Source organism: Sphaeramia orbicularis, chromosome 9, assembly GCF_902148855.1.
Source record: "Sphaeramia orbicularis chromosome 9, fSphaOr1.1, whole genome shotgun sequence".
NCBI classification, from domain to species: Eukaryota; Metazoa; Chordata; class Actinopteri; order Kurtiformes; family Apogonidae; genus Sphaeramia; species Sphaeramia orbicularis.
In genome coordinates, this window is record NC_043965.1 from 18813331 (window position 1) to 19101688 (window position 288358).

General features: G+C 38.0%; 11 protein-coding genes across 21 annotated transcripts in view; 8 read left to right on the forward strand and 3 right to left on the reverse strand.

The window, feature by feature from the left end:
- Positions 1–672: 672 nt before the first annotated feature.
- Positions 673–62788, forward strand: dmxl1 (Dmx like 1). Its single transcript, XM_030144579.1, is given in 70 exon segments — positions 673–1038; positions 2845–3076; positions 4505–4630; positions 7132–7222; positions 8749–8829; positions 9034–9178; positions 9471–9537; positions 9732–9916; positions 10883–11087; positions 13111–13135; positions 13138–13284; positions 14202–14204; positions 14207–14305; positions 14308–14375; positions 14561–14806; positions 15701–15723; positions 15725–15779; positions 15781–15832; positions 15835–16374; positions 16815–16936; positions 17319–17396; positions 17398–17409; positions 17787–17889; positions 18007–18126; positions 18938–19156; positions 19605–20857; positions 21279–21537; positions 22241–22374; positions 23121–23307; positions 23428–23538; positions 25657–25826; positions 26519–26616; positions 26720–26885; positions 28779–28907; positions 29091–29238; positions 32600–32667; positions 32669–32779; positions 32781–32835; positions 32838–32977; positions 32980–33004; positions 33007–33171; positions 33174–33262; positions 33264–33394; positions 34007–34031; positions 34033–34103; positions 35464–35623; positions 36912–36943; positions 36945–37065; positions 37067–37096; positions 37098–37106; positions 38824–38881; positions 38884–38899; positions 40794–40915; positions 42069–42329; positions 42747–42946; positions 43081–43229; positions 44466–44551; positions 44666–44867; positions 45655–45772; positions 46155–46217; positions 48336–48422; positions 49865–49983; positions 50470–50617; positions 53324–53384; positions 53872–53999; positions 54543–54620; positions 54802–54893; positions 55052–55104; positions 56305–56522; positions 60558–62788. Coding segments are annotated over 69 exon segments (9279 nt in total). The 5' UTR covers positions 673–1038; positions 2845–2989; the 3' UTR covers positions 60792–62788.
- Positions 62789–63654: 866 nt separating this feature from the next.
- hsd17b4 (hydroxysteroid (17-beta) dehydrogenase 4) lies at positions 63655–107228 on the reverse strand. The gene is made up of 25 exons (XM_030144578.1): positions 107074–107228; positions 106522–106575; positions 103678–103785; positions 102528–102587; positions 102417–102438; positions 102176–102222; positions 101769–101853; positions 99250–99437; positions 97505–97596; positions 97391–97415; positions 97107–97235; positions 90608–90714; positions 82945–83057; positions 82529–82652; positions 82374–82425; positions 80939–81010; positions 78302–78405; positions 78124–78189; positions 77667–77736; positions 77437–77543; positions 73960–74046; positions 71833–71919; positions 71519–71657; positions 68263–68390; positions 63655–65947 (listed from the first exon to the last, which is right to left on the reverse strand). The coding sequence occupies exons 1-25, from the start codon at positions 107123–107125 to the stop codon at positions 65858–65860; spliced, it is 2208 nt and encodes a 735-aa protein (XP_030000438.1). The 5' UTR covers positions 107126–107228; the 3' UTR covers positions 63655–65857.
- Positions 107229–109238: 2010 nt separating this feature from the next.
- prr16 (proline rich 16) lies at positions 109239–129827 on the forward strand. Its single transcript, XM_030144174.1, has 3 exons — positions 109239–110040; positions 117780–118861; positions 128062–129827. Exons 1-2 carry the CDS (start codon positions 109906–109908, stop codon positions 118638–118640), a joined length of 996 nt encoding a protein of 331 aa, XP_030000034.1. The 5' UTR covers positions 109239–109905; the 3' UTR covers positions 118641–118861; positions 128062–129827.
- A 4102-nt stretch (positions 129828–133929) lies between these two features.
- On the forward strand, positions 133930–138518 carry LOC115425997 (sesquipedalian-1). Of its 3 annotated transcripts, none has more exons than XM_030143909.1 (3): positions 133930–134337; positions 134824–134939; positions 135615–138518. In XM_030143909.1, exon 3 carries the CDS (start codon positions 135650–135652, stop codon positions 136523–136525), a length of 876 nt encoding a protein of 291 aa, XP_029999769.1. In that variant the 5' UTR covers positions 133930–134337; positions 134824–134939; positions 135615–135649; the 3' UTR covers positions 136526–138518. The 3 variants fall into 3 exon arrangements, with proteins under 3 accessions (XP_029999769.1, XP_029999767.1, XP_029999768.1); XM_030143907.1 differs by having other exon boundaries at positions 133939–134337; positions 134824–134917; XM_030143908.1 differs by having other exon boundaries at positions 133939–134333; positions 134824–134917.
- A 1402-nt stretch (positions 138519–139920) lies between these two features.
- On the forward strand, positions 139921–201591 carry sh2b3 (SH2B adaptor protein 3). 2 transcript variants are annotated; one of them, XM_030144171.1, is made up of 8 exons: positions 139921–140196; positions 155345–156571; positions 188472–188573; positions 188700–188788; positions 193982–194073; positions 195150–195364; positions 196945–197122; positions 197515–201591. In XM_030144171.1, the coding sequence occupies exons 2-8, from the start codon at positions 155372–155374 to the stop codon at positions 197901–197903; spliced, it is 2265 nt and encodes a 754-aa protein (XP_030000031.1). In that variant the 5' UTR covers positions 139921–140196; positions 155345–155371; the 3' UTR covers positions 197904–201591. The 2 variants fall into 2 exon arrangements, with proteins under 2 accessions (XP_030000031.1, XP_030000030.1); XM_030144170.1 differs by lacking the exon at positions 139921–140196 and adding an exon at positions 151960–151981 and having other exon boundaries at positions 155342–156571.
- A 2970-nt stretch (positions 201592–204561) lies between these two features.
- atxn2 (ataxin 2) lies at positions 204562–226384 on the reverse strand. 6 transcript variants are annotated; one of them, XM_030143468.1, is made up of 26 exons: positions 225759–226381; positions 224245–224275; positions 223844–223903; positions 223399–223470; positions 222207–222357; positions 221373–221387; positions 219507–219631; positions 219223–219314; positions 218836–219024; positions 216398–216570; positions 215748–215996; positions 214477–214662; positions 214207–214386; positions 213963–214070; positions 213771–213841; positions 212796–213157; positions 212638–212701; positions 211881–212027; positions 211227–211244; positions 210560–210632; positions 209340–209533; positions 208127–208253; positions 207822–208004; positions 207187–207395; positions 206124–206301; positions 204562–205389 (listed from the first exon to the last, which is right to left on the reverse strand). In XM_030143468.1, exons 1-26 carry the CDS (start codon positions 225866–225868, stop codon positions 205364–205366), a joined length of 3393 nt encoding a protein of 1130 aa, XP_029999328.1. In that variant the 5' UTR covers positions 225869–226381; the 3' UTR covers positions 204562–205363. The 6 variants fall into 6 exon arrangements, with proteins under 6 accessions (XP_029999328.1, XP_029999327.1, XP_029999329.1 ...); XM_030143467.1 differs by having other exon boundaries at positions 207187–207398; XM_030143469.1 differs by lacking the exon at positions 221373–221387 and having other exon boundaries at positions 207187–207398; positions 207813–208004; positions 225759–226384.
- A 1349-nt stretch (positions 226385–227733) lies between these two features.
- mapkapk5 (MAPK activated protein kinase 5) lies at positions 227734–244705 on the forward strand. Its single transcript, XM_030142663.1, has 14 exons — positions 227734–228734; positions 230257–230330; positions 232913–232988; positions 234035–234132; positions 234258–234366; positions 234536–234625; positions 235018–235113; positions 235225–235305; positions 235467–235654; positions 236080–236200; positions 236423–236553; positions 237644–237759; positions 238214–238318; positions 241481–244705. Exons 1-14 carry the CDS (start codon positions 228699–228701, stop codon positions 241573–241575), a joined length of 1416 nt encoding a protein of 471 aa, XP_029998523.1. The 5' UTR covers positions 227734–228698; the 3' UTR covers positions 241576–244705.
- A 1221-nt stretch (positions 244706–245926) lies between these two features.
- ostf1 (osteoclast stimulating factor 1) lies at positions 245927–257879 on the reverse strand. The gene is made up of 10 exons (XM_030142664.1): positions 257719–257879; positions 253388–253434; positions 252923–252973; positions 252113–252176; positions 251672–251725; positions 251371–251478; positions 249767–249816; positions 248078–248156; positions 247793–247891; positions 245927–246877 (listed from the first exon to the last, which is right to left on the reverse strand). The coding sequence occupies exons 1-10, from the start codon at positions 257750–257752 to the stop codon at positions 246819–246821; spliced, it is 645 nt and encodes a 214-aa protein (XP_029998524.1). The 5' UTR covers positions 257753–257879; the 3' UTR covers positions 245927–246818.
- A 1319-nt stretch (positions 257880–259198) lies between these two features.
- nmrk1 (nicotinamide riboside kinase 1) lies at positions 259199–264414 on the forward strand. Its single transcript, XM_030142541.1, has 8 exons — positions 259199–259360; positions 261472–261562; positions 261646–261694; positions 261991–262159; positions 263373–263444; positions 263570–263676; positions 263821–263904; positions 263985–264414. The coding sequence occupies exons 1-8, from the start codon at positions 259332–259334 to the stop codon at positions 263993–263995; spliced, it is 612 nt and encodes a 203-aa protein (XP_029998401.1). The 5' UTR covers positions 259199–259331; the 3' UTR covers positions 263996–264414.
- A 3722-nt stretch (positions 264415–268136) lies between these two features.
- LOC115425219 (gamma-glutamyl hydrolase) lies at positions 268137–274804 on the forward strand. Of its 2 annotated transcripts, none has more exons than XM_030142592.1 (9): positions 268137–268690; positions 268803–268917; positions 269758–269808; positions 269887–269971; positions 270961–271094; positions 272687–272798; positions 272966–273059; positions 273146–273283; positions 274521–274804. In XM_030142592.1, exons 1-9 carry the CDS (start codon positions 268486–268488, stop codon positions 274637–274639), a joined length of 1053 nt encoding a protein of 350 aa, XP_029998452.1. In that variant the 5' UTR covers positions 268137–268485; the 3' UTR covers positions 274640–274804. The 2 variants fall into 2 exon arrangements, with proteins under 2 accessions (XP_029998452.1, XP_029998451.1); XM_030142591.1 differs by having other exon boundaries at positions 268141–268690; positions 270961–271099; positions 272692–272798; positions 274521–274802.
- Positions 274805–283100: 8296 nt separating this feature from the next.
- Positions 283101–288358, forward strand: part of rnf122 (ring finger protein 122) — a 22279-nt gene continuing 17021 nt past the window's right edge. Inside the window, exon 1 of one of the 2 annotated variants that reach the window (XM_030144018.1) lies at positions 283101–283484. In XM_030144018.1, the coding sequence (XP_029999878.1) occupies positions 283460–283484 (25 nt within the window). In that variant the 5' untranslated portion in view covers positions 283101–283459. The remainder of the gene's footprint in view (positions 283485–288358) is intronic. The other variant, XM_030144017.1, reaches the window with a different exon arrangement.

Here is a 288358-nt window from a genome sequence, read left to right on the forward strand (position 1 = left end):
TCCCCACTCTGTGTCTGTGCACTCCCACTCTGTTATGATGTTATCACTGATACAGATAGCGTACAGTCAAATAAATTAACATCATATTCAACTGGGAAAAAAGGCTGTGGAATGAAAATGAAATACTGTGTCCTTGGTTCACTGGTCAGGAGTACTGCTTGAATATTAACTGGAAATTAAGGATGTACGCCTGACACATTATCATACTCACACACACACACACACACACACACACACACACACACACACACACACACACACACACACACACACACATTGTACACTATCTTTATTCCTGTACAGTAAGTGAACATGCAATGTTAAGTAAAACAGCCAGCTATGAACACTTTTCCATTGTCAGTATGGTCATGTCTACTATACTAGACTACAAAGTCCTCAGAAATCCTGCAAACATCAATAATTGGTGACCTACAGGTGGTCTCACTGAATGACTTTAAAAAAGTTATAACATTTTACAGTAAAAATCTACTGCTGCACCAGGTAAGTTTTTCATAACAACCAACCCATGTTGTTCAAGAAGAAAATATTTATAATAATAATGGTGAAAAAGTACAGAAGGCTATTGTTCACACTGCGATGCCTTTAAAAAAATCTTGCCGTGATGCCAGACGTGACTACATAGACCACAATGCATTGCACCGAAACAGTCATGATCATGACACATCTTCAACATAAGGAAAAGCTTCCTTTCAGGAGGCGTTTAATTAGTTAACCTTGGGGAGAGGTTGGCTCCTTCTTATGGTTACTCGGGAAGAACATATGCACTCGTCTTGACAAGTATAGGTGGATGGGAACAAAATGTGTCCCGTAAGTGTTAGATAGTTTGCTATGTTGGTCAAGCGCTTGCTAATAGGAGCCACATAAGCTAGTGCGCGCTAACGCTAGCCTAGTCAGTGAGAGAGGATCGTATCCAAAACATTTAACGTTAACTACTTTGGGAGCTGTTTGTCAAAGATTTCAACAGAAACTGTAATTATTGACGTTGATCCACGGGACAAGGTACAAATAAAGAGCAAGGTAAGGACACGGTTACTTGCTACGACGGTGTGAAATGCTATTTAATAAACTGAAGAAGGTTAGCAAGGTTAAACTTGACAGCTAAGTTAGCGTCATGAATCGATTACTTGATAACAGTTAGCTAACAAATAAAGTGTGTACCCTAGATTAAATGACAAACTCCGCCAAAAACACGGTTTTAAACGTGTAACACAACGTTAGCCAGATGTGTTGTCATTAGCTGTGTTTTTAGTATGATGTGTGAAACTTCATCACGTGAGTTGTCTCAGCACAGGAAACATAACCCACATTTTCTTCAGTCATAAAATAACCTAACATTAGCGTCACTGCTCCTCTGTCCGTGTAAGATGTGCATGGACAGCTGTTGCACAACTAAAAAAAGTTCTTTTGTGGTGTAATGTTAAAATGACAGTCATAAAATAGACCTTTTGTCTGGCTTGTATCTTTACCTTCTGCAGCGACTATATGTAGCTTTGCTAAAGACATAAGTAGTATTGACGTATTTTAGCGGTTAAGGCAATTTAATCGGCAGTTTATGATATTGTTTATCGTTACTTAATTGCAGCAAAGTTCCTTTAAAACTGCTGACAATAAACACAGTGGATTAACAGAGCTGGGCTTGTGGTATTGCACAGTAGTGACCCATTTGGCTCCCTCACACCTGCAGTACACACCTGTAATAATGGCTCTTTTATGCTGTCTTTTGAACAGGCCATGGGGCTGATATGCACTGGTGAAATACTATACACTGACCTTAGTTTTCTAAAATGCAGTGAGCTTATTCTTCTTAGTATCAGTCCCACCTAAGAGTCATGGCTAAAAAGAGGTGACTGTTCATCATTGTTGTCCGAGTTCTTACTCTGTTCATGTGTCGTCTTTTTTTTTCATTAGTTACTGTATTTTGCCTCCTAGTTAATATTTATTTTCTGAATGCTTTAACACTAACAGTAATACTTGGAGCACTATCATTTGCAGCCGATGGATTTACCAAGTGTGTAAAACTTAATGCACATACTCTGCTCGCAGTGTATAATTTTATGTTGCAGCCATTTCCAAAATGTTGAAGATAACTTTGTTGTGTGTTGTTACTTTATTGTTAACTGCAAGGCAATTCACACACACAACTCCACAACCTTAAGTGTTTTATCTTTAGTTCATCAATGTGTTGCTGATATTTAATGTGCCTATTCAACAGACCTACAATACCTATTCCTCACACATAAGGGATCATGCCTTTTATTATAGACCCCAACAAAAATGATGTCGTCATTCACAAATATTTTTTTATCGAAAATTAAATGCATGCACTTACACTGTGTCAAACACCATGATCATATTATCCTTTTTTTGCATATCACTCAACTCAAATGGTGCCTAAGCTATCAGGGAAAAGCTGTAATGGCATTATGAAACATTGACTTTTTAACGTAGCTTTTAAAACAAGAAATAGGCCTCCAGAATTAGGTCTCCTTTGATTCCATCACACTGTTTTCAGGTGTTTGCATCTTAAAGTGGATACTTGCTTATTGTAGATAGTACCACTGCCTTTTCTTTGTCAGAATTTTTATAGTGAGACCTAATTGATGCCGATTTAGATGGAAGCATAACAGATTTCATCCTCTGCACACACAATTTTGTTTTTTAGAGAAGTTATGGAGATGTATTTTCTCTTTGATAACAAAAGTAGTGCTGAGTCTTAAATTCACTTGATATCCAACACTAAGTAATATGCACTTAGGCTTGGTAATTACTGCGCCAAAACATTATATTTCTGTTTTAATCACTCTGTGTCTCTTTCACTCTCAGTAACTCTTCAGAGACACTGGACTGAAATTACATGTTGGAGATGAGGATGAACACAACCTTCCACTGGTGTTCCGTGAATCTCACCTAGACTCAGAGGGTCTTGTGAGAGAAAGAGAGCACAACTGAAGGGGACTGTAAACGAGTCATGAATCTCCATCAGGTCCTCACAGGGGCTGTTAACCCTGGAGACAATTGCTTCTCTGTAGGGAGTGTCAACAATGTACCGTTTACGGTAAGATATTTCAAGCTCTACAAGTTTTTCCAAGAAATTCAGGAGATCTTATTCACATGGACATCCAAACTGATAACTCACAAAGCAGTCTGCCCAGAGTGGAAGTACAGGAATTACTGGATTTATCCAGGGACAAAATGTCAGAGGGGAATGTTTGTGTCTGGTTTTAGGTTGCTAGAAAGCTTTTCCCTACCATTAGAAGACTTTAGTGCTTGTGGTCCAACTATGCTAAAGTTTCTCCATGACTGAGATTAAGGAAATCTGTAGGTAGAGTTTTTGTTTCTAGGAAATAAATCTGTCTTCATGTAAACTGGCAATTAATGTTTGCAATATTAAAAAAACTCATTTTAAAACATGAGCTATGTATCATGTTGCAAAACGTGAGTGTGTTAAAGTTTGGTTATAGTGATTCTTTAGAGTCTGATTCTTAGTCCAGTTTAAACTGTTGGAGTTTGTGTTTCGTCTCTATAGTGGCATCTTTACTGATAAATGAAGGGGAAAAAAGATAGAAAAAAACCTGCAGCTGTCAGACAACCAAAGGTAATCTAGTCTGATTTGTTTAATCTTACTTGGGAATTAAGTAATTGATTAATATGTAGTACTTTTTCATGAGACAGTGAGTTTTGAGGGTCTGTTTTTTCAGTGTTATGCAGAAATAGTTGTTACATTGTTATCAAGGACAGACTTTCCCTCAGGAGTTCATTTGGTTGAGGTGATGAGGCACCCACATCTTAAAAAAAATCTCATTTTATGATCTGTTTAGTTAATTATTATTTTGTATGAGTGAATGCAGTTTTATTATACTGGTCAAGGCTGTCTTAAATTGTTGGCAGTGTGACCTGTCTCTACCTCATAGCACTGTAATCTATACATGTCTATTATGAACCTTAATATATAGACACCTGGCAAATAGTAAAAGATGTTATGCATAAGCCAGGTTGTTGATTTTTTTTTTTTTTTTCTCAAATTATAGCTCACTTAACTGTGATATGTTAACTACTGTGGTTTCATTCATTGTTTGTACATAAATCAAGAACGTTGTGCTTGTCTGGTTTTACTAATGACTGATTAAGGAGCGTACTGTGTGTCTTATATACAGAGGTAGGAGCTGTTACTGCCTTCGCAATCTGTGATTCTCAAAGTAAACTCCATGAGATACTGTTTCCATGCAGTTCACAGGACAGATCAATAAGGCAACTATTTCTGTCCTTGTGTCCTCCTGTGAAGGATGTGCGGTCACAGTAAATCACAGCTCATGTGAAAGCCACAGGAGCAGAGCGTAGAATTGTAATCTTACCTGCATCTACTCCACAGCTGTCATTCGGTGGCATATTGATGCTGTGACACTGGTTACAGTTCAAGGGAAGCACCTGAGTGTCACCTTATCTTTCTTATCGTCTTTCGTCCTGTCTCCTTGTTTCCCGATAGGCCTACGCATCAGGATGTGACGTGGTGATTCTGGGTAGTGACTTTGAGCGATTGCAAATCATCCCAGGGGCAAAACATGGCAACATCCAGGTTGGCTGCGTTGACTGCTCGCTGCGGGGAGGACAGGTAAGAGCAGAGGAGAGATACTCTGTCCCACTCTGTCCTGAGGCAACGCTGGTATACAGCAGGAAATGTCTGTGTATTCAGAAATACTTTTGGTTACAAGACAGATGGTGTATTTTACATGATTGCTCTTGTTTCGTTTATTTAACAATTAGTTGATGTGCATTTTTATTTTTGTGTTTGTACAGCTACTGCATTTTAGTGCAAGTCCACTGAATTCAAATTATTTGTTACAGACAGCATTGCTACAAATAAACAATGCAGAATGACCTACTATTCCCTCTGCACAGTACACAGCACACTCTAACATTGATGTCCTCCTCCTGTTTTGATAACAAAGAAGAATAGAAAAGGGAGACAATTTACAATTGAATTCATTTTATCAGTGGAAAACTCTGTTGTCCTCTTGCAAAATGTGAGCACATTTACTGTCCAAGCTACATTTCTGTTTATTCAGTCTGAGCCTTTTCTAAGTAAAGAACAATTGTCAAATTCAATGGTAGTGTGTCAGAAACATTTGCTCATGTTGAAACTAAAAATCACTGGTGCAATGTTACTTCATGTGAATTTGGGACACATTTACGACCCTGCAATTGACCTTCATCTGTCTCTTTTCTGTTGAGGTTGGAGTGTGTTTTTATTATGTCGTTTTGTTTTTTGTCTAGATTTTGAAGTTGCTTTTTGTGTCCAACAACTGACTGAAACTCATACACTTTACTTGAAAGTAAAAAAAGGTAAAATAATGTAAAAACAAAAGCCTTGACTTGGATTAGGTTTTTGAGAGGTTCCTTTAAGAGCTATTCCTTTAAAAATGCTGCTAGCAACATACAAAGCTACTAAAGGTCACACTTGGCTTTCTGCTCCAGAGACCTTCTTTGCTGTTTTTATAGCTGATTTATGTACACAAGTGGAATACACATAGTTTTTTCTTTGTTAATTATAGCTTTAATCTTTTCCTTTTTCATCTTATTTCTTTAATTACAAGAAGAAAAAAAAGAATTTGCAAGACTTCTACTGAAATCACACCAACTTTTAGTCATTAATGGTAAAGTAATTATTTAGAATCATCTTTCTAAATCCTTAAGAATCATGTCATGTTTTAATAGATACACTCCTGATTTTTACAATTATGGGACTCATAGCAGTCGATATCCAGTCACTGCTATTAAGTACACCCTATTCACAGTTCCTCTGAGTGAATTGATAACAGGGTGAAAATCAAATAAGGAGGATTTCAGTTTTAGGAAATTTTCAGAATGTAACTGTTTAGTTGCAGGGATATTAAAAACAGTAGTCATTCATTCCAGGCCATCACTGTAATCTGGGATAGTATTAGCTTATAAGAGCAGTGTAGCCTGGTTTAATACAAACACAAAAAAATGGACATCCAATCCGTTACTGTTCCCATCATGTGACGTTTAATCCAATTCATGGAGGCCAGAACAAACCTCACATGCCTCCGACACGGTCAAGAAACTGTTGAAGCATGTGCTCAGTTTGTATGCTTCCCTCTCCCTGACCCTCTAAATGTTGTTGTATATGCCATGCTCTTTGTTGTTCTTGCAAACACATTTGTTGTCCTCATATTGCATTATTCAAATTGATGAAGTAAGATTCACTGTTCTGTGTGGTGCAATAGTTGTTGCTAAATCATTGCGATGTCATGTTCACAGCACAACACAAGAAAAAATAATATTTTACAACCCAAGTTTTACTTTTGCTAGCATGTGATGAGGTCTATGTTAACTGAAATACTTTCAAGATCTATAGTGCATTGCTTGTTCTTTTCACTGGAATATAATTCAACATGTTTAAAAATGTTACATTTGCTGAATCTGAAAATAACAAACCTTAAAAAGATTCTGTTTCCTGATGCATCATTGTGCCATGAGCCCATTGTTTCCCTTTAAGGACACTGTGTTCTGTGAGCATGTGCATGTGATGGCTTGTGTGTTCCATTTATACATGAACATGTACACATGTAGTTGTATGACTCACCCCTACATGGTATTCATTCTCTGACAGTCGGTACATTATTTACCCCATTACAGACACAGCTTGTATTATCTGAGACCTGGACCTTATTAAGCCTGTCATTTGTGCTCAGTGTCACTGAAATTTTACCCATTCAGTCAGTCTGTGTAGCACTGTGACTCTGTCTCCCATGAAAAGCACTTGACTTGAGCATGTATCTCATACCAGTGCGTTAATGGGAGGTGTACATAAGGCAGACAAGATGCTGGATATTCAACACTGAGTTGTTATAGCTGCCTGCTATTTTTGTTTTGTTGTTAAATATGGTGTGCCCAACAACTAACCAAGGATGATACTCATCTACTGTTTGTGCTATAGATAAGAGTAAAATATCGGTATCTTTGTTTTTCCACTTTCAGATTTAAATTATAATACATATAATGGTATATAAGTTCTTGCTAATAGTTGTGATTTAATTCAGAGTAAAAAAGTGTTAATATCTTACATGATTTGTTGTTTTTTTCGTTCAGATTGCAGCTTCCTATGGAAGCATTGTGTGTATCTTTGAGCCAGTTCATCAACCAGATCATAAGGACACACCATTGACTGTGAGTAGCCTCTGTATCCTCAAGTCACAGCCATGCATAATTTTACAACATCCTGAAAAAAGACAACTTTTCTCTTCAGTTGTAGCTCTGCTGAAATGTGAAATTAAGCTCAGAAAGTTATCACAAAGGAGTAAATGCAGTATTTCCAGCACACGTACATGATTTTACTGAAGTACTATATTCATATTTTCAGTCATTTTAGTGTTTATTAGGCCTGTAACGGTACACGTACCGAACCGTTTCGGTACGCACCTGTTCGGTTTGGTACACAGCCTTACCAAAACAGCACAGTATGTTGAGAAAAAGGAATGAAAGACGTTGTTCGATGCGGAACTTTAAATCCACGCAAGTTTCACACGGACATATTGAAGGAGCACACATTGACCCGAAATATGAAATAGCAGCTGATATAAGGTTAAAAAAAAACAACAAATATGATGTGAACCTGGAAGGAAGAGACTGAAGACCCTCCGCCATCATTACAGTCCAGTTTGGATCAGTTCAGGTCCCGGTGAAAGACAACAACGAGGAAAGAGACGTTAATAAGATGGACGTTGTTTGGCCCCTATGAACTACAGTAGTTCTAAAACACTTACACTAGGTCTGTCTGTCTGTCACGCACGCTGTATAATAGAGGAATAAATAGAGCGTTGAAAGTATGTAAAGTTTCACTTTTGTTTCACGACAGCATTCGTTACGTTAGTTATGGACCGCACCCCCAGGTATATAACTGCGCCCCCCCCACCCCCCCCCCCCCGCCCCCCACAAAAAAAAAAAAAAAAAAAAAATCCCCGGTGCACACACAAATACACACGGTGTCCTAAACAGTTTGTTCTCTGTCCTAAAATAAATAATTTGGTTCGTTGTGTTGTCAATGTTTCTCTTCAGTTTGTTTAAACAGACTACCAGTTTACCCCCTTGTTAATGTTGCACTTCATGTGGAATTTTTTTGTTGTTTTTATGCAGAATGTGAACTGACAGAACTGTGATTAGATTTTTCTTGTTTGTTCAAAACTACCTTTCAGGGAAAACTGCAGTACTAATGTTTAAAATACATTTAGTAATATTAAGAATTTATTTTATTTTATGTTTGATTGTAGTAGCAAAATTATATTATTCCTGTTTTTCTATATTCTATGTCTCCAAAAATTGGGGGAAAAAATGTAAAAAAATTCCTAAATGCATTAATAGACACTTTGAGGGGTTTTCTTTCTTACCGTACTGAACCGAAAAAACTGAACTGTGGCTTTGAAAACCGAAAACGTACCGAACCGAAAATTTGTGTACCGTTACAGGCCTAGTGTTTATTACACCAGTCAGTTCAGAATTTCCGGGATTGCAATGTTGGTGTCATACAATGCTCCTTTGTTAGAGTTTTTCTGCCAAGTATTTCTTGAGTTCTCTAACTGTACTGCAAGTGTGGATGTGGTCTGATCACATTACAATCTTATGAGGGCAGCTTCACATGCGGATCTTGTTTTGATGATATATGTGTGTATTTGGTCTTGTAATAATATTGGTCTCCTTCTTTGTGTGCAGAAACTGAAACTGCCCAATGGCAGAAGACTGGTCAGTTCGTTTTAGAGTCTATGGTACGAAACCTGGCCTGGCATCCAACAGGTACATTAGGACACACTGTTCACTTTATATAACACATAGCATCATGTTCATACATTTTCGCATAAAGTATACTTACACTGCAGTTCCAAAAAATGTGTCTCACTTTTAGTACATGCCCACTAGTTTCTTGTCCATTGATACCAAACTTTTTTGTATCCTGGGTTTAGTAACTCTGAAAGAGCTAATGTGTTTTTGTATGTCCAGGCAACAGTCTCTTAACGGGCTCCAGCTGCCTCCAGTTGTGGTCTAATGTTGATGGAATGAAAGATGAAGCTGAAGCGGGACGAAAGCAGGCAGAGATGAGCATGAGAGACTCTCACTCTGCCTGGAGGTGCATTTGGCAGAGCAAGTAAGAAAAAATTTTAAAACATGGTGTTGCTTACCTCTGCGACTTTTAAATGGTGTTTGTGTTGTTTCATTTTTGTGAAGCAGAGAACTCATTTTCCAACTGTGGACTAGTCATTTTATTTTCAGTGATGCATTTATTGTAAAACCATATCTTATGGACCTTGTAATGTTGTCTTTTCATGAACGTATGTTAATGAGTTGCTAATATTAATAATTATGTGTTCTAGCTAACATTTACAAGATAACAATTTTATCACATTGAGCATTAAAAGAATTGATTTGTGTGTCTGTAGGACGGCTTCTCCAGTCAGTTTAATGAAATTCTCTCCTGATGGGGAATTCTTTGCTACTGCTGGACAGGTAAGGTTACTGAGTGTGTATATTTCTTCTACAGAGTATGTTAATTTTACCTTGCAGTGTAATTAGGTTAATGTTTTGTCTGTGTTTTCTTATCAAATGGAACTTTTTGGTACTGCCTAGTTTAATGTTGTTTTGCTTTGATTGATCATCTTTGCAGCTTTAAGTTCTTATGTAAACATTTCTATTGTCTTCAGGATGACTGCCTCGTCAAGGTGTGGTACAGCACCAGTAAATGGAAGTGTGGAGTTTCCAGGCTCTTCACACCTCCAGACCCCAGTATCATCGTCCAGGGAGAACTAGCCTTCTCCTTTGTCTACCTGGCCCACCCCCGCTCGGTTACTGGCTTCTCCTGGAGGAAAACTAGCAAATACATGCCACGGTATCAACAACTGTCAAGGCGCTCTGAGGCCATTTGTTTTTCTCCTCATCTGGCTATACCTTTCCATACCGTGGATGACAAAGCTGTTTATCTGTATTACTTATGTTACAGGGAAGATGGAATAAGTTACAATGAAGTGACAACATGCCAATGTCAGACACATACCCGTCTAAAACCAGTCAGTATTAGTACAGCACACACAACCCATGTAGCTGAAGACCAGGCAGAGAGTTATCATGCAAAGCTGTTTAGTTCACTTCCAATATTGCAGTATGAAAGGAGAACTAACCAGATCAAATGTTTACAATTTAACAAAAACCCCAAAACACCATGGTTGAGATTTTTAGGTATAAAATGCCCTTAGTCAAACAGTTTGATTTGTGTCTGGATTGTGAATTTTTTTGTGAATTAAAATGAATGAGTCTTTATGGAAGTGAATGAAAAATGATACCCCATAGTATTACCATCTTTCAATATGTTGTTGCTCCTGATCCTGCTAGTTATAGCAGTGTTAATACTGTCTAACATAATTATCTCTGACAGAAATTATTGAAGTGCCATACAGTTCTCTGCAGATTTATAAGTCTTTAGCACCTTATAGATATATTATTGTTCCATTATCACATAAATAAAGCCCGTTTTTAAGAAATTCAAGTAATAGCAGCATAAGGTCTTTTCAAAATCCAGCTTTCTTTCTTTAGACATTTCACATTTTACCCTTTTAATGTCAATCAAACAGTTGTATAATTCACTATATCCATATCTTACATCCAGGACAGAGATTCCATTTATTACTTTTTGACCTGTAGTTTATTTGCTGCTTTACAGTTGCTTACTCCTTGACCTACCATTGAAAACCATAACCTCCAGAAGACATTTTGAGAAGTTGATTGCCCTCCAGCTGACTTCACCCTGACCTGTTTTCTCCCTTTTTTCCTTTTCTTTTTCATCTCTCTCTCCACACAGAGGTTCAGTCTGTAACGTTCTGCTTACCTGCTGTAAAGACAGCGTGTGTCGCCTCTGGGCAGAGACGCTGTTACCAGGTGACAGTCTCCTGCCTAGTCACCATAACAACCACACAAATGGCCAACACAGTGACACTCTGAGATGTGCCGGCCCTTCTTGGAAAAACACCTGCAATGGAAAGGGACAAGGAAGAACAGCACAAGAAGTAAGTCATTGTGACATTGTTGTTGCTAAAAGAAACACATAATGATAATTGAATACAATGAACCAAGAGGAAATCAGGTTGTCTGTGATGTCTTTCTGTCCTATTTTTAATTTGCTGCCATAATTTGTAAATAGAACACACCAACTGAGACAGTATGAAGAGCTCTTGTGTTACAGCAAAATAAATAATGGTTGACAAAAACTAAGCCACCTATGTTGGTTAAATAATTGCTTTCTGGGACCAATTTATTTTTCGACTGTTGAGAAAGAATTTTTCTAACTTAGTATGGGATAAATATAGTTTTTCTAACCACCATCATTTTATTTTGTAGGGTAAAGTGGTGCATTACACATATAGCTTGCTGCTTTTTCCAATTGAGCTCTGAAGTAGAACCCAGATTACTGTACTGTCAGCCCTGTTAATATTTTACATTAGCGTACAGCAGAGATAAGTGATAAGGAGCAAAGGGAGGAAGCGAAAACGGAGGCTTAGTAAAGTTAAAAGAGAAAATTAATTGGCTCTCAGATATAAAGATGATTTTTGAACCATTGTGGGCCTTAGGACAAGCATCAATAAAGTGCATTCAGATACTCTGTAATCTATGCTACACCACAAAATTGAGGTAAACAAGGTTTGGCTGGAATTTTGCGGTATGATCAATAAGACTTAACTACAAAATACCAAGTCTTGTGGTTTTACCAAAAAAAAAAAAAAGTAAAGCCATTAAGAAATAAAGCATAAAGTTTCACCTCACAGCCTCTATCAGCATATGCCATGCACAGCAGTCTCACTTGGTATTTATGATCATGAAAAGTCCAAGTCTAACCTTTCAATTCCTTCTTATCATGAAATGTTCTTAGAAACAAAGAGCATCTATTTTTGATTTATTCTTGAAGCAGTACTCCTTAGCTATAGTGACATTTGCTCGTTGTCGATTTTTATTATTGGTCCGCATCATCTTGACACTGTTGCATCATAGTTACAGTGTTTTTTCGTGACCACCACCCACTGATAGGCATCAGATATACCACTTCTATTCTATAACTGACATTTAAATGGTTAAGTTTCATTGGCAATTATAAAGCTTCAGGCATATTAAATTACAGGAAAAGTATGTATGCAAATTACTCTTTCATGCCTTGGGGAAAGTCTGGAAGAGAACATGCGTGGAATTATTCACTGCAAAAATTACCGACAGTGTGGAGTGATCCAGGCAGTGCTACTTCTTACAGTAAAACTGGTTAGATGGACAACAGTGAGAAAATCCTGTTTTAATCTCCGTTTTGGTATAAAGCCTCAGGGTAGGATAAGCAGTACAAGATTCCTTGTGAAATCAATCAAGTTACTTAATCCCAAACTTTTTTGATTAGAGTGCTGTTTGAGAACCTCTGGTGCAGATGCTAGTATGGGATTTTCACCACAATATATTGTATTTGCACACATCCATTTACCTAATGCTTACTAATGACTGACCATGCTTTGAGATTTAAGTGTAAATGTAGGTCTTTAAACTGTCAAACACATCAAACATTTTACTGAAACTGAACAGAAACAACAGAATCATACAGCACTGTATGAGTACCAACTGAACACTTTCACTTCCTTTCACACGCAGTGTTTCTCACTCAACACTTTTGCATGCTCTCTTTCTTTCTTTTTTTGGTCTGTTATTTTTACACAACTTAAATTCTCATCCCTTAGAGATGCACCTGTTTGCAAGGCAGAGACAGTGGCCAAGAAGCTGTGCTTAGTGACAAGTGAATTTATATACAACCACCAACGCAGGTGTTTGCGCCAGAGGCAGCATGAAGCTGTAGCTGTGTTTACACACCCTGCTTCATATGAAATCTATCAGTTGCTTTACAGATCACATCTTACCTGTTTTTCAGGTCATTTGAAAATTATCTAATTATGTAGTTTTATGTTGGATCTTACAAGATACAGAGCAGACAGTAAAAATGACACAACATGGTAACTTGTGATTGCTACTAAGTCAAATTGACTAATTTATGTTGTCCGATAGTTCAACTTTAATGAGTCGTTGCACTCTCTCGTGACGTACCTTATCCCTCTCTGACTGGCTGCCTGCCCCACAACCAGAGCCGACACTACAACCATAGAAAATGCAGCAACAACACACCTCATGCCAATGCTCTCTGCCACTTCCACATCACTGCCAGTATCAACCCTGCTACAGGTACGACTGAAAAATACAGTTCATCTTTATGGGTAAAACAAATGTTTAACATAATATGTCTGTAGAAAAAGTCATCTTTTATATTTTCAACTTGTTGTATGAATCACTAACTTTGCATAGAGAACTTTGTAAATCTTCACGTTTCATGAAAGGAAAACATATTACCTCATTATTTGACACAATTATCAGATTTTCTGTACCAGAGAGGCTTTATCAGACTAGTACCTGAGCAGTAAACAATGCATTAGTTCTCCTGTTGATATTTAATACTGCTTGAACTTCTAGAAATTATCTTCAGACCCACTTCTTTCTTAGCATTTTCATTGTTGACAGTTTGAAAACATTTTGCTTTTATTTGTTGGTACGTTATTTTTGTTTGTGCAATGCTTATTGTGTAATGATAGTCTCTGAATAATCTTTGCTCCTGTTAATTCATGGATTTGCCTTGATATTTTATTCACACAGTGGGTTTCTGATCTCTCTGTATATATGGCTTTGGTCAAACTGATTTGACTTGACATGCTTAAAAGAATCTCACTGTACCGTGGGTCAGAGGGCTACACCTCTGTATTTCTGATGGCAAACTTGGCTGTGATGTTTTAGAGCACTGGCCTAAAGTATTTATTTAACATCCCAGCGAGCTGTTGAGTACATTGGAAGGCATTTCATTTGATTTCTCTGTATTTTCTATGGAGCAGCATAATCTGACCTGAAACAGGATAAATCTTAGCTTGTTTCTGCCTTGGGGCCCGACAAGTCATGTAGGATTCTATTTGTATGCATGAATTCTGTTTTAGCATAATGCACACATCATGAAAAGACATTTGCTCAAAAACATTTGCCCTGTGTTCTTTTTAATGTATACTTCATCATTGAAAAAAATATACATGTTGATTTTTTTTTTTTCTATATTCCAGACATTCTTTGCTTCCCTCGATCTCCTCTTTGACATCGGTGGACGATGAAGAACCTGGAGGACTTTTTACTGTCCATTGGCTTAACAACAAAGAGCTTCATTTCACTTAGCTATGGAAGTCTTCCTGCAGCAGCTCCGCGGCAGCTTGGAGCAACAGAACGAATGCTCCATGAAGGTACTGAAAAATATCTGAATCAGGCACTGACACTTTATTTGTAGGGGTGTGCAGATAAGGCTGGAAGAACACTGTCAAAACTCGATCCTGACTTTTGACATCTCAGTTTTACTTTTGTGTTTTCCTTTTTTTGCCCACTCTAACTTTCAGAAATTTACATTTAAGCATTGGTTTTTCTTCCAGAGCCTGAAGATGATGATAATTTTGATGCAGAAGAAAACACTGGCAAAGCAACTTCAATTGAGCACCAAGGATCTGAGACAGCAGCTCTTCATCTAGCTGCAGTGGGGCACCAGGTGGACGTTCTCTTAGAGGAGTGGAACAAAGGTGCCGACATGTTGTTCAGCATCCATCCCATGGACGGATCTCTGTTAGTCTGGCACGTGGACTGGTTAGATGAATACCAGCCAGGCATGTTCAGACAAGCTCAGGTACATTCACTGTAAATGGTCTTTTCAATGAAATTTTGGGATATTGAATCATCAATGTTTTAGTAACAACAATCTTAATCTCCACTGCCTGCCTTCATTAATAGTATTGTCCAGTTGACATTTATGCAGCACTGTTATGATTGAGGACAAAGGAGTCACTGTAATATTTTAATGCCTGCGTAATTGTATTTAGATCATAGTCCAACTTGGTTAAAAGTATTCGTTCTCTTTTTAGTTTAATAAGATCACTGTAAACTGATCCATTTTTTCCCCTGTTTCAGCCTCTCAAACAGCCTGTTTATATTCACAATTTGGAGAAGCAGCACACAGGGATAACATAAATTCATCACTGCATTATTGTTGTGTATCATTTGATAGCCATGGTGGTGTAGCTCCCATTATATTGGCCTTTTATCTGGTCGTGCACACAATTATATTCTAATTAAGTTTGACTTCATATGAAATTAAAAAGTGCCCCGATGCGTTTTTATTAACAATGAAATAATGAGATCTCTTGGTGTACTAGTCAGTCAGCTGGACAAGGCAGCTGAAAGAATCACAAGCTTAACTGACAAACAGATTATTAAAGCCAGGCTTCTTGTAATAACAGGCATGAAAATAATGGGTGCATGAAAATTCCTGTGTATTATTTTCCTCTATCCCTGGCATAGTCATTCCAGTAATTTCATAACTGTCATTCATTTCCCAGTCTTTTAACCCAGCTGTGAATTATCCAGTAGTTGCTTACAAAATTAGTCCTCAGTTACTTGTTGTCTCAATATCTACTCAGAATACATGTTACAAAGCGGTGGAATTAACTGAAATTCTCTCACTTCAAAACCACAACTACTACTTGTTTTAAATGTCTTTCCTGTGCTGTTCTTTCTTTTTCAGGTGTCTTTTGTGTCTCGTATCCAGTAGCATTCCCTGCAGTGATGCAATCTCTCTGAGCCATAGTGTGGTTATGTATGCCCTGCAATAAAAACGTGGATCTGGCTATCCAGCATGGCAGGCAGCGACCACCTGGAGCACACTGCCTCAAACCAAATCTGCACTCATTAGTTACGGAGGTCAAGGAAAATCTGCAGCCAGCAGTAGTCTTCGACTGAGCATTTTCACCCCCAACGTCCTTATGATTTCCAAACATGCTGACGGCTCTTTGAACCAGTGGGCAGTCAGCTTCGCAGAGGATTCTGCTTTCTCCACGGTGCTTAGTGTCTCTCACAAGTCACGGTACTGTGGCCACCGTTTCCACCTCAACGACCTGGCCTGTCACTCCTTACTGCCCCTGCTCCTCACCACCTCACACCACAACGCCTTGAGGACGCCTGAAGTAGACAACATCCTGCCCCTCCAGCCCCAGGGCAAGGCCCACCCGGGTCTCGTTGGGTGGGTTTCCCAGGATCCCAACGCCATCTACAGTGAGCTGATCTTATGGAGAGTGGACCCAGTTGGCCCACTGTCTTTGTCAGGAGGTGTCTCTGAGTTAGCTCGGATCAATTCTCTGCACGCCTCAGCCTTTGCTAATGTAGCATGGCTGCCCACGCTTATTCCCAGCAGCTGTTTAGGTAAGGAGATATGAGGACTTAATTTTTCAGAGCATTGCCTCATTTTCATAATTTCTTTTGTTTATCAAACAGTTATTTTGGTTCATAAATTTGAATAATTAACTGTGGCCGAATGAGACTACTAGGTTTGGGATATAAAATTCACATAAATAGATTTTTACAACGATTAACAAGTTTTTTTGGGTCCCTAATTTGCAAACTGAAAAACTATTGTTGTGTAAACAACTATTTTAAATTCTGTGAAATCCAAGTGGGCTTTAGGTTTCCAAATATCCAAATACTATAACTTCTGTGTAAATAGTCAGTTTGACAGTACAACTTTCTTAACTTTTCTTTTTCCAAATGTACTGTGTTTTCTGTATATTTACTCTGGTTTGTGTCTCCCCCCCCATATGTATAAGTGGATGTTCAAATGGGTTCTTCTTTCTTCTATTCAATAGGTATGTATTGTAACTCTCCCAGCGCCTGTTTCGTGGCCAGTGACGGTCACTCACTCAGGCTGTATCAGGCGGTCATTGAAGCAAAGAAACTCCTAAGTGAGGTCTCTAATCCTGAGATATCAGTAAGTTATTTGCAAAAGTGCAAACAACTAAATGCACAAATGCACTGTTGCATTTGTTCACATCAGCAGCCTTATTTTCTCGTTTTTACTGTTTAGCATAAGTGAGCAAGGCAATAAGATTTCATTAATTTAAAATCTTACAACTTCATCAACATCAGTTTATGGATGACTGGATACAGAAAGCATGCGAGAACATGTAATTGTTCTCGCATGCTTTTTTTAGGTTAGAGATGTTACTTCTGTTAACATATGAAGTAATAAACTATGTTGTCTTTGGAACAGTTCATACCCCTGGCATTAACCGATGCCTTGTGACATTCATGAACCATGACATGACCATACCATATTTCTTGTGTGCCCTTCTTTCTTTTTTCTGCTTTAGAAATATGTTGGTGAGGTTTTCAACATTATCAGTCAGCAGTCTACAGCAAAACCAGGATGTATTATAGAGCTTGATGCCAATCACTGACTTTGTAGTATATATGAAGACAGAGAGAAACATATATCTTTTTTTCTATCACCACAATCAGTGTCTCACTCGCTTGCATATCTTCCCATGACAAGGTACTGTAAACTTGTAGATGAGTAAGAACGTTACATAAATGATCAAGCTGAATAGAGGGCGTATTGCATTGTAGGCCATTACCAGTATGTAGCATTCTGCAGTGGATTAAAGTGTGTTGAAGGTCAATCATTAACAACTGAAAACGGGTGCGCAGCAATGCTTATCATGTGTCCAGGTAAGCTGTAGGTTGTGTTTGTCTTAGTGTTCCTGCATATTTGCTATCAGATGTTGAAATATGTTGCTGATTTATTTGATGCAGCTTAATAATGCTGCTGCTCTCTACAGCAGGGCAAAGAGACCCAGCTCCTGCATGTTTTTGAGGAAGACCTGATCCTCGGCAGTGGAAGAACAGAAAGCACACAGGAAACTTCAGATTCTTTTCTCACAGGTCTAGATGAAACTAATTTTTTTTTTTGTAATAAAACACTGTGCCAACAAGATGTTTAAAGGTTAAATAACAGGGAGTGTATTCATATTATTTGTGTATCTGTTTGTTTCTATGCAGCCTCGAGCCAGCCAGCCTTCTCTGCACGTTTTTTCCTTGTGGTGGTAGAATTGACCCCATCAGGTCGCTCACTCCTTCACATGTGGCATCTGCATCTTGCTGCTCAACCTGTCACCATGGGTGGTTGTGTTCTTTCAACAAACAAACAAAATTTGTTTATCTAATATATACTTAGGGCTAGGTTTTGTCTTGTGTGGAAAATTAAATGAATTTTTAAAAACCTTAGATGTTAATTCTGTAATTTGCGACATTTTATGGTGACATGAATCCTTTGCACAGCCTCAGTAGTGGATATATTGCTCAGATATCTTTTTTCCTACATTATTTTTTAAATGTGGTTCATATCAGTTTCCAGTGTGAACTGAACATGTGAATTTTTAACTGACCCACATGTACAACCAAGAATAACATCACATGCAGCATGTAAACATGGAGGTCACAGAAGTCAGAGCCTCCAGTTTCATTTACAAGTCAATATGCAGTTGAATTCAGCAGATGATAATGATGAAGAGGCGGAGAATAAAAAGAAGCAAACTTTTTTTAAGATCGTCCCCTGCCAGCATAGAATTGTGATAAATGCTGAACTAAAGTCACATGAATCCCAATATGACTGCTCAGACTGAGGTCACACTGCATACAGTCAGATCTGTATCTGGTGGAGGACTAGAAGTGGCTTCAGTCAGAAGTGAAGAGATCATATTCCATCTGATTTATGGTTTTAACAAAATTATGTAAAGACCACATTTGAGTCATATATAGGAGTGGGGGGAAAAAATTGGGCCAGTTTAGCCAGCTGCCACTTAAATTAGTTGATGTTTTACTGAGCACAAAGTTGCCTCTTCATTTTTAAATAATAATTGATGTAGAATTCATGTAACAACTTGTTTTATGAAAACTTTTTTTTTTCTTCCTCTCATTTGTGTTTCTACAGAGGACACCATCACAGAAAAGGATTCTTCCACTGCTTCCTCTATGAACAGCTCTCAGTTTAACTTTGAGACATTCAGTTCCCCAGTCACTCCGAAGAGTAAACCCTGCACTTCCAATCTGCAGAGTGCATGTCGCCTCAGCCTCACAACACACAGGCTTTACAGCCAGGAGATGGCTCTGCCAGCAGGAGTAGAGGCCATCAGTGTTACACCCTCAGCAGGCAAGAGATTACCACACACAGATGACACAATTGTTGTGATGTGCAGGGAAAAACACACAGCTTATCCAGTCACTAAAATGTAGTGATAGAAGCTGCCAAGTATTAATTATAGAAATAATAATGATGTTTTTGTATTTGCATCTAAATTGTTTTGCAGTTATGCAATAAGTCAGTGGAGAGTTGCTTCAATTATATTTGTAATGAAAATTGGATGCTCACGACTTTATTGTTAGCCTGACTACCCAAGTATGAACAAAGTTTTAAGGAGGAAAATTATTTTTAATTTAATGTAAACATAAAAAAGGAATCACAAATCATCTGACACAAAAAAAAACTTAGAGCCCGAACTGTTATCCTTAGTACACTTATTAGTTCTACAAATGAGAAGTTAATTGAAACAGGTTGTGTACATCTTTGTTACCTGACGGTCACTGATCTCTTCCTCCAGGTCACCTCAGTGCATCATGCTCTCTACCAACTGGCCGTGTGCCTTACCTTCTTGCCACTTCCTGTTCAGATGGAAAGGTACGCTTCTGGAGATGTAATGTCACAGTGACAGAGGATTCCACTACAGACGGGTTGGTGTACCAGTGGGAGGAGTGGCCTCTCCATGTGGAGGAGGGACTTCCCAATGGCAGTGCAGTAAGCGTACCAGGTTACCCAATAGAGGTCAGCTGCTGTCACACTGGACGGATTGCAGTGGCCTACAGACTTTCGCGAAATACTCCTCTTAACTCAACGCCTCAACAAAATTCAAATGCACGGTTGAATTTCCCACCTGCCCTGGCTTCATCCCCTTATATCCACCATGACAACAGCCACCAGATCCCAACCCTCACTGTTCAGCGCAGTCCAAATGTTACCCCAAGCTCAAACCCACCTAGCAACAGGGAGCCACAGGTCTGTATTGGTATCTTCCAGTGTGAATCCACTGGTGGTTCACAGTGGATTCTAGAGCAGACCATAGTCCTCGACAGTACAGATCCTACAGCCAACAATGGCACATCTGGTAATATTAATATTCCAGGTAGTAATATGGACCTCTTCATATCCAACGAGAACTGCCTTGGTTCTTCTTCAAAGAACCTTGTTCATCTGGACTGGGTCTCTCAGGAGGATGGGTCGCATGTTCTAACTGTTGGCATTGGAACAAAGATTTTTATGTACGGCCGTCTCTCTGGTAAACCTCCAGAACTCGGTCTTTCGTACGATGGCAGTAAAGACCAAAGCTTGTCCCGCCTTGTTCTGCTTCGATCAGTGGATCTGGTCTCTTCTGTTGAAGGCTCATTACCTATCCCAGTCTCCCTTTCATGGGTACGGGATGGTATCTTGGTACTGGGCATGGACTGTGAAATGCATGTCTACTCCCAGTGGCAGCCCCCGAAACCACCCCAGCCTAGTGCCACCACTGTCCCAGATACCGACATCAGTAGCAGCGTCTCCTCCATCGTCTCTGCTGTCAGACAGAGCCAGGAGGAGGGGCTCAGCCCGGGGCCCCACATGTCATCACTGGCACCGCCAAAAAGGGCCCTCACAAGGTCAATGATGAGCCTGGCTCAAAAACTCAGTGGGAAGAAAACAGCTTATGATCTGCCTGTGGAGATGGAAGACTCTGGATTATTTGAAGCTGCGCACAACCTCTTTCCCACCCTGCCGCAGTACCACCCGGTTCAGTTACTGGAGCTGATGGATCTGGGGAAGGTCAGTTAATTAAATTACATAATGATGGCTGTATGTACTATAGAGGCATGCATTGATATAGTGGCTGAACTTTATTGGCCAATATCAGCTTGTTCGCTGCCATCAGCCAATCAGCAAATAGGACAGTATTCACCAAACGATGTCCTTGTTGGCACAGAAAGGTAAATAAAAAGCAAACAAAAAACATCAATATCAGCCAATAGTTATTAAGAAAGTGGTGTATTGGTGGATATTTTGTACTGTTTCTAAAGTTTGTCAATTTAATAATTTCCCTATTTGCCATAGTAATGCAGTCTTATTTTTGAGTTTTTAACTTTTTTACAACAGACCAGAAAAATTAAATTTAAGGGAGGGCATAGAGGTGTTGTTGATAGTTTTCAAAATATCGTAAGTATATCTTGGTCATATCATCTCTTTCAAGGTTCACCGTGCCAAAGCCATTCTCTCCCATCTGGTGAAATGCATTGCTGGAGAAGTCGTCGCTCTAAAAGACAGTACCACAAATCCTGAGAAACGTGTACGCTCACGAACCATCAGTGCTGGAGGCAGTACAGCTAGGGACAGAAAAATGTTCAGCAAAGCTGAGAACTCAACCCCTGACTACACAGAGATTGATTCAGTACCTCCCCTGCCTCTGTATGCCCTTCTGGCAGCTGATGAAGATACATCACCAAAACCTGGTAGGTAAACACTATATTGCCTTATGCTGTTTATTTTCTGTTTGTCATCTTCACCCAATGCCAACAAGCTGGCTTCTTCCTATGTAAAGTTTGCATATCCTCCCTTTGACTTTATGGATTCTCTTAGGTACTCTGGCTTCTTCTCATAGTCCAAAGGCCTGCACCATAATATGTTAAATGCTCAGGCTAAATTGCCTACAGGCGTGAATGTGAAACTGAATGGTTGCTTGTTACATTGTCAGCCTTGGCAACCTGTCCAGGATGTACTCCACCTACGCCCTGTGTCTCTACAGAAGATTAAACAGTCCCAGAAAATGAATGAATGCATGAAGTAGACTTTCACAGCTTTGGATGAAAGCAACCTAACACAAAATACTCCCTGTAGAACAATTCAAGTGATGAAAGGAGAGATGGTATTTACAGTTAAATGAAGAACGTTTTTTATCTACCCTGCCTGAAGGTGTAAGAGAAGGAGCATAATATCTTGCGTTATTCTATGGTCTCAGATTTTCTCCCCATTGTGTCTTTGGGGATAGAATATAAGGGAAATGAAAGTAGAAACATGTACAGTGTGTGGAGATTTCCTGCTCTTTGGTATTTTAATTTAATCAGTTGTCTCCCCCAGCAGGAGGATTTTTTTCTTAAGGTTCCTTATGAAATGCTTGTCTTGAGTAATTTATTTCTCTCTTGTGCCGCGCTACAGATAAAGTGGGCAGTGTGAGCGGAGATAGTGGGCATGGTTCCAGTCACACAGACGCTTATGATGAGCTGTTTCATACACCCAACTTAGTGGACCTAGACCCTCTGGACAGCGATCAAGAGGAAATGGGGAACAAGGTCAGTTTCTGTTGCTTGTAGTTGGTTGAAATGATTTTTGAAAAATGGAAGGTGGCAGCACTGTTTTAAGCTCTTTTAGTATTCTACTATGTAGTTCAGACATGCATAATTATGTGTGTCAAGTTTAATTTTAGATATTTGATACCTAAGAGGGTAGATGAGTCATAGCCCATGGCTGTAGTAGCTGAATGTTACATTCTCCCTTTATGAAGCATTGTTTCCTGCTTTTCGCTAAAACTTACCCTATTAGACCTACCCTACTAGAAAGAAGCCAGATATTCTTATATATACCCAAATTTGGTATTTAGTAAAATAAAATATCAGCTAACATTATAGAAAGTTGTGTTTATGATGAGCAACGAAAACATAAGATGTAAGAGGGACTTAATAATCTTGAACTGAGAAGTTATAGAAGTCATTTCACTCTTAAAACAAGGAAAAGAGTCGAGTTCCTCTAGTGCTGTATGACGCACACAATTATTGTAGCTTGTTTCCAGTTAAATGTAGCTCAGTATTAGCTGGATTATCTTATTAATATGAAGCTGGGTACATTTTTTTAAAATGAGATTTCTTCACAAACAAGAAAAAAGAAAAATGGGATGCTTGACACATTCATTTTTCTTTTCAGGAAAAAAAAGACAAATTTTCAGAGTAGTCTGTTTTTTCTTCCCTGACATTCTTTTTTTTTTTGTCAGTGTACAATAGATATGTGTGAATTGAAAAATAAATGCTGTTCTCTGTCTTAGGTTATTGACTTGTCCCAGTACAGTCCAACATACTTTGGTCCAGAACATGCCCAGGTTCTATCCAGCCACCTCCTCCACTCCAGTTTACCTGGCTTAACTCGTATGGAGCAGATGTCGCTCATGGCGTTGGCTGACACAATAGCTACCACAAGCACAGACCTCAAGGACTGTCAGGGCAAGAGCAAAGGTACTGATGCCCTGCAGTTCTCTGATAAAAAGTAACTGGAACAAAATGAATAGACATGCCTGATTCGGTAACTTAGTTTGAAAATGTACCAGTAATTGAAGCCATTTCTTCCCCAACCAGGCGGAGAGACGCTGGATGAGTGTGGTCTGAAATTCTTGCTGGCTGTCAGGCTCCATACATTCCTCTCTACCTCGCTGCCCCCGGCACACAGAGCACAGCTGCTACGGCAAGGTAAAGTGGGACACTGGCTCTCAAACTGTTTTTACTTTTGGGGTTTTAAAGATATCATTCCAGAATCCACAATTGTGGCTGGTACATGTGAGCTTTATTCACTGTGCAGTGGAGACCAACAACAATGTACCAAAATTGTCTGTAGCTGTGTAACTCTGCAATGAACAGTTTATACAAAAGCTGATCAGATGGGCCAAGTTAAGTTAATCACTGTAGTACAACAAAGATAGTGGAAGCTGTATTCTATATGATCATGGGTGGTAAGACAACAAGAACTGTATTCAATAATCAAGAGATAATGAACAATAAAGGTCATGAGATCATGAGTGGATAAAAAAGGCAAATGACTGAATTACAGTTGAATGTCTCAGGTGTGAGTAACAGCAATAGGTATTTGTAAGAGAGAGACAACCTATTAAAACAAACTACAAAAGAAGAAAATGAAAACAAAATCATTTTTTTCAAAATTATTTTTTAACCGAGATGTTACATCTCTTTAATGTATTTCAGAACTTGTGAGACATAATGCTAATGAGGAAGCCTTGGTAACCTGCATATGCTCCAATATTGCTCCAGTACTGACATATCTTATAAGGCCACTAACTCTAAAATCCACTAAAGCTTTGAAAAGAGAGGGCAACTGATTCTCAGTCTCATGGTGAAGACATCAGATATTCATCATCCTTAAAGCAGCGAATGACTTTCATCACAAATTTTTTTTCAAATTTGTAAAACCCCAGTGATAGCCTAATTATCACTAATTCATTAGTCTTTCCGTGCTTACACACCTGAATCACTTCTCTCATGGTGAACATCTTCAAAGATGACTCCATCATAACCACAGTCCGCTTGTTTCCATAACAGACTCAAACATCACTCAGGCCTTTTCGGAAATTTTGTCACAAAGTGCATTGTGGAAATGGGAATTCCACGCCGTAACAATTTTGCTGTCTCTTTGTGAGTGCTGAATCCAAATGTCGCCTTTACCTCCATCCACCGACCATACTCATTCTTTAAAACAGCCCTGGTGGACGGTGTTTATGATTGAGTCCTCTTCGAAGTTGTTCACCATGAGGGAAGTGATTCAGGTGCATAAGCACAGAAGGACTAATGGATTAATGATGTTTAAGCTATCAGTCAGGTTTTACAAATTTGGGAAAAAAATGTAATAAAAGTCATATGCTGCTTTAAGTGATACATTAAAGTTACCCTTGAGCAATACATTCACTCCTGTCTACTCCCATGAAATTCTCTATATAATTCTTCTCAACACAACACCATGGAGCACAGTTGCCATTCACACAGTGTGTGTTTAATGTCTTTTTCTGCCTGTATACAGTCAAGTTGTTACACAAAATGTCAGTTTTTCCTGATATTGAATCCTAAAATCAAACACTGTATTGACATTGAAGCTAAATCTGACTGCACACTGTGCAACTTTCAAAGTTATAGAATTGTTGTAGTTATCACAACATATGTTTATAATATGATGGGGCATCTAAAGTTGTGGTTTACACATTACATGATGATGGGGGTTCACCAGGGATCTCCAACAACCATCTGGTGTCTGAAATACACTGAATCACAAATCACATGGAAAGTGGTGTGAGAAATTAAGTTGCAAGCAAAGATTGAGAGAGCTGGAGGTAAATAAATAATTTTGGAGTGAGTGCAGGTAGCTGCCTGCTTGTGTTCTGACTTGACAATTACATGTTTACGCTTTGTTTTTGTTTCAGATAATTGAAAACCTGCGTGTATTATTATATATTATAGACATCACAGAAGTGCAATTTGCTCTCTCATTTTCTGTAAGTTGTCACTGCTGTCGTAATGGTAAAAATATTTTTTATGCTACAAGTTTTGGGTATTTGGACATGTTACAGCCAGATATATGACATCTGAAATGCATCAATCCATCTCCCAGATGGCGTCTCTGAAAATTCACATGCAGACTGCCACTCATAGGAGTGAACATCAATTTGCCTCTAGCATGGGACTTTTGTCAGTGGAGTCCAGAAACTGTCAGGAAGTGGAAAATGAGAGCTTGTGTAATGTAGACTCAGCATAAGAAAAACAAGCAAACACTTCACCTTCTATGTTCTTTTTGGGTCTTCACAGGCTTGTCAACCTGTCATTACGCCTGGGCCTTCCACTCTGAAGCTGAGGAGGAGCTGCTGAACATGCTTCCTGCACTGCAGAAAGGAGAGCCCACCTGGACAGAGCTGCGCTCCATGGGCGTGGGCTGGTGGTTGCGTAGCACCAACAAGCTACGTAGGTGTATTGAGAAGGTGAGAGACACACTAATTCAGCTTACTATCATCAATTTAGATGTATGTGGGGAAATTTTAAAGATGACTCATAAGTTAAAATAAAATAGTATGTAGTTGAAAATAAAGTAGCAGTAACGATGAACTCTGTGACTCAAACCTTTTAATCCATCTTCATCTTTATTTAATGAAGTGGTTCATAATCTTTTAGTTTATATGAACAGCTTTTTTTTTTTTTTTTTTTTTTTTTTTTTTAAGCAAACTGTAGTGTTACATTATAAATGATGTCTTCAAGTTAATGTTTTATTATGTACTTTTTAAAAAAGAGTATAATAAAAAATAAAATCACTATTTGGTTTACAACGTAAAGACATACAAGGGGTCTGTACACACCAGGTTTGTCTTTTGCCATCAGAGTAGTTTCAAAGCTTTAATCACATTAAAACTCTTCACATAAAGCCTTTAAACATTAGCCTTCAGTATGTTAAACCTTTGTACTTAGAATTAATTGCTTCTTTTGGAAATTAAGTGCTGTCAGATCACTTTTGCTGAGGTTGCTATAAAACTATAACTATAGCTGAGCATGAGGTACTCTGCAAAATGACCTATAAAGCTTTAACTTCACTTTCTACGAATAAAAAAACTCTGTAGGAAAAAAATGTGGTGGTGTGAATTTAATGCTTGTTTTTTTTTCCGTTTTTTCTTTTTGTCAGGTTGCCAAGGCTTCTTTTCAGAGAAACAATGATCCTCTGGATGCAGCTATATTTTACCTCGCACTGAAGAAGAAAGCAGTGGTGTGGGGATTATATAGGTAGGCATATTTTCTACTAAACCAGAATTAGCGCTGCCAGATTACTGCAGACTGGTGACACTAGTATTTGTTGTTTCTGAATCCTAAATCTTACTTTCCCCAGATCTCAGAAAAATGCCAAAATGACAGACTTTTTCAGCAACAATTTCACTGAGGACCGATGGAGGAAAGCAGCACTGAAAAATGCCTTTTCTCTGTTGGGAAAGCAGCGGTTCCAGCACTCTGCAGCCTTCTTCCTGCTAGCTGGCTCCCTTAAGGATGCAGTGGAGGCAAGTGGAAAATAGATTTGCCTCTTAATAACTGTTCACAAGAAGCACTTGCTACTGAAATCAGCCTCCTAAGTAGGAAACCTTGCTTTCAGTAGGAGTTAAATCAAACTAGCGTGTTGACCCGTGGGGAATCACGGGTTCTAGATCCTCTGATACAGTTCATTTCTTTACTTTCTTTATGTTCTTGGTAAATTCCACTGGCACTTTCAGTTAAATAGCCTCTCTTCTGGTATGTCTGTTACGGCACATGAAATTTGACACGATGGCAACGTGGCCCTATTGTTTATCTGTTGCTAGGTAACCCACTTCAATGGTGATTCTATGATTCTGTGCATAGCACATGATTGGCCATTTGGAGTCCGTTGTATTCCAGAATTACAAATATCTCCCAAAATCTTAGTCCTATCAACTTGCCATTTTCACTAGTCTCTTCCCTGACCAAAAATACATAGGTATGCCAAACTGCAGTAGTCAGCTCTTTCCGGATTTTGTGTGATGCCTGAGACACACAGACAGAGTCCTCTTCCCTTTTATAATATAGATGGTCCTTATTTTCTCAAAGTCTCTGGCATTATTCATTCATTACCTCCACCAGGAGGTATTGTAATCGCTTTGCTTTGTGTGTTTACATGCGTGCATGTTTGTTTGTTTGTTTGTCTGTTAGCAAGATAACTCAAAAAGTTATGGATGGATCTTCAGGAAATTTTCAGGAAATGTTGATACTGGCACAAGCAAGAAATGATTAAATGTTGGTGGTGATCGGGGGGGGGGGCAGATCTGTCTTGGCAGAGGTCTGCGCTCTCCGAGTGCTTTTCTTGTTCATTTTCTGGACCTGCTTTATCTTCACTAGGGTCACTGGAGCCTATCCCTGCTACTCATGGGCGAAGGCGGGGTACACCCTGGACATGTCGCCAGTTCATCACAGGGCTGACATATAGAGAGAAACAGTTACTCTCACATTCACACCTATGGGCAATTTAGATGAACCTATCAGTGCATGTCTTTGGATGATGGGAGGAAGCCAGAAAGAACCCACACAGACACTGGGAGAACATGGCATTATAATGTAGACTTTTACTGACTATTGATATTCAAGGGTAGCGTTGAATGTCAAACTGTTAAAGACACAGTTCACAGAGGCTGCACGGAGGAATATTGATGTTGGCAGTTGACTCTCGGGTTATGCTGTCATTTGTCTTAATTTAAATTTTTTTTAATAACAATTTCAATAGCAGGTTACTAAATTCACACACCAGCACCACAGATTTATTGAAGTCTGAAATGGGGACAGCTTACCTACTATCTTTATTTAATTTGCATAAGGTCTGTTAACGGATATATTTTAAGATATTTTTAGAGTGATTCATGAAGCAGCATCACTGATTCTGCCATCTGTCACAAAAACACACATCTCCTTCTTTTTTGTTGTCATCTCAGGAGAGCTGCTTTTGGTCATTATGTTGATTTAACCTTTTACTTGCCAAGGTTATTTCCTGAGTAGAATGTCCCTGAAGCAGTGAGTCACATTATTTCATCTGTGTGAGTAACTGGAGCACTCTCGAAGCATTTTATGGAAATGAGCGTCCCCAAGGCAAAGGGCTACCATTGACTTTGTTTACTCCCAGTGGCTAGGAGGTGGTCTCATTGAAATGCGTCTCACACCTTATCAGTTGGAAACGAGTAAATCCACCTCATCCATCAGCTATCTGTTAGCTGTGAGATTATGATTTTTTATGACATTATTTGGCTTCTTCTCCTTTTCTTGTCTACATATGTGTATATGAAAGTGGTAATGTGTCAAATCTATTATCTGCTTATAGATGTTTCACATTTTTGCATTAAAACTGGCTGTGAAAACTCTATTTATTTATTGTTTTTTTTTTTTTTTTGCAGGTTTGTTTGGAAAAAATGCAGGACCTACAGCTGGCCCTGGTAATCTCCAGATTGTACGAGTCTGAATTTGAAACTGCATCCACCTACAAAAAAATCCTCCAGAGACATGTTCTGGGACAAGATAAACAGGTGCAGAAAGTTTGTTTTATGTATGTACAGTGTTGTTTTTTATTGTGGGGAAAAATGCATAATTTAATAAAACTGCCAGATGTTGTTTGACTTTGCTATTTGACAATTAATGTGCTGCAGAGACGCAAAACAAAAGCATTTCCCACGTGAGAAAGAAAACATGTGAATCTTGGTTTGTTTCAGATTGCTGCACATCCGGATCCTTTCCTGCGGAGCATGGCCTACTGGGTCCTGGAGGACTACAGCAGAGCGTTGGATACTTTGCTCGAGCAGCCTGCAAACAACACCACCAACACCAGCTCTGGGTTCACAGGGGCTAGGTCTGACACTGGTAGGTTTGCACCGCTTTTTATGCTAATTCATTTTGCTCATTAATTCATTTTAATGCATAGGTGACATTAAGATTATATAGTGTCTTTCTCCACACCAAAAAATTATTTTCTCATATTTTTTTCTTTTGTTGACCTACATAGTTGATTCACTTGAGTCAGCTGTTCCACAATTTCATTTGTAGGAAGCACGAACTGACTAGCACACAATTGCTTTTTGCATGAATGCATTTTCCATAAATCTGTTGTAATAATGTATGAGAGGAATGAAGAGGGCAAAACATAATCATAGATGCAATTCATATATTTACCCCTGTGGTGTTTGTTTGACATAAGAAATACTATGAGGTTGCTCTAGTTATTCTGATTCTTAATATACATTTGAGTTCTTTTTTGTAGTGTTCTTTTGTGCATGTTTTCAAAATAAACAATAACAACCCAGCGTACATTTAAGCCTGTATACAAATCTCTTAATTTGCAAGCCTTCGGTCAGAGGCATTCAGCAAAACAGGGACATTCCAGCCCCAGTTTATGAGATCAGTAATGGTTTTATTTAATATTATGAAAATACTTTAAAATGCTGCATTTTTTATGTCAGAGATTTTGTAATGTTCTGTCAAATGTTATTGTTTTTTTTTTCCAAAGACCACTCAGTTGAAATGATCATAACTAAGAAAAAAATAATTTCATGAAACATTCAGATTATTCAGATTATATACTCTTGACTGCAGCACTGAAATAAATACATAAGACTCTTTGTATTGTTTTTTTTAGGTTAGATCAAATCTCCTGCTTTTACAAAATGTCATGGCTTTGCATCTATTTTTGGACCTCTAAGTATATGAGCTTGCACAACTAATTGCATCCATATTCGACTCAGGAGACATTAAAACAAATATACAAGGCTTGCCTTAAAAATGGATGAGGACCTGAACTTGATATGACCTCAGCCAAACCCAGATTATTTTCCCTTTGTCAACTGTGATTCATAAATGATAGATAAACCTTACTTTACCTTACCTTCTCAGCTGGACTCGGGTACAGTACTCGCGCACGGGACGTTTGTATTTACATTGATAAAATTAAGTGGACTTTGGGGTCCAACATACTCTGATACAGACTCGGGTATGCAGTGTGAAAATGCCCTTATTGTCTGTCATGAGTGACAGAAATTCCTCTTTGACAGACTCGTATAAAAAACACTAAAGACAAACATTAAAACAAAAACGTTAAAAACAACATTCAAGTTGTTCTCCAAGAACATTTAACTACCTCTCATTGAAGAAAACGGTACTTATAGACATATGAAAGTGCCTCTGTGATGTGTTCTTTATATCCTTAAGAGGAGCAGTATTATGTCTGTTCATTTATATAGTTATACTTCAGGATGAAAGAGAGTGAATTTCATGAACTTTGCTACTTTTTAGTCTGCCAGCCTCATTATGCATTTTCGTACTTGAACTGGAGATGACAGGGAACTGTAGAGACAATAATATCAATGAACAGAGCTCAGTGAATCCAGGAAGAGGGTATTATAAACAAAACACAGCTTTTTGAAGTTAACTCTTTCCGTCTCTGTCTCAGTCAACCAAATAATTTGCATCTGCAGATAATTCTGTTGACCATTGTCTGTGTTAAAGTGTCCAGGCGTACAATACGTATTCTGGATGTGGGTCTCCAGAAATCATGTTTGAAAGGGGCTTTGGTAAGATGTCAGATTTGGAACTCAAAGAACAGGGAGCCAAGTCCTGCACATGCCCATTACAGCTAATTACACTGTATGCTATATAATACACGTGCAAAGTCAAACAAGAAATAAAACCCTATGTTGGGGTTTATTTAAGCGAGCAAAGTCACTCTTCAGACTTCTTTGTGTGGTAAACTCCATCCTTTGCTCTCACACCTACAGGCTTTAGTTATTTGAGTTAAGTTGAAGTGTTGCAGTTTTGCTTGAGGAAGTGAGAACATAGTTTTGGTCCACAATCATGTGTGATTAGTAAGGACTCATTTTATTTTATTTTAGAAATGGTTAAAATACAAGCAAAGTAGCGCAAGATATAAAAAAGATGTCTGGAGCATGAGAATAGGTTCCCACATGTTTAAAAGATGTACATATTTCACATTTACAATTAACAAGGCATCTAAAACAAGCAACAAATAAGTCCCTTCTACCTGTATCTACATTCCTTGCTTCTAACTCAAATTGTCATGGATGGATGGATGGATGGATAGATAGATAGATAGATAGATAGATAGATAGATAGATAGATGGATAGATGGATAGATGGATAGATGGATAGATGGATAGATAGATAGATAGATAGATAGATAGATTCGTTTGGATTCATATTGTATGAAAACAAAACAAACCTCTTTTTAATGTTCTTAACATTGTATTTTGTTAATTTACAGAGGACAAAAACCTCTATATGCTGTTTTTTGGAGCATAAATATTCATTGGCACCTTTCTAACACCTTTTGATGTGTCACCATAATTTAAAGATTAACAATGGAGGAAAAAGTAGGAAAACAAACACAATTTTTGCCAACAACATTTTGGTTTGTGATGGTAAACAGAACTAAACAAACAACTACGTGGCCCTCTCCTTTCCACTTAACAAAGAATAGAGAGAACTAATTTTCCATTACAGGTCACCCAAGCATGAGACTACATTACCAGATCAGTGTTGATAATGAAACAAAAAGCCATGAATAGAAAAATAAAACATTACTAGCGTGTTGACCCGTGGGGAACCACGGGTTGTAGATCCTCTGATACACTTCATTCCTTTACTTTCTTGGTAAATTCCACTGACATTTAACTTCTCAGCTGGCATGTCTGTTTCTGCAAACAAACAAAACACAAATAAACACATACATATCTTAACAAAGTCTACAGCAATGTTCTAAAGACGATATACAGGCAGAATGGGGTGACCAGAGTTGCTTTGTTTTTATATTTTCTGGCCCACCACTCAGTAATGCTGTTATTTGTTGGAGATATACACACACTGCAAAGGTCCATGCGCCTGCGCATCCTATACACAACAATATAAGATGAAACTGGTAAATACAGGCAGATGGAAGGTTCTCTTCAGGTAAATATGCAGTGTAAGAGGGTTGGAAGTGATGAATGTGACGTTATTGTGTGTTGTAGTTTAGTATTACTTATTGATTTTAGTTAATTATTCCATATTAGGTTTTTGGAAAATGTTACATATTTCCCCTTTTAACTGCATTGTGCTGGCTTATTGGCATAAAATATTAAGCAATGAGCTTATTAAATGCCATGGCAGGCTGAAACTTAGCCTGTGGCTGGTTTAGGTTTTTTTTTTAATTGTTTTTTTTTTTTGTCTACAGCAGGTTCCTCAGCTGTATCCTCATGTAACCCCGAGGTTTTCAACTTCTACACCTACCTCCGCACCCACCCTCATCCTCCTCCGGCGCCACTTTGGCTCTTCGGATAAAGCTAAAGTGGGCCTGACTGCTGAGGGTCGCAGGGCTGACTCCATCAGCCTGGAGGAGAGAAGGTTGTTTTTTACAGGCTGCATACGCACACCTGCAGGCTGGCTGCCCTATGCTAGCACTTGAAGTGCTCTCCAAATGCCCAAAGTACACAAGCGTTCCAAGCTCACTGACCAGGAGGACACAGCTGAGCACAGCGTTGGGAGTAAGAATGGGCCAACGTCAGACCCAGACTGGTCTCAGGCAGCTCTGAATGGTTACGAGTCAGGCGGGAGAGCTTATCCAACAGCCATTCAGATTCAGTGTAAGTTTTGACTGGAGCCAGCCGTCACTGACACTTCCAGATGAACCCTGGAGCTAAAGTGGGGACAGTGACAAAGATGATGAAGATAATGAGGATGAAGAAGAGAATAAAAATGGTAAGAGTGGCAGAAGTGCTGACAGCGGCAGTGTGCTACAGGACACACAGGATGCATGTCGCCGCTAACAGAGACAGTGACAGGGGAGGACAATGAGGACACAAATGACTTCATAGACCCGTCTGAGGACATATTGGCGGCCTCAGCTGAAGTTTAGTGCCTGTCTGAAGATCATGACCCATGAGCTTAGGACACTGTCAACAGGGTACGAGCTGGATGGAGGGAAGCTACGTTACCAGCTCTATCAGTGGCTGGAAAGAGAGGTACTTACTCATTCATAATAATAATTGTATTTTTTTTTGTTTAGTTAACCAGTGCCATAATACAGTTATTGTTATTATATCAGTATTTGTGGTTCTTCATTCAGTAAACGCTCACAAACCTCCACTGTCATCACGTTCACAAGTTTGGGATTTTAGACTGCAAAAAAAAACCTATTTCAAGAAAGTTAGAAAAAAAGCATGTCAACCATGTTTTTCATTAGAAAAGTCATTTAATGTTAAGAGACTCCAGTAAACTTTTTCTTAATGACATATTCCAGTTAATATTAAGCTACATTTCATCACTCACAAGCTAAAACGATAATTTTCCTTTTGTAATGAGTGAGGTGACAGTTAAAGACTTTTAGAATAATTATATTTTAAATACCCTTGTCTCATTATTAAGCACAACTTGTTTGAATTCTGGCCTTTTCTTATAGTTTTAAGGCCCATTATGCTATTCTAAAGGCTAGACTTCTACTATTTTTTTGTTCAATACAAGCCTTTTAGAATATTTGCTTTTACTATGGTTGCATTTGTGTAACAGCACTGATGCATTTTACAACTACATATAACAAACAATCTTCTAACTTGATTTTAACATGACATTCCCTAGGTGGTGCTCTCCAGCACTGTTGCAGCTACAAACCTTGCTCTACCAGAGCTGTCTGTTCAGGGTGATGCCTCCATCTCTGGGCTAGTGAAGAGGAACAGGTGAGCCTAGTTAACTGCATCCTCTTGGATTTGATAGATGCTCAGGAGGGCAAAACAATCAATGTAATATTCAGTGTAATTAAAAATGAAGACAACAGCTCAGCCAGCAGTGATGTAGTTATACAGAAGAAATCATTGCACCTCCCTTTTAAAATTTGTTTTCAGGAGACAGAATCCATCATGCTGGTGGAAATGTTACTACGTTGTTGACCGAGTACAGTCTGTGTTACAGTAATTCATTCAGGGCATCAGAAAACCTTAATATATTTACAGCATATTGCGTACTTAAGATGACATTGTCTTAAATAGAATGTAATGTAAAGTCTTGTCCTTGGTTTAAGATAGCACAATACTCTTTCATTATGAAAATTAACATTTTAACACTTAGAGATTCAGTGTGCAGCATGGAAGGGATAACTATAAAAACTGAATTTAATATTCATGATTACATTTTCCTTTGTGCTGTCTTGTGTTCACACTGTGCAACGTGTAAGTAAATTTGGGTATGATGCATATGCAGACTGTACAATGACAACATTTACTGAATCTCAGGCTGCAACATATGTAATTGTACAAGAACAAAGCAGCACATGTTGTCCCTGTACTGCTATAGTTGTTAACAATGAAGCTACGCTAAAAATCACACTGTATCTAAAGTGGTGTTTATAAGTTCAGGAAAAGCCCCAAAGTCGAGGGGGGGAGTAGTATGAGCACCCAGTCATGAATCAGGTAAATAGTTCAACTTGTGTTGGCAATTTTACAAAGATTAGGTTAATGTTTTAGCTCATGAATGTAGGTGTCACGTTGATCATCACATCATTTCATTCTGAATTCCTATTGATTAAGTCAATGTAAGGAGTAGCGGCGTCACACTGTGAGCTGGTCAAACTAAGTTTCTTCACTGTCTGAATTTTATCCCAGGCCATCTTTGATCACAAGATTGGGGTCAACAGTCATCTGTGAACCTCTCACTGTGCAACATAAGACCACTGTCTTTTATCCACCACCAAAGATATTGCTGCTTTTTGTATTCTTTAGTTTGCAACAGCCCACAGAGGTTTACCTGACATTAGTATGAGCCCTTTATATCTACAGTGGGAGTGTGTTTTTCTTCTCTTTTCATGTTTAATGGCAGGTGGCAACCAGTGTTAAGCTTGGACAACAGGTATTATCCCCTCATTCAAAACGCAAGAATGGACAAATCAAATACTGTTTCTAAAAAGAGCTTTTGTGAAATCCCAAGGGGAGGATGAGGTAACAGGTAGTCAGTTGGTTGCAATCTGCAACTAAATAACACACTCTGCTACTTAGATATGAGATGCTGACACGTGTGTTTACAAAACTCATATTGCTTTTTCAAGGCCTCCAGCCCTCGTGGTGATAGCCAGAGGAGGAGAAGACACTGGCTGCAGAGTAACCAGCCTTTACTCAGGATGTTTCTGAGCTACTGTAGCTTGCATGGCTCCCACGGTGGAGGACTAGCGTCTGTACGAATGGAGCTCATATTACTGCTTCAAGAGTCACACCAGGTAACTTTTACACATATGTACTCACTCAAGGCCTCCAAATACCAGAGCATTCCCTTTATCCAGTGGCGAATGCTTGAAGTGATAAAATACACCAAAACTCTGAGTGTGGTTCCCTGTTTGCTTCATTTTCAGTGGTAGAGTCCATTAATGTTCTATGGTTCTATTAAACAGAGAGAGTATAATGGACTCATCTGTAATTGAATATGACAAAGTATATTTAGAATAATTGTTATAGAGTCATGCAGTAATGTGACATGACAGTTCAAATTAAATGTGGATTATTGTCCATGCTAATTTTCACATTCATTATAGGACAAGACTTTTTTTGTAAGAATAATGAAAACACAATATTTGTACATCCCAGAGGACCGCAAGCTAACAATATTCACAACTAGCAAGAAAGTCTGTTCATTATGTTTGATGGTAAGGATGCTGAACATACAGTATGTGATACAAAATAGAAATGAAAGACGAACATGACGGTAAGCAGAATCCCATGACAAACCCATCTCACTCACACACTGTGTTACTGGCATTTGCCTACACAGCTCCAGCTCCAGGCTGATAGTTTGTGCAGATTCATTAAGCTCCTGAGGGACGTCCTGCCTTAGGCTGTTAGAAGGCTGGATCAATTTTTAGGAGGCAAACAACTTGGGAACAATGCTTTTGAATGTTACAGCAGTTGACGGGTAGTAGTCGTCTCTTTGCTTGCTGCTTTGATTTTGGAATAAAGCAGTTTCCTTATCCCAGGCCCGAGTTCTGTGATTGTCAAATTTATTTATTGTTGTTGGAAAAATTCTTTTAGAAATCAGCTTTTTCTTGACATCAGTTACTGTGTAGAGCCGGTGGTGTAGGGACATTGTGACAAGTAAATGCAACTTATTTAGCATTACAAATATGAACCTTTATTATATAAACAGACAAACCCCATAAACTCCAGGCGCTCTTTTGGTGCCAATCTCTTCTGTTCCTGCTCTTGTAAATGACATTCAACACCTGGTATGGGATCATGTATGAAACAACATCAGTCAGCTCATCCTGCCTCTTCTGACTGCAAAGTGTTGTTCACAGCAGCACCTGTCAGCTCAAAGCTCCCCACTGTGAAAATGTGTCGAAGTTGTCTTAAAAAAAAACAAATAAGAAAGTTGCTTTGCTCTTATTATTTTTGGCTTCTTGTGGTTCAGCATTAAGATTTATTGACTCCAATGGAAAGTTGTACAAGTATTCGAGAGACTGCAGTACTTGCATGCATTAATAATTCTTGTTTTGTACTTCCTTCCCCACACAGGATGACTCTATCCACTCACAAGTGACGGCTGTGCTCTCAGTCCACGTCTATCCCTCTGCTAATGGCCTGCACAGCAAACGTTAAGACGGTGGTGGCCAATCCTATTGTGTATCTGACCAACCTAACTCATGACATCTTACAGACCATCAATGCCGCTCGACTCTCCTCCACATCCTGATGTTGTCCAACAATGAGGTGAGTCACTCGCAAATCTGATGTGCAGATTCCGAGTTATGGTACAGTTAGATATGCTACATTAATCAAACACGTTTTTTTACAGTGAATCAGTGATGTGAATTAGTCACACAGTTGTGTGTGTGGTGTGTGTGTTGTGTGTGTGTGTATATATAGTATATATATTATATATATATATATATTATATATATATATGTGTGTTGTTGTATATATGTTAATATATATATATATATGTGTGTGTATATGTATATATATGTATATATATATATGTATATATATTGTGTGTGTGTATATATAGTATATTATATATAGTATATATATTATATAATCACAAGTGTCAAATTTAAAGTTCCAACAAGAACCAAGACTTCCAAACTGAAAGGAGACAAAACAAACAAGTGGGCAATAAGACAAGTACAGAAGAAAAACTGGCACGACTGATTATATCAGTGTTTACCTGACAATTACAACAAGTAAATGGGATCTAGTTGAACTTCAAATTTAATCTTAATCCATAAAGACCCAGAACTATATTTTGTGGTGACTTCCAAATGATTTTTTTCTCTTCATTTAATCTTTACCAAGTGGTTTATCACCATATGTTATAATAATTTGCATTTTTGCTGGGAAATCATCTATTTTCTTATATTTAATTCACTTATCATGTAGAGATTTATAAAAGCTCAAAGTAAATTCAAAGGTTATACCAAAAGAGAGAAAACTGAAGAAAACGTGACATTTTCAGAAAAATACATCTTTAATTCTACATGAAAACAAGTGTCTCCATCCACTGTCATTTGTTAAACTACATGAGTTTTACTGATGAATCACTGTTGCAGAAGATGACAGTGTTTCCATGTTCACTACAGGGCCTTTGAATGTCCAAATGGGTCATATCTGATGACCATGAAAACATGACAAACTGCAATTATTTACCTGTATTGATGAGATTTAGTTGATCAACAGATATGAATAATTTTAGATCAGCAGATGCTTTTGGGTCTTGGAGGGTTAACAGTATGAAAGATGATACAGCCAAAAATGTTTTCTTCAGTATATTAGATTTACAGAGATTATCCTTAACTAACCCTGCCAGTAGTGCTTTTCGGCTTATTCTGGTGCTTTAACCTCCTAAGACTCATACCAGCTATGGGTTTTTTGTCCACATTTGTGGGCAAGGGTTTCACAGCTTTATTAAAAAAAAACAAAAAAAACTGTCCACTGCAAAGGACATTCCATAAAATTTTTTTAAGAATGCATCTGAAAAAACTGTTGCATCATGATGATTCCCATATAGGCAATTATTTAATTAAAAGGAAAAAAAAAAACGTACTTTTCTGGGTCTCAGGAGGTTAATGGATACAATTCATTATTTATTTATTTATCTAGCTTTTCCCACTGCTTTCATTAGTTTCATTTACAACAGCTGTGTAACAGATCAAATAAACACAGGCACAGTTAAAAATCAGCCTTTATGCTGAACATGCTGGAATAAAAAAAGCCAGTTTCTCTTGAGTTCATGGTGACCTAACCAAAATAAAGAAGTGAATACATGACTGAAAGGGCATGATGTGAAAGTTATCACAAAATCTAATGAATAATAATCCATCCCTGTACTCATGACCCATTGTAAGAGTTTTATTTTTGTGTATTTTTTGTTTCTCAGTAAAGTACTTGTGTTGACTCATGTTTGTTTAATTACCAACACTTCTTTCAGATCTATGTGATGCACACTTTGGCTGCCTCCCTTTCAGCCTGCATATATCAGTGTCTCTGTAGGGACATACCTATAGGTACGTGGATTTAGTACACTGAGAAAGACTCTTAAACAAATGTTGTGATTACCTTCAGATTTATTCATCAAAAACAACACATACACCCAAAAATCAAATTCAGGTCATGCATTCCTCAACAAAGATTTTTCTCATTTCCTTTCCCAGCTCAGTCTTTGAAAAACCTGCTTTCATTCAACCTGACTCACAATGGTTAACGTTCATAGTGCAGCACAGTGCTCTCAAACGCAAGCTTCTTTAATTCTTTATTTTTCTTCAAGCACTCCTTTACTTTGATACAGCTTTTTCATTCCCACCACATTCAACTTGATGCAACTCCAGTACCGACACTAGCTGCTGAGTATTATTTATCCATCTTGAGCCATCTGACTTTGTTTTCCTTATTCTTAGCATTAGCATTTAATAGACAAATCGCTGACAAAAAAGATCATATTTGTCTGTCTCATTTCATGCTTGAAGATAAGATGGCTTTAAGACTTACTCAAGCAGAAATAAGAGGTAGGGATGAGATGACTAGTAAGGTGGCCACTCAATCATTAGGTTTTTTTTACAGCTGTATCTAGAAGTTGGAATTCGTTTGGTTTTGGTTAATGAACCTGCTCACTAGTCTTTTTGAGACTTGGAAATAGACCCATCCTGGAGGTTGTGCTTACCAAAATTGACTTCACTTGTCTGTTTTGATTAAGAATGATTTATGAAGCAGCACAGTTGCTGCTTGTCCATTCCGATTGTTAATACTTAATTGGATTTTTTTTGTTTTCACAGATGTCAGGAGCATTATTTATTTAAGAGCCATGTACCATAACTTGTGTCACTTTGAAAACATCCAGCAGAATAGAAGCAGTGTGTCTTAAATAACCCATTTTGAGTTTGTTTTTTTCAGTTCTGCAGATGGCTTGACCAGACTAGGATCCTTTAAATTACATTATTGTCACCCCACAGAGAGAACTGCTTGTATCAGTTAAATAAAATGTCTAAATACAAGCGTTTTAAGATAAAGGAGAGCACCATCTGTAACATACGGCTGGGAGTTGAACGGACTGGCTTAATTAGCAAGGCTATCTCTAATTTATCCATCACTATCTTTATCATGGCTGTTAGAATAGAAACTCTCCTTGTGTGTTGCTGCAGAGGTTTGATGATGGTTCTGTTTTTCCTTTTGACTACAAGAGAGTGTGAATTTTAAAGGTTTTCAGAGGTAGGTGGTGCAGGGTGTTGTGTTGTGAGTGTTTTGATCCATGTTCTGCTTTTTCCTCTCACTGTTAATTTATTAACTTCAGTTCAGTTTAGTATGTTGCCATCAGGTCACTGCTTGTTACTGTACCTGTACCTTCAGTGCTGTGTCTATGGATTGATCTTGTCTTGAAAAGGCCAATAAACCCCCTGCTGCCCCTTCTGACTGATATTCCCTTTGACTGCTGAATTATTTTTGATGTTTAGACAGGTTTTTTTCTGAAGCCTTAAATGAGGGTTACTGGGTGTTGGAAACCTAATTGAATCCCTTGTGATTTAAGCATTACATATTCTCTGAAAAACATTCTTTTTTAACAACCCAGCCATTTGAAATCAGAAATTATACTTTCCCTTTTTCATCAATAAGTCCTGTTTTCCTGTTTATTATTAGACAGCATATTGAATCTGCTAACCTGAGATGCAGCCCATTAGAATTTATGTCCTGACAGAACAGAGCTCAGTAGGAGTTCCTCTTTCTTAGTAACATCCTCCCAGAATTCAGAACAAAGTTCAAACATTTAAAGTAAAACATTTTAGGCATTATATATTTACACCATCTAACCCATTTTTTTAAAAAAAGTTACTTCTCAGTTCATCCCTTCATGTTTAATATAAGTGTTTTGTTTTATGTTGAATGTTTGCTTTTTTTTGTCTTCCACAGTCATGTGGACCATTTTACAGGGATTGTGTATCAGAGTGTTCTGCTATCTCAGAAGCAGCCCATCAGAACTGTCAGCATGGACGAATCTGTTCAGCCCAACACTTCACCAGCACAGTGGCCAGGTAATGACACCAAACCATGTGTAGTTGTTGTTGGATCTCCATCCATCCATTTTTCTGAGCTGCTTAGTCCTCATGAGTGTTTTGGGGGTGCAAGAGCCTAACCCAGCTATCAACGGGCAAAGGCAGGGTGTACCCTGGACTTGTCTCCAGTTCACGGCAGGGCTTGGTTGGATTCAATGTTTTGTATGATAGGAACACAACCAACCCTTAAACATGTTATATGTAACATTTTCACATAAAATATCTTGAAAAGTTTAAGCTAATGCCATATATTTGTTATCTTTTGTATTTATATTCAAATATCAAATGTTTCCAACAATGTTAAAATTCAAGGAAATGTGTAGTTTGTCACAGGTTGTAATTTGGTGTTCTCTAAGTGCTACTATGGGGAGACACAGATAGTTTCACGTGTCCTGGCATCGCCTTAAACCATATTATGTCTCAGAATTTTACTTGTAGTTGTTGTAAAATAGCATAAAAGTAATATAATCGCTACTCACTTGATTTATTTGACATTGATCTGGCCTAAAATGATGCTCAGAATCTTGTGCAATTCACTGAATTAATGTGCATTTATAATCACAAAAACTAATAATATATGTGGCTGTTTCATTCGACTGAGATTACAAGGTGTGCATATTTGTAAATAAACATAATGTGGTTTCAGTGAATACATTACCCTCTCTATAAACAGGATTTCTGCCTCACATCAAATACATTTTGTTTAGTTGGTGCCGAAAACACCAAATCCCATGATCCCACACTTCTCAGCATATCTTCTATTATTGCTTTAATTGAGAGATGCCTGCGGGCAGAAATGACTTAATCTGCTTTAAAGAAACTGTTTTTGGACACCAGTGGAGGTCTTTGGCAAATAATTTTTTGAGCACACAGTTTACACTTGTTGATAAAATCCGTTCATTGTTGATTTTAGTCTTTTGGGGGGATTTGTTTTGAAACAGACATGTGTTGGCAGTCATCTCTCACTATTTTGTTTATTACAGATTAAGTTCAATCTTAGTAGGCTGTACATTGTTTGGGTACATTTGTTTTGAGTTCTTTATTAGTGTATGCTTTTGCTTTTCCTAGTTAATGCTGCTTTCTTTCTCTCTCCTATTTGCATGTCATTCTCCTTGTGTCGTCCTCTCGACAGGTATCGCCTCTTTGATTCGTCTCTTGAGCTCAGCGGGTGAGGAAAGCCAGCCGGGCTTAGCTGTGCTGCTCTGTGAGATCCTCACTGCAGTCTTCCTCAGTTTGTTTGTTCACGGCATGGCCACTCACTCCTGCAATGAGCTGTTTCGCATTGTGGGACACCCACTCAACAGCAAGCTTTGGGTGACGGTATTTGGAGGAGGCGCTCGAACCCCTGTTGTAGAGAAACCAGCAGCCCAATGAGAGCATCCTCTCCAGGTTAGCACAGACTGTTTTAGCTGGTCTGGTTGTCTTTGACTTTCAGTGTGATTGACTGTCTCTCTGTGAGGGGTTTTCTTTTAGAGGTGACCCTGCCACTAAATGAAATCAGCCCTGCTAAATTAATTGGGTTCCCATCTGTGGGTCATTGAGAAATCCATCAACCTGTTAGTGGTGTAGCGCTTCTCTCAGGGTGGAGGGGCAAAGGGGTCCTGGTGTAATGCAATAACGACTGTACAGGGAGGAGCTTCTCTGTATTTTTAGCTGTTTGTTGTCATAAACGTACATTAAAAATATAGAACATTTTAAACAAGGTAGTATTCTATGATGTGAAAAAGCTGCAGCTAATATAGATGGAATTGCATCTAAAAAAGATTAGACACAGTTGTATAACAAACATTTCTTCTCTCAGCATCCCCAGGCATTGACAGTTCAGACAGGAAGTCAAGGCGTTTCAGGCTTCTGTCATCACGCAGTGGATCGAAGGAAGAGTCTGGGATAGAAAGGGAGGGGCCTTCCAGTCCCAGGCCGGTGCCTGTGGTGGAACAGGAAGCAACCTCCATCTTTAAAGAAAGATTTGTCCCTCCAGAGCTCAGTATTTGGGATTACTTCATCACAAAGGTAACTTGGAAGAAATTCTGAAATGTCATCAAAAAAACCAGTCATTTATCAGGCTTTGTTACTGATGAATTTAATTTAAGTATGTATTTCAATTAAGTATGTTGTCTTCATTGTTGTCTTTTTGTTTCTTCTAGCCATCATTGCCACTGTCTGAAAACAGAATTGAGTATGACTCAGAGGAGAGTGAGGGCAGTCAAGATGAAGATGAAGAGGATGACGATTTTGAAGATGTTTTTGACCCCAACTCTCCACAAAGAGAGCACTCAAACCACAATTCATACAGGTAGAATATGACCACCCCTGACTGCCTTTATTATATAAATGTGACTGATAAGTACTTAGCAAAAGACAGCAATAGAAAAACCTAAGTGATTAGATTTACATCTGCCACACACTCAAATTTACTGATGGCCATTAAAGCCCCAGCTGGTCATCAGACACCCTCACATTAATTTGTATCAAACTGAGTTTTGTGTGTATGACAAATAATGAAAGATAAAACTCAATGTCAATGTGGTTGATAAAGAGCACTTCTGCTTTTTGTAATTATTTTGAATTCAGGAAAGATTATTTCTTACAAGCACAGTTGCTGTGAAAAACACAGCCAACAGTTGAGACTTTAAAGATTTTAAATAGAACAGGGAGATTAAACCCCGATTTGTCATAGCTACAGTATATGTTTAAATTAATGGTCTGTATTCAGTTGTATATTTATGTGCACATTGTTTAGTCATAACCTGTTTGTATTTCTTTACTCATTGTGCGTTGGATGTTCAGTCTATGTTAGCAGTGCATCCATTAAAGGAAAAACAAATGGGATCAGTTTGGCAAAGGATAACAGTGGAAGTCAATAATTAATTCATCTGGCGATATCACCCCCTGCTCACATTTGTGTCAAACTCATAAATCCATAGATAAAGCAATAAATCAGGATCACTGAACATCAAACTCGATATAACTAATCAATAAATATGGAAATGAACATCAAACTAACCTTAAAAGTATAGTGCATGTCATATCATTTTCTCTCAAACATGGGGATGCCACTGAAGTCTAGTGTTGACTATCAGGCCCTATTTGATTTGAAGAGTTTGTTAAATGTCCTCTTGTCGCTTAAACCAATTACTCTGTCTGTCTTGACTGTGTAGATAAATGCATACCTCTGTATTTGTTTATTCTAAATTAGATGGACCGTACACTCACATATTGCAGAATGTTCTTGTATTACGCAGGTCTATAATGACACAGAACAGAGTAGATATTTCACTAAACACTGACTTGGTTTCACCTTGGATTACGCACCCTGAGCATCTGCATGTGTTTATTTCTGGTTGCATCTTTCCACCAACCTCATATGCTATGTCATTATTGTGACATTTTGCTTTAGATTCAGATTGAATACACTGTAATTTGCTCGGAAGTGTAACTGACATATGCTCCAACTGAAGCATCTGTCAACCAGTTTACTGGGATTATGTAATAAAACCGTACAATGGTTTGTAATTACTTTTCCCTCCAGTTGGTGTTTAATGCGTCTGGCGATGGTTCAGCTGGTGTTGGTCAACCTCAAGTCCTTCTACCCCATGGCAGGATATGATCTATTAGGTAATCTCTATAACACACCACACACTTCCTGATGTACCCGTGTCCAGATGATCATTATAGAATATTTGCTGCCCTTAATCTTGTTGCTTGTGTGTCTGTTTCTGCTTTCCACAGATCTGCCCGTGGGCTCTCCTCTGTGCCATGCAGTGCTGAAGACACTGCAGCGCTGGGAGCAGGTGCTGCAGAAGAGGCTGGAGATCTTTGGGGGACCCCCTTCAAAATACATTTCCACACACCTCCAGGATGAGACGGCCACACCAGGCCCTGCCCTCCTTAGGCATAAGGCACTGTTTGAGCCGTCCAACACCCCCTTCAGGTACTGAGCCCCTCCTGAGATGTCACTTCTTACTTATTCTTTCCTATTTCCTTTATAATATCCTATTCACTTCTGTATAGATTTGAAAAATTCTATTTAAAAAGGGTTTTAACACTTGATTTACACATTATTCTGGTACAAGTTCCCAAATAAGTCTGTAATCATTTCAAGTGCAGCATTAATAATTAAATGTCATTATGTACTCAAGATGAAGAAGTGTGTTTTTTTTTTTTGTTTAGCTTGTTTTAAAAAAAATGTTTGGCTGGTGGATTATGTTTCATCCAAAGTCCCCTCGGCCAGTGAGTTAAAAGTTAATTTCAGACACTGATATAATTTTTCTGCTGTGACTATGTCAGATCTGGCAAAGCCTTCGGGATCCGCTAGCAGTCATCAGAGAGCTTTCAGCACTTTCTGCAGGAGCTGCGTTGAAAGCAAAAGACTGTAGCTTTTGTAAACTTGACTACATCCACACAGTCTTGCGTAAATGTGCCCTTTCTAGCCTGTCAGTTTCTTTTGCTACAGTAATTATGTTTTCCCTTTTTGAGCTATTAAAAAAGTCATGAAAGTCACTAAATTTGTACTTGAAAATGTGCCCATACCTTGTATGTATTATTTCATGACTGAAGGACTGATGGAATGTTTAATCCTGTGACTAATGTAAAACCTCTAGATTTCAACTTTGCCAACACATTTTTATTGTGCTTCAGTGAAGTGATGCTCAACTGAATTGCTTTATTTAGTGAGTGTTCTTGTTAATATGCACAAGGGGTTTTTTTTCTCTTTCCAGGTCGAGCCACCACTCAGCGCTGCCAGTGAAGCGGTTGTGGCAGTTTCTGGTCAAGCAGGAGGAAGTACAGGAGACATTTATTAGAAATATATTTACCAAGAAACAGGACCCTAATGAGGTACATCATGTTGACAGCATGCTCACCACATCTCCATATTGCACAGCAGAACATTGCATTAATTGTCACCGAGTAGCACTAACTATTTTGTTGTGATAAATCCACTACACTACTTTGTGATTACCTCAAGGCCAACTGCATTGGTACTGATTTTACATCCCTGTTAGTGCATTTGTGCTTTTTCTGTTCCGCATGCCATCCACATGTATTATTACTGCCTCAAATTGCATGATTATGCTTTCATTGTGGGTAAATAATTCCACCCTTGGTGATTAACAGCACAATAATGCCTCTTTTGTGTGTGTTTGCCTGCATGGTTCATCACTGTATGTTTTGTGTGTGTCTATCCCTGTGCCTTGTGCTGCTTGCCCAATCATTAAAGTCGATTGAGGACCAGACTGACAATATGAAATATTCAGGAATGGACGAGACAGGAAACAATCAGGTACTGCTGCTTCAGATAAATGATGATTTCTGCTGGGGGGGGTGGGGGGGTGGGTGAGGACTGGGGACCAAACTTCAGGCCTTTTTCACTTCAAAGCTATGCGCTGAAAATGGGCACCATATTGTTGATCAGATTTTTACTTAATTATTGTCCTATCTATGTTTCTTAAACCATAAAATTGAGAACATGCTGGTGTTGTCACTTATTAAAGAATAACAGTTCTAGTAGTAGGACATGTTCTGGAGGTGAGTTAAATCCTGTCACTTAATCCATAATTTAAACATTTTATTTTCAGCCTATCAGAGTTTACACAGTGTTTTCAGACAAATTTGGTCTCCTTCAGAAAAAAAGTCACAGCTCACCAGTCCAGTGCACCTCACTGTATGCAAGACCCAAGAACATCACTCTCAATGTAACGTCAGTTTCACTAAAGATCAGGTTTAGATTATTTTGTGGTATTTTAAAAACCCTTGCATTGGTATCTGATGCCAAACTGTATGAACACTCTCTGCCACTCTGGGCATACTTTCTGTAAAATGTGTGTCTTGTTCTCATCATAAACAGAAAAACTTTGAACATCCTGTAATGATACTGTGAAACATTAAAAATGTACATCCTCGTGCAGTAGAGATGATGGTACAAGCTGTACCATGCGTTAAATGTGGGACCATGCACTTGGCATTAACAGTAGAATAATAAATGTGGTCCATCATGTATAGTCTGAGGAACATCAAAAGTGTGTTCTTGACAGATTTACAGTCCATGTATTTATTGGGTCATGAACTTTGTATGTTCCTGTCAGTGTTTGATATTAATCTTACATGTAGCTGTCTGAATATTTATGTAGATCAGAACCATAAATCTTAAATGGCTCCATACACGTTTGCTTCACAGAGGTTTTCTAATCTTCGGGCTCTCACAGTGTGAGCTGCCTCATTCTAGCTACTCCATTTGGCTCAGTGTTAATTAACCCAGTCTCTCAGAGGACAAGCTATGAGGCTGAATAGCTTCTGATTAATGGGCCCAACACTGTCGCAGTGAATCTGCGTCCCATAGGGATTATATGCTTGGCGAAAATGGCAAACCACCATATTTAGGCTCCTGCAAGTCAACTTTTACTTTATTCTGTCTGACAGAAAAAGACATGGTCTTTTCCCCCTGAATAAATGCAATAAAGACTTTAATTCAATCTCATTCTCAAAGGATGCCTGTCTCATTTAGAGCAGCTTTGGCCTCCAAATGTAACATCTCTGTATAATATGCGGTATGACTTACTGTATAGCGTACATCCCATAGGGCTTCTGTGGTACAGTGTGTGCTTGTGCTCATTGCTCAAGGGTACTGTGCTCATGCTAACTAATGACAGTAACCCAGTTCCGTTTGCCGCTGTGTTAAACAATGGCCGATGCACATTTCTAATATCCTCTGCTAATCCCTGCGGCTAAACAAAAAGCATGCATAGAATGCACATGTACAAGACCAAATTACATACAGTTTGGGCTGTGTTTTAATGTTCAGCTCCTGTAGCTTCTAGCTTAAATAAGTGGGTTACGTCATTTATGAACTCCCCGTGATATAATAACAGAAATAGGGCGTTGTAACATATTACGATACAAAATGGCCTAGAATGGTCAGTCACTGTAAAGTGATTCTAATACTTTTGGTTTATAAATGAACTAACCATCAAATTCTGAATAAATAGAATTAATAGGTCCTGTCAAAACTACTGATAGGCTCATATTTGTCCTGTTGATGAAGGATCTGATATTACTCCAACAGCTCCAACAAACATAAACCCAGTGTGTTCATCCACTGTCATTGATCAAGGTCCATGGGTTTTTACTGGTGAATCAATGTTGTCCTCCAACTTTTTTTTTTTTTTTTTTTTTTAAATATAGGCCTTGGTGCATGGTTGTTCCACAGTAAGATGGACGCAACTTTGTAACTGAGATTTGCTCTCTTTTATATCTATGTCAGCTCTTCTAATGTATCTTGTTAGGTCACTTGTTCTGATACAGAATAGAAATGTAGTTGAGGTTATGACTATTATACATTTGCAGGAAGGGGCATTTTAGCTGTAATATTTAAATATCTCTCTTCTATCTATGTTTCGTACAGACTGAGTCAGATCTGGGTGGCCTTGGAGGAAAGGCACGTATCATTCATAAGGAATCAGACATCATCACAGCCTTTGCCATCAATAAGGTACGCCTCATTCACACAGATCGGTCTGAACAACAATATGAAGTTCTAATAAAGAAGACTACATTTTCTGTTAGCTGAATTATCGGCTATTGGTCCTTTTTCTAATTTGTTTAAACCAGTTTGTTCAATGTATGTGAGGTAATTCATCCATATTGTGTACATTAATCTCTTTATTTCAATATCCAAACTGGAAATGGGAAACTTAAATATGCACACATATTATGAGCACAGCAACAGTTAATGATTGCTATATATCAACCTGTGATCAAAAACAAACATTTTTAGAAACATCTCAGTAAACTGGAACAAACTGAAAGCATTTTGTAGTTACAGATATTTTTGTCCTTTGCTTCTTCTGTCCACATATTCAGACCCTACTGTTTATTCAGAACCCTGCTCTGCTGTGTTGTTAACTGTTGAATATTTTCAACAGAACAGTTGTCTCATTGTTTTCAAGATTAACATTTCTCACCTGCTACTCATTCAGGTCTATAGAGACTTTTTTTCCCCAAAATAATATCTACTTTGCAACACAACAATGCTACTTTATTTGGTGTGACGTGCATAATCTTGGATAACCAGACATATCTCTACATTTGGCTCAGTGCTAGCACAGACAGTAGGTCTAGCATCCTCCACTGTCACTCTGGAATAAGGGTAAAAGCTGTCTGGATAGTTCATATTTCTTTAAACCAGCCACCCTAATCTAGAGTGGTGCTGAGCACAGGATGTAGTGACCATGAATTTGCAAAATAATGTTAGGAAGTGTGCTGTGGTGTTTGTCAAAACAGGCAATTTTCAGCATGTATTTTCAGCTCAGGGGTTGTTTTTTGTTTCACATAGCGAGGGAGGCTCTCCAAATGTTAACATGCAGATGGTAGAAGGGAAGTGGGTATCCAAAATAGTCACCCTTATTCCAACAGAGTTCCTCCTGTGAGCTAGACTGTGATGTATACATATGTGTCACAGGCAAGATGACTTTGATCTTGTGTATGAAACTGTTTTATTCAAGCTGAATACAAAATATAAGCTCACTTGAAATCTAAAGAAATATGTCCAAGTCTTTTGGCCATTGGCACATCTCTTATACCACATCCTCCTCTTTGATGTAGTCGAGCCCATGTTGTATTTGTTTGATATTTTGATGCGGGGTGAAGTTTACACAGCGATACTTGAGGCTGAATGATACACTGTTTCAAAGACACCACTAGTGCTGGCTTCTGTCTTCCCCAAAACATTCAGTGCATCTCTGGTCATCATTAAAAGCAAAAAGTTTGAGGGCCAAAGGCACAAAAGAGATGCAGTCTGTCTCACTCTTGTGTACCTTCTAACTTTTCAAAATGTGCACATCCATTATAGCTCACCGTTTACCATACCCTTAACCTGACCATTTCTCCTTTCCCTTTTCCTTTTCCTGTTTCTCATCTCCATCTGCCTCACAGGCAAATCGAAATTGTTTAGTCATGGCCTCCACCCATGACATTCAGGAGCTGGACGTGTCCTCCATCTTGGCCACACAGATCTTGACATGGATCGATGATGATGAAGCCGAAGCCAAAGGGTAAGACACTGGGCGTGTGTGTGTGTGAGTGTTCATCGTACACTGTACTTGCTGTGGGCAGTGGCTGTAAGTTCATCCACAGTGGCATCAATTCACCTTTTCACCCTTTCCACCAGCAGAGTTAAATTGAGTGTGAGATGGTGCGATTGGTGCAATGCTGGGTGTGTAGGTGTATGTTCTCTGCTTCTGCATTGCTAGTGTTTATGTTTGTGCTGCATCAAACATGGACTGCATGCGAGTGAGCGAATCTTTGTTTACAGAGCCTCAGCACGGGGTCACTTTCAATATTCGACAGCATTTGTTTGTCATCCTCGGCTGCTCTTTCTCAAACACAGACCAGTTCTCTCATAAAGTCAAGCCCGTCATCAGACTTACCTTGTGTTTTTCCCTTTAGGATAATAAAAAAAAATATTATGAGCTTCTTCCAATTCAGAGTTAGCAATCCTTACTAAATATATACTTGATTTTTTATTATTGTGTCTTTAGTGTTGGTGGTGATGACTTCTTGGTGGTCCACGCTCGCGATGACTTTGCCGCTCTCCACGGCACCACACCATACACCCACAGCAGCCCCGGCACACCCATCAACATGCCGTGGCTGGGAGGCCTGCAGACCGGGAGAGGAGCATCCGTGGTGAGCCCCAAACCTGCATTTTTAACTGTCATGATGATATAACATTAGTTTGCCCTTTTCTTCCTTTTTCTATTTTCTTGTCTTATTTTCCTTTTCAGGCCTTTAATTAACAACCCATAGTGGTGTTTTGCACATTTTTCCTCCACTTATTCACAAGATATATCATGTTATATTTCCATATCTTCCCATCCATTTTCAAAGTGTAGAAGGAGACATATTCGCTGAAATTTTGTGGACTAATTCGATGTGCTATTTGTCGTGAGAGTATATTCACGTTTGGTTCCGTGAAGACGATAGTGATGATTGCCATGGGTTCAGTGCACTCTTCACTGCTTTTCTGGAATTAATTGATGTTACGGCCTTCTCTGCTCTTCTTTATCCTCAAAGCAAAATCCTCAAAGCAGTTTAAGTGACTTTAATTAATAATTCATCTTTGTCTGTGCTCAGTTTGCCAAATGCATCATAGCCGCTAACATTAAATACCCTCATAGACTTGCACAAGAAACTGAGATGCTCGTGGTTGCTACAGATCATGTGTTTTTTGGGGTGTTTTTTTGTTTGTTTTTTCTTGTCACATTTTCTGGACAAGTCTGCAAATGCTTTCATACTTGACAGAAAACTTGGCGCTAGCGCTGGCGAGATGAATTCAGTTGTGGTGGTGGTAGCAGCAGTGTCTCTGAATCAAGCGGTTGTGAGTCATGTTTGTTGATATCAACCGGCTCTTTCATTGCTCTTGATATGCAGACTGGACAGTAAGAGCCACTCTGCATCGTGATTATTTTACCAACCAGTCGGACAGAATGCTCAAGGTTGGAGCAGAATGCATTTAGAAGGAATAATAAATCAAATTCTTGGCAGGCAAGGCTGTTTCTGGGATACCAGTCATCACACAGGATGGCAAATAGTAACTGAGCTACAATATATTAAGATACTTAATGCTAGATGGTCTAGAGCTGTGTGATATGTGGACACGATACAGGTCAATCCAGATAGTGATACATATCATCATATAGCACATGTTGTATTCTAGACAAATAATCAAATCAGATTATTTTTCTCCCTTTGTGTAAATTTTCGATGAATATATAAAATATGACGGTAAATCCAATGATTATGTATGGTTTTTTTTTTTTACATGTTTGTTGTATACTGGACTAAAGAGATTAAGATTGCTCAGGTTTGTTTGGAGTTTTTCTGGTCTGTGTCACACTTCTTATTCCCAAACCACAGGAGTAACAGTCCTCCTCCTGCTCAGAATCATGCCATTATGTGTCACGCGTTTATGTTGCATCATTCAGATAATGAAGGAAAGATTTAGTGTGATCTGCAACACAACATATATAAGAAAACATAATATGAAACAGCATTTTTCTTTTATCATTTGATACATATATCACCATATCATACAGCCTTAAAATAATGATAAAATAAGAATTCATTGATAGTGTAGCTAAAACTACAACTTTAAACTTGATGACGAGTATAACAGTTTTACAAACTTTGAATCTAATTTAGCGGATTTTAGCCACAGATGAAAGTTAAGAGATGATCATTTTTTAGTTTCATGCTGGGGAAATTCAGTGTTACAACAGCAAAGAGGAAGACCAGTATTAATAGTAAAAATATTAGCTTAAACAAATCAAAAGGTAAGAGCAAAATATATTGTAACCATTAAACAAAAGCTGTATTACATCATTGGATTGCACCCAAGAATAATTGTAAACAGGGTAAAGTGGAAGATGAGAGCAGCGTATACAGTACTGAAGAACATTTCCCTTTAATGTAAAAGTCATGACAAGAAGCTTAATCTGTTAAACATTTATGCGGTGCTTTCAGCTTCGCTTAAATTAAATGTAAATCCCATCAGATCAACCTAAAGACTACAGAGAGAATCCACGTCTTGTTGTCTTGTAGAGAATCGTGTGATAAATATATCCCATATTAATAAGGACAAAGAACTCAGTTACATAAATCATGAAACGCCGAAAATTGAGAAGAAAAATAACAGTACCAATCTGTTTACTATTTTTTTGCTTTCATCACATCCACATGCCTTTATCGGCAGATGGAGCGGCTCAGTTGTCATGGAAACAGTTTAGTTATCGTGATGAGTTTGATATTTTGGTCACATATGAGTCTGTCAGTTTTTTTGTGACGTTAGACAGGTAAAAATGGTGTTGTAGGAAAAGAAAATGAAATCCAAGTCGTGGTTCAAAGTCCTACCCCCTACACTTGAGCAATGGCAGGAGGGTTTGAAAAATATATACGTAATGGAGAAAGTTACAACTCAACTTCATTTGAAATTTGATAGGTTTAGTGATATTTGGGCCCCGATAATCAACCATTTCACTTGGACAAAATAATATTTTATCTGTGAATAATTGTTAGGCTGCTGTATTTAATTGTAATTCTCACCATATATTTTTGGGGTTTTTTTGGGATGTGTAGCTTGAAAATTAAGGATTTCCACTGATTTCTACTGTACTGGCTGCCGAGTGGCCACTTGTTTACATTACACCTGTGTTCTGATATGCTCGAAAGATGTGAACTATGATGCACATTTATTTAAATAAAATATGATTTAAAAAAACCCCACAAAAATATGGTGTTATAAAGGACATTTATTAAGACTTCTTGTAAAAACAATGTAGTTGAGCGTTATGGTTCATAAACGTATGAAAATGTATCCTCACTTTCTTTCCCCAGATGATCAAAAGAAATATCAACAATGTGAGAAGGATGACCTCCCATCCTACGCTGCCTTACTGTAAGTACAATTCTGATGTCTGTCAGTAGCATATCTGCCTCTTAAAGGTACTACTCAGACTGCATATTTCTAAATTAAAAAAAAAAAAAAAAAAAAAAAAGAGCCTTAAGGGCATGATTACATCACCCAGAAAGTTTCACTTTTGGAGATTTTTGCAGTAGCAAAAGTTTTTTTTTTTTTTTTTTTAAGTTTATTAAGAAAAGGCTGAGTGAACACCACTTGTTACAGCCTTGTGTTTTCCACTAAAGCTGGATTTTGGGGATTCAGTTGTGAGGTGTTTGGGTGGATGAATTCCCAGTAGGTCATAAAAGCGGCTGTTGAAGGGTGTGTGAAATAAACCATGTCCTCAATCAATTATACAACACATGAATTTGAGAACAAAGAAAAGTCAAAAGCTCATGTTGGGACCAGAACTCTCATGGAGATGCAATGGGAAATAAGCCTAACTGTCCTTTTTTTCTTTTCTTTTCTTCCTGTCATGGTTTAGACTTGACAGGAGCTCAAGATGGTAGCGTGAGGATGTTTGAGTGGGGTCACTCTCAACAAATCATCTGCTTCAGGAGTCCAGGGAACTCCAGAGTCACCAGGATCCGATTCAGCCACCAGGGGAATAAGGTTAGAAAGAGACACACACCAGTAAAAAATAAATAAAGAGAGAGAGAGAGAGAGACAGTGACGAGACAGATTGCAGCCTTTGATGAGCCAACATCCCCATACAGATGTCTGACTGTCCTCTGCTTTGCAACATGACTGAGTTGTGATGTGAGCCTGTCACATTGAACAACATTTTCACACTTCCTCTCGTGGCTTTGCCATTCAGGCACGAACCACAGTGGGGAGTTTGGCTTCAGCACACATTGCTCTTCAGCTGAGTGATTCAAGCGCTCTGAACTCAGGCACTCGCCTCCAGCTAATAATCTTCTCAGATGGTGTCTCTCCTGTGCCAGTACTATCTTATCTGCGTGTTCTGAAACTGAAAGGAGAGGACATGTGCAGCACTTGATTTTAGTTATGTAAATGGTGCTTGTACTTAGGAGGCTGTTGGCATGTTTTGAAAGATCACGTCAGTACACCCAGATCATGTGAAGAGGGTCATGTTAAATTCCAGTGCAGGATAATGGATTAAATGCTGTCGTTGTTTCTCCCACTGTTGTACAGTTCGGTATCGTAGATGCTGATGGAGGTCTGAGTCTCTGGCAGACCAACACCAGCGGGAACGCACCCAAACCATACCTGGTGAGAACTTTTCATAGCCAGTAAATCCACCTTCATACAATTAGTTTTTATTCATTGCTTTTTTTTCTAAATCTTTTGAAGTGTTGACTAGTTTTCTTGGCTGTCATTTTCAGTTTTGTTAACTCGCCCATTTACTGTCACTTCTTCTCACCTTCGTTTTTGTGTTTTTTCTCTGGGGCAGACGCTGCAATGCCACAACAAGACAGCTCACGACTTCGTGTTCGTGGGCTCCTCCTCCCTCATCGCCACCGCGGGCTTGTCGACAGACAACAGGTACAAGCCGACTGAAAGATGGCTTCCATAAAATGACCTCCCCAATGTCCATTAAAATCTAATTAACCGTGATTTAGCTCCACTGAGCCGTGGCCAGCAGGGATAGTTCTATGTAATGTTGGAGTGGTGTTATATTAAGCTAATTTCTGACTCCACAGGAATGTGTGTCTGTGGGACACTCTGGTGACTCCTGCCAACAGCCTTGTACACGGTAAGAAACAGAACTAGAAGAACACGTAGCTTTGTAACAGCCTCTCAGCTTGGCGCATTTGGTTTGATTGTTGTTTTCTTTGTCAGTTTGAGTTTTGCTTTCAGATTAGTTTTTTTGAGTGAATAAGTAGTTTTACGTTTGTTTTCTATTTTGAGGAAAACCTTGATTTTTAAAAACTATAAATTTGTAGAAATAGAAAAAGGTAGGATGAATTATTATCCATTAACAGTCACATATTTTGCAAACCCATCATTATTACAAACCATTGCTTTTTGGGGAAAATGAAAATATAAACTGATTTTACTCACATTATAATTTGTGTTTTATTTTGGTTTGTGTCACATTCATTCTAGTTTTTGTGTTTTTCTTTTTTCATTGACAAAATTAGTATAAGTGCTATTTTAGTCTTAATGATAAGCCTGAGCAATTCTTAATTTAATATCAGACCAGTAAAACTAGGTTTGACTAAACCAAAATTAAACCGCTTTGTCAGTTAATGAATTTGAAGACAGTAGCTTTGTCAAATTAAAGTTAAAAACATACATTTAATAAATAAATGAATAAAACAAAAGGAGTAAAACATTAACATGTAGCTTTATATATTTTTTCTGTACAAAACATCTTAATAAAATGTGTGGTTTCCTACTCATACTGGATCTAATTTCTTCCCCCTTTGATTGGAACCTTTTGGTCGACTTAAAGGAGGAAAATGGCCAAATGATAGATTTGTTTTTATGAAAGACAGACAACAGCAAAGTAAGGAAGTGAAAATTCCTGGCAGTAACTGTTTCAGCCTCATTTGACAGTAGGTCCAGTCGTCCTGTTCAGCTTCAGAATGGTTCCTTTGCTGAACCATTAACTTACCTTGATAATCTTCTGGTTGCTTTGCTTCTTCCATCTCAACATGCAGGCACATTGGTCACATAAACTGGAGCTGAAAGATTCAGCACAACAGAAATAAATTCAATCTTGATGTAGACTAATATTGAATTCAAATGTTCTTCTTTTTACACTAGCTTTAACCTTTGCCTCGGTATAATCTACAGTTAAATGATTTAATCGTGGGTAAATAGTTCTTCATGGACGTGCAGCCCAGCCTTAGGACTCGGCTTATTTAACAAAAACATTTTATATCTTTATAAATCCTTTCAGGCCTGTTTTTTGCTTGCGTTTCACATCCTGCTAATCTTCCCCCTGTAGCGTTCTGCTGTCATGAGTCTGGTGCCACCGTGCTCTCGATGGCCCCCCGGCAGCAGCTCCTTATCACTGGTGGGAGGAAAGGATGGATCAGCGTCCTGGAGCTTCCCCACAGGCATCAGCGCCAGAGCTTCCAGGCCCATGACTCGCCGGTCAAAGCCCTGGCTGTGGATCCGACAGAGGACTGCTTTATCAGTGGCTCGGCCGAGGGCAACATTAAGGTACGTCTACTGCGCTTCAGATGCATCAGTTACAGCCTCCGAGGACATTGGTTCTGTCTCGTTTCAGCCACAGAGCACTTAAAGGTAAATTCCAGACAGACGATCAGGAAATTGAATGTATATGTTTTTGGATGGAAGTATTAACACTTTCAGTGCCATGGGCCAATTAAATCGGCTTTACGAAAACAACCTTTAAAGTGCCACGGGCCGATCAGATCGGCTTTGGAGAACACGCCACATTTGTGTACAAACAAACCATCCACCCCCATTTCTTTCTCACATTTCGATGACGTTCTTTCTGTGTCCCCCTTTTGAGACCAAGCAGACGGGAATTTGAGGTCACGCGACCGAATAATATTTTTATATCTTTTTAATGTTTCTTATTCTCCGGTGTTTCATCAGAGGGAGCCCTCCATGCCGGGGGGCGGCTGTGGACTCCGGGGGCTGTGGCGCCTTCTCTCAATGGGGTCCGCTCCTTTCTGGTGGGTGGGGGTCCCAGTTGGCCCTCTCCCACTAGTTGGGATGCGGGGCTGTGTTGCTGGTGCCTGGTCGCCGGGGTCGGCGGCTGCCTCCTGGTGCGGATGGCTCCCTGAGACAGCGCCTCCTAAATTGATGTTTTACTTTTACATTTTTGTTCTGGTCTATCCGTGCTCAGTCAGTCTTCTTAAGTATGTGTGAGCTTGTGGGTTTGCATGTATATATGTGTGTGTGTGTGTGTGTGTGTGTGTGTGTGTGTGTGTGTGTGTGTGTGTGCGTGTGCGGGTGAGTGGGTGGGTGTGGGTGGGGGGCGGTACTGATTTTTAAACTAATATGTAAAGCACTTTGTGCTACAGTTTTTAATGTATGAAAAGTGCTATATAAATAAAGATTATTATTATTATTATTATTATTATTATTATAAATTATGCAAATTACGATCAATAATGAATCGGCTGCGTCCGGTGCGTTTTGAATCTAATCAGCAATCGGTCGGATGTTACCGAGCGGTTTCCTGAAGGATTCTTCAAATATTATAAAAAATGACGCGAAATACTGAAAAACGGCCAAATTTTGTGGCACTTTTAAGGCTTATTAGCCCCTTAACTGTCTGGCACTTAAAGAGTTAATGATCTTATTAGACAGAGTTGAGAAGTGGAAATCAGACAGATTTTTTTGGAGTATCATCTCAGAGAAAAACACTGATTAATTATACATCGATTCACTGGGAACAGTGTGTCTCTAACAAGTTCAGATTTAAAAACAGTTTCGATCAGTTCGTCTGCACAAAGTAAAGCCCTCGCTGTCAAGGCGGTCCTGCAGGGCGCTGGGCACCCAGGTGTGAACATCTCCCCGTCTCCTTCAAGTCAACGATCAAATAGCTTTTGCATTTATCCATGGAGACAGTGAACGCATCAAAGTCAGTCTAAACTGATGTCACACTTATGATTAACCACCTACTCAGGACAACAGTGTGAGTGATGGAGGCTGAAGTGTAAGGTGAAAGCAGGGTTACGTGAGCTAAAGCAGGAAGCAAAGTGTTTTTATGGAAGAGGAGATGTGACGGTCTTCAGCTAATATATTTTCGCAGGCAGCAGCTCTTTCATCTTTTTCTCTTGAATGAGTTTGTGCGGATCACACAGCTGTCACTCCAAGGATAAAGCTGCTGCGTCACACACAGGAATGGTGCAGTGCACATCCGCTCCAAACTCCAAATCTGAACGATTGCTCTCAAAAAAAGCTGTGTGTAATGTTACTCATGTGAAGTCAATAATTGTATATTGGCTAATTGAAAAATTAACGGGGCTGTGCTGCGGATTTCTAAGCTTTTAAAGTGTTTGATGAGAGTCAACGGAACTGGAAGATTAACCAATACTAACAGACTGGAGTCTATGAAAAACCTTATCAAATAATAATGTTCCCAGGCTGGGAATATGAGCCAAAACAATGAAAGTTACTCAGCGCTTACCGGGGCTCCGAGGAGGCGCTCATCTTATGTTTCCTCTAAATTTCCTGTGTCTGTGTCTTCAAAACGACTTCACACCTAATTGGAGAAGAAACTCACAAGTAGCATTGAATCATCTGTTTTTGTGAATAAAACACACAAACTGACTTGATGTCTTTCTCTGTCCTGGATATTTACACAGATGATGTAAAAACACAGGTCACGCAATTCTGGTACTTTTTCTGGTTTTACTGAAATTTTACCATTTAAAATGTAGCAAATCACCTGAAATGGAAAAAAGTTAAACATAGTACATGTAGTATTGGGGAAGTCGCATGCTGCACCTCCACAGACTGTATCACTCATTAAACTGAAGTGTAAAGTTCATTGTTTGCATGAATCTGTATTATGGTGTCATCACATTTTCTTCTTCAAGCAAAAACTCTTATAATCTTCATGTGCTACGTCAGCTGATAGTTTACATTATAGCTCCGTTTATAGAAAGAAAACAGTAAAACCACAAATCATTTCCATTTTCTGTACAGTTTGTGTTTGTAATAGCTGCACTATTCTATTTGGAATCATCTAAATAAGGTCAGAATTGTCACAGTTTAGTCTGAACTGTGGATCAACAAACCACAAACTGAACTTAGCAAAGACAATAACATCACATAGGGCTTGGAAAAAAAATCAGTTCAATCGAAAAATTGAATTTGTAGATCACATCGAGTTTTAGTTTTAGAAAATCGATTGTCTTAACAATGCAAAAAATATAGGTATTTTGAATTCGCCAACAACACGTCTTTCTGGGTTCCCATAGTTCTATGAGCTCAAACCCTCCCTCCCCTTCCCCCATGTGAATTACAGTCACAACACACAACATGGCAGAGACAGCCAGCGGTGGAGAGCAGCTTATTCCCAAGAACGGTTCTACGACTTCAGTCGTTTGGAACTGGTTTGGATTCGAGGCATCAGAAACAGAACAGGCAAATCCTCACTGTAAAATATGTGAAGGTGCATGGTGTCACTTTGTTGAAACCAGTGACTGCTTTTGGTTTTTTTTAAGGTCTGTCTCAGTGCACTTAAACTGAAAACAATACAGTTATTGTTTTTTCAATATATTTGCAGTCTGCACTCGTGTTCTTTTAAATAGGGGATCGAAAATCCAGTTTTTCATACAGTCTGAATTTTTTCTTTTTTTTTTTTTGGGTCATATCGCCTAGACCTAACTTCACATAATAACTATACCATCATAAGCCTCAAAATCAAAGTCACCAGTGCAGGACAAATGCTACATCTACAGCTAATCAAACTACTTTTTTTTTTTTTTTTAAATTTAGAGCTGTGTCCAATGGTGAAGTCAACAACAGTGCGTCTAACTTTTATCACTTTGAGGTTGAGAACTGCTAAGAAATAACTTTTTGAGTCAAAGAAAGCGACAGTGGCTCACTACTCCCTCTAGTGGTCACATACGTTTAGCAACACGTCGCCTCGTGGCTGTGGATGAATTTAGTTCTCATCTCTGCAGTATGATACTACAGATACTACATATACTACATATATCTCCTTTAAGCTGTAAGACGTTAAAGACATTTAAGTTGTTGCAAAAATGCAAATCTCAGAACTCAGAGGACCTTTTTAAGAGCGGAGTAATTACTTAACAGCTTTTCTGAAGCGACAGGAGTAAATGAAGCTTATAAAGTTGATGCAAACAATCCTCACTGGAGTTCTGACTTTTGTTGATAAAAAAAACCCCTCTGTCTGTATGAAACACAACAGACAGTGTTACTACACCGTCTGAAGGGTGGACAATGATGTGCTGCAGGAAGGGGCATATTACTGTCATATTGGAGAGAAAAAGGCAAAGAAGACTGACAGCGAAGGTCTGTTGTTCAGAGAAAATGGAGCTGTTATTCAGGGGTAATGTGAACGTGTTGGACTATATTGAGCTGTAAAGTTGACAGAGTGTCCAAAGCTGCAGGACAGTGTATGTGAGCTCAGTTTATTGTTGCTTTTGGTCTTCTTTTTATAGGACTGTTTGACGAGTAAATATAAAGTGGGACATGTTTGCTCTCCAGGCTTTTCTTTCATTGCGACTGTTTGTGACCCCCCAGGTTTGGAGCCTCGCCACCCAGTGTCCGCTCTACACCTTCCCCAACGAACACGCCCGCCAGTCGCTGTTCAGGAACCTCGGCACGGGCGTCATGCAGATCGAGGTGGGACCCACCAATCACATCTTCTCCTGCGGCGCCGACGGAACCATGAAGATGAGGGTCCTCCCCAACCGCTTCAGCGTTGTCAACAACAACCACGGAAACCTCAAGAACGACGTCAAGTTCATCATATAGACTGGAGAATGTGGCGTTAAGACTAAGTAATGTGAAGAGCATACTGTGTCCAGGATGAGCTGCCCATATTTTTGTGGAACACCGGGGTCGGCCGCTTTGGATGAACGATCCTGCGACAGAGGAGCGATGCCAAGTGTTATCAACCAATAGAAATGAAGAGCGGGTTTGATCCAGGGGTCCGCGCAGTCATATGATCAAACACAAATGCAGAGCTTAGTGTTGAAATGACCACAATTCGACAACAAAGCCACACAAACACACTATAAGTGTCTGAGCTGGCAAAACGTGGGTACAGGGTATCGACTGAAGGCACATTCAATCAGAGGAAAGACGCAACGTCTCCTCGGCAACATGTGGAGAAGACTGCCTTTTTGTTTTGCACAGGAAGTGAAGCAGTAAAGCAAGACGGTGAAGAGTCTGAAGCTGCCACGACTTTTTTTTTGTAAATCAGATCACCTTTTCTTTGGCTCATATTAGTAAAGCAGCGGGAGCTCTCGTGGACTCATGAAGCGTTCAGGCGATAACGCGGACTGCGTATCCTAACAGAAACGATAAGCAAATCCCCGCGTGGGCCCTGAACGTCGCCGCAAACTGTTGAACCCGCTCAGCAGCACAATGCAGTAAGGCCAGTCAATAGCGTACAAAGCACATCATATCCAGTCATAAGGAATCCCGGCGCATTCCGGTGCTCCATCAACTCATTAGTGAAGTCAAATAAAAGACGCCAGCTCGGTTGGGAAAAGCAGGTGCTTCTCACGATCAAACCAACAGAAGTAACAGTATGTTTATGCTCAGATTTAAGGCTGATGCACTTGAAATTAACAGATTAGTTGCCTTTGCTTTTGTTGAAGTTAAAAGAATAAACATGATCAAACTAGAAATAATTAGTGACTTGTGTTTGCATCTGATCTTAATTCATGGACTACCTGAATGCGCCATTTCTCTCTCTCTCTATTTGCACATAGAAAGTAAGCTCAATTATATGTAGTATAATGCATATACATATAAGTACAGGCAGTCAAAGCCTTCGGTATTCAGAATAATATATTGTCTCGGCCTAGATTTAACCAGTGGTATTATTGTTATAAGTGTCCTTAAGCTCTAAAACCTACTTCTGCCATTGTGGCTCAGTACTTATACTGTTGGTCCTGAGAATACTAATTATTATTGATATTCCATTGCACAAAGTAGCTTTAATTTAAAATTGCCCATCGGGACACCACCAATAATACCTTTTCTGGCTCCATTTATGTTTATTGAAATGTTAGCACATGTAGCACGAACCTTCGCTGTGGACAATGGAAACGGGTCGGTGGCTCAAAATTTAAATGGAAATTGTATTTTGTTGTGGAAATGTTTTATTCCTGTAACAATGCACTTCTCTTCTATCCGCTTCAGGCTTTAATTTTCCATATGGACCATAATTTAATACTGCCTTGAAAAAAATATTGATCGCCTCATACTATGCTAAAGCGTTTTTTGTTTTTTTTTCATTTTATATCAAAGGAATGCAGCTCATCACCTTCAGCACATGCTTAGAAATGTAATTGAGGTCGGTGTATATATGATGCGTCTTCCACATGAATCAGAAAGAGGTTTATCAACAGAGCTGTTAAGCCTGAAGGAGCATAATCCATAAAGCTAACTGCCCATAGAGTTTGTATTGCTGCTGTCGAGAGACAAATGTACATGATTAGCTTAGTTTTCAGGAAGGACAAGCTGAGGAAAACGTTTTAGATGAAGCAGATTTATTGCAGTCGAGTATAGTTGGATCCATAAACCAGGCTTCTCGTTATAATGGCACAATCATAACGACTAGTCGTAGATAAACAGTGTGTAATGACAAAAGCCACTCGAAGAGTAACGCCAGGTATATTTATAATATATGTTCATAGGATTATAGACTGATCAAACTGCAGTTTGTTGCTTTGTTCCATCATTTGCCATTTCATTCTTTTTCCTGTCGTTTCTTCATGTTGGCTTTCCAAATAAAAAAACAGTGCTTTTTTTTTTTCCCCAGCACAAATTAAAGTGGATGGAAAAGTGTGTGTACTCCTGCAGCAACTGGAGATTAAAATGTGTTTTATCACAGCTGATCTATACTACTCCAAAGGAGACATGAGAATAAAGTACATTTTATCAAATCCAGTGCTTTTCCAAATGTTTTCCTTCTCTATCCGACCAGTTCTGCTTCATCAGTTTGTTGGCGTGGAGCTTTTTTGCACATGTACATCAACTCACTCCACTTAATCTATCAAACGCATTATCAGATTCAGACTTTTGTCTTGCAAAATGTGAATTTAATTTGAAAAGTCTAGTTTTATAATGATCTGTGCAAATTGATGCATTATATACAGATAATGTGCAGATTTAATAAAACCTTTCAGGAGGATATGTGGGTTCAGTGTGAGACAGCAATCATGTTAAAAATGACTCTAAGGTCTTATATATTTATGTATTTCTGCTAAAAACGTAATGTTTCTCCGGTACGCTGTGCTTTTGCAGTCATGTTCAAGGATGAATGATCAAGTTTTGCCTCAACTACTAGATGAGAAGAATTTTTAACCTCTGATGGGATGTAAAAATCAACGGGTTGGAGAATATTATGAAGCGTGTCACATTTTTCTTGTATTTCTTGGATCTGACTGAAATTAATCTTTGAAAGTGGATGAACACTGATGTTCTGAATGTAAGGAAAATTAACAACTTACTGAAGCAGAATGACACAAACATCTGATCTATAAAGCATGGTGTTATGGAGCGACATGCTTTGATTCTGACTGAACCAGTTAATGCTTTGAAGAAACTGCACCAACTCTAAAATAAATACATCACATGTCAGAAAACAAACTTTGAATCCATCACACATCCAGTATGATTACTTTATTTCTATAGAAGAGCAAACTTACACTAATATCAAAAATTACTGTACATTTCATCAATTTTTGCTTATGATTACAGTATCAGGTACATAAAACAGTTTGTGACTTTATGTAAATCAGTCTTTGAAATAATCAACCACTGGATTATAAATTAAAAACATGAATACAACTGTTATTAACTAACTCAAAGTCACTCAGATTAAACCCAACTGAATACAGGCTGTGTAGTAAATGTTTGGATTTCTAAGCAGTATTTAACTGATTTCATCAGACTTTTGTGAGTGAAATCAACTCTATGATGTGTGACAACCCTTTTCCACACACGTCAACCCACCACTAGTTCAGTTATAGGTCAGTACTTTGCAGGATAAACTCATCAGCCATAACATTCTGACCAGTGACCGTAGAAGTAGTAATAACATTATTTCATTACAGTTGTACCTTTCACTGGGTTGGATAGAACTGAAGCCGTCAACTGTGAGAGAGAAAGTGTCGACTTTGGATAAAGTGGATTTGGTTCCAGTGAGGAGGATTTCTGTTTTGTCGCCGTTTAGGTGAACCAGGATTTCATTTCAGATAAGTAGGAGGTGAGGGAGGACAGGGGAAGCATGGAGTTCAGTTTACTGGAGAGGAAGAGCTGGGTGTCATCTGCAAAGCAGTGAAAATGGATATTGAATGGACAGGTGTGCCCCAGGGCTCTGTCCTGGTAGTAGTGACTGTGGAGGGATCAGATCTGAAAGATGTGAGCTGTATGAACTGAGCAGATAAGGGCAGACTTTGACCAGGTCCATATTGTAACGGTGATGATCGGGTCAGAGCATCTCCACACCTGCAGGTCTTGTTGGGTGTTTGTGGTCTGCAGTGGTTAGTGCCCACCAAACATGGACTAAGGAAGGACATCCCAACATCAGGATAATTAAGCATCTGTGGGAGGTACTGGACAATTAAATCTAATTCATGGAGGGCTACCTCTCTACTTCCAGGACTTCAGGGATCTGCTGCTGACATCTTGGTCCAGATATCACACACACCTTCAGAGGTCTGGTGGAGTTTAGGCCTCAGGTCCGAGCTGGTTTTGTGGAAAAAGATGAACCTACCCAATATTAGACAGGTGGTAATAATCTGCTCCCATAGATGATGGACTGGTTGTTCTTTAGATAGTTTTGGTAGATATGGACCACTTTTGGGAATGAACAAGATCTGGAGATGGTCTGACCATCACAATTCCCCCCTCAGATTCCGACTCTTTTCCATTTTGCTGTTTCTAACACATTCACTTCTAGGTCTACATGTCCACTTCCTGCCTAATGTCTCCCACCCACAGACACACCCCACTGGAGTGAGATCGTGGGGGGGCAGCCATGGTCTACATGGCTGGAGAGTCGGCTTGTGACTGAAGAGTCACAGGTTCGATTCCCTGGACTGGCAGAGTTGTTGGCTGATGTGCCCTTGAGCAAGGCACCCCCCCCCATTTGCTCCCTGGGCGCCTGACATGACAAGCCCACTGCTCCCAGAATGCAGTGTGTGTGATGCATGTTATAGTGATGGGTTAAAGGCAGAAGACACATTTCAGTGTGTGGTGCATGTTTGTGTGTGTGACAGAAACTACTACTGACAAAATACAGATTCTATTCTATATTACCATCAACATTAACACCACTGTGTCAGTGTCAGAATGTTACGGCTGATCAGTCTACATCTATTTGTGCCTCCAATTCTCCAAGTTTTGCTTCTCTGAGTTTTTAGTTTGTTAAAGAAGCACAAAGTTTAGTTGGTCTAGTTTGGTCTTTGACATGAACTCGTAAGTTTTCTTGACCGAGATCTAGTGTTTTGGCTGTAAAGGCCCCGGAGGCGCCTCAGTGGAAAAGACAAATCAACCGTTTAAGGCAGGTGGGTTAAGTCCACATTTATAAAGGACGGAACCAAAGCTCCAGCTGGGTTAACTAGTTACTGCTTCCTCTGAAGACATGATTTTAACAGCTGTTTTTACTAACACATCTATGTAAGAGAATAATGGAAAAGGTATTGAGACGATATGTTTTTAATACATTGACTGAATTCCTCCTACAGTGGTTTGGGTCTTTGTGGGTAATTTTTTTATACGTTTCAACAGACAAAGTGCACGGAGCTGTAGGCTGGTTGGTTAGTTTCTGAAGTCACAGTCAGACGAGTGGGTTGAGGAGCTCACAGCTTGGCGTAATCCTTCAGGATGACCTCCAGCTTCTGGCTCAGCATGATGTTCCCTCGAATCTTCAATTTGCCAGAGAAGAACGCCTAGCGAAAGAACAGAGGCGCAACTTGAGTTTGTTTGGGGGTTTTTTTCCAGGAGAGCTCAGTCTTTTCAGGTTTCTCAGAGGTTGGCTGTTAACTTGTTTTCTGGTGAACCACAGGAAGTAAAACAGGGGCCGAGACGCCTCTGGCTAATATTACGCACAGATGAAAAAGTAGAGCCAAAGGGTCTAACGGGACTCGCTCATGCTCTAACCACCGAACAACGGGGCCGCAGCGCTTCCCTGAGCCAGAATCAATCAGCGGACTGGCGGCGGTGATGACCCTGGATGACAGTTGGCCCGGTCCTTTTCATCTGCACCGACTAATCTTTCTGCAGCTGCTCCTTTCATCGGCTTTCCAAACCTGATGGAAAGCCCGGAAAGAGGCAGCCTGAGGGATTTTCAGCGCCGCCGCCTGCTCTTTACACACACATACACACACACACACACACACACACACACACACACACACACACACACACACACACACACACACACACACACACTGACTGACTGACTGACTGTCCCCTGATCAATATCAAGCGCTCTGGGAAGCATATAAATTGCGTACAGTGGCAGCTCCTCCCACTGAGATGCTGCAGACATAACAAGGAACGTGGATTGATTAACGGCGCTGAGTGCTTTCTGAACTACTGCATTTTATAGATCATTGGCTTCCAGTTCTAATCTGACATGACATGATGAAAGGAGATGTTATTACAAAGGGAAGGCCTCCTTTCACTTCAATTAAAACCACAGAGGGATTTTAACTTTGGGAAATTTATTCAATATTAAAGATATATGGCAAAGTTAAAGTGTTGCTGCGATAAAAATGCACTCATAGTAAAAAACAACTTTCAGAGGGTCATTCAGGTAACTTTCAGACAACTCTACACATAAACCACTCTGAATATGTCTTTGTTGGCTTTTGGTGTTTGTTTTTAACATTCAGTATTTCATTCTAGATCTGGGGTGTCAAATATATGCAGGCCAAAACTGGTCCAATATGATCTCAAGTGGGTCAGACCAGTAAAATAACATAATAACGACTACAAATTTTCAACTTGGTTTAATGCAGTGGTTCCCAACCTTTTTTGGCTCCTGACCCCATTTTAACATCACAAATTCCTGGCGACCCCAGACATTCAAAACAGAGACATTTTTTTATGCTAAAATTAATATGTTTTTGTTCCCGTAATAGTTTGCTATACTATGTTGCAAATAAATGTTAATTTTAGATGACATTTAGTCTATATAATGTATATTATTATGGAGAGAGGCAGAAAAGCCAGGTGTAGATTACTGCACAAAGTGAGAATTTGATTTTCCTTGGTCAGGATATGTACAGTCAGTCCAGCTTGGATTTACAAGGCTGACAATTAATACTGAACAAACAAGAACTCAAACTATGAATTATGAAAGAGCTGCAGCATCTGAAACCGACCACAATGAACATTTGAAAGATAAACAGTACCACAGTGCTTCAGTTTCAGCTTCAGAGTTTGTCATGTCCTTTATGTATTGCGATAGTCTCTCTCAACTCACCATATATTTTTTAATAGTAAGTTTTTATCTGTATTTTTTATCAATTACAAGAAATTTCAGGCGACCCCATGTGTGGTCCTGACCCCAAGGTTGAAAAACACTGGTTTAATGAGAAAAAAGTTACATTTACATTATGAAAATATTTACATCTGCAAACTATAGTTTCACAAAAAAGGGAACAACAAACAACTATGAACAACCTGAAATATCTTAATAGAAATAAATGTAATTTTAACAATATTCTCTTTGTGGGCTTTTCTACAGTTTTTCATATCCAGCATCAGTGGATTTTATACCAGATCTGAACACAGTTCCAGCTTCATAGCTTGACTTTTTCATCTCCTCAGTTTCTCATTAGTGTGTTTTTTCTTCCTGTTATTTTTTTAATCATTCTCCATCACTCATCAAACACCTATTTTACCATGGCTTCAAATGAGAATAAAGAATTGGAACTATCAGATGTAGAATTAGAGGAAAAAACAAAAAAAAGAAAGCAGACAGACAGATGTAAAATAAACTAAAATGCCAAGATAAGAAAAGAAATGCTGAGTTTATGATCAAATATATTTTCAGTATCCGTTTCCACACAATTTCAGCATCTATATATGAGAAAAAAATCAGCTGTGTGAATCATTCCTAGGTTTCTTTTTGAGCACAAAATGATCGACCTTAACAAAACAAAACAAAATACCAAGGCGGTTCACTGCAGAGCGAGTAAAAACACTGGAAAGCCTCTGTAGAGATGCTGAACAGGCCTCTGTGTGTGTTTCTTACCTTCTGAGGGTTGAGCTTCCCCTGAACCACCTCCATGAAGTCGTCATCTGACACTGTGAAGGTCACGTCCGCCTTTCCACTGTAGGGCCCTTTATGCAAAGCGCCGCAACCGTTTTTCAGATCAATGGCTGGAGAAAAGACGGCGAGAACACAGAGAAAGCAGAACAAGAAGATGGAATAAATCAGAAACACTTCACGAAGCCTCTGTTTTCCCTGGTCGGCTGCCTTTGTCTCCTCTGCTTCAGCTGCTCCACTTGCGTTCGGGTTTATTACTGACTCATAAACACTGGGCCTGTCTGAGGTTTTCATGTTTAATTTGACAGCTTATTAGCAAAATGCCCATCAGGGTCAAATTAATTTGTCAGCTTCGCGGCTCCTGCTGGTATTTCAGTCTTTGTTTCATGGGAGCGTGTCAATGCGAGAAATGTCACCAGACTGATGTCTTAACTGTTAATGCATCTCCCCTGAGGCTGACACGGGAGGAGAACGCGTCAACTTAGGGTTATTTCAGTTAACTATGACTAAAACTAACAGCTCGTCCTCAGTGTCTCAATGTCTTTCGGGGCATCTTTATGAAAGGAATGAAAACTAAGTAAGAAAATAAAGTTACAGTGTCTTTCCTAAGTTTGGGAACACATGGCTGTTTCTATTGTTAATATACCCAGGGTTCCTACAAGTTAATTTTAAGACTTTTGAAGACTTAGAACAGAATTTAATGCCCACTTCACAGCCATACTGGCAAAAATTCATGACTCCTAGGATTTAGGAAAATGTATTTATTTACTTCAACGCCTCGATTCCCACTGTTCTGAGACATTTGTCACTGGGGGCTGCAAAGTTAGCGATAACTGGCTCCTAATTTTGGTATAAATTGTCGGGTTGGAACAGGTGGAACTGAGTCGACTAACGTAACTTTCTTTGCAGTTTGGACATTTCCCAGACACATTTAAACACATCACAGCCAACAAGTTTATGGCAGCATAACTTAAGACCTACCATATCAAATTTAATACCCTTTAAAAACTTTTTTAAGGCATTAAATCCATTCATTCATTTTCTGAACCTGCTTTATCCTCACTAGGGTCACAGGGGTCGCTTGGAGCCCATCCCAGCTGCATAGGGGCTGCATAGGGTATTAAATCCAGATTTATAAATTCAAGACTTTTTAAGACCAAGTGGGAACCCTGTATCCAACTAATTTAACCATATGAAGACTTACTTTTACCAAATTAACAAATACATAAATGTAACCATACTGGTAACAAAACTTCATTTTCCATCAAAATTAGCAGCTCTTACAGTTTTACACACTCTAACCAGCATCTGGAGTTAGTTTCTCTAAACTTTCAGCTGAAATACTTTGTCATGGCTCTTGCAGAAGTTGCCAGATTTATTTCCTTCTGACTTTTTATTCCAGTTCATCCTGAAGCAGTTCAGTAGAAACCAGGTCAGGTGACTGAGAAGGACATTTTGGGACGGATAAACTCTCCAGCTGACTGTAAATAATCCTCACAGAGATTGGACGTATGTGTCAAGTCAGCGTCTTGTTGCAGGTGAAGTTGGTGTTGACGAATGGAAAAGGCCTTATATTCTGAACTGTGTCAACGCTGAACCATCAAACTGTTTTCGTTGTTTTTCATCCATCAATGCTTTCAATCATGGTAAATCAGGTATTCAACCTACGTGTATATAATGAATAGCACGTTCTCTAAACTTCTTGGAAATAGAAACTTGTGAAGTGGAATGTGACAGCTTCATGGATTTCATTAATTTACTGTTATTAACTAATGCAATGCATTGATGAAATTTAAGCTTTTGTACCAATATATGTTCAGTCAAAATAAATCGTCTGTATTCTTCTCACTCAGTCAGCTTTGTTTTCCATTTTCTTTCAATGATGAGACTTAATAACGAACAAGAATAGAAAACAAGACCATTATTGAAGGTTGTAATGACTCCGGCCCCTTTTGACAATGAGAGCTGCCCTGTACTAACACCCCAGTACCAGTATCACTATCCCCTCACCTCTTGTGCTATCTCCCCCCTGAAAGACCTGAAAAATGTAAGTCAACATTGCCGTTCAATTTTGATGCATCAGCCCTGATTTGGCCTTGATAATGAAGGTCAAGGTCGATGCCCTAACAACTCCTCCAAGAGCTTCCCAAGTTCCACCTCAATACCAAGCATGAAGGAGCTCAGATGATTTGGTGAAGACTCACTGCACTCACTGATGGACTGATGCACAGACACCAAGACAAAACCCCTGTAACCGACGACCGAGAGGTAAAAAACACTTTCCATAGATCATGCTTTTTGGTGTCATGTATCCTATTATCCTACAACTCTAAATGAAAAGTCTCCTTATAATAAAAACTTTAACTAAAATGTGTTCATTCCTCAAAATACTGATTAAAAAAAAAGCTACTTGTAAACTAATTTAAAGGGGTCATATTTTGCTAAACCCACTTTTATTAGTCTTTGGTACATTTGTTTGTGTATTTGGACCCTAATAGTTCATAAAGTTTGAATTTGAACCCTCCAGGTGCTGCAAAGCTATCTTTATATTCATTTTGGCAAAAATCGAGTGGATTTCTGCAACCTGTTTAAATTCCTGCTTAATTTGTTGCGTCTATAACTAGTTACGTCACGACATTTGCACATATAAGGTCAAGATTTCCGACGAACATTTCTCCAAGTACGACATAATTGTTTGTCAGCAGCAGCGGTTGTAGTCCATACTGAAAATATGTCCAAACTTCGAGCTGATTACCTAAAATGTTCAGTTGTTGGTTGTATTAACGAACACAAGTGGCTGAACAGGACAGAGCAGCATGGTCAACAACCTGGAGGGGGTGGGACGTGAAGTGGCTCATTTGCATTTAAAGGGCCAGCGCTCAAAATGACCTTTCTGATGTCATTACTCAGAAATAGGGTTGAAGATGGACCTGTGGAGTTGAATTAATGAAGAATTCAGACCCAAGCATAGCATTTACAGTTTATGTAGACCACAGGGAAATGTTTAAAAATGCATAATTGCATTTAAAGAAGCAAAATATCAATAGCTGGAGAACTTAACTAAACTGAAAACAAAATCTAAACTGAAAGATCAAATATAAACTCCACCGACTCCGCTGTCACACTTCATAAATGTAAAAGTATTCTGGCCACAGTACAAAGACACTCATTGGTCTTCCGTCCACGCATCCAGCCTTCAGGTGTGTATTTAATGTGTGTGGATTGTATTCAGCAGACTTACTCCACTGAGCGACATTCTGTCCATCTTTAGTGATCTCCCAGCCGAACACCGCGTTGACCTTCTTGACCAGCTCTGAGCCCACGTCTTTGATGCGACGGCCGATCTCTGCGAACACCAGCTCACTCTGAAGTCCGCCGCCCTGCAAAGACAAAAATGTGAGTTCGAGTTAGCGTCGGCGTTGTCAAAAATATAAATTAATTTTCTGCTTTTAATCCTAAATGATCTGAGGAGCAGAGTGTGAGAGAGGAGGGATTTCAGGGACTTTGATCAGAGGAACAGAAAGAGGATCTATGTCTATATCCAGACTGATGTACTTGAGTCAGATTTTCTGGCGATGCCTCTGACGCTCCTTGTAAATCCACGTAGGCCCCCGACAGCACAACAGCGTCTGTCTCCTTCACCTGCATCAAAGACAACAAATAACAGAACAGAAACAGCAACATCAAGAGTTAGAGTCATTGACCCACACTTCTGTTCTCTTTAGTGAAATCATTTCATTTCAAAACTGTTAAAATGTGTAAAACAAGGAAAAGCTTTTGCATTTCTGTGTACGGAGTGAAGCTATAGAAGAGCATGAGTGTGGAGCTCAAAGGGTGATGAACATGAAACGGTTTGGAAAGGAATTTATTAAAAAAAAAAAGAGATTTTCAAGAAACTGCTTTCCTTTGTTTTCTTGGGGAGGTTTATGTGTATGTATGTGTGTTTATGCATATGTGCACCAATCGGCAATAACTGTCTGACCACTGACAGGCAAAGTGGTATTCATTTAGATGATCTCTTTACAATGGGACCTGCCAGCAGGTGGGATTTATTAGGCAGCAAATTAACATTTAGCCCTCGCAGATGATGTGTTGGAAACAGCAAAATGGGAAACATGAGGAACTGAGTGACTTTGGCAGATCTTGCTGGACATTCCCAATGTAAAGCAGTGTTTAAAAAAAAAACACAAAAAAAAAACAGATCTCAACCAATCAACCATCTATCAGAGCATAACATTGTCTATTATCTAGACAGGTGGAAATAATGGTAGAAACAGATTGCATATATTCTATAACATGCATTGTCCCTTTATAAACAAACAAATAAATACAAAGTATGTGTTTGTGTATATGTATATATATATAAGTGCGTATGTTCTCTCTGTCTTGCTAACCCCAACTGGTCCAGGCAGACGACCATCCTCCAGAGCCGGGGTCTGCTCCAGGGTTCTGCCTGTTAAAAGGAGGCTTTTCCTTGTCACTGTCACACAGTGTTTGCTCCTGGAGGATTCTATTGGGTTTCGGTGAATCATCTGGTTTAGACCAGTTTTAAATGTAAAATGTCATGAGATAACTTTTGTTATTATTTGGCGCTATATAAATAAAATGTGATTTGATTTTGATGTACATGTGGGTATAGATATGTGTACATATAAATCTATCTATAATTATGAATAAATAATAAATTATCAGTAATATAACTGTATATCATTATAATACAGGGTGTCCCATAAGTCTCCATACATAGGAGACATAATAGATTTCATACATATATGGTTCTAACATGTATTTCTTTATATTTCTTCTTTATAGTTCTTCAGCAGTGGAGGACACGCATTGAAATGTGTTCCTGACAAAATGGCAGTCATATAGAGCATATTATATAAATAAAAATGGTTTATGTCAAGAAACGTTTATTTTTCCTATGTATGGAGACTTATGGGACACCCTGTATAATTGAGCATAATTGTGTTTGTCACCCTGCTGGCAAGACACTTGATTTTACTTAAATGGAAATCTCCAATTCCTCCATCCCATGTTCTTTGGATCAAATCTATCCTGACTTGCATACACCTCGAGAAGATACGATATACACTTCAGAGCTCCAAGACTAAATTTTACACAATATGGATCCCTTTTCTTTCATATGCTAGAGATCTAAATTTCCCTGCTATTCCCAATTGATTAGCTTTGTCATTTGTATTCACATATGTGGCAGTTCCCCTGCTGGACTGGAATGAACTGAACCTAATTTACTCCTGATCATATAGGAGCCTGAGACCATGTGCGTAATGAGGCACCTTAAACGCTGAGATGGACCATGTTTACGCTGACTGAACTACATAGGACCGTATAATTGTATTCTGTAATGTAGAGGCACTGTTTGTTTGTTGTCTGTTTTGATCTTTGTTCAGGTTTTATTTTGCTTTTATATATTACTGTCACCTAGGTTACTGACTTGATTCTTTTCATATACAAAGGCGTATTGTATACATGTAACCTGTGACCGAAAAAAACTCAATAAAACAAGTTGGGAGAATTAAAAAAAAAAAAAGAGTATGTATACCAACTGAATGTGTTGCTTCTATTTGTGTCATATTTCTCTTTTCTGTATTGATTAATCAGTTCAGTTCTTCCAACATGTTCAACATAAATAACGAACTAAATTATCCAAATACTAACTTTGCACTGGATGTGAATCCTGTTGCCCTCCTTCCACATCTCGGTCTGGAGCGACTGACCCGGCATCACCGGCTTCACGAAGCGAACCTGAGCAGGACACACAGAGATTCAAGATAATAATGGATTTAATGGCTCTGCAATTAAAAGTCTCCCTACATTTAGTATCACTGACTACCTGATACATTATTTAACTAAGAAGACTGCAGTGGAAAGCTTCCATCTGCCCTCTGATATTCTATTCTGCAGGTGTTTATGAACTGAAAATAAAAGCCTCGAATGGCGCTCATCAGCGGGCCTCATGCAAGAACAGCTCTGTATTGTTATCTTAAATTACTTCTCTCTGTGAGGCTTGCTCATCATATCAGTGTTTGTAGCTGAATTCAATGCAGTATTGTGACAGAAATGAAGAGGAAATAGTCTGACAGGAAATGAGATGCTGAGAATCTTGGTAGAGGAAAGTGAATAACTTTGATGGAAAGCGCTCGAGGGAATCTGTCAGAAGACGTGTTTTTGGACCGCAAAAAAAGTTTGAGAACTTGCACAAAAACATGCAAATTACATTTTCCATAAACTGATTTGGAATGGAGGAACTATGCTGCGTCATGGGGTCGAAGGGCAGCGCTGTTGCCTACGATGCGCATCACTTATACAAATGGAGTATAAGAAGCAGAGCGTTCCGTTTTCCATCTAAGGTGACGGTAATGATTCTCTCACAGTCTCATTATTCCAGGATGATGTAAAGTTAAAAGTTCATTCAAAAAAGCCATTTCTATCCATTCACTCACCCATTTTCTGAACCACTTAGTCCTTGTGAGGGTTTTCTTTCCCATAATGTAGATTAACGCTTCAACAAAACCACCTTAACATGAGTGTGCTAAAAAAAAAAAATCTAATTTTGGCATTTCCATAAACACAATATGAAACCTCCAAATACACATGAAAGGAGTGATATTTTGCTTTTTAAAATGGAATTATGCATTTTTAAACATTTCTCAGTGGTCTACATAAACAGTAAATTCTATACTTGGGTCTGAATTCTTCATTAATTCAACTCCACAGGTCCATCTTCAACCCTATTTCTGAGTAATGACACCAGAAAGGTCGTTTTGAGCGCTGGCCCTTTAAATGCAAATGAGTCACTTCACACCCCACCCCCTCCAGGTTGTTAGCTGTGCTGCTCTGTTCCGTTCAACCAACAACTGAACATTTTAGGTAACTGGCTTGAAGTTTGGACATATTTTAAGTATGGACTACAACCACTGCTGCCGATAAACAATTATGGTGTACTCTGAGAAATGTTTGTTGGAAGTCTTGACTTCATATGAACAAATGTCGTGACGTAACTGGTTATAGACGTAACACATTAAGAAAGAATAAAACAGGTTGTAGAAATCCACTCAATTTTTGCCAAAATGAATATACAGATAGCTTTGCAGCACCTGGAGGGTTCAAATTCAAACTTTTGGAACAATTAGGGTCCAAATACACAAATAAATGAACCAAAGACTAATAAAAGTGGGTTTAGCAAAATATGACCCCTGTAAAGGTTGATGGAAACATACTGAGTTTACAAAGAAAATGATACCATAGAACAGGGATCACCAACCCTGGTCCTCCAGAGCTACTATCCTGCATGTTTTAGAGGTATCCCTCTTCCAACACACTTGATTCAAATGATAAGTCTATCATTAAGCTCTGCAGAAGCCTGATGATGATAAGAACCATCAGGTGTGCTGGAAGAGGGAAACTCTACATTTTAAAACATCCAGGAGAGTAGCTCTTGAGGACCAGGGTTGGTGACCCCTGCCGTAGAAACAAATTGCTAAGTCATTATAGTACGATGAAATCAGAAAATATTAAATGTAAAAAAAAAAAAACCTTATCTCAGTCACCTAAATGCATAACAGCCTGTACAAATATATCTACAGCCGACAGATTGGATTTTTCACAAAATTCCTAGCACTTTCTCTTCAGTTCTTCAACTTATCTCTGCTGCTCCTGTACAGCAGCAACATTAGGAACCATCCACTTAGAGATGCATTCAGTTAACGTCCAAAAACAACCAGCTCCCATAACCTAAAGTCGGACTTCATATAAGCTAAATAGTGACGCTATAATTTCACACATTTCCCTTCAAAACTGAATATTATTCCAATATTTCAACGAAGGATTTAGCATCCTTATAAACCAAAACGACAAAACATGAGTATATAAGATTACTTTTGCAATACATGGTATTTTTAATCAGTCATTTGAGGTGTTTTCTGTTCATTTTCATATTCAAGATCTTTCAGTGGAGAACTTCCTTCCACTTCATTTGTGACTGACAACAAACACCAGTTTATCGATGCCAAAGAAAATGTTTAACCCTTTAACCCCTGATTCTGTATGTATGATTTATTTTAAATATTGATAAAAATGTAACCGTTTGCTCAACAGGATAAATTCTAAAAGGTGCTGATAGAATAGACCTTGTTCCTTCCACAGACATCTGAGTATGCTCAGTGCACCCCCCACCGCAATGCTGTAATGCGGAGCAAAACACAGAGCAGTGAGTGAGACCGATCCCCTGTAAAAATAGACAGCTTGGGCTTTTTTTTTTTTTACTCCGTTTCCTCATCATTTTTTGTTTTTACTGTTGTTTTCAGTGTTGTTGTGATTTTCCTTTTGTTTTTACAGAGCTTGGACCGTGTAACTGCTTTTTGGAGTTCACCCAGGTGCCAAAAAGCAGCTGGACTGATTTAGAAAACAAAAGCCCCAGAACAAAAAAACTACTCGGCCAAAATCCAAATACTTGTTGTTCAGTGTGTTCCACTTGACAGTTCATGTTCAACATCCTAAATCTCTTATTGATGTACATTCTGAGAGCCTTATTTAGTCAAAACCTGTAAAACTTCAATTCCTCTCTTTGTCTCTTTCTGTTATTCCACCCTGTTTTGACCCTAAAACACAGTTAACCAAAACCACTGAAGAAAAGGAACACGATCACATGTTCACAGCACCTTTTATGACACTGAAACCGATGCAAATTCCAAGAAGCCCATTTCACTGAAACAATGTCTCAGAGGTTAAAGGGTTGGTCCTCATGAAATGGCTATTGGGCTGCGATATATGTTCTTTACACATTTCATATAAGAACGAGAATCGCCCAGTCTGCTGTGATTGGTCAACTGCGTCTGTAGAGCAACGTCCTGTAACTTCAACTTACCTCATAGGTCCTCACATAAGAATTCAAAGAATGTTTCATGAGATACAACATTGATGCAGGTCTGAGTGTAGGATAAGAATAAAATATTTCTTTTAAAGGAAATGAAGAACTCTAAAATAATATAAGAATACCTACAAAATAACATTTTTCTGGTGTGTGGTATGGGGCACATGACACATTGCATGGAAGCACTTTTTAAATAGAGGGAAAACTGGTTCTTTAATGACACCGAGTGATTTTAAGTGTTTGCTGCCACAGGTAATGCCCACCTTGATGGCCTTAAACCTGGACGGGTCGTTGTCGGCGTACTGCTTGAGGACGTGTCTGGCAGCGAAGCCAAAGGAGCACAGGCCGTGCAGGATGGGAGCTTTGAACCCTGAGCAGAGAGCATTTGTAAGTACAGCAGGTCTTAAATATAAATTAAATCAAACCACTTAATTTGACCTAAAATAAAAGACTGGAAAAAAAAGAGACGTTTTAAGTGAAAAAGCTCCCGTACCTCCCATGGCGGCAAAGCTGGGGTCTATATGAAGAGGGTTCCAGTCTCCGCTCAGACGATACAAGGCTGCCTGTATCCGCAGGGAAACCACACATTGTTTAGATCTATATCTAATTCATAAACCACTGAACTTTTCCTACACAGATGTGGGATGAAATTAAATTATCATGAAGGCAATACAAGAGACACCTAAAATAAGAATGTCTTTGAAGTGATACAGTTGCAGTCATTTGAATCGCTCAAGGGACTGAGCTTTTTCCTCCTTTCTTTTTACTTTCTGCTGTATCATACAGTCAGCGTTTCACTTCAGCAGAATACTGATGGGCAAAACTGTGTCTGAAAAATGTTGTTTTTCTCCCCCCCTCCCTCCAACAGCAACGCATGTCCAACATTTGCTCCTACATGTTATCAATGCGTCTGATTTATTCTGCTGTAAAACCCACGCAAACACACTCACTTGGTCTCTTGTGGTCGAATCAATCATCACAGCATCTGGAGCCCGTTTAGGTGGAGGCAAAAGAGGCTGGAGGAAATAACACACAAATACAACTAATCAAATAACAGCCACAACATAAATCATACATGGTGCTTTTCTGTTTGTTTTAGTTCACCAACTCAAATAACACAACGCATACTTTGGCTTTGTCGGAGTTTCTCTTCCCTCCGAAGCCTCCGGCTCCGACCACAAACACCGACCACTGGTTGTAGCAGACGAGCTCTTTCCCGCTGTAGGTGTTCACTGCGAGGAGAAATAAACATGGTGGTTTACTTAGAAATCTCATCTCAGGAAGACAACAACATATGACTTCAAAATTATAACTTCCTTATCTGCTTTGAAAGAAAAAAAATGCTCCTATTTATAGTTCTCTGTTATTTATTCAGATCAAGCGAATCATCAGCCTCTTACCTTTTGGGTAAATCTGTAAAAATTCATCAAATCAAATCAAATCCAGTTTATTTATTTTGCCCAACATCACACATCATCATTACTTATTACTGGATTATATCACTTCTTGTAAAGACTTCAATGTGCTTTAGATCTGTAAGGTAGTATCAAATTAAATACTCATTTAGAGGGCACTACGCTCTCTTAAGAGTTCAAGGGTAAAATTTCCATCATAAAGCCAAGTTGCCTTGATTTAAATGTAGTATTTTATATTCCAGAGTAGTCTAATTAAAACTAGTCTGTGACTAACATCTGAGTCTCTTTTTATTTTTTATTTATCTTTTTTTTTGTTTTTAATGGTGCAACAGGGTGGGAGTGTTCATGGGATTAGGTATGAAAAAGGGATGACCTTCTGCCTAGACTAGTTCATATGTCCTGTACTGATGCAGATGCTTATTTGAAAATTGAAAAATAAAGTTAAAAAAAAAGAAAAAAAAAAAGTGAAGACTGTATTATGTGTTTGTGGATGACATGATTTGCAATAAAAACGCTTTGAACAAAAAAAAAAGTAGTATTTTATTTTATTTATTTATTTATTTTAATGTAGGACCTTCATTCTCTTTAGCACTTGGAGATTCCATTGACTGAAAAGTGCTTTATAAATACAACTTACTGTTATTATTAGTTGTATATAGAAAGCACATTGTAATTAAATATAAGCATATTGTAATCCTAAAGCATGCTGTAATTCTAATGGTCTGAAAGGAAACAAGACTTCTGCATCTACTCTGTGCCTGTGTTTTCATGCTGTAGAAAATGTAGTCCATGATGCAGATTGTGCCTAAATACTGGTGTTTTCAAGAAAGGACCTGATTGACAGCTAATAACCAATGATAACCAATCACTGATCAGATTCTGTCAAATGTGATGCGTTTCCACTGCTCTACCTCCATTTTGCAATTACAGCATGAAATAACACCAGTTTCAATCTGTACTTATACTTAGTCTTTTGATTTGGACTGACTCGAGAGCACTGCAGAACTTGAATAGATGTCATTTATCTTTATTTACTTTGTCTGTGTACTGTACAGGTAAATTTGATATAAGTGCAGAAAAACATATTGCAAAAAAGTACTACTGTTAATTCTATATTTAACACTTCTGTTAATTCTGTACTAACACTGTGTCTTATTAAGCAGGACTTGAGCAATTCAGATTAGAAAACTCCTAAATCTGCAGCACATATTGACTTCTTTATTTAGACAATTACATTGAATGACACTAATGATGAAAACATGCACTATATATTAGAACAAACAGCATCAATAACACATCATACACCTGCTTAAGTGACATATTCAACTTACAGCACATTTACTGACAAGTTGCAGTTTAGAAGGTAAGTACATCACAAATTGGAGAAATTTGCTTCATAATGGGAAAACTGGGTCAACTAGGTCACATCTGATAGGTCTGATTTTATTTTCACAAATCAGTGATTGTGTTGTATGGAAAAGATCACTCCCTACTTGTACATAGTTTTTCCTCTTTTTTCGTCTTTTATTTGGTTATCTGACATAAAACAAAAATATTATCCTGGCATTTAGAGCAGACAACAGATGTATGATTTATGTATTTATTTATTTATTTTGTTGTACCATATGTGAATGTCTGATACTGAACGTCAATAAAGAGTAAATTAAAAAAAAAAAAAAAAAAAAAAAGGTAAGCACAAAGAAGCTACAAGTAGAACAGACAAAATCTCTACCATATGGGACCAAAAATGGTTTTACACCAGATTGTAATGCTGACATGAAGATGACCTTTGACCCTATTTAATGTAAGATTAAATGCTGGTAAACTGTCATTACTTCATCATTTCACCCATATTTGCGTGCAATTTTGCTAATTAGCAAGAGTTATGGCCAAAAATGTGGTTTGTCAGATCTGTGACCTTTGATGTTTGCATTCTGTTCAGTTAAATATTAAACATATAAAACCAGGAAGGACCGTGAATAAGTCTCATTAATGTGACTTAGTGTGTTGCCTAGAAATAACTTCTCTCTCAGGCCAGGAGGATAACAGAAACTGACTACATTTTCCCTGTGTGCATCCTGCGGGAGCTTCAGGTCCCATGTTATTTGTTTTAAGTTGGATTAATTATAGATCAGAGTGCTTCTAATATCATCCATCTCTATGGAATTGTCAAACAGAAATATGAACCATTTTCAGTCCATTATATCAATCCCTGCAGACACAGACTGTAAATTAACTTTCATTAATTCGGCCTACGAGGTACATTTCGGGAAACGACGCATTAAAGTGATGAAAACAAATGGATATGGAGTGAATACAGTGTATGGTAAAAATGGTGCACCGGCCTCACCATCCAAAAGAATCACAGCTCCAGATCCTTTGTCCAACACGTCTGCTACGGTCGCCTCAGACGTAAGTTCACCTGGAACACATGAATTTAACTTAATTTATGCTCCTGTAAAACTCAACCGCACTGTATTTTACTGGTTATGTACTTCAAGAGTCTAGAAGCAGATTAATGCGTCATATGCGTTTGTCAGTAATGAGGACAAACCAGTTTAGGGATAATATTATTTACACTTGCACAATCTTCAAATGCAACTGACAGTATGGCTTCACTTTACACACGACATGACAAATGAAACTCATTTTGTGCATAAATACAACAAATTAACATTAATACAAACCAGCTGTTTTATTAAACAGCATTTGTACAAATCAGGTATAGTCAGTTTTCACCAATCACATTAAGTTAAAAAAAAAAAAAATTTGTTCAGGACTGTTGTCATGACGTTGACACAGTGAGAATGTTTACAGTGACACTATTTTTCCACTATTACTCTGTATTATTCTATTTGGATATTCTGTTTCGGGTCTTTCTCCATAATGGACCATTAAGACTAATTCAATTCATTTTATTACATTGTATCTAAAACACTTAAAAAATGTTTCAGTCTGTTTTTACTTAAATTTACATACTGATTTTTGTATTATCATTATAATTGTAAATACCTCCAGATTTGTGACAGGTTTGTCCTGTTCCAACCATAAACTAATCATTTTTAACAACAACTAACCATCTGGTTTCTTCAATTCTCACTCAGGAAGAAAAATCCACTCTTACACTTTTTTTTTATGATAACCATCAACAATTGATATTAACATTTTCATCATGGCAACACTTCAAATCCATAGAAATGGCAAGTTTTATATGCTGAATATGAGGCGTTCCCAATATTTTTGTCCATGTAGTATGTAACTGCAGTAAAAATAAAGCCACAGCATGAGACATTATTTACTATCTTGATAAAGAAGCCCAGGACAGAATTTCTTTTTATGCGGATGAAAAATACAATCTTTACATATTGTTAAAAAACCTTAAAATAGCAATGAATATTGTTAAATGATCAGTTAGGTTTTCTCCAGGACTGTGCAATCCCATCTTATTCTTAAGAAAAATAATGCTTAGGTTTATTTGTTAAATGTATTTATTATATATTAGAGGGATTAAACTGGGGGATAAACATAGTCCTATGTAGTAATGGCTCCCAATTCGTAAAGATTCTTTTTACTTAAGTAGTAAACAGACCAAACTTAGCTGGTTTGCTCTGGATGGATTCTAATTTAATTGTTTAGTGTCCAATGACCTCAAACTGATCGCAGTTAAAACATTAGTCCAATAAAAACAAACAAGTGAAATAAAAAGCTTTTATAGCATCTATTATGTACAATGTCTAGATGTATTTATGTATGTGTTGTTATTGTAAAAGAACACAGTTGAATACCTGAGGTGGGCAGAGGTTTGTAAAGCTCCAGATACTGCTCTCCATGCAACACCTAAGGCCAAATATTTCAACAGCTGTTACATGGTACAACGTGTGAAATAAGCCATGTGGATGTAAATATGTTGTATACAAATACATGCAGATGCATTACACACCTGTGTAAAGTCTATGTTGAGTCCAGGGACGGAGCCGAGCCCACCGTCCATCATGGCAGCCTGGGAAGGGATGACCCCGAAGGTGGGGAGGCAGCTGAAGTCTGGATGACCTTCATACAGAAACCTACATGAAAATGATACGTTAACTCCACTGTGTAACAAAAAAAAAAAATAAATAAATAAATAAAAAATCACACTTTCATAGGAATGCTTTACAGATGAAGTCTAATAATAAAAATAGCAGCACAGATGGCTACACAGGCTTGTGTTTGAAGCCTGGACAGACTTCTGCGGTTTAATCCCCGTCGGTGCAGGTTAAGGTAAAAATACAGCGATTATCATTTCTTTCAGTTCAATTTCACACAAGCTGATTTTCCGGAGCCTTCGAGGCGGTGTCAGCAGCAAATAAAACACACCTAAGATGGTCCGAGTCCTTGGTGGACATACCGACCCCCAGTGCGTACAGGATGGACTGGGTATGGTTGAAGCTGAAGGTGGTCGGTGGAAGTTTCTGTCCCACTGCTTCAGCCTGAAACAGGAGCAGAGGATTTTAGGGCTTTTATAATTAGTCCCATACTGACCTGATACTCATACACTGATTAAGGGAAAAATGAAATTATACCCTGAAATTAAATTAGAGAAAATTAATATGTATATTAGAGGTCTACAGAAAGGTAATAAGGGCCCTATCATGGTAGATTAACTGCACAGTTCAACTTCTGAATACTAATTCTACAATGAGCAGCATATACAGTCAGATAGGGATGAAACTTTTCTTAAAACAGATAACAGAATAAGAATCAATAGGAGAAACCATTTAAAACATTTAAATTGCTCAAAAGGCTGTGGTTTATCTAGTTGTTATTAGGTATCTCAATTTTCCCACGTCTTCAGTTCCCAAATCTTCAATATTTTCATATCTGCTTTCATTTTTCATCTTCCCCCTCTATTCACTTCAACTCTTTCCACCGACTACAATGAGTTCTGCCAGTAAAAAAAAAAAAAAATTAACATTCACAACAAAATCTGACAATTCAGAAAGATTTGTTTGGCACAATAATACTGCCATATTGTGGTCCCATTTGTGTTTTTATATAGAGAATCACAAATCAGAACAAGCTGTTATATAATTTGTTTTAGTCCTGTCTGAAGACGTAAACAGGGAAAATAGTTACACAACTAAGGCTGCTATAGTGGCCAGCTGACTGCTGTCTAATTCACAATGAAAACTGATTAATGTTGACTTTCTTACTTTACACTTTCAGATTAAACCAAAGCATTTAAAACTAAAATACAGTTGCAGGTACTGAACTGACTAAAACATCTATTTTCTGTTGCATGCAGACCTACTATCACCTTTGTGTAAAGGTCATTTAGATCAATACATTAGAAAATACATTTTTAAACAAAGATGCGTTATAAGACCTTTATTGCTCATTTTTAATGTAATCTGCATTTGGTTTAATAAATATTGTTTGGTCATAACTCATCCCAGTCTGCTATCATTGTAAAAAATAAACAAAAAGAAAACCAACAACAAACAAACACATAAGGAATGTGGTCATTAGTCAAATGCCCTCCTTTATGATGATTTCTTTTGGCTAAATTATTACGAAAACCCTCTTAATATGGGAAATTCTGCTTCTTTTAGTGGTAGATTGTATCTGCCAAGGCCTAGTAGAAAGTACAAAATATTTTGCCTGAGGCTGAGATGTTAAAGAAGAAAAAAATGCAAAAAAAAAAAAAAAAAGCAAAATTTTAGTCATGAAATGTAGTGAAATCTTTTGACCAGTTGGCTTTAGTGCATCTCATAAACATCCCACACTTATCACTACAGTACAGAGGGCATAAGGAAATCCACATATGACGAGAGCTGAAAATAAAACTATGATCTACAAGCAGTTCTGTAAAATACCATTCATGACAGGCTGATCAATTCTATGATCAGCACAAGAGGACCAGTGGGACTACACAGAGCTAAGACAAATCAGCAGTTCGGAAATGCATTGTGGGGTCGGACCAGGCTGAAGTTTGTCAGTCATCAGCACATTTGTGAAACGGATCCTAAACTTGATCGGTTGCCAGCGCAGAAGGGCCAGAAATGGAGCGCCACTTTGATTTGTGCTTGCAGTTTTGTTTAACGATCTGTCTGAGAATGGGCTCGAACACCTGAGCAGAACATTAGAGTAATCAAGTGTTAATGACACAGAGCCGCAAACGGCCTCTAAAGCTCAGGAAGGTGGAGCCCTCGGCTGTATTGCAAATCGTTTAAAGACCCCATAAAACCTGATCCGAGATCTGTGGTAAACCTTTACACCAACTCCTCAATTCAGTCTCAACTCAACATGATTGTGCAGTTTCCATGGCAGCTGAATACATCTACACCACGCCTACACCAACCTACACCTTGGATGTTTGTTTCTATTTTATGAACTTTTTCTATAAAATATTCAGAAAGTATGAAGTTATGGTATTTTAAAATTTTCCATATTGCCAGCATTTAAATTCCAGTGAAAAAATGCAAATGAAATATAGTCTATAATAATAAATAACTGTATTTTTTGTATAATATGGAGTATAATATGGAGTATTAATATTACATATTTTCAACAGCAGGGGGACGTCACGTACCAGAACCACCAATGACTTAACACTACATATCCACAGACTGTATGACACACTGGATAAAGTATTAAGGTCACTGATTACACACATCTGCATTATGGTATCAGCAAGTTTTCTTCTTCAAACAATAACTCAGAGCAGAATATTTCCACAACCAGTCAAGATAACTGTGATTTATAATCTTCACATGCTGATAGTTTACATTAGAGCTCTGTTAGCTTAGCTCTGTTTTTAGGTAGAAAACAGCTACAATAAAACCAAAAATTACCTCTGTTTTATGTAGAGGTTTGTGTTGCCAATGTCTGCATGAAACGTGTTTGGAATCATCCAAACAAGGTCAGAAATGTCACAGTTTAGTCTGAAGCGTGGATCAACAAATGGCAAATTTAGTTAACATAATAACATTGCATAATAATTGTATACATTCATAAGCTTCATAATAAAACTCGCTTTCATTTAGAGCTGTGTCCAGTGATAAAAACAACAGCGGCTCTTTTCTTTTAATCACTTTCTCTGACTCTAAAAGTTGTTTCTTTGTGGTTCTCATCATCTTGTCACTTTCTGACACTTGGCATCAGAAAGGCCCCATGGCGCTAGTTTTCCTTACCGTGGAAAACGGTAGAGCGACTCACTACTCCCTCTAGTGTTAAATAAATAAATGCACTGGACCACTGTAATTCATTGTCTCTGTAATCCAATACATTTGTGTCTTTGGCAGAACTTCATAGAACTTTATTCTAAATACTCTGATGATATTTTTTAGGTACTTTCTGTCGCATTAAAAATAGAAATAGTATATTTAGCCTCTTTCATTATATTTTTAGTTGCTCAGACACAATCCATTTTAACCTGGAGGAAGTTGATCCATGGTGAAGACACTGAAATTCACCTCTTCTGGCCACTGTTGCCCTCATGACAAGAACTATTATTAAATCATAGGAGTCATCTACCATCTACACTTTCAGTCTTCGAGTGCGAATGAGTCACATCGATATTTCCTGTAAAGCCCACAATAAAAGTACATGTGTGACAGCGTCAGTGTCGTCCCATTCCTGTGGTTTACTTGGGTATGCAACGACTGTGCTGAGCCATTGTTGGAAGCATTATGCATTATGGTGTGATTCACAGTCTGCCTCTAAGCTGGTGGAGAACTGGAGAGCCTGGCCTCTGGAGGCCTAGTTTTAATTAAAACAGCATTTGAATGCAGCGTGCAAAATATTATGTTTTCAAAACCACTCCAATATGAATGGGCTTAGGACCTCAGTGTTGTTTTATTGTCACACATGCAGCCATTGTGCACATAAGGTTAACACTACATTGGCAAAAATAGAAGTTTTAATGAGCAGCTGTGATGCGCTGGAGTATTTTGTGTGAGCCTGCTGTTTAGGGAAAACCTGAAATGTGAAGGGCAATAGGGTCGTTCTTTCATTGAACATTTGGTGCTCAGTCTACAGTACTTCCAAATATTGTAGGCAGGCCTTTTACTTTAATCTATGAGACATATGTATAAATGAGAAGTTTTCTATTGAATGTGTATAGACTGAGTGTGTTTACTGGAAGGTGTTTGTTGTACATTTATGTGCTGACATGAAAAGTAAGTAAAACTTAACCAAATAAAGTTGTGGAAAAAATTATTAGACCACCCTTTTTTCTTCAATTTCTTGTTCATTTTAATGCCTGGTACGACTAAAGGTACATTTGTTAGGACAAATATAATGACAACAACAAAAATAGCTCATAAGGGTATAATTTAAGAGCTGATATCTAGCCTTTTTACATGGTTTTCTTGATAACCAAAATCACCTCAGTTCTTACTTCGATAGCTATGGCATTGTTCTGACAAAAACAGTGCTTTTAGGCATTTCATGTTTTCTTTTCTGTCTGTTTTAGTCACATGATACATACAGGAGTTAGTACTTGATTGCATAACCATTATTTTTGATGACTTTTGATGGTCTAATAATTTTTTCTGTGACTAATTCGCCAACGTAAAAATCAGACCATGTACTACATAAATGTATTAACTACATCAAAATGGATACATTTTATTTCCTCGTACATTTATTGATCTTACTGTGAGAGAATTTGATGACAGATCATTATATACCGTCTGTCACCCATAAAATTGAAATAAAATCTTTTTACCTCATCTCATGTAATGATTATGACAGTGTGATTTATTGTTCATACATAAAGTGTAACTGGGATTCAGTATGTAATCATTGCACATGGTCAAAGGTGATTACTGATGCGCATAATTAGGAATAAAAAGAGAAATGTGTCATAAAACAATAATACATGCATTATACACATCACTCAACCAACACAGACACACAAGTGACACCTGTGAGTGTTTTGTCCTACGCTTGCATTTATGACATCAGACCTCAGAATACAAATAGACACAATTAGATCTCTACATAACTGTGACAGGTGTGTCATAAACAGTACAGATTATCTTAAGATAAAATGTGCACCATCCCATGACACCGTCAATGTCACAAATGTTACACGCACTGTATGTGTGTGGTGCAGCGCTACATGAAAACACTACACACACTTAACAGAAAGCTAAACCAGCTGAGGACGCGGTGGCAGTGTTTGTCTTGAGGCTACGTTGTGACTCTGTCCCAAATCCCCAGTACAGACAGTAACACACACAGGTACTCACAAATACACACAGATACACACAGATATACACAGATACACACCCTTCACAGTGGACAAGACATAACATCAGGCATTGAGGGTTCATCGAGTTAGGTAAAATTTTAGGACTATGTCATGATATTATTAGTGAGTGTTGTTTTCGAGGTTATACAAATTTAATCAAGATTTAATCAACAAGTGTGTCAGTGTGTACAGATACTGAAGGGAATAATGATAATAATACATTGACAGCTTAGATGTGACAAAAATATGACTTTACATTATAGAAATAATGTCAGATACTAGCAAATTTATGGTATGTGTGTATTTATTTATTCACTCATCTTCCATTTCCCCATTTGGGAACTTATAGTATACACATATGCATTTCATTGTACCTTGTTTTAAACGTACTTGTATTTGAAAAACACCAATAAAATAATAATAATAATAATAATAATAATAATAATAATAATAATAGCAAATTGAGTGTACTTTTGACATTACATTTGTTAGATTTATCCTTCTTCTTGACAGTTTAGAAACAGGCTGGACAATACGGGAAAGGATAATAAGACAAAGAGATATATGTTTTAAAGAATTAAAACAGGAGTTTAACTTGACAAATCGAGACCACTTCTGGTACCTACAATTAAGGGACTTTTATGATAAAAAAAGCACAATATTGATTCTAATGACAATGAGCTTGTAAAAATGAATATTGGAGTATATCATTCTAAAAAATAAGAAATTATATCTTCTCTTTACAAACATTAATGGGGAAGAGAGGACGTGAAACAGAAATGGGAGAAAGAACTACGAATTGCGGTCCCAGAGGAGGAATGGGTAAATATCTGAAGAATTCAACAGTCGACCACTCCTTCAAGAACATGGACGGAAGATTGTTGGAAAAATATAATTGGATTTTTCATTACTCCTAAAATTACAGCTAAATATGTGTCTAGAGTTCAACCTTGTTAGAGAGAATGCTAGTCACAAAGGTTTTTTTTATGTTTGTATTGTGTAGAATTCAAACAATAAAAGTAAAGCAATAAAAAACAAGAAAAGAAAAAGAGAGATACTTGGAAATTAACCCTTGGCCTTTTGGAAATGGCAGAAAATTAGTGCTAGCAGAAAGGCTACTATTTTTGTAAACCTGGAAACAAAGCATTCATCTAGATTATACTTCAATCAACTTCAGCATACTTCTCATTTCCGTTGTGGTCACATGACGACAACACACTTCTGAAAATAGTTTCTAAATATGTGTCGAAGTCAGACACAGGGAGGAAATGGTTCAGTTATTTATTTATGTGATGCTACAAAAGAGATTCTCCTGCTGATGAAATGACATCTTTGCAGAGAACAGAAGTGGTTTATGAAGTGCTGCTATTTGATGGGATACAATCACACTTCTGCTTCACTGTTTTATTGAAGCCACTCAATAACCTTAGGCCTAGGCTTTCGGTGACAGTCGGAACACAATGAAATGGAGGAGCACTCATCTATGAAGTCGCCTATTGTTGTACATGTTGATTTTTACATAGTGGCATATTTATAAAAACACATTGCAATACTGATGCATTTTGTAGGAGCCTGAGCTGAAGAGGTTACTGTCATCAGTGACTAAGAGGAGAGTGGTAATATTGAAGAGTAATGAGTTGTCGTGTCTGGAACAGTCTGAGAGTTTACAGCTCCACGCTTTTGAAGTCAACATTAACCATCTGGTACTGACACTCAGTCAGAGGAATAAATGAGTTGAAGAAAATGAAAACACTGATGGACATGAAGTAACAGGGAAAACAATGTGTGTGGGGAAGCTTCGAGTGGAGGAAAATTCAAGGCAGATGAATTCCTTAGAAACAGGGTTCCCACACATTTTCACAAAAAAAGATGTCAACACTTTTCATGACTTGTCAATAAATGATGACGTCACTTCTACGAGCTTTAACAAATTTGAGTATGTTAAATAATTACTGCATAAACATCCACTACCAGCCTTTTTCATGCACTAGGATTACAGTGTTGTATATTAAAAACGTACATAGTCAACAAGAGAAAAAAAAAGATCTGAGGTCTACACCAAAATGTGTGTCCATGTCTAAAGGATTGTTTTGTTTTTACAGACAAAATTCTGAAAAAGTTCAGAAAAAAGTCAGCTTTAAAGTGTGGATTTACTGTCAATTTTTGCATGAAGATAAGGGGAAAAACACAGCACACAATTCATTTTATTACAGGGTTTTATTACAGGCATTGTGCAGCCTAGATTATACATCCACACTTATTTTGAGCTTTAGCCTTAACTATAATGTTTTCAAATCACTTCTAGGTCGTATGTTCTCCATAGATCTGCATGAATATCCAGTTTGATCTCAAAACAGGAGTATTAGCAAAAAAAACTTTGCAATTCCACCATTAAATAAGTATGTAAATATAAATATGTATACAGCCTAGAGAGTTTTATTACTACGATTATTTTTTTCTACATTGTTTGTCTTTCGCACTATCTTTATGCATACACATTTTTTCTTGCACTTTATAGATCCCAAAATGTAGAAATTGACTGATCAAGGTGGCAACAGAAAAAAGTCTAATCTCTTAAAACACATTTTGCATCCCTAAAATTTTTATTGTTATTTCTTGAAAAATGACAAAACCCTGGAAAGTGACACTTTAAAATTCCACATTCCATGACTTTTCCAGGTTTTTCATGACCTTGTGGACTCTCTGATAATGTTACTGTGATATTTTCATCTTCCCAAATGCTACTACACTGTCAAAATAAAGAGAGAGAAAACTACTCACAGGGTTGATGCCTGAAGCCGAGGATGTAGTGGCTGCAGAAGCTGTTGGATTCGCACCAACCCCTCCATCCACTCGAGACAGCACACTCACCATTGACTGGAGAGACTCTGCACAGAAGGAGAGATGAGAGGAAGTGGAAACAAACCAGGAAAATTAGGAGACAAAAAACAAAAATAATAGCACTCTACTTGACCTGAGAAATAGATAAACTTGAGTTCATTTCTAATGCCGCACAGAATGTGGGAGGAAAGACTTAAAATAGTGATAACCAACTGTTGGCCCCTGGGCCATATTCAGGCCACTGTATATTAATAAGTACATAAAAATGTGAGGAAGGGAAAGAACGCATTGTTCTGGTAGTTTGGGTTTTGGCTGCAGTATTTTTTTTCTTCCTATATTGAAATAATTTTAAAATCAAATAAGTGGTAAATAAATAACTTATAAAGTCTATAAATCTGTCATTCGTTGGTTCATTATTAGCAAGTAACCAAACCAACCCACTGCAACATAACACTGCATACAGCATCAAAACCAGCTGAATGTAATTAAAATGTCCTGCCAAAGTATATTGTGCAGGTATATACAGTATGTGCAAATAAAGATTTCCTCAATTTCTGCCTGAGACACACAAGCAGATGTTCATCTGATGTGTATGGTGTGTTCAACTGCACTTTGAAAAATCTGCAATCTTCCTCACACTGGACTGCAAAGCACACAGGTTCCAACTATACATTCATGGTGTGTTCAAGTGCAGCTCGTAAATTCAGAATAAAGAAGCAACAGCAGTGACACAGCTCTCTCCTCTTTCTACTCTTTTCTCTTAGTGCACAGTTCTGTCTGAGAAGCTAAGCTTTTGGCAACGAAGGACACACAAAAACATATACCTTTGGCCTTACAACAGGAAAGTTTATTATTATTATTATTATTATTATTATTATTATTATTATTATTATTATTATTATATCTGTTTTTGTTCTTTTACAATTGCATTGTTAATGTAACCTAGATGTTAAAACGAGAGCAGTATCTCAACAATTTTTTAAACCTCTGTAAAAACAAACAAACAAAAAACTGAATTTTACATCCGCTACCACTTCCATTCTCGTCAGTCAGAAATCAATGTGACTGAATATTAAATTGAGACACTTATAACAGGCTAATTGGACCTTTTTCTTAAGTCTCTCTTTTGTTAAGAAGAGACACAGTGTCAAAAAATTCTGCTCTTCAGACAAATACAGTTGATGCCTCTTGAAACACTCACTTCATCACTTCATCTGAGCTTTATTCTTCGTACATTCAAGTAATCAAGAATAATACAACACCAACCAGATTTTTGAGTGCAGATAAGTTTAATTGGCTCTATTTTGGAGAAAGTTATCTTAAGTAACATCGCAATAAGCCCTGTTCAACAATAATGCATTGGGAAGTGATGAGATTAACACTCCGTATCTCTACATTAGGTATTTTTTGTTGCTTTCACAGCATCCTCGCTTTACCCATCGCCTAAATATATCCACACAGGTACACAACACCTCCACAGATTCACTCAAAACAAATAAAGAGACGACAGCTGAGACAACCGCAGAACAGAAACAGAGCAAGACCGTGAAGACCACAACCCCTAATTACCGTCACTCAGCGGCAGGCGGTTACCGAACAGAGGCAGCAACAAGTCTCCGTAATAAGCTACAAATGAGACACTACAGAGCCATGCTAATGAGGCCAGCCTGCACCCTGTGGGACCGCCACCCCCGTTCAGTTAATGTTAACACTGCCACCCTTTCTGCCACTGTTCATCAGAGAGCATGGAGAGGGATGGAAGAAGAGAGAAGTAATAATCAACATTTGCCACCCTCTTGTTCACATGAGACCTTAAGGGAGCTACACTCGGGTTGTTCAAGCTGATTTTATTCACTTCACTCCTTCTTCCCGCTTAAACGTTCCCCTTCTCTGTTACCACCCTCTCACACTAAATGCTCTTACTTGGGTATCTTAATTTCCCAAGATGCACCAACAACTGTGTTCTTATTTCTCCCTGATTTATATTGGTGTCCACTGACATTAAGTTTAAGTCATCCGATATAGGCAAATATGTGCTGTTGGACTCCATATACAAACATCACCACTTAAATTCCTTACTTTGATTTATACTTTGACTATAGAATCATTTTTAAAGTTAGACATCTTACTATAGACTCAGTCTCAGGTGGAAATGGGTCATTAATAAACATCTCTGCTCATAGTAAAACAATAGTACAGTGCTTGTAAAATCACTACTTTAGGAAGGTGATGTCATTTATAAAAGTCAACATGAATACACCTTAACAAAAAAAAAAAAAAAAAACTTTCCTTAACGGTTCATTTTATTGAAATCCACAAGTTTTTTATATGAATACTATGGATTTGGACTGGAAATTAATATTTACAATATTTTTCTCATCATTTATTACATAAACATCAATAAATGTGATTAAAAAATTGGCTTACAATAGGATTAGAATCCCTGACTTACTTTATGCAATGAAAAGGGTCATTATTGTCTTTTTTTTTTTGAAGAACATTTCATCCCTGCTTCACTCTCCACTGTACATACCTCTCTCTCTCTCTCTCTCTCGCTGATTATATAAAGTTTCTTGGCTACAGATCTGGAACTCTTCCAGAAACCGTCAGGCAGTGAACATGCACATGGCTGAAAGGCTACGTTTTACAGTGAGCTCAGTTCTTTCCTTAGTAATTAGCAGATGGCTGTTAATAGATTCAGAGTGAATGTGCAAAGAGTTGCAATCTGACTCCTTTTGACATGATGGAAAATGATGTAAACAAGTATGAAAAAGCAGTATGAGTAACATTTCAATATCAACTTAGTGTAATGGGTTTGTATCAACTTAGACTTTACAGAAGGTTGTGATATTTACCAATGTTCTCTTATTTTGATTTCTTCTTGGGTAGAAGTAGAATCTACCCACACTCAAGAGGAGATCTTTACAATAGTATGAAATTTCAAATGCAATAATAATGTTAGCATTTAAAGGTAGAGAAAGGGTAGCAAATCCATATGGGACTGTGTAACCCTGAATGGCCACACATGCAGGTTTTCTCCAATGTGGCACCTTCCTGCATGCATGTATTACCACATCTTAAAAAGACTTAAAAGAAGGAGGGTACAGAGACAGTAGCTGAGAAGTTTTGTTTTTTACTCCAGCAAAAATATTAGTGGCGATCACAGCAAAACTCTATCAGAATTTTTTATTTAAAAGCTTTGGGTATGTTTTCCTAATTCTCTCCCTCTTGTTTATCCATTTGTTGTGTCTTAAATTGACTACTGATGCTACAAATTATCACAGGTTGTCTGCTCTTCACTTCTTGCAGCAGTGGAAGAACTTTAAAGCAGCTAGTTTTTTGTGCGTTCAGTCCATCATGTTTAGATTTTCACTTGAGCATTCTTGACTTCTCTCTGTATTTCACTTTTCTATTTCCATGCTGTAGTCTCATGCCTATTGTAGGGATTGGTGGAATGTTTACTTATGCTAATTGGGAACTAACACACACTTAATTTCTGGAAAAAAATAGGATTTATCGTTAAGAACACAGATATGAGCAACACTGTGGTTAAAAAAACACCCCACATATCTGACTTTTATTAAAGGCTCTCTGTATGATTTGCATCTGCTTTTGTCCTTATGTGTGTAGTTTGTGTTCATTCGGTGTTGTGTTGGGAGCTGGATATTTGTTCACATTAGCTAATGATGTATTACCACACCAAGACTGACAACGTCAGCAATGAGTTTAGAGAAGCAATTCCAGCTGCCCATTAATTTGGGACAGGTTCTAAGGTCATTTCCAAACAATTTGAAGTCCATCATTCTACAGTAAGAAAGATTATTTACAAGTAGAAAACATTCAAGACAATTGCCAATCTTCCAAGGAGTGGGATTCCCTGCAAATTCACACCGAGGTCAGGCCATGTAATGCTCAGGGAAATTGCAAAACACTTGAGTTACATCTCAGACTCTACAGTCGTCAGTATGCAGGATAGATGTTTAAAGTTCATGATTGTACAATTAGAGGAGGACTGAGCAAGTATGGCTTGTTCAGTCTTGTTTGGAGGAGTTAACAGTAGAAAGCTTCTTCTCTCTTCTAAAAAGACTGTGGCATCATGCCCGAGGTTTACAAAGTTGCATCTGAACAAAACACAAGACTTGTCAAAGAATATGTCTTGGAGAGAGAAGAGCAAAAGGAAGTTTAGCCATAATGCACAACACCAAAACCATACTCCATATCAGCAAAAACACAGCACAAAATCTGTTGTGTGCTGTTTTACACTTGAGGTAAGATTTAAATGACTTGATGTGAACCAAATGGTTTTCCATCATGTCTCCATATTAAGCCACAGAATTCAAAGATGGTGTGCTTTCGCTTTCTCATGACTATAACTTTGTTAAACTAAGGTTGACGATAACAAAATTAAAATGTCATTTTATATTCCATTTAAGAGTAATATTTTTCTAAATTGTATTTAATGTAATTTTCCATCTACTGTATTATATTCTGACAGACACATTCCCTTGAGTGCTTTCAATTATTCTCTTACCCTCTACCAAGATTTTTTCCAGCTTCTCATTTCTTGTCAAATTATTTCCTCTTTACTTCTATTGCAATAGAGCAGGGGTGTCAAACTCAGATCCTCGAGGGCCGGTGTCCTGCATGTTTTAGATGTTTCCCTCTTCCAACACACCTGATTCAAATGATAAGCCAATCATCAAGCTCTGCAGAAGCCTGATAATGACTGTCAGGTGTGCTGGAAGAGGGAAACATCTAAAACATGCAGGATACTGGCCCTTGAGGATCTGAGTTTGACACCCCTGCAATAGAGGGTATGCACGTGACATCACCGCTAGTGGAAGTCACCGCGGTTACGCTCACTGAGTGGCAGAAAGAGGGAGTAGAGCAGCAGCGTTGGGTTCAGTACTGTCTAAACTTAAGAACAATATTTAATAAAAAAAATGGGGAGGAGCTGTCGTGCGATTGATTGTATGAACAGGTTTGAAAAGCAGTCGCAATGATCGTTTTACAGGCACCGAAAGACAAAGAAAAGAGAAGGAGATGGATCCACAAATCCAGGAAACCAACCTAGGTTTGTGGATCCCGTTTCTTGTCAAGTAACTTTCATTTATGTTGTATTTTTGAGTAAAATCATACCTTAAATTACGTACTGTTTTGGCTAACATTACTTCTTAGTAAAGTTCTTGGTTTCATGATCAGATCTTTCATGGTTTTTGTCTTCTTTTTGTGATTATGAACCTTGTGCTCCTACATGATTTGTAAACTAACTTAAACTAAGGCTAACCCAGTTTTTCAAATATGGGGGTACTTGAGCACAAAGCTACGATAGCGTATTAGGGCCACATGAGAAAACAAAAACACTTCTCACTGAGAGTATAAAGTCAAAAAATATCGATATAAAACCCGTAATTTTATGATAATAAAGTTGAATACAAAAAGAATCACAATGTTATGAGAATAAAGTCGTAGTTATAAAAAACACTGATAAAAATGTCATCGTTTATGAGATTGAAGTCGTCATATTCCGACAATAAAACCATAATATTTCAAGAATAATGTTGTAATTTAAAAACAGGTGGGAAAAATATCATAATTTACAAGAATAAAGTCGTGCCCTGCTGGTCCACAGCAGTAGTATCGGTGTTGTATAAAGTAATTCATCTGAACTAGACGTAAATCTCCTCAGTACCAGTAGATCATGCACATATTCACTGGGGTCAGTCCACGGTCTAATGTAAATGGACTTTGGATCAGCTGGTTCTGGGCCCTAGTTTTAGCTCCTGGTTGTCAGTAATGATGAAACCATGTATATTAGTTTCAGGTAAAAATAGTGACGATCCCCTACACCCTGGATGTCCCGATACGCAATTTCTGTCCACATGTCAATGTTCGTGGACCACTTGTTCTTTGGTAGCTCGTACGGATCCATGTCCAGTCCAATTGTCCTTGATTTAATTTCATATTTCACATTTTCCCGGTCTCGCTGTGTTTACTGCTATACTCCGTCATGTTGAGCAGGTTGGTTTTTGCCACTCAGTCTGACTTAGAGGGGGGTGGCCCACGGGGGAAGTGACGTATGTGCATTCCCTCTATACAACATTGAAATTACCTAAACACTGATATGATGAGCAAGCCTCACAGACATAATTAAGAATTAAGAACAAAACAAAACTACATGCAAGCACAAAAGCATGCACAAATATTCCACAGTACATCTTTTAAAAAAAAACACATTTGTTATATTTACATAGACATTTGTTATATTTGCTGTTGTTTTGAATGAGGTCCATTGGTCTTAACATGGCATCCACAGTGAAAAAGCATGAAAGTAAATGTATGAGGAAAAATTTATATCTATTTATGTATAAATGCAAATATTCATGTTCTACTGTGCTCCATTTCTGTGCATTGTTGTTTCCTCCAGTGAATTACTGACCTCCTATATTCAACGGCCTGGTGGAATCTGTAAAATCACAGATTTTTTCCCACTGGTCCCTGACAGCCTCCGGAGACATGGGCTCATTCTTACTTCGCACAATGCAGCCCTGAGAGCGCTCCCAGCGCACTGCACATATGGACACACACAAAGAAGAAGAAGCCATTGAATAATGAAAACTGCAAGCACACATACTAATGACCCACAGGCTACTGAATATCATATATCATTTCACAGATGCATTCAGATGTTTTCCTAGGGAAAAAAAAACACAAAGTACTTACATTTACCAATCCAGCCTGCACCAACCTGGAGGCAGATTAAAATAAACACACACACAAAAAGTTAAATGATGCTGTTTGTTTGTACATTAGATACATCTGAGAACATCTGTATACCTCAAAGAGTCCTCCATTTTCTTGGCATTGTTCATGACAGAGCCAGAGGACGATGGGAGCAACATACTCCGGCTTCAGAGATGCCACAAGGTCTGAATAAAGCACAACACATAAAAATAATAAAGCACAGCCTCTGTGGACTGCACGTCTCACTGTGAGAGCCAAAGGAGTTGTCATGTATTTATGGCAATCATATTATTGAAAAAAACTATGCCATTTTTTAAGTCCTTTTCAAAACACTACAAGACATGAACAGCCTGAGACATTCATCTTAATTCAACAAACGTCAGAGATGAGACCTATTGATTATCCCTAACCACTTCCATTATCAAATTCCTAAACAAAATTCTTGTACTAATATAATAATAATGGTTGGTTATGATCTATAATAATCAAAAGGGTTTTCTTCAGTGTTTTTACATGTTGTAATTCAATGAACTTATTATTGCTTTATTTTTATTTTGCATTTCAACTGATGCATTTATACTATTTCTGTTTTGGCTTAATATGAAATAAACTACTGTTACTACTGTATAAAATAGACTACTAAACATGACTGATGATACAAATATGGCTGCAGTGTTTTAACTGCCAGTATTATCTATTGAAGTTAAAACCAGACACCATATGTACGCTAAAAATATCAACAAAACAAAAAAAATATGGTGAGCAATGAAAAGGCACTGCAGTGTTTAGTTAGACGGGTGCTTAGTTGTTTGTTTTTTTTTCCCAGAAAAAGCCTGAGTCAGTGAAAGTCAACATATGGAACCAAGTCATTTACTAAGGTGAGGCCATCCTGTGACAGTTGGCACAGCACAGTGTGACAGATGCTACCACAAACCAGCACAGCAGGGAAACAAAACCGTTCCTTTAATTTGTCAGTTAATATCCTGATCAGCAGAGCTGCAGAAACAGAGCAGGCACAGTATGTTCATGATGTATGGACTTTTCCAGACACTGCAGTTCCACAGAAAAGTTCTCAAGGAATATGTGATGCATCTTAAAGATACATTTAATGCATAACTTATAAATCCCTTACAAGTTATTACTTTATACGTTTATATTTTTTCAGTAATTTTGTCATTACAAGATGTTGTGCACTCTGATCATTTACAGTAAGTATCCAATGTTACATCACCTTCTGTCTTTTAACCCTCAAAGACCCAAATAGCCACTGGCAACCAAACTCCTCTACTGATCTAAAATGTTTAATAACACAATAAACCTATCAATATGTTGAAATAATTAAGGCAAAACACAGTTTCTCATCTTAAATTGAGAGAAAAAAACATTTGGGATCTGCCACAAAGAAAGCTAGAAAGATAAATCACCACAATCATCACAAAGATAAATACTTCATTAGTGTAAAAATTCTGTGATGGAGAGGATCACCTTCTAGTGAAATAAAGGAGGACAGAGCCACCAATGTAAATCACAGGACGACACATCAAAACAGTCAATGCATTTACAAGCTGCATGATTTCATCATGACTGTCGGAACAGCAAAAACACAGCTTTGGAAGAGTAGATGGTGCATTTGCATGTCAAACAGGAGTGCTGGGGCCTGAAAATTCAGAAATCAACAGCACACGGGTAACACATTATGCAGGTGCCTTAAAAAAATAGGAATCATGCAAATATATTTACGTATTTTAACCTGTCCAGAAAACTTGTGCCCACAAAATACTGTTTCAAATTCTAGCAGGACACCACTTGAACATATACGTTACATACTCTATGCTCACCTGGGGGCATCACAGTTTCTGTGAGCCGTGACCCGGCCACAGGGGCGATAGTGTTGCAGTAGATGTTGTAATTGCGTCCTTCTATTGCCAAGGTGTTGGCCAGTCCCAGCATGCCCAGCTTGGCAGCGCTGTAGTTGGCCTGGCCGAAGTTACCATAGATGCCTGCAGCTGAAGCCGTCATGATGATTCTGGCCACAGACATCCCGGGGAAACAAGTCAGTGTTAATGTGAGCTGACAAGCATCGTTATCTGGTAATGGGGGACACAGACAGTGCCCCCACAGACACACACATAATCTCATAAAGTGGTACACTCTATTCATGCATGCTTAAAACACACTGGAGTATGCATATGTAGACACCTCAGTATGTAATGCCAGCCTTGAGCTCACAGTCTGATGAGAGGCCTGTTCACACACACATAAACTATGTCCAACTGCGTTATCACTGACACAAAACTGCACACAGAGAATTAACTATTTATGTAAAACTAAAGTAAAATGGGGCTATATTTAGATATAAAAGCACACAATGAGCAGACACACAGTCTTGCACATGGTTATATGGCTAGCAATCTAAGTAACACAGGGGCTGAGACTCTACTAACTGGAGGAGACCTTTGAAACATGCTATCTCACTGCAATAATCAGAGGGCAGAGATCCTTATCGCTGAACAATTCTTCTATACTTGGAAGTAGAACCACCACAGGACTGACAATGATAATGTCATGAGGAGAATAATATATTTTACATCTGAACAATAACAACTGTGCCAGTCATTTTAGTACATTTCAACTGTGTATTCTACATACAGACATATCAATTGTCAGTGTGTGTCAGTCAAAATCTATGGTTCCATCACAACACTGTCCAATGTCAAATTAACCATTTTTACTCTTACGTGTTCAATTTAGTATTTAACATAACTATTTGGTCTGACAGTCACTGCACACACACACATACATAGAAACACTATGGGGACCTATTCACTGTAAAACTGTTTTCATTATGAGGACTCAGCCTCTTCATAATGCAGTGGGACGAGTGCTTAATATACAGTACAGACTGTGTTTTAGCTGCCGTTTGCTTTCGTGCAGCTTTATTCAATCCTCTATTCAATCTTCTGTGCCTATTCTGCATATTGAGGATCAGACCATGGACCGCTCTCTTTTCATTCCTCTTTGCTTTCTGTTTTATCTTTAAATGCAGCAATAAGTTCTATTTAGAGTGGCACAAAAAGTCAATTGTAAACTTGCTCATGGGAAATTAGAGAAAGGACATATATCACTTGAACTCAATATACAACCAGCTTGTGCGTGCTTCTGTTATCTGAAGCAATTTGAAGCTGGATGTGTGTCCTCTTTGTACAAATAATAACTCAAAATATGTAGACCTTGATTCTTTTCATAGTGCGCAGTTTTTTAATCATCTGCTATAGCAAATAAAAGAACCATAGAAGACTTCATCTATATTTCTGATGGTATTTTAGTGCGTAAGCATGCAACATTCATTAATAATGCTGTCCCCTATCAAAACAGCATGTCCAAAGCAGAGTGCCAGACTGTGGATGAATCAACGCAACATGCATTTGACATCTCTTGAAGTCAGGAGTGTCTTCTCTACAAGAAACTGACAGCTCCTTAAAAACATGATCAATACGCATTTGCATAAATTTTCACTCCATGAGTTCAAATTAAATCATCCAGGTTTTTCCCCACATGAAGGAGATACTTGTGTCGGATGTCTAATATAATTATCTAGTATAATTAGCAAATCATCCTCAGTCTCGATGAGTATTTGAGTTTGGAATGTCTTGCAGGGAGGTAGGTAGGTATTATATACTTTATATTATATTTGTTGTTTTCAATAAATTACTTTTTCAAAGTGCTTTTTGTCTCACTCCCCCTTCTTGTTTTTGTATATTGTAGCTCTACTTAAAACCTCATTAAGATCCAAATACGCAAAAGATAAATTCTAGCTATTTTTCAACTGGTCTTAAGATTTTGATCAGGTCTGTATATTCAGTGTTGTGCTGCTATTGGAACCTCAGTTTCCTGAGGGTTTTGCCCGAAAGATCAATAAAGTTATATCCATCTATCCATCTATCTATCTATTGTTTTGTTTTTTTTCATTTTCTTTCTAAAATTGGTGTTCTTTGGGTTTACTTTCAACTACATTATTTTATTTTACAGCATAAAAACTGATGAAGCTACAGTAATTGTGTCTCATTCTTCTAAAACCAGAGTTAGATCGGGAGTATGTGTGTAATGACTTGACAGCAGGTTTGATTTATACACTCATTACCTTAAGAACGTGTCCTGGAGACACTAATTTAAATGTCACACTTAAAATATAACACCATACTGAGCACCTTTTGTAATAAAATTGATGTGAAACAGGCCTTATTATAGAGATGTCCTGTCTGCTAAAGAGAACATAACTGAACTAAATCTCAACCAGTCCACCTTGTGTCATTTTGAGATGGCAGTTTTCTTCTATGTCAACAGCTAAAAAGTTCACCTGCCAAACTTCTGTTTTTTCATGTGGTTCCAGGCAGCTCTGGTCACCAAGAAGGAGCCTCTCAAGTGAACCCTGTGAATCAGGTCTGGAGTAGAGAGTAGGATGAATGAAAAGTAGATATTAATACAGAAAAAACATTGCAGTCTTTGGTTGATTCACATTAAATCAGTGGATTAGGTCCAGCTAATTGTATATTTTAACTCCCACTCAAGCAATCTGTTTTTAATAAACACACAATGGAAACATATGGACAACAAACCCAGGAGATACAGTGAATTAATTGTGTTGTATCTTGGTTGGGCATCAGTATGGGTTTGTGGATATACAAAAGGAAATAATGGGATGATATGAAATGACGCTACACAAAGTTAATAATGTAACAATACGTAGAGATAAGAAATAATTACCCCAGTCCATGTCACTCGTCCTGGCAAATGATCTATCACGAAGTATCCTTGACAAAGAGAAAAAGGAGGGAGTTTCAGTCCTTTCGGTCTTTGTGCCAAAATGTTAAATTTTGTTTTGTGCGATTGCAGCAGCCCATACTACTGTAACTAGTTCCAGTCAAATGACTACTCTTAAAGCAGACTGAGATTAGACTAAAAAAAAAAAAAAAAAAAAAAGGATTGATACTGTGGGATGACTTACCCGGCATTGTTTATAACAATATCTGAAAGAAAACAGATTTTTACATGATTTACTTCAGAGAAGTGAAAAAGAAATTCAGGAAAACAGTTCAAGCTTGTGGTAAACACTTACCTATTCTCCCAAATTCATCAAGTGCCGTCTGGATGAGCTTTTCTCCATCTTCAACAGAATCTGCAAAAAACAAAACCTCATTAAAAGTGAATTCCATTTAATACAGTAAATGGTGAATATTTAATTTATTCAGCATCACTGTATATAGGTCAATACCAAATAAGGAAACATTCACAATTCAGTGTGCATTTGTATTAATGTACATTTTATGTTATTTGAAATTACATTTGCACCATTTTGTTTAACCAAAAGTAACACTGAATTCACCTAAAAATGTCAAGTGACGTCATTGCATAAGGATTAATAGTACACCACTGCAAAGCTGACTTGACTTAATTTAATTAATTATTAAATACTTCTAATGAAAAATTAAGCCAAACCAAATATGAGAAAATTTCACCCTTTTAGGGATAGTTCAGTTTTTATGATTACATCTCAATCAGATGTTTGCTGTCATTCACCATATATTCTCTCAAAATGGATTAAAATGAGGAATTTAAAACTCATGTTAACACTTAAAATAACGTGACCTATATACAATACAAATCCACAGTATGTCTGCGTCTTCTAAATTCAGCTGCACTTGCATATCTGTGTTTTAGCTATATTTTTGTTGGTTTGCATTTAGGTTTACAGGCAGAGAAAACAGTTGGCTTTATCATTATAAAACTGAAATAAAGTTAACATGTGAAAAGTTGTGCTGAGGAAAGTTTTTACCCTTAGGTCCTCAGTAAGTAATGTAAATAAGTAATGTATAACAAAACCATGTGAATGTCCTTATTGATTGTGGGCATCAATATCAGATGAAAACTGAATATAAACTTCAAGTTCTTGTAAATCTCAGGACGCCATCTTTTGTACTAAATAATAACTCTGTAGTACATCTACAAACATCTCTTCAGAGTTCAAAATGAAATGAGTATTGCTTGACTTTGTTCTTTAACTGTTTTATGCCTCACAGATGTGAGATGCACAAAGACCTGGGGGTGAAACATTTTTCTTTGACACTCACTCAATCAGTGAGCATCCCAGACAGACAGAAATCAATATTGTTTTTGGGTGTACCATCACACAACAACCACTATTGAAGAAACTACACAAAAAAGACAGATAATGATGTGTGAGACAAGAAAAGAGGAGTCACACTCACCATAGTTGGCTACAGCCTTGCCTCCTTTCGCTCTTATCTCCTCCACCACCTTATCTGCAGCTGCAGAACTCTTTCCGCCCCCTTTAGTGTCTACCCCAAGGTCATTCACTTTATTACAACAAGAAGACAAAGAATAGCAATAATGTGCCCAGTTCTGCAATTATCCACACCTGATTAGGTTATATGAAGAGTGTAGGTAAGCTGATTCCTTGTCAGAGTTCAAGGGCAAGTTCAGCCCAGGCATCTGAGGAAAAACTAATTTATTGTTTTAGGAGAGAGGCATGTGATTATACCTGAAGTTCAACAAAAAGTAATAAGATCACTGTAATGGTCAAAGTATTCCATACTTAATACTGGCTGATTTTGAGGTACAACTTATCCAATAAATCACCTAAATCAACATCCAACTCTACTGACTATCACACTGATAAATAGAGGTTAAGATTTTATTCTAATCTGATTACCAGTAAAATAAATGGTGGCCCTGATACTACTGATTCACCTACTGTCCCACAGACGGGAACAGATGAACATATTTGCAGACTTCTGAGTAAACTAGACAGTGTTGTGTTTTGAAAGTAACAGAGGTTGGCCATTTGTGGCTTTTTAAGGCCAATGCAATAACAGCAGGAGTAGTGAAAGTGATAATAATTGATTCACTTACCAATACCAATACCATTCTAACCCCACTTCCCACAAAAAAATAAAATAAAATCTCTCACTTGGCTGACTCTTAAACCAAGCCAAAGTCATAAGTACCAACATCAATCTGAATCACACAAATTGATTTAATAAATATGTGTTGGGATGACCATCCAACTCACAATAAAAAAAATAAATAAAAAAAAAATCTAGGTTGAAACAATTTTTTTTTTTTATCTTTTAACACGTGTACTATTTACCTCCATGTCAACATTTCCAATTGACATGTGTGATATTAAGTATCAGCCACTATTGGCCAGACTTCTACCAATACCAATAGGTGGGAAACTGTCCTATCAGCACTTATTAATCAGCCAAACCAATTAATCAGTTGATATTGAGAAACTTCAAATAAACATGACAATCCTCTGCATTAACCTACATGATCACAAAAAACTGAGTCCACACTTAGACAGCATCCTATCAAGACACATACTGATGAATCATTACATTTAGACAGATAATACAATTTTAACCAGCACAGTTGTGTTGGGAGTGCAAGTGATTTTAAATTTTTACCAAAAACATTCCCTTTTTTTACAGCAAATGTGTGGTACATGAGCTACAAATGTCAGTATAGATCTTCTTGATTACTAATAAGGGTCCGATCAAGCGAAAGTGAACACATCAACATAAAAAAGTAAATTTGCACACGTCATTTATCAAGTGGGCTGATTTTTTCATTAAACTTCTTTGTTTTATGGAACTGTTATCCTTTTTAAAATACCACTTGGAGATAAAAAGGTTACAACCAATTTTATTGATTGTACTTTTTACACCATAGCAATGCCTCAGACATAAATATAGCTTGAATTTAACGCTAAATATTACATCTAAAAAATTTTAAAAATTTATTCAATCTGTCACATTTAAAAAGACTATCTGTGAACTGTTACCTAAAAATTACTCTTTATTTATGATTTACCTGTATCAGTACGGATCACAACAAGTTGTAAACAACACTGTGTTAGTATTTAATATATTAAATAATGCATTGTGGTCATATCTGGCTTGTTGTTTTAAAAAATAAGTCAACATTTTGGGTGATGCATACAATGGCAAAGAGTCATCCACGTGTTACTATGCAACCTGTCCATGTTTACCACATTCTCATGTCAATAAAACAGAGACTTTTCAATGTTTTACTCCAAAATTTATTTTCAGCATAGTTGAACATAATATCTAAAAGGTTTTGTCCTACGTGATATCCATTCCTGTCGAGAACTGCATGTTTTGAATGTTTGCGTAAAGCTTAAAAAATTGATGTCCGTTTCAAGTCATGTTACCGAGCAGGAATTTGACATTTTTCACCTAAAAGTTTTATCTCCCCAAATTTTGTTATACATAATGTTAACGTTATTATAAACACCTACTCAAATATGTACAATACATGCATATAACTTACTCTGCTTACATGACAGAGACTGTTGAACACAAAATGTGTCCACGTGTTACCGCTTGATCAGACCCATTAGCAGTATCAGCCCTGAAAAAACAAACTGGCTGACCACTAGTGTAAGTGTACAAGTGGGCAGACAGGAATCAACACACTACTTGAACTATTCATATTAATATTCACAAATGGTTCCGATCAAACACAGGCAATCTGTATCACATTATCAAGTGACAACATAGCCAAACAGAGGTTAACATTCCACATGAAACTCATTGCATAAGGACAAAACAACACTGAAACACAATAATTATATACCATGTTCAATTTAGAGATTAATGCAACCTTAACATATACACCATTTCCCATAAAGTTGGAATCAAATATTTTTACCTCGTCTCATGAAATGATTGTGACAATGTGATTTATTCTTGACAGGTAGTGTAACTGGGACTTAGTATGTAATCTTATGTGTGCAAATATGAATAAAAAAAGGAATGTATCTGAAAACAAAATTAATCCAAATTTATGGGCAACAGTGTACTAGTACATGCCTAAGTTCAAAACAACCGGGAAAAAAAAAAAAAAAAACAGTAATTTGAGACATACGGCTGTGCATTAAGCTATTAGGGCCCACTTTCATCCATATTGCACTAAGTGCATGACATCAAGCTGTGGTTGCACTAACACATCATGTCCACCACATTAGTATCAGTTAAGAAGATACAGGACAGAAATAATTCACTTACCTACAACTGAGGCACCTCTTTCAGCAAAAGCCAGAGCATATTCTTTACCAAGGCCTGCAGGAGAACAAAATACATAAGTAAACAACTGATGAAACACCACAAAACACACAGAGAGACACAACACTGAGCTACTATTGTGTTATTTTTGCCGGTGCCCTTTCACACACTTGATCTGTCTGTGTTAAGAGCCATTGAGTTACCAGCGTGTACTTTGATCTCTACGGGTCGATCACAGTAACAGGTCACACAGTATTCATATTAATGCAGTATTTGTTGCATAATAAAATTAATATAGAAGCTGCTAATGAAGAAACTGTATATAGGTCTGGTTGTTTGCACGAATGAAGCGACACACGCCAGTGTTGGAAGTCATTAACACACACACACTAACTGTTGTAGAGCTAATACGACAAAAAAAAGAGGCTTATTAAATATTGGATAATAGCAGGTTAGCGCTCGTAGCTAACGTTACAAAACCAGCTGTAGCTTGTTTACACATAGCAGCAGTGACAGCCTGGCTAACCCTCTGTCAGTTTTGTACAGATACTTTACCTCCTCCAGCTCCAGTAACGAGCACAACTCTTCCCTCGAATGACAAAGACATAATTGTGAGATATTACTATGATACTCTCTGAATCTGCAAAGCGACGGCGAAGGCAAGATTGGTCCTTAGCTCCGCAGGGTGAACTTCCACAAGTTTCACTTCCGCGTTGTGAAGGGGGCGGTCTCAGCAGCAGCCAATCAGAAACCAAGATGTTATTAACTGTTTAGTCCTCATTCATTGTATTTATTTTGATGATAGCTTCTGCACTGCATTGGAAATCACTGACTGTTGTATGAATCTGCAGCTTTAGCCAACTATTTAAAATTTTTAGTTTAATCATTCTTTCTTTTTTTTCGTTTTTTTTTTTTTTTTTTTTTTTTTTTTTTTTACTACAGCGCTGACAGGCATTGATGACGACGAAAATGATGATGATCATTGCTCATCTTAAAAGTACAACACTGATGTGATGAAGCTATAGATGCTGACACAACAAAGCTATAAAGCGGCCTGATGGCTGAAATTATATCTGCGAAGTTAGAACGAAATCAACTGGGCATAATAAACTAAAGATCCGAGAACCAAAACTCCCGAAAAATTGACTGTCCATATCAACATGACAAAAAATGTTTGGGAGAAATTATGTGTGAACTGTGGCGAGAATGTGAAACAATATATATCATTGTTATTAAATTGTAGGTTATGCATCATTCTGGCGTGCTGTCATGTATTAAAAATGGGCAATTCTGATGAATCTTATCGCAAAATTGGATTTTTATTAAAATTCACTTTGTTTTTCCATCTTCATATCACATCTTAATGCAACTACAAGATTTACCAGTAGTTACTACTTTGTTTGCTTGTGTCCCTTATAATAATAGTTTCTATCTATAAAATGGACACAAAAAGCTTTTGTCTGGTTAAAACCAAAACAAAACTCATGTATATTGTCAGTGTTGGATTAACATTATTAAGTGCCATTTAACAAATACATAAAAAGGGTGAACAGTAGCCCTGGAGATGTGTAAAGTAGATGATTCACCACCATTTGCCATCCAGTTATTTCTCAAAATCAGTACTGCAGAGAGGTATGGAGCCTCTATTGACTCTGTTGACTATTACTGTGTTTGTTCTTCAGATTGTGGGCGAAACAGGGGAAGCCTGTTCTAAGTTAAACATGAGTTGCTCTATATTGTGGGATGTACAAACGGTGACGAATCAAGTGGAAAATAAAAAAAAAAAGTGTCATTATTTTCATAGTGATCGGTGCATTCAATGACGTTTAGTATCCTGGGCCACCTCAATCAGGTTTTTATATTGATTTGACATCCATCTGGTAGTGTATTATTAAAAAAATAAAATAAATTAACCTTTTCATGCATGAATTATGAGAACCTTAATCAAGAGTTTTTTTTCCTGAGTGTTTCTATTCCTCTTTAGTCATGAAAAAATGTAAAAAAAAAAAATAAAATTTAAAAATTTAAAAAAATTTAAAAAAAAAAAATTAAAAAAAAAATTATGAACCTAATTTTCATGGAGTTCCAAAAATGTCCTGTCAGCTGGACACCATGCGTTTAATTTCAGAAGCAAAGAAACATGTATTTACTGATATACTACGTTAAACTAGGAAATAAAAACATGTTTAATGCTGCTAATCTGATGTTTTCTCACATTTTAACTTACCTGCATGGAGATAATATGCAAAAAAAAAACCAAAAAAAACCCAAAAAAAACCTTTTGCAATCTAATAAAAATTACCAATTTTTTACACTCAAACTTGTAACTGCAGATCAGGTTTATCTAGAACAGTAAATGTACAGTAACGGTATGAATTACAATGTATGGGATGATACATAAGCATCCAATGTATTGGCTGATATGGAACTAAAACAACAAAATCCATAAGAGAACACCTTTGAACAGCTGTCCACTGTAGTGACCACTATGAATGAAAGGGTTAAGAGCCACCAGTTCTGTTGAGAGATCTACTATAGTAATTATGAATGAGACGCTCTCTTAAAGTTCTAATAAGAGACAGGCTCTTGGGTCTGTGTGTGCATGAGTGTCAACAAACTCCAGGCTGCTGTGGAGAGAGAGAGAGAGAGAGAGAGAGAGAGAGAGAGAGAGAGAGAGAGAGAGCATCTGAGCATCATCATCCTCTGCTCGGCTGCTCAGACTCTCCAAGGAGGCTGCGATGTAGGCAGGATGAAACTGATGGGGTGTTTTTCGGAGGAAAGCGGGTGTCGTTACCTGGTGGCTTTCCTGGATGTCGAACCGTCTATTTGACAGAAAAGGAGAAGTGTATTACCACACAGTCGATGCCAGAGGATTATGGATCATTACAATAACGAGCGGCGGCGTGTGGGGTTGGATAACTGCCTCTATACTCTCCCCTCTTCTTCTTCTTCATGCTCTCCTTTTGATCTACTATAACCATTTTTTTTTTTTTTACGCGTGCGTTTGTAGCATTTTCTCACCAAATGTTGAATTCCAGGCTTTGTGGACTTGAAGGATATTCATGGCGCGTCATTGTTTGGTTGTTCTCATTTTGGGGGATGATCATGTAAAGGTGTAAAAACCTGTGGACGAGCGCCCTTTTCGCAGACAGTATGATAGAATATTTTGACACAAGCGTTATTTTTTGCGTTACGCTCTATTGCGCATGCCTAATCGTACACGGAGAACATTGCCCGACGCCACTTCGCTCCGTCCTGGCCGTGATGTAGGCGCAAAAGTGAACGGACGACTAAAAAAATGCGCTGGCAAAGTGGAAGCGTGGCAAGCAAAGGATTTGACTTGAGATCCTTTATGAAGTAGCCTTAGACTGTGGCAGAAACTGAAGAATGTCAGGGACACCACATGCCGAGGCTGAAGGAGTAGTCTCCAAAGTACAAGTGAAAAAGGAGATCAAGACAATCGTGGAGAATTTGGAAACCATCCTGGGAGACCTAAAGGATGTAGCCAAAGAGCTCAAAGAGGTAAATGAACGTGAGAGACTCAGGGGTGTATGAGCAGCAGTGCACCATGGGCTGCTGTTGTGCATTTCCACAGGCTTGATGAAAGGATGCTCTTTCTAAGATTAGAGTCTGACATCTACACACCTACCACACACAGGCCTGAAAAAGGCTGTGACAGCACACACACACACACACACACACACACGCACACACACACACACACACACATGCAAACATATTACACATACATACATATCTATACAGTCCTCACCATCCTCTTCCCCCCCGCCCTTCCCACTAATGTATGTGATCATTATCTCCAACATGAAAGACAGGATGATCTAGGGTGTGAAATGTCAGGACAGCTTCAACCTGACTCACAGGCTTTGATCAAAGTAAGAAAAATTTAATCAATTAATTTTTAATGGACAAGTTGGTTAAACCAGGAAGGCGCTTTTGCATTGTATTTCATCATCTTAATGCTGGACTGTTGTTTGCTGCAAATTACCTCCTGCCAAATAATAGAGTGGCTGTCTTTCCATTCACTTTTTATCTCTCAATCTTTGCCCCCCCCCCCCCCCCCCCCCCCCCCCCCCCCCCCCCCCCCCCTTTGCCGTTTTCTTATCTCTCATTGCTTATCTGTATTTATTGCAGCCATTTATATTAATCGCTTCTTTATCTCTTTCTCTTCTTCTCTATCGGTCTATCTCCTTCTTTCTAAGAGTCCTTGTTAAAGAGCAAAACTCTGCTGTGTGATTCCAATCTGACTGATGCATAGACAGGGGCGAGGTGGTCCCTGAGGACTGAAGGAACTGCACATTATATTTAATGCTTTTATTCACAAGTTATTCTCAGAAGGCCTGGAATATGTAGCAGCACCAACCTGCACTGTACTGTCTCTCACCTACTTGCTTTCAAGTGCTTTCTCATGCCAATGAATGAATCCCATCCTGCCACCAGTGGAATAACCCACAGTTTAACCTGCTTTTATGTTTACATTCCTCTACTGGCCACACAGCACGCTTCTGGCTTGCTGTGCTAAAACTCTCACCCCAACATGACAGGCTGTCATTCTAATGAAACCCTATTGCGTAGATATTCTGCTTCCTACATTATGGATGGACAGTCGACACAGCATCTGTCTGTGTTCCCTTCACTCTTTCACAACTTGAGCTGAATTATTCTTCTTTTGTATTTTTCTGCAGTGCACAATTTCTCACAGCAGGCGCCAAAGATGAATAAGAACAAGAACGTATTGTTATCTGTCTGTTGTGATTCTTTTTTTTCTGATGTGCCCACTTTCTCTTTTTCATTCTTTTGTGCTTGCAGGAAATTGCGTAGAGGATCAGTTATCCTGACACCGCACACACTAAACACATACCTTGAAGGGGTGTTACTATCAGAGGCTTTTGTTTGGGGTATAATCCATTTGAAATGCAGTTATCTGTTATAACTTATAGACAGGTTTGGAGCCAAGCTTGGCTCTGAGCAGGGACCCGGCCCAGATGCTTGGCACAGCCACTGAGGCTGCCTGGCCTACAGCAGCAGCTACATTTGGGCGCTGGTTTTGTCTCTTGTGTGTGTCCCAACAAATTATCCATTAACAGACGGCACAGAGAGCTCGGTTCTGTTGCCTTCTATACCCTTTCTCTTAATCTCTGTGTGTCAGCCACTTTTTCTGGCTCTTTATCTCTCCCCATCAGCCTCTTCACTTCCCTCTCAACCTCTTCTCAAGACACTGTTTGGATATGCATGTTAAACCCTTAGATGATAGTAATGGGGCTAATGTACTGGGTACTCTGAAATTAACATTACTAATTCAAAAAAATGAACATGGGCAGATTGTCCTTGTTGTAATTATTTTATGAATGCTGCAAAAATGCATTAACTTCCTTTACAGCCAGATTTCGCTAAGGTTATTTCAACGGTGTTTCATCTATGACACTATGAACTCCAGTCCGGTCTGCTCGACCTACAATAGCATATATTAGATTTTCTGGAGACTCACTGAATGCTGGATTTTCAACAGGCCAGGCGGCCAATCATAAAATGTTCAACACTGTACTTCTGGGCTTTGAAGCAGTAAAAACTCTTCTTAAAAAGGGAATGTTTTTGGACACACAGAAAGTAGACATGTTTTTTTTTTTTTCTATTACAGTTTATACAACAAGAGAAGACGATTGATGTTAAACACACTGTACCAGAGGTTAACCCATAAAGACCCAGTGTTAGTTTTGTGGCAGTTCCAAAATATTTTGTTCTCTATATTTAACGTGATTTATCAATATTTATTATGACGTAATCCTCTGTATTTTGTGTTTTTTTTGTCAGTGCACATCAGGCATTTTCCTATATTTGATTTACTGACCATGTAAATGTTCATAAAAACATAAAAAGTGCCTCCATCCACTGTCATTGATCCAATTCCATGGGTTTTACTGGTTAATCAGTGTTGTAGAAGATGAAAGTGTTTCCAAGTTCATTACAGAGCCTCTGAACGTCCAAATGGGTCATATCTGATGACCATGAAAAGATGACAAACTGCATTTTACACCAATTATTTACATGTACTGATAGGATTAGTGGATCAACAGGTACTAATTAGTTTAGATCAGTAGAGAGTTTTGGTCGTCGATGGCTGTTAGGGTCTTTATGGGTTATCGGTATTTCTAATCTATGTTAAATGTCCTGAGTCTAAGATTTAATGGGATTTAGGAGGATATAATGACAGAAAGGTATTAAATATGCTATTAACAATTATGTTTTCACATAGAGGTTGATATAATAATAGATAATAGTAGATTTTTAAAGGATGATTCAATAACAGTAATAGAGCTTGGAGCTAGAAAAGCCAGTACTGATTAATAGTCGGATATCCCTGCTGCTCCCTATAAATATTTTAACAATGAAAATATATGTTTAAAATTAATTTATTACAAATCACATTGCTGTTGAACTGAACATATACACTATACATGTTTGTCACTGAACATCAAGCTCGAGATTATGAATAAACATGGAACTAAATGTAAAACTAACCATGTTTTCATTAGTGGGTAATCACATAAAGATTGGAATTGTCATGTTTCTGTTATCTAAGTGTGATGGCTTTTTTTTTTTTGCAGTAGCTTGAAGCGAACGTCCTCATGTTCTTTTTTGCATCACTGTTACCTACTATGTATGAATATGGGTCAAAATAAGGAGAAAACCCTCCAGAACATTCTTCTGTAGCTGTCTCCTCATGGTCCAAATCAAAAGACTATATATAAATATGAATGACTGTTTCACAGCGGTGTGAATAAAATGAAGCCACTGTCAAGCCATTGAATAGAGCTGTACAGTCACATCGGTTGAATTTTAATGTTGATAGGTAATTACAGCTGTCAATCGCATATTTAACTGCGCAGAGGTCTTGTGTCCTCCTAGACCACTTGAATCATAATATTCCAGAAGGTAATTATTGAATGTCTGCCCATTCAGTCTAAAAATAACTATCAAGCCACATAGCTTTAATATCTCCTTACCTAAAAAGAACAAAAACTAAAAAAATAAGATATACAGAACATACCTATAGAAAATATTAAAAACAAAATTCAAAATTACAGGCGATCATGAGTGACAGATGGAGCAACCAAACAAAAACGTCAGCTCATCACTTTAGATTAGTAAAAGCTTCCAGTATCCAAGGTGCTACCATTTAGATATAATGAATAAAGAGGCCTGTTTTCAGTTTCACTGTCTGGGAAAAGCAGTACCATTCAGTTGCAGTATGGGTCATTGTTTGCCAGTTTGATCAGTGCCTACTGACAGACTCAAATGTGAAAGATTGTGTGGTGTTTTCTTTAAATACAGTCACGATGCATATCATTTCAAACATCACTGACTTTATAAATATCTTGATTTTCTGGTAGATCAGGAGCTTTCCTTCCAAATCCACATCAGAAACCTGGTTTGTAAATTGAGGGTGAAGATAGGTTTCTACTATGGAAATAAATCCTGCTTCTCAGTCAGAGCTCATAAATACCTGGTTACAGCTACTTTTACTAATGTTTACTACTAATGTTAGATTATGGTGATGTCTTGTAAATGAATGCCTCTGCCAAATGTTTACAGTCCTTAAATACTGTTTACCATTGAGCACTACGCTTTTTTAACTGGTTGTAATCGCATGCTAAAGCTGAGTGGCCATCTTTGAATTCATGAAGGTTGACCCATTGGTTAACTTTAACCTACAAAGCTCTTCTAGGTATGGTACCGTTATACCTATCCTCTTTTCTCCAAAGATCAACCAGTCAATATTCTTTACGATCTTGTAATCTATATTATTTGAATGTACCCAAAGGTAGAACTGAATTGGGGAAGCGAGCTTTTAGCTTTGCTGCCCCCTCTGCCTGGAATACACTTCAACTGGAGCTGAAAGTGCCAGAACTTATGTCATTTCAAGCTTTTTGATCCATCTTACGGACAAGACAGTGAGAGTCAATCGGACAGTGCCTGTGTTTTTAAATTGCTGTAACCTCAACTTAATTTTTGCACTTTATCAACTGCACTTTAAAAAACTGTCTAACTTTTCTGCTATGGTAAACGGACACTTAACAATTCCTCACATTCACCCAATCACACACATACTCATACACCAATCAGCAGCTGATGCCATGCAAGGCGCTGCCAGGGAACAATTTAGGGTTCAGTGTCTTGCCCAAGGACACTTCAACATGTGGAGCCAGGATTCGAACCACCAGCCCTTTGGTCATTGGACGACCCACTCTATCAACTGAGCCATAGCTGCCACACTGTTATGACCATATTATTACTGTTTGTTTTAATTTATTGTTACTACCTGTCTGTAAAACCTGTTTTCTTTCATGGCGTGGTGTGTGCTCTTGGCCAGGTCACCCTTATAAAAGAGATTTTGATCTCAATGGGATTCTATCTGGTTAAATAAAGGTCTAATAATAAAAAAAAATGTTTGTGGGTTTTAATGTAAGTATGCATTATTGTAACTGTCACCAGGCTTCAAGGTGCCACCAAACCTAATCTTCTACCTTTACTGCTCTTTAATATTTCCCTTTGCAACCTCTGAAAACAAATTTCCTTTTGGAATGAAAGCGATTGTGTATCTCTCTGGATCCAAACAAATATTTTGGAGCCCTGAAACAAATGCTCATATTACAGTCTGTTGCACATGAGATGAACATTTCTGCCATTTTGTCTTAATTATGGTTTTCTTAGAGCTCTTCTCCTTCAGATCAACCTACATCTGTATGTAGGTTGAAAATGATTCAGTGTTTTGTGAGAAGTGTTGACTGAGCTATGTCACATTTGATGTCTTCCTTTCCACATTTGAACATTATGTCCAGAGTTGCATTACTGCCTCTGGTTGAATGTTTTTGCTCATCGCAGTGAACAAATGAATGAATTTCTCATGTAATTTTTGCAAGAATTCAAATTCTTTATTAAATGTTTGTTTTTCTCTCTGTCAAAGCGAGGTTATTTGTGTTGAATTAATTAACACCATGAGGATTTGTTTTCTGCACCATTTTGAGATTTTATCAATTTCTGACTTGTGTATTGAGACTATTGCATGTGCTCTGTGCCTTTCCCATCTGTTGTACCTGCGGGTTTGTCTTTGTCATTTGCTGTCTGTTATATGCAAAAGAGATGTATTTCATTCATCCGAAGAGCTAGTTTTTCAGATGCAACATTCGTCTGTTCTTGGCTTTCATGGTGCAGTCGGTTTTGTCTCTTCACCTAGTCCTGATGGTGCACGAGATTATAGCAGTATATCACTTAAGTCAGAGTCTGGCAGGCTCATGGCTGCTCCCATAAATTGCAGTGACGTTCCATTCTCCTAAGCGTGGGTTGTCTTAATCCTCAATCTCATAAATCAATGTCTAAAAACCAAAATGTTTTAAAATGCATCTCTAAATTTTATATAATGAGATTTCCAATTCATCAGTTAAGAACTTGAGAGGATGTAGAGCAAAAAGTCTTGTACCCTTTTTTCCTCTAAGGCCAGTTGTTTGTGTTTCAGCAGCTAAAGAAGCAGCTTTGTGAAGATCCATTAGCCATTTTAGATCTAGCATTTACACGATAAGATCAGCTTACTGATCATCATTTTGTTTATAAAAAAAAAAAAAAAAAAGCGCAAATATGTTGGGCTGGTCATGTTTGGATGTCACTTTACTGCAACATTTACCAGGAAACAATGTAGTCTTAAAGTTGGCGCTGTTATGGAAAACCATAGATGTACAGAACTGTACAGAAGCTATTGCTTTTTACAGAGTTGAAATGAGCATACATATTGATTTCTCATTCTCTATTGTTCAGATACAACAAGAAAATCCTGGGAATATGTGCACAGCCTTAAATGACACAAAAGAAACTGAACTAAATGGGTTGTAAAGGTTAAAGTGACTATTTAGTGTGACCTCTGACCCCATGACGAGAAGCAACACTAACAATTACACTGAACAAAAATATAAACGCACCACTTTTGTTTTTGCTCCCATTTTTCATGAGCTGAACTCAAAGATCTAAAACTTTTTTTATGTACACAAAAGGCCTATTTCTCTCAAATATTGTTCATAAATTTGTCTAAATCTGTGTTAGTGAGCACTTCTCCTTTGTCCTTTGCTGAGATAATCCATCCACCTCACAGGTGTGGCAGATCAAGATGCTGATTAGACAGCAGGATTATTGCACAGGTGTGACGTAGGCTGGCCACAATAAAAGGCCACTCTAAAATGTGCAGTTTTACTGTATTGGGTGGTCCAGGGGGGTCAGAAAACCAGTCAGTATTTGGTGTGACCACCATTTTCCTCGCACAGTCTTCTTCATGAATTCTCTGAAACAGCTTTGGAGATGGCTTATGGTAGAGAAATGAACATTCAATTCACAGGCAAAAGCTCTGGTGGAGATTCCTGAAGTCAGCATGCCAATTGCATATTCCCTCAAAACTTGTGACATCTGTGGTATTGTGCTGTGTGATAAAACTGCACATTTTGGAGTGGCCCTTTATTGTGGCCAGCCTAAGGCACACCTGTGCAAAAATCATGCTGTCTAATCAGCATCTTGATATGCCACACCTGTGAGGTGGATGGATTATCTCAGCAAAGAAGAAGTGTTCACTAACACAAATTTAGACAGATTTGTGAACAATATTTGAGAGAAATAAACCTTGTGTGTACACAGAAAAAGTTTTAGATCTTTGAGTTCAGCTCATGAAACATGGGAGCAAAAACAAAAGTGGTGCGTTTATATTTTTGTTCAGTGTAGAAACATCTGATGTGCTGAATGAAACCTGGTATAAAACATCAGAAAATTAATGCAATAAATCTCAAATTGTCTGAACAAAAGGGTTAAAAGGCACAGGGATGTCACAGTAAATACTAGCTCTTTGGTTTATAGAAGCTTTTTTATCCCTGAAACATTTGTTTTTCCTGCTGCTTACACATTAATCCAGACTGGATCTTAATACAGAGACTGATAAATGCAGATGTGGGTTATTAGAACTTTACTAAACCAGCAAACCTAATGTTGGCCTAGGACTTTTGCACAGTACTGTATATAGTGATGATACAATTATCTCTACCCCTAGAGGGACTGCACCTGGAAGCACCTTTAAACATGAGATTTATATTGAGTTATTTCTTTTGAATCATTATCTATTATCAGTCATGTTTTGTTGTAGTTGTTTCATCCTCTTGTTCATTCTTGCTGACCACACTTATAGTGACGATGCCTCTTCTCGTCACCAGGTCGTTCATGACATTGACACCCTGACTTGTGACCTGCAGCTGGAGGAAGACGGGCTAACAGACAGCTCCAAGACAGACACCCTCAACTCCAGCTCGAGCTCAACCACCACAACCACCACTGCTTCCAGCCTTGAGAAGATGAAGCTCTTCGCCGAGGACTGCATTTTCAAACCACCCGCATCCATCACCCCGGTCCCTGTCAACCCTCCTGCAGTCTTGACTGTACTCAAAAAACCCCACCCACCCTTACCCCCACCCAGACAGACCCCTCTAAGAGCAGAGGATCATAACATAAAGAATCTGCCTCATCCGACGTTAGTGTTATCAGGGAATCTATCCAAGGCAAACGGGTCTTTATTGAGGAACGGCGGGGTGTTTCCGGTGAAACCAAACAGGGATTTATTCTCCTCTACACCGTGTTTCATTTCTGGTGATAGTGGGATTCCTGAGTCAGGGCTTGTTCCCACATTGCCCAGGCCCATGCCTCTCCTCCGCCATGACAAGAACAAATGTCCCAAGGCACCCAGCAGGGAGCCTCGAGAGCGGGTCCGTTTCAGTGAGAAGGTCCAGTACCATGGTTACTGCCCAGACTGCGACCTCCAATATGATGTGGATGACACAGAACTACATTTACAGGCTGAGTTAAATGACTTGAGACTCAGCCCCGTGCATTGCTGCTCTTCCTCCTCCCCTCCTCCTCATGCTCTGTCTCATGAACTAATGTTGGAAAATGGCTGTCTCCCAGTTAGCCACAGTTTCCCGCCGACAACAAACACTACTCCACCTTGTGTGCCTCCTCATCCTCCTTCCCTCAAGCCCCAGAAAACAATCCTACGCAAATCAACCACCACCACGGTTTGACGCCAGACCCCTCAATGTGTCGGACTTAAACATTCTTGAATCATTCATAGTGTTTTCTACTAAATGAGTGCGTTCTACTCCAGTTGAACTTTGGATTATCCAAACAGAGAGACAGGGTGGGAAAACAGAAAACTAAAGGATGGAGAACATCAGTGGAACAGACAGAAAGGCATCGCCATGGGCATTGAGATGCACACACACACACAGATAAGGAAGCAGCGGTGAGTATTTGTGCATGAGTGTGTTAGGTAGAGAAAAAAAGAGAAAGAGAGGGAAAAGAGAGCATATTGCGTAACTGTCTCTTTACACTGGCTTCTCTTTTATTTGTTTATGTAAATTTATATATTTGTGTTTGTTCACTGTAATGTTTGAAGGCAGTCATCACTGACTGGGAAATGTACTGGGACTTTAAAATTTAAGGACAGACAGTGCTAACAACACTGAAACTTAATTGTGTCTGTTCCTTTGTGGAAGCTTTTGGTACTAACTAGTCTGGAATTCAGGAAGTTCTTTCAAAGTGGGATTCTGATTAATTCATGCCCTTCTGGATGAAACAAGAAAACCTGTTTCCATCATATTTCTTCTAAAGCCCTAAAGATCTATCCATGATGTCTTCACATACAGTATAAGGAAATAACTCCTCACCCAAGTGTATACACATACTTTACAAAAACATAAAGGAATATCTCTGAAGAAGGCAACATGGAGAATGACCTAAAAAGCTACAAGCTACATCCTATATTAGTTTCTCTAGTACTACAGTTCAGTATCTCATTAATTCTTTTTAAGTAAAGCCAGGCTTGGACTTTGCCTTAACCCAGCTGTGTTAGAAGCCTAAAGCTTTGCTTATTTGGCCGTAGACGTAGCTGGACTGACAGAAATGGAGACGAGAGACACGCTGGGGAAACAGCTTAGAGAGGAATCAATCAATCTGGCTGTAAATATTAAATTACTGGTCACAAATTATTGATCACATTTATTCAATAACAAGGCAAAGTGCTTGTACTAATAATTATATATGAATAAATCTGGTTTAGCTGATGCAAGGATAAAACAATGCATCTCAGTTTCAGAACATATTGTACCTGGTGCACAGTTTTTCATTCGAGGCATTCACCTCTCAAACCTTTATCGGTGAACCTCAAAAACTGTAATGTGCAGGATTGAAAACACAATAAATGACTTTGACATATATACTAATCAACCTTTACTATCTATCTGAAAATCTGTTTAGATTCACAGTTTGAAGCTAGGGCTGGCCTATATGTCCAAATTATTATAATCACGGTTGTCAATATCAGTAAAACTTTCAAGACATTATTGCATTTCAGTTTAAAGGCTGATTTTTGAGTTATTTGTGGTTTTAAACTCCTCTGTATGGTCATGAAATTTTTGTGTAACATCAAAATATGCTAGAAGCAAAACAAAAAAATATTTAAAAAAATAACAAAGATGTCTGTGATTTTAACATTTCAATCATAAATATTAATTGTTATTGTTAATTGTCATTATTGTGTTATCAGTCAGCCCAGGGTACAATCAGTGAGTCACAGACAAGTGAGATCTTACCCCCTCTCACTTTATCATTTAGTCTCACTGATATGCAAGACTTTTGGGGTCAAGCAATTACAATTATTGCATAATCACATTATTATTTCAGCTCACATCTATTATTTTTGCATAATCCTGGTACAATGATCTTGATTCAACTGCATGAAAACATCTTTAAAAAAAAATCATATTTCATTATCATTCCACTCTTTTTTTTTTTTTTTTTTTTTTTTTTTTTACTGTTAATGATCCTCTGATGATGTCATCTTGGTATTTGGCGTTATTTGTCATTTCTCCACATATTGTTAGTATATATTAGTAACAGGCTGTGTATATTTAAGTTATCTCAAATCTGCCCTTTGCAGTTTTTGCTTAGGAAGCCTTAAAGCTAAACAATAACACTATTTTTATTCAGTGTGTTCTGGAGTTTAATGCCAGTAAATGTCTCCTCCTCTTTTAGGTAAGCTGCATGAGTGTAAATAACTACACTTAGGCTCATACTACATTTAACAGTGGCACAAAATGAATAGAAAAAGACAAAAGGATTGATCACAATTATTTGTATGACAGTTAATTGCCAACTACATTTTTTGAGTCCATAACTACAGTTCTGATGTGCATCTATAGACTGCTGTACAATAAGGATCTTGAGACAAATATGTTCAGACTCCCATTACATCTACCTATGATATCAGTGAAGTTGGGAGTAAATTAGTCAGTTCTAACCTTTAGCTGAGCGAATCAGGCAGGTCTTTACCCCCACAAGGGAATTTAAAGGCAAAGCATTATGAACCGTCACAGCCTATATGAGCAGTGTTTGCTTTATCTGCTTTTATCAAAGCCTGGTGTTTCATACATATGTGCCAAATTTGTAAGTAAACTTTGTGTGCAGAGTGGAATTTAAGACTATTTGTGTGCCTGTATGCATGCGCATTGTGTGTGCATAGGTTTGTGTAAATCCGCACGTCACTTTGGCAGAGATGGAGAGACAGCATACCCCGGAGTTGGATGAGAATAGTAGCACCTTCCTCCCAGCGATGCCCTTAATTAGCTGGATTAGACTACGAGAGATAACAGCCCTGCCTCAGCCAGCCTTTGTAGCAGCCTTAGTCTTGACAAATGTCCGAACTACTGCTCTGCATATTTTGATGATAAAGAAAAAGAGATATTGTGGTAAATACACGTATAAGGATCAACTCTAAGGGTCAGACATTTTGTATGAGTGTGAAACATGGAGTTTTAATGCTGATGGTATGAAATAGAAGGGACTGATGTCTAAATCCAATGCGTGACCCCACTAACCTTACTGTCTAAAATTAGCATCTGGATTAGGGATCAGTATTTATTCAGCCGTGAGAAAAATGAGAAAGAAAGGAGACGTGGGCAGCAGAAAGACCATGAAAGGGAGATTATGAAATAGTAATGCTATTTGCCTTTACGAGCATATTTAGATGATGAATTACTCTTACAGGAGAACATTAATATATTTACTTTGTATTAATGAGTCTTACAGAGTGTGGCAGCAACAACTGTACACATACAGATACAAATTGGAAACTGAGAAAAGAAGTATGCTACAGAATATGTCAGGCAAATACGTCAGTGAAGTAAAGGACACTGGTGTGCTGATGTGGATTTTCAGTTTTTTAATTGCTCAACACAGACTCAAACCAGGCGACTGCAGACTCTGAGGCTAATAGCAGCAGTGGAGGAAGCACTCAGATCTTTTCCTTGTGTTGAAGCTGTAAAAAACACACTGTTACTAATAAAAGCCGTGTATTCAAAACCTTATTTAAAGGTTCAGTGTAAGATTTAGGAGGATGTGAAAAATAATGTTCATAATAATGTTTTCATTGCTCTGAAATCACTTGAAAATAATAATTTTGTGGCTGTTGCCTTAGAATAAGCCATTTATATCTACAGAGGCAACAGGTATTTTTTGCAAAGTGTATGTTGTGTTGAATCACCATGGTGTTACTGTGGCCCAGAGCTCCTAAATGCCAATAATTGTGTTTGGTTGCAATCTACATCTTAACCACTAGATGTCGCTGAATCCTACACAATGGATGTGTAAGGAAATGTACATAGAAGTTTAGAAAGGTCCATTTATGATTTCACCACCATTGTCATGATCATCTCAATGATTCAATGTGATCATCTTGTGTGTTTGTCTAGCGTTGCAGCTGTAATGGTAAGGTTGATTTTAATTAGTGGTAGATTAATCTATACTGATATTATGCATTGATTTTTATTTTACCTCAATAATATGAATTTGCAAAGTCAATAATAATGGTAGTGGAGGAAAAAGGATAATAGTTACCTCTGAGATGTAGTGGACTAAAAGATCAATGCCGTATTTACAAGTACCTCACATTTGGACTTGTTAGTTCATTGCTTATTTTTAATTTGGCTTGAAAACATGATTTTTCTGTCTAATCTGTTGACTTTCTGTACTTACTGTAGTATAAGTCTAAAAATAGGTTAATCACACAAAACACCTTTAAGCTACAGTTGCCAAAATTCCAAGTATTGGAAACACAAATCTTCTTTCTGCAGCTCTCTCCTCTGAGTCCAAATTAATCGACTAAATATAAATACCACTCAAACTGACGTAATTTCATGGAGCTGTGGAAAACTCAAATATTCTTCCAAATTTTCTTGTTGAGACATGGAGTAGAGCCATAGAATCCAGGTTACAATTAGACACAGTCTGATCAATGATTGGTAACTACAGCTGTCACTTATGTTTTTATCCATCTTACCTGTCTGAACTCACCTATGATTACTCATAAACCTGTACTGTGGAGTAGATTCTCTACAGCAGAGGTGTTCAATCCTGGTCCTTGAGAGCTACTATCCTGCATGTTTTAGATGTTTCCCTCTTCCAGCACACCTGACGGTTGTTATCAGGCTTCTGCAGAGCTTGATGAGAAGCTTATCATTTGAATCAGGTGTGTTGGAAGAGGGATACATCTAAAACATACTGGATAGTAGCTCTCGAGGACCAGAATTGGACACCCCTGTTCTACAAGCCTAAAAACACAGGGAAAGTATACAAGTAGATGTCATCTGTACAGACCACTTAAAGTGCTAAAAAATGATCAAGAACTGCAGCTTTAAGAGGACAAATAACCATTAATTAACCCTCCGGTATCTGGGTGCGCCTTTTAGGCACACTTTGCACTTCATGTTAAAAAACTTCATTGTATTTTTCACAATTTAAATAAGGTTAGAATTCAAAAGTTGTTCATTTGTGCGTGATCTTTAAAATTCTGGCCACCAACTAAAATTTGCACATTGTAAACAAAAGAAAATTACAAGACTAGCATCTGTCTCCCAAGTGTGCCTAAAACACATTATTTCTTCCATTAGAACCACTGTTTTTGATCTGAAAGCCATTGAGGCATAAATCCTGCTTTTACTGATATCTGGGTTTCATTTGAGAGGTGAGGGTCTAAATTAAGTTATTAACATTGTTAATGTTGCTGTTAATCATTGACATATGCCAGGCTGCTAAAATCAGATAATATGTAATCTAATTTTTATGTAGTATTTTGAAAAAAAAATCATTGTTTGCGTTTTTTGCATCAAAAAATGTAGTGACATCATGATGAAAAGAGATCGTTTAAAGGGTTAAAAAAATGTAAAATGAATAATTATTTGATATGTATGATTAGGGCTGACCTTGATTTACAAAAATAAAATAAAATCAGAGCAGAAAAATAAATCAATATATAATATTTAATAGTTTGATTTATAGGTGTGCCTTTTACGCACACTTGGTGACAGATGCTAGTATTTTTGAACATTTGACCTAGCGCCAAAAATAAAAATGCAAATTAACCAACGTTGGAGTTAATCATTGACATATGCCAGACTGCAAAAATCAAATAATATGTGATCCACTTTTTATGTAGTATATTGAAGAAAAATAATTTTTTTGCTTTTTGCATCCAAAAAATGGTATGTTTACATTACAAACACAGCTTTTAAAGGGTTAAAAAATGTAACAGTTATTGAATATTTGATATTTTTATTTACGGCTCAAGTTTATGAAATAGAAAAAAGTGTAAAAGAATTAAAAACAAACTGTATGAAATTTTTTTGACATTATTCCACAAGTGTGCGAAAAAGGCACACTTGGTGTATAGTAAGGGCCTTGGTGGATGGGATACCAGAGAGTTAAAGCAGAATTTTGAGCCATGTGAAATGAATGAAAATCCTTGTTTTTCTATTTTTCATAAAACCTAAACATGGCAATGACATGCCTTAACCCATAAAGACCCAAACAGTCACTGGCGACCAAGAAGCATCTACTGATCTCAACTGTTTTACACCTGTTGATCCATTCATCCTATCAATGCAGTAAATAATTGGTGTAAAACACAGTTTGTCATCTTTTCATGGTCATCAGATATGAACCATTTGGACGTTCAGAGGCTCTGTAGTGAACATGGAAACACTGTCATCTTCTACAACATTGATTCACCAGTAAAACCCATGGACACTGATAATAACAGTGGATGGAGACACTTATTTTTATGTTCAGTTATTGATGTCTTTGCTGAAAAACTCACTTTTTCTTCAGTTTTCTGTTTTGATATAATAACCTTTGAATTAACTCTTTCTCATGAACATCTAAATTAAATATAGGAAATAAAAAATAGCAAAATACCTGATTTACAGTGAAAAATGCCAAATATAGAAAATAATCTTATAATAAATGGCGATAAATCACTTAAGAAATGCTAAACAGAGAGAAAAATTAATTTGGGAACTGCCACAAAACTAGCACTGGGTCTTTATGGGTTATTAAACCAGGGGTCACCAACCCCCTCTTCCAGCACACCTGACGGTTGTTATCAGGCTTCTGCAGAGCTTGATGATAGGCTTATCATTTGAATCAGGTGTGTTGGAAGAGGGATACATCTAAAACATGCAGGATAGTACATGTCGAGGACCAGGATTGGTGACCTCTGCTCTACAGCCTAAAACACAGGGAAATTATAGAAGTAGAAATGCTAAAAAAATGATCAAGAACTGCAGCTTTAAGAGGACAAATAACCATTTATTAATGAGGAATTTTGAGCCATATGAAACGAATGAAAATCCTCCTTTTCTATTGTTCATAAAACCTAAACATGGCAATGACATGCCTTAAACCAGGGGTCACCAACCCCCTCTTCCAGCACACCTGATGGTCGTTATCAGGCTTCTGCAGAGCTTGATGATAGGCTTATCATTTGAATCAGGTGTGTTGTAAGGGGGATACATCTAAAACATGCAGGATAGTAGATCTCGAGGGCCAGGGTTGTTGACCCCTGCCTCAAACAAACAAAGCCTATTATTCTTTTAAGCAGCTGAATGAAGACTGTTGTCATGATTACGTTAAATAATAACAATTATCTCAAATAATTCTGATATGACAATAATGGAAAGGTTGTCACAGAGCTATAGAGTACTTGAGTAAAAATACATACAGTACATTTGGCCATTTGCTAATAGTATGGTCTGATTTAAGTCATTTAAAACTTTACTTTAAAAAAAAAAGAGGGAAAGAAAGCTCTAAAATATAGCTGTGCAAAAGTTTTGCCTAAAATAAAAATACAGTTCGGTCTTTATCTGGAACTATCGAGTGATGAAGTATGCAAGAGTAAGTTTCTGTATAGATTATGGTCTAAGTTTAACTGGCATTACTCAATAGTCTGCCCTTTAGATGCACTTTGAAAATATGTCATATGATGTCAGTTCTGTTACAGCAGAAGCAGCAGAAGGAAGAGGAATGAGTGATAGACATAAGCCATACAGCATGTGGGATGTCTCATATTAATAAACAGGCCACCATGTTTGGATTCATTACTCATGACTTAATACCAGATCGTTGCTGTTACATCAAACCCCTCCCCTGGACATGGATGTAGGAGTTTTTTTTACTGGCTATAAGCGCTAGCCATCTGAGCTCCAGTGCTTCAGGCTCGAGGACAGAGTTGTAATGGGCAGAGAGGAGGTGGATCTTCACCGCCTCCATCATGAGTCAGGACTGACTCAACAGCACTGACCTACTCCCTACAGCTCACAGCTCACAGCTCCAGTTCATAGCCCACCTCTCTCACTCTGTCTTTATTTCTCTCTCCTCCTCCTCCCTTGGATGATGCTTTACTCCCACTCAGCAGCAGCTGTATACATAACAATCTCTCTGTTCGCATGTATCTCCATATACAATACATGTGGGAGGGCTGACTCTTATTAAATCATATCTGACACACCTTTGGCAGCATTTGTATGTGTAATCAAGATTACTGTTTCGTGTCCAGAGCAGTAGCAGCTTCCTCTGCTTTGGTGACCTTGTACCCTTGAATTTCAAATGATCTTCTCAAGAGTGTAAAAATGTATTCCTACATCTTATGCATCCACTAAAACATTTTTTATAAAGCTTCTCAAAGGTTGTTTTCTGTCTCAATCCTGCAACGTCACTAGTACAACACCTCATTCAATGGTGTGAAAGAGTAAATCTGCCGCTTCTATGATTAATTCAATATCAAAGAGTCGAGTGGTTATTTTATTGTGTTGGCATTTATAAATGTAAATATGTTATATCCATTTGTAGACTAGTAACACAATAATCATACATGGTCATAGCACTTTTTCAGACTGAACTGTCCCATTTTCCCACCTAACAAATGCACAGTGTGCAATAAAACTCCAAAAATGTGTCAGAGTGAGACACACATTTTGTCAGTGAATATTAATTAGCTGTTGTTTCTCTGTCTGATTGTTGGCAGTGACAGTCTGCCAAAAAACACAGTTGTCTATTTGCTCATCCCCATTCCGCATGCATCATTTACTTTGATTTTTGTTGCCCTCAATCAACTACATTTCATTATTATCACTAAAAATGAAACTGTTATGAGGAAAGCATTAAACAAAATGAAAGCCAAATAATTGTGGTGATGCATGCCAGAGGCATTACATCTGTAATGGAGATAACTGTATGTAAAGTTCATTAGAATACAAAGTAGGCATGACCTACATTGCCAAACATCAGAGCATTCAAAAGTAAATCTGGTACACATTAGGCATGGGTACTGGCTTGTCTTGGTGCCTCTTTATCTGTGACTCAGAAAAAGTCATGATGTGGGAAAGTGAGTGGGCATGTGTATGTGCGTGTTTGTGTGTCCTTGACAAAATGTGTGCCCATACTCATATGCATACATTTAATGATACAGCAAGGATAGGTGTGCATATGGGTAAAGGTGCATGAGAGTGCAAAACGCCATGCATGAGTATTTATGCAGTCATGTGTGTGAGAACAAGTCAAAGGGCGTGAGAGGGATCAGTGCAACTTAGAAAGCTTCGGTGGTGAAGCAAACTTAATCTGAGGATTTTATGCTCCTTTGGAGAGAGTTAAAAGTTAGAAGCATCAGCTGCACCTTTCTCAGGGCGAGTAAACAACATCTCGACAACGGGATCAGCTTTTTAAAAGCCACAGTGACCCAGATGGGCTCTTCAGCTTATTGAATCACTCAAGAACTCACTAAGAAACACTGAAAAAAATGACATCTGTTTAAAAAAAAAAAAAAAAAAGGACAAGACTAGTAGATTGTCTTTTCACAAAAGAAAATACATTTTAATCCACAGAGGAAACTGTGCCAGACAGTTCAGTCCTATTAACTTAAATGACCTGTGTGTGTGTGTGTGTGTGCGTGCGTGCGTGTGTGTCTGGGCGCTCGTGTGTAGGCAGTGATACCTTGGTGTATTTTCATCCTGTTCTGTGAAGAGCGACTAGTGACTCTGCCACCGCTCTTTCAAGTGGCTCTTCTCTGTGCAGCCAGATATTAGCACTAATGTGTTTTCCCTTTTTCTTCTGCAGGGCCCATTGAGATACAACTGAAGTGGATTTGTGTTTCCAGCACTGATCCGCCAGTGACCGGGGAGTGAGGAGCCAAGACTGTGACCAACAAAACATTTTTTATTACCTATTTTGAAATACTATTGGCTTTCAATCATCGGTAGACATGGTTTCTCCTGACAAATTCATTCTTTGAAGTATGTGTGAGCGTTGAATATCCTCCATGCACAGCTGTGCTCACAGAGGGTGTTACTGTAAAATCCCTCTATGTGCATAAAGATGATAGATGAATTCATAATTGCGGAGGTGACTGTTTTGTTGTAAAATGCTAAATAAAAATTCAGAATGCAGCAAACGTCTCTATCATCAAAAGCATGGAGGCAAGTGTAGATGAGCTACAACTCGGAGTGAAATTATGTCAGCCCACATTTGATTGGTGTCTCTTGCCCCATGCATACTCAGATGAAAATCAATAGCTCCACCCAACCGACTGAATTTGCCTTTATGAACTGCAATTGTTTGTGTCTAGAGAGCTTGACAGGTCTGCTAGTGAGCAAAACAGCACCTGCCCGACTGCAGATAAGGAGAAAATAATCCTATCAATATGTGCTACTGTATATGCACATGAGGTGGTGTATTTTTGAAAAGACTATTGGTTTAAAGTTAATGACAATGTAGTCACTGATCTGTGTCTAGGCATTAGGTTCATTGTACATCAAAATCTGTGCTAAAACTGGTGCCATGCAAGCTGTGTTTTTTTTGTTTTGTTTTGTTTCCACAATTACATGCAGAGATACAGTACAGTGTGGCATAGTTACAGCTTTAAAATGATTCTTGAAAAAGTAATAATTTGCATCAAATTTTCTTTGTATACAAGTATAAGGTACATGCACATGTTTAATATCTATATATTTCAGGCATTTTTCTACTGAGACTTTAACATTTAAAGAAATGATATTTTTGATATTGTGTTGGATGACTGAGGGTATTTTGATGAAAGCTGACATTCCTTTAGAAGGGTGCAGTGGGGGAATTATTTCTATAAGATGAACAGGAAGAAAGTGTTTGTATGGGAAGAGAAATCAAATGCTACAGTATTACTATTTCAAGAAACGTTACTGAGTGTACCGCTGTGTGAGAGACAAAATGTAACGTGGGTAAGATAAATGGCAAAAACCAAATACCTAGCAGTGCTTTATCAGACAGTAGGCTGAATGAATGCATGACTGACTGGTCACGTTTTCCTGCCATCACTGTGTTTTTCTATGCATTTATGTGGAGAGGCTCCCTGTTGTTGCATCCAACATCCAGCCTATGGAGCTGAGAAGTGTTCACTCTCATTTCTTCAAATAATCTTCATCACTGGGTTATTTCAGCTTCCACTACATATGTGATGCATTTCCTCAGTTTTAGCACATGTGTGCAAACAAGTAATTTGCAATGAAATAAACCTGAAAACTCTAAACAACATTGCATATGCCATTTTGGATCATTAAAAGGGACAAAAATGGGGCTTGGTGTGAAACAAGCAGCTGTTTTGTAACAGAGAGCAACTAAAATTCATCTAAACATGCATTCATTCTCTACATTCAGACTGGAGGCACCTTTTGTAAACTCCACCTGTTTTTTTTTTTTTTTGTTTTGTTTTTTTTTAAAACTCTGGACACAGAGACTGAATTTATGACAAAACTCGAGATTATTTCAGTTTCAAGATTGGAATGTCTCCAGAAACTGTCAGTGATATTTGTTGGAAAAGAACTTGTGAAAAGTAAACACTTTGCACTTCAGCATGGTATGTCTACTGTGAATTTTTTGAGTTTACTGATACTTTGAAGTGTATAAAGTTCAGATTTTTATACCGATATCCTTTGTTCTTGCAAATTAAACTTTAAAATGTCAAGACTTGGTGAACTTGAACTCAAATAGAGGAAATTAAACTGCCTGCAACTGCATCACACTTAATCAAAGTTGCCAAAAGCAGCACTATCAAACCTTTCACAGAGAAAAATGCGTTAAATGACATCAGCAGCTGCATCAGTTAATTGAAGATTAGTGTGATGAGATCGCGGACCGGCACTGCTAAAGGCCTTGGACTGTTTCCAGAAGATGTCCTAATGAATTCACAGAGGCTTGTCGTGGTGATGCACATTATATCACAGCCAACAGTTCAGGGCAATACAAATGAAGGATGGCGCTAGAGGAGTACGGCAGCAGCAGCCTGGATCATCATCATGGATTTAAATGGATTTAAATTCTCGAACCAGAAAAATATAAAGGAAACATGGAACCTGAAGACTTCGCATTCTTGAGCAACTCACCCACTCACAAAACCTCCACAGTATAGTTGCGTAGGCTGTTTATTAGAAGTAACTTCATATAATTCTATTTTGCATTTTTATCTTCTACCTTTATATACTTCTACACCAACACATTCTGTAGCAATTCTACCCTTTTTATGACTGTTGCATTTAGTTACTGTGAGATTCACAGCATGTCTTTATATATTCAGTTGCCAATTTGAGTTATCCCATATATAATAGCAAAGTTATTGTTTGTAGATGTGTTTAATGGCTAGAAACATAGTTTTTACTCATGTGAGGATACAGGAGCATTATTATGATCGATATTACCAACTGTAAAACTGGCTATAAAGAACAACCCAGGCATTCAGTGGTCATAGTATTAAATTGCATCTACAGCTAAAAACTAAAGGTGACAGTGTACAGTCCACCATATGTTTAAAAATGAATACAGTGGACTTACCTTCACACCTATACATACTGCCTGCCCAAAAAAAGTCACCATATGGATTTAACTAAGACACTAGTTCAGATCCTTCTCATTGGATAATTGCTAAAGTGATTGATACGTTTTAGCTGTAAATAAGTTATTTGTCCCTAAGTTTCTCATTTCTTAAACATGTATGTCTGAGGACATATCCCATGGTTGTGGAAAAGATGTAATTCTAATTCAGAAGAGTCAAATTATTGACCAGTATCAGGCAAAGAAAACAACATAAAAAGACTGAAAAAGCTGAGATTTAAAATAAATAAATGAATAAATAAATAGGGTTAAAAGCTGTCCAATACATTATTAAAACCCAGAATAACAGTGGTGAACTATCATCATCTTCAAAGAAGAAATGTGGTTGAAAAAACATTAAATGGTCATGATGAAAGATTATTAAATTGTTTGGTGAAATGAAATTAAAAAAAAAAAAAAATCAGCATTAGAACTAAGAAAACTTCAAACATTTGCATGCATACCATGTGAAGAGAACTCAAGGGATTAGCCTCAAGAAAACAACTTGAATCATACATCAATGATGCTACTTTGAAAAACCATCAGTTTGCTATTGAGCATAAAGATTGGAGTGTGTTTCAGTGGGAAAAGGTCATATGCTCAGATTGAGCCTGTTCCAGAGTGATGGATGCATCAGGATGAGAAGAGAGGTGGATGATGAAGTAATTACCCATCATGCCTAGTGCTAACAGTACAAGCCCATGTGAGCAACATTATGATGTGGGGTTGGTTTAGTTGGTCAGGTGTAGGTTCAGTGTTCTGTGTCCATGAAATGAGGTCAGCTGAACCTGAATATATTGAATGAGAGGTCTGAACATCAGTAGATTTTTTTTTTCTTCCCTGATGACACAAACATATTCCAAGATGACAATGGTTCAAGTGTCTGGTTTGACCAAGGTCATTGTTTGCTAAATGTCCAGACAGGTTGACTTCCAGAGTTCTTGCCAAATCGGGGACATGCTGGGCTATGACATGTTTTTCTAATATATTATACCAAGGCTTTTCCAGAATTAGAGTAACAGCTCCAACAACAACTTGGTGAGCTGAACTCAGACCCATTCATATATATTTTCAGTCTTTTCTACCATTAAAATGCAATCATTGTGACATTTTCCTCTTACATGTGACGCCTCAGGCTTTGGGTCCCTGTGAACCGAGTCCTGTGTCTACGGCAGACTCACAGCCATGCTCTTAAACCTCCTCAGAATTGTACTGGCAGTGTCTTTTTTCAACAACTGTTTTTGAATCTGCATGTTGAGTCATTCCAACATCAGTTTTATAAACAGCTCTAGTTCAGCCCTCATCTCAGCCTTTAAATGCAGGATCTGATTAATGTAATAAATCATATTTAGCAGGTCCATAGCAAAGTGCTCATGGTGTCTACTGGAAATGTTGTCCACAAGTCTTGTATGAAGGTACACATTTGCGTCTTCTGAAGGAAGCCAACCCTCCATAAGCTTAGAAACTTAGACTATAAGAGTCGCCATTGAATCCTTGTCTTTCCTTTATCTTCTTAGAAATGAAAAACAAGTTCCTGAGTCTGAGTAAGAAGCTGAAGGTCAATTGATTTGCAAACCAACGGATGAAAAATTACTTAACACGGTCTAAAACTCCTTTTAAACAAAGTTTTCTGAGGCATTTATCTCAAGTCAGTTCATTGACCATAATTATTGGACAGTTGCAGTATCTATTGTGTCGAGTACTACAAAGAAACTTTTTATGCTCCTTCACTGAGATCTCCTCAGATAAAGTGGGACTTGATTGAAGTGGCTGTTCATCAAGGACTTTAATGACACCATCAATAGTTGATAGAAGTAACAGTATCTCCAGATCACAGAAGGGTTAACTTCTGTTGTTTGTGGTCTTACTTCCTTTGCAGGCTCTATTTCAGCTTCAACAACTTATTCTTTAGAAGTCACAGTTGAGTCATTATTCAGCTGCTCTATTGAAATAACCGCAGCATGAAAAATGTTTGTGCCACATTTTAAATGAATACATGAATAACATTAATACACTTTGTAAAATATATGAACTGATACTAAACAGTACTGTTTCAAGCAGAAGCAGTAAGTTTCATGACAGCAGTTCAGTATGTTTATAAAATTATTGAAATTCACCATATAACTTGTGCACATCACAATCACATGATTAAAGTTACAAAAGTCAGATTTTGCAACACAACAAAAATAATCTAAAACACAAAAACAAAACACAAATATTAAGCCCTCTAAATCAGGGGTTACCAACCCTGGTCCTTAAGAGCTATTATCCTGCATGTTTTAAGAGACAAGAGATAAGACTTTATGTATCCCACCATGGGGAAATTTAGATGTTTCCCTCTTCCAGCACACCTGACAGTTGTTATCAGGCTTCTGCAGAGCTTGATGGTAGGCTTATCATTTGAATCAGGTGTGCTGGAAGAGGGATACATCTAAAACATGCAGGAGAGTGGCTCTCGAGGACCAGGGTTAGTGACCCCTGCTCTAAATGATATTGCACTTAAATATTACGCATCACTGGTCGACAATGAAAATGAAATTTTAAGCCACTTGTAATCCTTTTTACATATTAAATAGTACCTGCACCTTTACCTTTGAATAAGTTGGACTGATTAATATTTGGTGAATTTTTTGTACTGAGGTACAGCTCTGAATTATCCACATGCTTTCATAATGGCCTAACGTGTGTAAACATGCACACTTACTCCTATTCCTACTACTACTACTAATGATGACAATATGTATATTGCACCCCTTCAAATGAATGTATGTAGTATCCCCACATGTCCCACTTTTTGAGTGACTGCAAAGTATCTTGTCCTTTGTGATTTTGAAGGGAATATGTGAAATCATGCAAGTTAAAGCGTGGTTACAAGGTTCTCACAGATTTCTCACAAAATTTTCACAAAATCAGCTGTTTTAGTCCTTGACAGTGTGTTAGTTTTATTTAATTCTTTTTTTTTGTTTTGTTTTGTTTTGTTTAAAGTTAACATAGGGAATTACATCTCAGTAGGAGTTTTGCAAGTTGTCCCTCTCAAACACATTTTATCTGTCCTACATTTGGTTTGTTGGGATCTGGTCACCCTAAATGTGTGGTGAATAAGAAAAACTGTGAGAACACATGTTCACCAGATGCCAGAAATGTCAGAAAAATGCATCCAGCGGAAACGGGATTCGTCGGATTAATAAAACGCCTTGATGGAAGCATCAGTGGTCCATGCAGGTGCGTTGCCTGCAGCTTTCCAAGGACAAAGTGGGGATGCGATTGTTTTAAAGAAGGGGTCATCCGGATCACACGTATTTTATTTATCTGACTTGGAAACTCCGCCCACTCGGGCACTCCGCGTATCCACAACATACAGCCTCCCTTATAGTCACGTGACAAGGACGGGAAAAGACTGAAAGAAGGAAGAGATTAAAAAAAAAAAAAAAAAAAAAAAAAAAAAAATAGAGTGAAGATTATCTACCGAGAAGAGGGGGCTATCTGGTTCAGTAGGTATTACAGTAAATAACAGTTTTCATTTTCGTGAGTCTAAGTTGCTGTCCTCGCGCACACAGCTTTAACTGCTAGCTAGTACTCAGCGGTTTGGTTAAGTTAAAATGCTGATGGATGCACATTTGTGTCCACTAAAGCGGCTAAATGCGTAAAGCTAGTCGGTACCCTGAGACAGAAGGACATATTCGGGGACACTGACTGGAACCTGTAACTGTCGATTGGCTGGAACAGTTACTGTGGCTGGAGATTATTGCCTGAAAACTGCTGATGTGTCAAAAGCTTGTGACCAAACCCGCCATCCAGCTAATTTGAGACTGAATCATTCCAGCAGATTTACTCACAGAAGTGGAAAAAGCTGCTAATGTGGAACGTTTAAAATAGCCCTGTCGTTGACCGATTTGTCCGTCATTTCCACGTTTATAGTCTGACAGCACATGGAATCTAAGTGTGTCACGTCTTTTACAAAGTGCTGTTTTCAATCTTCAGGTTGGAAAAGACAGGAGAAGATGGAGACGTGTTGAGCTGTGTGATTCAGATGTGGTGGGAGAACACAAGGAAAACTACACCTGGATATGAGGAAGTAAGTATAGTTTTCTGTTAAGGTAGACTGTCAGTAAACACAACACAACTGTAATTTATGAAGTTGCATTCGAAGTTAACGCCAAACTCCAGCCTCATTTCAACTTTAATGCTTCCTTCTTGAGGTTGGATTAAAAGTAGATTAGTTGTTGACAAAGAGGGAAGGTTTAAGTCCTGGTTTACTGCTGCACATGTGATCTGGCAGTGTATAATGTAAAAGCTGTTCCCTGTTGTATCCTGTTTTTAAATTAATACGTTTGTTTTGGCATGTTTGCATTTCTAGTCATGGGTCTACATCCGCAGACTGTGGAAGCTAAACATGATATGTTCCTTGTGCATAGTTGGCAGGATGTCAGTGTTTAGAAGACCAAAGGTGATCAGGTTGCATGACTCCGTCTGTCCTGTTTTATGTGTACAACGCTGTATAACAGTATAAATTTGTCTTTGTAGCACCTGATACTGGGCACTGACCTCCATCTGCCATTAAAACCTGTCATGTCACCATATCCTTTCTAATTCTATGTAATCAAGATAATTAAAGATATGTCTCATTACATTAAAGGTAAAAAGGTTAGTGGTTCTCATCAGACACTGCTTTGAACAACTTCAGCTAGAGCTAAGAAACTGAATCTCCTTGCTTTACTGTAAGACAAATCTTTCTGGAGTGTGGACAGTAATCGTATTTTTGTGTTCCATAGATAAATAATAGGCCTGCTGTGGAAAAGGAGAAAGGATGAAGCTGAACGAACGCAGCGTAGCACACTATGCAACCTGCGACTCTCCACCAGACAAGACTGGTTTCCTGTTCAAAAAGGGTGAGCGTAACACGGCTTATCACCGCCGCTGGTTTGTGCTGAAAGGCAACATGCTCTTCTACTTCGAGGAACGTGACAGCCGTGAGCCCATCGGTGTCATTGTCCTTGAGGGATGCACCGTGGAGCTGTGTGAGTCAGCCGAGGAGTTTGCCTTTGCCATCAAGTTTGACTGTGCCAAAGCTCGGGTGTACAAGATGGCAGCTGAGAATCAAGCAGCTATGGAGTCATGGGTGAAAGCGCTGTCAAGGGCCAGCTTTGACTACATGAGGTTGGTGGTGAAGGAGCTGGAGAGGCAGCTGGAGGAGATCCAGGAAGCAGCAGGAGTTGGTTGTGTTGGAGCTGGAGGCCTGCAGTGTAAGCCTAAGGCCTCCAGGCGTAACCAGGTTGCTAGGTCCAGGTCTGGGGCTTCCTCTTCTTCTTCGTCATCTTCATCGTCCTTATCATCAGCATCAAGTGCCCCTCCCATGTCAGGCTCTGGCCAAAAGAGCCTCCTGGATGAGGGGCATCACACCTCCAAGGAGAACGGAGTGGCATGGAGTAAAGCACCAGGTACCTTGGCAAATGGCTTTGTGGAGGGAGCTTCTTCCTGTGTAGCGTGGGAGAGCAGCACCGACTCTGGGATTAGCACTGGATGTGGAGCAGATGGGGTAAGGGCTCCTCCAGTACCCCCGAGGAGAAGAGGAGCATCACTGGAGAGCCCTGTCTCCCCAGGCACTGGGTGCTTTTCCAAGCTTCACGACTGGTATGGCAGAGAGGTGGAGGAGCTGAGAGCACAGTGGTTGCAAAGCCAGTAAATGTATGAAGATGAAAAACTTCCTTTTCCACACACTGTTATATCATTCCTTGTTGAACATTCTGCAGTTTTGCACCCTTCTGATCATAACAAAAATGTGTGAAACCACAGTGGTAGTGAAAAATAGCTCAGCTGGTCTTAAAACCAATCAAATGGGGGGGGGGGGGGGGGCTACAGTTTAAATGTATTGCAGATGATTTCTAGCACAGGAGACTCAATCAGTCTTAAATGGTAACACTATCCAATGTGCAATCCAGGAAATATTATCTATATATACTGTAATGAAATATTAAAATGCTAAACATTTGTTAGAAAAAATGAAACAGATTTTCTCTGATGGTTGTACTCATCTGCAGTATCTGTAGGTCTGAAATTTTTAAAATCTGGCTCTGTGTTTTTTAGGAATTTTTTTTCTCCATTGAAAATGTTGCACAAGAGAGTTAACAATGGTGCCATTATATGCAAATTAAAACATGATGGTCATCCTAATAATGACCTAGAGAAGTTGCACAAAATGAATCAACAAGTTGCTATGGTGATGCATTAAACACAGCATTAAGTAGCGAAGGTACTCAAACCTCTTAGGTCTTTGTGATTGATTTCCCAGTTGGCGATGTCCCTTTTTCCCCTGCTCATAACACTAGTGGAAAGGATTCAGAACCAGCTTATGAAACAGCAGAAATGGAAAAAGTAAAGATACAGCAGCAGAAGATCTCATGGCAAGTGCACAAAGATGGCTAACTCAAGTTTGAAAGTTTTCTTTGACTTAAAACCATTTTGCAGCATAATTTTACTCTGCAGTCACAGAAGAATGTGCCTGCCCTGAGGCTAAGAAATGGTGTCAGGGGAAACAAAGGGCTCCCACTGGGGCACATTTACTCCAGAGGCCTCATGGTTGCTAATGTCAGAGCATCCTCTCCATAGTCTCGGGGGACTGTGGTGGGGGCTGGATGTCTCGCTCACAGCAACACATCTTGGTATTTTTAGCCCTTGTTAGCCAGCGGCCAGATGATGCTGTGTCATAAGAGCGCTTGTCACTTCGTTCTCTTTTGACTCTTGTATTTCATAGACTTTTTTTTATATTTAATCTCTAGGACATAACCATTTTCTCTGTATTTTTTTTTAAATTATGCAATCAAATCATCTTAATGTTTTCTCAGTGTCAGTTGGTTTGTTACAACACATGAACATGAATGTTGTTACTTAATGAGTGGAAATGTTTTAGACTCATGAAACATCTAACATTTTATTTTTATATAGTTACTTTTGTATAATTAACATCAGCAATATGAGTCTCATACTCTATTTCTGTGGCCAATTAACAGTTTACGTATTTATTTTCTCTGTGCCTTATTTTCTGTCAGTGCGCTTACAGTGTTAGTCACAGTTCTTATTTGATGAGAGGGATAGGCTTTATTTTATGATCCAACTGTTTTCCTTTCTTTCTTGCCAAAGGGTCATCTTAGTGCAATCACATTGTGACAGTGGCTCAGTTGCTTCAGTCTACACCAATGCACAGGACAATAATTACTGTTTTACACTTGACCCCTTACAGACCTTTGGTCTGCACACTATGAATTGTGTTTTGTCAAACACCCTTTAGCTGCATTATGCTTCTGACATTTACTATGGTCTGCTGATGTAACTATAGTCTGGCCAATTTTAAAACTTCAGGAGAGGGGTGCTATGATTAAACATCTCAATACTGTTTTTTGGCCATGATATTTTAAGGAATTTGTGAATGTCTAAAATTAACCATGTGGATGACAGATGAATCATTTGCTTATTGCAGTGCCAAATGAGGAATTCAACACAAATTCACAGGAATATATACATTTTTTTCCATTTATGTCCATGTCTTTTCAATGTGAAAATACCCAAGTATTATTTTGAATAACCAGTAATATTTAACATGTATTACCATGGTACCTTGACAAGATGCTTGTTGAATAGGCATCTGCTTTAAGTACTCATTAAACAGTATTTGTCATGAATTACTTTGACTTTAATCTAAATCCACATTTGGTTTCCAGTGTTAAAGCTGCATTCTGTTGACTGTGACAGTGAGACATTTCCTCTTTCCCTTTGTATTTTTAGAGGCATGTATGGAATGACATGCCAGGGTCGAGCATGTGAAAACACATTCTTGGTGTTTTTCGATCTGCCTATCAGCAGGGGGCGCTGTGCAACAATTTTGGAGAGTGTGGCCTTCAGCCTTAGAGCGACAGTTTTACACCTGGACGATCAGGTGAATGGATTTCACCCCTTCAACAGGAAACAAACAAGTGTCTAGAGGTCGCAGAGAAACTAAGAATTACATTTCCTGTAGAACTGAAGGCAAAAACAGATGATGTTTGTCCCTGGTTGGTAAAGTATTAAAGAGAAACAAACTACAAATGCAGTGGTTCGCGCTATTTTGGCTGCTAAACGACACAAAATAGAAAAATGAAGCAACTGGGTATTAAACCATGAAATGCTTATTAAAATGTTAAATATCTCCATATTAAAAGAAGCAAATGAAACACTGTATCGACACAGCCTCCTAGATGGAGTGTGGCTACTTTCTGCATCATACTTCCCCACGAGGCCGCTGAGAGCAGATTATAGCTGCACTACTTCCGGTATAGGAATTTCAATATAAAAGCACGTGTTTTCCGACGCTGCCAACCACTGCAGAAAAAGTGGCATTTAGTTTCTTTTATTTTTCACACATTTATCATGATCTTATGTGATAAAAATCAGACTGTGGGCTCTACACACCACAATAAGGAAATGTGACCAGTGTACAATACACATAAGATGAAAAATACTCGAATAATGCATTAATTTATGTACATTTAAGCTCTGCCACATGACAACTACACCTATCTGAGTGTATCTTTTTTCATAATTAGAATAATTAATTTCATTTTAACTTTTTTTTCACTGGTCAGATTATTGTTACAACTTTTTGGATTATGGTGCTTTATTTCCTGCTTAATTTCCACAATGTGTAATTGCACTCAATATCATTGTACCTTGTGTTTAACGACAAAAAAAAGATTCTGATACTGATCATTTGGCAGAGTCCGCAGGTTTCCAGAATATTAATAAAGTAAACATGCACTAACACACTGAATATGAATACCAGTAGGTTATTACAGCTGATAAATGCAGTTGGAGTAGTTTTATTGTGAATTTGTTGGATTTATAAAACACATGAAGCTGCTCTTATATGTCTAGATACCAGGCTTAAAGAAAGGCCGTCAACTACATACAGCAATAGCTGTAGTGCTGGTAGTGTTTTATTTTGAAGGTGCCTAACCGGAAACGTGGTCCTATTTTCTTCCATCTTCACACAGTTGGACCGCGGCGGCACATTTTTTTGACAGCGGAAATGAGGAGTCGCCACTTTTTTCCGCGTCAAGTTCGTGCATGATTTTTTTTTTTTTTTCTTTTCTTTCTTTTTTTTTTTTTCTAACCGAGAAGCCGTCGCATGCACTCACAATGAGAGAGAAAGCAACGGAGTTTTTAGCATGAAGCTTTTCCTCACATGTCCAGTTTTTGTTGCTCCCCGTTGACGGCTTTTTTGAGTTACTTTAGATGCTTCTCGACACATTTCCGTTATGCGAAGTCCAACTTGTTGGTTAGTCGTCGTGCTGCGGTGGGTGCCCATCCGAGATAACGGAGAACGTGAGTATGTTGTGAAGTCTGAGCTCCTGTCAGCTTTCATTGAGTTGTTTTCTTAAAGTGTTCTGAACTACACTAAAGTACCACCAGAGCCACGTTATGAATACTCCTAAAAACCACAGTAAAATGACCACTACTTCCAAATACTAATGTCTTTTTCTTCTCTACTAATAAACGTCGAAAGTAGTGTTTTATGTGAAGTTTAAAGGGCTTGCCTCAGGCTGGACTGGCACACACTTTATGGCTGAGAAAAGTTTTAGAATTACAAACTCCCCCTATCCCATGGCAGATGTTTTATCTGTGTGCTGTTTGGCTTCACACCAAAGAGGAGACTTGGCACCAAAGATGTACACATGTGCTTTTTTTTTTTTTTTTTTTTCTTTTCTTGGGAATTTCAGAGAAGCTGGTGCATTTCTGTGAACTCCTAAATTGGTATGGCAATGACGCAAAAGAAAAGCTATTACAGACTATTTGTAATAAATACTCATGGCTCAAATTTAGTCAATTTCACTCATAGCGTCCTGAATTATTGCCCTCTTGGGTTAGATGAATGCTGATGTTGTCCGTGGGTTTATTATTGTGCGTGAGAATGCGCGTCCAGAAAGTCTGCTGGATGGAGATGAGAAACAAGTGGGGAGCAGCCACTGGATTTCACGATCCATTATTGTGTTGCAGTAAATCCTAACATTGGATTTTACATCTATGTGTGCTTTCTGTTTGGCTGTTTGCACAGAACTTTTGAGGCACCATTCATGTTATTGTGCTGATTCCTAAATTGTTCCACCAACAGTAGCTGGAAAGTTAATCACAGTGCTATTGTTGACATAAGACTTATTTTTAGGGCAATATATGTCAAATTTCCCACAACTCATAAATACTTGTAGGATGGCTGTGTGGTGGCTTATGACACAAAACTATTTAAGAATTGAACTCTACAGCAACCGCATCGAGGATCCAAATGATCATTACCTAAAATATAATAATCCAAACAATAGTTGTCTGACTGATTTACAACCTTTGGATAAGTTCTGGAACCAGCCACCTCCTCTAGACAATAAGTAATTGTCATATTTGGGTGTCGAAGTGCAGATGTATATGTTTTTCCTGGTCCAGGTCTTGATTCGGATTGATAAAATTATGGCAAACTTCCAATTTTTTAAGATCCAACAGTATGATAAAGTATTTTTATATGTTGGTAACACATCAGGCTACAGTTGTAGCCTAAATAAAAATGCATTGTTAATCTGTCTTGCCCGGTCATATAAATTTAAATGAAAACAATAACATAAAAAGACATAATATACAATATATTAAATGTGCAATGTATAATATTTAGTGATGTTTTGCAGTGGAGTTACAACGTGCAACTAACTGAATACCCCTTCTCTCTCTCTCTTATGATGGCTGCAAAAAACATTTGAGAAAACCTGAGAATGTCTTGGTTTTTGTATTTTTTGTGCACTGACAGTCCCTTTACCAAAGAGCACCTCTTTTACCATTTTTCATTGCTATTTTTTCATTGCTGCCTGGAGGTCCATGAAGCATTCCTTGTTACTGTTTGTGCAAAAAATGTTTCATGGCCGTCATTATAGCCAGCATTTGTTTTGTCTGTACTGAGCTGCCTAGTTAAGGGGATATCGACTCAGTTCACACCCACACATAATGGGTGACAGTAAAGCATCTGAAGTCCTGAGGACTCTGTGGAGGCAACCCTCTGTAGATGGTGAAAACACAACAGTTATTATTTTCAGTCAATTATACACTAATGGAACCATAATTATAAATGTTATATTCTGCTTCTGTATTTAGATCCTTATAAATCCCTCTAAATTGTACAGATAGCCAGTGTTTGAAAGTACACATATTGACCTTTTCCCCCTTGCAGTAATCCCAGTTACATTTTTTGTTGATTCAGTCATTACTTACTTGTGGAGGTTGTCACACCTTAGGTTATTGAAGCTCAAGAGACAGGAACAACATTGCCTTAGGGTGTGGAAGTAATGCGACCAGCTGAACTGTACCTAATGTTTGCCATAGCACACAACTTTCACTCTGTCAGCTCAAGACAAAAGCTTTACAGAGCCCCTGTCAAGAGTGGAAAACTTGGTTTGGTGTTTTGGTATTGTGTTGACTTCTCGTTGACACAGTGTGGTTTGGACGAGTACAGTCCCATTGAATACAGTCAAACCTACACATGCAATGACTACAGCTCCTTATTGTCATATTCCAAACGTTAATACAAAGGTTTTTTCACTGAGTCCCTTGCTGTAAATTCTTTGAAAACTCTGTGCACATCTTAACATCCTAAGCAAGTTCTGCACTCTGCAGTCTTTGTGGATCAGCTAATGTCATGCTGCTATGTCTTTAACTGAGATGCTATCAGACACCAGCTCTTCCGCTTCCTTCAGGGGTTCTAAGAAATCCACTGATGAGACCACGAGAGAGGTCTGACCCATAGCGGCCTCGAGAGGAGAGGCGAGGAGGCGAAAAGGAAGGAGAGGACAAAAAGAAAACTGAAAAAAATGAGCCATGGGAGATAAATTAGACAGTAGAGCATGACAGAGAAAAGACAGAAGACTCTAATTAGGACAGAAATATGGAAGAGAAAGAAAGTAGTTTTTCTGGTGACAATAGAGACCTTTAAGCCACACATGTTTTTTTGTTCTGTGGGTGCGGATGTAATGTGACCACCCAAACAGTCATGTCTAAAATCTCAGACTTTACTATGGATACTTACTACAAACTCACACAAACAGTTTTGGGTTGAATTTCCGCGTGTGTGTATGCATTTGCGCAAGTGCTTGGGGGGTAAGGGGGGGGTTTAAATGCATGTCTGAGTGTTGTTTTTTTCCAAAGCAGAAATAATTAGAGCCTGTGTGTATTTGTGTGTGTTTACCCCACTGCGCCCCGCTTCTTGTTGTTGGAAGAATGTTGATTATAGGCCCAATTTGTTGCAGTATGAGTCAGGGACTTTTTTCAATGGGTACGCTCACAGTGTTGATGCAGGATGGGGTCAAGAGATTTGTTTTTCTCTGAGTATTGCAGTCAAACTTCAGAAAAGATGAATGGCTATGGAATGTTTTTTTTTTAGTCAGGAGACGTTTGTCCACGTTAATAAGTGCAGATGTATGAAGTGGCTTTTTGCTTTTGTTCCACTGTGTGTTTAGCAGAAATGGGAGTTCTGTCTAAGATGAAGTGAAAGCAGGAACACGTTCTGTTCTCACGCATGTTGCTGCAAAATATGCAATTAACATCACGTCACAACGGTATCCGTTTATTTCCCTCTTAAACATAAATTCAGTATGTTTATCGCTGCAGATTAAGCTGAAAATTAGTTTCTGGATTACATTCTTGTGTCAGTAAAGGGGAGTTTGTTACCATTGAAACATAATCGACTCCACCAAGAGTCCCAATGTGGAAAAGTTTACAACTCCTGTATAAGCCTTCCAGGAAGTCAGATGGCTGCAGATGATTCACAGCTGATCACAGTGTCTTAAGATGTCAATTATTCCCCCACCCTACACCCCGATTCCCCCTGCCCCCTGGACACACATGTTCTCACCCAACCCACCCCTCCCACATGCATACATAATAGAAAGCATCTCACATCTTAAACATTATCATGCATCTTCCAGTTTGGAATGAATCAGACGTACATCACTAGTAGGGGATGACTCATTCACAAAGTGCTTGTGGATTTCACAGAGAGACGTCTGTTGTTCTCCCGGCCCGGAGCATATGAGTCGCGATTGCTTGAATTGGCCAAATTGTATTGATTTTATGAAGCTGAGTTGTAGGTGATTGATTTTTGTTTTGAACTCTTTAGGAAATAATCCTGTTTAAGGTTTTCAGTAATGACTGGAGGTCAGCTTTTAGCAGTTCTGTAGCTCAGAGACCTACTTACACTGTTTAGTTTTGTATGCATATTTAATGTTCTGTAAGTCAGCACAGTCTGTATTTATTTTTGCAAGGGCTCACAGTGTGTGCAAGAAAAAGGTAGTGTGCATGCATTCAGGCTTTCTCCATTTTAACTGCGTGTGCAGCATGTTGATTTATGCAGCACAAGCCCAAACGAAACAATATCCAGATTCAATTTGTTGTAAATGCAGTGTGAAAGTAGAAAAACATTTTCACCAATTTGTCTCATTCTGAAAATTTGTATTTGGTTTCGAAGAATGGAAAAACAAGAATCAGATGTCATGAGTGAGTCTTGTGTTAAAGCAGCATATGACTTTCATCACTAATTTTTCTTCAAATTTGTAAAACCCGAGTGATAGCCTCCTTATCACTAATCCACAAGTCTTTCCGTGCTAACGCACCTGAATCACTTCCCTCACAGTGAACAACTTTGAAGTGTACTCCATGACAAGCTGTCTGTTTGTTTACATATCAATCCAAAACCAAACCGTCACTCAGGCCTTTTTGGAATTCCGCGCAGCAGCAAGGAACAATGAAACTGTTTCCGTGTTTGTTGCTGCTGCAGCCATAGTGCGGCTGCGTGGAATTCCGAAAAGGCCTGAGTGACAGTTTGGTTTTGGTTTTGGTTTGGTATGTAAACAAACAGACGGCTTGTCATGGAGTACACTTAGAAGTTGTTCACTGTGAGGGAAGTGATTCAGGTGCGTTAACACGGAAAGACTTATAGATTAGTGATAAGAAGGCTATCACTTGGGTTTTACAAATTTGAAGAAAAATTTGTGATGAAAGTCATACGCTTTAAACTCAAATTGGGTAATTATATGTAAAGAAGGAAGTCTCAAAAATTGTACTGCGATTTGCATGCCCATAAATTAAGAACATAGCTGTAACATACTGGTACAAACATAAGTTCCAGTTCACTTACATAACATGTACCGTATCACTTAGGAAGTAGTGCTGGTGTAGCTAATTACATGTCAGTATATGGTTTACGGACATTTCAGCGTGATGTGATGCAGAAACAGGAGAGGCATGAATGAAATTCTGCTGATTTCTGATACTTTGACATGTAACAGAAATCTTAATAACAAAATTATTTGTATAGACCAACATTTCCCAGCTGCCTGATTGAAATGGCAGACTTGCTTCTAATACAGTCCTCATTATGGATCATAGTTTCTCTGCACTGAGGCCTTCAGTGTTTGCAATGCCTGACAGTCACTACTGACCTCATTCCACGAGTCTCCCCTTTTTCACATCACATCCTTCAAGCTGAGGCCAAGGCTCAACTTCTCTTATAATTTTTCGCCTGTCATTATGTCTGAGGGAGCCCTATATTTTAGTATTTCCTTGACATGCTAGGATCTGTCTTTGCAGGATAATGATAGAGCGCAGACTGTGCAGAGAGGTTTTGTATTAGTCATTGGTAGGATGCCGGACAGCTGGAACGGTGCTTGTTAGTGAGATTTGAACCAGGTTATTGGAAATTACCAGACTATACTGTTTTTCTTTCTTTGTTTTCCATTACAGCAGTGATTGTTACTGAAGCATACATGCGATCACCAGTATTAGGATTTTAGTCTTTATTTATGATATATTTTATGCTTTTTTACAGGCTGTGTGAGTTCTCTCTTATTGTCATGGATCCAGCCTCTCAGTTTTGTTACTTTCCCAACCTGCCTCTCCGTTCCCAGGCCACAGGAAATAGCCAGAAAGCGACAGGCCTTTATTTCTGTGCGTCTCAAGAATAGCAGCATTGTGTTGTGTCGGGAGTGTGCATTGTTGTGGGAATGCAGGACTGAGATAGAGTATATTCTGACCAAAAACAAAAACCCTGTGTACCCAAGAGTGCATACACATACAACAGCAAACCCTAGATGCACTGCAAGAGATAAGTCTGAACTGAGAGGTCGATGCCTCTTATTTATTAAAAGATAGTTCCTGTTTCAAGATAGGGCTAGCGTGAAACCAAAATTATTATGATTATTTTTTCAGTTAAGAGAAAGTGGCTTCTTCTGCTGTGTCTCTTGAAGCTACTCTGCATTCAAGTTTACAGTAAACGACAAAATGTATGATGAAGACCATGTCCAAACGAAACCACATCTTTTCCTATCCGATCTTTTTCTTTGTCGTTTTCAAAAAAGTGCTCTTTAAATCCGGAATCATTTCAGGAAATGTGTGTCACTGAAAACAACTGAAAATGATGTAGTACAAATGCCAGGCCTGTATATGGCGTTGTAATTTTCTTGCAAAAAAAAAAAAAAAATAGATGTGGAGCATGCGCATAAAGCTTGCCTGGTTCTATTGGGTCTGATCCAGTGTTTCCTTCTGGTTGCCCCTCTCTGCAGTAGATCCAAGAGCATATAGTGAATATTGTTAACTATGGTTGTTTGTTGCACATTGTATTGAAAGAGTAGCCGAAGATTTTGATTCAATATTTCCAATAAGCACAATAGCTGTTGTACCACGAGCACTACTCCGTACTCTGCCGTTGTTGTTGTTGTGAAGTGGTGTGTAGCTTCCAGGGTGAAAGGTTAGAGAGGTGGGGCTATGACATCATCGTTTTAGAAAAGTTGCGGTTTGGTCGTATAGATCGAGACACGAAACCAGTGTTTTCAAATTTATCCACTCTGGGACCCGGTTTCAAAAATTTGCGGTTTCATGTGGACAAAGGGCCTATCCGATACAAAACTTTTGCGGATACGACCAAAGCCGTCTTCGTACAGACAGGGCCTAAATGTCATATGTTTAGCTTTGCCTACATACGTATCCATCTTTTTCTTCGTCATCACGCATTGCACAATTGTTTTTGTTGATCCCTCATACAAAAACCAACTCGATGCATATCTTCACATTCATAAACCTGCTTTTAATTAGCTGTCTGCCTGAAAAAGAAATCTTGGTTGGGATGTAGCTGCAGGCTGCTGCTGCTTCTTCTTCCTCTCTTATTTTACCCTGAATCAGCTGATGCTTTCCCCAGGCGATGGGAAGTAAGGCTGAGGTTATCTCCTGTTTCAGTGCCGCTTCCTCTTTACAATATGTTCTTCAATTATGTAAGCTGCATGTGCGTCTCGCTTTCTGCCCTGCTCATTATCAAAGCTCTTTCACATCTCACTTCACACAAACGGGAACAACTGATACTCAGCCCCCATCCCAACCCGGCGATCTTTTTCATGTAGGCCCCCTCTTTTATGTAGCAGATCAATCGGACGATAATCACAACAAACAGTTTTCGGGGCATGGAACTGTTGTCAGGTTCTAGTTGTTTTTCCCGATAGACAGCAGCCTCCAGTGTAAAACATGAAGTGAAAGATGGGGAAAAAAAAGGTCATATGATGTCAGTTCAAGTTAACTGGTGAGTGGAGAAGTGACCTGTTTTGCCCGTCATAACAATACTGAACGGTAACTGCACTGATGGGAATTTCTGTCTTCTCCTTTGAATATAGACTTGCATAATAGTTGTGGGTTCCTCTAAGGCTAAAAATCCTTAAGGTAACATAATGTCGATACAAATATTAATCACGACTCCTGAGTTTAATCAGGATTTTATAATTTAATCTGTAATTATTAATATTAACCTCTATAGTCAAAATAATTGTATTTACACAGCTGTTTATTGCAGTTCATGCCATTTAGTTATTTTTGTCATTTACATTTTATGTTTGTTTCCTTTAAGGTGTTTGTTGGTCAAATACTTTCTCCATGACTGTACTGATGACTGTAGTACTTGCTATGTATCAGAATGAATTTTTACTAGTAATCGCCTTGGTTTGCTTGTAGAGCAAAAGTGCTGTACTTTGCTTTGATTTCACACCTTACTGTTTGTCAGTTTCACCTTTGACTAACAGTTTTTGTTGGTGACAGCCATCCAAATGGCAGCCGGCTGTGATTAAATGTGAAAGCTGTGGACTGACAGAGTTTCAGATTTACCTGAACTGCACAGTGCTATAAAACGATCACAGCACATAGACAGCAGCACTCATAATGCTAGCAGTCACACACAGCGAACAAAAATAATATGTACTTACACCACACCTTACCTTAAAACTGAGCTTCCAACTCCATTTTGGAGAGGGTACAGAACAATATTATTCTTGTTACGTTTTCTATGATTCTCTTTACTTTCAAGGAAGTATTAAACAATTGTTCTTACAAAGTAAACAGGTGTACTACTTTGGAAGTCTTCCTGAATGGAGACGAATTGGTCGTCGGGCTCTATTCATAGTAAAATGCTTTCATAGTGAACAAATGTATCAAGAACTATTTTCAAAAGCAGCCATTGAAGCTTTCAGCACTTCTTTTTCAGATGTATATTTTAAGTAACAGTTTTTGTTACTTGAGTTGGGTATTCTGCTCTGTCTTCCACCCTTGACGTAAGGCTGCATTTTGGTGTGTGTGTGTGTGTGTGTCTGTGTGTGTGCAGGGTCTTTGCATGTGTGCACTGGTTGCTGCTTGCCAGGGCAGGGCAGGGCTTCCTGTTGCTGTGATTGCTGCCCAGGCAGAGCCGAGTGCAGATCCTTTGGTCTCTGTTCCTCTCTCTCTAGCTTTGCCACCTGGACCTTCACCCTCAAACCAGGCGCCATCTCCTTGCCTTTTGCTTTGGTCTCGCTCTGTTTTACTCACTTTCTGCTGCCTGCCTTTTCATTATCCCCTCGTCTCTCCCTCTCTATCCTGGTGACTTATGCTTGTCTGTCTCTTCCAAATCCTTCTCATGTTTGACTGTCCCTCCCCCCATTTGCTGTGTTTTAATAACCCCCTTAACTCCTGCATTCACTCATTGTCTCCCTGCATTGTAAATTTATCCGAGCTCTGTGATTCATTCAGTGATTCAGAGAATGAAAATTCAAAGGTGGTAACAAAATCTGTTTTTCATCCCAGGCCCTGTGATGCACATGTTGCCACGTTTTTTTTTTGTATTCATTTATTTTTTCCACTCCGGTTTTTCCCGTAAAACCGGAGTGTTTTGAAGTCTCAAAGAGCCTTGATGCCTTGCAGACTAATTGAGTCGTAAGCAGTAGATTGGATCCGGCTGATTTTGCTAATAAGGACAGGGCTATATAAAGGTCAGAAGGATGTGGCTTGCTGTAAATTGCATTTTATATAATGACTATGACAATTAGGAGCACATCCTATTTTGGAGGTGTACATCAGCACACATTCTCAGACAAGTTCCTGCCTCAGAAAACAGCTAGCTGATGTGTCAGTGTGTTAAAGTATGACCGTGATGTCTTGCGTAGTTTTCGTCAAGGGGAAGTTTTTAAGACTTAGGTTTACTGCTTTTTGGCATTATGTCAGATGCCAGAACCAGAATATCTAAAATGGAACACAGGAACAGTCGAATTAGCTCTTACAAATGACATCCACCACCAGCGTCACACAAACACTCCCAAATCCATCTTAAAACAGGAAACGTGTCAACTTGATGGACCAATAATAATAGTAATAGACAGTAAATACAATAGGGCATGTTTATTATGCTACTAAAATTTAGTGTTCTTGTTGGTTTCGTATTTATTGAAGTCGGCTACAGACCTTTCCACTGATTTTCTTTTTTTTGTTTTTGTTTTTGTGTTTTTTAAATAAGCAACATCTGGTGGCCTTTGGCACTACTACCAGTCTTGGCTTAGCTTTAGGTTGCAGCTATGGAAGAATATGTAATGCAATATTTGACCTGAATATTCATAGACAACTTTAGTGCATCTATGTATTTCAGTCATGGCAAACAAGAGCTGTTTCCAGCTGGGGATGACGGGGAGCACACAGTGTTGTGTGAGAGCTGATAGCAGGCTTTGAGATATAAATAGGTCCTTCCTGCAACAGAGTTTCCACCAGTAGTCCTGATAATTCTCTGTATTTGATAAGGCTTAGACTTTTTGTATGCCATTGGAGATTCTAATATCTTGATTTTTGTATAAAAATGAATGCCATCTGTCCTTTTAATGATGAGGTGATAATGTTCCTGTCTGCATTTTTCTCCATTGTATGTATTTTAGAAACTGCATTCTGGGTCTGGTCACATTATGGTTGATTGAACATTAAGCAGTAACAACATATTACACAATCAAAAATTCATCACCCTACATGTCCTAAAGTGGATTTAAGTCTGTGTTGAGTTACAGTTCAACTCACTGAGCCAGCACAAGTCATGAGTTTACTCACACCAACAAGATCGATTCACGTGTGTCCTTCTCACATCCTGTTTCCTCCCTACATGATTAAAATGACTTTTAGACTGTTTGCAGTAAAACATACATACATGTTCAACAAAGACATAAGGGAAGGTAAGCACTGTGCAGGTTGCTGCAGTTTTTTGTGCTTTGACTATGTGGTTTTATTGTATATTTTTTATATGAATGAACCACTGATGAGACTCTATCCGTGCAATTTAGAGTAAGAGATTAGAGTTGTTGTTCGATCTGTGAGTCCAGGAAGAGTGTACCTAATTTCTCTAAATGCCAGTAAGTCACAAGCTGCTTTACTGGCCAACTATTTTTTCTAGCACCTGCTGACACATTCATGTGTCTAATAAAGGCAGATGACTTTTAAGTGTAGTAAATGTCACTGCTGGCTATTTTAAACTGAAGTGGTTGAGCTGCAGCATCAATAGTTTCACAGTCACAGGTGTGATATGCGAATGGTTTCTGACTAAATTGTATTGTTTCACAGTCAACAAACCTGAAACCAATGATGACATTAGTCACGTCGCGACAATTCTCTCACACAGCACGATCAAACATACTCCTACTGGCAGCAGTTTCTCAGCCTGTTTGTGGTGTTGATGCTGCAAGAAAGGCTCCGCCAGATTTGAGGAAAGCACATGAGAGAACTGAAGAGAGTACTTTGTATGTCAGAGTGTGTGTCGCAGTGAAGAATTGAGAAGAAAGGGGAGAAGCGGGGCTGATTAGCAAGGTAAGGAAGACAGAGGACGGAGATCAGGAACTTTGACTCCATTGTGTTGAAATTATTTCCATTTGCAATTTTTTGTATGCTGTCTTCGAAGGAAAAAACAAACAAACCAAAAAGCATGGATGAGGTCAGTGATCCTGGATGAGAGGAAAGGCTACAAAAAGTTGTCTTTCTCTTTTTGTTTTATCTTACAACTTGAAATGACCCTGTTAGGCCCTTAGTGGAGGTGAAAATAAAGGCGACATGAATCCAAACACATCTGGAGATCCTCATACCAGAGGACAGTGAGGATGAAAAGAAAGGGAAAACCATGGGAACAGAGACGGCAAGCCCCTAGAGAGATTCGGACCTAGAGAGGAAGTGTGTGTCTTTATATGTGTGTGTATATGTTCTGTAGTCAGTGCTGAGTCATCGCTGGGCTGGCCAGGCTGATAGAAACAGGCTTCTGGGGGGGCCAGCCGGAGGGGCACAAGGGGGCAAGCACTGAGCATGCTCTGAAATGTACAGGAAGCAAATTAGTTGTTGTGACAGGACACATCCAGGAACTTATGTGACGCAACATTTCAAGATGCCAAGTTTTCGCTCCCTCATTGACGCATGTGTCACCTGGCATGCTCGATGATACCAATGAAAAATTGTGGCCATTTTTCTGCCATGAAATAAGAAATAAGAAAGCACAACCTTTTTATTGTCAGGGTGCCGGTGTCGTCTTTTAGGACACGGTGAGGGAGAGCCATGTTACGTGAGCGATAGCGAGACATGTTGCTCCATGTTTGGTCCGACCACAATGACCCCCCCCCCCCCATATTTTTTGTGGTTTTTCTGTGATCTGTTGGACCACAGTCTGTGACTCCCCCCACACCAAGCCATACGCACCCATATGCACACACAAATACACGCACACACACACAATCATACTTCCTGTACCTAAATAGACCCTTCTCTGCTGCACTGAAGGAAAATGGTATGTACACGATGTCCCTGGTGTAGCTAGAATGTTTAAGGCCTTTTAAGTTAAAGCCTGTTAGTGCCAGGTAGTATGAGATATTTTATCTGCAACCAGTGTAGCTGAAAAAATCCCCAAATGTAGTTTTTATTGTTCTGTCTTGTGTAATAGTTGATTAAACTTGGTTTTAATATAAATTAAAGTCAATGTTCTGCCATATCACTGTAGTGTAATAATTTAGCATCTCCTGTGGTTGTTTATACATTATATCGTCCATGGATGGGCTGTCTGCATAAAAGCCCAGAAGCTCCACTCTTGCATCAGCCTGTTGTGGTTCTTTGAGAATGTCTCCTACCTCCTACTAATCCTCTCTAACTATGGGCTGTGTGTGCTTGGGGTCAGCGGTATACAGGCATTAGGGGGCACCAAGTGGGCGTTTTCAAAGATGAACAGGAATAGTTAGGAATAAAACTTGTTTCCTTTTTCTGTGGAACCATGTGGTTACTTTTTCAGCCACAGCTTTGTTTCTCTCGAACAACAGTAGTAGCAGTTAGTTAAGCACGTTCACTAGGACAAAACATGTACAATACTACAACAGGACTGTTCTATAAAACTGACCTGGTTCTCCAAAATAAATTGTGCTTTGGCACCCTCAACCGAATGGTGAGAAATTATGATTAAACACTGGATTATTGTATTGCAGTGTTGTCTATACTCGCATACTTTTACAGGCATTACACATGATAATGAAAAAAGAAAACTCCACCTCATCTAAAATAATGAGCATACAATGTGTCACTATGGGGAGCAATAACAGCAGGAGGATGACACAAAGGACAGGAGTGATAAAGACATTTTTCAGAGAACCAAGGGTTCTTTTAAGACCTGCAGTTTTTAGTGCATTTAAACCATAGTGTATATTTTAAGCTACACGAAGACCCTTAAGAAGTAGTCTTGCAGCCCCAAACAAAGCCTGGGGTGATGCAACCTCAGTCTGGCCAAAGTACCACGTCGGGCTCGGTGATGCAGTGATATTATTATTATTATTATTATTATTGTTATTGTTATTGTTATTGTTATTATTAATAGTAATAATAATAATAATAGTAAATGTTATATTGCATTGCGGTAAAATGTTTATATTATATTTTGACTGTATTCATTCAAGATCAGTGATTATGATTATTATCCCATAGCCATTATTGTTGCCACAAATGAACAAAATCCTTTTCATAAAAAGGCAATTAAAACCACAAATAACTTGATCTGATCAACTTTCACACTGGACTAAAAATCAGCTACAAGTTACATGTAACATGTTTTGAATTGATATCCATTGATAGAATTTTTTTTTTTTTAGCATTATGACATTTCTTACCCTGTGTGCCTAGCTCCACATCCAGGTGAACTCTGCAGTTTTGAGTTAAATGGCATCTGTAGCCAGGCAAGCTTTGCATTCTGGCATGTGGCACAGTGCACAAACTGTAACCAACTAAAGTCCTTATGGGAAATGTTTTTCTCAGAAATATGGTGTGCACCTGAATAGCTGTTTCTGCTTGGGAAGGTTCCTAACTATGTGAAATGACCTGGAACTATCTGAGAGTCACCCATAATGAGAGCTAACTGAACTGTCTAAATGGAAAGGAAAAGCAAAGGAGCTTCACTGCTTTCTTCAGTGTCTCTTTTAGCGGATGACACACTGGACCATCCTTTACCAAAGGGGAGGACAGAATGCTGCCCCACATTTCACTGCTACTGCAACATCGGCCATGCAGGAATTGTTCATGAAAACAAATCAACATGACAAGACAGGATGCACATTTTCATTTTATGCCACAACTGTATAATATACTGATATGTTGTGGAAAAGAAAACCAAACTAATGGGGAAGAACAAGTTTACAAGCTTATCAACTGATTTAATCCAGGGAAAGCAAAATGTAGGTGTGACACATTAAGTAAGGGAAATCTTCAAATATTACCTGAACAAACTGGTAGTACAGGAGTGAGGTGCCAACCATGTCCTTTCCTGTATTTCATCCCTCCTGTATTTTTCTTTTTCTCTGTTCTTTATTACTCATATTAAAAACAGGGCATGCCCATACATGACTTACAAATCCTTTGCCATAAACATGTGTACACCTTGGTAATCAAACCAAGCCAAGCAAACCAAGTACATTTGTTGCCAGTAAAATATATCTTTTAATGGTACTTATTGTACAGTAATATGCACATTGAGGTTGTCCATGATCTTACTGTGATCCAGCTGCACTAATGTGTGGAGTTCACTGTAGTTCAGTTATTGCTTTATTTTGATGTGGCCAAGGTTTATAAGTACAGCTCACTGACTGTTGAATTGAATTAGGTGTGAAACTGGTGCCTGGTAATCTAATATTATTTCAGGTTCTGAAGCTATGTTTTAGCTTTATTTCAACTATTTACCCTTTTGGGATGGATAGAAATAAAATGGATATAGTGATTGAGAAAATGTTATTGCTGTAACCTAACAAAGACTCAGAAAAAAGCAGAAGGAACATGGAAACACACAAACACAGATGGCCAAGCAGGCAGTGTGGTTGATTGAGAAATCGTCAAACTGTACTTCCTTAGTCAGGGCCTCATTCACTGTCTGTCCTCATAACTTATTATTGTTTTCATTCATTTTAAATATGTGACTCTATCATCCCCATCAGCACAATTTAGATTTGATGTTGTTAACTTCATTGCCTCTATCCTACTCCTGTCATGTGTACAGCTTCTCAATAGATCAAGATTTCTTAAAGGAATTTTTCTTCATAAAATATTTTTCCTTCAGATATATATACACTATTACAATTTTTTGCTCAGTTGATTCAGTTCAATTCAATTCAATTGATTGCTTTTTTTCTTCCTCAAATTGAATGTTAAACCATTGTCCTTTCGGTGAACTGAGGCCTTTCTTATCTATTAAGATACTCTTATGACTGGTTGATTGCCAGATATTCTCTGCAGGCCCATGTAATCCAATTTTGGCTGTTTAAGATTGAGTACAGATAAAAGCAGACTTTTGGCCGTCCTTTCTCAATGTTTGAACTGTTTCAAACTTTCAAGTGGCTCAAAAGAAATGCTGAGACTGTTTTGCCAGCTCCATCTTTAGTGCTCCAGTTCTTGCACAACACTTCATATTATCTTGATTTGCCACTAATTACATTTCCATATCTCTCCTCTGTTTGTCCCTCAATCATCTTTTTTTCTAAATTCTCCATCATCTTTGCTCTCCTCCCACATTTGCCCCCTTAACTCCAACCTCTTTTTCAACCTTAAATTTCTGTTGTCCTCTTTTTTTTTTTTTTTTTTCCTCTCAATCTGTCTTTTCTTTCCGCTGTCTTTTGTCTCAAAGCAGTGGTTCTCAGCTGGCGTGGTTACTGCAATGAATGGTAACACTATCCATCCAGCCAACACCGCCACAACAGCAGGAGGCCCAGGCATAGCAGCACCCCCAAGAGGCTGGAGGGAGTTCTGTGAGCTGCATGCCATCGCCACAGCTCGGCAGCTGGCTGGACACTACCGGAGTTTTGCCAGAGAGCGCCCACAACATGATGTGCTCCCACCAGAGACCTTTTCCAAGCAGTTCACAGACCTCTTCCAACAGCACTTCTGCTGCGAAGTTGACAAAGATGGCACTCCGCTCAACCATAACACATGTTCTACTTCTACTGGTAATGCTTCTTCCACCACCCTGACAGCCCCTCCTATTCCATCGCAGACTGTGACAGGTCGATCACGAATCACATCCCTATCTGGGATCCAGGACTACCGGGAAGCAGGCCGACAAAGCGGAGGAGCAGCTCTGTTTACTGTGGTGTCACAAAAAGTTGAGCCGGTGGTGGTGAGCCGGGAACAAGAGCAGCCACTGCGATGCGCAGCAGGAAACTCCTTATCAGGAACCCCGGTGGTGCTCAGGGGGTCGACTCGAAGCACTGGCAGTGGGTCGCTGCTGATTCGTAGTCGCAGCAATGAGGACATCTCTGGCACTGAGCATCGCCAGGCATCTGAACGGTACTCATCTGACTCCTCAGCCTCCAACCCGGGGCACACCGAAGTCACACACTTCTCTGTCAGCCAGATCAGGCAGACTGTAAGACGGCTTCTCAAGAAAAGGCCCCTTCCCAGTCCCCCCTCATCCCAGGACCTGACTCCTAGCAACCCCAACCCAAGCAACAACAACAATCCTTCAAACAATGGTGACAGAGTTGGTGGAGTCTCCACCACAACCGAGGAGGTGTCATCCTCTTCATCGGCCTCCCACTCTTCCTCTTGCATGAACTCTGAAACTTCGCCTCCAGCTTCTTCACATCTATCTGTGGCTGGAGTGGCCTCTCACATCCTGGATCATTTCCGCTGGTTACGCAGTGGAAGCATGAGGCAGAGGAGGTCAGAGGTGAGCGGCTGCTGTAAAGAGGGCCAACTGAGGTACTTGCTGGTGGATGACACTATCTCAGACTCTCAGCCCCGCTGGCAACGATGCCGCCTGCTGGTCAGGAGGATCAGAGACACTCAAGGCGGAGGACGAGGCGGAGGAAGAGGAGGTGGAGAGAGGTACCAGTTGGAGCTCTATGATCCTCCAAAGGTAGAAACATGGAATTATTCATGCATTAATACATATGTTTTACATGAAGCAGGGTTAGTGTGGAAAATGCACATAAAACAGAAAGTAGTGATTTCTAAATTAACTTATTTTTCCATTGCAGGCAGTATGACAACAGGATATTTAATTTTTTGTCTGGTCAGCTTCATTGGATTTGTTTGTTGGATTTTGTATTTGCATTCCAAATAAAAAGCTGATATTGGGGTGATTTAGGACTAGTAATGAGTTAAAAAAAAATCTGAATTATGATCTGATTTGAATTGGCCAATGTCAGCAGGTGGATGGACCACAATGAGTTATCACAGATGCCTTGGAAAGGAGTTGACTGCACTTCTGGACACATTCTGATAATGTATAATGCCTCATCTTTCCATGATTCACAGTACTACATAAAGTTAATGCAGTAGCATTTGAGGGCTCAGAGATCACAGGTACTCAGCTTAGATTTGGGCCCTTTATGCATAGAAATTCAACATCAAATCCTTTCCAGTGAGCTTTCAGTGGTTTTCTCATGTTTGAGGACAAATTGGCATTAAATCTATCTTTGATCCTGGAGGAAGTGGGTCTTTCACGAATGGATTAGTCATCTGCAGATATCATAAGATAAGTCCTGAATTGACCCTGTCATGACCTGGAATGCATTGCAAACCTAGATATTAAATATCCTATCTTCAGAGTTAATCTAGAAATCATGACTTGTAATGTGCAATTTTGTACTGTCCCTGCTTTTACTTTTATTCAACTATTGTCATGCATATGTTATCACACACTCTGCACAGTCAAACACATTCATTAGTCTGTTTTTAAATTTTACAATAATATGTAAAGGTTCTTATTCATTACATAAAATTCTATTATATGCACATTAGTGCTTATTTACAATGTCTTATACATCAACAGTATTTTACTATTTTAAGTTGATGAAGTTTAGTTGTAAAAAGCAGATGTTCACTTCTAGAGTCATTGCACTTGCATAACATGATCAGTTTTCTTTGTTGGCTGCTGTTCTTGGTACAGTAGGCGTCTGCTTTCATAGGACTGTGTGTTCTTGCAAGTGTTGGTTGATTGTTTTCTCAGAACTCTTCACTGCACTGCAAACATTTAAAAGCTGGCAGGTTCATCAGCTTTTGTTTCTTATATGTGCAAGAAAGATCATAATTTGTTTCTGTTTGTGTTCATCAATAAGATGAGAACCCACAAAAGCCTCAGTTATTGTTGGTTTGCCATGCTGTGTCACAGATACATTTATATGGCCTCAATAAACACTTATACACATACACAAAAATAATAACACACACACAGGCAAAAAGTCATTTCCTGTTTCCAGCTGTTTTAGTCACAGGGGTTTTCCCCCCTCCTTTTTCAAATCATCTCTTTTCTCTGCCTGTGTTTGTTTTGTTTTTATAAATGATATTTGCTGCATCTAAGAAGTGCCTTCACGTGTACAGAGTTCCACAAGACAATACAAGAGTAAAGCTGCAATGGTATTTCACTTTTCCTTCAGAAAATAACACATCTTATTTATCGTTCATCCCAAATCTTCGCCTCAAGCTGACTGATGTATTTCTCAGCTGCAGCAACAGAGTATATATTGCTATACTGTTGAGCGTCACGTTTGTTCTTGCCTTGTGTGCAGAGCAGCAGCAGTGTCACTGTTAAAAGTCCATCATTTGTTTTGCACTGATAACCTTTTTAGATTGGGTTTTGACTTTGACTTTGCCCTTTAGCCTAGTTAAAAAAGCTTGAGGAAATAGTGTGACTCTGGGTATTAGTAAGATCAGATTAGAAGATCCTCGATTACTTACTTTTGTACATTCTTTTTAAGACACAGTATTTTTTTATGCATTAATAATATGCATTTACTCACTGCTTGGTTACAGAAATATAGAATGTGCAACATTAAAGTTTTCTTCTATGCTACAGCGGCTACATACTGTATGCCTCCTACACTGTTTCCTGTTTGTTTGGTTTATACTTCAGCCAGTCACTTTGCTCCTGCCTGTCATTATTACATCGTCATCTTAATTCTAATATTTAAAATTCCATGTGTTTTAGCTCAACTCGTCTTTCCTTAATTTTGCATGACAACTCAGCAGGATTACTTTTTGTTGCATGCACTCGCTTGGCTTCCCACACGAGACCTCATGGCATTAAAACAACCCTGGATGGGGCCAGCTGTGAGGCTGCATGTACTTGCACACCCAGTCCCTCAAGATCCCCAAACTAGTAATCAGAGTGCCTGAGTTGACTGCTGTCCTCACCACCGCCATCTATAAGGTCAGATGCAGCAGAGTTCAGTCTCTTCAGGGTGTGTGCAAGTGTGTATTCTGGCACAAACAGGTCAATGAGAAAGACATTGCATATGTGTGTCTTAGTGTGCGCATGTGTGTGTAGTGCTTTATATTTAGCAGCCCTCAGCTCTTTAGCCAGCTGCAGACCTAACCATGTGTGTGAGGTAATTCAGTTGATGATGGAGCCATAGCTGTGAGCATGCACGTCTGTATGTATTTGCGTGCACGTGTACACATGTCTACAATTGGGAAGGCATTGGCAGGTTTTGCCTGGTTGATTGCAGTGCAGCTTTAGTTAGCGACCTGCATCGCTGCTTCGTGTGCTCTCCCTCTCATTGTGTGTGTGTGTGTGGAATCTTGGCAAGGCAGAGAGTTAAGGCCCTGAGAATGACCTTAAAAGGAAAGAGCTGTGGACAAGCATGCACACTTTTTAACACAAGAAACAGCTAATGCGTTCACACCCTAAAAAATAATTCAAACACACACACTTGTAAGATGTCGGGAGTTTCTGTGTTATTTTGTTGGTACAGTTCATTTTTGTGGATTAAAGTCGGTGTCAGCGTGTAGGTGTGCACGATCAAACTTGTCTTTGCTGCATAGGAAATACTAATACAAGGATGATGTTTATATCTGTATTTCTGTTTATATATATGTTTTTTTATTTGTCTATGTGTGAGAAACAGCTGTGTAATAATATCAGTGAGCTTGCGTAGTCAAAAGAGGAAGCTGCCTGGAAACTGATAATACATTTGCGTGAGAAAGCTGCAGGCATCTCGTAGCCCCTGGTTCCCAAGAAAACTCACATAAGCCATGTAAGATGATCTCCTGTCAGATTTCATAGAACACACAGACTTACTACAGTGTTATTAACTCTTCTTAAACCCACAATATGTGTCATTTCCACACTAAAATATCTTAAAAACGGCCTGGCCAATATTATTCCTGTATTATGTCGTATGTGTTTTGCTATGTAAATTTTTTTACCCTTTCACTGCACATTATATTTAATGTTTCTGTTCAAATTCACAGAAATATGTCATTTATTCCATATAGTGGTATAAATCATTTACTTTAAGATCATACTTATGTTTAACTTTAATGCAGCTATTTCACTAAAATGAAACAATATAACATGAAATGTACATCACTGAAATAGTCCACAGTTTAAGTCACAATGAGTTTTACTGAATTACATCTTCATGAAATGCTCTTTGTTTGCATATTGGAGCTGGACTGGATTCCATTTTTAGGGCTCTGGGGATTTGGCAGTAATCGGCAGTGAATATTCAAAGATTCCCTGGGGGGTGGGGGTCTTGTAACAAATAAAAGTTACTTGTTTAAAGTAATCCCGTGCTGCAGTAAATTCACCCACAATCACTCAACATACATTTAAATAGCACATAACATGATAAAGTGAATGCTAAAGATGATAAAACAGAATATAGAACATAACATGGCAAAATGTGCATAAGAGTTTTCCTTAAGTCCATAACTTTTTGATAGATCAACTGAGATGCCTCCAACACCCACAGGGACCCCTGACTCACATGATCAGATGCTCACTCATAAGCATCTGCAGTTGAATGTGAATTGAATTTGAACAGCTTTGAAACACTTTATACAAAGCACTGCTGGTTAAAATGAAAGAACTGATCAGTATTTTTGCTGACTATGTTATGAAACGCTACAAACAGACTCAAAAGACTCACTAGCTTAGCCACAGTAATACAAATGACCCACAATGCAAAGTAATGAAGCCTTGACACTATGAGTGAAAGCAGGTGCTGGGCTGACGATGTCCCACCAATCTTAAAGATAGGTTATGTGTAACAGATGCATCACTTCTTGTTTAACTCAAGAGCTAGCATGGGATTGACCTGTGATAACTTCTGCATGGTTACCTTATTGTGCCTTATCACTGTTTAAAAAAAAAAAAAAAAAAAAAAAAGCTAATATTCAACTGTTAAACCTGAAAATTGGATACTTACCCGCTGACCATGCATTTGAAGATACAGGTCCTAGTATGTACATATTTGTCTATTATTGCAAAAGGTAATAGCAAAAGTGTTGGATTTACAATGTGTGACATTCATTATCTTCTGCAGATGTTTTGATTGAGAGAGGGCATAATGGCACAAAATGCTTACTATGCATATAAGGCTGGCCAGTATGGCCTTAAGTTCATCAAGTATCTGTATAAATGCTTTTAAAGGGTTAAAGCACCAGCCTAGAAATGGTGTGGCAGAAATAATGGAAGGTCATTGCTAATTTGGTTCTGTGAGGAGTCTACCAGTCAGCATAGTGATGTCAAAATCCATGCCATAATGGGTTACTTTCCATACTAGCCCAAGTTCTTCTTATCACACAGTATTGTACTTCCATTTGCATATGGGGACAGTTTCACTTCTGTATTTCTTTGCAAAGCCAAAATGTGTTTAAAGGTCAGACCCAAGGCTGCTATAGGTAACAAGGAGAAGTTGTGGTAAATAAAGATGTGTTAAGATTTTAGTAATACTACTACCCTTATCAATACTACTTAGTAATCCGCTGCTTTAGCGTATTCTTATTGATTCTTTTTTAGCTTAAGGATACAGAGGGTTACACGAGAACAGTATTATTTACTTAGCTTTTTTCCGGTCTACTTGCTCTGATCTCTAAAACTGTGATTGCTAGATCAGATAATGCTCTGACCATTTCAGATTAAATTTATTATCAGCGGACTACAATCACTTTTAGTCTGCAGGGTGGGCTCCAGACTGCAAGCATGGTTACATTCAATGTGTTCAATGTATGCTAGCTGCCTTTTATACATAATATACACAGACTGACTGTGTACTTAACAGTCAACCTACTTGTCTCCAGCTGTACTTGACAGACTTTAGCTAAGTTTTGTGACAGAATGCTCATCTTTCCACCTGAATATGCAGAAGACTTGTTGCATTTGGCATCTACAAGTGAAGTTACCGCTGCGTGTAGTTCTCATTGAACACCCACTGCTGTCTCTCGGATTTCTGTGTTTAAGCTTCTCTGACCTACAAGGTGTGACAGAGACCTTGCCTGCCCCTCAGAGACCCAAACCCAGGTCTCTCATCTGGGACAAAAAACACTAAAATGCCTCAGTGGTGAATATCTTATTGAGAAATGGAGAGTTATTGAATAAAGTTTGCAAGACAACCATTATGCTGCTGTAATACACAGGGAATCCATTTTCGTTTTTTCTCTTTCCAGTACTGTTAGGAAAACTGATCATATCTGAGTTTGCCAATACTGTGGAGTTTAACTCTTTGGCCCCGGGGTCCATTTAGTACCAGGTTAAAGTTACTATCCCTGGTGTTAAATGTAAATCTTAGTTTTAGTGCTTATTTAGATCAGGGCTTTTCAGAAAACACAGCATACATACTGCATCATAAAAAAGGACTTCAGTACAGTGTTAACCCTTACAGACCCACAACTATTTTTTTAATCAAAACTTCCGAATGATGTTTTTGTCTTTCCTGTGTAATTTATCACCATTTTATTCTAAAATTATCCTTCACATTTTTTGATGTTTCAGTGAAAAACAGGTTATTTTCGTATATTTCTCATCAGTATTCAATGATCATGTAGATATGAATAAAAGCTTAGAGTAAATTCAAAGAAAAAGTAACTTTTTCAACAAAAATAGCATTAACTGAACTGAAAAATAAATGTCTACATCCGCTGTCATCTGTCAAACTCCGTTGGTTTATTGGTGAATTGGTGTTTCCATGTTCACTATGGAGGCTATGAATGTCCAAATGTGTCATTACTCATGACTGTAAAACAAACTGCATTTTACCTCAATTATTTACATGGATCAATAGGATTAGTGGATCAACAGGCATTAAGTATTTTAGATCTAATAATGCTTTTGGTCAGTGTTAGATGTTTGGGTCCTTATGGGTTAATGAAGGTTTGGTTCCAGTCTTAACTTGTTGAATTAGTTCATCCTGGAAGGCTGGACACTACAAACTTCAGCTCCCCAGCTTGCATAGGGTTGGAAGAGAAAATAAATAAGAAAAATCAGATCTGTCCATTTGAGGAATTTACTGGACAGTCTGACAAAATATCTTTTCGTCATCGTCACAGCCTTGGGGTGAAAGACTCCTTTTGTTCTGATTTAGGAATGAAAATGATTTGTTTGCTGGATACGTAGATATAGTAATGGGTAGATAATTTCATTTTTCACTGACGTCTAATAAAGTTATATTTAAAAATGAAGTTCCTTTGACTTCTACTACAAGACAAAACAGCCAGTAATATGAAAAAACACTGTAACATGTCTATATTATACATAATATAGACACATTTCACGGTATAGATCTGCATGGAGTTTATAAAAATAGCCCCACCTTTAAAGTAATGGAATAGTACAGACTTCAATTTAAAGATTGTCTGTTGCACTCAAAATGTGATTTAATATAGGCAAGTCATTCTTATTGAATTAGTTAATATTTAGTAGAGAAGAAAGGAAACCATAAAGCAATCCAATTATACACTTGCATATAATTAGTTTTTCGGGGAAAATGAAGAAAAAAATCCATGTTTGTATGTCTGGCGGTCATATAAAAAATTGTCCTTTATGTTGCTCTGCAGATGAAGCCACTGGTTTTATTGCAGAAGTGAATCTCGTCTCGTCAGCTGAAACGAGCAGAAGTCTCCACAGCGACGTTAGTGTTGTCCCAGTCTTTAGTGTCGGTTTGAAGTGTTTCGATAAGGACAAACTGACACCGCACTGTGACCTGTAAACAGTTTATATCTCTGCCACTATGTTTTTTTGTGTTAAATTCCTGAAGGCCACATTTGGAAAAAGTAGAGAGGAAAGCAAACTTGTTAGGCCAAACGTAACATGTTATTTCTTCAGCTTCAGAGTTATCTTTTAGCCTCCCTCAGCTTTGACTCGCTCTCAGCTGAGGTAGTTTTCTACACAAGCCAAGCCCTCCTTCCCTTTCATCTGACGTACAGTAGTCAAGGTTACAGACAAGGTTAGCATCTTGCCAGGAAAATCATGGTATTCCGTCTTCCAGAGTCATTTCCCACAGACTGCTGCATGTAGTCTGATGGCGGATATGTTTCCTCGGACCTCCCGTAGGCTTCATCTTAATCACACCCTTCTCATCTCAGCTGTGTGTGTTTTTGTGCTTTAGCATGTGTTTGTTCCAGCTTTTCTAGACTTAATCTTTTCCACATGTTTTTATTTCATGCTTGTGTGTATGTTTGCCCACACTGTGTATCATATTTCTCTCAAGCTTGTCTTTCTCAGTCCGGTGTATTTGTGCTTTCTCTACATTCTCACAGACCCTTTATGTATGTTGGCGTATATGGTAAATGCTTTGTCTTTGCCTTTATGTTTCAGCAGGGTCATGTGATCTTGGGTCTTTAGTAAAAAGAAAATAAAATGATTTCCAGTAATAGGACTTCTGATGTGGAGTTACACTCATACAGTTTCACAATTCAAGTGGAAATGCAGTTGAATATCTACACATTTCTTCTTGAATTCAGTTTTTTTTCTTGCGTGTTTTCTCCGTATTCATGTTCTGTTTTTCTTTCGCTGCACATTGGCAGTTTTTTTCCTTTCTCACACTGACAGTAAGAGGAGTTTGCAACATCAGTGGAAAATACTTTTCCAAACGAGCAGACCGTGTTGTCCATCTGTTCTGTGTTACTTGTTGTACTTCAGTCTCTCATATGGCAACATGCAGCGTTAATTTGGCTCGCGATGCATACCACAACTAAAGCCCCGAACACATGGGCCCAGTCAGCTGAACCAGAAACAGAATGTGACCGACTAAAAGACACACAGGAAACAGAACAGCAGGAGACGACACGAAAAAGACAGTTGGGTAGATGAGGACGCAAGAAACAGATCAAGATATCTGCAGGTCCGTGGCAAGTTTTTAATGGATTTATTATAACTGAGTGTTTACAGACATCTTACAACAAGTGTGAAAGAGGCGTATGTTCCAATATACTCGACTATTTTTAAGCTCAGTGTAACCCGATCAAATCATTCAAAATATGCACTGGTTTTAAATCATGCAGATCTTCCAATGTCTCTGATTCAAAGTGTTGCATGAGTATTTTGGATTTCCCTCTTGCTGCTTTTTGCATTAAATAAAAAAAACCTGCACCCTGTCTTTGCAGAAAGTGTGTTCCAGTCAGATAACAATTTGCAGACCTCACTTTGCATTGTTTTATTGGAGTCTCAGGTGATTCCTGCCTATTCCAATACTGTACGTGCACTGAATAAAGTAAATTCTCTGGGCACAAGTAATCATCAAACATTTTTTAAGAATCATGTAAATCAATTTAAATGACATACATTTCTATATTCTTTTTTATTATGAGGCAAAAACAGTCATTAGCAATAAAATCTTGAGATGACATCTGTTGCTCGAAGCTATAATCCACAGATAAGTCTCTTTCTTTTGGTGTAACAATGAGTGCTTGGCCAAGCTGTCTAACTAGATGGCAGACCAAAGATCCAAACAGTCTGCAGTTCTTCAGAACTTCTAGAAGGCCCGTTTGGTTCCTGACAGCAGTATCTAGAGCTGTGATTTATCTCTCAAGAGACTAAGCAGTAGTTTCATTTCATATCATCGCTGTCACGTTGTCTCACCATTAAAGTCAAATCTTTTCCTCTTTCCAGGAATTGACTTTCATGAAACCTTGAAAGAAAACATTCGCCCTGAAGTGAGCAACTGAGTCATGTAATGATGCAAATATGTGTGTGGGTGCACACGCATGCTCGTGTATACAAATTCTGAAAGTGTACTCAGCCTGTGTATATACTCTGTAGATATCATATGACGGATCTGTTCATGTCATCCCAAAATGTCGAATCACAAAGAAAAGCGATACTGTTTTCCCTTTGTTTCTCTTCCTTGATTCATTTAACTTGAATACTTTAACTTGTGTGGCTTTTATGACACAAAGGCTCTGCTTTTTAGATTCCCCTTGCTGTAACCTGCCTGAGCTTGTCTGCCATCATAACTTTATACTATAAGACCTCTGTGTTGTTTCGCTCTCTGAACTAAAACATGTAGAAAAATTAGGAATATAATAAGATAATCCTTAAATTTGACCTAACCTCCAAGATGAGATGTCATGGAGTCATGGAGGTGAGTGTGCGCTTCATTTTGCACAAAGCTTAACTTGCTTTAGCAAAGTACCTTTTACTATGAGTCACTTGAAGTCTGTAAAATTTCATATAATCATGAAAAATAAAAGTCGAGCCTTAATTAGTTGTCTAAAATCTATTCATATCAATCTGAGGTGCATACAAGAGCACTGAAACCAGAGGAGGATGATGTCACAGTTGATCAGTGAATATACAAATCAGACATATTGAAAAGATCATTTCATCGCATGACGTCATCTAAAGATGCCCAAATTGTCCCTTTTTAACCTGTTTAGTTTGGTATTTTAATATCTCACCCTGAGATTTTAGCAACTTCTGTGATTTAAAAAGGCTTGAAAAAATATAGTAAAAAAAAAAACTGTGATAAAAGTGTTGTTTGGTTGGTGTAATCACAGTTGATGCTTGTTCATTTTACACTTTGGTAAAATGTCCTCCTTGAAAAAGATGAGTGATCTTTATAGAAGATGAAGTTTTTGTTTTGGTGGTGGATTTTAACACTGGCCGTCATCCATGGAGTTGCAGGCCACGTTTTGTCTTTTTGTGTATAATTTATCATTTTGCTCCTTAATTAAAAGTCTTCACACACCACAGTTTCATGAAAGTGGGACTGCAGGATTAAGACTGAGTACAAAACCAGCTTTCAGCCAAAGTCAGCAGTAATGACTCTTGTCAGAAATACAGTGAGTCATCGAGAGATCCAACCAAGTCGAAACCCACAAATTTCCAAGGGAAGCACTTGGTGCAACAGGGGCCTCAAAGAACTGCAACTTCACAGTTTTTATAAAATGCACACAGAGGATGACTAGATTAAATTCATTTTACTCATTCCCAAAACTAGGTTTAGGTATGAACAGTATAGTTTTCTCCATTGATTTTCTTATAATCATTTGACTTTTTTTTTTCAGATTTGTAGTTCAAATGCTTACTTTTTTGGCCATAATCCATCTGTTCTTAGACCAAATCCATCTTTGTGAATATGTTTACATGAGCCAGGGTCCTGCCCACGCTTTTCTCAGCAGGGAGGAACTGCAGAATTTTCAGTGGAGATTTGATGGAAAGTCTTTAGACTCAGGAGGAGTAAAGCTGATATTGTTCTAGTTTTGAAACAGTGGACCGTCCCCTCACACAGGAACTGGAGGTGTCGCAGACTGTGGTCTCCTTCCTTTTATTACTGGAAGTGAGAGCTCTGTGTTTATAAGCATGAAGTCAAAGGTTTGGTGACCTCAGAACAGCCTCTCCACCTTCAGCCAATTGTGTCATTTATGAACTACATCTCAATGTGGCATCTCAGTGTGAAAAAGGGCAGAGTGTGAAGTCTTGGGAGGAGTTCTATACCCTCCACATGTAAAGTTTTGATAGTTGGCAAAGATACAAACTGGATTCTTTCAGGTTGTGAGTAGGAGTGCACCGATTGTGAAATTCTGAGACTAAGAAAGATGTTTGGTTTGTGTTTGTCAGTGTATTTTAATAGATGTTGTTGAATCCCCTTTTGACCTTTCTTCATCGTACTGTTTTTGAATGCACACAAATTCATTCATACAAACTGATGGAACAACTGTTAGTGTTAAACTACAGACACCGCCCATCGTGTCTGCAAATGCCCGCATTGAGGTTTGCTGAATAACTGGTGCATTCCTTATCATGAGTGGGGCTAGGCAGTGTATCAAATGAATTCAGTTAAGACAGTTTTTGCTTCTCAAATGATGTGGAAAAAACACCTAAATTGTAAAATCAAGAGTAGTCCTTTCTTTACATAATTTTTAAATTGATATCAGTAATGCACATTGGCACACTTGCAAGTGGTCCTTCCTTTTTTTATTGTTATTGTTTGTTAATAGTGCACATATGCATCACTATAAGTTTTGCCTAGAGTTCATGAAGAAAAACAATTATCCTAATCATGAATCCTAGCCCATTTTACTCAAAACTGAATAAATAATATTATTATACCTTCATTAAGATTTTTTTTTTTTTAGCTGTTTGGCTCAGTCCTAGTTGTAAGTGAGGTTTTGATGATGAAGTAAGGGATAAAATGGTAGATATGTGCACTTGTGGGTCTAGTTCACTTATAAAATGCTGACTTTGACAGGTGTTTGGCATCTGGATGGAGCTCAGAATGAAACCACTGTTGTCTACATTCATAGGTGTTAGACAAAGCACAGAATTTGTTCCTACTGAATGTCTTGAATGTACTGAAGAGTTCATTCAGATCCCACTTGGCCTGGGAGGAGGAGATATACAATGTGCTCTGGGGGAGAAGATTCTTATTTACCTATGTATAATTTGTTAAAACAACCTAATCATGATATAGTTTAATAGTTTCTAGTAAAATATCTTTTCAGCCGGGATAAAAGGGTTGACCACAGAGGTAGTTTACTCCATTAAGATACATTTTCACTTATTTTAGTTTAGATTGAAATTTAAGGAGACACAAACAATAATCTCATCAATCTCATCAGTCTCATCGTGACTAAATGCAGAGTGCAAAACTTCTCTGAAAATGCTTAAATGTGGGAGGAGTGTAGCGTTTTGTGTGTGTGTGTGTGTGTGTGTGTGTGTGTGTGTGTGAGCGCTTGTCTTTAAGTGTGACAAAAATCTAGAGAAACATCTAAAGGAAGTAGAGTGGTTAGAGTCATGTGGTCAAGATGTTTGTCAGATCTCTCTCTTACTTTTGCTCGATCTCTTTCTAGTTCTGCAGAAAGTCTTGTCATCTTGCCTTTGTTTGCGTCTCTACTTGCGCCAATAAATACTGTATTGATGCAGATTATATAACGTAGGGTTTAGAGTTTAACATTTTAATTGTTCATGTATCTGTAATGTGTGCGTCTTTTATAGCCTCATAACCTCTTTGCTATGGCCATGCGTGTGTGTGTGTGCGTGTTTGTGTGTGTGCGTGCGCGTGTTTGTGTGTGTGTGACCTACAACCACAGTGCCAGTGCACATGACCTTGCTGAGTTGCATGTGGAAAGCCCCCAAAGCAAAGCTGTGCAATACCCTCACCCAACAGCTTTCACTTGGCCTCTATTCTTTTTATTCCTCAACACCCATACACACACACACCACACCTGTGAACACCACTACGCCACATAACGCCATTATGAGACTATTGCAGTATAGTTGCAGTATGTAAAGTGCATCTTTATCAAAGGGTATTTGTCGTTATCTACATCTGTGAAACACATTATCCTACTTTACTAGCAGTCTGTTTTCTTTGTCTTTCCAGCAGAGAAATCACACTGCTCTGTTTCTTCTGACTTAAAAATAATGAAATAGGTGCCCAGTATTTCTATGCCTATTGTCTTATATGGTGCTTCATATGTTAAATCTATGACAACTAACATAACAGCAAAAATCAGTAACATCGAGGGGACGGTGATGTAGTTAAACATCATTCAATTTGATTATTTTGTTCTTTTATTTGGAACTTTCATACAAACAGTTCCTATTCAGAGTTACCCCATTGCTCTGTCAGATTAACTCTCTCCATGTCTGTCAGTGTTGCCTTCATGAACTCTTCCTTTCCATCGGTGTCATTAGTCTGTCTTTAACAAAGTGCTGCCACTGACATTTAACGCATTGGAGTGAGTGTTTCTCAATCAATCCACCAGAGGGCGCCGCTCTTAATTAACCATACTTGCCAAGTATCACAAAGAAGAGTAAATTTTTTTGAGACAAAGAAGAAAGTAAATAATAACAAATATGGTGACGACAGAGGAGGTAATACCAATGTGGATACTAGTGTTGATATTGATATTGATGAGGGTAGTTGGCATAAATATGTCAGTAGTTTTTCACTAACTCACACTGTTGCTTTTTGAAAAGATCTGCTACCTCCACGGTTCCTGGTGGTGCTGTTCTGAATTCTCTGTCTGGGTACGCATCCGCGAGCACCCAGAAAACAGACAGAATTACGTACAGAATGTAGGCAGAGGACGGACAATACGCTCCATCCGTATCCGTCTATGTCTTTAACGTAACTTTCAGTCACCGTTATTTTTGTCATTGTCGTTTATTTTGAAAAATCTTCACACTGCTGACATTTCTCGTCTGCCATGTACCTGCTGCACATAACTGTGAATGTCACACTGCCGTAAAGTGGTACCAGTGTGTTTGTATCAGAGCACTTTTACGAGTACGAGTAGAAGTACACGTGCTCAGTATCAGACCGATACCTGATACTGGTATCGGCATCTGTGCATCCCTAATTTAAACCACCACTGTCATCTTTACGACATACTTTTCTGCACTTCAGTGCTAAATTTCACTTCGAGTTCGATCTGCAGCACTGCTAAATCTTCCTTAAGACCCTCCTTGATTCTCCAGGCAAGTCTTTACTCTGGTTTCCATTACAGGGCCAAACACACTAGCATTTATTCATTATCTGTGCCTCTCAGTTTCCCCTTAAAAAGAAAATCAGTGACTCATTTTTTTTTTTTTATTCTGTTGCCAGTGGCAAAGATTTGTCAATTAGGCTTTAGTTTCTCACTAAGAAAACTGTGCCTCTCGATCCTGTGTCATAAACATTTAGAGTTTGCTCTGGCTCAGTGCAGTCCCGCTCGTCTTTCTCTTTTCTCTGGAAAGTGTTATCATGGGCTGATCTCATTCTCTGTGTAAACCTGGTTCTGGCTCAGGAACTGCAGTCAGAAAGGGGCACAAAACTGCACTGTAATGTTTATTCAGACACAATGGTGTTGAGGGCAAAGAAAGTTTTTCTTTCCCAATTTCTTGGCATGATTGTGTGCCAGAAGTTTCTTTTTGTTCTTTTAAAAATTAGTCAGCAGATCTCAGGAGTTCTAGTGTTAGAGGGAGAAGTGAACTGGATTTATAATATTGTCTGATGATACATCTATGTTTTTGATCTTTGACCCTTTAACCTTGTATTTCTTTATTTATTCAATTATAAGCATTTATAATATTGACTCTCTACAGATGCTTACAGTCTACAACTGCTGCTACTGTCATCTTTAATGGTTCACAACCCTAAAATATGCCTCAGTATATACCTTCATTCTAACCCTCTAAAGATTTATCAAAAAGAAAAGAATGCATATCAGTTTCACATGTACCACTGAGAAAATGCTAGTCAGTCTCTCATCAGATCTCAGAACATTAAAGTCTACTTGAAAGCGCATGAATTTGTTGAATGACTTTAGAAACGGTGTGCAGTTTTGCAAGAACGCACCTCACAATCAAAGGGCAGAAGCTGAGCAGGAAGAGGCTTAAAGGCTTAATCTCAACAAAGTAAAATGTGGCGTAGCAGTAGTTGAGAGGAAACACGTTAACTAGTCTTTTCCATATGTGCAGTTACTGGACACACAACACACCCTTAACTGACCATTGCACATACACACACACCCATAACTGACACATACAAAGTCTCACACATGTGGATGAGCCTCATATGTGTAACATCTGTTCTATCTGTTGTACATCTGCTGCTTAATATGAATTAGGTGTAATTTCTAGGAACTTAAATGAAGATGTGAAATTGTCATCTTGACTCTTTTGACACTGCTAATGTGGATGTTTTAGTATAACACTGTACATTACACATTTCTGCACTGATAAAAATTCTTCTTGACTAAGAGTAGTCGGTAGTCTGTTGTCATTTAAGCAAACATAGATCTTCTTCTTTTTCCGGTCAATCTGTTAAAACACTTGGAAACTCAGTTGCACACATTCAGACCATCCACATGTCTATGTGTGTATATATTCTTGCTCTGCTCAGCACTACACACAGTCATATGATTTTTTTTCTGTTTTGTACTGAACTGATAATGTTATTCAGCTGTCAGTTTTAATTTTGTTGATTTTCTGTAGCAAGGGTAAGTAGGCTGAAATGTTGCATTTGTCATAAAACGTTGAGCTTCTTTAGTGTCATTTACACTAGATGGATGAATTTCTATGGTATATTAATAGGAAAATGGAAAGCAGAACTCAGGATTTTATTGAAATGATACATAATTGACTCTTAGCCTGTGACATTTAATCATGTAATATTTTGTTTTTTCTGTATAATCCAAAATTAACATTTCTGTCACTGCTCCAATACTCTTGGGGTCAGCACAGTGATATTTGTGGTGATTAAAAAAATATCATATTTTAAAATCCCAAATACTCTGTCCAGAAAGTGGTCTGCTTCCACAAAATAATCACAGACTTCTCTGTCGTAGTTTATATTGGGACAGTTTCTTTGCTAGAAAGGAGTCCCAATGAAAACAGTTCAGATTCTCAAAGAGATCCAATGAAAACTGGTCTGTGGGTTGTTCAGAGTAACTGATACAGTTTTTGGAAAGAGATGTGAGGGTTAACCCTAAGGGTGAGCACCACAAATAAAAAATACAAACTTTCCTCTGTGTTGTATTTGAGCAGTGAGAGAAGGCGTAGTGGTTAAAATCTCAAATGTCCTGCAAAAATATCCCAAACATGAGTATGTACAAAGGTTAAGTGACTGGTGCAAACTACAAGTGCACATGTAAGCTCAAAGGACAAATAATGCATATTATATTGCATAACGTGTGTCAGTGCTTTGTCATTTACAAAATCCTAAATAATATGACAGAACGCTGCAATTTAAAGGTCCACTCTGGTTAATTTGATTAATCAAGATTTTGTTTTCTGAAAGTCGAGGAAAATTCCTCAACCATAAAATCAAGATTAATATATGTAGTATAGTATAGCATAGCATGTATAGTATAGTACATAGTTTTAGTGGACAGAGTACTTTGGAGTCAAGTTTTGACATCAGTTCATGTTACCAGAAAACAATTGATTAGTAATTCATCCATAGCCTTGAAAAAAAAAGATTTAATTTTTTTTTTTTGCAGTACCACCCAGCTCTCATCCACCGTGTGTGTGTGTGTGCATGTGTGCGTGTGTGTGTGTATGTGTTGACACTAAGCAGAGAAAATGCAAACAACTTTTCAAGTTCTTGTTTAAATTGTTGTGTTTGCTTACAGGTAAACTATGCAACACTTCTAATTTCTGTTTATAAACAAACCAGTCAAACTCTGCCTGTAGGTATTTGAGTGTGCTTTGCCCAGAGTTTTGTCTCACAGACACCACACTATGAGCAGTGGAGTAAGAGTTCATATTGTAACACTGGTGTGTACTACATGATGCTGTAGTAAAAATAATAATATTCATTAATTCATTTTCTGGACCCACTTTATCCTCACTGGAGTTTATCCCAGCTACTTATGAGCAAAGGTGGGATACAGCCTGGACATGCAGGGCTGACACGTAGAGACAAACAATCACTCTCACAATCACACCTATGGGCAATTTAGATGAACTGATTAACCTATCAGTGCATGTCTTTGGATGGTGGGAGGAAGCCAGAGCACCCAGAGAGAACCCACGCAGACACGGGGAGAACATGCAAACTCAGAAAGAAAGAAAGGTCCCACCCCCATCGACTGGTGTTGGAATTGAACCGAAGGCATGAGTGCTAACCACTGCACCACCATGTCGCCATGTCACCGTGTATAATAACAGTCTTAGTTATATATCACTTTTCTGAACAATGATATGAAGTGTTTTGCAAAACTGAATAAAAGTGGGCATGATGGAATAATACCACAACACAAAAATGAATTAAATCAAATAAAAGCATGGTAGTTTCTACCAAAATCTTTCATAAAAAGAAAAGTTTTGGATTAGATATGTACCACAGTGAAGGGGCACATTCTCAATCACCTTTGGATATGAATTGTGACCTGGGAGTATGAAGCAGGGCTCATTCTAAGGATCTCAACGGCAAGCAGGGACATACCAGGACAAAGGACTGGATAAATAAATAGGTACAAATCAACACAGTAGAAAATTGGATGGAGGACACAAGGTGATGTGGTCAAAGTTTCTGGCACTGGTGATGAAACGTGCTATGAAGTTCTGGATCAGTTGAAATATTACAGTAGGAAACATAGGTAGAGCACAGGGTTTGTTTATTTTTTTAAGAGTCTGTATATATTTTGCCTGTTTGTGTCTATCTCACACATCACCCACTAGTGTCCTAATACAAAGGTTATCTCATTGAATGTGTTATTTCTCCAAGAAAAACTTTTCTAAATTAGTGGTTAACAAGTAGATCCACCGCTTTCACTTCTTGTTTTTTTTTTTTTTTCTTTTTTCTTTCTTTTTTTTTTGCTCCGTCAGGTTTGCTAATTGGTCTTTTCTTGTATGCAAAACCACAACTAATTCGTTTCCAGAGAACTGCTGCAGAGTCAGTTCTGTGAATTGTAAGCGCACTGCCTAAACATCTGCACATTTGGCTTATATATCAGTATTTCTGAGAAGTATGCAAGGAGGACAGAGCATTGAACTGACACATTTATTCGTCACAAGAGGCTACACATCAGACGGCTTGTGACACCTTTCCTAGAACACACTCATTTCTATCAGCGTTGGTAACCCTGCACTACTGCTCGGTGTTGTGAACATGTGTGTGCATGTGTGTTTGTGTGCGTTTCCCACATCCTCCGTGATGCCACAGATAATGCTGATTGTGAATGTGATCAGCCCTACTGATCTCCTGGGTGCCTGTGCTCCACCTATGTACATCTACTAGAAACCAGAGTCTACAGAGGCAGCTGTCAGAGTTTTTTGTGAACGCAGGATAGTTTTTTTTTTTTTTTTCAGTGTATTAAGTGTGAAGGAGTTTCACTAAAAGAATGTCCCTCCTGACCCGTGAAATTCATGAATTAAACCTCAAAAGTCGGTTGTTTACAGTCCTGAATTAATGAATCCTCAGCTAACAATGATTTTAATAATTCATAGCTGAAAAACAGAAGAAATATTTTTATGCTATCATGTTTTTGATCTGTTTTCATGTGAAATTGACTTTCCAAATTAAGATTATGCACAAACCACTGCTGCAAACGAGTTGAAAGAGACAAACTGCAAGATTTATAGTTGTGAACTTTGCCTTTCTTTTTTTAATCTTGCAGAATTACAGCATGTAGCATTCATATAAACTACTGATCATTTAGACGTCTGTGTGGCTCTAGATGAAAACCTTGCAAGCGGCGAAATTTAGAGGATGTTTACTCATTATCTGACACCACTTACTAAGCTTTTGGTCTCGTTAATTGCTGCATATGGTAAGAATAAAGGACACTAGGAATTAGCTTTGAGTACAGAGTCTGTTTCTGTCCCACCGTCTATGGAGGAAGACCTCGGGACTGTTTATCTGGGCAACACAAGCAACAGGTGGTGGAGTCGGGCAGGAGAGTGGAACAGTGAAAACAATGCCAGCTGCTAAAGATCACCACAGTGTGAGCTGCAGCTGTAGCTATAGTATAAACACATTAAAAAAGGAACATGTCTTTGTCTGCAGAGTTTTTAAGTATGGTAGCAGTGACACTGGTGGAGATGGAATGCAGATAATACAGTAAAGAGCAGCCTGATTGAATAGCTTTTTGTGTTGTTGTTTGTCTCTAAAATGTTCTAAAAAGTAGTTCAAAGAAATGCCAAACAAATCCACTCCTGGACAAAAATATAATTCAACTTTACACATAAGAAACTCCTCCATTGAGAGAAAAAGGCAGCTGTCTATTTATGGTGTCTTCTTTCTCCAGAGTGGGAGAAAAGTCTCAACAGCACCAAAGTTGTCTGTGGTTTCATGTGTCCTTCATGTCCAATTATATGTGACCCATGTAATACTACATGTTAACTACTCTGGATGCATTCAGAGGTGGTTCGGGACACTGAAGTCCACAGTCTGTTAACACCAATGTGTCCTGGAACAGACTCAAGAACCATCTTTTGAAGACATCTGACATAACTTATCAGTCCACATACATGCATTTATGAGTGCTCAGAATGCACTGACGATCTTTTTTCCTCCTAAAAGGAGTTCGTTCATGAAGACTTAGTCATCACTAAAGCGCATAAAAAAAAATCTAATGGAACGGTCAAAGTTGTTATACAGATATTTAAGGAGTATTGATTAATTTGTCATGATAGTAAGAAAACATTGCACCTTAAACACCACCAGGCTGGTGATTGTGAAATGAAAGTTTGCCCTGTGTTTTAGGTTAAAGACGAGCTTGTTTGGTCAGATATAGAGCAGTGAAGTGAGATCAGATCTGAACAGACGCATATAGAGCTGTCCACTTTAGACTGGATCACCTTAAGTACATATAAATGCCCAGTCTGAACAGGGACCAATAATAAAGTTCTCCTTTTCTACACAAGTACTGACCATGACTTCAACTTTTCGGAATATTTCCATGTGTCTGTCTAGGGTAACTCGACATACTCGCTGTCCAGATTCTCCCCAGAGAGCAGTTTCCTAACCCCGGAGACTCTAAGGTCAGTCCTATGCGGACACAAACAGGACACACACATGCGTGCACCCCGGACAGCGTTGGCTACAGTGACCCTCTGAGGGATAGAGGAATGTTGAGTGTCAGTCAGTTTCTATGGTGACGGCCTTGAGAAAGGGACCCTGGGAAGAGGACTCCAAACATCCTGTGTGTCACCCGTGTGTGGGCGTGTGCACTCAAACTGTAGACGTGTTTGTAACTGTGTGGGTGAGAGGTTGCATGGTTGCATCTGTTGCTGTGTGTGTTTGTTCGGTGGCGGCTTTCATCAGATGTTTCTGCCGGCTGGAGAGTGTGTGAACATGTGTGAGTGCATTCAGCGGCTGTTACTTCAGACGGTAAACAGTCAGAGTTCACCTTGATGAGCTCCGTCATTGCCTTAAAATACTTGTGTTGCTCTGTCATATGAGATCATTCGACAAGAATCCACGGAGGTGCACGTTCATTCATCCACAAGTCAATGTAGGCGACGCAGCCTCTGTCGCATATCTGCCTCTCAGCCCCACAATATTAGTACGTCGTTGGTGTTTTTTGTGTGTAAAGTTGAAACAAAGTAGTGAAAGTTGACTCAATCTGAAATGAACCAGAAGTGAAACCTGAGAGGTCAACGTAGGGCCACGTCATTCTCAAATTATCAGCTATGAGAAGTAAATCATCAGTGATTTTTCTGTGAAAGTGAAAACACTTGTCCACTTATGTGTCAATCTAATGAATAAATAAATAAATGAAAGGAAGAATAGCACTATAGGTTGATCTGTCCCTATCCAAATGATCAATGCCACTTTTATAGCTACTTTTTTTTATTGATTGAATGATTAAATTTAATTTCTTAGATGTTCTTCAAATCACAAACTCAACATTGTGACTGTTGAGTCATAAAATATAGAGGTTGACCAATATGGGTTTTTCTAAGGCCAATGCTGTTTTAAAAAAATTTGGTAAACCAATGGCCGATATCTACAGCTGATTTTTGTGGCTGATATTTAAGCCCAGTTTTTTTTTTTTTGTTTTGTTTGGTTTGTTTTGAAGCACATTGACTGTAAAATACAATTCAAACACTCAGATAATTAAGACGTTTATGCATCAGTATAAATGAAATTATTAATACACATACACATTGTACTCTTTCAACATTTATTGAACTTCAGGTGCTGCCCATACAGGTACCTGATCAAATAGCTTATAACATTTTCACTACTATTGGCTTTCAAATAAAAATTAAGGCAGATGGCCGATATTGAAAAAAAAATCAATATATCGGCCCCATATATCAGCCGGCCGATATATCAGTCTACCTCTAGTAAAATACTCACATGGGAGGTGCAGGAGTGAGTGAATGTTTGGCATTTTGTATTGATAAATAGCATGAATTCTAACAAACATTAAACACTAACATTCCTGATTCAAAATAGTCATAATGCACTACACTGCACTTGAAGTCTGCCGGTGAGCTATGGAGACAAAGAAGTAAATTAAAACTAAAGAGAATTCTCTCTGACGACTTTTGTGAAATGTGCTTGGTCTCTGTAATGCGTCACTCTGTATGTTTATGTTTAGAGGAGGTCGGTGCCAGGCAGTGGTTGATAGGGGCATACTACATCAGCTTTTGTTTTTGGCAACCTCTATGTTAAAGGATTAATCAGCTCCACGTTGAACAACCACAGGATGCTACGCTGGTCCTTCTATTATCTGTGAAATGTGACCCTGGAGGTCGGTTTAGAGTAATGACATGATTACTACACATTACCTTGGTTTATAATATAATCATTTGAACCTTTGCTACAGCAACCACAACATGAACTGTAGAAACCCCACCTCACTTTCAGAGGAATGTTATAGGACTGTGTGTTTACATCTTTTATTTGGCCAGCAGTCAGTCCTCTACTGAATAATGTCAATTAGGGTTGTCAGGTCACACATGGTTCAATGCTTTGGCAAGGAAAAATAATTATGCCAGTGGCCAACTGTTATTTTGATGCAAGTTTTTTAAGTTTGATATTAGAAAATGTTTATGAAAACGGCAAAATTAGCAAAAAAAAAAAAGAAAGTATTTCCTTTAAGGATTTTATGCTTGCTTGAGGTGTTTGGGTTTTTTGCAAGTTAATATGTATAAAGAGTTAAAACTACTAAATGATCAGCTGTTTTTTCTGCATATTCCCGTAAAGTGTGAAAACATGGCCATGGCCAAGTTATTATCATGATCCATGCATACTGTAGTCAATACCAACAAACTCTGACAGATTAGCGCCTAATGTCCATATTCTCTTTACTTGTGTACATCATATACTGCCATTCCTGTCTCTTGTCAGTAGTGTCATATCTGGTTGTTTAACATTAATATTTAATGTTACTTGTGGCAGTAGACCATAACATGAAAATGTCACTAAAAACAAAAAATGACAGTCAGTTTTATTTATTTATGGAGAATATGTTCATATTTATGTTTATGGATTTTAGTGCAAAAAGTAAGAACAGAAGAGGAAGATCAGTTAACATTATTATCATTTGGATTGAAAGTCACAAAAAATACATGCATTTAACGGAGACATGCCTAAGTCACATTTTAGTTTTGCAACTTTTCAATACAGCCACTTAGATTAATGAAGGGGTCACATTTTATCTACAAGTCTTCAGTCTAGTTACCTTTCTACCTGCACAAATTAAAATAAAACCCTCACTTGAACATACTCTCCTGGTTTACCCAAGATTTTTGTATTGATATTTTAAGGAAATAATCTTAAAGTAGCAAAAGGAAAAAAAGGGCTGAGGTCCGAGTGCATTTCTCTAGGGACCATTACAGACTTCAGTTTTTGGATTTGGCAGTGATAGGAAGTGTGCAACGTGAGCATGAACTCAATCCCCTGATGAAGTTGATTCACAGAAATCAGGCCTGTTATGTTGTTGCTCAACCAGTCAGACATCTGCTGCCTGTTTTTTTTTTTTTTCTCCTCTTTTTTCTTCTTTTTTTTCCTTCTACAGACACACATGGTTCCTCAAAGATGCTCTTAGTCAGAAGCTCATTCACATTTTCACAATAAATTCCTCTCAATGAGTCAGAGCCGGCTCACGTCGTCACTGAAAACACACAGCGTACTCATCTCATTAGCGGTCGCACATCCTGTGTTGTTATGATGTTGATGATGAAGCTGTAATTCATACCTTTTATCATCATCATCATCATCGCTCTGTTTTAGTTCCACACGAATATTCATTAAGTAGCAGTGTCCAGATCTAAGCACACAGGTCTTCAGTTTCATCAGATTACTCATTTATTGTTTAGCTATCTTGACAAGCTGTAATGTAAAACTTCAGGGCTTATTCGAATAATTGATAATTACAGTAACTGCAAGAAACAGAGCCATTACTTGTGCCACAATCACGCTTTTTCCCCCTGCTAATCTTACTTCCTGGTTTTGTTGGTAATGAAAGATTGGCACACTTGAAAAATGTCTTTAATCGAATTTAACTCAATCTCCGTTCAGAGCCAGATTTTGAGTTTCGTGCCTAGTTTGCACAGCAGCTGTTGTTACAAGGCTTCAGAATATTAGATGTGATTATGTGTTGAAGCCACCGTCATGGATCCTAATGGTTTCATTCATGTGCAGACCTGAGAAGTGCCACAGTCATGGGTAGCAGAAAAGAAACATATATCCAGAATGGAACACAGTATAACATACATGTAAATATGAACATTTAGTGGATGTGTTTGTTGAATATGTAAGATTCTCAAGTACTTATGCTAAATTTGTGTTATGCTAGGAGTCATTAACTAACTCCATTTGTAACTTAATGTCTTTCTCAGTTGTTACATCCATGATAAAAGCCCATAGACTGATTTCTATGTAGAGGACTCAGGTCAGTTTTTCTACAAAACCATTTATGTTTATTAGTTTTTCACTGCCTCCCTTCTGCTCATCTACAGCATCAGCAGTGTACAACACTATATCCTGTGAGAAAGGGTGTTAAAGGTAGGGAAGGAGATGTTCCCCTGGAGCATTTTTTTTACTATATTACTTAAAATCCCCTTCACGCCCCGATTGCAAGCAATTAATTAAATGCTCTAAGACAATGACAAAGACGACAAAGAAAAAGATCGGATAGGAAAAGCTGTAGTTTTGTGTGGACATGGCCTGCCTGAGTGATAGGAATTGTGGTAGCTACATGTAAACAAACCAGCCTGGCAGACTGTACGGGGCTTATGCTCATGTCTGTATATAATGTTAACCAGGTAGGTATGAATTGGGGCTGTTCCGCTGACAAACATAATAGTGAAATGCACAGATTACAGCATTCAAAGCAACTTCAGTGGGCTGCTAGCCTGACATCAGCCTGACAATCAGCTGTTCTTACTAGCCCGAGATTACTTAGAACACGTATCAAAATAACAAACGAAAAGTCCAACTTCTAATCTAATATACTGATAAATATAACTTGAAACAATAATCATATTTGCTGTTTAGGTTCATTATGATGTTGTCAGGTATTTTCTTACCTGTGAATGAGCCATGAGAAAAAGGTAGCGAAGGTTAGCGAATTGATGCTGCTTCCAGTACTCTGGAGGCGTGGCTTCAGGGGGAAGTCTGAAGGAAAGGGTTTAGACTTTTGAATTGTGTATTTTCAAAATGTAGCTTGCTTGAACTGTTTTTCCAGGATCCTCTACCCTACCTTTAACTAACGACAACAAATTACCAGCTCCCACAACAACACAGACTCCACAGAGGCACACGCACACATGCACAGACCTCCTTAAACCTTCTGTAGCCAATATGTTTTGGCTTCATTGGGAAAAAATCTCATAAAAACCATTCAGTATATTGTAATTCAAGTGGTCTGAGACAAAATGAGACAATTCAATAGGGCTTTACAACATGTACCATATGCAGCCAAACTACTTCCAAATAAAACATTAAAAAAGAAAAAAACTACTCCTTCTTTTTGTTTTCATGCTTGCCTTTGGTCTTTCCATAGAGGCAGCTATAAAAACAGGTCATTAACAACTGTAATGACTAGTCACTACAAAAAGACATTGTGGATCATTGCAGAAGCAACACAGCAGCTCTTGTGACTGTGATTTATGTATTTATTTGTTTATTTATTGGCATGATTTAGTGGCTTGATGATATTGTCTTGTCCGTCTTTATATTTAGTCTATGGTTAGGACAGAGAGGACAGAGTGCAGTCTCTATTGATTATTACCTTCTGTGATTACACAACAATCATCAGCAGTAAATGACACTACATTATTTAATTGTCATCCCTCAAATGTGAAAATAACCACTCTTTTTCTCTGTAGGTTGTTCCTGTTTTTACTGCACTTGTGTTTGCGCTGACTGTATTTTCTCTATCTTTGCACATACACCAGGGTTTTTTTGTTTTTTGTTTTTTTTTTAGAAAACCTGAAGCTTTAACCTGAATTTCGAGAAGCAGAAACTAGTTTTTCTAAACGTCCTTGACCAGAATTCAGCTGTGGCAGCAATTTGGTTGGAGTTTGTTTTCAGTTAGTTCTTCATTTACTGACTCAGATCTCTCTAAATGAGTCACATCCCTCTCATCTCTGCGTCACTCTGCCTCATATTGATAATATTAAACTATGTGTGTGTGCAGTTACGCTGTCCATTCACAGCAGACGGCAAGCCACAGAAATTGCGTTGATGACGGGGTATATGTATTCTTTTGGTGTGTGTGTTTGTGTGTGTGTGTGTGTTTGTGTGTGTGTGTGGGATTAACACGTACATTCCTCAGGTTCACACACTGTCACACAGACTCAGACTCATCCGGTGCACAAAGCCCAGGAATCCGTCCTTCCCGCTCTTTCTTCTCTTCCTGCTCTTCATCCCTCCTCCTCTTCCTCCTCTTTCTCTTCCATCCAACGCAGCGTTTTTCTCTGTCTGGTCTGTTTCCTTTGGCTGCTTTTTTCTCTCTCACGCTACTCACCCCTCCATCCTCCATCTTTTTTCTTCCGCTCCCCTGCATATGTTAGTCCCATTGGGTTCGATGTTGAGCCAACTGCGTGCTGGGAACTTTGACTGTTTGCCATATTTGTACTTGAGAAAGTTTAGTGCCATTCCTAGGCTTGCGCTAGCCTATCGCCACATCGCCATTGGCAATGCATTTTCCTGGTTGGTGAAGTTTTTTTCAACCCATGTAGCCACAGTGGCGAAGGTATTTTTTAGTAAAATCAGCCAACTTACATCTTGTGACAACTTGGTTAAGCTGCCCCAAGCATACATACGCACGCCCCCGAAGCATACCTGATAGCTGCCGTATCCATCCCGGAAATCGTCGCCACGCCACCGTCACCTGATTTGCCTACAGTTGGCGGCAGTTTTTAAATACCCCCCACATCCGCATTCCACGGTGGGACGAAGTCAGCACAGCACAAGAGTGTAGGAAGCATCGGAGCCACCGCTCATAGACGAGACATAGTACAGCAGTTTAACCCCGTTACAACGTCCATTTCGCTAGCTCACTCGCCCATACCACATTCATCTCTGTTCCATTCTCCTGCTGGTTCATCCCATCCACTCATTCATCTGCATCAGAAGCCGGTCATCTCATCATACCAGTATTCCGGCAGCCTAAACCTGGACCGGATTTCATACTGACTGGACTGGACTGGACTGACTGACTGACGGACTGACTGACAGAGAAGTGAAAACGGGGCGTGAGTAAAATCTTTTTTTTTTTTTGTTTTCTCTAAAGCCCTGAATTTGAACTATGCACTTGTTTTTTTTATTATATTTAGTGGATGAATTGAATCGTTGTTTTTTTTTAATACCGAGAAACTGTGGAAAACCCAGAGTGGATTTTTTGTTAAAACAAACTGAAATGTTTTTTTTTTTCTTTTTCTTCTAAAAAACTGAACCAAAGCCTCAAGTGGAGATTTTGTGTTTGATTTTGTTTGGTTGGTGGATTTTTTTGAGTTTGGACTTCGGGGTGGGGGGGCAACAGTGTGTTTGAATTCATGTGTTTGTTTGCAATCATTGTTTAATACATGATTTTGAATTTTAAATGGTTTAAATGTGTGATTTCTTTCTCTGTCATTTAATGTGTAGGGTATTTGTTTAATTTAGACTTGCATCCTTTGTGTGGTTTGAGATATGACAAATATACAAAAGACTGAATTAAAGCGACTGACTTAACATCTTAAATGTCAGACTAATGACAACCTATGGCTCTGTCCATTGTCAAATAGTTGAAAAAAAGTCAATTATCTGAGATATCTAAGTTTAAATTAGTAATCAGTCCATGTACATTCTAGTCTGGGCAGGAGTACTTTCTAGTCTAAATAAAACAATTTCAAGAGTCCGTATTTGTCCATATTTAATTACCAAATGACTTTATGATAAATCATGTCTCACTGGTAAATTTATTTTATATTGAATCTCATATTGAATCTCATGAACATCAGTGGTCAGAATAATTGTATTTATAAGTCTATCATTTATTGTTTTGTTATACATTCGATTAGAAATAAAAATAGATGAAAATGTTGACTTAAGTTAATTTTTATGATTTTTTTTGTTGAAACTGAAGCCAAATTGAACATATTTTTAAGCTCAAAATGCACCAGAATGCAGGAAAAAGACTTCATTTTCCCCAAAGTTTCCCGGGGGAGCTATGCTCGCTGCCGAAGTCCGCTATGCGCCCCACTGCAGGGACCCACACTGACTGTGGCTTTTTGTGGCTACACTCATTTCTACTTCTACTAATATAGCCACAGTGGCTGTATCTTTCATTTTTCGTAGCGCAAGCACAGCATTCCCATTAACTGCTAAGTTCTGAACACTCCACTTGGTTGTGGCTGATGTAATATTATCTTATTCATCATCTTTCTCCGCCTTTATGGTGTTAGTCGAAATACTGCAATCATACATCTATAATACACATACATACATATAATACAATTACAGTGCTTCTGCTGAAATCCTTGCCATCACACCATACATTTGATACAGATAATCAATAATAGGCCTACACATTAGGCTAGGCATATTAAAGTCTTGAATTAAAAATGTTAAGTTTTTACAGCATGGAACAGTGGTTGCAATGGTAGCATCTTCCATCTTTTTCGGTTGGTTCTGCTGCTTGTCACTACCAGATCAACTGCCCATTTGCACATGCACAGCGGTAACTCTACTTGGACAAACTGCCTGAAATGCATTGCTAGAGACGTTCAGAGTAATTCTGTGCTGCACATTATTATGTCATTGAGTGTATCATGACTCAATAATTAATACTATTTTTGTTATTAAATGTTATAATTAAATGCAGTTTCAATGTAGTTGTTTTCTTCTTGCAGAAGAGAAAGTTTAGATTGTGTGATGTTGCATTCAGTAAACCGTATAAAGTACAGTTTCACCAATATTCCTCAGCTTAAATCAAAGTGCCAACAAAATAAGAACTGGGTTAAATAAACAGAATTTTATTTTATTATTATTAGTATTTTTTCCTTCAGAAAACATATCCATGGAATTTAATTACACAAGAAATGTCTCCAAGGAATAATCTCTATTTTATAATTCAGGTATTTATTTATTTATTTATTTTACAATTTTCACAAATCAAAATCTGGATTTTTTTGAATTTGATAGATATATTACCCATATATTACATTATATTATAGTTTTAAGATTTGACCTTGATCTGATCTCATTCCTTTCTGTGCTTCTTTAACATATAGACAATGCAAAAAAAAAAAAAAAAAAAAGAAGAAAATATTGGCTTATAAATGTGGCTGGTTGACAGAATATTGATATCGAGTGCTATATAACTTTGTAATACATTATATATTTTTCTTTTGTGTTCATTTTGTTGTGTGTTTTGATGTTGAAAACTCATTTTTTCCTGAAACATTCTGCTCTTCCATGTTTATGTCTGACCATAAAGAAGAGTTTAAAACCATTACACATTTCTTACATCGATATCAGTTTGTAGAATAAAAACTATGAGAAAATAGACAGGATAAGAACTAGGCTAAACTGCAAAAATTCCAGTGCTTCGTCACCTTTTTCTATTTTTTTCTTTTTGAGGAATAATAGTTTGATATCCATTTTGATATTTATGTGCTGGTACTAAAATTCTAACATGTTTTCCATATCACCCAGCCTTAAACCAAAAACACACATAAACTCTTTAGTCATCATTCAACTTGTTATTTAATCCCTTTGTAGCTGAGACCAAAAGGAAATAAACGCAAGGACAGTAAAAAGGGAATTCAGTCAATAGTGAACATGGAAACTAATGGAAGAAACATGGATCTAACAATTTGATTTAAAAAAAAAAATCCAATGAAACAACTAAAATAAAAGGGAAATGAATGAACCAGGATAGTGAAACTGAAAATGTAAAGTGCCGTCGGGATAAAAAATGAATCCTTCTTCTTTTTTTTTTTCCACACAGACACAGCACTTGACACAGCTAACATATGACACACACATTTGTAAACTCTCGATCAGAGACGTTGACCTTCTTGTTTCCACATGTTTCTCTCAGCTGTCACTCGCTTCATTTCAGAGGTGACTTCTAACCCCAACATGCCACGGGCCTGTACACATGGCAGATCGACTCATCCATCCATCCAAGTGTGTGTGTGTGTGTGTGTGTGTGTGTGTGTCTGTGACCGCTGCTCAGTTTGTTTATTTGTACGTCAACGCTCAGAGCCTTCACATCTCTTTACTTTTGTCTAAACACTTGGATTTTACATTTCAGTCCATTACTGTTCAATTTGTTCGGACTTTCCATTAATTTTTTTCAACTGTTTGACGTCTCGGCGAGTGTGTCATGATCTGACCATAAAGAAGAGTTTAAAACCATTGAGCCTTTTTCAGCTTGTTGCAAGTGCACATTGCTCTCATTTTGATTTGACTGTAACACCGTGCACATTATATTTTGCAACGTGAAATTAGTATAAATAAAATTAATAAACTAGGCTCTTAAACACAGCATCATAAAGTACAGGTTTTTGTCTCAAGTACATCTTCTTCACCTCTTGTTGCCTCATCATATTGTTTTCATCACACTGTTTTACGTTGTTTATGTTGTTTATATCTTATTGCATCTTTTACATCTCAATATGCCATTTACGTTGTTTTCATCTTTTACATCGTTTATGTTTTGTCACATCTTGTGTATTTTACAATGTTTTCCTTTGGTTACGCCCCATATAACTGTCTGGCTTCTTCATTTTTAAATTCGAACCAAAAAATCAGGTTTTAAATTTGACGTAACTAATGACTCCACATTTATTTTAACAATGATCAACATCAAGTGTTATGAAGTGTTTCCTTAGTACAACATTTTTGGTGCATGTATGTATGCCAGCTGTCTTAAATGTACACATACTTAGGTATTTGTATTAGTCAGCACTACCCTTTCTATATATTTTTTTGGACAGGGTAATCTGCAGAAAAAGTCAAGCATGCAGAGTACACACCGCATGCCTCAGGTCAGCAAGCCGCCAACAAGCATCCTGTCGTGTATCCACTAAACATCACTCCGTCAAATACAGACAAATACGACACACTGACAAAAGCTGACTTTTCCTGTCATGCTTGCAGTGGGCCATCAGTTTCTCTGGGCAGTGACCATGTGTATCCGTCACCCTCATGATATGGCATGACGTGCAGGTCTATTTACCAGGAAATATTGCAATAGCAACTGAGGTCAGATCTCTTTACGTGACCTTCTGATCTTACAGAGCTTTTAGTTGATAGAAAACACCAACGCAGTCAATTTTGTTGACGTTGACCCTGGGATTCTGAGGAACAAACCTACAAAGTCTGTACAAACCTGACTGTTGCGTCACTTTCAGGTCAGGTTTCATTGGAAAGGCAGAGGTTTGCATGTCACTTCACCACAACTTGCATCCTTGTCTAAAGGCTTGGTTCACCCAAATCACAAAGAACAATGTCACATTTGAAAACTCACTTCTTTGTCAGACAGGCTACACTTGTTTGTTTTGCAGAAATTGTGTGCTTCAGAGATAAAATGTGGTCAATCTCATACTTCGATGAGATGAATTGGAAAACAAGTAACACATGCTGATTGGTGAATGTGTTTAGGATACATGATAAAGTGTTATTACATATACACACAGGTTTATGTATATTTATATAATCGATCTGTACTTCTTACACTAGAGGGACTGTGTAAGTAAACATTCCTTTGAGTAAAACCCATCCTCTGATTAATTAATTTATTTCACTTTATTAATTAATTTAACACTTTTTAACAATACTGTGTCTGTAAACTGACACTTTGGACTTATCTCTTCTTCATTAATGCCTCAAATTTTGTAAAGTTTCTGCTTCTAGACTAGAATTATTGTTCAGATTGCTTGTAGGTAGAAAATGTTCAGCATGTTGCACAGTTCAGGGAATTTGGCAAAAGATTTTTATCATATTGTAATATTCATTATTCATTTGAGCCATTGATATTGAGTATATCTAAAACTGTGGAGCTGCTACTTTGTGCAGCTTTTTAAAGTAATTATTAGACCACTATGAGAAGGCTTGCTTCACAAATGTTATTAAGAAACAAGATAACTGTAAATGAATGACAACAAAAATTTACAACATACAAATTTAGAACATCAGGGGTTGATGAACCCTGAATATTCCCAAAACAAAATATTAAAAGGTCTTGTTTAAATACTGACATATTGAATTTTTACAGAAAATTACAGGTTGATATATTATATCACATTATATTATATTATATTATATTATATTATATTATATTATATTGTATTAATAATATTTTTCTCAGCGATATTCTCATTGTTGTTAAACATATAAGAAAAGTATTCTCTTGTATAACGTAACAGTATGCATTAGCTGTGTTATCTGTTATATGTATATGATGATGATTTATCCAATAGAGTTTCATATCAGCCTCCAGTGGTCACTAGTAGACATACTGTAGCTCTTCTATATCAGGCAGGTTGGTCTAAAATGTGCATCACTCATTCTGTTCTAAATACAGGACAGAATAGAGTCAGACTTGTTTAGGTTTTTCTGTCTCTCTGGCTTTTTGTGTTGTATTTCATGAGTAATGATCCGTCTGAGGTTGAGTCCTTCATTGTGTCGGTATTTGTGTGTTTTCAGGCCTCCAGTCCCAAACTGACGACTCATTGCTCAGATATTCAAGAAGTCCGTCGATGCAACCGGCTGGAGATGCCCGACAACTTTAACACATTTGTTTTGAAGGTGCGTGTTCGTCCTGCAGACTCTGAGCCCACTGCACTGTTGTTACACAACACTCACCACACGTTGTCTCACATCACTCTGTAATAAAACTGAGCATCATGTCTGAATGGATGTTTGTGTCTGCAGGTTAATCGAGGCAGCCTGATATTTGAGACGGACAATGACCAGCAGGTCAGCTCCTGGACCACAGAGCTGAAAGAATGTATCAGCAACAGGTATGAAACACTTAACACTTTAATGCCAAACGTATCATATTTGATACATGAGTTTTGAAGCCATGATCAGTGTGATATTTTTTTTTCTTGAAAAACCTGACGTATACAATTAGATACATGCAATAAACGGATAATCCACCAGGGGAGAGGAATTCGTTCACCAGAGGCCTTTCCAGTGACACTACATAATTGTCATTAATGAGGAAGGAGGCAGAACTTTGACAATTTTGAAAAGGAATGACTAATTTGTTAGATGTGTTTGTGTTATATTATGTTTTTGTTTTTTCAAGAATAATAATATTTGAGCATTGACAACCGATGTATCAAATATAATACAAAATTGAAACTCATACATGGAAATTGATATTTGAAAAAAAAAAATTGACTTTTCAGAAGGACCAATAAAGGCTCCTGTTTCAAAGAACTGGAATTTTCTGCCAGTGATTTAATGGTTCAGGCTTTACAGGGTTAAATACATTGCACAGACACACGACTCATACAAACTCAATGTCCAGAGGTTTCTTTCAACTCAATCATACGGCCCACAGACCAAAACCAGATCGCTAATGGGTCTAGTCTGGCCTGTGGGATGAATTTCTGAAATGCAAAAATTACACTGAAGATATTAACAGATATTAGTCAATCATTCATTCATTCATTCATTCATCTGATCTAGTAAAGTAAAGTAAAGTAAAGTAAATTTTATTTATAGAGCACTTTTCACAGACAGAGTCACAAAGTGCTTTATCAATTCAAATCAGAATCAAATTAAGTTTACAGAGACCCAACAGAATCCTTCAGGAGCAAACACTTGTGAGTGGTGACAGTGGCGAGGAAAAACTTCCCTTTAACGGGCAGAAACCTCGAGCAGACCCAGACTCCTGAAGGATGGCTGTCTGCCTTGACCAGTTGGGGTTAAAGAGAGAGAGAGAGAGTAAAGGAGGAGAAAAGAGAGAGCGATAGAGATATAGAGAGACTGGGGGGCGGGGGGGGGATGACACATGGAGTACTTTATGATGAATACATAGAGTGTAATCAGTCTGTGGTGGTCCTGGGTCAGGTGGGAGACTAAAAAGCCTTTTTGAACAGGAGGGTTTTGAGGTGTTTCTTAAAGCTCTCTACAGAGTCCATGGACCGTAGGTGTAGAGGCAGGTCATTCCATAGACGTGGTGCCACAGCTTTAAAAGACCTGTCACCGCGTGTGCTAAAACAGGTGCGTGGAACCGACAGCAGGTGCTGTCCTGAAGACCTCAAGCTACGAGTTGAGCTGTAGGGCTGGATCAGGGAAGCAATGTATGCAGGGGCCTGGCCATGTAGGGCCCGGAAAGTTAGCACAAGAATTTTGAAATGAAGACGATATAGAACGGGGAGCCAGTGGAGAGATTTAAGGATGGGAGTGATGTGGGTTCTCCTGTTTGTGCGGGTCAGGAGCCTGGCAGCAGAGTTCTGGACAAACTGTAGACGGGCCAGCTCCTTCTTGTTTAAGCATGTAAACAGGCTGTTGCAGTAGTCTAAGCGAGAAGATACGAAAGCGTGAACGATCATCTCGAGCTCATTTGTGGACACCATAGATCTGAGTTTGGAGATGTTGCGTAGGTGGAAGAAACAGTTTTTGACTAGGTGTTTGGAGTAGAATTCTAAAGACATGTCCTGGTCAAAGATGACACCCAGATTCCTCAGTTTGGTCTTTACCGAGGAACTCAGGTCTCCAAGGTGATGTTTGATCCCTGGGATTGCACTGTCCGGGGCAATGATGAGGGTCTCAGTTTTGCTGGAGTTCAGCTGGAGGCTGTTCTCATTTAGCCACTGCTTCAGCTCTGACAAGCAGTTGATTAAGGAACTCAGTTTGTGGGCTCAGAGGAGTTAAAGGAGCAGTATATCTGGATGTCATCCGCGAATAGATGATAGGAGACATCACTATACTGTTGGATAATGTGGCCAAGTGGGAGGACATAGAGTAAGAATAGGACTGGTCCCAGGATAGAGCCTTGGGGCACACCACACAGTAGATCCGCTGAGTCAGATTGGAAGTTGTTTATTGACACAGTGAAGCTTCTGCCGGTCAGGTAAGAGGAGAACCAGTCTAGCACAGGACCTGACATCCCTACCAGGTCCCTCAGTCTCTCAATCATTATGGTATGGTCCACTGTGAACCGATCTCTGAACCGCTTCATTCTCGTGAGGGTCTCAGGGGTGATGGAGCCTATCCCAGCTATGTTTCGGGCGGAGGCGGGGTACATCCTGGATGTGTCGCCAGTTCACTGAAGTGCTGACATATAGGGACGAACAACCAATCACTCTCACATTCGCACCTATGGGCAATTTAGCTTAATCTAGTAACCTATTAGTGCATGTCTTTAGATGGTGGGAGGAAGCCGGAGTACCCGGAGAGGTATTAGTCAAAGGTGTCAAAATCGTTTAAGTTTCTTGAGCCACGTACAATTTGATATCAAGTGAGTTGAAACAGTAAAATACTACCATCACAATAACCTATAAATTATAAGTCCAAATGTTACTCTTGTTTTTAGTGAGAAAAGGTAAAATTACATGAAAATGTTTATATCTACAAGTTATCTTTTTTACAAAGAATGTGAATAACCTGAATGAATATGAACATTTTCAAATGTTTTAATATATATGTCATAATGTCTCAATATTCTATGTTTTCCTACATGTTTTGTGCATTTGTAAATCCACTGCGGTCTGTAAATTGTAATGCACGTGTAAATGATAAACCAAGGCATAATATTGTTAAAGTTTCACTTATTTTTCGTAGGAAATTTCAGGTTCTTCATGGTGGTTCATGTTATTCACATTTTTAAAGGATAGTTTGCTGATATAAATATTTTCATCATGTAATTTTACTTTTTTCACTCTAAAACATGAGAAAAGTTTGGATTTGTCATTATTTATAGGTTATTATGTTATTATTTTAATGGTCCGGTCTGTTTGAGATCAAATTGGGCTGTATTTAGAACCAGAACTAAAATGAGTTTGACACCCCTGATTGAAACTCTGTGACTGTATGTCATCTAAAGACAGTGTGGTGTATTATGCATCTGAATGTGACTTGATAAACAGAGGAGACTCACACATACACACACACACCTGTAGTGTGTAACAGCAGCCTGCGTCGAGTGGAAATGTACAGCGCTCAGACTTTGGCTGTTTTTAGTGTTTGTGGGCATGCTGGATGTTTACTTGTGCAGAGTTATGTATTTGCAAATGCAGTTGAGGATATTCTGTAGTACATGTGTGTATATATGGGCAAACATTGGTGTGTGTGTGTGTGTATTCTCACCCTTTGCAGTTGCATTTGGACTTGAATGAGGTGTGCTAGTTTGCGTTAGGGCCTGATGAACTCCAGCCTCCTCTTCACCGTCTGAAGACACTAAAAAAAATGACTAGAGTCTCATTTAAAAACACAATGAAGAAACATTTCATCCAGTGTATGTGTGTTGAGACTCAAAATATAAGATGAACCCAAATGTAGAAAGGTATATCATGAACTGTCGTAATATTAAACATTATACTGGCTCTTCACGATCACTCTAATATTGAATGATGCACTTTGCTGGAATTACAACATTGCTGGAATACATTATTCACAAATAGCAAGATAGTAGGAACCATTACTTCTGAAAATTAAAGCAAAAAAACATTTTTACATCTTTATTATAGTTTTTTCTCGTTTTTTTTTTTTTTTTTTATTTAATGTCTTCTATAATTTACAATTTGTCTTTTATATTATTTCATCTTTTCACATTTTAACATAATTTTTATGGGGTTTTTTGTTGCTTTGTTTCATTTTGTTACATTTTTGTCATTTTCATCTTGTTATTTTATCTTGTTTTGTCTTGTTGTCGTTTGTTTTTGACATTGTTATATTTTTCATTGTTTTATCTTCTCTTGTGTTTTTCATTATTTTGTCTTACTACATTTTTCATTTCGCTTTCATCTTGTTAGATCTTATTGTGTCTTTTATGTCTTTAAAATTTTTTCCTATTTTTACTTGGTTTTTTTTGTCTTTTTCATCTTGTTTTTTCATTTACATTATTTCATCTTTTAACTCTTTTACTTCTCTTTTTACTGAAACCTCTTCTCCTTCCTCCTTCATAGTTTTCTCAACATTTACAAACTCTTCCAAAGAACAATTTCATGAAAATGAAGTCACACACCATATTATTGATGTTTCTCAGTCAAGTCTACAACCTGTTTTGGTTTTTGATTATTGTTGGAAAATTCAGATGTAGTGAACACTGATAGGTTTTTAACAGTGTTTGGACTGAAGAAATGCAGGTCTGTGTCACAAAGGACTAATGTTAACCATGTTAGACAGTGCTTTGGAGAAGGATATTGTGGGATTTATCGACAGAAATAAAAATCTGGACTTCTTCAGATTTACACATTGACTTCTCAGACAGAGTGTGTCCCCACTCTGGCACAGTTAAAATAAAACGGCAGAAGAATGAAGTAGAAAAAACACACACTGAGGAGAAAGGAGACTTTTCTTCCTGTTATTCAGAGCGCTGTGATCTCCAGTCAGCATTTTAGCAGGATTTGGCGCTGGCTTCCCTCTTTAACCTTCCCGTTTTCTTCCACGTACGAACACATGTTCAGCCTCATTTGTGTGAACGTGTGTTCGTGGTCGTGTATTGAACAGTTAAGTCTCAGTTCACATGCGAATGGGTGAATTGGACTAGGCTTCCTGTCTCTGCTCGGTGTGTGTCTTTGTGTTCCTTCAGCCTGCTGTTTCCTCTGTGTTCAGTAAAATCCCTCCACAGTTGCACACATACATGCAGACACATCACACTATGCCTGTGTTTACCTATTTCCATCCAGCTAATAATGGAAGTTACATTTAGCATCAATAAATCCTCACCACAGTGCATCCACCAGTCAGTGGAAGACATCTGCAGCTGCTATGTGCATATTTTCACAAGCAAACAGAAAGAGGATGCTGATCTTGAGCTCAGGCAGAACTGAAACCTGCTTATGAAGACATATGTTGGAGCCAAATGGGAAAAGTACTTATTACAAAACAAATTTATTGTGGAATTGACCTATTTTCCTTCTCAAAGGACTTCACAGTGAAAATAAAGTGCTGCAGACAATACTCTGTGTGTATATGTGTGTGTGTATGTGTATATATATATATATATATATATATGGTAATCTGTTGTTGTACTGCAGGTCGGGCAGCGTGGATCTGGAGCCCCTCCCCTCATCAGCTGACAGCTCTGTTTCAGCCAATCACAGAGGGAGCTCTGAGTCAGGGAATCAGAGTGAGTGATGGGACAGGGTGGGAAAAGGTGATTCTGGGATAAAACTTCAATAGAAAAAAAACATATGTGGTCTTTGATTTTAACATCTTAGAAGTAAAGTCAAACTTACTGACTGTGGATGTTTTAAAAAGAGAGTTCTGCTTTCACTAAATACCAAATCTTTAATAAAGGAACTATTAATTTGGAATTCACAGGCTCATCCTTTAAATGAACTTTTTATCACTCTCAATGTTGATATAAAATGCAATTTAATATATACTATAGTCATATTCAAATGATGTGGAAATGTTACATATGGTAGCTTTAATTCTCTCTGTAATTACTAAAACTGCACAGGGCAACATAAAATATCAGTCAGATTTGAAGATTTTAAGGGATTGGCTGCATTTATTAAAAAATAACGATAAAAAAAATAATGGCAAACTGAAAAATTATGATTCAGATTGAGATTTGTATATGCAAAAGTTAATCTAAGGTGTAATTAGGTGGAGTGCAGTAGCAGTAGTTATTTAGCCACATTATAGAAGCAAAATAAATATAAACTGACAAATTATTTGGTAAAGATTCATACTGTCTTCCAAATATTATTTGGATATTATATTCCAAACTATTATTTGATTTTTTTTTTCTATTTGTTTATTGTTTATTATTATTATTTTTGTTTTTCTTCCATATGTTTTGTATTATGTCTGTGTCTGAAATAAACTAAACTAAACTAAAACTAAATATAACTATTGTGGGTAACTCATTTATCAGACAGGGGGAGTTGTTTGTCAGGATGCTGCTATCCTCCTGAGCAGCCTATAAGACACGTCACAGCAACATCATGTGACGCTTCTGACAAAGGCTACAGGAAATAGCTGAAACTAGTCAAGCAGGTAAACAAACAGCTACCCCTGTCTGATAAATGAGTTACCCACAATAGACAAGTTATTTTATAAGGTGACAATATGGCAAACAAGTGGGCTGATAATTCCAGAGACTTTCTGGTCACCTGATGATAGCGAGTCCTGTATCTGGTCAGAACTACATATTTCATGGATTTTAACCCGGTGCTGCCATGTTCTGCCCTCCAGCCCCTGTCACCTTCACCCTGCCCGAGCAGGGCATCCAGAAAACCGATCACTTCCTGTTCTCCTACCCCTGGTTCCACGGGCCCATCTCCCGAGTCAAGGCCGCCCACTTGGTTCAGAGCTCCGGACCAGAAGGTCACGGGGTGTTTCTGGTCCGACAGAGTGAAACACGCAGGGGAGACTATGTCCTCACATTTAACTATCAAGGCAAAGCAAAGGTACAGAATCACAAAGATGAACTGTCTCACATGGGATGCACTGATACTGGGCAGGAACTGGGAATTCACACACTGTTCTCCTTATGATACACACTTTGAAGAAGAAATGTTTACCCATAAAGACCCAGTACTACTTTTGTGGCAGTTCCAAAATATTTTTATATATATATATTTAACTTTTTTTAAGTGATCAGTGAACATTGATTACAATATTATCCTCTTTATTTTATGTATTTTCCCATATTTAATGTACTATCATGTAGATGTTCATAAAAGATCACATTACAGTTGCAGGTTATTAGATTAGAAACAAAGAAAACTGAAGAAAAAGTGACAGTAAAAATATCAATAACTGAACATAAAACGAGTGTCTCCATCCACTGTCATTGATCCGACTCCATGGGTTTTACTGGTGAATCATTGTTGTAGAAGGTGACGGTGTTTCCACGTTCATTACAGAGCCTCTAAATGTCCAAATGGGTCATATCTGGAGACCATGAAAAGATGAAAAACTGCATTTTACACCAATTATTTACATGTATTGATCAGATTAGTGGATCAACAGGTATTTAACATTTTAGATCAGTAGATGGTTTTGGTCACGATGGCTGTTTGGGTCTTTATGGGTTAAACAAGCACACAAAACATCACAGAGAACTGATCAGTGGGATTTAAGATTCATCTAATACAGGGGTGTCAAACAGAGCCCGCAGGCCAAAACCAGACTCCCAAAGGGTCTACTCCTGACAATGTGATATGTGAATAAGGACAACTTCAAATATTCTTTTTGGTTTAATGAGAAAAAAGTAAGAAATATCATGGAATTATTTATTATTTATTTATTGACTATCCCTCTGCAAAATAATGTGAATAACCTGATCAAATACAAACAACCTGAAATGTCTTAAGAAAAATAAGTGCAGTTTTAACAGTGTAATTAATGCCTGTTACTAAATATTTTGTGCATTTGTAGATTCATTGTAATAATAAGCTGAGACATCATTTTCAGGTTCTACATGGTTATTCAGATTTTCATCATGTAATTTTTTAAAACTTTTTTCACGTTAAAACAAAGAGAGAAATTTGGATTGCTATTTATAAGCTGTTATGCTGTTATTTTACTGGTCCTGCCCACTTCCAATCACATTGGACTGTATGTGGCCCCTGAATTAAAATGAGTTTGACACCCCTGATCTAATACATCATTGTCAAACTAATTTTAGTGCAGCCCTTTTTGATCTCAAATGGATCACAGCAGCAAAAGAATAACATAGTAATAACCTATAAATAATGACAACTCCAAATGTTTCTGTTTATTTTCGTGCAAAAAAGTTTAAATAATATATGAGAATGTTTACATTTACAAAGTATCTTTTCAGAAACAATGTGAATAACCTGAACAACCTGAAATTTCTTAAGAAAAATAAGTGTAATTTAAACAGTACTATGCGTCAGCTGATCAGTTATACGTGTGTATACAGATCACAGTGGATCTACAAAAGCACATACATTTAGTGATGGCATAATAATAATGATCTAATACATGGATCTGTGTTCTGTCCTCCTCTGTCTTTGTGCAGCACCTGCGTCTGTCTCTAACTGAATGGGGTCAGTGCAGGGTCCAACACCTGCGCTTCCCCTCCGTTATGGACATGCTCAGTCACTTCCGCCTCTTCCCCATCCCGCTGGAGTGCGGAGCCGCCGGCGCCGTCACGCTGTCCAGCTTCGTAGTGGCCGGATCCAGCCCTCCTTCACAGGGTGAGGGTCCACTCAGCTCAGTCAGACCTCTGTCAGGGTCAAGGAGTATTGATTATTACCCCGCCCCCCAAAGGGGAGGCAAGGGAGATTGTTTTGGGTTTGGTTTTTTTTGTTAACACTCTAGCAGCAAAACTATTGCTTCAGTTTATACCAAATTGGGTTTATAGATTGCCAGTGACCCACAATAGATCTGATTACATTTTGGGAACAGTAGGCCAAAGTTCAAATTTTTTTATAAATTTAAAAAATATATATATTTCCCATTTACTTATAAAGGGTAAAATTTCAAATGTCTTTTGTCTGTCTGTTTTTAGTTTGATTTTGCATGACATCATTTTCCCATCATGCCCCTGCAACAGAGATAACAGATGTGTTTCTGTGGGTTGTTTCAGGTCAGCTGTCAGGCGCCCTCCTCGCCCCGTTCTCCCTGCATCGGTGGAGCTCGGAGCCCAGCTTGGCTCACTGCAGCCTGGCCCGAAGCTCCAGTCAGCCCCCGTCCTCCTGCTCCGCCACCAGCAGCGGCAGCACCTCCACCTCCGCCTCCACCTCTGGTCCCAGGTCCGCCCCCCAGCCATCCCCCCGCGCCAACCCTCCTCCACCGGATCCCTCCTCTGTGTCAGCCCCCGCCCCTCTGCGTCGGAGCGAGTCAATGGGACGCAGGCCCCTGTTCCGCCACCCGAGCACCCACGCTCCCATCATCCCTCAGCGCGACTCGGACTATGAGCTTGAGCCTGAGAGAGGACGCAAGCGGGCGATAGACAACCAGTACATGTTGCTTTGACCGCCGTGACCTCAGACAGACAGACAGACAGCAGTCACCTGTGAAGCACACATCAAACACACACATCGAACACACACATCGAACAGCTGATACTAACGTGATCAAACACACTTCTGAAACCTTGGATGAGTGTATGGTGTTTTCACACAGCACCGAGTCAGAGTGGGTGTGTGTTGACCGATGTGAGACCACCACCACAGTCCACAGTGAATGTATTTCTGGAACATTGATGAATATCTGTGTTTTACTGATAGGGAGGTTGTATGTGTGTGAGAGAGAGGGAGAGCCGTGTGTGTAGCTGTCCTCCAGCCCTGGCAAAAAAAAAAAAAGACATTTCTAATTGTGATCAATATGATCATCGAGGTGCGCTTGATTTAACTTCTTTGGCACGTAACCACATGGGAAAGTTAAATCCGGTGGTGCTTTGAAATATTTAAGATCACACATCTAAAAGTGTGGAGCAAACTCCCAACTTTTTATACAATAAACAGCACTCTATTTTAGAGTGTGAACACACTCTAGTGCATACTCCTTCTCTTGCGCATTATTATGTATCAAAGTGCACACGCTTTCAGTGCACTTTAGAAACAATGTGTATTATTTTCTATACACAGATTCTTTTGTAGAAAATTAGAAAACCAAATAAAAAAAGCGATGAAACCTTGGTTAAAGTCAGTCGGGAAGCTGTTTCCTAGAAATCGTAGTGTTTTTTTCATCACCCCAAACCTCCTGATAAGCGATTACAGAGAACCACAGAGCAGTTTTCAGATCAGCGTTCATCAGCACTGCGTCGCTGCAGCAGTGGGAACAGGTGGCTGTGTGCACTGTGTGTCAGAGTGTGTGTGCACGTCTTTTTTTTCTTTTTTCTTTTTTTTTTTTTTTGATGAGTGAATATGTGCGTCAATGTGTTCACTATCTTCACCTCTGTCTGTCCTGTTCCTCAGTGCTTGGTTTTTGTAAAGTTACCAGAGTCTCTTTGTCCAAAACATGAACTGTGGAAGTACAGCACAGTTTATATTCAGAACCAAAAACACTGGTGATGCAAGGGAAGGGTGTTAAATTATTTAATTGTAAGAATTCTACTCAGATTGAGTTTTTTGGGGGGGCATAAAAAGAGTTTAGTGTCACCAAAGCAGAAAAAAGACCCAATGGAAAACAACAGGACAAATGTCATTTAATGTCACAGTAAAGACCAACACAGTCAGACCTGCATCGGTCTTAAAAGTGACTCAAATCTGAAACAGAAATAGGGTTTAAGATCAGGGGTGTCAGGGGCCACATACAGCCCACTTTGATCTGAAGTGGGCCGGACCGGTAAAATAACAGAATAAACACCTATAAATAATACAACTCCAAATATTTCACTTTATTGTAGTGCAAAACATTTAAATTACATTATGAACATGTTGATTATGAACTGTCCTTTCACAAAATAAAGACCTGAACTACCATAACCAACCTGCAATTTCAGAACATTATTATGCCTCACCTTAGTTTTTACACATTAGAGACACAAAACATGTAGTAACAGGCATAACATTGTTAAAAATGCACTTACTTTTCTTAAGAAATCAGGTTGTTCATACGTTATTTGCATTTTCTGTGAAAGTATAGTTTGTAAATGTCAACATTTTTATAATGTGATGTTATTCAACCTTAAAACAGATACAAATTTGGAGTTGTCATTACGTCTAGGTTTCTATGCTATTACTTCACTGGTCCGACCTGCTGGAGTTTCACATCCTCGACTGTTAATATCTTTAGTGTCAATTTTGCACTTTGTAAATTCCTCCTTTGGGCCAGTTTTGGACCTGTGGTGGTGACACAGTGCAGGTCCAGAGTCACACAAGTGCCTCTGTAGATACAAAGAAGAACAGATAGACATATTTTCTTACGACTACAGATCAAAAAGAATCTCCACTGTGGCGTCACATCTTCAGCTCTACTTCTTACACTCATAGCATTAACTATTTTTCTTCAGAATATTTTCTCCACAGTAACCAAAAATAGCTTAGATCGTTTTTAGAAATAATGAAAATGAAATACAGTCGGTAGGTGTTTGAGCAGGATTTTGAGGTGCCTTCACAAACGCTCGATTTAAAGCTGCACTGTGACAGGTCAAAGGTCACTCAGGTGAGACTCTCCGCTGCCTCATCCGATGAAACCCGGTCCTTCCACCTCCCGTCTGTGGAACGACCAGGTTTCTCATCCCTCTAGCGAATCGGAAGAACTGAATCCGTTGAAGAGATCTACCGCGTTTGCGTTCCGTCTACGAAGCAGAAAATTCCGCAAACTCACGTCATTTTCACACACACACACCCTAATCTCATTTATCCAAAGATAAAATGTATCAAGTCTGTATTTTATTTTAGTAACTGAGCCTTCATATTTCATATCCTGCAGCTGCGGACTTGTCTGATTGTTTTCTAACTTTGCTTTAACACTAACTTTAGCAGCTGATAAAGATTTACCTTCAGTAAACCTTAGCTTCATGTATCGATTAGACCAGATTCAGTCTTGCTGTTTCCGTTTTCTTTCTTTCTTTCTTTCTTTCTTTTTTTTAAATTTTTATTAGAGTGAAATTCTCGTTGGTGTGTTCAGGAACATGACCAGAGTCAGTGGGCTGTGATTCTTCTCTCAGTAGGTCAGCTTTGTCGACCAAAGGAACAATGGTTGTGTAAGTTCTCTTTAATGTATGATCACCATCAAACTGACATCTTTGAAGTGTCTATAAGGGGAACAAAAACAAGGACGTTTTTGGCAAAAGTACGGTTGGTCTTCCTGCCTTTATGTACCCGAGTCTAAACAAATCCCAGACCCTCGTCACCTCCTCCTCCTCCTCTTGTTCCTCCTCCTCTTTTTCACTTCTCCTGAGGGAAAGCAACGGTAACAGTAACTATTTTGACTATCAGTCCCCTCTCTTTGCTGATTCTTAGTTGTTTTTTTTTTTACTCTAGGGAGAATGACTGTGCCTTTGCCAGAAAGCTGCTGTTGCTTTTCCCCGTTTTCCAAAAACTCAGGGTGTGATGTTGTGCAGAACTTGTGTAGTGCAATATCTGACAGATGCTCAGTGCTTCACACCTTTATGTACGAAGGAAGGCTTCTTCTTCTTCTTCTTCTTCTTCTAGATGGATGAAATAGTGTAAGAATCCCATGTTTGCACCTGCTCAAAGGCTTAAAAAAGTATGATTTTCCAGAAAAACTCAACGCATTGTTGAAATAACCCAGGGCTTTAACACCGCTTTAAGGCTGCTTCTGTCACATGGTTAGTTTATTTTCTTCAGCTTTGTCTCCACAATCGAGTTAATGCCAGATAAACACCCCACCCCCCACCCCCACCCCCTCCCCCTCCACCCACCATGTACCTCAGGTGACTTTATGAAGGTATCCTGTCATTGATAACATACACTCCAGCCGCAGCTTTTAGTCTCCCCATGTTTATTTTAGAGAATAAAAATGTCCAGTTGATGAATGTAATGTGTTCTCAATACTGTTGGTTCTGTTTAACTTAGCACTGTAAACATTCCAGTTCAACATCCCTTCAACAGCCAATGAAAAACCACATCAGCGCTTTGAAACCTGTCATTGTGTCGGCATCCCTTTCAGTTATAAGCATTCTAAATTATATTAAATATATATCAACTGTATATTTGACTTTTTGTAAAATAAACCTAACCAAGAAACACTGCAGTCTGTGTGATTTTGTCTGACACTGGAGCTTAATTGGAGAATCTTGGGCTTATTATTTTACGTGTAAATCATAGCATACGTTTACATTTCTGACGTAAACATGAAACTTGATGCTTTAGTTGCTTTTCAGTTTTTTTAATGTCCTCCTTGTCCAAGTATCTCCAATGTGTTCATTTATGGGTTCAACTGTTAAAACTGAAAACTCCTATATTTCTGACTTTTTACATATTTCAGGAAAGCTACAAACATGATGGTATCAGGGTTCACACATATTTTTCAAGGACCAGTAAAATAATTTCCGTGACTACTGACAACTTTTGACAGAAGTGACAAACAGCAGAATGTTTCAGTCTCTGTTGCTTATTTTCATATTTCCTTCAAATACTAGCTAATAAGTTATTTTCTAATGATATCCAATCCAAAATGCTGGAAAATGCATCATTTTTGTCATAAAATAAAAACCCAATGCCATTAGCCAACACATAACCTTCCAATATTTTAATATTTTTCATCAGTGTCCTGGTTCAAACCTGGTGTACTGTCAATTTGTGAATTTTATCTGATAAAAGTCAGCTCTGCAAATTCATCACAGCTGAAATATGACAAAGGACATAAATACCCCTAGGAGTGTTTAGGTGTGGTGGCCCAGAGGTGCAACAGCTCAAAAAAATTATCCATATAAGAAAGAAAAAGAGGACAGCCCCAAAAAATTATCCACCGAAAGAAAAAAAAGAGAACAGCCCAAAAAAATTATCCACAAGAAAAAAAAGAGAACAGCCTAAAAAATTATCCACTATAAGAAAAAAAAGAGAACAGCCTAAAAAATTATCCACTATAAGAAAAAAAAGAGAACAGCCTAAAAAATTATCCACTATAAGAGAAAAAAAGAGAACAGCCTAAAAAATTATCCACTATAAGAAAAAAAGAGAGAACAGCCTGAAAAATTATCCACTATAAGAAAAAAAGAGAACAGCCCAAAATATTATCCACTATAAGAAAAAAAGAGAACAGCCTGAAAAATTATCCACTATAAGAAAAAAAGAGAACAGCCCAAAAAATCATCCACTATAAGAAAAAAAGAGAACAGCTTCAAAAATTATCCACTATAAGAAAAAAGAGAACAGCCCAAAAAATTATCCACTAGCCCCAAAAATTATCCACTATAAGAAAAAAAGAGAACAGCCCAAAAAATTATCTGCTATAAGAAAAAAAGAGAATAGCCTAAAAAATTATCCACCATAAGAAAAAAAACAGAGAGCAGCCCAAAAATTATCCACTATAAGAAGAAAAAAAAAAATAAATAAATAAATAAATAAATATATATATATATATATATATATATATATATATATATATATATATATACATATATATATATATATATATATATATATATATATACATATATATATATATATATATATATATATATATATATATATATATACATATATATATATATATATATATATATATATATACATATATATATATATATATACATATATATATATATACATATATATATATATATATATATATATATATATATATATATATATACATATATATATATATATATATATATATATATATATATATATATATATATATATATATATATATATATATCGTCCACCTTTTCAATTAGGGGGCGCTTTTTACCTGAAAGGTCTCTTGTTTTGGGCTGCTCTCATTTTTTTTCTTATAGTGGATAATTGTTGGGGGCTTGTGGATAATTTTTTGGGCTGCTCTCTTTTTTCTTATAGTGGATAATTTTTCTGGCTGTTATCTTTTTTATAGTGGATCATTTTTTGGGCTAGTGGATAATTTTTTGGACTGTTCTCTTTTTTTCTTCTGGTGGACAATCTTTTGAGCTAGTGGATAATTGTTTGGGCTGTTCTTTTTTTTATTTTTATAGTGGATCATTTTTTGGGCTGTTCTCTTTTTTCTTATAGTGGATCATTTTTTGGGTTTTTCTGTTTTTTTTTCTTATAGTTGATAATTTTCTGGGCTGTTCTCTTTTTTTTCTTAGCGGATAATTTTTTGGGCTGTTGCACCTCTGGGCCACTGTATTTAGGAGCCTTACCCCCTTATGAAAGGGTTTAAAAATATGGATTTACAGTCAACTTTTCATCAGAATTTTAAAAAATCATCTTATAATATCAGATTTTTCCAAAAGGTTTTATCCCATGACTTTTCCACAACTATTTTACTTTATTTCATTACTTTTCCAGCCCTGGAAAATTTGTTTCACATTCCTTCATCTATTGAATGTTACTACTCTAGAACTACTACTAAAATAATGTAATACAACTTCTTTCACTTAAGTTTTACATTAAAACCCACCTTCCTCAATTTATGAGGTCTGAATGTCTTGCATTATTAAAGGTGTTCTGTAACATAAACCAGAGGAGTTTGTCTCACTCTCCATAAACTAATTTTTGACTTCTCCAGTCCTGGGGTACAGGATTTTAAAACTCCATGATCTTTGCAGGTTTTACAGGAAGATGCCAACATGGATGACAAATCAGAGGATTCAAGACATTTCTGTTGGACAAATTGTAACCTGCAAGACTGGCATTTAATATTCTAGTTCCATGTATTATTATTATTCTATCTACCCTGATGTCTATAACCCTGGTATTAATCTGCAGTTTCTCCTCTGGTGTTAAACCTCAAATAGTGAGAATAATTTTACCTTTACAGTTTAAGGTGGTAATTTCCTACTCACCTTCAGAAATTAAAGATGCAGAACAGTGAATGTTGATCCATCCACAGTGACACATCTTCAAGATCTGCAAATTGTATTTTGTAAAGTGCTTCAGATCATGATGGACACAGTAAACAGTGGGAGCTCCTCCATGTAAAGTCTGTAATAAATCCTGATGTCACAGTGGAAACAGGTCTTTAATCTGGATGTGACCCACATTAGACGCAGCAAAATGAAGACAACCACAGTAAACCGTTCAGTTTTTAAAACTTTTTTATTGTTTTTAAATTTTTTTGCTCATTTTTTAAATTATTTATATTATCTACAAAGTAAAAGTTTTAACTTAAAAGTTACATAAGGGTCAGGTGAGAAGTGGGATCTGATCACCTCAGCCATTAGAATTTCATAAATAACGTTTCTCCTGTCCTCTTGGCTGCCAACATGTTGTTTATTTCACAGGAAGCTTCTCGTCACGTTTCGTTTTTAGTTTGGTTAGAAACCTGTCATGTAGTCTGGAAACAAACGCAGCACATAGCAGCAGCAATAAACAGTAAGATTAATACTGTCTAGAAGTTGGAAGATTTTTTTTTTCATAACAAGGTGCAGACAAAACACAAGTTCCAGTTGAATTATCTTCTTCACTCTCACTGATTAATTTTCTCATTCTCTCGTTCACATCTTTACTTGGCAAGCTGACTCAAGTTGCAATTGGGGAACCCCTGAAACTGTGTATGAGATGTGTGTTGTGTGTTTGTAGATATGTGTGTGTGTGTGTGTGTGTGTGTTTGTGTGAACGGGGCAAAATAGGAGCAGTCTTGTCCGTTAAAACGTTCTAGTTTGTTAAAACATTTCACTGCATCAACCTGTTAACATTCTCTTATTGCCTAGTCTGGGAGGGGGAGGGAGGGGGAGGGGGGGAGAGAAAAGCTGATGTGAAGCATGTTTTGTGAGGATGAGGAGAGAGAGGGCTCTCATTCTCTTCATCGCCTGCTTTATGAAGGCTCTGGTTGAAGAGTGTGACGCAGAGCGGGTCCCTCAGCTCGCTGGCGCCCTCTATCTACAGCTGCTGCTGATGGTGTTGCACTGAGGAGTCCACACAAAATGGGGGAAAGAGTCACGGTTATGTTCACAGAGCGCACGTTAAAATGTTCATCCATTTAATGCCCAAATGTGAACATTCTAATTTACACTGTATATATTATTGTACTTTAGTGGAACAGGGTTTCTGCAGGTTTCATGATGATAAATGTGAAGCTTTTTAAGATCTTTTTAACAAGTTTATTACTACAGTTTATGAGCTGCATCAGGTCCTGTTACACTGGGGATACACTGGTTCTCATGTGAGTCCAGAACAGTACTGAGGCTGGAGTTTGATCTGGAATAAGGTGGAAAAACTGCCCACGTTGTTGGGTGAGTTTATATTTCCTTAAAAGAATCTGGGCAGCTTTAAGCGAACAGCCAAAGTACATCTGCAAAATAGTATCAGGGAGATGGGGTTTCCATGGAACATTTGCACAAGGAGAAAATAGACCTAGTATTAAAAGACTACATCTAAGACAATGAAAACGGCATTTTCGTTCAAACAGGCCATTTTAGAGTGTAGTAGTGTGTAGTTGTAGTGTGTTGTGTACTAGGAGGTGGTAACTTGTTTTCTGTCTTTTGTCTTTAACTTCACATGCAACTAATACCTGTACAACCATTATTTTCTTTCACGAGCAGATGCTTTATGTTGGACTTAAGTTGTGATTATTGGATTTTAGACTTTTTAAGGACCCGCAGAAACCCTGCTGAAATATGCTAGGAAAAAAAAAAGGTACCTTGTGGATGTGCCAGGTAGGAGAAATGTGTGGTGGAGGAAACAGGGATGGGGTTGAGGGCAGTCTGGGGCATGGGAGGCTGCGGACCCCCTGGGGGGCCCTGGGTAGCCATAAGCATCATCGGAGGGTGGGTAGGCGCCGGATGGTGGGATGGCACGATACCAGACTGCATATGGGCCTTGGTGTGACAAAGACAAAGAGAAGAGGTAAAAAGTCAGTTCAGGACCTGAGACACACATCAGTGTCGGCTGTGACCGGAACCACGACTGGGAACAAGCACCAACAAACACAAGAACATTCACTCATTTCTGGAATACGCCATCTTTGTTTTGAAAACTTGAAAAATTCTAGTAACCAATCCTCTGTCAACACTGGTCTATTATCTGCCTCAAATGTGCTGAATGGTACATACTTTAATAAGATGTAATAAAATGACAAAAGTGCTGGTTAGCTGATGTATTTAATGTATATGATGTATGAAATGTTTTTACACACACACACACACACACACACACATATATATATTATTTATATTTATATATATATATATATATATATATATATATATACACACACACACACACACACACACATATACATATATATGTGTGTGTGTGTGTGTGTAAAAACACTTCATACATTTATATATATATATATATATATACAGATATAGATAAAGAGAGCGAGAGAGAATGAGAGAATTGTATAACACCATCCCATACTCGGCTTATCCCTTCTTTTTTATAAATCACTTTTCTCATAAAAACCATTTAAATATGCACTAAAATATGCCTCTGATGCCGCCTCCTCTCTCTGTAGTCCCCAGATGTCCTGAAAACATACTGGTAAACCCCTAATAAATTCTGATTGAACTCTTGTTGCTGTTGTCAAAAGCAGTAACCACTGAACTCAGTGTTATCAACGCCAACCTGTCCCATTCATAAACCGCTACACCTGCTGGAACTGCTCCCAGAGTTCCTCACTCCCACATTTAAATCCACAACAGGAAACAGAGCCAATCAGATTTTTGGCTCAAGCTGCTGTAGAGCAGGTTATGACCTACCTGCTGCACGTGTGCCATGTGGTTAGGATTGTAGCCGTGCTGCACCTGCTGAGGGTGGATGTAGACAGTCTGCTGAGCAGAGGGGAACGAGGCCTGGGGGGACTGAGGGTTGGGCCCTGGGGTCATCGAGGGGGGTGTGGGGGCCAAGGCGGAGTACATCTGCTGCTGTGGGGGCTGGTTGGCCAGGTGGAGGGCTTGGGCTGCTGCGGCTGCTGTAGCACATAGAAACAAACACCAAACATATGATTTCATTTACCCATTAAACCCAAGGGCACATCCTCTAATCTGTTTTAATTGTAATTGTACGGTTTTAACTTCTCTCTTTTCCATTTTTGTAAAGCACTGTGAATTGCCCTGTGTATGAATTGTGCTATACAAATTAATCTGCCTTGGCTCTGAAAAACATCGAACCTGTTTGGGAACAGTCTCCTAAAACCTAAGGGTTGTCTGACAACTCAACACAGCTGTCAACAGTTAGTCCTGGTCTCAAAGGTAAAAACAAGTAAAATGTCACAGCAGGTGTTAAAGATAAAAAAAAAAATACAACCATCAAACCTGGTCTTAAAATGTCCCACATCTGCATCAGTATGAATATTTATGTCCACGAGTCTGAACCTTCAGCCTAACGTACTGACCTGCTGCTGCCTGTGGGTGCTGGACTGGGCTGGCAGCAGGGTGGCTGGGCGGTCCCCCATGCTGAGGCGGACCACCTTGTTGGGCTTGGCCTGTGGGCGTGGCAGAAGGCTGGGGGTGCTGTGGGTGGGGGTGCAAGGTAGCGCTTGGGTGAGGGTACTGCTGGGGCATCGGACCTGCAGACACTGGGAGGACAAAATGGACCCGGAGTTGGAGCAGAGAGACGAGTCGTGCTAAACATGGTCTGTTTTATACGAGCATGGTGTAGCCGCTGCACAGCACAAAAACCAGCCATGTGTTCACATACCATACATGGTGTGTGTCTGCTCTGGGTACTGTGTAGTTGCGGAAGAAACCAGGCTGGGTTGGCCATGTGTGGGCGGAGCCATCATCCTGGCGCTGCCCTGCATTACTGGACTGAACACATGCTGCGCCTGGAGGATGCACAAGGACAGACATGAACAGAGTGTGTGGTTGGAATAAACCAACATTTGTTGATGTGATCTAACCGCTGGGTATCTGAGCGCAGTGCTTTGTGAAGCCAAATGAAAAGTGTCTGTAAAGCAGAGTTATCATAAAACAACAAAGTCTTATTTACATGCAACAGGCCTTGAAACTTTTATTTTTCTGCCATTGTAGAACTGTCCTGACACAAAAATGTAACATCAACAAACAAAGGAGTGCTACAGGAACGATAATGATGATAATTCACAATATGTTTCTGTCTGTAGGGTTTATCTTGTTCACATTCTGCTAAATCACAAAATGTTTTTATGTGTCACTCAATTTTATCCACATTTTTTGATGCTGAACAAATACTTCATCATAATTGTCTTGAAAGTTCTGTCTCTAGTTTTCTGAAACATTCTGCTGCATTCTTGAACATACTGCCCAAAAACATTAAGAAAGTAAAATGTAATTAGTACCAGAAATGATCCATAAAACTCATTTCTTAATGTTGTGCCCTTTTCTTGTCTCCTTTTCTTCCACATGTTCACATTAAATCTGTGAAATTAAATTAACATCAACTTAAGTACGTGCACTGTGGTTTTAATCTCTTTTTCTTTCTTCTGTTGCCTTGTCTGTTTTATAATGTCCATTAAACTGCAATAAAAGTACATTCAATTGCCTTTCCTAATCAATACCTGAGCATTACACCACCCCTACACAACTTCAAGCCGATTTTCTAAACTGTTCTCGTGTTCCTGCGGGTTTCTGTCAGCTTGCTGCGAACAAACGCGTAACTTTTCAGGTGTGAGTGTGGAGTCAGCTCTGCATATCAGCAGTAATGAAACATCGGCATCATGCTGGCGCCGAGTCAAGCTGCTGGACTGAAGGCATCTGTCAGACAAATGGCTGACTGGTTTAACAGCTGGGGGAGCTAAAGGCTGCCAGAACAACCTGCTGGTGGATGCTGGAGTAACTGTCACGGTGACATATTGTTTTTAACACCCCGTGGGTTCAACGCTGCTGAATAAGCTACTTTTGCGGTAGCTCGGATGCGGCTGTGACGGCTTTACCTGGGACTGGTAGTGTGGCATCTGCTGGACCAGAGGCTGACTGGTGAACTGCTGCGGGCTGCAGGTGAAGTACTGGGCAGAGTAGGCGGGGCTCGGTGCTACAATGGGTGGTCCCGCTGCTGTCGCTGGGTGCATCATGGTGGGCGTGCCGGGTGGGTGGTGCTGGTCTGACCTCTGCTGGGGCATGTTGGGTACTGGAGTTCATGTAAAGAGATGCCACAACACAAGGAAAGATGTTCTGTTTAACATCCTTGGATTCTGAATGACAAATACGTGGAAAAGAGAGAGAGGGAAACTGCCTGTGCTGACCTGCATATGACCCTGATTATAATACAACCCCTCCGGTTTTCTAACACCTGTTTTTGGAAACAGTCTGACAGGAAATTCTACCCAACATACTGTTAGTTCAAGGAGACGACAGCTGTCCTGTCATCTCTCATTTAGGAAAGTAAACTATGACAAGTGTTGGCAAGTAGACTACTACATGAACATAGAGTAGTTTAATTTAATATTTGCAGTAGGTTGCTAGTAGTTCTAATAGTTTATTAGATCTACAAATGGTGCTCTACTGGTCAAGGATTTTTAAAGCAGCATTAAAACAGCTAAAACTGTTGGAAAAAGATGCAGGTTGAAGAGTGTTCAAGTCAAAACTGCAGAATTCAGATATTACAAAACTGATCAATAAAAAAGCTCATTATTAGATGGAAGTCAAGTGTGTTTTCTCCCTATCTTTAACTGTAGCCATATTTTGTATACATTTTTAATTGTCTGAAAACTCAGCTAGATTATTCTGCAATTAACTTTTTTGATGGCATGTAACCTTTTTGTATTATATTTTATACCCCATGAATACTGTCAATTTCATATTTTTACAAAGTAGTCTAAGCAGCTTTTTCTCTACTTTTCTCCCTCGGGGTGAGTTACTGTCAGAATAAGTGAGATATTTCCACGTTTATTAGCTTTATGTTGTCAAATGTAGCACATCTGAGAAATTAAGTCTTTATCAGCTCTCCTCTACAGTATACTGTCAGCAGTAACTGATGGTTTGACTGCAGAAAAAAAATTCTAATTTGATTAAATAATGTCACTTCCCTCACCAGATTTATTAACTGTGTTGAGGCAGAAAGAGAAAAACAGCAAGAGGCATATGGAGGCCATATCACAGAAAGAATGAGGTTCACTTTAGAGCGCAAGGAAGCCAAAGAGGTGGTTATTCTCACCTTTACCTGGTCTGTAGGGTTTAGACTGGCTGACCGTCATATGAGATATTGGAACCTGGTACATAGCTGGAGACTGGAGGGAGGAGGGGAATGTGGGTGGTAAATAAAGAAATATTATTTTCAGATTATCAGGGGATTTCAGCATCATGTATACAGCAATGAAAATTAGCCCTAAACTTAAAGCAGCCAAGTAGCTTATTTGCATGGAAATAGTCACTGATAATTGAGCCTTGAACAGCTATTTTGGTAGTTAACCCCTACCAAACAAAAGGATCTGAGCATGTGAAACTGCAAACTATCTCTTACCTGGGACCACATGCATACTTATTGCTTGTATATAATTATGCAGAGAAGGTGTTTAACAGCTAAGACTACAACCCACATACTGGTTGTCAATTTCAGTCTGTTATGTCTTAAATATATACATCCATGCATTTCTAATACAAACAATAGCTTAGAGTTAATTGTATGATAAACTGAGGAATTCAGTAAAAATTACAACAAGTTCGTCTGTGATGGGTTTAAAATGAATTGCAATAAGAAGTTGGCAAACCAACATCTGATGGCATTAATTCAACAAGCAAGCAAAACATCTCAGTACTGATTGGGCTCAGAAAAAATGAAAAGGTTAAAAAAAAAAATAGAAATCTTAGAAAAATTCACAAACCTTCCATATTATGCTTTTCTAATGGAGCGAGAGAGGAGGAGGAGGAGGAGGGGGAGAAAAGGAAAAAAGAACCACTCTTTAGTTGTTCACCAAGGTATTTTTCTTTTACACGTGTCTGATGTTGGATCACCAAGTATTTCTTAAAGCAACACAAGAAAATGTAGATTTACTGCAAAAATAACTTAGCTGAATTATGATACTGCTCAGGAAATGCCCATATGCTTTCAGAGTGATTAAAAAATGTTATTTTTACATCCTAACATGCATACAGACTTGATAATCTAACCAATCCTTTAAACATTCATTCCAAACCAGGAAAATATTACCATCATTCAACTAAAGTAATTCAGGCAAAAAAAAAAAAAACACAGTGTGGCAGAAGTGACAGAGATCAAAGTCGGCATTACAGATAGATATAAAAACAAAGGCATGTGCACAGGTACGATCTTATCTAAAACATATTAAGATCAGAAACAGACAAGAATGGTGGCATGCATCAAAGCTCAGAAAGAGAACGTGAACAGACATGTTAGGAGGAGACCCCTATGAACTTAATGTGACTTAATGATGTGAAGAGTGATCTTTACTGTTAGTACAAACACATCTGTCTCCATACTTCATTTCATCATGCCTATAAGCAGATCCATGCCTCACCTGCACTCCAGGACTGACTGGTGTGAGGGGGTACATCTGGGGGAAGCAGACCGTCTGGCCGTACACAGCTGGGGGCTGCTGGACCACGATGGAAGGGCTGGGCTGACCCTGGGGCCGAGGGGGTGTGGGGGTATTGGCTGGTTTGGGCTGATGGAGAAGCACAGAAACCAAAATGAAGAAAATGAAGATTAATAGCAGGGCTAAAACAAAACAGGACTTCAATGAACTTTATTTCAATAATGATGATGAGCTTCAGGCATTTTACTGAATATGGATATGTCTATTCAGCACATTGGCACAATGTACTAAATGCAGTAAAAACAACACTCTGCTAACAGTCTTTACTGCATTTGGTCTCATTTACAGACATGCTGAATCTATCCTGCTTCTATACGTGTTGGAGTTTGGCACACAGACAGAAACAGGAATACATTCAGCATACCCTGTCAAATCTAACATCGCCATCATTTTGAAAGTGCGTGGACACCAACAGACCAAATGTTTCATTCAACTACAGAACTCCAAACTCAAATGCAGTTAAACATTGTTTATAACTGGAATGTTTATATTTTACATTTTTTTCTTCCAGTGTTTAAATACATAGTGCGCTGTAACTAAGAGGATGAACATACTTGCCCATGTTAATATTGTAAAGTTTAGATGATGAACCCTACCTCTTCAGTTAGTTTATATCATTCAGTAGTTTTTATTCATGTTACTTCCATTAGTTTGTGTGACAGCAGCAGAGCATACTGACCTGTGTATTAAACCTGGGTTTGAACTCATTGGCATTTGGGTTCAGGGTTGATTTTCTCACTTGACTGCAGAAGGAGATAAAAACAAAGAGCAGTTACTCAGAGGATTCAACATCACAGTCAAGTTCCCCCTCACCCCCGTGCTGCCCCCTCCACTCACTCTTGCACGGCCTCTTTTTTCTCCTCTTTTTCTTCATGTTTGGGTCCACTGAATGTGGATGTAGCTGTTGTCTGAACTCCCTGTGATGTCACATCGAGCCCCGCCCTCTTCAGGTCAGGGGCTGAGGGAGATGGGGACAGTGCAGCAGGGCTGCCAGGCTTACTGGTGTTTGTGTTGGCGGATGGAGCAGAGGCACCTCCGGGAGTACTGGAAGAAATCACTACCACACCCTCCTCTGTGCCTTCCCGTCCCATTGATGAGGCTTTGTCCAAGGGGAGGTCTTTAGGCTTGTCTGTTGAGTCTCTGGGGGGCTTGGTCATCATCTGGTCAAAAGCAGGATCTGAGTTTGAACTAGACTGCAACTGGAAGAATGATGGGAAAAGTAAGAGTTAGAGGAGGCAAATCAACTCTGGTAAACATCAGTAGCACAATAGGGTTGGTATACAGCTCTGCAAAAAACAAACAAACAAAAAAAAAAACAGTCTAAATTTCCAGACCTGAACCTCATTGAAAACCTCTGGAATGTGATCAATAGGAAGATAGATGGTCATAAGCCATCATACAAAGCTGACCTGCTACTCCTGTAGTTGCATAAAGCACCTATCAACAATACAACAGACTTGTGGAGAGCATGCCAAGACGCATGAATGATGGAACTGAAAGTCAGCAATATTCTGCCAAATATGGATTCCTGGACTTGTTTCAAGTTAAAACATTTGTACTTTGTCTAAAAGTAAAATGATAAATTTGTTTGCATCATATTACTTGAGGTCTGAAAAGACTGACTGTTCTGCCATTTTGACCAGTTGACATTTCTTGGAGTTGTAGAGACATATTCTTAGTCATTTGTGTGATAAACAAAGATGGTAATTTTACTAAACAGATTCCTTTAAACAGTAAACCCAGTGGTCTCTTGATTTTTGTCAGAGCTGTAATATAAAAAAGGGCAAATGAAATGATGTGAATGATACTTACCCTAAAATCTACACTAAATTTCTTTAAATTATCTATTTGTTTTCTGTGGTCTGGTGCCATAGAAGGAGGTCCTGAAAACAAAACAGATAGAGGTGTGATTGTCTTTAGTATTTCAGAGACAAATCTTCACAATGAGGGTAAAGCATAGCATAAATTTAAAGAAAAAACACTGCTCTGAAGTGAATATTGTACCTTTACAGACTGGTCTGGTAATACTAGGTGAGCTATCCAAGGGTTTGATGTTCTCCTTGTTGGCTGTAGGGGATGTTTGTCTTGTCTCCTGGACACGACACTCTTTTGCTTTACAGAACAGAGTAATATTATCTTAACTTCAGGCAAAAAAACAGACTTGTATTTATGCTTCTGAAAGCGATTGATCATATATAAATGTCAAACAACATCATATTTTCTTTCTGTTGGTTTATTTCAAGCATACCATCTCCTGAAGGAGAGGCAACCACGTTAGGGGCGGGGCTAGCAGCAGTTGGGGAGGAAGCTGATGATGGTGTACCAGCGGTTTCTGCAGGAGCTGTTCCTGTCTGAGGGGATGGGAGTGAGGAGGAGCCAGGGGAGGCGCCACCCATGCTGTTCTGTCGAGGTGAGCGGGGCCTGTGAGCTGAATAGAGGGGAAAGGGGAGTGGAATTAGAAGGATCAGAAAATAAAAGTCAAAGGTGAAAAAACAGAACATAAAGTGCAAACCTCTACCTCCGCTGACCACTGAAGACCAGGTCCCTCCAGATGAGCTGCTTCTGGTTGGTGGAGGAACAGGGACCTCTCCAGGAGCATTATGGGAAATCAGGTCCACACCTGGCGGGACTCCAGCAGTCCGGCAGGGTGGCACTCTATGAGCACGAGGTGTCCGCTGGGATTTTGGAGACATCCTAGGTGGCCCTGCAGATAATCAAAAGAGAACTTCATAAAGATCAAGAAAATGACATAAACACACTGAGCAGCCTGTGTCACCTCTAATCTTACAGTATAGAATTTTCTTTTTAAACTCCTGTCACAAAACACAAAAATCACCAGAGTGATGACATCTTAAACTGATGTTTAAATATCACAGAATCCACTGATGTTATTTAGTTTCATGCATGTTAGTAAAGAAGCTGCTCATCAACCTGCAAAGTGATTCAGCACCACACAACACTTCAAACCAAAACCAAGTGCATAAGAAAGATGAGAAATAGGGAAACAAAGAAAGGGAGTAAGAATTCAAGATCCACTGTTTAGCAGAAGAGTGTATGCCCACTATTTAAGCTTATTTATCAATTACATCTGGTTACCTGGAACTAGGGTAAAATATGACTTGTACATTATTTACCCATCATAGATATAAGTATAAGCTTAAGTGTAATATTTGCATTTCAGATTACAGTTCATAACATTAAAATAAAAACTGAGCGAGTTACTATCCAGCCAATAGATTAGGACAAAATAAGTAATATGTCGTTCTTACTTTCTCTTTTAAAAAGTACAATCATCCTTTTATTCACTTGCCTGTACTTCATTCATGTCTTGATACAGTTCTGAATATTTCTAAGGTTCTTTTTAGATTCAAAGTTCAGTTTCAAACAGCAACAAAAACTTTTTGTGCATCTTAGATTTAATGCCAGTCTTTCTATATGAGTTGGTGTTGTCAGTGGCATAACTCTTGCTAAACAGAAAGCACAGCATAAACCACGGTGCTCCCACATGCCAAGGTAAAGATGCCTGAAGCACTGACCAAGGATCAAGCTTCATGTTTCCATTTGTACGGAAACCGCAAAACTGATCTCAAGTCAGTCTAAAGAGGCAACGTCACCTTATTCTTTGTTCCACACTAGACCTGGGCAAATCTATTTTTGAAATAATTTTTTCTTTCTTTGTCTATCAAAATACTTTCAACAAAGTGTGTTGTTTGGAGTATGTATAATTTTCAATCTTCACTCAGTCTATCCATGCCTTTGCCCAGGTCTACTCCACACTGATGTGGGTACCTTCTGAAGACATGCGTTTGGGCAGAGTGGAGGCTGGCGACGTAGGCCCATGGTGGGGAAAGGAAGATGAGGAGGAGGGATAAGAAGGGTGGGATGAATGAGAGGAAGGCCTGGAAGGTCGGGAGGGAGGTCTGGAGGGCGGCCTGGTAGGCGTGCTCGCCCGAGGAGGTAAGGAGGAGGGGCCAGACTGGTAACGAGAGGGGGGGCGGGAGGAAGGAGACGGACAGGGTGAGGGCCAATGGGATGAACCTAAAAGAGGGAAGGACAAATGAACAAGGGTGACAAGCAGCAGATGACAACAAACTGAAGCAGGGGAAAACAAAAGTTACACAAATACAGAAAGAACAGAGATAAACATGAGAAAGAATGCTTAGGTATAAGTAACATGGCTTAACTGATGTAAGAAATGTATAATAAATGCATAAACTTATAGCAACAACTCACACAAACATCCAAAAGAAACTAAGCCAAGACCACCATGAGCTTTACAGCAGTTAAACAGGAGAAGATAAAAAGTGAAAAATGTATGTTTTTCAATGATCACTGGTCAGAAAGGCCAGCTCCTGACACTGTGCTGAGACACCATATCTGTTTGTGAATTGAATAGTAAGTTTGATAAAGGAAGCTGAAAAACATTGTATTATCCATACCTCCATTTACGACCCTCTGGTCGGCCCCAGAGCTGGGGCTGTAGTCATGAGATCCTGGTCGAGGAGTTGAGGGTCCACCTGAACTCTGAGCCAGACGGGGAGAATTTTGGCGACCCGGTCCCCATGACATGGCCTCTCTGTTTCTCTGACCAGGGGGAATGTACTTATTCTCTCTGCATAAATGTCCATAACACACACGCACACACAAAAACAGAGGCAAACACTTAAGTCAATTACATACAAGACAAGAGTAAAAATAAAGAAGGGTGGATGGTAGAATTAATTGTACACTCTTATTGCATTACACAAAGTACTTCTCATCAGCCAGAATGAGCATGTTTTCTTTAATTACAAAGCAAGTATTTGCTCAGAAAACATCTGTTGTCTATGCAATGATTTCTTCTGGAACTAGTCTTCCTTCAGGGCTTCAATAGGCCTCAAAAGCCTGTGCCTTTCCTTTGCAAACTCATGCACACCATCTGTAACCATTGTAGAGACAGTGGACTCTCAACTTTTCAATTAAATGCAAGTGTCCTTCCAATAATTATGGTGAAATGTTTCTGGACATCTTAATATACAGATAAATAAATGTTTACTGGAACATACAACATCGTTGTATATTGCTGCATTCCTAAAATAACTACGTTATTTTTTATCAAATACTTAGTTTCTGATTACGTTTTTTTGTATTTCCTGAAAAATTAAAAAATGACTTATGATCAATATCATCACCTTCCCTAAATAATTGCCTATTTTTATCTTAGTGAAATGTTAAGCACTAGAAATGCTGTCACAAGTACTCAACTAACCACTTCACTGTAAGTGCCAGACCCACCATGCATAATTCACATTTTCACTTATCAGCCCAGGAGAACAAGAAGTTTGTTTTTCTTCCCCCATGAGATCAGATTGGGTTAGTTTATGTCAAAGGTTACAGGACAACAGACAATGCAAGTAGCTGAAATAGTTTTGATAGCCCATATTGTGATAGAACATTTTAAGACTTATAGGGTTTCCTAAGGAATTAAGTTTAGAAACAAGACACATACTTTGACCTGCATGGAGCAATGGTGTTCTTGAAGTTGGATGAACCTGCTTGATATGAGTTTCCTTTGGTAGTCAGTTTCCATCCTTGAGGACAATCCCGTGTTTGTTTTTGAGATATCCAAATTAATTCTGATATGTTCTTTTTAAGTTCTTTACCGTCAATGTCAGTTATGCTTCTCTCAGCCATTTTTCCTGCTGCATATGCATGTGTGTCCCCTGTTGTTATATCTGAGAGGAAGCCAGTCACACAAGTCTCTATTTAACCCCCACCCCTTTTACCTTGGGACATTAATATGATTATAAAGAAGTGTATTCTGCGTAGACAGCGTCTGTGAGACCCTCTGACCATAGTCACATGTCTACCTGTATGGATTTGCATTGTCATGCTACTAAAGGCGAGGCTCCTTCTCACAAAAGCTCTACTGACAAACTCTTTAATTAATGCAAAGTAGGTTGTTACAACACAAAGAGGCAGACACAGTTTGTATACAGGCACATTAAAGACGGATAGGCCTGTCAAGATAATGATGTTTTAGTTGATGATTAACTGTCCCACATATAACTGTGATTAACAATTTGGCATCAGTTCATTTCACGCATCTAGTATAGCATAAACAATAGTTTATTTATACATGAACAGTAGATCTATTAAGAATTTCTATTTGCATTTGAAACATTGTGAACAAAATGGCACATGGTAGATTTGGAATAAATTATTTCGACGTATAAAGAAATTACTTTTAATAATGAATAACAATAGAGGTCAAATCTTAGACAGTGGAAAATGACATTTCTCTTAGTTTCATCATCATTCAGTTTCATCCAGCTGATTTTACACAGCTGAATGAGGGCAATTATCACAAATACACAAAATAATTGCAGTTAGCTTAAAAAATTGCAGGAAAGGTTATTTTGTAATCACTGTGATAGGCCTACTAATAAAGAGATAAAATAAAGAGAAAAATAAAACAAGAACACTTTGATCCATAAGTAGGTATGAAATATTAAAATAACTTTCTACTACACAGTCTACAGTGAAAATAACACACACCCACATGATGAGTAATTTTTGATAGTGTTCGATAAAATAAACCAAAGGAGTCTTTAAATGTTTAATTAATTTTTAACAGTAAAGCATGACTAGTATCCATACAAACACTTCCTGAGAGCAGGAGGTTTTAACTCCACTCCACTGTGCATCCACAAACATTGAAAATATTTACACATACTGATTAAATCCCATAGCAAGACTGCAAATGTCGCCTTCTTCTGTTGTGCTGCAGATCAACCCATTTAAGTTTTATAGGCAGAGTTTGCTTATCAGCATCTACAATTACATCACTGCAATGTACGCTCAAACAAAACAGTTTATCTGTGGGCTCTGATCTCACCTGCTTAGTGTGTGACTCTCCCTGTCCCCTCGTACCACAGCGGTGTATTTCTCCTCCTCAGATCGGTCGTCATTTTCCAGCGCCACCCGGGCCTTGTATGTGGCACTGGCCTCAATCTCCTCTGCTAGTTGCGCAGCCCGTGCTTCCCTCTTGAGGAACTCTTCCGAGTTGTCCCGCTCCAGGGGCACCCTGGAAGCAAGCTCAAGTCAGAAAAGGGCAGCAGAGTGATGCAGTAACAAGGGAATATAAATCATATTGAAAAATGCAACAAAAAACTAAACATTCATATTGTAATATATGTTATATGTACAACAGATATGTTTTTTTGGAGCAACATTTGTCAAAAAATGAACAGAGACGACAATAGTTGTATATATTATCACTTACGTATATGTAGACAGGCTGCTGTCGTATGTAGACAAGACTCCGTACTTCTCCTCATTGTACTTGAACATGTCATTGGGATCCCACCCGTTTGACTAATATGAAAGCAGAAAGAAAGAGACCTTTTTACTAAAAGTCTAAAAAAATATCAGCACAGTGGATCAGATGACACAAACTCTGTTTACTTCTTTCGTTGTTGCATGTGGGTCTCTGGAAAATCTACAGTTTGTATTTTCAAGCACTGCCTCAGTATATATTGTGTATATGTGTGATGTCTGGTTTCCTACCACATCTGTATCCAGAGACTCAAGGCTGTCTGAGTTGTGGGTCTCTCCTCCATCCCATGGCTCCAGATCTTTCTCTTTATGCTCACCATTGATCCGGCCACTCACTGCTGAATCTGTGAAGTTGTCTGTTACATACAGAAAGAATACTGATTTATGAACAGCAGAAACACCAGCATACATACAAACACACAGACAGAAGCTCATGACGGTAAACAATCACATGGCTGCATTCTCACTGCAAATGCGGAGAAGCGCTCATGCCTCAAGAGCTTCTGCCATAAACTTGTACAGCAAAAGTCTGGATGGAGGTAGGAGTGGTACACCAGGCACACACAGACTCACAACCAGACATGGGTCCAACTGGATAGGGGGAAAAAATCCTTCCAAAAAATGTTCAGCTATTGCTTGAGCTGGCCTTGGTAAAGCCAAGCAGAGAGGGCTTATGAGAGTCTAAAGCAGAACAGCATAGTGGAGTAAGTGGGGAGTTTATTTTTCAGCTCGTTAAAAAATACTAATATGTAATATGACAGATTTATGTGATAAAGTACAAAATCATTTTAGCTGACTACATTAATTAAACAGTAACTACTGGTATCACTCTGTATCTACAATATCTTTTCCCCACTTCATATATTAGGATCACAATAGCAGCACTGTACAGATAACACTCAAAATACAAATCACCCTGCACTTGAGGCTGAGAACAGTCTGCACTTTCAGGACATATTTTGGTCAATTTAAAAGCCACTGACAGGCATGCTCAAAGAAAACCCCCAATTATGTTTGAAAGGAAACCTAATCTCCCGTCAGCCCCAGTCTGCTCTCACCTGTCCAGATATACTGCCAATGGACTATGTGCATAAAGCATATCAGCCACCTGCAGCTGCTGTTTCAACTCATCCCACCATACAGGCTACACTGAAGCAAAGCTGAGTTCAAAAATGCTACCCTAACAATAGCTGGCCTGAAACGTGGTAGCAGCACCAGTTGGCATGTTTTATGCACACCGTCCATCACAAGCATTATTCATGAAATTAAAGAACACTGACAAATCAAATGTGGGCATACGGAAAGGGTAAGCAAACATGCATTTAGACTGCAGTCAACCCCATGAACTCAAAGCACCTCAAACTAAATCCTAACGTAACATGATTTTTATGCTGCTTTGTGTGACATGGATTTGTGGTCTGTTGCTTTCAATGGAGCCACACACAAAATGCTGATAACTCTCAAGTGCCGAATTTAAAAGATGTATTATAAGATAATACTGAGATCATAACAATCCTTTCCTTTCTCATCCATGAGTCAGTGAGGGGGAGCATATTATGTACAGAAAAATGTATCTGTCCCTAAACTGTATTAAAATAGCTGAATACAATTCATAACAGCCTACCGGACAGGAAAAACTAGTAGCTTAAAACTGATTTGTACTTGCAGGTAGATTAATTAGTGACAAATATCGAGGACACTGCAGTAGGTGCTGGTAGCTGTGTATTTCTCACATATCCTCACTTTTCAGTCTGTTCAAATCACTGAAGCAAAAAATTAAAAAGTATGTGATATGGCAACAGGCTGATCTTCCACTGAAAGCAACATCAAGTCTAAAAGAGAACAAAAGAAGGTAAAATGATGACGTGAGACTGATCTTTAGAAATTTGGTTCTTATTTTTTAGGCTATTAAATGCAATGCAATACAATGTTCATATTTAGTTATCGAACAGAATAAAGATAACAATAACAGACACCAACAGACAGGGCCCAAACCAGTGAGACTTTCAGTGTTTACTGCCTTTTTTAAGGTTCTCAAAACCCTAATGTTTGACTGCATATGGAGGTGTGCGAGAGGAGAAAACAGCCATATATTACCTGTGTCAGAAGAGACTAGACCACAGGAAAGGAAAGACAGACAGATGACAGAGAGTCAGAAGATGGACCGAGATACAGAATGACTGGCTGGTGCATACACCGACAGCAGAATTCACACACAACATTTTTATGGTATGGATTAAATTAGTGCCACATAAAAAAACATATTGTTTACAACAACTTGGGTCTGATTCAATCATTTTAATCAAAACATGGAAATACTGCATCAACACATAAACATGTTGATAAAAACACAAATTAACCCTCAAAATTTGCATATCACCTACATCTTTTTCTGTGAATCCCCCAAAGTCCAGTTTAATAACACAATACTGTCACAAGTGGCACCAACACACTACCATCTCTTGAAATCATACAGTAAAATTAATACTTTATCACCGGTTCTTTTTCAGAAAATAAAACCCTCCTACATGGTCCATTACTGTTCAAAGGAGAACTGTATGGGTCAAGATTAGTTAGATGAAGAAGACTCATTCAGCCTTTATTGAGTGTCCTTGCTGAGCCAGGGCAACCTTTGGACCAATCAATAGACCACATTAGTCTTCAATGACTGGCCACTCAGAATAGACACACAAGATTTAACTCATAGCAGAGGCTCTGCGACATCACACTAGTGAATCCAGACTGAAAAGGATCAATAAGTTGTGTATATGCGCTGATGGGCATTCAATCTTGCATGTTTTATTTTGTAGGCTATGAATGCAAAGTGACAAATTCATCAAGTTGCATGATGTTTTTTAAAGGTGTATCAACACTTTTGTTTATGAACATAGTTATACTGCAGTAAGCAATAACAAATGTTAGCCTCAGTACCTTTCCTGGCAAAATTCAAGTCCACATCTTTGAAGGTCACCACTACGACATCCGAGGCCTTGAAAATGATGCTCTCCACAATATCCTCTTTCCTAGGGCCTATGCTTGGCTCAGGGCTCTTTCTGTGGGCTGCATCCAGTACTAGGTCACACTAAAAGAAGAAGTTGCATTATGTGACATTAGAAAATGATTTCATTTGTACAGAAATAATATGGTGATTCATTTTTAATCACATACAACATGAGATGGGTTTACTGAGAAGCACATTTAACCCATAAAAAGGACCCAATTAATTCCACTCATCAACTGTGGTTGATAAATGGGATATGAACTCTGATCTCAGAATGGCACATCAACATGCCTGCCTACTCAACACAACACTCAGGAGACTATTTGGCTAACTCAATTAAAGCACATGAGAAATACTGTTTGAATGATATGATAGGATTATGTTTGCTAATTTAATGCCAACCATGCTAGATAGCAGGGGCAGAGGGTAAACTGTAATTTATTCACAACAATAAGTTATGCTACAACTAATAAGATACTATTTAAACTTGCAAACCAACTGCAACCAAGCAAAATATTGTGGAACAAGAGATAGCGCACTGAGAAACAGTGAATAAGTCTATGTGAAAACATTTGTTTGTCCAGCTTGCGTGCAATGTGGCAATAAAGCCAAATGTGACAATTTGTTTTGGTCTTAAAGCAGATCTGTGTGGATGTGCGAGCGCACCAATTTCCATTTCTTTCAGAGTATGTCAGCCTTTTTTAAAGTTCAGTCACCGGAAATGACAAAAGTGGTAGGTGATATAAGTAATAAATATTAGCCTTTTAATACTAAAACAGGGGATAATGTATGTCTAAAAAAAAGCTAAAGATTAAAAACTGCTGCCATCACTCAGATTTAGCCATTCATTTGTGTAGAATGAAATTTCCCCACAGGAAGAAGATAGAGGAATACTTTAACCTAAAAGGGAAGATGAAGGCTTACATACCTCCCTTCCATATAAGGAAAGATGGAAAGTGCAAGCTTTGTCTACGCCACCTCAGGGGTGAAGCTGCCGTCGAATGCTGGCTAGGCACTATCTTCCCAGCACAGTGTTAATGATCAGTGCTTTTACTGAGGAAATTACAGACCTAGTTCCACATTAGTACCTACAAGGAACACCGTACTGTGAGTGATCCTTACCTCTGGACCATATGTCTTAAACACTCCTTCATAGACTGCTCCGTTTTTCACTTTCAGCTCACACTTGGTCCCCTATAAATAAATAGGCAGGCCTATCATTATTCACTGTATGCAACACTCACTCATACACTACAGAGTCAATGTCAATTTACACATTCAGAAAGCCATCTGTGGTGAAATGGACAAAAGATTGATCAATCTCAGCCTATTTGTGCACCAGCTGTCTCTACAAATCACACAGGCTTTGTTTATTGCAGAGTAGACATTTTGAAGAAACAGCATGTGGTGAAAAGACAGGCTGCAGTACAAACTGCTGTTACTCATTTCTTTACAGTAAGCATTATTCACAAGTGTTCTGAAAATATTCTTGTGCATTTCCTCTCATTGTAAGTTTCAATAAACATCAGCACATGATCTCAAAAAACAAGACACATAGTAAACATACCACCACTGAGGTCAAGACATGGACCATCCTCATATTTGCATATACACCATTGAAAATGACCTGAGGGAGAGAAAAACAAAGTTAACTTCAATATTTCCTCATTTGCAAAAAACACCTGTATATGTTCCATTTATCCAATTGTAATGCCCAACAAAAAGAAAACAATATCCAAATAGTGGGTATTACAGCTTTTTTTGAGGTCTACTTTGTGCACATTTTAACCTAAATCGCATAGCTCAGAGACACTAAACTCTATTTCTTTGCTAAGAATCAATAATAAAGAGACATCAATCCAATTTTTGTCTCAAATAGGTATGTCCCGCTTTGAAAAAATACAACATTCAGCATCTGCCCCTCTTATGCTGCCTAAAAAGAGTTATTTGTTCAATGTGCATACTTACTGCTGAGGGACCTTTGCCACTGTGTCTCCCCCTGTGAGAAAAAACAGCACTGTTGCAATAATCATCATCTGCACTATGGTTATTGACACAATGCGCTCTCTAAAAGGAGCAACTTTAAGACTGAAAAAATAAAAACCTCAGGAACTGGTCACAAATCTCTACCTTACACAGCCCAAGCCAACAGTCAAGAACACAATTGCCACAAACATACAATTTAACCAAGTTGGAAATATTATTTTTCTATATCTGAGAATGCAGCTCCTTTTTTTAATTACTGGATGAAGATATTTTGTTTCTTGGAAGTATGTCCAATGGGCTGTCAGCCAAACACTCCATAGCCTACATTTTCCCAAGCATGTCCTAAAATGCACCTTGTTCAGCAGCTGGCACGCAGCCAGGCATTTATATCTGATTCAGTGTATGCATGTATGCCCACTTTCCCTACAATTTACCCGCTGTAGTGCAGGTACAATAGCCTTATTTGAGGTCTTTGCCCAAACTCGGTTCCTCAACAATAACCTCAAACCTACAAAATTCATTACAAAATGCAAGAGGTAGGTTTATGCATTAATGTGTACATAAGCTTATTTTATAGCATCCTCACCAGGCCCCGCTGGATCAAATCTACGCAATGAATGGGACGCACTGTCCTAGTGACCGTTGAATGAAAGCCTTACCATAACTAACAACAAATTCACCATACGCATGCAGCTCCCTGAACCGGCACTATGTGTGTACTTTATTTTAGGAGTACATGTAAAGAAATGTCATGCTTCAAGGACACTATTTCACACGAGCAGCAACGTCAAGGTTGAAAGCCTGTCGGTCTAATTCCCCCTTCTCCTCCTCCTAGCCCCGTCTCCACACCCACCCCTTTCTTTCGGGCGCCCACACGTTTTATATCAATTCCTGGTAAACCCGCTGCAGCAGTGTTGCGGTAACATGACAGTCTAATAAAACTATCGAAACGCCGCTGTTTCATCGCAGTGTATTAGGATGGGCCAGGACGTGTACAATTAGCTAGCAGTTACACTGAACGAGGCAAGTGCACTGAATAACAAGCATGGGCTGTCAAACGGCTAATTAACGCTAGCTAAATTGACTTCAGGCAGATAGTAAACTGATATCAGTAACTTGGCAAGCAACCTAACTGTCACACACGTGAGAATGGGTTTGCCCGTGTAAACATGTAAAATACATGGTCAGTGATCTCATGCATATTTTATTTAACATGCAAAATGAATACTACTGCGCGTAAGTTATAACAATATTGGAGCAAGCAGACAGGCCTCGCTAGCCAACCAAACTGCATAACGTTACGCTAGGTGACCAACACGTCGCAAGGCCCAAATAACGTTCACAAACACGTACTAGTTTTGGACCACTTCACGGGGATGTCATCTCTTACAACAGTCACTGTTGGGGACGACAGGGTCCAAGTTCCAGATACTAGTCATAATACGCCCCACTGCTGTGTTACTATTTTGCTAATTTATTGTATAAATTTCACAGACCTGCCCAGATTCTGTCTTCCCCCGCCGCTTCCTCCGGCACCGGAGGCGGCTGCACCAGCGGTGTTGCCACCGCCGGGCTTGCTGCGATTTCCACCGGCCTTCATTGACATGGTGATCCCATAAAAGAAAGTGTCTTAAACAACCAGCTCCACGCCGCAATTACTTGACAATAAGACAGTCTGTGGTTGTGTGACAGCTCGCTAACGTAGCGATCTTAAGATCTGACTTGCTAGCAAGCTAATGTCAACGTGCCTCTTGAGGAAGATGCTATGCTAAGAGGCTAGCTGGCTAATAGTTGCTAGCTAAATTAGCAATCTGTACAATTCCTATTAAAACAGAAAAAAATATATTTAAAAAAAGACAACAAGCGCCAATCACTCTTTCAAAATAAACATGGGTTTTACACCTCTTGTCAATCTGTTATGTAATGCTAACAAAAACTATATCTTATCTTAAATTGGGTTTGTAGCTATCTCGGGCTCTTTCCGTTGCTAACAGCGAAAAGACCAAAACAGTCTGAAAGGGGACAAAAAACAGCGGAGGGATATAGTACAGGCGTAACAGCACAAATCATCAAACTAAGCATTGTTGCGCAGTATTTTGATAACTATCCACCTGCCAAAGCAATAACTGTATTTATATTTTACATACGCCACACAGTGAAAAGAAGACTTATGCCTTTATTTTATGTATGTACATGTACACCACGGCACTACTTTCAGGAAGTCACTGAATCCTCAATGGCTGTTTTGTGGCATCCACGTGAGCCGGTGAACACACACGGACAACACGCAGACTACACTAATACATTTTGGCTGTGTGTGACCTGTGTACTGACAACAATTACAAATGGGACACTAATCTGCAGTATTTTCTAATTTCCCCTTCTGACACCAAACGCATATATATTCCCATGACACGTGTTAGCATTCCTTACTGTGTATTGTGTCAGTTTATGTGAATTTATAATATTCCTTGCACTACATTTATGCTGTCCGTTGTTATTTTTTGTATCAATCAGATTAAAGAAAATTACTCGAATGTGAAGACGTATTTGGCCTTTAAAAACCCTTTCCCATTCTAGTATTCTTTGAAATGTTGGTAAATGACAACACTAACGTCGTCAGCTTAGGTCAGTGTCCAAACAAAACCTACATGGAGTTAGTCGTCTACCTAAATATAACATTTTCTCCCCACAAGATATAGGGGCAAAAGAGCAGAGCAGACATCTGAGTTTGAGCAGACATTATGAAGCTTTGACATTAGTTAAAACACGTTCGCACAGCCTCTCTTTAACCACCAGATCAATTTTAGATCCATTTTCAGATAGTCTCATTTGAGACTATTTTTAGCTGCATGATGCTTGAGTGAAATGCCTTCACACTGAGGAGCCAATTTTTTTTTCTTCTTTAAAATACAATCTTAATATGTATTAATAACCGTACATTTATCAAAAACCTTAATTTGTTTGTGTAATACAATGACTAGTCATTAAACAATACAACAAACACAAAAGTCATTTATGATTTTTTTTTTTTAATATTTGAGGAAAAAAAATCATGTTAGCTATATTGTATAAATAATTCTAAAAATAAAAAATAAAAAATTAAGTAATCATATCAATAACATGAATAATAAAACAGTGGCATGCAGATCATTCACAAAAAAGTAAGTTAAAAGACAAGAATATCTAAAATACTTTGATTCAGATTGTTTTAACTCTTCAATCCGCATTGTAAAGGGGGGCCATGGATGGACCCTTACTAGTGTGACCGTGTCAAATGACATGTGGATTCATTACAATCTGTTACGTTAAAAAGAGAATTTTGACAGCGGATGCTTGGTAACTAATGACAATTTCCTACTTATGTATATAAATCTGCATAAACACACACAATCTTAAAATAAAAAAAGAATGTTGACCATTTTTGTCAGGCGTTCTCTACAGACTGCTATTGCGTAATGCCGAGTCGGGTTGTGTATTCCTCTGACAAGAAGCTATAGGATTAGCAAAATAGCGTAGAGATGCGTGTATCTCATCGATCACCGCTGAAAACGTTCTCCTCTGCCTTTTCCATCACTTATACTACTGTTTTATTCAGTGTGACCAATGACAATGGCTTGCGGAAGAATGTTAAAATATGTTACTCTGAGTAGAGCTGGCAAACTAACTTGCCAACTGAGCTAGCTCGCTAACGCGTTAGCAAAGTCGGCTTGACGACATAATAGGTTGCTGTGCGTTTCGGCTTGTGGGAACACGGTGTGCTCATTGTGGTAGGTCAGCCCAGCTCTCGCTGTCTTACTGTCTAATGAAGCTATTGGTCATCTTAGGACAGCGTGTTTCGTCTGCCGCATGGCTCACAGTAGCCTTCAGTGTGTGATCATCTGCCCTGACCATAAGATGGAGTGACATCGGTTTACTTGCTAATGAGCCAGCTAACGGAAATTTAGCCAGTCCCCGGTGTCTTCGCAGCGTTACCAGCGTTGCTCTCATTGCGCTGGCTAAAAATACTTCTTGTCCCATGCTCAGCACCCCTCTAAAGGTGGTGGGCTAGTCCACATAGGATTACTTGTCTTTGTATTTTCTGGTAAACTTGCTCGGAGCCTAGCACTCTACATGGTCACTACCGTGAATTCAAGACGACTAGAAGAGCGAGTCGGACCCCGAGGTTGTGAGCCGAGTTGGCCTGGTAAGAAGCTATACCGCACCGGCTGGGAGACCTCAGGTCTACTCTGTCTAGCGAACCCAACCCCACTGTGGCAAGTCGGTTGCCGAATATCATTCTGCACCAATGGCCTATCTCTGCGTTCACTAAACATATAATAAGCCTTGGTCCTGCCCGGCTTTGCAAGACCTAAACTTGGTAAAGGTCAGACTTTGTTTTCATTGTCAACTGTCTGAGAGGCGAGACAGGCTTAAACTGTCCAGAGCCAAAGACCATGTCGGAGGATAACAACGCAGATAAATTTATCAAGGTAAGTCTAATACTTTAAGGCCAGGCCAGACTAATCACTCTTAGGCATGAAATAAGGAATACATTTAGCATGTTTGCATACAAAAACTTCTAAAATTAGCACTCATCTAATTGTTAGGAGTGATTTTTTCATGAATTGATAACTTACATAGACTGATTTTATTGCTTTTACTTGTTTTGGCTTGGTTCACACAAAGTTATGCCTATTGTCACTAACAATGACGCACGTGCTGAAATTCCTCAAAACATAAGTGAAAAGCAGGGCCATAGATGGACCCATGGTGGTCGCACATGGCATCCTTTGACAAAGAAGAGAAAATATGGTACATGCTTAAGTGTGTTGTGGAAATGTTTTTCTATTCTAGTTTTGTCGCTTGGGAATGAGCTTTGTCTGCTTAAGATTTGACAGTTAGATTAATGTGTAGGTTAACACCATGGACCCTAATTTCTGCACCAGTCCATATTCATTTTCCACATAGTCTCTGAGATTCATTGCCAGTTTGCTCCCCTCAATGCGTCATTGCTTGAGCATCTATGTCAGCAATAAAATGTGATCTCTAGTGACCTGGGATGTTACTTTCACAGCTGAGTTAGCTGTGGTTAATGCTGGGTTGAGTGGGGGGGGGGGGGGGGGGGGGGGGGCAGTACTGAGAATTGGACCACACACTGGGTGGTCAATGGGGCCGTTATCAGGAAGGATTAGTAGCTGGGCTAAATAATCTTGGTTTACACAAACTCTTTAGTATCATAAAGTGGTATACTCATTAAAGTTAGTTCACTAAAAACCTTTTCTGCACAGCCATCCAGCTGAAGAATAGATTCAGCTCGGGAGCAGATCAAAATGTGAGAACAGCCAGTGTATTTAAGGTTGTCTTGCATTTAATGTTTTATTTTGTAACGCTATATACTGTATGTGGTTGGTTTGTGATGATGAACTATAAATCTCACATATGAACAAGCTGGAAGCTAAAAATCTTTTTGATAATAAGCCTAGGGGCCCTCACTGACTGTGAGAGCTGTCAATATTAGGCTTAGTCATAGTTATAAATTATAGCATTACTTAAAAATATTGTGCTGTTATAGTGTAAATGTTCCTCGAGAAAATTTAAAGCACAGTGTTTAGTGGACTCTGTATTGGAGAGTTGTAGCCTAAACAAAAGAGTGTTCTTAACTCAGATGAGTGCTAATGCCATCTCCCATTGTCTCACTTCTTTCCTTCTATCCTTCTTTTATTATCCTTTTGCGGTTGGCAGTGGCCAAGCTCATGTAGATATGCATGTTTTATAACAGCCAGGTGGTTTGTTTTCAAGGTCAGTGCGTGTTAGGGATTAGCACTGTCATGACACTAGAAAGTGATGATGGATAAGATTACAGTTCCTTAAATGCGTACTGGTGTGGTGGCAGTGGGCTGTTGGTTGAATATGGATTTTTTTTTTTTTGTTTTCCTTGCCTGCAGAGCACTAGCAGTAGGCAGACAGACTGTAATTTTATTTGTTAACATGCTTGTTCTCTTTCCTTGACAGGAGACATCCATTCTAGATGAGTACAACATCAACTGGACCCAGAAGTTGGGAGCTGGCATTAGTGGACCTGTCAGGTGTGTGTCTGTGTGAGAGGGTGATAAGAAATACATTGACGCCCAGTGAGGTTTCTATTTTCTCTGTATATTATCCTTTCTGCTATAATTATCTCTTTGTTTCATCAAATTGATGTCATGTTGTTGCTGTCTGCACCACTATCCCATGATACACTTGGATATCGAACATTAAATACTGGAATACTGCCTGTATTTGTGCATTAGTACATGCCTGTTCTGCTGCTACAGAGTGCAGAGGATAGTTGGTGGCAAATTATACATTTTTGGCACACCATCTGCTATGATTTCAGGGGAAATGAATGTTATTTGCTGCTGTTGAGTGGACAAACTTTGTGGCTCCTGCTAAAACTTTCCTACAGATTTCTGCTGTTTGCTGGATATTTCTCCTGTGGTTTCAGTTTGTTTTTCTCTGTGGCATCACTTCAACAATTTCACCTTATCTGTGACACGTTAACAGATATCAAGAATATGTGGGAGCCTGATCCTTGTCACTTGACCAGGCTTAATAGACTACTTGAGCTGCTTATTGTCAACACTCTAGGTTTGCTATTGGAGATGTTTGGCACCTGTGCTATGTTGCTGTTGGTGGTGGCTTAGCTGGCTCACACACAGGCTATGTAACTGCAGCATCCTGGGCTCGAATCCAACACAACACCTTTGTCCTCTGGTCCACAACCCCCTGCTTAAAGTCATTTTGCAGGTTGTCTGTTCCAACTGAGGACACCACAACTTATTGTGGAAAAAGTCTCCCCCACAGAATTTGGCTCACATCCAACAGACTAAACTTTGTGAACATGCAAAACCACTTAGGTTTTTTCAGCTATATCTAGTTTGACTGAATGCTTCTGAAGGCATGAATGATCAATGATAAAACCTAATGTTCTACTGTTTCACTATGCTGACTCTTATTTTTTTTTTTAAAACGCAGAAAAGTGTTTTTGAAATACAGATGGGGAGCAGCAGCAATAGGCTTGAACAGACTGAAGTTGTCTCTTTTGTCTCTTACTAATGAGATGTTCTTCGCTGCTTCTTGAATTCATCAGCCCTCCTCTGTTAACACTGTGGCTGATGCTGGCATCTGTCGTGTGTGTTAGCTCTGTCCAACACACACCCTGTTTTCTGTCTTTAGGCTGTCTATGCATCACCACATTCTTCGCTTATAAACATTGTTAACCTATACTCTTATAGAGGGAACCCTGTCTTCCTTTTTTGTTCCATTTCTGCATATTTACACAGGTAGACTGTGCTGTTTTGTGCATGTGTTGTTAATATAGTACAAGTGTGAATTCACTACTGATTCTAGATAGATACAGATGGTCTCTGATTCCTCTTGCCCAGAAAATAGAGTGAGTTTTCATCTGCGAGTTCTGTGAGATTTCCTAATGTGTTAAGCTTTGGCCTCAAGTGAAATAAAAATTTGACCTGTTAACACTCTGAACACATTCGGAAGCCATGTGATTCATGCTGACACCTCTTACTCAGCCCTTCTATTTTATTTGTGTCTGTATTTCGCTATGATTCATGAGCCTATTGCCTAATAGGAATATTTTGGATTTTCTTATTCACCAACTGCTCATTCTCTCTCTGGCTCATAACACATTCAGTCCTTTACTCACCCAGCCCCCCTTCTGTCCAACTCTGTGATTCATTAGGTTGGTATTGCTTCCCAGTAACTGAACTTTGGCCGAAGCAGAGTGTTTCTTCCAGTAATGCTTTAATAGTGTAAGCTGCGTTTAAGGACCACAGGTTATTGTTTAAAGTGAATATTTTGGTTCTTACACAGACTTTCCAGAAGAGAATATTTGTATCCATATTGCACAGACTGCATTAGGGTATAGAGACAAACTTAACTAAATGTTTAATCTGTTTAACGTTGCTGTGTTAAGATTTAGCAGGACACCCATTTACCAGAAAATGTTAATTCAATTGAATTTTAACCTTCTGATCATGAAAAATACATGATGCTTCTCTGTGCTCATGAAATCAAATGTCATTTTATAAATGTATTTCCAGGAGATTAAGAAGGCCGCCTCAAAATACCAATCATAAAACTACCAGCTAATTCAATATAATTAGATGATAACCTTTAAACCATCATCATGCTGTAACTTTAAACAGAGACATTTCTTGGTCTTGCATAAATGTTATTTCAAATTTGCGTGGTTACATGAAGTGTATTCACAGAACACCTTAAATACTTCCATTTGTTGCAAAGGCCTAGGTTCTTCTATTTCTGTGGCTGTGCAACCTGTACATGACCTCATATGGCTTCAATGAACAGTTGGAACAAGCAGTGGCTGCATACACTGGAAAGTAACTCCACACTTTATTACTACTTTATACTACTGGCTGCATTCCTGGTTATATATTCGATATACAGACAGCGTCATTAACTAATAACTTGGATAAGCCTGAAATGTCTCTGCAAAGAGTAATTGTTTGGTAACAGAAACCCCTGAAAGTAAGAAAATCCTCACCAGACAGGGCTTTCCTATTGATTCTGTGTAAATATGATCAGAGCCGCAGATGATGTTATCATTTTGAGCGAGATGTGTGTTGACTGATGTTTTGTTCTTGTTCAGAGTCTGTGTGAAGAAGTCAACTCAGGAACGCCTGGCCCTGAAGATCCTCATCGATCGTCCCAAGGCCAGAAATGAGGTTAGAGAAAACATGTTCATGGTTTTGATTAATGCACAGGGTTTGTTGACTTTGGCCATGTCTCTACACTTCGCTCTGTCTGCCTGTTTGTTGTCCATCTTTATTAATGTGTCAGCCAGTCTCTTGTGGTGTTTCTCTCTGTATGAATTGCTGTTTGTTTTTTTTGCCCTTAACATTGCCTTACTTTAGCACGTCTAGTAGCCTCTCCATGTCATTAGCAGCCGTCTGTTTTGATCAAGCAGCTTATGCAGCAGTTAAGCAGTGAGACATGCAGTCAAAACAAGCAGCAGACTTGCTTCACCCAAGCAGCTAAACTGTGAAAGCTGTCACTGTCAGCTGAAAACACAGATTCTTACCACCACATTGTATCCCTGCAGGCTCATTAGTCTTTTTTTTTTTTTTTTTTTTTTTCAAATAAAGGTGTGTCTTATATGTATACCACATTTGTTAACATAGACTTGCTCATTTGTGGATTGGGAAAATAATTACATAGTTTTCATTTTGGGTTAACAGCTTTCATGCATTCATTTTCTCAGCTTGTTCAGTGCATGTTATAATATGCTCATTATCAAATTGGCAGTCTGTTAAGGAGTTACAAGAAGCCTACATAGTATTCACAGCATTTTTTAGTTTCAGACTTGTATAGCCAATTAATCTTATTAGCAGTCTGTCAAATCAAGTGCTTTTTACCTCACAGTTTAAGAAAAAGTACTGTTTTAATATCTATTGTTGCATCAGTACACAGTGGGCAACTGCATCAACAACAAAATACCTTAATTATTTTTTTTTCTTTTAAGTCTGTTTTTGGCCTGTAAATAAGTTGTTCTGTTGGCAGGTTTTTAAATCTTGGCATCTGCTCTATACTGACATGCAACAGCAAAGTGAAATAATGATACAATCTGTATGTTTAATATTGTTTTTGCTATAGTTTCAAGTTTTAGATGCTCTATTGGACTAGAATTATATTAAGAATAGACTGTTTTACATTAGCATGTTGCATGTTTCAGTGGCGTTTATTCACACTGATTGTTGCTCTCCCCCCGTAGGTTCGTCTCCATATGATGTGTGCCAACCACCCAAACATTGTGCAAATCCTGGAGGTTTATGCCAACAGTGTCCAATTCCCTCATGAGTCCAGTCCAAGGTAAAAAGCTTTGTGTGTTGGCATACAAATCTGTACAGCCCCTCGAATTTCTTTTTAGAAATTCATCTTCTTTCTTGTGCTGTTTCTTCTGAACTTCCACATCCCCTTCATTTTTTTTTCTACAGAGCAAGGCTCCTTATAGTCATGGAGATGATGGAGGGGGGTGAACTGTTCCACAGAATTAGCCAGCACAGGCATTTTACTGAAAAGATGGCCAGTCAGGTCACGAAGCAGGTAAGTTAACACACACACACTGATATATACATATAGGATTGACTGTAGTTCAGCAGGGACACACAGGGTCAAAAGAGGCAACACACACCAGCTCCAAACAAGCACTTAAAAGATGCTTTGACTCTCAAACACGCAGCAGTCTAAACCACATGTGTCCTCCCTCCCATAGATCAGTCAAGCCTTGGAACACTGTCACTCTTTAAATATTGCACATCGTGACCTGAAGCCGGAGAACCTGCTCTTCAAGGACAACTCCCTGGTAAGTAGCTGGAGCCTCTCAGAGAGTAAACATATACATCTAAATACTGCTGTTTCATCCTGCACACACTGAACTCTACTCCCATTAGTATCATGATTGGTGCCACTGCTAATTTAATTAAACTCTCAACATACCTATAAACTACAGATGAAAGGAAATGTTGCTGGATTGAGCACTTTATTTTTCAGGCACTGGAAGAAGGAAAGAGTGCTTGTATTTGGCAGAGTTGGGCATAGATCATTTAGATTATGTACTGAGCCGTATTTCAAAATCAATCCTCTCTGCAACAAACTTGAATGTATTCCTGTTCAGAAAATAAGATGCCACTGAAGTATGTTTGTGTGCTCAGTCTACATTATGCCTCTCTCTGATGTGTTTTCTCTGCTCTGCAGGATGCTCCTGTGAAGCTGTGTGACTTTGGCTTTGCCAAAATTGATCAAGGAGACTTGATGACCCCTCAGTTCACCCCTTACTACGTAGCACCTCAGGTAAACAGCCAGCCAGCTCATTAAACATTCATGTTTACTCCTTGTTCATTAACATCATAGAACATTGCAGCAACTATACTTTAATGATGTATTTTCTTCTGATGTTTTCAGGTACTTGAGGCTCAAAGAAGACACCAGAAAGAAAAGTCTGGAATCATACCTACCTCACCCACCCCTTATACCTATAACAAGGTGAGACTTTAATCCTATGATTCTCTTTACATGCATCGCAACGTCAGTTTCTTAAATTAAATTTGGTGTTCAAGTCTGTGCAAAGGTAACCTTTAAGCATCTCCTCTACATGATGCAAATCTCTTTTCTTTTTTGCCTCATCCATCACCGTCCTTCACCAGAGCTGTGACTTGTGGTCCCTCGGTGTGATCATTTACGTGATGCTGTGTGGCTATCCTCCGTTCTACTCTAAGCACCACAGTCGCACCATCCCAAAGGACATGAGGAAGAAAATTATGACCGGCAGTTTCGACTTTCCTGAAGATGAGTGGAGCCAGATCTCTGAGATGGCGAAGGACATCGTACGCAAGTAAGTCTTTGTCCTTTTTCCTGTCTGCTGACTCACATTAAGTACACTTTAATGAATTTGTTAAAAAGTTTACTTTTAGACATGCCAGTTTGGAAATTAATAGATTAATTGGTTTGTTTAGACTTTCAAAACAGATTGTGGTTGTTGTTTTCTGGTGTTAACGTAGAGATGGAAAAGCCTATTGATTCTTTTTGATCAGTTTATTTTGGTGCTGTTTTTTTAAGTTACTTACTAAAATGTGTTTCCATGTTGTTTTATTAACTGCTATGCGTCTTATATTTTATTCCCATCTGTTATGCCAGTATATTATCCTCCTTTTTGTATATATTGTCACTTTCATTCATTCCATTCCTCTGTCATCCCCGCTCATTCATTTTTCTTCTGTCCTGTAATCGGTGTTGCCTCTACTCATCTGTTCTCTACAGGCTGCTGAAGGTGAAGCCAGAGGAGAGGCTGACTATTGAGGGAGTCTTGGCTCACCCCTGGCTCAACTGCACAGAGGCCCTCGACAACGTACTGCCCTCTGCCCAGATGATGATGGATAAGGTAGCTGGAAAGTTAAAGACACAGCTTGTCCCTTCTGTTTTTTTTTTCCAATGTGCTTTTCTAAAGTCGCATTCATTTGTGATGGAGTCACACTGCTGTTCCTGCACAAATACATCACTTGTGACTATAAAGGAGAGTTGTATTATAACAAGTTGACCTCCTGTCTTGTTTTGTTATTTATTGTTTTGGTTTTTTCCTGTTCTTTTTCCTTGCTACCTTCAGGCTGTAGTTGCTGGTATCCAACAGGCCCATGCAGAGCAGTTGGCCAACATGAGGATACAGGATCTAAATGTCAGCCTGAAGCCACTAAACTCTGTCAACAACCCAATCCTCAGGAAACGGAAACTACTAGGGTATGACCCCTTGCTATCTAAAAAAACAAAACAAAAAATCAGGTTTTAATACTTTGTATCTGGGAAAACTGCTGGCATGTAAAAACAAGTTTCCATATTTTGAAGTGGATTTCAAAACTATGGTTCCAAAGGAATCAGAGTTCATGAGCATAAACTATTGTTACTGGTCTGATCTTTCACTTTAGTATGGGTTTAGTGAGTGGGTTATTTTGGACAGCATTACTCTCATTCTCATGCTTAGGCCTCTAATGCATCAGTCTGTAGTGGAGGTTGATCGGATGATCGTTCATACTGGGGAAAATGTGATGGCACATTAACCCAATGATATAAACCCCGTCAGAAATGAATAATTTTAGAGTCCAAAACTTAAAATGAACATCTAAATCAAAGTAATAAATACATGAATACTTAAGCACAAAGTAATTAATCCGTGTAGGGGTTTTCCGGTCCATTATAAGCCTTTCGTGCAGGACTAAAGCCATTTTGGACAAACCTAGGCCAAATAAATGCAAAATTAATGGGCTGAGCATGAAAACTAACTGAACCAATTCTCCACATCTAATGATTGTAGTTGGTTCCCAGTGGACGACTTCATTCTCATTAAGCATCTTTGGTGATGTTTATTTATTATGTGCTCTAGCTTTTCCATATTGTTACTCACACATATGGTAATGATATTGGTAAGCTGTGTGAAAGTCTTCCCCAAATTTAGGGAAACTGCTGTTATGAATATAAATGACTTTTGACATAAGAACAATAAATCTTAACAGTTTTATATCAGAAATATTTATATAGTGGAAAATAAGATGGGGAAGAACTTCCTTTGAAAATTTGTAAATGCTACTACCATCATCAGAATCCAGATAGCACTGAAAACCTAGTGAAACCTATGCATAATTTCTTCCAATATTACAAATCCCTGTTTTGAGTCCAGTGTTATCCATTCAGCATTATCTGAGCCAAATTCTGCAAATACTCAGTTTGTAAAATGTCCCATCAGCGCAGATATCTCTAGTCTCTGCTCTAATGTTGCATATCTACTGTAAGTTCTTGTATTTGATAAAGAAATGTTTTTGTGTCCATTTTACAGCCCCAAACCCAGTGATGGCTTCTTCATTCACGACCCAGAGAACGGAGGGGAAGACTCCAACGTAGCACTGGAAAAATTACGGGATGTCATTGCGCAATGTATCTTACCACAAGCTGGTTAGTAAAATCATTGTGATATCACATGAAAGCTGGCATTTGATCATGTTTATAATGTAGACCAAAACTGACTGCCATTATTGCTCTATATTGTAACATAAACAGAGAAATTTGCTGTTAGTGGCAGCAATAACAGTGCAAACCAGCAAAGCCAACTGTCAGTCATCTCTATTTAACATAAAAACATTTTGTGTGAAGATGAAAACTGTCAGTGCGCACAGGAAACTGCTGTTTAATTGTTTATAATGACAGATACCTGACTTACTGAATTTACACTGGCAGCTGTAACGCTTAGATAACCCCGTAGTTTTAGCACACGGCGACATATGAACACCGATGTATTATATATCTGCAAAATGAGGTTTGTGTTGAATGCTGCGTTTCTGCCAAAGATAATTGGCTTCAACAAAGAGACGGAGCAGCTTGTGAAGTGAATATTTGTGTGTGTGCGCAGGAGAAAACGAGGATGAGAAGCTGAACGAGGTGATGTATGAAGCCTGGAGGTTCAACAGGGACTGTAAACTGCTGAGAGACGGTCTGCAGGGACTCAGCTGGGACGGTCGGTGTTAAGTAGTTTTTAATCTTCATCGCATTTATATGTTCATACTCAGCTGTCTCTAGTTACCAGTTCAAATAAATTATTTTTATATGTATGTAACTGAGGCACAAGTGGTTGTTTATTACAGGAAGAGCTTTTGTTATGTTCCTTTTGTTATTTAGTGGTGCTTTTTACCATTATTACCATATTTATGTATAATGCCTCCCTATACTTTCAAGTTTAATAACGAATACAAGGCAGTGAATGGCCTGATGGGAAAATTATATCTCATCATAAGCAAACATTCACATTGTTTAACATTATTTAAAAGCTAAAGGGGTTATATGTAGTATTAATATTCCAAACTTTTAACACCAGCAGAAAGTGTTGTACCTTAATGCACCAGCCACCAACTAATGTTGCACAGACTGTATCACTCACTGAATAAAGTAAAAAGGTCATTGATTACACACATATGGATTATGGGATCATTAACTTTTATTTCTTCAAACAAAAACTCATTGTCAGTCATTTTGACAGTCGGCCAAAATAACACTGCATCTTATAATCTTCACGTGCCGCATCCCCTAATAGTTTACATTATAGCTGTGTTAGCTTAGCTCTGTTTTCAGACCGAAAACACATAGTAAAACCACAAACCACCTCTGTTTTGTGTATGGTTTGTGTTGTCAGTAGCTGTACTAAAGATCCATTTGGAATCGTCCAAACATGGTCAGAACAGTCTCAGCTTACTTTGAACTGTGGCTCAACACAAACAGTGACCTTAGTAAACATAATAACTTTATACCTTCATAAGCCTCTTAAGCAAACTGACCTGTGAAGAAGAAGAAACGCTGTGATTTCATCATTAAATTCCATTCTTTTACTTTTGAGCTGTGTCCAGTGGTGAAAATGACAGCGCTGCTTGTATGTGTAGGTTCTTGCCCAGGTCATTATTATTATTATTATTATTATTATTATTATTTAGTATTATTATTATTTAAGTATTATTTTTATTTATTTATTTATTTATTAATAATAATAATAATAATAATAATAATAATATTATTATTATTATTATTATTATTATTATTATTATTATTATAGGTTTTAACACAATTTTAAACAACATTCCCAAACCTTTTCAACTAACAAGCTTCCACACCTGGACTCACCTGAAAGCAACCCCCCCTCGCAAGATTTAGACAGTGATCCAACCCCTCGTCAACAACCCTGAGAGCACTTTCACACTGCGTACCGCAGCAAAACTCACACACAATACCCACCAACAACCCTGACCCCCCAGGCCCACACCCTCTCTACGACCCTAACACTTAAAATCATTAGCATATGTATTGACACCTACACAGACCACTTCCCCCACAGGTTTTAAAGTCTAGTTTCCCCCACCACTTAGAACTGAAGAAGGCTCTTGGATGAGAGAAAAACATTTTCATAAGAACAAAACCAGTCCAGTTGAACCTAGAAGAACTACCAAGAAAGACACTAATGCTTCTTTTTTTTTATTACATTGTCACTTTCTTTGGTTCTGCATCTCATCATCTTCAACCCTTTGGCGTTGGTTTGCATTCGAGGCTGCTGTGATCCACTTCACTGGTCACATAAACTCACAGGGACACACAGACTCATGGCTGCGAATAAATTGAGTGTACACCTCTGCAGTGCAGTACATCAATATTTTTGTTACATCAGAGCACTTTATTCTAAATACAACTGGATGTATCTTAAAAGTACTGTGAACAGGTAATTTTAGGATGGATTAAGTCATTTTCTGTTGACACGTAGAGATGACAAATATCCACTCTAACATTCACATGGGTGATTTACAGTGATCAATTAGTCGCTCGAGGTGCATGTCTTTGGATAGTGGGAGGAAGCTGGAGTACTTAGAGAGAACCCACGTAAACATCAGAACAATGTGGACTTAGTACTGTCAGGATCTGATATGACCACTATGCCTCACTTTTAATAATATAAAAAAGAAATACTACATATAACCCCTTTAATACAATGGAACTAAAACAGATATACAGTAGTGTGCAAAAGTCTTATGCTACCTTTAGCTTTGCTGTTTCTGCAGGGTTGAAATGAGTGTACGTATTTGGTTCTCATTCTCTTTTCTTCAGATACAACAAGGAAATACAGGGAATATTTGCAAAGACACAAAAAACTGACCTAAACAGGTTCTAAAGGTTAATGCGCCTGTTTAGTTTGACCCCTGACTCCATGACAAGAGGCAGAACAATTAGAAACATCAGACGTGTTGAATTAAATCTGGTATAAAACCTTATAAAATTAATGCAATAAATCTCATATTGTCTGAACAAAAGGGTTAAAGATATGTTAACCCGTAAGGAGCCAGTTTGACTTCTGTGGCAGTTCCCAAATGAATTTTTCTCTATTTTTAACCTTTCCTATGTGATTTATCACCATTTATTATAATATCCTCTGAATTTTGAATTTTTTTCCGGTGAAAATCATCTGTTTTCTTATGTTTAACTGACTGATCATGTAGATGTTCATGAAAGCGCAGAGTAAAGTCAAAAGCAGAAAAAAACTGAAGAAAAAGTGATTTTCTCAGTAAAATCTCTAATTAACTGAACATAAATCCAGTGTCTCCATTTACTGCCGTTTATCCGACTCCATGGGTTTTACTGGGTAATCAATGTTGTAGAAGATGACGGTGTTTCCACAGTAACTACGGAGCCTCTGAACGTCCAAATGGGTCATATCTGATGACCATGAAAAAAAGATAAACTTTATTTTACACCAATTATTTATATGGATTGATAGAATTAGTGGATCAACAGTTTAGATCAGTAGATGTGTTGGTCTTTATGGATTAGATGCAAAGGAGGGTCACAAAAATACTACCTTTTTGGTTTATACAAGTTTTTTTTTTTTTCTGTGAAATTTTTGTTTTAATTGCTGTACATTCATATATATCCAGATTGTATCTTAATACAAAGACTGAGAAATGCTCATATATTGTCCTTAGAACTTCATTAAACCAACAAACCTAATGTTGGCCCAAGACTTTTGCACAGAACTGTATTTTTCCAGTTGAAATCAATACTCACGTAGTTAATTGTGTATAGATTTAGTTGTTAATTAAATTGTTCCGAGTCAAGATTTTAATCACCTGCTTTTTATTTGTTGCAGGTCGAGCGTTTTCCGATAAAGTTGACCGCTTGAAGTTGGCCGAAATAGTCAAACAGGCCATTGAAGAAAAGACAAACCTCCAAGAATCTCATTAGCGAGCGCTGTCTTTCTGTCTTCTTTTTTATATTGTTTATTATGACCCTTTTTAACCCATATCTGTAAAAAAAAAAAAAAAGGCTTTTTTTATGTAGAAGAAAAATTATGCGCTGATTTTTTTTTTTCTTTTTTTTCATGAATTCACTTGCAAGACCTGTTGTACAGCTGTGAATATATTTCAACAGAGGACTCATTGGTACTATAATTTTTTTTTACGGACACTTGCAAAGAACATGGAAAAAAAAACCTATATTTTGCAAAAAAAAAAGAAGAAAAAAGACAAAAGAAGACAAAATAATCAGTGCAGGAAATTATTTTCTGGGAGGGAATTTTTATTAGCTGCTCATCCAAGGTGTCATATTTTATCCCAGTAATTTCATTTTATTCTATTCTATTTTCTTTTTAACGTCATAAGATTGTTATTTATTTAAACAAAAGAGTTCCATTATTTTATATCTTTCTTGTAGCCTGGCAGCGGGCTCTAAAGCTGAGAGAAGCTGTCGACTTTGTGACTTAGTTCTTCCATACACTCTGTGAATCTCAAACTGTGTATAAATTATATGAATCTTTACTTTTTATGTAACTTCCTTTCGATCTTTGGCTGTTTTTGAAGAGGTCGGGGGAAGACTGAAATGGAGTTTTTCTTTTTATAAATTGTCATAAAACAGACAAGTGCAGCCCAAATTTTTTCACTCACGCTGGTAAGAAGGGGCACTAAATGGATCTCAGCAGTTTGGACGGCTGTAAACTCTACAGCTGATTTTCTTTGACTGATTTGGATCCATGCGTTTTCCCAAGGATTGTAGCTCAAAGTTCATGTTTTTTTTTTTTACTTTTTCTAAAGCTTTAATTGTTTCTCTTGCAAGGATAGGAGTTAAGACCATCATATTTTTGACCTTAGGTTAAAGAACCTGACCTATTGAAACTCAGCTGGATCTAAAAACATGTCACAGACTCATGTTCGACTCAAGGTGATACTGTGTATCCACTTCTGAATTCTGTGCCTGACAAGTGAAATGAAGTGAATCATATATGTTTGAAACGGCTGTATATGTGTTTGTGCTGTGATTTTATTTATTTATTTTTTTTGAATGGTCTTAAGTTAAAGTCTGAAATCAGTCTATCTGCTTTAACGTAAAATGGTTGCACCTGAAAATCAGATCTAAATTCAAGAACGCTCAATAGTACATGAGCCAACAACAGAAACGCAATGAACCGTTTTTATTTTTTCATGTCGGAAAGGATCAGAAGGAAGGTTATCTGTAAGAATTTCAGCCTCAACGAACTTGCTGTTCTACTGAATGTGCAATAGGGCAATAAACGTGTTCTTCATAGTGCATGCATATAAATGGTAGTGATAGTATGTAGCAGTGCATCAGTATTACTGTCCAGCACAGACCTTCACTGCTTTATTTCAACAGATCCAGTCAGAGAATCGTCTGAATACCAGCAAATGCTTCTCCTCTTCTTCCTGTTCACTATCTGCTGCAGTGTTCTGCTCAAGTTCTATTTAATTTCTCCAGAGTGGTTGAAAGAAGGGATTTGTGTTCAGGTGTGCGGCTGCTACAAGTGCATGTTCTTGTCCAGTGCTTGCAGGGCTAATTTTTGCTCAGTTAATTAAAAGAAATCCTCCTAAGTTTGTTATAAAACACTTTTTTGATGAAGTCTTAGTTTGTATGGAAGTAGAAAAAGCTTTTTTTTTTTTTTTTTTTTTTCTGTGAACTATTTTTATTCCCGTATTAACATTGAATTTTTTGACCAGAAACTGGTGCAATGTACTGTAGGTAAACTGATCTTTTTTCATATCTATTACAGCTGACTTAAGGGGGTAAAAGTTTTAGACTGAAAACAAGTCATGAAGGCAATGATTGGCTCCTAACATCTGTCTTTTGTCTGCTTTGAGCAAAACTAACCCAGACGATGTTTTACTATTCAGAAGAACCATAGCATGTGTATTAAAGGCCTTATTAGTCCGTGGCTTCGTTCTATGCTCAGATGTGCCTTGTTGTTCATCCTCTTCTGCTCTTATAAGTGCAAATTCTAATATGACAGAGAATCTCAGAATTAGTATGGATTATTGATTAGCGGTTGTCTTTTTGGCTTGTTTTCTGGTCATGAAATGAAGGGTTTTGATGGTCTGTCAACAGTTTGTTATAAAATGCCTCTTGCATCCTGTTTTGATAAAACAGACAAAACATATTGGCTAATGTCTTCAGCTCAGCCATTAGTTCATTCCTACTGAATTAATTTGTGTTTTTGTTAAGTTTCAATTTGAACATTTTTGTTTCTGAAACCATTTTTTTTTTTTTTTTAAATAGTGTTTGAGAATCAGCAGATCTCACTAAAGTGGAACCTAATGCTGCCATTTTGGATGTGTGACTGTATGAAATGAATTGATCTATATGTGTGCTTGTCCTCATGTCTTTTTCAGTGATTATCTTATTTGTATTTATGGAGACCTGTCGATAAATCAGAGCTGCTTCCATTGTTCTGTTTTCATCCACAGAAAACTAATTTATATCCTTGCCTGACATTATAATGAAGAGCAGTGGGCTAACTCGCATTATGCACTGTAAAATCGAAGTACCTGAAGGGATTACAGTCATGCTCAGACATTTAGCTTCAGTTTGACCCAGTTTTCAATGAAAATCAAAACATTTTCAAGATGCTACCTCTTTCTCCTGCATCCTCAGCTCCTCTAATATGGATATTACCTAAGATATTTCCTTTTTCATACCAAAATGACCCAAACAAAACACAATAGGTGTTTATTCAGCTCTTGCACACTCATTAAATACCTGTTGCTTCTATTTCTTACCCTGATCTGCTGTATGTACACGAATCAAGTACAGACAAGTGGATTTCACTCTAAGTAGCTATCCTTGCTTCAATCAGGATCAAGTTATGAGGAAAGGAAATCATTTCAACATACAGCGCCTTTTTCTCTGCTTAACCAATGCGTGTGTTGTTTTTTTTCTCTGGTCTGGCAGTTATGTAGCATGTACCTGAATCCCTCATCAAAGACTGGCTGTGTTTCTGTCAACAATGTCTATTTTTGCCCTTTCTGCCTTTTTTTGGAATGTCATCAACATGCTGACTTTGTAATAAACAAAATATTTGACTTTTGAAGGCTTTTCTCTTGTGTGTTGACTTGTATTCCTGCTTACATCAATCTGAAGACCACAGTGTTGTTGTCATAGTAATATATATGAGGCTAAAACCCACTGATTGGATCACCTTTAGCTGTGATTATAAGATGCGTTCATCATGGCATCATTTATGCCGTGCAATGTCACCATAAATATCCTTATGTATTTCCATCCAAACTCCAATTCACTGAAGATCTGAACTGGACCAAAAGCAACCCCAGAGGCTTGTACTATAGGTGCTAGGTATGATGGGTAATGACTCCATCTACCTCTCTTCTTACCCTGATTTGACCATCACTGTGGAACAGGGTCAATGTGGACTCATCAGACCACACGAAACAGTTCAATCTTTATGCTCTCTATCAAACTGATGGTTGTTTGAGAAAAGAGAAGCTACTCACTGGAAGAATTTTGCAGATGAAACATGCTGTGCAGTTATTATCCAGTGGTAGTTAAGGTTAAATCCACGTACCTACTTTTTACTGGCCAGGCTGTGGATGTTTGATCGGAAATAATAAGAAAAGAGTCAAATCTGAGATGAAACCTGCAAAATACAACATTTTCCTTGCAAAATTAAATTATGGGCGACACGGTGGTGTTCATCGCAGGGCTGGCACACAGCAAGATGGTCGTGGGTTTGGTTCCAACACCAGTTGATGGGGGTGGGACCTTCCTGTGTGGAGTTTACATGGGTTTCCGCCCACCATCCAAAGACATGCACTGATTGGTTAATCTAAATTGCCCATAGGTGTCAGAGTGACTGTCTCTTGTCGGCCCCGCGATGAACTGGCAACATGTCCAGGGTGTACGCCGCCTTCACCCATAAGTAGTTGGGATAAACTCCAGCAACCCTATTGAGGATAAAGCAGGTTCAGAAAATGAATGAAATTAAATTATCAAACTACTTGGAGATGAATTTTCTTTTCTTCATCTAATTGCAGCTCCACTGTGTGCACTTATTACTACAATTCTTAACACTAAAACAACCTTGACATTGTTCTTAATGTGCTGTCAAAGACATGCTGGACATTTTTGAGATAAAAAGTATTTTTATTGCAGATTGAAGACAGAGCAAATAGAAATTTGGAACAAAATCTTTTTTTTTTCTAACCTCAGAAGTGAAAATATGTTCACATTTATACACAGCCAAAGACAACAGTGGAGAAACTCAATGCTTTACACACATTTAAGGCACTTTTTAATATATATAATTTGTTGGAAAGCAGCATTTAATCTAGAAATTTGCTCCCAGGATGGAAAATAGTCCATCAAAAGTAGGAAAGACACAGATGAGACTGAAGATGTTTGATGGCAGTGGAAATGTTACAGTATAGACCTGAATACAAGTAGTACGGGTACAAAAGAGGTTTCATGACACGGAAGGAATGGAAGGGAGAGGTGTGTGCCACATGAGGCAGTTTAACAATACGTTTCTCCCATTCTGCACATCTATGTATTTTACTGAAAGGTTGAATTTGACCAAGGATGTAACACAGTAACACGCTGCATCAGGTTTTTCAGCAGGAGTTTAAAGGGGAAATAATCAGCCTCCCATAGAAAAATAAATAGGTTTAAACTATGCATAGATGTGATGGATCTCCAAGGTGCATTTACAATTAAGGAAAAGAGATGCAAGAAATGTGTTTCTAATCTTGTGCAGGGGATTTTTTTTGTTTACTCATTTAAGTGGAGCTTTAAACTAGACACTAAACAAAGCAGATCAATTGTTTAATCTGCGCTGGCACTTTAATGCCCTGTTTAAATGGGTTAAACATAATCTGTATGTTTGGAATGTGTTTCTCAGAGTTTTTGCACCATTTTCCAACACTTACATATATTCAGCCCCTCGGTCCATGGTGCGCGACACAAACACAGGTAAACTGTAGAATGCACCAATTCAGTGTTCTGAAAACTCACACTGATGAGGGGGTGGAGAACTGAGGTGAACCACAATGGAGTTACAGATCGAACCACAGCAGCAAATCCATTTTAGGCCTGTAATAAAACTCTGAGCTCTTTAACCCCCCCAACCCCACCCCTCCCCCAACCCCAACCCTATTGGAAGACAGAGACGATGGTCCAGCGTGGCCGGCTCAGTCTGAGTCCTCATCATCCAAATACTCCTCAGCGTTGCTGTGCGTGCGAGTGATGTCTAAAAAGAGCAGAAATGGACAGTTGGGGTAAAACGTCACAGCAGAGCATCTCAGACTGAAAATGTCAGCAGCTGAACATCTTCATGTTGCGAATAACCTTTTTCAGAGGGTGTAATTTTGCATACTGAGTGCCTAATGAATATTCTATTACGCTGAAACATGTTTAATAATTAAAAATATTGCATGAGGGTGTTAAAGCCTCATTTGTGCTAAAAGTTTAAACTGTTTTCATTCCAGTAATATTAGCCTCATAAAGGACTGAGCAGCTGGTCAATGCCGCAGTTCATTTAAGACTGTTAACAGAAAATAAACATTGACTGAAGTGAGAGTAGTAACTTATTCCACCTCTACACTAGGTTCTTAACTTACACTGAACACTTCAATGCAATATTCTACTTTTTTTTCCCCAGTTTTCTACACTAAACTAACCTACTTATTTCAATAAAAAATAGTTTCTTAGCAGCTTGAAAGGCTCTAAAATTATAATGCATAAATATTCATATAATAAGCTTTCAAAATTAATCAAATGCTCAGTTCTTAAGTACAAAGACATTGTAATCCTCACTCCTCAGACTATTCTCTTAGCATTTATAATTATCCTTTTCCTGTCTGGTCTGGGTGCAGTTTTAGACATGCTAATGACTACAGGACTACAGCTGAAATTTAATTTAATGAGAACGTAAATATCTGAATTGTTCTAGTTAATATCGACACAGGGGTTTTTCCTGTGGCAGATAAGGAAATGCACACATTTAGTCTGGGATATGATTAAGTGGAACTTTATGTCTATTGTATTTTATTCATGTCATATGTACAGTAAATAGTAGTGAGTTCAGTTGGATCAGTTTTGTGACTTGTCCTTGTGTTTAGATGCAGGTGCTACAAGGCTGCCGCCATGTGGCAGCTGTACTTACTGCTTCCCTGCTTCCTTTTGAGAAGTGACGCACACTGGGCATTGGTGGCCATCTCCAGTGCCAACTTATTCTCATTGTTCCTGATGTCTATCCTGGCATCTGAAACAAACAGACCCACACTAAAAAAACTGGGATGCACACAAAAAACACAAAACAATGGGGCAAAACAATGAAATAAACTCATCCAGGAGCTGCACCTTCGTGAGTGCATCTAAAAAAACAACTTAATCCACTCAAAAGTTCACCTATTGACAGTACTGGCACAGATAAAAATCATATACTCACTCTTGTTGAGCAACATCTCCACGATGTCAGAGTAACCCTTCCAGGCAGCAGCGTGCAGAGCAGTGTCTCCAAGTTTATTCTTTAAAAAACAAAAAAAAGCATCATCAGTGACAGATGTTCAGCTTACTTACATGCATTACATGGCATGTCATCCCTGAGTCTGAGAAGGTAAATTCATTCAAATCCCTTTAACGTCATCTAAATATGACAGACCTGTCCCTGTTACCTTGGTTTAATACTATACCAGTTCATTACACTGACGGCTGAATATACTACACTGAGTTTTACAGCTATGAGGACACATGATACCATCAGCTTTATTTTACCTGATCCTTCTGTATCTCACTCATAACAGACCCCACAAACATTTTCCTTGAAGTGGAGAATTGTTCATGTTTTCTAGTATTTTACTGAGGTGTTTAGGAGCTGTCAACAAATCCATTTAAAGTAAGCCTTAAAAGGGGCTGCACAAACAAAAACATATCAACTCAGAGTCAGACTTTAGCAAAACTAAGTTTAAAGAGTTAATCTTCACTGTTGCATCAGTAAAAATGAATCCACATTCAGGAAATCCAAGTTCATTATGCAAAATGAAAATAAGTAAGAGTTTAATGAATTTAAATAGAGTGTCATAGACATTCTGCTGACAATTCAGGAGAGTTTTGCAGGTCAAATAAACAAAAACATGTACTGTAAAATACACATCTGTGTCCGGACATAGCACATTCAGCTGGTAGATGGACCTAAACAGCAGTCGGCAACCAAAAGCATCTACTCATCTGAAATGTTTAATAACTAATCCTATCAATACATTGAAATAATTCTGGTAAAATGCAGTTTCTTGACATTTCAGCAGCATCTGATGTGTTTATTAATGGATTTTCAGAAGTTTGGTAGTGAATGTGTAAAAACCATCATCTTCTGCAACACTGATTCACCAATAAAACCCATGTAGTAAATGACAGCGAGTGGAAACACTTGTTTTTATGTTAATGATATATTTTGCTGAAATACTCACTTTTTCTTCAGTTTTCTCAGTTTTGATATAATAATAACTGAATTTACTCTGAGCTTTTATGAACACCTACATGATCAGTAAATTAAATAAATTAAAATACTAAATTTTCTAAAAATGAAAAATCTCAATTGCAGAGGATAATTTTATAATAAACAATGACAAGTGAAAAAGTAAGCGAAGCCTGGACGCACAACAGTTTGCCCCTCCTCACTGATACCCTGTCTACTCAGGGATTAATTTTGAGTATTAACTTTCAATCTTTTCAAAAACTTTTCAAAAATATGTAAAAATCCCAAAAATTGAGAGAAAGGCACACGTGAAGAACATGTGTATGAAATTTGAAAAGAATCAGGTGAATAGTGTCTGAGAAATGTGTTGGATAAAAATTTTGGTTGAACGGACAGAATTATTTATTATTTATAATAATAAATCATTTACGAAAGGTTAAATGTAGAGAAAAATTATTCATGTTGAAGCTGCCATAAAAATATTTATACATCTTAAAGATTTAGTAAGAAATAAAGCAGGTCGAATGTTTGTTGTGAATGTTTTCCAGCCTAACTTCATAAACATGCTGCTCCATCTCCAAAACAACACAGCGTGAGGTGGAAAACCCAAACCTTAGGAGCATCCTGTTACTTTTCACGAGTGTGTGCTTTAAATCCACTGACCTGCTGGTTGAGCTCCACATTGGGCTGGCTTAGCAACAGCTCCACCACATCTGCCACAGAGAAAAAAGCAGAACCATGAATGATGGGTGGAGTGTTTACTGAATCACACTTAATCATAAAACAATCACACAGGAACAACAGAGGAAAAGACACCGACCAGAATACGTCATAGATCAAGTTCCTGTTTTTGTCTGCTCTTATTATGTGAAATAAATCAGCCCGTGTGTCACAACCTTGATGAAACTACACTCAGTCACTGCTCGTACAGATTACTGTACGGCCAAGTGATCAAACAAATCAAAATCCACGTCACCGCTACCAGACAGATACACTCAGATTATTTTCAATCAGCAGAACTGACCTATAGAAATGCATTCTTCAAACATCATTTCAAAAATGTTTATGTTCATTTTATCCATCCTTGCACAACTGGGCAATAAAACAACACTTACATTTACCACAATGTCATTTTTTGATTATTTCCTGTTTCTTGGAAATCATTGGCAATGATTATCAGGGTTCCTACAGGTTTCGACAAATTAAATTTAAGACTTTTTAAGACTACTTACAACAGAATCTAATGCCCATTTCACAGCCATACTGGCAAAAATTTGTGACAACTACAATTTAGGAGAATGTATTTATTTACTCCAACTTCTTAATTCCCACTGGTTTGAATCATTTCTCATCAGGAGCTGCAAAGTTAGCGATAACTGGTTCCTAATTTCAGTATAAATTGTTGGGTTTGAATGGGTTGAACTGTGTTGATTAGCGTTACTTTCTTTGCAGTTTGGATGTTTCCCAGACACATTTAAACACGATACAGTGAACAAGTTTATGGCAAAATAACTTAAGACCTATTATATCAAATTTAATACCTTTTAAAGACTTTTTAAGGTATTAGACGCAGATTTGTAAATTCAAGGCTTTTAAGAATTTTTAAGACCCCGTGGGAACCCTGATTATACTACTGTAAAATAAACCTTATGAAAGTTCAGTCATAAGCACCATTTCCTGTTATCGCTGAGCCAAATCAGATGAATTCAGTCTTCATCCAATCACAAACTGACCTGTTCCATGTTTACTAAACTATGTGTCTTCAGCTGTTATTCCTGTTTGGTGGGGGCTTTGCTCATCTCCTCCAACCCCTCAGCTCTGTTCTGTGGTCATATTTTAACTCACGTCCTCACCTCCACCAGTGTCAAGGCTCCAGGAAAGATTTCTCCATATCTGTAACTTCTAACTAATACACCCTCTCTGTATAGTTGGGGTTTATACACCAAAGTCCATGATACTTCAGTTTACCTGTGTCTTTCCTGATTTAAAAATCTTTGTCTTTAAGGTTAATTTTATTGATGTGGTGAAATAAAAACACAAAATATTTCAGTGTTGTTTTTTTTTTTCAAACCTAATTTTACTCACTTCATCATTAGAATTGTGTTGAAAAGTGGAAAAGTTTTATACTCTCATTAACCATCTGGTTTCTTCAACTTTCACCCACCCTTTATATAATAAAGAAATAACAATTTGACATTTTGTGTAATAACTATTTATATCAACTGCTGTGAAGTGTTTTTTTTTTGTAACATTCATGTTATATTTACCTTTGTGTCCTCCGTGGCATCCCCAGTAGAGGGCAGTGTTTCCAGCTTTATCCAGCCCGTTGATTCCGACTCTGTTGTCCACACATTCCCTCAGCCAGCTCAGGTTTCCTGTTTAAATACACAAATATGTGCAGAGCACACAGAAAGTCCAATGAAGAGCATTACAAATAATACAGTGTCACTATTTTTCAACAGAGGCAAAAAAAGGAAAGGAGAGGCCTTGGATCATCGACTAACTGCTGAAAATAAAGGCATGTCACAAAAGATATCATAAATAAAAATATATATGCAGTTGTTTTACCTCGTTTGGCTGCTTCATGCATTGGATTGTCAATAGACTCTGCATGCTCACCCACTGCAAAAACACAAAATAGTATTAACAACAAAGTATTAATGACTGACTTTCTGCAGATAATAAATGCCCTGTAGGAAGAATCACTTTATTCACTTTATTTACCATATCTGTGTACTGACATTTAAAGTCAAATTACACAACATAGCCCTGCTTGGAGTTAAGTCAGTAAATAGTTTAGATCATTCCATTGGAAAATAAAGCACCGATTAATACGTTTCAGCTGCAACCAGGTCTTTAACTCTGACTGATGCAGAAAGTAGCTTCACATTTCTTAAACAATCATCACCATGGCATAAAGGACGCCACAGTGAGCATGTCCTGTTGTCAAAACTAAAGGAGGTCCAACAAAATACTTCATGTGAGATGAGAAGCATGTTGTCTACTCACCATAATTACTTGGAATTAGTCCTGTCCTCCCTCTGCAGGTCCCCTTCCACCAATTACTATCACTCTAGAGACAATGTGACAACACAAGACCATTAACACGGCAAAAATCTTTTTTTTTTTTCCTGAAATATAGAATCACTTGTCCATAAACAAAACACAAACCAGAGGTAAGGGTGACAATGTTTCTATTTGTTCTTTCACACAAAGAACCATTACATCTAAGTTAACTAAACTGAATAGTATCAAACACTTACATTGATGACAGTAGTGAAATGTGATTAGCCATTTTTTTTTTACTACAGGACAGTACTAAAGTAATGACAGTACTTCTCCCATCGCTGCTATCATTACTACGATGTCAAAGCAGGACAAACTATTCCCACTGCTCAAGTGCTTTTACTGCCTTGGAACAATGATATTAATATTAGTATTGATGAGACATTAATATGATACTAATCCCCACTGTTTTTTATTTCAATAGGAAACTGTTTTATGATGAATAATGAATGACACACATTACATTAGGAATCTGACTATCATGTTTCTGTTAATTCCCTCTGCCACAAGTCAGTCAAGTCATTCATCAGTGTCAGATGAGTAATTCAAAAAGTCCTAAAATTTGAGACTTAAGTCAAGTCATGTGACACTGACTGACTGACTGACGAGTGTTGAAACAGTTTTTATAAATACATAAAAAGGACTCACAACATGCAAAGAATGCAACACTGAGTCCAAAGAAGGAGGAAGAAAAAACGGAAGAAAAAGTGCAGATTCAGGACAGACTGGAGAGAATATCCTAAGTTTACTTACTGTGTCAGAGATGTACAAGATGTCTCCTTCTTCAAAGTACAGCTCATCAGGCTGAAAAATTAAAAAGTCAGTATTATTTATATCATATATATCACTCTATTCATACTTCTCTAGTCTGAGCTGGTTGAGGTATTCTGCACTGTCTGACCTTAACGTTACCCTTTGTGTTTCATTTCACCCCCTTTCTTTTTCTTCTTCCTCTTTTACGAATACATGTCACAGGCGGGACAAGGACAGATTTACACTAAAACGCTTTAGTCATATCCAGAAATAGTGTTTAAAATGCTGACCAGTTCTGGCCTCATAGTCACTCTTTAACACTGATTACACTAATTAAAAATGTACTATTCGACAGCAACACAAACGACTTGAACACATGTCTTTGCATATTTTTTTGTAAGTAGAAAAATAAGAAAGAATCACAAAACATTTGAAAAGCAGCACATCTTAAACAAACAGCCTTACCGTTCTGGGCTCAAAGGTGAATAATGCTCTGAACACCTTGACTTGGCCTACAAAACAGAAAACACAGGGCATATATGTTGAATGAAAGTTTGAGTTCATTTGTGGCTCATCAGTGTCATTCCTGTGTGCATGGTAGTAACCATGAACCCAGCAAACTGAGGTATAACCAACCACATCTGCTGCCACTCCACAGCCCTGCACAACTCACTGTTCAGTTTCACAACAATAAACGTGTATAAGCAGAACTGCACTGTGGTACTCTACACAAGTCTATAAATCACAGAAATAAACAAGCACCCAGCTCTAACTGTACATAAGCACCAACGGATAGATACTTGCACTCATTTTAAACAGGAAGTGAACCTGCCACAAGACTGAACAAGATTTATCAAGATATAATTGTGATCTGCTGTTCTTGCCACCTGCTCTTGGTTGTTCACTTAAACAGCTCTGCTACACTGCACGTATTAAACTCAGTGCCTGAACAGAGAAAAGCAGATCTGGTCTCTGTGTGCAGCCTTGTGGTAGCTGCCCTCGGGGCTCTGATGGCTCACAATCAAGCCTGCCGTTGGCCGGGTCGCTGCTGGAATGCTACCAGAGTGGTTGTGGCTTTAGCCGAGAGCTGAACGAGTTCGTGGAGACCTAGAAAGAGCTTAAAAGAGCAGTGACACTCTATGGCATCTCTTTGTATTTAAAATCCTTATACCATTTATAAATTACTGGCACTAAACCAAACCTTTAGTTTTATATATATATATATATATACACACACACACACACACACCTATACCTATATCTGCTGTGTATATACAACAAACACACAGGATTTACTATACAAAGAAATAAGATGGCATTGTTTTAGTTGACCAGACTAAATCCTGTTAAGCTCAGGTGCAAAGCTAATAAAATTCACAAGATTTGCATCCGATTTGTGGCTAAACATCACTTGGCCTTTCCCTTTACTGACTTCCCTGTGACAGCTCTGCCTTGTATGGCACATCCTTGTTGGAGATGTGAACACATTTTTAGTGCTGGTTACCAAACTTCACTACTTTTATGGTAATATTTAAAATGCTAAGATGCTATCAGATATTGAAAAATGTTTGGCATTGTTTGATAAGGATTGATACATTTCAGTGTCAGGGCAGGAAGCATGTACAAAAGGGTTATGTATTTTTTATATACATTTTTAATAATGATATTTTCTTAATAGATAACTATTAAACATTTGTTGTAAAACTGCTTTGAATGTATAGAAGTGCAAAGGAGCTGAAAAAATAAATGTATGGAATGTATAATTGAATTTCCCTTTTGTTTAAATGGGAAATGAGTATTGAAAAAAGTACTGTTTAAGAACTGGCACCGAGGCCAAAATCTTAGTTCACAATAAAAAAATATCAGAGCAAAGAATAATGTTTCATTTGTTGGTTTCAAACTAACTTAAAAGCTTAATCAGGCTGCATATTCTGCATTAGAATAGGTGCTGCACATGGGCTACACTCGCATGTACACAAATAACATAGGCCTACTTCACGATTTTAATATCTTATTATGTTTGTATATCTAACAAAACAGCTGAACAGAGTACAAGTACTTAAAAATACAGACAAACATGTCCAAGACCTCTACAACTTAACATACCAACAGTTTAGTAGACTGCCATTAAGCATTAAAGATGCTTATTAATCACAAATTGCTTTTTTAACTAATACAGCTACCATTAACTAGTCCCTCATGCATCCTTTCTACTGATTGCTCTGGCTAACAGGGTTGCATGTTGGCCTGCTGCTCTAAACTCTGGGCTTCTGTTGAGCTAACACACTGTCTCAGTGTTTCCGAATGAGCAGGGCTGAGCTGCTGCTGCTGCTGCTGCTGCACAAGCCCAGCTCTGTTTAACGCCACATGTCTGCTCTGCAGGCCCGATCATGTCGCTCAAAACATACAAAAGCCTGTGCTGACGAGTCCAGGGTCCTCTCTGAAAATTTTAAGCCTGAGGCAAATAAAAAGGTTTATTCTATCTCCAAAAATGAGAAGAAAACTGAACCCCTGTGTGAGTAAATTACTGCCAGTATACTTTATCATCCTGTGGGCTTTTTATGACTCCTAGCTGTGTTATTTTGTTGTAATAAGAGCGGTTCTGGTATTTCTCCTCTCTAGAAAACATGTCTGATCTTGGTCTCTTTTCAATTCGACATTCTTGATTAAAGCCAAAGCACCTGAACTTCCAAAGAATCCAAAAGATAACAGCGATGGATCATTGTGAATAATGCAACTATGATTCATTTGAATCACAAATTTCTGAAGCCAAAGACTCATCGGGGATGATCTAAGCAACACTTGCACCTATAATGGATTGAACCAGGGTTTTTAAGTTTAAGACCTTTCATTTGGCCTCTGCATGAGACACTGAATGAAACTGGTAGCATATTTGCTTAAATTTGGTTACTGAAGAATTGTGAGCTGAAGTGTTCTATGAATGGGTAATCCCGTAGACCTGGCCACAAAATTTCTGACCAACAATATAGGCTACTATTGCTTATTGTTTGGTGTAGATCCAGATGAGGTGATAGTGGCTGGTTTATTAGGTTGGTCTTGAGCCTGAATTTTTGGATAGCATGTGCTTGTGTGTCTCACTGTTTTGCATCTCCATATGAATGAAACTGCAGCATTCTGCTCTACAGGCACCATCTGTCAGGACAGACGATCTCACCTGCCACCACAGCCAGGTGGGCCAACTCATGAATAACCATAAGACTATGAATGATAATGACATGTCAGTTTTAGTCCACAGTTAACAGGAAACATATGCAGAGATCTCACTGTGTGGAGCTCAGGGACACAAACTGTATCTGCACTGACATAATGTGTGATAGGTACTGTTTCAGATATTTTTCTCCTTTCATTAGATTAAAACTTTCACACCTTGCAGTCCCAGGTGTTATGACAATGTCACCAAGGTTTCAGGTACACAGAATACACTTTTACAGATACAGCAATACATTTATGATGATACTCCACTTGTTATAATACTATCTGTTTGCTTGTTAGAAAACGGCTTTTTATAGGTTGCCCGTCAGTGGATGGATGATGGATAGTGAATGGATGTCCATCAGTCCTGGTCTCATCTACAGCCTGTCCGTCCATGGGAGTGGATCTCTCCTTCACCTTCTCCCGAGGTTTCTCTGTTTCCCACTGGGTTTTTTGGAGTTTTTCCTTGCTAAGAAGGAGGGTCTAAGGATGGGGGATGCCCGGGACATTGATCCATTTGCTTCACCGACTGTTTACTAACTGATTACTTGACTGTTTGTTCATTTTCATTGTGTTTTTTTTTGTATCAATTCAACAATTTCTGTAAAGCCCTGTGAGGTGACTTTGTTGTGATATTTGGCTCTATAAATAAAAATGAATTTAAATGAAACAGATTGAAGTTTGTATTATTTGGTACCAGTGTTAATATACTGTTGCCCGCTAAGTTGGAATAATTTTGTTTGCAGACACATTCCTCTTTTTTACCTCCTATTTAAACACATTAGTAATCACCTTTGGCCTGGTGCAATGATTACATACTGAGTGCAAGAATAAATCACATTGTCACAATCATTTCATGACAAGAAGTCAAAATATTTTATTCTAACTTTATGGGCAAAAGTGTATAATCGGAGCACCTCCTAGAAACTATAACAGGTGCAAGTGAGATGCACTTTATAAACTGGTTTTAATTTAATCAATTTTTTTTGTATGTCCTTATCGCACAGAAACACTTCCTACATGTTCTTAATTTACATTTAGCAAAAATAGTGTGTACATTTACTATGACGTCAAAAGAGTGTGGGTTTCTATGACTGCATCACAAATGTAAATCTACATCCTTCTGATTTGAAAACAGCACAAAATGAGTTAGCAGGAAACATGAGTGATGTCACTGACCCTGCAGACACATCATCACCTCATGACCTTAGATCCAGAGCCACTGACTGGCAGCAGAGTCCTGGTATTAGTGATGGAAATAGGGAAGTCACAGAGGCCTGTTGCAGAGAGCCCAGTCCTGTCAGTCAACACTGAGGGCACGGCAGCACTTCAACTAAAGCACCGCAGTCCCTGTCCACTTACTAAAACACTCCACTTTTACAGACTAGTGCTTATGACTGCTTCTGGACGGACTCGTGGGTGTTTCGTGGACGACAAAAATAGGACAGAAAAATCAACAAACTGACTCACTTGACAAAGCTCACCACCCGCCCTCAGAGCTCACAGCGCCAACAAGGTGTGTGTAGTCCCGCACACACTTTCACACACGTTTAATCCACTTCTACCCGCACACATAGTCTTACCTGGCTTGGCCGGCTTGGGAGGAGGCTTCGACATTTGTAAGTCTTGAAAGTAAAATAAAACAGACCAAGCACCGTGGGTTGTTTAAGGCAGATACGTTGCTCCTGTCAGACTTCGCTATCCCTCCCAATGAGGAAGTTCGCACCAAGTGCTGCTAACGCTACGCGGAAAAGTTCAACTGCGCATGTGCGAAACAAAACCTGTACTGTTCCATGACAGCAGACAGACAGACAGACAGACAGATTCGTTTCTTTATTATTCAATAAAGAAAGTAGCTTTAACCAAAAGAATATTTTCAATCAAAAAATCACTCACGTCAATAAAAAAACCCTTTGCATCAAAGAAAAAAAGTGTTTGAATGCAAAAAAAATATCTGAGACCCAAACAATTGCATTTGAACACTTTTTTTCTTTGACTGAAAAGGTTTTTTTTTTTTAGTGAAGTGAGTTATTTTTTGATTGAAAAAATATTTTTTGATTGAAGTCATCTTTTTTGTATTTGGGCCATAAAATGGGTAGGATATTTGTGTCTTTATAAATCAATCCCAAAAAATAATCACTTCAATCAAAAAAAAAAAATATTATCAATTAAAAAAACAAAAACAAACCTTCACTTCAATAAAAAAAAAAAAAAAAAAAAAAAAAAAAAAAAAAAAAAAAAACCTTTTCAACAAAAGAAAAAAGGTGTTCAACTACAATTTTTGGGGTCTCAAATATATATATATATATATATATATATATATATATATATATATATATATATATATGTATTATTATTATTATTTTTTTTTACATTAAAACACTTTTTTCTTTGATTGAAAAGGGTTTTTTTTTTAATTGAAATGAAGTTTTTTTTTTTTTAAATGAAAATTTTTTTTTGGGTTAAAGCAACTTTTTTTGATTGAATAATAAAGAAATAAATAAATCTACCTTCAAAGCAATAGATAGAAGTTGAACTGAATTACTATAGCTTTCAACATTTTTCATGCAAATTATACATTCCGCTCATGATCTTATGTGATTTGTAAATTTAGGTGTTGAAAAAAATATTTTTTTCTCTTTCATGTTGTGCTGTTGCAGCAAACATTTTTGTAATAAGTAGCCTAACTTTTGCATACAAATGTATTGTGGAACAATACAACTTTCATAGATAAAAACATATGCAGTAGCCAACTTTATTTATGAGCAGTAGCAGTTTGGAATAAACCCTCACCTGTGCTTTTGATGACCACATCCATTTCACATCCATTTTCTTCATTGGGTTTTAGTGATGTGGATAAATCATACATTAATTTATTGATTTGTTTGTTTTGTTCATTCGTGCTGTCATCAAACCACCCATACAGATTTATCGGCAGTGATGAGTGAACCACCACCATTGAACCAGGGTTCGAGCCAGTCACGTGGTTTATGTGTCAAATGAAGCGTCAGTCATCACGGGTCACGTGATCAGCAAAGAGCGAATCAAGCTCCGTTACAAAGCTCCACTGAAAACAGACTCTTATTTTTCTTACACATGCTTTGAAGCTTTGCTGTCACAGCTAACATCACTACTGTGAGGTGTTTGTCATTTTATTATAGAAAGTCTGATGCATCAGTATTTTTAGTGAGCTGAAATGAAGACAGTGATTGTGGGAGTGGGCGGGTAAGTAAATTTGTGTACATTCACTGGCTCACATGAGATGTCAGTACTCTGCTTTGCAACTCTGGAAAAACTAGACAACAGCTCATTTTTTCAGTTTGTGGAGAAAAGGTCAGAGAAGTGCTGCAAAACATTCAGTTAAATAATTGACTTTTGCCATATTAATAGTTTGTAGTTATTCAGAAAGGTGTGTTTTCTCAATTAAGTAGCTTTTCTGTTGTTTAGCTTACTTTATCGATCAGATAGAGCGATGGCGTTAATTCAAGAACACATTTTTCCGACTGATAACAAACGCAGCTCAACCGCCTCTGATAAGTGATGCTATGAACATCTAACTCTATGGACGCGCGTAGGTGGAGTTTGTAGGATGGAAATATGACTAAACCTTTAACACTGAACACGCAGAGGACCTGATCCAAAAGAAAAACTCATGAATAAAGCAAGATAAAATGTACTTCCAAGAGGTGACCTGATAAATCCCAGAAGAAGCACTTATAAACTTACAGTCATTTATTCACAAATTCATAACATTACCATCTAAGCCTATCAATGGTATATCTACAATATATCACTAGGTAACTCAATGTAAACTAAATGCAAACACGTTTTCACTATCTGAAGGCAGTACATCAGTATAAGTATGCCAGATTTAACCCATAAAGACCCAAACATCCACTGGGAACCAATATCACTTACTGTTATAAAACAGCTGTTGATCCACTAATCCTATCAGTACATGTAAATAATTGGTGTGAAATGCAGTTTGCCATCTTTTCATGGTCATCAGATATGACCCATTTGGACGTTCAGAGGCTCCATAGTAAACGTGGAAACACCGTCATCTTCTACAACATTGATTCACCAGTAAAACCCATGGAGTTGGATCAATGACAGTGGATGGCGACACTTGGTTTATGTTCAGTTAATGATATATTTTGCAGAAAAAAAGTATCTTTATCTTGAGTTTTCTCTTTTTTTTAAATACAATAACACTCAACTTTAATCTGAGCTTTAATGAACATCTATATAATCAGTATATTAAATATAGGAAAATACCACATTTCACTTAAAAATGCAAAATACAGAGGATAATATTAGAGTAAATGTTGATAACTCATTTAAGGTTAAAAGTAGAGAAAATTACATTTTGGAACTGATACAAAAGCAGCACTGGGTCTTTATGGGTTAATAAAGTACATGTAAGAGAAAAGATGTGCAAGAAATGAAATAAAAGAGAAAATAGAGAAAAGATTATTCCTTATGGAGTTTAGTTGAATAGAGGTTAAATCTGTTGTAAATCAAAGTATGGTGGTTAGACAAAATTATTTTCTTTAAATGTGCCCCCAGAGAGAGCATAATAATAAGAAGAATTGCACTTAAAATATATTGTCAATTCCAGTTGGAAATTATTAAAGTGTAAGCCTGCAATATCTAAAATAAAATACATACACAGTCTGTTTAATTGATCTACATCAATACAAAAATTCTGACTCGTAGTTTGCGATGTAAACTCCTTTTTGCCATGTTCCTGTAGTTTATCTTACTACATTTCTCAGTTAACTTCAGTGTCATTAAGCTTCATTTGGAAGCTTAGCTCTCTTCTTTTTCCAAGTAGCTTGCACAACCCGGCTGGCAGCATGTCAAAGTACAACAAGGGCCACAAAATCAATGCAACATGTGACACGTATGGGGGCAAACACCGATAAGAGTTGGTTACTTTGCAGAGAGTTTGCGCAGTTTTCATTCATGCACTCAATATAAATGGTATGATAGTGAAAATTTACTGTGCAATACTTAAATATAAAGATAATAAATGTACGCTTATACGCAGATATTTTCAGGTGTTTCATAAAATGACATACTTTGTATTAGGTGTAACCAAATGAAAAACATTCACTACCCTTTGTGGTTAAGTTTTGCATCTGTTGTATATTTACCACACCCAGCATGAGTGATGTAAGAGAGAAAAAGCTGTAACTTAACTTGAGGTGTGAAAATTATTTATCACAGTTGTCTGTCAGCGTCACCTGTTTGAAACATACACCAGCTTTTGAATGTAAGTACAACCTTATTACTGCATTTCATCTTTGCGCTATGTGGGGCTTTTCTCTCAGGATGACCAATGGAGGAAAATCCACACTTGCTAAGAGTCTACACCAGCAGATACCCAACAGCTGCATCATTGCTCAGGATTCTTATTTTAAGGTAGATCTGCTTCACATTGAACTAGTAACAGGTTCAAGGTTGAATTTGAGATTATGTGTGATCTCAGTAAGTATTTTCTTTAGGATGACTCTGTGGTGCCTGTTGACAGCAATGGATATAAACAGTATGACAGTAAGAATGCTTTATCTACTCATTCACTTTTCAACATGGAGATAAAAAGATTTAGTCAGAATTTACACAAAGCAGTTGATTAGATAAGGAATAAACCTCTGTATTCAAGTTAATTATTAATGATGAAATTAGTTTTTCTTTTGTTGTATTATTTAACTATGTAAAACAGTTGGATTCTGTTTTATATTTTTAAATTAATCTTTTATTGTAATTGTATTTTCCTGTTGTGAATCTAAATCCTAAGTAGATGAAAGTAACTATTAATAGAGTGAAAATGTGAAAATGTTGGTGTTTAGTGCTCGATGCTCTCCACATGGATCAGATGATGAGTGACGTAAACTCATGGCGAAGAGATCCTGAGTGGTTCTTGAGGGAACGCGGCCTGAACCCTCAGCAAACATCATCATCATTTGATGAAGAAGTGTATGTGCTGATAGTGGAAGGGTTCCTGATATTCAACTACAGGTACACACACATTTGTTTGTTTTATAGATTGGTTGATTGATTCAATGATTTGGTTTTTTTTTTGTTTTTTTTGGGGGGGGGGCAAGTAAAACAAAGTATAAAAAGCTAAGAATAACAAAAATAACAGCAAGTGGTTCCAGGCACAGCAAACCCTGTCCCTCGCACGTATTAAAGCTTATTTTGGCATCAATCCAGCTGATGTCATCATGTCTATGCATGTGCTGATGTCAACATATCAATTGCCTCTATATATGTCCCAAGTTTGAAGTAAATTGAAACAAAATTGATGTTTTTATCGACATTTGAAATTTCGCCCATTATAAGTAAATAGGAGAAGAAAAAAGATTTTAAAAATTAAAAAAAAGAGTAAACTTTGACCTACTTTTTCCAAAATCTAACCACATCTATTATGGGTCACTGGTAATCTATAAACCAAATTTGGTGTGAATTTACCAGATAGTCTTGCTGCTACATACATTTGAAATTTCGCTCATTATAAGTAAATGGCGAAAAAAAAAAATTAAAAATTCATAAAGTATTTGAACTTTGACCTACTGTTCCCAAAATGAAATCAGATCTATCCTGGGTCACTGGCAATGTATAAACCCAATTTGGTATGAATTGAATCAATAGTTTTGCTGCTAGAGTATTAACAAACAAACCGGAGCAAAAACAATACCCCTTGCCTCCCCTTCATGGGGTGGGGTAATAAGATACCTATGCAGCAAATACCAAAAAACTGTTAACATGCTCAAAAAGAAGTAGTAATAAGTATATAGTCATTCATTGACTTTACTGAAGTTCACGTGTTTGATTTTCAGTCTTAAATGGCATGAAGACGAAGCATTAAAATATCTTATTTTGTAACAATACAACATTATTTATGGTCTTTTTACATCTTACTAAAGATGTAATCTCATGGATTCCGCAGTTAATTCCAATAACTTTCTTTATATTAGAAATGGTATTTTTGTGAAGAATGAGCAGAGAATGGAGCTTCATGTAAAGGCCTCTTACAGCTCTTCATAACCAATTAAATAAAAAGTAGTTGGTAATGTTGAAAGCTTCCAAGGTCAGATGTTGCAAAAAGTGGTTTCAGATTCTCCAAGTGGTTTCTCCAAAGCATAAGGAAGTTCCCAGTTTTAAAGTTTACTGAAAATAATGGTGTATTCCAGGTTCTATCACTGTAACGCTGTCCTCTTTGTATTCACAGGCCGTTAAATGAGTTATTTGACAAGAGCTACTTCATTCAAATTCCGTATGATATCTGCAAAAAGAGACGAAGGTGGGACTCTGTCATAACTAAATGTATTATCTCAGGATTATACAGCAAGTTTTAAACTCCTTTTCACTTACGAGAATACAAACTTTCCTGTCATGTTTATGGCTGTGGTGCTGTTTGTTTGACAGTTTGAGGGTGTACTCACCTCCTGATCCTCCGGGTTATTTTGACGGACATGTGTGGCCCATGTATCTAAAAAACCTCCGAGACATGGAGAACATGGTATCTGGAATCGGTGAGTCTCTGCTGAAAAACGCTGTGTATGGTTGATATTTTTGTGTAGAGATTATAATTAAATGATTTAGATCTTTAAAAGTAACACATCAGCCACTGTATTATGGAAAATTAGAGACATTAACATTTGATTGTATTTTTCCAGTGTTTCTAGATGGACTGCAGTCAAAGGAGGAGCTTTTGGATATTGTGTATAAGGATGTTAGTAAAGAAATTCAACAGCTTAGAGGTAAGGTGGAGCTAAGAGAGAGCTGAAATAAAAAACACTTTGCCAAATATGTATTGATTTAGTTTTGTGTATTTTTTCAGAGAAAGACTGAAATGGAATGAAACGTCTCTGTATTGTTTGGACAAATGTAGCACTGAAAGGACCAAGTTTGCGTGGGTAAAATGTTTTGTGGAATTATGTTAATGATGTATATTTTAAATAAGATTAAAAACTATAGCTGAGAATTAACTAATGTCTCAGTAGTAGAAATTCCCCACCTGGAGAATGGACACATGCTACCAGAATCACTGTGAACTAATGTAATTTAAATGTATTATAACTCAGTGTGGGTGATATGAAGTGCAGTAAATGAATGTAATGTCTCACAGTGCTAATGCTTCATTTACGTTTTACAATGTATTTTAAGCTGCTAATTCTGTATAACCATATCCATAAGATGCACAGAAATGCTAACATTATATTCATGTTCTGTTACATATATTAAGTCATAATAAATGAATGATTCAGTGTATTTATTTGTCAAAGTTTATGGTCAGTGGGGTTCAATAAAGCTGCTGATTTCCAACAACAGATAAAAAGTTCTGATAGTTTTTGATTGAAAGTTGTCTCCATCTAGTGGCTAAATCTGATTCATTGGACTATGACAGCACTAGCTGAAGTGTAGTGTCACCAATAATTATATCTCTCTGACAGGAAAAGAAAGAAAAATTAGACTTTGATATTTTTTGAGTACTATAGAGCTTACAATCTATGAAGGTAGATTTGATTCTTTTATTATTCAGTTTAAAAAAAGTTGCCTTAACCCCAAAATATATTTTATATATAAAAAAAAAAATGTATTCAATATTTTTTTTGCATTCAAACACTTTTTCTCTGATTGAAAAGGGGTATTTTTTTATTGAAGTAATTTTTTTAATTGAAAATATTTTTTTTTTTGATTGAAGTGATGTTTTTTTTTATTGGAAATATTTTTTTTGATGGAGTGATATTTTTTGGGATTGAATAATACAGTTAGGATTGAATGATAAAGACACAAAATGTCCTACACATAATATGGCCCAAATGCAAAAAAAAAAAAAAAAAAAGACTTCAGTCAAAAGAAAATATTTTCAATCAAAAAATAACTCACTTCAATTAAAAAAAAAAAAAAAAAAAAAAAAGTGTTCAAATGCAATTTTTTGAGTCTCAAATATTTGTTTTGTATTAAACACTTTTTTTCTTTGACTGACAAGGTTCTTTTGTTTTTATTGAAGTTTTTTTTAAATTGAAAACATATTTTTTTGGTTAAAGCAGCATTTTTTGGATTGAATATTAAAGAAACAAATCTACCTTCATATCAAACAGGGAGCATGATGATGTGTGTCCAAACAGAACCTGAGCTAAATACTGTGCTAAAATCTTCCAGTGATTTTGTAAATATTTACTAAAAAGTTCGGGGCCATTAAACAAAACTGTGGAATGATTTTTGCAGTTTAATGCATTTTATGCTTCATGAAGGCAAATACATTCACATAAACACTTTGGTAATCTGATGCACATTTCTACTCATAAAAGTTTTTCCACTCACGACATATGAGTGTTTAAAGATTTGGAAACAAGTACCAAATATACTTGTGGGCAAACTGTAATGTCGCAACTGAGCTGATTATGATGAAATCACAACATTGCCTGTGCTTTCAAAATTTTAAAACATACTGCATCAAATGTCTCCTTTTGTTCCCAAATGGATGCACACAGCTTGGCCAAAAACACCTGGATTTAACCAGTCCAACAGATAAAAGCCTTCCACTGGATATTTACATTTATGCATTTGGCAGACGCTTTTTTCCAAAGCAACTTACAAGGGGATGATTAACAATTAACCTCTCTCTCTCTCTCTCTCTCTCTCTCTCTCTCTCTCTCTCTCTCTCTCTCTCTCTTTCTCTCTTTCTCTCTCTCTTTCTCTCTCTACTTCATTTGTAAAGCACTTTAAAAGAACCACAGTGGACCAAAGTGCTGTTCAGAAGAATAAATAAAAACTAAAATAAAAGAATAAGATGCAAGAATAGATTAAAGACATAAAACAGTTGAACAATTAAAAACAGTGCTATACAGACATATAAAAAAGCAAAGTAAAGGAATAAAGTATAAGAATATATTAGAAAGACACAACAGTTGTACAATTAAAATAAATAAAATAAATCAATAAACCAATTCAAAATTCCAAATAAAACAATAGAATAAAAATAATACTTCCAAACGGGGAATGTTTGAAAGTGCTAGGACAGGAGGTGCTTTCTGAAGAGCTTGGTCTTCAAGAGCTTCTTGAACATAGGCAGGGACGCCCCTGTTCTGGTAGTGTTCGGTAGGTCATTCCACCAGCGTGGAACGACCCATGAAAAGAACCTGGGTTGTCTTGTGCAAGGTTTTGGAACCGCCAGACACCATTAGACGACATTTACTGTAATGATTAATATGTTTCAGCTGCAACAAGTTCTCTAACCTTAACTGAGGCAGTTAGAAGCTTCTCATGTATTAACCTTCAAAGAACAACACAGTCACCAATGACCATTAAAGAATAGACTTGAAGTTCTCTGAAAGTGCTTTGATCAGGACATGGAAACATTAAGTTATTTCATAACCACTGTGTGTCATGTTTTTTACAATGAAAAAGGGCTCTGACTTCCATTTTCATTACTGTTTCATGGAAGTTAAAACATTTCATCTGTAAAAATGCTGGTGTTTCCAGTAACCGGGTCCTTAACTTTAAAAGACCTAAACAACAACAACCAAACCATCTACTGATCTAAAATGTTTAATAACTTTTGAGCCACTAATTTTATCAGTGCATTGAAGGTATGACCCTTTTGGACATTTAGAGGCTATGTAGTGAACGAGGAAACATCATCCTCTTCTCTAACATTAATTCACCCTTGGAGTTTGACATATTTCTGTCTTTCTTCTTCTTCTGTGCTTTGTTTTCTGTATTTTTGCTGCTGTAAACAATGCAACTTATCTTATGTTTGTTTTCATATAATAACATTTGAATTTAGGCTGAGCTTTTATGATCATCTACATGATCAGTAAAGTAAATATAGGAAAATACTTGATTTTCACTGAAAATTTAAAAGGCAACGGATAATATTATAATAAATGGGGATAAATTACTAAGGAAAGGTTAGATGCGGAATTAAATTGACAATAGCTGTAGGTCTTTAAGGGATAAACAACCAACAATTTGCTAGAGAGCATAAAGATTGGACTACTGAGCAATAAAAAACTGGGAAAGAGTAGTTCAGGGAGTATAAGACATTATTTCCATACATTGTCCTTGGAGTCCAGACCTGAACTTAATTGGAAATCCTTAGGATATGACAGGAAAGAATTTACACAGCAGTCCGTCTGTCTCCATCATAAATACAAGGTCATGGAGAAAAAGTAATGCAATCATGGATGGAAATAAATGTGACCTTTGTTGCAACATTGCATAAGCAAGTATTGTGTGTGAGTATTTTGGGCAAATGAAACTTTTCATGCATTTTATTTACAAATTTTTAAACCCTTAAAGGAGTGATATTTAGCTTTTTTTTTTTTTTTTTTTTTAATGGAATTATGCATTTTAAAACATTTCCCTGTGGTCTACATAAACTGGAAATGCTATGGTTGGGTCTGAATTCGTCATTAATTCAACTCCACAGGTTCATCTTCAACCCTATCTCTGAGTAATGACACCAGAAAGGTCATTTTGAGTGCTGGCCCTTTAAATGCAAATGAACACTTCATGCCCCACCCCTTCCAGGTTGTTAACCATACTGCTCTGTCCCGTTCAACCAGTAACTGAACATTTTAGGTAATCGGCTCAAAGTTTGGACATATTTTCAGTATGGACTACAACCGCTGCTGCTGACAAATAATTATGGTGTATTCGGAAAAATTTTCATCGGAAGTCATGACCTTATATGTCCAAATGTCGTGATGTAACTACTTATAGATGTAACAAATTCAGCAGGAATTGAAACAGGTTGTAGAAATCCACTTGATTTTTGCCAAAATGAAAATAAAGATAGCTTTGCAACACCTGGAGGGTTCAAATTCAAACTTTTTGAACTACTAGGGTCCAGATACACAAATAAATGAACCAAAGACTAATAAAAGTGTGTTTAATAAAATATGACCCCTTTAATATTACCTGCTTTGTGCAGTTTGTACAGAGGAGTTTAACCTTTCATAGTGTGAACAATAGGCTCATGACTCTTAAAATGCTATAAATAGAAGACCTACTTTTTTCTTACGACTGAAACCTGCTTGACAGCTCTTGCAGCGTGACCTAAAAGCTGTGTCCTCAACGTCCTTGTGAAATTAATGTGAACTTTTTGTCGACCCCACACAAAGTTGTTTCCCAAACCCTAACTGCTCAAAAGATTTTTAGCAAAAACTCCACGCTGTCAGCAGATTATTAGTGTTGAGCTCAGCAGTGCGTTTGCCTGACCAACATGTACAGTACAGGAATGGTAACATGTAAAACAGGGCATTCCTTACTTCCTTGTACTATCTAGATCCTCTTCTGACACAACATATATAACAGACGCTCCAGATTCCTTCATGAAACTGCGCTTTCTAACACCTCTGATGCTTTCGTTTTTTTTTACATTTGCTGGATTAATCCTTCTATTTTTTGCTGGTGAAAACATGTTAAACACAGACTTTTCTGGATTTCTGTTTTTATTTTTTACCTGTTGCTCCTGTTTTGTGAAAACCATGCCAACTACACTCAACAGGGAGACCCCAAATGACAGACCTATAATTGGTAAGTGAAATATAGTTTTAAAAAGACACTCAGAAGATTCAAAAAGAAAAGAAAACTGTTGTTGCACTTGAGGTGTGTCTTCACAGCTGTTTTTTGTGTTTTTCTTATGCAGGTATTTTGACTCAGCAGGTTTCAGATGAATCCATGAAACCGTACGGCAGGACCTACATACCTGCATCATATGTGAAGTATATTGAGTCTGCTGGCAGCAGAGTCATGCCTATCAGGTGTTGTATTATCATTTGCTGACTGATAATACTTAATTTACATATAATGATAAAAAACCACCACAGTTTGCAAATAGTGTAAGAGCATTGCAAAGTTATTTAACCCATAAAGACCCAGTGATACTTTTATGTCAGTTTCCAAATGAAATTCTCTTCATATTTAACCTTTCTTATAAGATTTATCTCTATTTATTGTAATATTATCCTCTGTATTTTGCATTTTATGAGTAGAAATCAGGTACTTTTCTGTATTTAATTCGCTGATTATGAAGATATTCATAAAAACTCAGATTAAAGTTGAGGGTTATTACATGAGAAACAGAGAAAACTGACTTTTTCAGTAAAATATATCATTAACTGAACATAAACCAAGCATGTCCATCCACTGTCATTGATCCAACTGCATTGGTTTTATTGGTTAATCAATGTTATAGAAGATGATGGTGTTTCCACGTTCACCATGGAGCCTCTGAACATCCAAATGGGTCATATCTGATGATCATGAAAAGATGACAAACTGCATTTTACACCAATTATTTACATGTATTAATAGGATTAGTGGATCAACAGGTATTAAACAGTTTAAATCAGTCGATGCTTTTGGTCAGTGATGGATGTTTGGCTCTTTATGGGTTAAGGAAGGAATATTAAATAAAACAAAACAAGAAAGAATTGATACTAGTTCATTCTTCTTTAACTTAAAACCTGATGTTTGCTGTGAAGTGGAAAAGAAGAAGTGGTTTTTGTTACCTGTTTCCTTTGCCTCTGAAACAAATGCTTTAGTGAAGTAGAAAAAATTCCAAATATGTAACTGTTGTTTACTTCCTTAACCTTTCACAGACTAACTCTTTCCACTGCTGATTATGAAAATATCTTCAGGAAGATAAATGGGTGAGCTGTATAATTTTACATACATGCATTTTCAGAGTAAACGTACACATTTCTAACCATCTCGTCTCCCGTGTTTAGGCTGCTGTTCATCGGGGGAGCTGTAGACTTGGAGAAATCAGACTACGCTCGAGTGGCAAAGATTTTTTACAAGCTTGCTCTGACGGTTTGTACGGCAGAACATTATTTTCCTGGTTTCTCCCTGAAGGGCTGTAACTGTCTGTCATCTGTCTAATAAATCTGTCCATCCTGCTGTCTCTTATAAAATGTAATGTCCTTTTCTGGTATGAAGTCTGAAAAAAGGGCTGATGTCACATTTGGTGAAACACTGTCCATAAATATAGTTTTCAAGTAGGGTCTACTGTTTAATAGACTTCCAGGTGTTTTCATTCCACTGCTATTTGTTACCTTGCTGCGTTTTTTAAGATTAATTGAATTAATCTCATAAAATACGATGTATCTCTTTTTCATACACACACTTTTTGTCTCTCCAGAACCTAAACTTACAAATATACCCTATGAGGTATCACGGATATTTACTTTTATTAACTTTTCAGTCCCCGAATGTCTTTTTTTATGATTTATGTCATTTTCATCTCGTTTTTTCTGTCACAGTTTCATCTTCTCACATCTTTTACATCTTTTTTGTCTTATTTTGTCTTTAACATCTTTTTTTTTTTTTTTTATCTAGTTACGTCTTTTACAGTGCTTTTTTTTTTTGTACAGTTCTCTGCATTGCGTTTTACCTAGTTTTATTGAGGTTAACATTAATAAACTCATCATCATTATCAATGATCTTATTGTTGCTATAAATTTTCCCCATTTTAAAACAACTTGACCCATTTTGGGCCCTGACCCTACGTTTGGGAAACTCAGAACAACAGGACATAGACAAGTTAAAACCTTACCCCTGTTTTTAACTCCTTGATGGGGAAATTCCTTCACAGTCAAGACGTTATCCTAAAGATATGTTAGACATGTTATTCAAAATATGTAAATGAACTACAAAAGAAACATAAGTACGTGCATAGAAAGACTTTGGGGGTCAAATTTTTACTTCACTTCCTTCAATACATCAACTTCTTCTGCTATTCACTGTATAAAGGACAATCATTGCTGCACAAATAAATGTCATATGTGTTGTTTGTGTTTCAGGCAAACAATGCTGGGGACGTCTTTCCTATCTGGGGTACATGTATGGGCCTGCAGCTACTGACCGTTCTGGTGGCTGGTGAAAATCTGCTGACAAACACCTTGGCTGAAAACGTCGCACTGCCTCTGAACCTCACAGCAGGTTAGTACTTCATCCATAATGATCCATAAGGAGGTCAGTGACATAATAGACTTTAAGGTTAAAATGTTACAATAAGCTTATAAATTACTTTAATGCATTGTTTTTTGAGGACTTAGTCTTTAAATACAACTGTATTTAAAGAAATGGCAGCAAGAATGTGAGCTTGAGTGTGAAAACATAAGCACAAAATCTTTAACCAAATAAGTAAACCTGCCTAAAATATGTAACATCCTCACTAAAACACTATTTTATTCTTATTTTATATTGAATAAATAGTTAAATAACAATTATAATGAAATCCAGTCATTTAACCCATCTTGTGGTGACACCATTTGATATTTTCAGCTGCTTTAAGTCTTACTTTTGTTTAGAAACTGGTGAAAACTTCATGAAAACAGCATAAATACAACATGCACATTTTAACAAATATAAAAATGAGACTGACTAATGCAACATTATCTTTCCTTTTTTGACTTTCTATTTTTATTAGTGTGAAAAAATAATGCTAACAGAGTCCAGAAAGCAAAACAAGTGGTGCCAGGCACAACAAATCCCACCCCTCGCACATATATTGCCCATTTTAAGTAAATTAGAAGATTTTAAAATTCATAAAAAATTTAAACTTTGACCTACTTTTTCCAAAATGCAATGACATCTATTCTGGGTCACTGGCAATCTATAAACAAAATTTGGTATGAATTCAACCAATAGTTTTGCAGCTACAGACATGTGAAATTTCACCCATTATAAGTGAATGGGAAAGAAAAAAAAAGATTTAAAAACTTCATAAAAATTAAAACTTTGATCTACTTTTCCCAAAATGCAGTGACATCTATTCTGGGTCACTGGCAATCTATAAACCAAATTTGGTAGGAATTCAACCAATAGTTTAGCTGCTACAGACATTTGAATGTTTGCCCGTTATAAGTAAATGAGGAAAAAAAGATTTTAAAAATTCATAAAAAATTTTAAGTTTGACCTACTTTTCCCAAAATGCAGTGACATCTATTATGGGTCACTGGCAATGTATAAACCAAATTTGGTATGAATTCATCCTATAGTTTGGCTGCTACAGACATTTGAAATTTCGCCCATTCTAAGTAAATGGGGAAAAAAAAGATTTAAAAATTCATAATTTTTTTTTACTTTGATCTACTTTTCCCAAAATGTAAGGAGATCAATTCTGGGTCACTGGCAATCTATAAGCCAAATTTGGTATGAATTCAACCAATAGTTTTGCTGTTACAGTGTTAACAATCAAAGAAACAAACAAACCGAACCCAAAACAATACCCCTTGCCTTCCCTCCGGGGGGGCGGGGTAAAAATACAAAATGAATTTAAAAAAAAAACAACAACAAAACATTCCAGTAGTACCTTTTCTTGGTCTAAATTTTTAACTGAAAGATGTGTTTTAGGAAATCTGCATTTACTGGATAAAACCACTTGGTGTCAGTAGGGACAAAGCAGAGGACTTTTCCAAAACTTGACCACAATAGACAATCCATGTCTTTATATTAGTGTTGTCATAATGTATCGGCTGGGTGAAACCTTATGATTGGTTTTCTTTGTTTATGACTTCTCCTCCTTACAGATGCCTATTCTAGCAGGATGTTTGAGGATTTCCCTCATGAACTTATGAGGGCTGTGACCCAGGAGCCTCTGACTGGCAATTTTCACCACTACGGAGTCACAGTAAAGGTGATGAATTCTACTATCAGAACTGTTCTCACTTCCTCTGTTGGAGTTTTCATGTTCTCATTTTGTTCATTTATTCAGTTACTACAGCATGTTTCTGTTACATCACACCAAAACCTGTGGCATATGAACCAGAACTAAAAACTACAATATTTCAAATGTGCTTACAGAATTTTGAGGAAAATGAGAAGCTGCAGAGTTTTTTCTCTATCCTGTCTTCAAACATCGCCGTGAATGGAGCTCACTTTGTCTCAACCATTGAAGGTTGCACACCTGAGAAGCTCATTTATCGTTAGATTCATAATAACACAGCAGTATTTCTATAATTACATTTTCATCCTTCATGCCAGGTAAGAAATATCCCTTTTATGGAGTCCAGTGGCATCCAGAGGTGAATCGTTTTCAGTGGAACAGTGAAATGAACTTTCCTCACTCGCTTCATGCTGTTCAGCTTTCCTCTCAGCTTGCAGAGTTTTTTGTAAATGAAGGTAAGATATTGATCAGTCAATAATATCATTAGTTTACAGAGAGAGATTCTGCTTCTTTCAGAGCTGATAATGTGTAAAATTAAGTTTATATAAATATTGACTGACATACTTGTTTTAACCACTTATCTCAGAATTATCATTTTAGTTCAATGTGCAAACATCACCTTTAAGCACACCTTAATTACATACTTATTGGGCGATTAGACATCCCCCCACCACCACCAAAAAACAAAAATACAAAACAGATTTTAGTTTAGGTTTTGGCTAGTTTTCAATTATTAATACATGGAGAAAAACACTTGCAGTTTTCTAGTTTATTGAAATTTAAGCTGAAGTCTAATGAAAGACCTTAAATAGAAATGCAAAAATAGAAAAATAATAACAGTGATGGAACATTTCTGCCTATTTCACTGACCCAATAATGGGTCAATGTACAACACTGGAAATGAATGAAGCCTTATAATTTGATGTAAATAATTCTTAAAAGCGTCATGACTTACTGATGGTACTTTTGATTTAAAAAAAAAAATGGTGCAAATGTCATGAAAGTAACATAAATACATGTACATTTTAAACACTATAAAAACAACACTAAGGGTGTTAAATCACTCAACTTGCTAACTCTTGTCACAGACCAATACAACATTATTATTATTATTTTTTTTTTTTACTTTTTATTATCTTTTTATTAGTGATGTAACTAATTCCTACAAGTACCCTGACTTACAGACATCCTGTCAGTAGAAAAGTAGAGTTAAAGAGGATCACTTAAACACTGGACAAAGTAATATATCATACAGGGAAGAAAAGGATAATTAAGAGAGGATGACAGATCAGGAAAACACTCATAAAGGGGTTGGTTTGTCCTTAGAGAAAGTGGAGATACTTTAAAACATTTGTCTGTGGGTGGACATCAGGGTTATTGTCATTTGGTTCAGTGCAGATATGGAAGTATTTATTGTGAGATTAGATGTGTTTGCCAACTGTCAGCAATGTAGCAATAGTCCTGCTGATTATAACCTGATCTTTGTCATAATTTGCATTTTGGCTTTTAATTAACTGGATGAAGTCAACACACAAAGTATTAAATCCATCACAATATCTAACATTACTCGAATAGAGAAAGTTACAAAAGAAACAGATTTTGACAACATATTTATTTTCTGCCAAATGAAACAGTGGCTTTGTTTTCTCATCCATGGTTGCCATGGTTACATCAAACTTCTTCTTTCTGTAGGAAGGAGAAGTTTACATCGCTTTGACAACCCTGAGGAAGAGGCCGCCTCCTTGATTTACAACTACACGCCTATGTTTGCGGGAAATTTCACAGGCTATGAGCAGATCTATTTCTTCTGAGATCATCCTGTGTGTCACTGTCTGCGTCTGCGAAAGAACAATTACAGAGTCTGCTGCTTTTTAGTCACAAAATCTATTGACCATGTGTTTTTACAGAGTATGTTTTTTTTTTTTTTTTAAATTGTTGTTTTGGATTTTGTACAATACAAACATAAGGGACATTTGAGATACACTGACCAAAAAAAACCCCTTTGTGACTAACATTTGGTTTTAGTAATGTGACATTGAAATGAAAATTGTCCATTTCTCCCATTTATTATGACACTGCTCTTCTTGAGTCCTCAATCTATGGGTCAGAATCTCTGTCTCAAATATTCCATTTACAATTTCTAGCCAGTCATTAGTTGTAGGTGGTCCTAATCTGCACCATTTTTTGGTAATAGCCTTTTTACAGGCTGCTAAACTAATTTTAAACAAATATCTATCATTTTTAATTACATTATTACCAATAATATATCTGAAATACATCACCAAACATGTTTAAGGATTGCATATCCCAAAATGATGCAAGTTTAGGACATAACCAAAAGACATGTGCATGGTTTACATTGACATCTCCACATTCTCTCCAACGAGGTTGAACTCTGGACACATATTTAGCTGTAATTTTAGGAGTTATCAAAAATCTAATTGTATTTTTCCAGCAATATTCCCTCCATATTCTTCAGGAAGTGGCTGACTGTTGAATTCTCCAGATATTTACGCATTCCTCCTCTGAGACATACAGAATACGTTTTTATGATTTTAACCATATCATACCATACCATGCCAACTTTATTTATAAAGCACTTTAAAACCTTTACAGTTGGCCAAAGTGCCGTACACGAATCATGATGATAATAATTGACGATGGTATTTTTTGTATCAGTATTACCTCTGTGTGTTTGACATTAAACTGCGTATTTGCACAAAGAATCTCAGATGTTTGTGATTTAGTCGTAAAACATCTACAGTATCTAAAGAACCTTTTATATTGAACTATCACTACTTCAGCGTTAACAATAAAATTTAAAAGACAACTGAATTGTTCTGATTTCAGAGTAATTTTACTGATATGTACGTTTCTGTCAAGTGAAAGGCTGAACAGCTGTAGCCTTCACAGTAGATCACATAAACATGTCCTGCAGTGGTAGAGTGACTGATGTTCAGCGCTTTTTCAATGTGCCCCTTAACCCATAAAGACCCAGTGCTACTTTTATGTCACCTACCAAATGATTTTTTCTCTATTTAACCTTTCTTAAGTGATCTATTCCCATTTATTATAATATTATCCTCTATATTTTGCTTTTTTTTTTTCTCCAGTGAAAATCAGGTATTTTTCCATATTAACTTGCTGATAATGTACAGGGTTATTCAAAAAGAATGAACCGATTTCATGATGCATTGCTTCAGTTCTCAAGCATCATCGTGGAATGAGTCAGTGACCATTTGAAAGAGGAGTTTTCTAAGTTTTGAATGGCTGCCTTGATGACCTCAAACATCACATAACAACAGTGATCAACTCAGTGGATCGTGATATGCTGATACGTGTCTGGGAGGAATTCTCTTATTGCATTGATGCTGTCCGTGCTGCAGGTGGTGGCCACATTGAACACTTGTAAGACAGGAAATAAGAGTTGATTGTGAGTAGAATACTTGTGACTTGGCCACAGTTTTCTATAGTTTTTCCTTATTAAAATATTGCCTAATGAAATTAGTTCATTCTTTTTGAATAACCCTGTATGCTCATAAAAGCTCAGAATAAAGTTGAGCGTTATTATATCAGAAACAGAGAAATCTGAAGAAAAGAACAAACATATCAATAACTGAATGTAAAAATGCGTCTCCATTCACTGTCATTGATCCAGCTCCATGGGTTTTACTGGTGATTCAATTTTATAGACGGTGACGGTGTTTTCACGTTCACTTCGGAGCCTCTTAACATCCAAATGGGTCATATCTGATGACCATGAAAAGATGACAAACTGTATTTAACACCAATTATTTACATGTATTGATAGGATCAGTGGATCAGAAGTCATTAAACATTTAAGATTAGAAGACAGTTTTGGTTGCCAGTGGGTGTTTGGGTCTTTATGGGTTAAAGTTGGTGCAAACATCTACAGTGTGGTTGAGATGAGAGTCTTTTCTGTGTTTCCATATTCAATATTTTCTATCCATCTCATGTTTCCAAGGTTGAGAATGAACAGTCAATTTCAAATAATTAATTTACTAGTTCTAGTGGGCCATTTTATACAAGAAAAAAAATTGATCAGAGTGTAATAAAGAGTCAGACATTGATAAACAAACAAAAACAGAAGAAAAAAAAATCTACAAAAGTGCTTCATGGGAACAAATACACATAATTTGCTGATAGAAGTCAGCTGTCCATCCAAATTTACCACAAAGTTTAACTGTAGCTGTAAAAAATCTGCACAAAAAGGTAAACATTTCTGTGTGTTTCTGTCTACTGTGGTGCATATCAATAATAATGTTAGGTTTTAACGGTGCATTTGAGTGAAAAGTTAGGGTTAATTTTGAAATAATAATAAAACGTCATCAAGGCCCAGAGTTTTAGGGGTTTTTTTTCCAACTGAAAATGCATAAAACCAGCTGAAAATGCACATCATCCCAGTGAAATTTTATAGACTCCTTATGTATGTGAGGGTGACAGAAGTGTTGTTAGGATCTTAACACGTCAGAATCTTAGTTTGGCTCAGAAAATTGTATTTTTCATTTGACCGTTACAAGTTTTTTGTTTTTTTTTTAGAGTAAAATGAACATAAGATATGAGACACTAACAAAAGCTGCAGACCAATGTCATTAAATCCTTAATTTGTTCATTTTTGTTCCTGTTGTTAATCTCGTGCTTATTTTACATAGATGTAACCTCTAGAGACCCTGTATCTGCATATGAAGATATTATTTTTTATGTTTCCTGCACCTTTATACTTTCTTATTCATAACTTAAACATGCCGTCCTCATTGGTCGACAGTTTTTTTGTGTTTTCTAGTGGAAAGAAAAGCACAAACTACCATCTGTGTAACAACAGGATGGAGTCAAATCATTGAACCCTAAAATGTTTTCCAAATGGTTGAAACTTTTTTTTTTCAGCTTAATCGTGTAATATGACACAAAAATGACAACTTTTAGTAGTAGTAGTAGTAGTTTATTCAGTCATGACAACACCAAATATTGTACACAGTACTGACATTTCACGCAAAAGAAAGAAAAGAATCACAGAATCACAAAATCAAGAATCATGTGTTGAATAATGTGTTGAATAATGACTGATAAGGTATAGGCAGAAGCAGACTGCTTATCAAGGCCTATCCTATATTACAACTTTTTAGGCTACCGACCTCCAAAGAAACAACAACAACAGATAATTAATCGCATTTATAAGCTTCAAAAGTAGCTTTACAAACCATTTTCTTAAAAACCAAAAAAGAATTACATGTTTTTAAATTTATGTTGGCATCATTCCAAAATTGAACTCCAATAACGGACACACATCTCCTTTTCATACCTTTTTTAGTACAGTAAATTTGCAAACACCTCTGAGATTATATGGAATGTCCTGAATTGAAAAGAACCTCTGTATTGGGTCAGGGAGCATTTTTGATTTTGCTCTGAACATAATTTGCATAAACATTATAAACATTAACGAGCTTGTGTGTATGTGTGTATTTGGTCATGAACTGAACTGTTTGTGTATCATTTCACACAGGACAACACTGTCCCCACAGACAGAATGGACAATCCCAGTGTATCATGTAGAGCGACAAAGATACAGAGTTATAAAATGTGGAACATATCAAGGCTCTTATCTGCATCGCTGTGCTTGCTGTTCTGTTTTTGCACAGTTGTGTTCAGTGATTGAAATAAATAGTTTTCTTTGTTTTGCACTGGAGACACACTGGTGTTGCACGGCTAAATAAACCTATTGTTCCTTGTATGAGGATGTCATTTTACTGGAGATGACGTCTGGTTTGCTTATCAGGTCCCACTGACCCGAAATGACTTGAGAAAATAAGAAAGTACAAACAAATCAAAACAACTGTGAAAGCTTAGATTAACCCTTAAGGACCTAAACAGCTGTCTGTTTATAAAGGGATCTACTCATCTAAAATGTTTAATAACTTTTATTCCACTCATCCTATCAATACATGTAAATAATTCACATAAAATGCAGTTTCTCAGCTTTTCACCATCATCACATTTGACCGATTTGGATGTTCAGAGGCTCTGTAGTGAACATAGAAACATCATTATTGTCTGCATCCTTAATTCACCAATAAAACACATGTAATTTGATAAATGACAGTTGTTGTAGACACTTGTTTTCACATCAGTTAGTGATATATTTTGCCCAAAAAAAAAACCAAAAAAAAACCAAAAAAACACTCGCTTGAATTTTCCCTTTTCTGATATATTAACTTATGAATTTTCCTCTAATCTTTTATGATAATCTGAATTGTTGGTAAATTAGATATAGGGAAATATCTGATTTTAACTGAAAAATGCAGAAATGCGGAAGAAAATTTAATAATTAGCGATCAGATTTAAAGATTCAAAGATTTTTATTTTGTCAGTTCACTAGATGCATAGGACATACTGAGAATTTAGATGTCGTTTCTCTCTCACCTTGTAATTAAAAAGCCAAAGAGGTAAAAAAAAAAATAGAGGAAGAGTAAATAGGTGGTATACAGAATAAAGTATAACAGGATGTAAAATGTATATGTAAGTCGATTTACAATAGCAGCGGTTGTGCAATCACAATTGTTCTGAAGTGAACAGAACAGAATCAGATATGACAGTAACAGCAGCAGGTATGACAATAGTAATAATAGTAACAGACCACATAGAAAAGGTTAGACTTAGTGAGAATACATTTGGAAGTCACCACAAAGACAGTTATATGTCTTTAAGCATTAAAGTCAGTGTAATTTGAGGTTTTATTCAAATTTATTCTTATTTTAATTCCAACAGCAGGAGGATAAAATGACAATAATGTGAAATAGATCTGAGGAAATAAAATGCATCTTATTGTCTTTTTGATCAATGATATTGTGTTTTATAAGTAAGGAAGACATTACAGGCTATCAGCATTTAATTAACCCTTTCAGACCTAAACATCCATCACTGATCAAAAGCATCTACTGATCTAAAATGTTTGATAACTTTTGAAACACTAATCCTATCAATACACTGAAATAATTTTAAAATGTAGTTTTGTAGCTTTTCACAATCATCAGATATTACATTTGTGTAGTGAACGTCTTCTGTAACATCGCTTCACCAAGAAAACTCATGTAGTTTGACAAATGATAGTGGTTGTAGATGCTTGTTTTTATGGTCAGTTTATGATAGATTTTGCTGAAAAAGTCCCTTTTTTAAGAATTTTTTTCTGTTTAGATAAAATAACATTGAATTTACTCTGAGCTTTTATGAAATAAAAAAATACATAATATAAAATAATATAAAAATACATAATTTTTTTAGCAAAATTCAGAGGATAATGTTATAATAAATAGTGATAAATCACTTGGGAAAGACAAAAAGAAAAAAATCATTTGGAAGTTGTGACAAAAATAATTGTGGGTCCCATAAAGGCCCAAACCGCCACCGGTGACCCAAAGCATCCACTGATCTAAAATGTTTAATACCTGTTGATCCACTAATAATTGGTGTAAAATGCAGTTTGTTATGTTTTCATGGTCATCAGATATGACCCATTTGGACGTTCAGAGGCTCCGTAGTTAAAGTGGAAACACCATCATCTTCTACAACATTGATTCACCAGTAAAACCCATGGAGTTGGATCAATGACAGTGGATGGAGACACTTGGTTTATGTTCAGTTACTGATATCTTTGCTGAAATATTCACTTTTTCTTTAGTTTTCTCTGTTTCTGATATAATAACCTTCACCTTTTATTCTGAGCTTTTGTGAACATCAACATGATCAGTAAATTAAATGTATGAAAACACTTGATTTTCATTGAAAAATGCAAAATACAGTGGATAATATTATAATAAATGGTGATGAATCACTTAAGAAAAGGCAAATATAGAGGAAAAAAAAATATTTTGGAACTGCCGGATAAGTAACACTGGGTCTTTATAGGTTAATGCAAAATATAGAGGGTAATATTGAAACAAATGGTGATTCACTCAGGAGAGGTTGCATTTAGAGACTAATTCTTTTGGAAGTCTTAAAAATACTTTAAGGCACAGGTGTCAAACATGTGGCCCAGGGGCCAAAACCGGCCCGCCAAAGGGTCCAATCCAGCCCGTTTGTGAAATGCAAAAATTACACTGAAGATATTAACAATCAAGGATGTTCAGATAATTTTAGGTCGATTCAATCTAAAGTGGGTCAGACCAGTAAAATACTATCAGAATAAACTATAAATAATGAAAACCACAAGCTTTTTTCTTGGTTTTAGTGTTAAAAAAAAAGTTAAATTACAAAAAAAAAGTTGACATTTACAGACTAGCCTTTTACAAAAAATGTGAAAAACCTGAACAAATATGAACAACCTGAAATGTCTAAATAAAAGTATGTGGAATTTTACCAACATTCTGCCTGTTACTAAATGTTTTGTGTATTTGCAGATCCACTGTGAACTGTAAGTAGTGATGCACATGTGTAAATGATAAAACTAAGGCGTAATATTCTTAAAACTGCACTTACTTTCCTTCAGAATTTTCAGGTTGCTCATATTTATTCATGTTATGTTCAAGTACAGTTTGTAGATGTAAACATTTTCATGACAGAATTTGACTTTTCACTCAAAAACATAGAAAAAACTTTGGCTTTGACATTATTTATCAGTTGTTATCCTATTATTTATATTATTTCACTGGTCCGGCCCACTTTAGATCATATTAAGCTGCATGTGGCCCCTGAACTACAATGAGTTTGACACCCCTCCCAGATAGCAAATATTTTGGCAGTATTATGGCATACATTTGGCATTTTTAGCTTTCTTTTGGCATTTTGAAAACCTTTAAGCTGAACTGTGATATGAGTAAGGTTATCCATAATAGATATGAAGGCACCAGCAGTATATGGCTGAGTTATAGCATATATCTGGTTAACCAAAAGACTGGGCAAAGAGCAGGATCAAGTATTGGGATGGTATGGCATGTTTATGGCAAACCAGAAGATTGACTAAAGAGCGGCAACATCTTATTCCATATATGGATGTGTTTTGGCACATTTCTATAAAGCCAAAACACTGCGCAAAGAGCGGGAATTTGTACCCAGAAGAAAACCCCACTTCATTTTAAAAGCATGATCAACACAAATTTTGGGTGAATTTTGGCCTCCTTTTGGGTGAGTTTTGGCTACTTTTTGGCTGGATTATGGGGATTTGGGGCTTTTCTGGGACAATTATGGCTATATTTTGGAAGTCCGCAATTAGTTTTGGGTGAATTTTGGCTTGCCTTTTTTGGGCCATTTAGGGCCCATAAATCCACCCAAAATGGCATGCAAGTTTTGGGCCAGATTTAAGCCATAATGATTTTGCTATCTGGGTATGTTCAAGTACGGTTCGTAGATGTAAACATTTTCACGACAGAATTGGACTTTTCACTCAAAAACATAGAAAAAACTTTGGCGTTGACATTATTTATCAGTTCTTATCCTATTATTTATATTATTTTACTGGTCCGGTCCACTTTAGATCACATTAAGCTGCATGTGGCCCCTGAACTAAAATGACTTTGACACCCCTGCTTTAAGGGTTAGGACCATTTTCACAGAACCCCACTCTGGGATCTGGTCACGTAAGACTCATGTCCTCAGTTTTGATCAAATTCAGTCTCCTGGGTTTGTTAATAAACTAATTTGATTTTGGCTTGCCTATTTTGGGTCATTTAGGGCCCATACATCCACCCAGAACTTTGCCAAAATGGCATGCCAGTTTTGGGCCAGATTTAAGCCATAATGATTTTGCTATCTGGGTATGTTCAAGTACAGTTCGTAGATGTAAACATTTTCATGACAGAATTTGACTTTTCACTCAAAAACATAGGAAAAACTTTGGCGTTGACATTATTTATCAGTTCTTATCCTATTATTTATATTATTTTACTGGTCTGGCCCACTTTAGATCTTATTAAGCTGCATGTGGCCCCTGAACTAAAACCCCTGCTTTAAGGGTTAGGACCATTTTCACAGAACCCCACTCTGGGATCTGGTCACGTAAGACTCATGTCCTCAGTTTTGATCAAATTCAGTCTCCTGGGTTTGTTAATAAATTGATGAGGCTGTCGAACATGGACCCACGCTTTAGTAAACGTTAGATGATGATCCGTTGCACACAGACACGCGCAGCCCACTCAGACAGACCGTCACAGCGCACGCGGACCTAGGCGGCCCGTTGATTGGTTTACACGCACGTCAATAACGCCTGCTGGGGGCGGGAATATAAAAGTGCAGCCAGTGTTCTACTTTCCCCTGTCACGCAGATGCTGCTGGGTCAGTGTTATGCCGTCTATTAATAATAATAGAGTCAAAATAGCCACGGCGAGGAGAAGAGGGGAAATCCATACTTTTATTTCTTCTTTTTAGAAAACAACGAGGATGAAACAGGGCGCAGATAACGTGACACAAACTCCAACTGTCGGGTTTTATACTCTCCAGTGTAACCGTGTGTTATTTTGGGGGTTTTAGATGCTTTTGTTTCGGTCACCTTACGCACGCATACGGCTCGTCTCGTGCGCTCTTCTGCGGTCATCCATCCGCGCGCAGGCGGCTGCTGCTGCTGCTGCGGCTTGTTGGTAAACACGCATCGGATCCCGGCGGCAAGGACTCCCTCTGGTGCATTGATGCACCCGTTTCAGTGGTGTAACGGTGAGCAGTCATTTTATATTGTGAGAGCTCTGTTAGGCCTGAAACATAGCCCGTTATTTTACAGAAAGTAGACCTTGGACCCATTTTAGAAGATTTTTAGTTTATGTCACACTTGTTTTCTCCAAATTATGAACAAAAACACTCCTTTAGACACTTGTCAGCTTTGAGGTTATTTCATTTATGTATAAAACAATGACGATCTGATGAGTTTCCTTGGAGCACTTTTGGGTTTTGCATAAATACTCTTGTGTTTGCTTGAGTGTTTACTCATCAGTGTATTTCATAGAGAATAACAGACTTTATTTCCAAGTGAGAGCAACAAAACACCCCTTATTGTGCACACTTTAAAACATTTTCTCTCTCTGTATCATCTTGTTTACTCTGACCTTCTGGGCAGTTTCTCACTCCCACTCCCATCCTTGACCTATTATCTTCCAAAAGTCAAAGTCTTGACAACTTCTTCGTCTTGGTAAAACTGCTTGTTTGGGTGCATCAGCTGTGTTTCAACTAAACAAACCCCTTCATTGCTGTGAAGTGTTTGTCAGTCGTTCATTGTTACACTCAGACCTGGTGAAGATGATGGATTACTGCTGTTTTCCTCTGACTTTGCCTGTTTTAGTGCGGCGACCACAGCAGTCTCTCTCTCTTTCTCTCTCCTTGGTTGGACTGTTGGTGGTGCTCAGACAAGAACAATTACTCCCTTTGTGCTGCTCAATTCCCCTGCTATTCATAGAGGAAATAGTACACACACACATACACACATGCAGAATCAAAGAATGACATTCTGCTTAAAAAATGAAGGCAGTATCAGCCAGCCTCTGTTCAGCATCTGCTCCCCATGTCAGCATCTATGATCATGCCATGCCTTATTTCTTTTCCAGTGTTTATGCATGACACATGTAACACTTTCATGTATGTGATGGGGAGCGTTTTTTGATCCCAACCTACTTTCTTCTTCTTCTTGAAAACTAGCAGCAGCCATTCAGGCAGGCTTGAGTGTTTCTCCCATGTGAACTCGTGAATATTTGATGGGAAGTTCTGTCTTTAGTGCGAGCAGCACAAGCAGCAGCTGCTTTGTGTGAATACGCCGTATATAGGACAAAACCCCCAGCAGGCACCTCGTAGGAGATATCAGGGAAGCTGCCATATTCGAGGTATTTTACAGCTTCATCAAACCACTCAGGGGCTTTCCTGTCTTTTCCAACAACAACGCGAGAATGTGGTTGACAGCAGAAACTCAATATGACCGACTCAGATTCTTTGTCCTCAAATGAGAACTTTCACTTGCCTTCATCCTCTTTTTTTTTTTTTTTTTTTTGCATCTGCTACTCTTGGCGCCATGGCAACGGGGCGCCTCTTGAGTGTGCCAATATATAGGTCAGTGGTCATGCAGGGCTCCACCCATAGCAAAATATCACATATAGCTGTCTGCTTTCCATGCATACAAAGGTGGTGGATGAGGACACGAGCAGCCATCCGTGCAGACAGTCGTGACATGGTAAACGCACACAAAGACATGAATACAAATGACCCAGATTTGGAGTGTGAGTCTGCAGCAGCTTCACAGGTGATTTGTGCCATCAGCTGTGCAGCGACATGAATGCAAGAGCAGAGAGATGCTACCCAACTCTTTGTGTGTTTGTCTTTGTCTCCTTTATCTGTGGGGCAAATTGGCTCAAAAGGCCGAAAGGTGATGGAGAAAATTAAATCTGCCCACGGCCGCTCGTCTCCTTGTTTGCATCTGCACGTGTTGTTCGATCCGTTTGTGTTTAATTAAATAAAAAAAAGTCAACTGTGTTGCTGGAGGTTGATGTCTCTGTCAGCGATTGCCTCTCTATCAGCGGAGTCATTTAGTGGTGGAACTTGAATGAGGAGCCATCGATGAGTTCAGATTAATGGAGCATCAGGGCTCATTCAGAAAGACTGGAACTCAGAGGCAGGGGATATTGATCTTCTCATACTGCAGCTTCCAGTGTGAGGTGGGGGAAAAATGTCAAGTAGAAATGTCAACATATTAATTTTGCTGCAGGAGTTACTAGAAATACCAAGATCAATGAAAACCTGTGACCCAAGGGAACAATACCCATCCCAGGGAGATGAAACAAGGAAAGGTCTTCATCAGTCTGGTCATGTGTCCTTCCACCGCTGTTAAGTCCGTCTACTAAAACACTGTGTATCTGTTCACCCTTCCCTCTGTCAATTCATCCCTTCTTCTGTGTATCTGTGGCCCAGTCCCAGCATCCATACTCATGGATTTTGAGGCCAATTCCTGTTGAATTTTTAGGTCATCACATACATGAGATGCAGACTTTGCCCTGAAGAAATTACCCACAGATCATAGCGTTGTGACGTCAAACACGGGTTTACCAGAGAGAGGCTGCAGGGTTCAAAAACAGTAAACCAATAAACACAATGGGTGCGTTGGTGCCTAAATGTGCAAAGAGACACCACATTATTATCGCATTTAAAAACACATGAGATCAGAGGAATGCAAGTGTTCACTAGTGCATTCGGCGACCATTTCGTTCAATATTTGCTTAATGATGCTGGGTTTTTTCCCCATTCTTTGTTTATTTGGAAAAGCAAATCATGCAAAACTTCCCCTTCGGGTACAATTCAATGTACACACCTCAAATATGAATGAGTTTGTAATCGTTGCTAATCCAAGATTTTTTTGTAGCGTAAACAACAATAATAACAAGTGGGTGGGAGGAGAGGTCTTACTCCGCTTCCTCTTCAACAAGATAAAACACATTTAGGTGTGTATGCTTACACTAACTTAAACAGAAATATATAACATGTAAATGTTTTCACATAACCAATATATTCACTTCACAGCAATTACAAGTTTTACATAGTTTGTCCATTTTGACCAGGTAGTAAAAAGATTCCCTTTGACCCTTAAAAGAAAATGTCACCTCCTCCAGAATGTAAATGTTAATGATGCTCTTTTAACAGTGATGATTTCTCTCTCTGTACCCTCAGTAATACAAACATATATTACGAAGATAATGCACAGTGCTCTTCTATTCTCATTTACTCCATGTCGAGCCCTCGCAGCAGGTAAAGTCAGTTATTTTAGGGTTTAGTCATTAGGTCTGTGGTGTAGATTTAGATTAGTTGCACAAATTAGTGAAAAAGATGTGATTATTTGAGGATATTTGCATTGTTATGAAGGAAACAGAACACTCCAAAAAAAACAAAACAAAACAAAAAAAACCCCACCAACATACACCACTTTGTGAAGATCAGCATTTTGATATTTGCTCGTATCTTGTTGATATCTTTCATAATAATTAAAAGTAGGTGTGTTTCTCCCTCAGTCTTTTCCTCAAAGTGTTGATTTCTACCAGAGAGCATCTTAGTCTGTACCCCAGCTGACCATAAACACATGCTGTGTGTCACAACCTGCAGTAAAACCCACTCACGACTTACATATTCTGTGTCAAACTCTCTTTTCAGTATATTTTCCATCAGACCCTTAGGTTATAAACCCAACTCGTCTTAAAAGCTATGCCTTGTGCGGGCTTTGTTGCAAATCTTCAGCTCTGCCTTGTGTTCTGCCTCCTCCCCACATGGTCCAGTTTCCTTGTTGTTACCTCCCTGTCTGTTCTGTTTACCTTCTGTTTGTTCCTGACCTGATTCGTCTTCCCTGCTGCCCTTCTGGTCCTGAGATCAACGCCATTCAATGGATTCCTTTTCACTACATCCAGACCTCCATTACCAGACTCCTGGGCCCTACTAGTACCTATGCTAGTACCATTCTATTTAGTATGTCACAAGATTAAGGATGGTTGTGTTTGAATCACCTCTTTTATGTAAGAAGGTCTCCAACTGAGTAAAATGACCCATACACTCTCGATAACTGGAAAGGAAAGGAGTGCTTCTTCTTCTTCAGTCCTCTCTTTAGTGTCTTCTTTAGCATACGACCCACTGGACCATCCTTTAACCAAGGAGATGAACGAATGACATCCCATAATTCCTGACTGGTCATGAAAACAACCAATGCTTTTTCCATCTCATGCCACCACTTTGCAATCTGCTGATTTGTTTAGAACTTTAAACATTAGGTGAATGTAGATGCAACTGTCGGTGTGAAGGGTGAACTTAACGTCGAAACAGAACCTGTGCTCAATTTGCTTTAGTTTTGCCTCGTTTGTTTTTCTTAGCACTTACAGATGCCCTAATATATTACCTTTATTTAATCTCTGAGTATATTGAGAGTATTTGCAATATAATCGAGAAAGCCGGAAAGTAATGATGATAATAAACATTTGATTTTGGAAACAACAAAAACCTAACAAATAGAATTAGAAAGTTATTACACTGAGAACATGGATAATCGGGGGTGATCACAGATTCAATAAAATAATTAATACAAATGAAAAATATGAATATTTAAATGACCTAAATCTAAAGCAATTATTAGAAAAACATGCTGAAATTAAGAATGTGAATTGCCCTAAAGATGTAAATGACAAAGTCATAATTTTTTTTGCATGCTACTCATTGAGTAAAACAAAATTTTCCAAGATCAGTGAAAGCAGGTGGTACTTGCAACACAATGAAATCTTTTCAGTGTGTTCTATGAGTGCATATTAGAATATAGTAATGCAGATTGATGTATGGAGATGGAATACCAGAAAAAGGGCCACCCAATGTTGGCATACAATTCACAATGTAAACACTGGTGTAAACTGGATCAACAGGAAAATGAGTGAATGAACAAATGAATCTGTCTGAGGTTAAGTATCATTGTGGGTTCAAATCTTATTATGAATTTAGGCAGATAGTGTTTTATTTGTATTCAACATGTAATCATGAACAGTCACACATCCAGTAGTAGATTTGCAGGTGTATTTCATAGCTAGTAG

Excerpts from the sequence above, each read along its gene's own strand:
- LOC115425219 (XM_030142592.1), top strand. The coding sequence starts at position 268,486 with ATGAAACTGCGCTTTCTAACACCTCTGATGCTTTCGTTTTTTTTTACA. Across the intron at positions 269,972-270,960 it reads TTTACAAGCTTGCTCTGACG|GCAAACAATGCTGGGGACGT; the intron begins GTTTGTACGGCA and ends TTTGTGTTTCAG. Across the intron at positions 273,060-273,145 it reads CTTTGTCTCAACCATTGAAG|GTAAGAAATATCCCTTTTAT; the intron begins GTTGCACACCTG and ends CCTTCATGCCAG.
- hsd17b4 (XM_030144578.1), bottom strand. The coding sequence starts at position 107,125 with ATGTCTTTGTCATTCGAGGGAAGAGTTGTGCTCGTTACTGGAGCTGGA. Across the intron at positions 101,854-102,175 it reads GACGAGTGACATGGACTGGG|ACCTGATTCACAGGGTTCAC; the intron begins GTAATTATTTCT and ends TCTCTACTCCAG. Across the intron at positions 83,058-90,607 it reads CGGCTTCAGGCATCAACCCT|GCTGAAGCAGTGGGACAGAA; the intron begins GTGAGTAGTTTT and ends CTCCTGTTTCAG.
- LOC115425997 (XM_030143909.1), top strand. The coding sequence starts at position 135,650 with ATGAAGCTGAACGAACGCAGCGTAGCACACTATGCAACCTGCGACTCT.
- prr16 (XM_030144174.1), top strand. The coding sequence starts at position 109,906 with ATGTCAGGGACACCACATGCCGAGGCTGAAGGAGTAGTCTCCAAAGTA. Across the intron at positions 110,041-117,779 it reads TAGCCAAAGAGCTCAAAGAG|GTCGTTCATGACATTGACAC; the intron begins GTAAATGAACGT and ends TCTCGTCACCAG.
- ostf1 (XM_030142664.1), bottom strand. The coding sequence starts at position 257,752 with ATGTCGAAGCCTCCTCCCAAGCCGGCCAAGCCAG. Across the intron at positions 253,435-257,718 it reads TCCCAAGCCGGCCAAGCCAG|GCCAAGTCAAGGTGTTCAGA; the intron begins GTAAGACTATGT and ends TCTGTTTTGTAG. Across the intron at positions 251,726-252,112 it reads ACTAATTCCAAGTAATTATG|TGGGTGAGCATGCAGAGTCT; the intron begins GTGAGTAGACAA and ends GTGTTTTTGCAG.
- atxn2 (XM_030143467.1), bottom strand. The coding sequence starts at position 225,868 with ATGTCAATGAAGGCCGGTGGAAATCGCAGCAAGCCCGGCGGTGGCAAC. Across the intron at positions 223,471-223,843 it reads ATGTCTTGACCTCAGTGGTG|GGGACCAAGTGTGAGCTGAA; the intron begins GTATGTTTACTA and ends ATTTATTTATAG. Across the intron at positions 219,315-219,506 it reads AGTCTCTGGATACAGATGTG|TCAAACGGGTGGGATCCCAA; the intron begins GTAGGAAACCAG and ends CTTTCATATTAG.
- sh2b3 (XM_030144170.1), top strand. Across the intron at positions 188,574-188,699 it reads TTAACACATTTGTTTTGAAG|GTTAATCGAGGCAGCCTGAT; the intron begins GTGCGTGTTCGT and ends TTGTGTCTGCAG. Across the intron at positions 194,074-195,149 it reads CTCTGAGTCAGGGAATCAGA|CCCCTGTCACCTTCACCCTG; the intron begins GTGAGTGATGGG and ends TCTGCCCTCCAG.
- nmrk1 (XM_030142541.1), top strand. The coding sequence starts at position 259,332 with ATGAAGACAGTGATTGTGGGAGTGGGCGG. Across the intron at positions 262,160-263,372 it reads TTCCTGATATTCAACTACAG|GCCGTTAAATGAGTTATTTG; the intron begins GTACACACACAT and ends TTGTATTCACAG. Across the intron at positions 263,677-263,820 it reads GAACATGGTATCTGGAATCG|TGTTTCTAGATGGACTGCAG; the intron begins GTGAGTCTCTGC and ends GTATTTTTCCAG.
- mapkapk5 (XM_030142663.1), top strand. The coding sequence starts at position 228,699 with ATGTCGGAGGATAACAACGCAGATAAATTTATCAAG. Across the intron at positions 230,331-232,912 it reads GGCATTAGTGGACCTGTCAG|AGTCTGTGTGAAGAAGTCAA; the intron begins GTGTGTGTCTGT and ends GTTCTTGTTCAG. Across the intron at positions 234,626-235,017 it reads TCTTCAAGGACAACTCCCTG|GATGCTCCTGTGAAGCTGTG; the intron begins GTAAGTAGCTGG and ends TCTGCTCTGCAG.